Source organism: Mesoplodon bidens, assembly GCF_964165515.1.
Source record: "Mesoplodon bidens genome assembly, chromosome: 14".
Taxonomy (NCBI): Eukaryota; Metazoa; Chordata; class Mammalia; order Artiodactyla; family Ziphiidae; genus Mesoplodon; species Mesoplodon bidens.
Window position 1 is genome coordinate 15299497 of NC_138170.1, and position 288358 is coordinate 15587854.

Sequence of the window (288358 nt, forward strand, 5' to 3'; positions counted from 1 at the left end):
CCATCTGTTTATGTCATCTTTGATTCCTTTCAACAATGTTTTATAGTTTTCTGAGTACAGGTCTTTTGCCTTCTTAGGGAGATTTATTCCTAGGTATTTTATTCTTTTTGCAATGGCAAATGGGATTGTTTCCTTAATTTCTCCTTCTGATTTTTTGTTGTTAGTGTATAGGAATGCCAGAGATTTCTGTGCATTAATTTCGTATCATGCAACTTTTCCAAATTCATTGATTAGTTCTAGTAGTTTTCTAGTGGCAGCTTTAGTGTTTTCTATCTATAGTACTGTCATCTACAGACAGTGACACTTTTACATCTTCTTTTCCAATTTGTATTCCTTTTATTTCTTTTTCTTTTCTGATTGCCGTGGCTAGGCCTTCCAAAACTATGTTGAATGAGAGTGGCGAGAGTGGGCATTCTTGTCTTGTTCCTGATCTTAGTGGAAATGCTTTCAGTTTTTCACCCTTGAGAATGATGTTTGCTGTGGGTTTGTCATATATGGCCTTTATTATGTTGAGGTAGGTTCCCTTTATGCCCACTCTCTGGAGAGTTTTATCATAAATGGGTGTTGAATTTTGTCAAAAGCTTTTTCTGCATCTATTGAGATGATCTTATGGTTTTTATTCCTTAATTTGTTTATATGGTGTATCACATTGATTGATTTGCATATATTGAAGAATCTTTGCATTCCTGGGATAAATCCCACTTGATCATGGTGTATGATCCTTTTAATGTGCTGTTGTATTCTGTTTGCTAGTATTTTGTTCAGGACTTTTGCATCTATGTTCATCAGTGATATTGGTCTATAATTTTCTTTTTTTGTGAAAACGATGTCTGGTTTTGGTATCAGGGTGATCATGGCTCTGTAGAATGAATTTGGGAGTGTTTCTCCCTCCACAATTTTTTGGAAGGGTTTGAGAAGGATTGGTGTTAGTTCTTCTCTAAATGTTTGATAGAATTCACCTGTGAAGCCATCTGGTCCTGGACTTTTGTTTGTTGGAAGATTTTTAATTACAGTTTCAATTTCATTACTTGTGGTGGGTCTGTTTATATTTTCTAATTCTTCCTGGTTCAGTCTTGGAAAATTGTACCTTCTTTCTTTTTAGAATTCTTTTACTTTTGTTTTATTCTATATTTTGACAGTTTCAATGTGCATTTTATAAAACATTGGCTATATTTTACATGTTGTATAATATATCCTTGTAGCTTATTTTATACATAATAATTTGTACCTCTTAATCCCCTACCCCTATATAGCCTGTCCTCCCTTCCCTCTCCACACTGGTAACCACTAGTTTGTTCTCTGTATCTGTGAGTCTGCTTCTTTTTCTGTTATATTCACTAATTGGTTGTATTTTTTAGATTCCACATATAAGTGATCATACATTATTTATCTTTCTTTTTCTGACATATTTCACTTAGTGTAATACCCTCCATGGCTATCTCTGTTGCTGCAAATGGCAAAATTTCATTCTATTTATGGCTTAGTGGTATTCCATTATATATATAAATCTCACATCTTTAAAAAAGAACCTAGACACACCTTACACCTTTCACAAAAATTAAGTCAAAATAGATGATAGAGTTAAATGTAAGACACAAAGCTATAAAACTTCTAGAGGGAAACATAGAAAATCTAGATAACTTTGCATTTGATAAGGAGTTAAATTTTTTTATCATGGTAAAATGTAAATAACATAAGAATTATCATTTAAGCCATTTTAAAGTGTACAGTTCTGTGCCATTAAGCACATGCATATTGTTCTGTAACTATCACTACCACACATCTCCAGAACTTTTTCATCTTCCCACACTGAAACTCTGTACCCAAATAAACAGTAACTCTGCATTACTCCCTAACCCCAGCCTCTGGCATCATTATCGTACTTTGTCTCTATGAATTTGCCTGTTACAGATATTTCATATAATTGGAATAATATAATATCTTTCCTTCTGGTTTATTTCACTTAGCATTCTATCTTCAGGCTTTATCCATGTTGTAACATATGTCAGAAGGTCCTTCCTTTTCAAGGCTGAATAATATTCCTTTGCATGTACAAACCACATTTTGCTTATCCATTCATCTGTTGATGGGCACTTAGATTGCTTCTACCTTCTGGTTGTTGTGATTAATGCTACAGTGAACATGGGTGCAAAACTATCCGTTTGAGTCTCTGCTTTCAGTTCTTTTGGGTGTATACCCAGAGTGGAGTGGTTGGATCATATGCTGATTTTATGTTTAGTTTTGGAGGAACCACCAAATTGTTTTCCACAGCAGCCATACCACTTTACATCCCACTAGCAACGCAAAAGTTCCCAGTTTCTCCACATCCTTATTAACGCTTGCTATTTATCTTATCTTTTCTTTTCCTTTATTTTTGTCTATCACAGCCATCCTAATGGATGCAAAGTTGTGTCTCCTTGTGGTTTTGATTTGCATTTCCCTAATGACTAAGATATTAAGGATCTTCTTATGTGCTTATTGGTCGTTTGCATATCTTCAGAGAAATGTTTATTGAAATATCTTGCCTATTTTAAAATCAGTTGTGTGTGTGTGTGTGTTGTTTCTGTTCCTGAGTTGTGGTAGTTTTTTGTATAATCTAGATATTAATCCCTGATTTGGAAATATATTCTTCTCCTCCATAGATTGCCTTTCACTCTGTTATTAGTGTCCTTTGATGTACAAAGGGTTTTAATTTTTTTTTAAGATTTATTATTTATTTATTTTATTTATTTTTGGCTGCGTAGGGTCTTAGTTGCAGCATGCGGGCTCTTTGTTGTGGTGCACGGGCTTCTCTCTAGTGGTGGTGTGTGGGCACAGAGGCTCCAGGGCACGTGGGCTCTGTAGTTTGTGGCATGCAGGCTCTCTAGTTGAGGTGCGTGAGCTCAGTAGTAGCTGTGGCCCGTGGGCTTGGTTGCTCTGCGGCATATGGGATCTTAGTTCCCTGACCAGGGATTGAACCCGTGTCCCCTGCATTGTAAGGTGGATTCTTTACCACTGGACCACTAGGGAAGTCCCCAAAGGGTTTTAATTTTGATGAAGTCCATTTATCTTTTCTTTTATTGCCTTTACTTTTAGTATCATATTCCAAATATTATTACAGAATCCAGTGTCCTGAAGATTTTCCTCTTGGTTTTCTTCTAAGAGTTTTATAGTTTAATCTCTTATATTTAGGTTTTTGATCCATTTTTAATAATTTTTATATATGGTATAAGATAAGGGCCCACCTTTATTCTTTTTTTCTTTTACTTTTTAAAAAAATAGATCTTTATTGGAGTATAATTACTTCACAATACCGTGTTAGTTTCTATTGCACAACAAAGCGAATCAGCCATATGCATGCACATGTCCCCATATCCCCTCCCTCTTGCGCCTCCCTCCCGTCCTCCCCATCCCACCCCTCTAGGTCATCACAAAGCACCCAGCCCATCTCCCTGTGCTGTGCTGCTGCTTCCCACCAGCCAACTCTTGTACATTCGGTCGTGTATGTATGTGGAGGCTGCTCGCGCTTCGCCCCAGCTTCCCCCTCCCACCCCGTGTCCTCAAGTCCATTCTCTACGTCTGCCTCTGTATTCCTGTCCTGCCCCTAGGTTCTTCAGAACCTTTTTTTTTTTTAAGATTCCATATATATGCGTTAGCATACGGTATTTGTTTTTCTCTTTCTGACTGACTTCACTCTGTATGAGAGACTCTAGGTCCATCCACCTCACTACAAATAACTCAATTTCATTTCTTTTTATGGCTGAGTAATATTCCATTGTATATATTGCCAATCTTCTTTATCCATTCATCTGTCGATGGACATTTAGGTTGGTTCCATGTCCTGGCTATTGTAAATTAGTGCTGCAATGAACACTGGGGTACATGTCTCTTTTTGAATTATGGTTTTCTCAGGGTATATGCCCAGTAGTGGGATTGCTGGGGCATATGATAATTCTATTTTTAGTTTTTTAAGGAACCTCCATTCTGTTCTCCATAGTGGCTGTATCAATTTACATTCCCACCAGCAGTGCAAGAGGGTTCCCTTTTCACCACAGCCTTTCCAGCATTTATTGTTTCTAGATTTTTTGATAATGGCCATTCTGACTGGTGTGAGGTGATACCTCATTGTAGTTTTGATTTGCATTTCTCTAACGATTAGTGATGTTGAGCATCTCTCCATGTGCCTCTTGGCCATCTGTATGTCTTCCTTGGTAAAATGTCTATTTAGGTCTTCTGCCCATTTTTTAACTGGATTGTTCTTTTGATATTGAGCTCCATGAGCAGTTTGTATATTTTGGAGATTAATCCTTTGTCTGTTGTTTCATTTGCAAATATTTTCTCCCATTCAGAGGGTTGTCTTGTTTATGGTTTCCTTTGCTGTGCAAAAGCTTTTAAGTTTAATTATGTCCTGTTTGTTTATTTTTGTTTTTATTTCTGTTACTCTAGGAGGTGGCTCAAAAAAGATCTTGCTGTGATTTATGTCAAAGTGTGTTTTTCCTATGTTTTCCTCTAAGAGTTTTATGCTGTCTGGTCTTACATTTAAGTCTTTAATCCATTTAGAGTTTATTTTTGTGCATGGTGTTAGATAGTGTTCTAATTTCATTCTTTTACATGTAGCTGTCCAGTTTTCCCAACACCACTTATTGAAGAGGCTGTCTTTTCTCCATTGTATGTTCTTGCCTCATTTGTCATAAATTAGGGGCCCATATGTGCATGGGTTTATCTCTGGGCACTCTGTCCTCTACCATGGATCTGTATTTCTGTTTTTGTGCCAGTACCATACTGTCTTGATTACTGTAGCTTTGTGGTATAGTTTGAAGTCAGGGAGCCTGATTCCTCCAACTCCATTTTTCTTTCTCAGGATTGCTTTGGCTGTTTGGGGTCTTTTGTGTTTCCATACGCATTGTAAAATTTTTTTGTTCAAATTCTGTGAAGAATGCCATTGGTAGTTTTATAGGGATTGCACTGAATGTATAGATTGCTTTGGGTAGTATAGTCATTTTCACAATATTGATTCTTCCAATCCAAGAACATGGTATATTTCTCCATGTGTTTATGTCATCTTTGATATCTTTCATCAGTGTTTTATAGTTTTCTGAGTACAAGTTTTTCTCCTCCTTAAGCAGGTTTATTCCTAGGTATTTTATTCTTTTTGTTGCAGTGGTAAATGGGAGGGTTTCCTTAATTTCTCCTGATTTTTCATTGTTGGTGTATTGGCATGCCAGAGATTTCTGTGCATTAATTTCGTATCATGCAACTTTACCAAATTCATTGATTAGTTCTAGTAGCTTTCTAATGTCAGCTTTAGCATTTTCTATGTGTAGTATCATGTTATTGGCAAATATTGACAGTTTTACTTCTTCTTTTCCAATTTCTATTCCTTTTATTTCTTTTTCTTCTCTGATTGCCGTGGCTAGGACTTCCAAAACTATGTTGAATGAGAGTGGTGAGAGTGCATATCCTTGTCTTCTTCCTGATCTTAGTGGAAATGCTTTCAGTTTTTCACCATTGATTATGATGCTTGCTGTGGGTTTGTCATATATGGCCTTTATTATGTTGAGGTAGGTTCCCTCTATGCCCATTTTCTGGAGAGTTTTTTCATAAATGGGTGTTGAATTTTGTCAAAAGCTTTTTCTGCATCTATTGAGATGATCATAAGGTTTTTATTCTTTGTTAATATGGTGTATCACATTGATTGATTTGCGTATATTGAAGAATCCTTGTATCCCTGGGATAAATCCCACTCAATCATGGTGTACGATCCTTTTAATATGCTGTTGCATTCTGTTTGCTAGTATTTTGTCCAGGATTTTTGCATCTATGTTCATCAGGGATATCAGTCTGTAATTTTCTTTTTTTGTGATATCTTTCTCTGGTTTTGGTATCAAGGTGATCGTGGCTTTGTAGAATGAATTTGGGAGTGTTTCTCCCTCTGCAATTTTTTGGAAGAATTTGAGAAGGATCAGTGTTAGCTCTTCTCTAAATGTTTGATGGAATTTGCCTGTGAAGTCATCTGGTACTGGACTTTTGTTTGTTGGAAGATTTTTAGTTGGAGTTTCAATTTCATTACTTGTGATCTGTTTTATATTTTCTAATAATTCCTGGTTCAGTCTTGGAAAATTGTACCTTTCCAAGAATGTGTCCATTTCTTCATGGTTGTCCATTTTATTGGCATATAGTTGTTTGTAGTAGTCTTTTATAATCCTTTGTATTTCTGCAGTTGTGGTTTCTCCTGTTTCATTTCTAATTTTATTGATTTTTGTCCTCTCCCATTTTTCCTTGATGAGTCTGGGTAAGGGTTTATCAATTTTGTTTATCTTCTCAAAGAACCAGCTTTTAGTTTTATTGATCTTTGCTATTATTTTCTTCATTTCTATTTCATTTATTTCTGCTCTGATCTTTATGATTTCTTTCCTTCTACTGACTTTGGGTTTTCTTTGTTCTCCTTTGTCAAGTTGTTTTAAGTGTAGGGTTCAATTCTTTATTTGAGATTTTTCTTTTTTCTTGAGGTGAGATTGAATTGCTAAAAAATTCCCTGAACTGCTTTTGCTGAGTCCCATAGGTTCTAGGACATCGTGTTTTCGTTGTCATTTGTTTCTATGTATTTTTAAATTTCTTCTTTGATTTCTGCAGTGAACTGTTGGTTATTTAGTAGTGCACTGTTTAGCCTCCATATATTTGTGTTTTTTACAGTTTTTTTCCTGTAATTGATTTCTAATCTCATAGCGTTGTGGTCAGAAAAGATGCTTGATATGGCTTTAATTTTCTTTAATTTTTTGAGGCTTGATTTGTGACCCAAGATGTGATCTATCCTGGAGAATGTTCCATGTACACTTGAGAAGAAAGTGTATTCTTCCAGTTTTGGGTGGAATGTTCTATAAATATCAATTAGATCTATCTGGTCTATTGTGTCATTTAAAGCTTGTGTTTCCTTATTTATTTTCTGTTTGGATGACCTGTCCATTGGTGTATGTGGGGTGTTAAAATCCCCTACTATTAATGTGTTACTGTCGATTTCTCCTTTCATGGTTGTTAGCATTTGCCTTATGTATTGAGGTGCTCCTATGTTGGGTGCAAAAACATTTATAATTGTTATATCTTCATCTTGGATTGATCCCTTGATCATTATGTAGTGTCCCTCCTTATCTTTTGTAACAGCCTTTATTTTAAAGTCTATTTTATCTGATATGAGTATTGCTACTCCAGCTTTCTTTTGATTTCCATTTGCATGGAATATCTTTTTCTGTCCATTCACTTTCAGTCTGTATGTGTCCCTAGGTCTGAAGTGGGTCTCTTGTAGGCAGCATATATATGGGTCTTGTTTTTGTATCCATTCAGCCAGTCTGTGTCTTGGTTGGGGCATTTAGTCCGTTTACATTCAAGGTTATTATCAATATGTATGTTCCTATTACCATTTTCTTAATTGTTTTGGGTTTGTTTTTGTGGGTCTTTTTCTTCTCTTTGTTTCCTACTTAGAGAAGTTTCTTTATTATTTGTTGTGAAGCTGGTTTGGTGGTGCTGAATTCTCTTAGCTTTTGCTTGCCTGAAAAGCTTTTGACTTCCATCGAATCTGAATGAGATCCCTGCTGGGTAGAGTAATCTTGGTTGTAGTTTTTTCTCTTTCATCACTTTAAATATATCCTGCCACTCCCTTCTGGCTTGTAGAGTTTCTGCTGAAAAATCAGCTGATAACCTTATGGAGATTCCTTTGTATGTTATTTTCTGTTTTTCCCTTGCTGCCTTAATATTTTTTATTTGAATTTAATTTTTGTTAGCTTGATTAATATGTGTCTTGGTGTGTTTTTCCTAGGGTTTATCCTGTATGGGACTCTCTGTGCTTCCTGGACTTGGGTGACTATTTCCTTTCCCATGTTAGGGAAGTTTTCCACTATAATCTTTTCAAATATTTTCTCAGTCCCTTTTTTTTCTCTTCTTCTTCTGGGACCCCTATAATTCCAATGTTGGTGCATTTAATGTTGTCCCAGAGGTCTCTGAGACTGTCATCAATTCTTTTTTTTTTTTTTTTGCGGTACGCGGGCCTCTCACTGTTGTGGCCTCTCCCGTTGCGGAGCACAGGCTCTGGATGCGCAGGCTCAGCAGCCATGGCTCACAGGCCCAGCCGCTCCGCGGCATATGGGATCCTCCCGGACCGGGGCACGAACCTGTATCCCCTGCATCGGCAGGCGGACTCTCAACCACTGCGCCACCAGGGAGGCCCGCATCAATTCTTTTCATTCTTTTTTCTTTATTCTGTTCCTCGGCAGTTATTTCCACCATTTTGGCTTCCAGCTCACTTATTCATTCTTTTGCCTCAGTTATTCTGTTATTTATTCCTTCTAGTGTATTTTTCATTTCAGTTATTGTGTTGTTTATCTCTGTTTGTTTGTTCTTTAGTTCTTCTATATCTTTGTTAAGCATTTCTTATATTTTCTCAATTCGTGACTCCATTCTATTTCTGAGCTTCTGGATCATCTTTACTATCATTACTCTGAATTCTTTTTCAGGTAGATTGCTTATTTCCTCTTCATTTATTTGGTCTTGAAGGTGTTTACCTTGCTCCTTCATCTGTGACATACTGTTTTGCCATCTCTCTCTCTCTCTCTTTTTTTTTATGAGTGGGATTGTGTTCCTGTCTTACTGGTTGTTTGGCCTGAGGCTTCCAACACAGCAGTTTGTAGGCTATTGAGTAGAACTGGGTCTTGGTACTGAGATGAGGAACTCCGTGTGACCTCACTCCGATGAATATTCCCTGGGGTCTGAAGTTCTCTGTTAGTCCAGTGGTTTGGACTTGGAGCTCCCACTGCAGGAGCTTTGGCCTGACCCTGGGCTCATGAACCAACATCCCACAAACTGCGTGGGGTGGCAAAAATAAAATACAAAAAACAATAACAAAGTAAAAAATAAAATTAGACTAGAAAAATAACAGATAATGTTAGAAAGAATATAAAAATAAAAATATAGATGAATCAATAACTGGAAACTACATCAGTACCACAATAGTAAAAAAAAAAAAAAAAAGAGGAGGAGGGAAAAGAAAAAGAAAAAGGGAGAAAAGACCTTGGCTATGGAGGGTGGAGCCTAAGCAGGGCAAGGTTTGGGTAGTGGGTGGGGCCAATACTCAGGACCCACAGGGTTGGAAAAGGCACTGGGTGCTGTGGGAGCTTGGGGCTTAGGCTCAAGGAACAGAAGGGCCCCAGGCGTGCCCCCCACCCCTGTTCTCAGAAGGCTGTTCAGATGGGATCTCTGGCCTCCTCAGGAAGGAGGCAGATCCAGGCCTGATCAGGCCCCTGGTACAAGAGTGGATCAGAGCAGGAGGAATGAGTAGTGCCCCGGTGGTCTGCATTTTTTCATTCTCCCGGCTTTAGCTCTAGGACTCTGGGCCCTTGAGTTTTGTGGTCATCCCTGGGCAGAGGCTGGAGATATTATCAGATTTTTTCTATGCATGTATTCTGTCTGGGCTTGTGTGTGTGCTTTTTAAAAATTTCTTCTATATACACAGCTGATTTCAAATGTCTTAATTTTCCAAAGAACCTCACTCCAACTTATTCTCAGAGCCTTAGATGCTCTATTTATTTTTCTATTATTATTGAGAAATATTATTACTTGTAATGTCTTTCTCCCAAGCAACTGCATGTATGCAGTTCCTCTGCAGTTTTCACATATCATGGCAGCCACTACTGTCTTCTGTGGCCTCTGCCAGTCTGAAATCCAAATTATGCCACCATTCCCTTTTTGAGCTCCAAGTCAGGTGAGATAGAAGCCAGTCTCTGTGTCAGTCTACAGATCAAAATGTTGCAAACAAGTTATTCTCTGCTCCTTCTGTCCTGAGGAATGGAACTGGGAACCAGGCCACTTCATTCCGATCACACTGTGCTATTCTGGGTGGGATAAGGGTGAGTAAAAATGCTGTGAAATTTCCTACCATTCTGAATGTGGTTTTTTTCTTGATGGGGCATTTGCTTGGTTGCTGTAGATCTTTGACTGGTTTCCAGAGCTCATGTAAAGTTATTTTAGTCCGTCTATAGAGTTTTGTTTAATGTTCCCCCTCAGGAAAAGTGGCCTGGAGCTTCACAGCCCACCATCACTCCTGGTGAAGAGTTTTTAGATACAACACAAAAAGCAGTCCATGGAGGAAAAAATTGATAAGTTAGACCTTCTTAAACTTAAAAGCTTCTTCTCTGAGAAAGACACTGTTAAGAGAATTGAGAGACAAGCTACAGCTCAGGAGAAAATACTTATAAAACACATATCTGATAAAGGACAGGTTTCCAAATTATACAAAGAGTTCTTAACAATAAGAAAACAAACAACCCAGTTTAAAAGTGGGCAAAATATCTGCTCCGACACCTCACCGAAGAATATGTCAAATAATCACAAGAAAAGATGTTCAGTATCATTTGTCATTAGGGAATTGCAAATTAAAATAACATTGAGATACTGCTAACAACTATTAGAATAGATAAAAGTCATAAAACTGACAATATCAATTGCTGGCAAGGGTGCAAAGTAGAAGGAACTCTTGTTCACTGCTATGGGAAAGCAAAATGGTACAGGCAATTTGGAAGACAATTTGGCAGTTTCTCGCCATGCATCCAAGCAAATTGTGCTCCTAGGTATTTACCCAAGTGACTTGAAAATCTATGTCCACAAAAATCTTTACATAAAGGTTTATAGCTTTATTCATAATCAACCCAAACTGGAAGCAATCAAGGTGTCCTTCAATAGGTGAAACTATAAACAAACTTTGGTCTATCTATACAATGGAATATTACTCAGAAATAAAAAGAAATGAGCTATCAGGCCATGAAAAGACATAGTTTAATCCTAAATGCATGTTCCTAACCAAAAGAAACCAGTGTGAAAAGGCTACATACTGTATTATTTGCATCATAAGACATCCTGGAAAAGGGAAAACTATAGTTAAAAGATCAGTGGTTTGCAGGTGTTTGGGGGGAAGGTGGGAGGGTTGAATAAATGAAGCACAGAGGGTTTTTTTAGGGTGGTGAAAATATTCTGTATGATACTGTAATTGTGGATATGTGACACTATGTATTTGTCAGAACCTATAGAACTTTCCAGCACAAAGAATGAACCTTACTGAAATAGATAGCTAGTGGGAAGCAGCTGCATAGCACAGGGAGATCAGCTTGGTGCTTTGTGACCACCTAGAGGGGTGGATAGGGAGGGTGGGAGGGAGACACAAGAGGGATACGTATAGCTGATTCACTTTGTTATACAGCAGCAACTAACACAACAGTGTAAAGCAATTATACTTCAATAAAGATGTTAAAAAATATACTAGAAAAAAAAAGAATGAAACTTACTGTACAAAAATTTAAAAAAAATCATTTAGGAAGATCCCAGGATGGAATGAAAAATAGGACAAAACAATCTAGCTTTATTACAGATGTATGAAACAACCTCATTGAAGGGGAAAAGTTGCTGACCTAAATAACTTTGGAAATGAGTATAGTCTGTAAGACCAAAAGCAAAAGAAACTGCGTATCAGCACTCTACTCTAGTTGATAAAGTTGTTTCCCATATGAGTTCAGGTTAACAATTCTGATACTGTATACTGGAATTGAATAATTTAGTAAATGGATAGCAGATGGTGGGGTCCAGTTTTCTCATACACGAAGGGAGGAAGCTAGGATGTTCCATATCATAATTAATTAGAGACATTAGTATGACTCACGTTTAGCTTAACATAGATAGATAAATATAGAAATAATTATAGATATGTATATATACATGAGTTAGTATGCACATGTATAGTTCCTTGCCTTGTCAGCTGAGAGGGCCTAGAAGCAATGATCCTCTGGTAGCAACAAGCATAGCTCGCACTCAGATCTTGGTTTCCAATACCATTCTCCAATAAAAGGAACTGGGGTCCTTGGAGAAATCACTGATGAGGGCAGAAAATATATAAGATCAGACTGGAGACTATTGTAGTGCCAGAAAATAAGGAAGTGCTCAGACGACCCCTGCCAAAAAAAAAACCCACGCTGATGGTAGTGGGCAACAGGGCACAGAACCAATGGAAAGAGTTCCCAGTGGCCAAAGCTGAAACATTTTTGCACAATAAAATGAAGTAATACTGGATTATAACCCAAAGCATAAAATAAAGTTCCATGAGTATATAGTGATACAAATAAATAATTGACTAAATAAATAAATAAATGAATAAATAAATAAATGGAAGAGACAGAACTCCCAGGCAGAAGAATTCCAAATAATTTATGTAGATATTCCATCATCAAAACTCCCACTTCTTAAGTCTGAGCTGTAGATAGTGACTTCATTCCAAAGACTGCAGCATGAAAACGAGGAATAAAAGAGTACAGATGGTTCCTGACATACAACGGTTTGACTTACGAGTTTTCTACTTTATGATGGTGCAAAAATGATACATATTCAGTAGAATCTGTACTTTGAATTTTGATTTTTTCCTGGCTAGCAATATTTGGTACAATATTCCTTCATGATGCTGCGCAGTGGCAGCGAGCCTCAGCTCCCAGTCAGCTGTGTGATCACAAGGGTAAACAACAGACACACTTAGAATCATTCTGTATCCAGACAACTACCCTGGTTTTCATTTTCAGCACAGTATTCAATAAATTACAGATCTCATTCAACACTTTATTGTAAAATAGGCTTTGTGTTAGGTGATTTTGCCCAACTGTACGCTAATGTAAGTTTTCTGAGTGTGTTTAATATAGGTTAGGCTAAGCTATGGTGTTCGGTAGGTGAGGTGTATCAAATGTATTTTCGACATGATATTTTCAACTCACGATCTGTTTATCAGGATGTTACCCCATCATAAGTCGAGGAAGATCTGTAACTTTTATAGTGGAGAAACCTGACAGACACTGCCTCAACCAGGATGAAGGTCAAGATCAACAGTGATAAGTGATCTTAATAGTATATACTCTTCATATAATGTAATGAAAATGGCAGTATACCTCTGTAGTGTTCCTCCCAGGAACACAGTCTAATCATGAGAAAAACATCAGAAGAATCCAAATTGAGGGACATTCTATAAAATGCCTGACCAGTATTCACAAAATTGTCTAGGTCATAAAAAACAAGGAAAGTCAGGGAATGTGTCACAGCCAAGAGAAACCTAAGGACACATGATGACTACATGTAATATGGAATCCTGGATGGCATCCTGGAACACATAAAGGACACTGGGTAAAATCTAAGGAAATAAGAACGAAATATGGACTTTAGTTAATAATAATAATGTCTCAATATTGGTTCCTTAATTATAACAATAATTATAATTACCATACTAATGTAAGATATAAATGATGTAAGATATAAATACTGGGGTGTATGGCAACTCTCAGTACTATCTTTGCAGTATCTGGAACAGGCACCATTTACTTATAATTTTTTTGGCCTCACCTCATTTGTTTTTCCCCAGCCTCCTCTGAGATAGGATGGTCCTGTATTCATGTTGGGAAACCAAGGCGAAGAGAGCAGTAGTGAGTGTGCCAAATGTTCACTGCAGAGCTGGGATTGAAATCCAGTCCAGACCAACTCCACAGTCCCTGTACCCACTGTATATTCCACTTCTCAATGCCCTTCAGCCAAAGACCACCAGGAGCATACTTGTAGTTGTACAATTTGAGCATATGCTTTGTTGATGAGGGAGAATACACACCATCGTGAACCTTGTTGTGTTCTAGCAATAGTGCGTGAAAAAGAACCTATTACAGGATTTGACCTCTGATTAGGTCATTGGAGGGTATGTCTATGATTTGGAGGTTTGTTGCAGATTCAGTGCTGTTAGAATGTTGTCAAATTAGGAATGAAAGTGGGGACCTTATTACCAACTTTACAGAAATAAAAAGGAATATAAGAGAATATTATGAATATCTGTATGTCAACAAATTAGATAACCTAGATGAAATGGATAAATTCATAGAAACACATAAACTACCAAATTGACTCAAGAAGAAATAAACATTCTGAATAGACTTCTAACAAGTAAAGAGATTGAGTCAGTAATAAGACTTCCAACAAAGAAAAGCCCTGGTCCAACTAGCTTCACTGATGATTCTACTAAATATTCAAAGAAAAACTAACACATTCTTTTTTAAAATATTAATTTATTTTTATTGGAGTATAGTTGCTTTACAATGTTGTGTTAGTTTCTACTGTACAGCAAAGTGAATCAGCTATACATATACATATATCCCTTCTTTTTTGGATTTCCTTTCCATTTAGGTCACCACAGAGCATTAAGTAGAGTTCCCTGTGCTATACAGTAGGTTCTCATTAGTAATCTATTTTATACATAGTATCAGTAGTGTATATATGTCAATCCCCATCTCCCAATTCATCCCACCCCCCACTTTTGTTCTCTATGTCTGTGTCTCTATTTCAGCTTTGCAAATAAGATCATCTATACCGTTTTTTTAGATTCCACATATATGCGTTAGTATATGATATGTTTTTCTCTTTCTGACTTACTTCACTCTGTATGACAGTCTCTAGGTCCATCCGCATCTCTACAAATGACCCAATTTTGTTCCTTTTAATGGCCGAGTAATATTCCATTGTATATATGTACCACATCTTCTTTATCCATTCCTCTGTTGATGGACATTTAGGTTGCTTCAATGTCCTGGCTATTGTAAGTAGTGCTACAGTGAACATTGGGGTGCATGTGTCTGTTTTTTTTTTAATTTAAAAAAAGTTTTAATTTTTTAATTAAAAAAAGTATTGTTGGCTGCTTTGGGTCTTCGTTGCTGCACGCGGGCTTTCTCTAGTTGCGGCGAGTGGGGGCTACTCTTCATTGTGATGCGTGGGCTTCTCATTGTGGTGGCTTCTCTTGTTGCAGAGCACGGGCTCTAGGTGCGTGGGCTTCAGTAGTTGTGGCACGTGGGCTCCATAGTTGTGGCTCACAGGCTCTAGAGCGCAAGCTCAGTAGTTGTGGCGCATGGGCTTAGTTGCTCCACAGCATGTGGGATTTTCCTGGACCTGGGCTCGAACCCGTGTCCCCTGCATTGGCAGGTGGATTCTTAACCACTGTGCCACCAGGGAATTCCCGTGCATGTGTCTTTTTGAATGAAGGTTTTCTCAGGGTATATGCCCAGCAGTGGGATTGCTGGGTCATATGGTAGTTCTATTTTTAGTTTTTAAAGGAACCTCCATACTCTTCTCCATAGTGGCTGTATCAATTTACATTCCCACCAACAGTGCAAGAGGTTTCCCTTTTCTCCACACCCTCTGCAGCATTTATTGTTTGTAGATTTTTTTGATGATGGCCATTCTGACTGGTGTGAGGTGATACCTCATTGTAGTTTTGATTTACATTTCTCTAATAGTGATGTTGAGCATCTTTTCGTGCCTCTTAGCCATCTGTATGTCTTCTTTGGAGAAATGTCTCTTTAGGTCTTCTGGCCATTTTATGATTGGGGTGTTTGTTTTTTTGACATTGAGCTGCATGAACTGTTTGTTTGTATATTTTGGAGATTAATCCTGTCAGTTGCTTCGTTTGCAAATATTTTCTCCCATTCTGAGGGTTGTCTTTTTGTCTTGTTTATGGTTTCCTTTGCTGTGCAAAAGCTTTTAGGTTTAATTAGCTCCCATTTGTTAAAAACTAACACATTCTTTTAAAACTCTTTCAAAAAAGAGGAAAGAATACTTAACTCATTCTTTGAGACCACTATTACCCTGAAACCAAAGCCAAAGACATCACAAGAAAAGAAAACTGTAGACCAATATCCCTTACTAATATAGGTGCAAAAATCCTCAAAAAAAGCCACAAAAAACATAGCAAACCAATCCAGCAGTACATTAAAAGGATTATACATCATGACCAAGTGAGATATATTCCAGGGGTGCAAGGTTGATTCAACATACAAAATCTATCAGTGTAATACACCACATCAACAGAATAAAGAAAGAAATCCACATGATCATTTTAATAGATGAAAAGCATTTGACAAAAATCCAGCACCTTTCATGATACAAACATTCAACAAACTATGAGTAGAAAGGAACTTCCTCTGACAAAGAGCATCTATGAAAAATCCACAGTTCACATAATACTTAATGGTTTAAGACTGAAACCTGGGACTTCCCTGGTGGTCCAGTGGGTAAGACTCCGCGCTCCCAATACAGGGGGCCCAGGTTTGATCCCGCCCCCTGCGTGCCACAATGAAGATCCCATGTGCCACAACTAAGACCCGGCGTAGCCTAAATAAATAAATAAATACTGAAAACTTTCCTGCTAATATCAGTATCAAGACAATGATGTATACTCTTGCCACTTTTATTCTACATTGGACAGGACTTACTAGCCAGATAAATTAGGCAAGAAAAAGAAATGAAAGTTTCCGAATTGGAAACACACACACACACACACACAAATACACACACCTTTGAGAGAGAATAAACCAGTTCAGCAAACTTGCAGGATACAGATTAACACACAAAACTTTGTTGTATTTCTACACAATGACAATGAACAAGCCAAAAAGGAAATGAAGAAAATATTGGGTTGGTCAAGAGGTTTGTTTGTTTTTTTCCATAAGATGCCTCTAGTAGCACTTAGTTGTCTTCAACTTCATTTGAAACAATTTTTTTTAAAATGTTGAGCCTTCTTTTAATTAATTTATTTTTATTTTTGGCTGTGTTGGATCTTCATTTCTGTGCAAGGGCTTTCTCTAGTTGTGGCAAGCGGGGGCCACTCTTCATCGCGGTGCGCAGGCCTCTCACTGTTGTGGCCTCTCTTGTTGCGGAGCACAGGCTCCAGACGTGCAGGCTCAGTAGTTGTGGCTCACGGGCCCAGTTGCTCCGCGGCATGTGGGATCTTCCCGGACCAGGGCTCGAACCTGTGTCCCCTGCATTGGCAGGCAGACTCTCAACCACTGCGCCACCAGGGAAGCCCTCGAAACAATTTTGTTAGATTGTATGTGACAGCTGTCATAGCAATGTGCATTTAAAACAAGACTTATCAAAATTGGTGAATTTTTGTGTAGCTATTTTAATATTGAAGATGGAAGAAAAACAACATTTTCAGCGTATTATGCGTTATTATTTCAAGAAAGGTAAAAATGCAACTGAAACACAAAAAAAGATTTGTGCAGTGTATGGAGAAGGTGCTGTGACTGATTGAATGTGTCAAAAGTGGTTTGTGAAGTTTTGTGCTGGAGATTTCTCACTGGATGATGCTTCACAGTCGGGTAGACCAGTTGAAGTTGATAGCGATGACATCGAGACATTAATTGAAAACAATCAATATTATAACACGCAGGAGATAGCAGACATATTCAAAATATCCAAATCAAGCAGTGAAAATCATTTGCAACAGCTTGGTTATGTTAATCGCTTTGATGTTTGGGTTCCACAGAAGTTAAGTGAAAAAAACCTTCTTGACCGTATTTCTACATGTGATTCTCTACTTAAACGTAATGAAAATATTCTGTTTTTGAAACAAATTGTGACGGGTGATGAAAAGTAGATACTATACAATAATGTGGAATGGAAGAGATCGTGGGGCAAGTGAAATGAACCACCACCAACCACACCAAAGGCTGGTCTTCATCCAAAGAAAGTGATGTTGTGTATATGGTGAGGTTGGAAGGGACTCCTCTATTATGAGCTCCTTCTGGAAAACCACCACTCCCATTAGACCAACTGAAAGCAGCACTCGATGAAAAGTGTCCAGAATTAATCAACAGAAAATGCATAATCTTCCATCAGGATAACGAAAGACCACACGTTTCTTTGATGACCAGGCAAAAACTGTTGCAGCTCGTCTGGGAAGTTCTGATTCTTCCGCCATATTCACCAGACATTGCACCTTTGTATTTCCATTTATTTCGGTCTTTACAGAATTCTCTTAATGGAAAAAATTTCAGTTCCCTGGAAGACTGTAAAAGGCACCTGGAACAGTTCTTTGCTCAAAAAGATAAAAAGTTTTGGGAAGATGGAATTATGAAGTTGCCTGAAAAATGGCAGAAGGTAGTAGAACAAAAGGGTGAATACGTTGTTCATTAAAGTTCTTGGTGAAAATGAAAAATGTGTCTTTTATTTTTATGTAAAAACCGAAGGCACTTTTTGGCCCACCCAAAATTATCCTGTGCACATAACCCGAATGTGTCTGCAATTACTGTACCCAGTATAACTGTGTTAATTATGACTTACAACAGTAATCAACTTGTCCTTTTTTCTTTAGACATGAGACTTCTAGACAGAAGTATAAAAACTCAAATATCTTATGAGTACTCATATTACTTTAAAGTTTTGACATGGCAAAAATATATTATCATCCAAAGTCATTTGCATATTTTGTTACTCAGCTGATATTTTAAGAAATAAGGGTAAATTAAAATTCTTTATCAGTTTTTTCTTTTCAAAAACTGTAACAAATATTTAAAGATTAATTTAGGTCTAAGGTTTTAAAGTTAACAATCTGCACATTAAAATTTTTTTAACATATTTTCTTCATGAATTGAGGTAATGTAATATAAATACTATTTATAAAGGTATAAAAATTTATATTTTTATATATGTTGTATTTGAATAAAATAATGGATATCTTTTAAAGCTATATATATAGCTTTTAGATTCAGCCTTGGCCTAGTACAAAGCAAACTATTGTGCTAACCAGTTTTTCACTGTAAATTGTTAGGCTGAATCCCGTCAAAGCTTCAGGTTTGGTTGGTATGTTGCCTCTCAAATACCTGCCCTAAGAGTTATCTGGAAAACCCAGGTAACAGCAGAAACCTGTTTGTATTTTTTTCCCTTTTCCAGGTGTATGGTGTTTCTTAAGCCTGCAGATGAGGGTCCCGTGGGGTGAAAGTAGGAAGGTGTTTGGGAGTTTCAGGTGATTCTTCCAAAGGAGCAAGTTTAGGATCTCTGAGATACTCTGACTGAGGTAAAGTCTGCCAACAAAATCTTTTATTTTGTAAATGAGGGTTTATATGAAACTCAGCTGTTCAGTGGCTTTGTCACCTTATGAACTGCTTTGGTGTAGAAAGAAAATCCCAAGCCTTAAACATGTCTCGATTTTGCAACTGCACACAGGAGCCCCTGCTAGTGAGACTGTACAAGGCCCAGGTCTGCCATGAGGCCGACGCGCCGGAGCTCTGAGTGGACAGGAAGCTGGTGTCCCAAGTCTCAGGCAGAGCATAGGCTGGGAAAGCAATGGGGCTGGTTCTGCTGAGCTTTGCTGCAAAGCAGAGAAAAGGTCAGACTTAAAATCTCTCTGTACAATGCTCTAACTAAACCACTCTGAGCTGGACGGGTGGATTTCTTCATCGTGTAATTGACCTCAAACGGAACATTTATGTCTGGCGTCTCTGGTTACCCAGCAAAGACTGGCTTTAGAGATTGGAAAAAGGAGGATGAGTAAAGGCAGCTGGAGCAGGCAACACTTTCTGAGAGATTAAACCAAACTGCCCATGGAACTTGCCTGGTATCTGTATGGTCTCTACAAGCACCACTTGGAGGAGCTGTGGGAGTTTTGAAATTGGAAAAGGGTCAACATGCTTCTTTTCAGATGTGTGAACTTTTTTCTATCAAGGGCCTTTTTTTTAATATAAATTTATTTATTTTTGGCTGCATTGGGTCTTTGTTGCTGGGCACGGGCTTTCTGTAGTTGCGGCGAGCGGGGGCTACTCTTTGTTGCGGTGCGCGGGCTTCTCATTGCGGTGGCTTCTCTTGTGGAGCACGGGCTCTAGGCGCGCGGGCTTCAGTAGCTGTGGCACGTGGGCTCAGTAGCTGTGGCTCATGGGCTCTAGAGTGCAGGCTCAGTAGTTGTGGCGCACGGGCTTAGTTGCTCCGCGGCATGTGGGATCTTCCTGGACCAGGGTTCGGACCCGTGTCCCCTGCATTGGCAGGTGGATTCTTAACCACTGCGCCACCAGGGAAGTCCCTATCAAGGACCTTTAGGGAATACTATCGAAATAATCAGAATTTAATTAGACCACAGTGCTTCTAGCCACGGTAAGTCCAACTCCACAGGATAAGGCAATGACAGAATGGCTTACTTTGGTGTGAGAGAATCTAAATACATGCACCTTGTGTGTAAAAAAAAAAAAAAAAAAAAAAGACACAACAATTCAAGGCTTTTGAAAAAAGCATCATTTATTTCAAAGTACAACACAAAGTTGTATTTTTAAGAAATACACATTCAATCTTGTATCTCAAGACTTGGCTATGTGCATTTCAGTTTATCTTTAAAATAAATTCAGGTGTACAAATGTTACAGACCTCAAGTACAAACAGCACAGAAAACGCGTATGGTCTCAACCGAATGTTTTCACATTCATTCACTGTTCTTAAAGTTGACTTACATTTCTGTAATCTGCTTTTAAACCGAGACAGCCTTATTTTAAAAAAATACTCTATTTTTCAGCACAAAGTCCTCATACATTTTTAAAATTAGATCTTGGCGCATAATATTGTGAAATTATTAAAAACCAAACTTGGTAATTTAATAAAATTGTCACATGCCAGGACTTCTGAATCAACTCAAGTTATTTCCTTAGCTGTAATGTCAAATTTGTGTTCATACAGATAAATAAAGAATGGAAGAAGACAAGTGGTGGAAACTTGATAACAGTTAAGGTTTTCAGATGTACAGGTCTTATTAGAGTTTGTGGCTGAGTCCAGACTTTTCTCTAAAAGCACAACAGCAAATCTCGTATTATTATAATTGCAAGAAAGATCTGAAAGAAGCGAGTGGTACAAGCCTGCCCTGCTGGAGTCTGTTTTGCAAAGATGAGGGTCGCGAGTGGGAAGCTCCAGCGTTAAGAAAGAGCCTTAAAAAGATGTCTCAAAAATGGGCATATCATGATCTAGACGAGGGGCCCTCACTTTTTTCTTTTTCTTTTTGCCTAATTTCAATTCTCATGAGGGAAGTGCGAATTAGACCAGGGGTCGGAGCTCCTCCTTCCGATGGTGGGGCTCCATATCCGCCACGGGTTGTAGGTCTGGCCCAGGTCATCGGCAGGGCTGGCGGCGGAGGGTGTGTGAGGAGCGGAGGGGCTTTCGGGGCCCATGAGGCCGATGCTTGGCAGCGCGTTGGCAGGGCTGGTGAAGGGGAGGGTGCTATGCAGGCTGCTGGACCAGATCGAGCTGCTGAATGGAGTGGAGGACCACAGGCTGCTGGTGTTGCCGAGGATCGGCTGACGAAACAAAACACACAACAGGGAGCGTCAGGCTCGAGGGAGGCAGGCAGGTGGTAAAGCGGCGACGGTTACGCTAAGAATGGACTAGACCGCATGGTTCTTTCATTTTAGTTATTTTAAAACAAATGTTTTATACATGAAGCCACCTCAGAGTCTGGGCGGACGGTTCTGATGTTTTAAAGATAGGGTGGCAAGCCCCAGCCGGGGGGCCGAGTCCAGCCGCCCGCTTCTGCGGCTGAAGTCGGCGCGGGGGGGACGCGGCCTCACCGGTGTGCTTAGGGCCGCCCTGCCACCTGTGCACCCAGGGCGGAGCTGGACAGGCTGCACCAGAAATAGCGGCCTGCAAAGTCTCAACAGGTACCGACCCCGTCTTTTTTTTCTCCTTAACATCTTTATTGGAGTATAATTGCTTTACAATGGTGTGTTAGTTTCTGCTTTATAACAAAGTGAATCAGTTATACATATATATACATACGTCCCCATATCCCCTCCTCTTGTGTCTCCCTCCCTCCCACTCTCCCTATCCCACCCCTCTAGGTGGTCACAAAGCACGGAGCTGATCTCCCTGGGCTATGCGGCTGCTTCCCACTAGCTATCTATTGTACATTTGGTAGTGTATATATGTCCATGACACTCTCTCACTTCGTCCCAGCTTCCCCCTACCCCTCCCCGTGACTGTAAAACTGAGAACAGAATGATTACAAGTGAAGACAAACTTTGGAATGTATGAAGCTAAAATATCTACCATTAAACCGTGCACATCTAATTAATTTAGTTTTCCTGAGGATGAAGAAGTAATCACAGTGGGGTCATATTTGTCCGTCACGATTTTGTAAAAGCCGAAACCAGTAATCATTTTCCTTGGTAAGAACACTATTTTGGAGCATGATCTTTGCAGAACAGTTTAGCTGAGAAGCAAACAGATGCACTCTAGAAAAGCTCAAGCCGAGACATGGGTGCTTCTCGGGATCAGGCATATGCCGAGCGAGCTCTGGCACCGTCTGACTCTGGAGGTGGTGGGACCTGAGACGGGCGACCAGCCACCCCGCGGTCTCACTCAGTCGGGAGAGGCTGAAGTGAGAGGATTCAGACGTCAACCCCCGGCTGTCAGCTGTTCCTCCTGTAACTAACTTCCTGACCGTCACAGCTCTGAAGAGTGAAGGTCACTTTGGCAGAAATGAAGACACAGCAGCAGAGATGGTGAAAGCGCTAACCCACGCCTTCCGAGCTGCTGTTTGTCATTTATACCTGTCAGCACCACCCAAGGGACAGTGACAGCAGTGATGATGTGTGAGCGGGCGGGGCGCAAGCCCAGTACTCACTGTGGCCGTGTGGGTCGGGGAACCGGAACTGGCTGGCCAAGAAGGGCTGGGCTCGGTTGCTGGAGAGTCCCAGAGGTATGAGGGGCCACTGCTCAGCTCGTTCCAGCTCCTCTGTGAGGCCTGATTGCACGATCGCGATAACCCGAGCTTGCTGAAAACTTCTGGAGGTGAGGAAGCAAAGGCAAGTCCGTGCTGGATCTGGCCGTGCTCCCTCCGGCAGGTGGGGCGTCCGCTCAGGGGTCTGCATCCCACCGCCGCTCACCTGGAGCCATCCCACCCCCTCCATCAGCTCCCACCACATTCGGGGAAAACAGGATGCGGGGGGCTCTTCTCCAGACCCCAGCACGTGGTCTGAAGACCTCACCCACACCTATCACTGGACGGTCAAGTGCAAACATCACGATCACAGCTAATGTGAAATTCACACGGTTGCCCCTAATTCTGGACAGCAGAAACATAAAGAGCCCCAGCATGGCCAGGAGTCACATCTCAGACGCAGAAGCCTTTCTTGCAGCTCTTAAGTCAGTTCTGTGCAACACGAGCCAGCTGGGACCCGCAGAGCATCGAGCAGACCACCGCACCTACGGGCTGGGGTGCCGAGCGGACAGGGGACCCTTCTGAGGGCCTCTCACTGGGCCTCCTCGCACCTGGGCGGCTGTGCCAGACCCCATCCAGGAGAGCACGGACAGACCCACTTCCCTGGAGTCGGCCCATCTGCTGCCGCCTGACCGCACTGATACAGGGAAACGCATCCTTTAAATGTGTCCACTAAGTGACCGCCGTGTGTTCCTCCACACGTGAAAGTGGACCCTATCCTCCCTCTGTCCTTGTCCACAGGCTCATTAGTCACGGGTCTAGTGTTAAACACTCACCACCAGTTAGGTTAAAAGAGTTTCCAAAGGCCGAGAACGAATTGAGGGGTGTGAAGTCAGGGCTGCTGGGGTTGCTGACAGGACTCCACAAACCCGAGCTGAACGTTGTAAGAGGAAAATGCAACACACAAAAATGTGATGGTTAGTGGAGCAGGTCCATCACGCACGGCTTCACACACAGGAGGCGCGGCTTCAGCTGGGGGCTCACGTATTACAGGCAGAAGTGGGGACTGGAAACGCCTTCCATAACACAAAGGAGGGGGGCACGGAGGAGTTCAGAGCCCAGGCTACCCTGTCGCGAGCTGACGGCCTGGCTCAGAGCAAGTGTCATGCAGAGAAAAGAGGCGTTTCTTCCTCGTTTCCCTTTTGGTAACGGAAGATTTATTAAAAAATGATTTCAAATCTAGGATTAATTTCCTTTTAGTGTCAAGCAGGTAAAACTGGGACTCTACTGACAGTTATAATCTTATTGTCATCGTTATTTATCTGGGAAAATGAACCGAGGCAGCCGCTGCATGCCACCAGGCCACTGTGATTGCTCTGGGTCAAAGAAGTGGCCTGTCCAATAATTTACAATAAACTGCCTAGAATTTGTTCCGTGTCCATCCTCTCGAGTGCGTTTTTGTTCTTCTAGTTCTAATGATCGGATCACATCCTTTTCACAACAACCATGATAACGGATTTCAGAAGAGACTCAGAAGGTGGAACACACGTCTGTCTCCCTCTCCGCTGGGGTGGAACATGTCGCGGCCCCTCCTCCCGTCAGGGAGCCAGGTGGGAGCACCACTCAGGGCTCTGCCCCACCCAACAGAGAGGCTCCTGACCGCCTCCGACAAACACCTGCTTGTCGCCTAGGGGCAAACGCCTCGAAGCACACATACGATAGAAGATGCTAAACTGGCCTGGGAAACCCTCCTGCCTTCCCCTGTTAACAAGGGCCAAACGCACCTGTCTGAGCCATCGCTGTCCACAGGAGTGTGTGACACGCCAAGGCTGCTGGAAAAGTCTGTTTTGCTTGAAGAAACCTTAGCAAAGCCGTTCCCACCTGAAACAACGGGCTCCGAATCAGTCAAAGCAGCCAGGCCGCAGGGACCTCCACCAGGCCCGAGGCCCAGCGGTGCCTGGTCTCCCAGTGCCAAGCCGCTCACCTGGGCTCTTGTCGTACCCGGCCGTGACTGCAGCAAAAGTGGGGTTGCCGTTCTTGCCCGGGAGCGAGGCTGCTTTTGTCAGTTTGTGTTTGCTTCCATTTGACTGCTTTGTTTTACAGTCGCTTGAGGGAAGAAGCAAGGAGAAAACAGCTCAGTCCTCGTGGGCAATGCCCCGCCCCCAAGGGGGCCCCCCGGGGCACGTGTCCCAGGGCCTGCAAGGGAGCCGGGGACAGCCCTGGGCAGCCCACAGGGCCTGGCCAGCCCTCAGGAAATGCTCTGCGGCCTGAGGCTGTATAGCCTGGGGGGATGGGTTGGGAGGGGGAAGGAATGTGGGAGAAAGGTAAAATTCCAGGTGTGGGAGAGAGGCAGGGGCCCGGAAAGGAGGCAGCCCCGTCCTGGAGGGAATGCCGGGCAGCGGGACGGAGTGGAGCGCGTGGGCAGCCTCTGTGCGAGGGCCCGGGCGGCCAGTGCCCACCAGGCCCGGGGCCTCCCGCCTCTTCCCACACGGGCAGGGTGGCCGTGGGCCGGGCCGGGCGCTGCTACGTGTGTGGGAACAGGCGGCCCCTGCTCGAGTGTCATCACCATTGGGGTCACTGTCACTGTCTGGCAGGAGCCCTCCCCCAGGTCCCGCCCTTACGCTGCTACGCTCACCCGCCACAGGTCAGAGGGAATGACCCGCAGACCCATTTCCTTGCCCACAGCGCAGCTGCTGTGGGTCTTCAGCCCTCGCTGAGTATGCTCCTGGCTCCTGGCTCCTGGCCTAGAGCATGACCCTGGTGCCCCTCGGGCACGGGTGACCAGTGGGAAGGCGGCGCCGTGGGGAGGGCGCTGAGCCCGCCGAGGGAAGAGGCGAGAAGGGATGGCCGTCTGCGGCCACTGAGGATTCCCAACTACGGGGAGCAGCACCGGGTTAGCGCGGCACAGGCGGGGGCCGCGGGCCTACCTGCTGGGGCTGCCGTTGACGATGCTGCTGTAGCTGCCCCTGGACGTGAACGGGCAGGGCGCGGCGGGTGGTGACGGGGAGCTGGGCGGCGGCGAGGTCTGGCGTTGTTTTAGGAAGACGTCTGCGTTGAGGGTTTGCAGAGAGAGTTTATAAAGGCTATCGGTAGCTGGAAGTTAAAAACAAAGGGTCTCAATGTGATACTTGGATTTTTACCCTTCAGTTTCGGTTACTTCTGGTGTTCTAGCTGGTGCTATGCAGGACTCAACTGCTTCTAACAAGAAAAACCTACAGCTGTCATACGTGTTCTGTTTAAAGAAAAAAAGGGAAGTCGTGTCTCTCTCTGCATTCTGGGCCTTTCCGGGAATCACCGATGTGACCCACCTCCTGGCTGCGTTCTGCAGGCCCTGCCAGAGGGCACGGTCCTCTCCCTCCCACACCTCAGGCTGGGAGGAGGCTTCTCCAAGCCCCTCAGGGATGGGCAGGTGGAGTCTCTGCTGGGACCTGAAAGCCTCTGCGCTTCCACACAGGTCTGAACTGCGCAGGTGCGGGGCCCAGGAGAACACCCCCAGCTCCTCCAGGATGACCCCCGCACTCCGTGGGCCCGCCTGGTGCGGTGCCACTCCCGGTCCCTGTTTTACAAGGATAGGAACTCCTACTATATTCTTACTGCCCTTTAAGGCACAGCTGTTTTAAAAATTTAAAACAGAAAAACTTTCAGTGTCACAAAATAATACTGATTCTGCACTCACCGAATGGAAACATACAACTTGTATCCGAAAAAGGTACCACTTCGCACATCTATGGTGCGCACCTGGGTGCTGCTCCAGCTACTGTGATGCGAAGTGTGAGGAAGGGGCCCGGCCTCTACGAGCTCGGCCTCTGGGGCCCCCAGACTGCACGGCTGCCCACTCGCCCGTCACCCTGGCCAACACCCGGCCGGTCGTCCCCCTTGTTTCTCCTCCCTGCCCAGCAGGCTTTGCTCAGCTTGGGGCCTATTCCCCTGGCCCCCTCCTGGCGGGCCTCTCGAGCCTTTACAGTGAGGACGGTCTGCACTGCTCTCCCTCTGTGGGAGGGCCCGTCCCCCTCACTTCCAGAACCCAAGCCGGCTCTGCATGGTGGTTCCCCTGCCCAGACCATTCCCTCCAGCACCGGGTGCTTCTCCCAACAGCCCGGGGGCTGGGGCCTGAGTGAGGCTACGCGCGTTCCGCGCTGTGTCAAGGCCCCGGCCCGTCCAGCACCGCCAAACAAAGCACCCTTCTCTTCGAAGGCTGAGTTGTCTCATCTCCGGCGCCACTGTGCACCCGCCCCGGTGACTCTCCCTGCCCCTCCCCCGTGGTCCTGGCACCTATCCACCGACCCATGTCCACCTGCCCCGCTTACGTGGAGAACCCCTTCTTCACCTGCTCCGGGGTGTGCTGACCTGATGCCCACACCCTCTTCCCTGCAGGATACCCCTCGGGCTTGTGTTGGTGCTGATGCCGGCACGGCTTGCGTTTACTTCACTGGGCCCCAGACAACCCCATGAAACCGGCTCCCTGGGCACGTGGTATTTACTCCCTACACTGGAATGCAGCTTCCTCTGTGCAGGAACCACCCCAATCCCAGGGTATAAGCTGAGGACCAATGTCCAGCTGAAACCTCAGAGGGGACCCAAGGACTCCAAAGCATCAGCCTGGACACCGGGACAACCCAGAGACTTGTTCAACACTACTTGAATGACCAGGGATTTTGGAATATATCTCTCATCTCAGGCAAAAAAACCAGTACTATAAGGCACCAGAAAGTTTCACAGCAATTACAGGGCTGCAGGTTCTAACCCATCTGGAGCATCTCTTTCCAGTATGTATTTACAAAGGTGCGTGTTTTTTTTTATTTTTATTTTTTGCGTTATGCGGGCCTCTCACTGTTGTGGCCTCTCCCCTTGCGGAGCGCAGGCTCCGGACGCACAGGCTCAGCGGCCATGGCTCACGGGCCTAGCCGCTCTGCGGCATGTGGGATCCTCCCGGACCGGGGCACGAACCCGTGTCCCCTGCATCGGCAGGCGGACTCTCAACCACTGCGCCACCAGGGAAGCCCCAAGGTGCGTGTTTAACGCACACCTCACCTGAGTTTCCGAGTTCCTCGCCCTCATTCAACTCACCACCCCCTCGGCTCTAAGCATCCTTCGCCTCAAACCTGGTGCGCGACCCTCATCTCCCTTTGGCACAAATGGGCCAAACGGAGGCCGTGCTGACACCTCGGTGTGGGTAGACAAATCAGCCCTAAGGGACTGACCCCCAAGCCCTGCCACCAGGCCCTCACTGTGCTGGTCTCTGTCATCTTCTGTTCCAGGTCTGAAGGTTCTAGAGGGCGAGGACCTCCACCCTCTTCTAGGAGACGGTGCTACTTTCACAGTTTCCTGCAGGCCTGACCGGAGGAACGAGGTCAAGGGGCTAGTGAGAGAACCAACATGGGTTCATGGAAAAGATGTGGGTAAACTGGGAATAAACTGCATTTTTACAAAAAGCAGTTACACTGTAAATGTACGAGAAACTAGTCAGGTGAGGGGCTGCTGAGGTGACGCTTTCAGGAGGCGGTACTTGGGATGATTCACTGCTCTGCGCAGACCTTTCCATGCCCTACACTCGGCACTGGGATGCTGGCTGACCAGCCCTCTGAATCGTCTGCTGATTTCTCTGGTATAAATACTCCCACCACGGCCGATTAAGCTACAACAGTTTAACGACTAGCAGACTATATAACAGCAGCTTTTGCTGGCTGCTACGAGCCGGCTCCGGCAGACTAGACGCTGGGTCTCCTTCTAAAGCAATACGTGCCCCGGCCATCCCCGCTGCGGTTCTCCGGCCCAGAGCTGGGTGGGCTGTGGGTGTGGAGAGCCCGTGGTCTCCAGGTCACCATACTTACAGCTGCCGGGCTTGTGAACGGGCACGGAATCCCACTCTGGCGGTGGAGAGTCTTTTTCACCTTCTGAGCTACTGGTGTTGCCTAGTTCTTGACTATTTGGGAGGAATTTTGCTAGGGCAGGTGGCCTGTGATCCATTAACTTATTTGCACCTGTACAGAATTCAGAAAAGAAGGCTGTTATGGAGGATAATTCCTTTCTTTCGGGCCAATTTCAAAGAACCCATTCTCTTCTAGTGAGAACCCAACCGTAGCCGTCCTATGACTGGTAACTGCTGACCGATTACTGCCAACTCACAACTACTAACACAACGGATCATGAGGGCATCTGTATGATGAAAAATGAAAATACCTTTTGTTTTCTGGGAATTTCGTGGTTTGGATCCATTTGTCAATGTAGTTGGAAGAGGAATCTTGGTTGGGAGATTTCGACGCTGTTTACTTTCCAAAGGGGTGGTATATGGCAGCTCTAAAGAACTGAAAGACAATCAAAGGTGGAACATTAAAACGCAGCCCTTTGTTTCAGAGCAGAGAGGAGAAGCCACTGATCCTGCTACAATTTCAACACCTTCTTTTACTCATTTGGCCTCCTGAGGCATTATCAACCCACAGTCCTGAGGGCTGGCCGCGTTCCAAGCACCTCCAGTACCGTTCAGGAGACTCGCACTTGCAGGTTTATCCTCTGCTATTCTGAGTGTGGACAAGGAACTGAGGTCCATTGTTTAATAGTATGTAATGCGTGGGAACACCTGCGTCAGATAAGGTGTATGACGCTGTTGGCACAGACTAGCCATTTAGGAGGTACTAAGTGCAGTCATCCTGCTGGTGAGTGAGTCTCACCCAGCAGCCAGACTGCCTGTGGGACTCGGGAATATGGAGATTCTGAAGGGTCTCAGGCTTAGAAATGCCAAAGGTTCTGCTACTCAAAACCTTGAATGCATTTTTCTCACAGACACTGTGTACTGACCAGGGCTAAGTTCCTGGGTGACCTACAAAACCCCAAGAGCCCATGGCAGAATAGCAGGACTGCTTTATTTGCCTAAGGTGTAGGTTGAGTGGGGGAGATGAATATTCTTTATTCTTGAACTCAGGGTTCATCTTAGGCAAAAACTTAAATATTATTTTTATTAATCTATTTAGAGTATATTTCTTCTAAAATATTTAGAGGTAAGCTTAACATAATAAACATATATAAAGAGGACAATGAATTGGCTCTGACCTTCCTGTCAGCAAGGCAGCTGGGCTATTTTGAGTTTCCACAGCCTGATGAAGAAAACATTAAAATGTGCCGAGATAAGCAATCTCTAGGAGAAATGAACTTGGGGAGATGGCCCTCATAAAGTAGCCTGGTGAACAATGGAAATGCATGGACCCTAAAAACCTTTTTTACAAAGCTGCTTCTGTGCTGCCCACCAAGATCAAGTCGCAGGCTTGGGAGGCCTCTGACAGGAGGTGGGCTGACACAGTCCAGGAAAAGGATGTCTTCCCGGGGAACAGTGGGACACAGCTGACAGAACCCAGTGGCCCGATGAGAATTCTTCCAAAAATCATCACGCGTCTCCACCGGGCTCCTGGTGATGGCTGCAAAGCTGTCAGTTTAAGGCTGAGCCAATAGCTTGCTTTTCATCGAAAATCTTACAAAGTTCACCGGTCGACACAGATGTTCTTAAAACGGGTACGTGTCTGGCATTTTCCACTGTAGCGCACGTCCTGCCCCAGCCCTCAGGCGTGTGACTCCCACGTGCCGCGCTGCCCCCAGCCCCAGCCTTCAGGTTCCTCCTGCTGCCCCTCCAAGTTCGCACTCCCTGCGGGGGGGCAGCCAATTTCTGCTGGGCTTGGGGCCAGGCACAGACCACGCTGGTCCACACCAGAGTGCAAAGGTCAGAACGGGTCAGGCTTTCTAGATCCGACGGCACCACCAGCACCGCCCCCCCCGCCCCCCACAAAGGTGGTAAGTACGTGAAGCATGACTTCATAAACAGATAAAATTTTTTTAAAAAATATAGCTTTTTTTTAAACATCTTTACTGGAGTATAATTGTTTTACAGTGGTGTGTTAGTTTCTGCTTTATAACAAGGTGAATCAGTTATACATGTACATATGCTCCCATATCTCTTCCCTCTTGCGTCTCCCTCCCTCCCACCCTCCCTATCCCACCCCTCTAGGTGGTCACAAAGCACCGGAGCTGATCTCCCTGTGCTATGTAGCTGCTTCCCACTAGCTATCTGTTTTACGTTTGGTGGTGTATATATGTCCGTGCCACTCCCTCATTTGTCACAGCTTACACTTCCTCCTCCCCATATCCTAAAGTCCATTCTCTAGTAGGTCTGTTAAACAGATAAATTTTAACAGAGGCTCTTTACAAACATTTTATAAGGTGGGAGGTCAAAGGTCACTTTCATTCTTTTGTTTCTTTATATTTCATAATTTTTCTATAATAAAGTGTTAGTATATTTGGAATTAGAGTAAGAGCTAGCCAAAAATTCAAAGGGTTTGGTTAACCCACATAAGTAGAATTTTAGGTGGGATAACAAACTGACATGAAAAAATCCACCGTGTACGGGCGAGACTATTAATGCTGCAGTTTTAGAAATCGTCTGCCCTTGCTACTTCTGACTGACAGGGTTATTTAAAAACACCACCTTTTAAAAAACAAAGGCTCCCCTGACAGAGACACCCAGACCTCTGGTAGTGGTGGTGGTGGAACTGGGTGGGTGTGAACTCTTTGTAAGCAAGTCGTTTATAAGTGTGGGGCTGGGAACTGTCTATACAAAGCTTCACTCTGCACTACTGTGGAGTTAGTTGGTTTTTTTTTCTTTTTTTGCGGTACCCGGGCCTCTCGCTGTTGTGGCCTCTCCCGTTGCGGAGCACAGGCTCCGGACGCACAGGCTCAGCGGCCATGGCTCACGGGTCCAGCCGCTCCGCGGCATGTGGGATCCTCCCGGACCAGGGCACGAACCCGTGTCCCCTGCATCGGCAGGCGGACTCTCAACCACTGCACCACCAGGGAAGCCCCAAGAAGCCTTTTTTAAGGCTTCTGAATAAAATGGATAATGGCCAACTTAATTTAGGTGATTCCCTGGAAGAGAGAAGAACAGAAAGCTAGCTGGGATGCTGACGCACGCTCCTAAGTTTCCTGCTGCTTGTGTCATACTCGGTCCCTGCCCCCGTCTGGGGGAAGAGGGGAGGCAGAGAGCTGAGGGCAAGGTGAGGGCTTTCCCAGTGCTGAGGGCCTGGAGGTCAGCGTGTGCACTGTGGCACCCACGGCCCTGAGCCGAGTGCAGTGTTCAAGCAGACTCTGACAGAGGGTACGGTGATTCTGTAACACATTTTGCTTTTAGTTTAGATGATTACATTTAAGTTATGTAAACATACGTTGATAAACAGAAAACAAAAGAATCAATGGATAGCTGGTATCCTAAACCAGGGGGCCCTGTGCCTTTCCTGGTCTCCTGAAGTCCTTTTAGTGTCCGACATGTCTCATCCCCTGGCATCTCTGACCTAAAATACAGTCTTCGGGAGGTCTACAGACCCACTTCTACAGCGTATAAGCTGGAAAAAAGGGGGAGACCAGATCTCTGCCCTGGAACCCTCTGCCCCACACTCACTCCTAGTGGTTTTTTTGAAGCCAACTCTTGGGAGTTAGGGAGGATGGGGCTACACAGGCAAAGACCACGTGGGAGCCATTCCTCTGGCTTACTACCACTTATGTATAGGAAAATGAATTCTTCAGCATTTAAGGATTTGGGTCTTCTGGCCTGGAGGTGATATAATATAATGTTCCAACAATACTGATAACATTTAAAGACTAATTTTTGATAAAGCGAATGTGAGCTAAACCCACAGATTTTACTATTAGAACATCAGCTTTTTGGCTAACTGATATATAAATGCTTTTTCCCCACCAGGTAAATCTTCCAAAAGAAAGTCATCATATATGCCTTATTAATATCTTTTTTAAAAGTGTGCACCTATTTCCTTCAGATATGTGGAATCACATGTAACGCGCTGAGAGCACTTCTTAGGTGACAGGAACGTCAGGTGTCACTGGGGCGGGACCAGCACAGGACAGCGCAGTGCATTTACTGTCACAACCGAGTGGAGACAGCAAATGGCTCTATTCAGAGGCCACCTTTCTGGTTATTAAAAAAAGGTCTTGGGCTTCCCTAGTGGCGCAGTGGTTGAGAGTCCACCTGCCGATGCAGGGGACACGGGTTTGTGCCCCCGGTCCAGGAGGATCCCACATGTCGCGGAGCGGCTAGGCCCGTTGAGCCATGGCTGCTGAGCCTGTGCATCCGGAGCCTGTGCTCCGCAACTGGAGAGGCCACGACAGTGAGAGGCCCGCGTACCGCAAAAAGAAAAAAAAAAAATTCTTGAACTCTGAATTTGACTGATGTACTAAAAGATTCTGACTCAAAACTTTTATCCCTGAATTTAGAAAAACACAAAACAAGATCAGTGAGTTTAAAGAGATTAGATACAGGAGATGAGAAGACCAGGGTTGATATAGATTTCTCCAGTTACAAAAGACAATTTAGAGCACGTTGCTTAAACTGTCTTCTGGTAATGATTTCTCTGTTAACTATACATCAAAAGGACACGAGTTAACCACTCTAACTGCCTCCTAACGGGGGCTGGAGAGCGGGCAGCTCTGGCTTTGGGTTTACCAGCAAACTCAACATCCCTGCAAAGTCAGGGGCATCAAGCGGAGTGGTTTACAAACTTTCAAAGTCAAATCTGCTAATGGCCAACTTATTTCATAAAAAAATCAGAATATGACAGAAATCAATAGAAGAGGGATGAGAGGATTAACATGTACATACGATCGGTCTTAAAAATACTGACCTAGGGCTTCCCTGGTGGCGCAGTGGTTGAGAGTCCGCCTGCCGATGCAGGGGACACGGGTTCGTGACCCGGTCCGGGAGGATCCCACATGCCGCGGAGCGGCTGGGCCCGTGAGCCATGGCTGCTGGGCCTGTGCGTCCGGAGCCTGTGCTCCGCAACGGGAGAGGCCACAACAGTGAGAGGCCCACATACCGCAAAAAAAAAAAAAAAAAAAAAAAAATACTGACCTCAGGCATCAAGGAGAATAAACAGGGCAGGTTTGGTGACAGCCGCCTATGAAATGGTTTCATTAAGATAATTCTTAGAAGTTGGGTTTTAAAATTTATGATTATAAGAATGATAGCATGACTGTCCAGTCTCACAAAATCTCAGCATATGTAGAAACTAGGGTTTTTCATAATTTGGATTTTTGGCCTCAGTTACTTTAAAACATCTGATCAGTCAACTAAGCCTGAAAAAGGTCTAGAAGAATACCCCCTCGCCACTAGACGAGGGTTAATTCCTGTCCTGGGGTGCCAGAACATTAGCAGCAAAGTACCTCAGGCTGATGCCTCTCAGGGGAGACTCAAGTATATCAGCCATTTACTCCACTTGACATTGCTTCTAACTGGGTCAGATCGTTCTCAACGAATCGTGGGGTGAGGTCACTTAAACTGACATTTTGCACACAAGGGTAACTTTTAGGTATAAATACTCTGTTATTAATCACTGCCATATCCTGTGTTATTTCATAAGTTCAGGGACAAGGTTAAATTTTACTGCAGTAATCACTAATTTCTTATTAGCTTCTGGTTCTACAAAACAGACGGCCCCTGTCGACTTAAGCTGTATAATCTAGGGACAGAGTCTAGCTTATTGATGTTTTTGCAGAGCTCAAGTTTTATTCCTAGAATCAGAGTAAGAACAGACCCGCAAAGCTAAGGGCAATTCTAATGATAAATGTCTTCCTTTATCAATTTATACCTAATTCCCTCAACTTCCTGGGTCGATGCCCACTTACCACACAAGAAGGCAAATACTGGCTTCCACGCAGATGGCCATTTTATATGGTGAGCTAGAAAGGGCATTATTAACCACGCTCAAACTAGGATTAGTTTACTAGACAGACCCAAAGTTTAGTAAAAGTACGAAGTAAACTTGGTAACGAATAACCCAATAGTTCAACTCATTCCCTGACCTGGGGAAACATTCTGCAGGTCGCCCTCCCTGTGAGGCCCACAGGACCTGCCCCACGGGAACTGGACGGGAACTACTTCATGGTAGAACTGTCTGGTAGTCACATCTGCCCTGAGCACTGTTTTTTTTTAAGGTTAAGAATAAGTTCTCCCAAGTTTTACAGCACAGAATTCTAGATCCCAATGGCAGCTCTGGGTTAGTGAGCAGACTCAGGGCTCTAGCTGAGAGAAGTTATGCTCGTACCTGCGGCTAAAGCACCAAGGCCATCTCTGTGCAGAAGTGAAACGGCTCTCTGCCTGGGAACAGATCACCAACGTACATTTTCCTCCTCCATTTTCACAAGTAGCTTTAACCCTGCCTTTTATACTTCTGACATCAGAAGCATGTGGCTGTCCCTCACCAGCGACAGCGAACGCTGGGCATTAGAAAAAACCCCAGAGGAATGTCATGAGGTATGCAGCTTTTGTTGCAAAAAACCCCCTAAAAACCAACCAAGCAAACGAAAACATTACCTGGTTCTCACCAGTAACTTCTTTTACATACCTCATTTCTCTGAACTCATTTTTCTTACCTGGGTTTCACATCTGTTGGGATTTCTTTCTTAACATTGAAGAGTTTTTTGCTTTTCTGTTTCCCTTGAGACATTTCATTTTCATGTTTTTCAGGCATGGCTTGTTTTCCCTTTTGCTTTTCTGTATCCTGTAAAAAAAAAATGGACACAACTGCTGAGAAGGATTAACAAAAATGCCTGCTATATTATAGTCCTGTCTGAAGGCAGAGACACAAAACCAAACATGTAGTAGATACACACATCACATGTATAAAAATGATAAGCTCCTTTCTTCAAATCTCTCTTTATTGTGGGTCTGTCAATTTTTCAGTCTTTGATTTACTATAAATTATCTTTTGGTGAGTATGAGTATTAACTCATGTCACTTTAACTTATACTCATATCCTGACTGGGGTGGGTGCTGACAGTGGTAGCAACAGACTGGTAGCTTCTTGTTTTTAGGCACTGGGGAGCAAAACCTTGCCTTTTGTACAAGAAAAGTTAAGTCAGGACTACAATACAGTTACACACGACTGGCGATGTGGCCTGAGAAGGCCACAGCCCAGCTGCACCTCAGAGCACTGCTGCCCCTGGGTCCTCGACCAGGTACCGTGCGTTTCAGAGTAAGGTGATGCTGCTGCAACACGCAGGCGTGAGCCCGGGGGGCTTGTCTCTAAACAGGGCAGCTATCGGTTTAGGCACTGGTGACCCCGCCCGGGAGCCGCCTGTGGAGCGGGCGTGCACTGCTCATGCGCAGAAGGACCACACACAGCACAGATGGGAAATGGAGAAAACAGAAACGTGGTTCTGTGTTCAGGGTGCATAGGGCCAATCGGGGGAAGACATACCGGGCCGAAGGGCAGAGCTGTGGGTATGGGGGGAGCTCCCAATACTGGGCAGATGAGCGTCCACCCGACAGCATCCGGCTGCACGGTTCTGGCAGCCTGGATTTTAACAGGTCACACAGACCGATCTATTTAACTGCAGAGAAAGGGTAAAACAGCCTCCTGCCCATACACCTTTTGAGCCTATTCTGAGTCATGTGGTATTTCCGGAACACCCGACTCGTCAAGAACTCTGTAGACTGTGAGCCCCTACAGGACAAGAACCTGGTTCTTTTGTCCATGGCTGCTTCTCAAGCACCCAGCACTCAGGTACTCAACATGTATTTGCTGAATGCATGGGTGGAATAGGGTTGGAAAAGACACACATCCAAGAGAAAATGACCTCCCAAGATTGAAATCCAGTTGGGAAGAAAATGCACAAAACTGGCAAACAGATCAGTCACAAAGAGACAAGAGCACACGAACTCTACACAAGAGTGCTGAGGGGGAGGCGCACAGACTGCTCAGCCGGAGAAGGGTAACAGGCACGGGGGCCGCAAGTCCTGAGCTGCGTCTGTAAGGAAGCAAATGACAGGGCAGGAGATGGGACAACCAGGAGAAAACCAACAGCAGAGAAGGGAGAATGATGCCAGTGGGTGCACAGAGGGGGTCCGCTGGAGAGGGGCCACTGAGGAGTGGTTAGGAAAATGCCGGAAAGGCAGAAAGGAAGTGGGGCAAAGCTGTGGAGCAAGTCTGTGCTGAGAACGCTTTCCAAACGCTTATTCATATCAGAGACGGCTGGGACCCCACTCGAGGATCAGTAGCTGGCATTCTGCTCCTCTGTAGTCATCTGTCACAGAGGAGATACGGGACACAACGCCAGCCCCATCCCTGACATTTGGCCCAGAGCACCCGCCAAACGCCAGGGATGCACAGGGGAGGGCGGCTGGCCAGAAAGTGTCACGTGTACATTTTATTTTAAAAATTAATATATGTGGACACTGCTGGGTATCTTTAAGAAATTATTTCTTAAGCCACTAGATTACGACTGAAAAAGAATTCTGCTCTACAATATTAAAGGCTCAATTTGGATCATTTTAAATTTGAAATACAGTTACTTAGAAACAGAAATGCCAGAACAGAAGTACAGCCTCACTTTTCTGCATGCCACTTATAACTCACACTCCCTGACACAGTCACAACAGTAACGTTACCCTCCATTTATCTCATGGCCACGGTGTCTGGACGTTTTGCAGTGTTACCCCTGATGCTCGAGGCCCCCCACCCCCGGGAGCGGAGGATGAGGAGTGAGGCGGCCTCCCGGCGTGCCGAGGTGCGCTGGGTGGGTGCCCGGCGCCGGAGGCCGCAGTCCCTGTTCTACCTGCTACCGGGGCCCACTGTAGCAGCGGTGATCCAACAGGACACGGCCAATATAATCCATCAGAGCGACAGAATTCCTCCTCATCTTCTTTTGATACTTAAAATCTGAGACAATTTGCATGAGCCAGGGTCGTTACTATTCCAGATGGTCCCTAACTTTCAAGCTGTGTTTCCAGTTTCTAACTATTTCACCTTATTAGCAGGCTTCCTAATTTGCTCCCCGGGGGAAGTGAAGACATTCACGCCCAGCGCTGTGGAGCTTCCGCAGGGGAGTGACTGCCTGGGCGTGTCTGTGCACTCTTGAGCACTAGCCCTCAGGACGTGTGCGCGTGTTGAACACAGCACGTTCACTGTGTGTGAACCCTGCTCTACGGGCCATCCTACCTCCTTGAGGAGCGGGTCTGTGTCTGGGTTGGAGGTCTCTGTGGTGGTGGAGGAGCTGTCGTCGTCGGCCAAGGAGTCCTTCAGCTCGTCTTCCTGGGCCTTTCCCTTTCCCTTCTTCTCCTTTTCCTCTTGCTTTTTAGGTGGTTTTACCTTGCGCTGAAGAGGCTTTCCTTTCCCTGGGGATGACAACCAATGTAAAATGACACTTGATTTTTAAACAGCTTGGAAAACAAAGCCATTAAAACTTTTTTTGAAGAGACTGAACTCTGATTAATAACTGTTTCTTTCTCTACTTCAGTTCTTCTCTAAAGCTTTTGAAATCATGTTTGACTTTTTGATTAGAATATTTTAAAAAATCAGCTTCCTCGAGGCGTGAGTTATATACAATAAGATACACCCATTTTAAGTGTACAGTTCCATGAGCTTTGGCAAACCCACTAGTTGTGACAAATCTGTACGTCTCTCAGAAGACAGCTGACCCTTGAACTGCAGGGGGTTAATCGGTGTATAACTTAGAGTGGGCCCCTCTGTACCCGCAGGTTCAACCAACCAGGGACGTGTAGTACTGCAGTCTCTACTGCTGAAAAAAAAAATCCATGTATAAGTGGACCCGTGCAGGTCAAACCCTTGTTGTTCAAGGGTTACCTGTACTTTTATGTCCCGGAGGGTGATGTAGCTTTGAAAAGTCACAGACGTGAAAACTATAGATCCTTTCAAATCTTTCTGGAGATGGGAGCCTGAAGGTGACACGGGATGAGCTGCATGTATGTCACCTGCAGGGTGCTGAGAACCCCGGTAGCTGGGTCCAAATCCCGGTTCTTCCCTAACTAGCGGCGTGACCTTGGCCTCTCATCTGCAGACTGGGGGAGACGACCTCACAGTGTTGTGATGAGGAATTACATGAAGCCCTTAGGACAGTGCCAGGCATATAAGTACCAGCTAATGTTATATATGAACAGAGGGTAAAACAGAACTACGAAAAGCCTATTATTTTATTTTAATTTTTTCAACCTTAGCATTGTATGTATTTTATTATTATTTTTTTTTTGGCCACGTGGCATGTGGGATCTTAGCTCCCCTACCACGGATCGAACCCACGTCCCCTGCATTGGAAGCACAGAGTCTTAACCACTAGACTGCCAGGGAAGTCCTATTATTTTAAAAGATGTGGATGTTCCCAAGACAGATGAGAAAACAACCCTCGACACATCTGAGTGCCTGCCGTTTCCCAGGCAGTGCTGCGTGTCCTGGGAACACAGCGGTGAACACCAATAACATAACGCCAAGAGCCCTCTCGTCTGCGGCAGAAGGGAAGGCGCCTGTCCTGCTCTGGCCCTGAGAGCCCTCAGATTTCTCAGAGTCTGTGTCCAGCAGTTCATGCTGAAAGCACTTCAAATTTTCCCGCATGGCCGACATTAACCCCCGTGCAATGCATTTCTCACCGGAAATTATACCTTTTTTATCATGCTCAGGTTCATTATCTGTATAAATAATCTGTATTCACAATAACCTGAAACCTCCTTAATAAATAGAAAAGGTCTGGAAGTGATTTTTTAAAAAAAACTGGACTCAAAATTTGAAGCCATAGATGTACAAATAAAGGAGAAAAGGAAACAGCAAACCAGTAGTTAGTTAAAAAATCTTATTTCATGAAAGAGTAGTTTACACTTTTACCTCCAAATCCCCATCTTTTACTGACTTCTTAATACGCTGCCCGTGGACGTCTGTCCCCAGCACCTTATAGAATGTGATTTTGGCAACAGCCCAACTGTCAGTGCGGGTGACCTCTAGAACCTCTCATTCTACAAGACCTCTCGGTTCCACTGGACTCTTTGGATTATCCCCCTCCCTGTCCCTGCTGGAGCCCAACATCATCACCCTCTTCCGGTACTATGATTCTTCTGACACCTGGCTTCATCTTTGCTGGTGTTCCCTGGAAATCTGCCCTTGGAACTTCTTCCCTTTCCTTTCATATTCTCCTTTGGGGCTGAGCTTTAATTAATTTGACATAAGCAATTCAAATCTAAAACGTCCCAAACTGAGTTAAACATTCTAGAAACATCTCTTGGGTTCTCAGTCTAAAATAATGGTTCTTGCACTTTAGAACAACCTAGGAAGCTTTTAACGAACACTGCTCAGGGCTCCACCCCGCAAGATTCTGATTAAGTGGTTCTCGGTGGGACCTGGACGTGGGTATATTTTGAACAAGCTACTCTGGTGGCTCCACTATGCAGCCAGGCTGAGGATCACTGCTCTACAGTACCAGCATCAGTCCAATCACCCAGGCTAGTGGCTACCTCACTGTCATGTAGGATTTCTGCTGCTGCTTCTATTCCCAAGTTCAAAAGTTGGTGGGAGAGGAGAGGGTGCTCCTTCCCTAGAGAAAGGACTAATGATCTGAGTGGATCAGATGGACAGGCCCACACGTACCCGTAAGCAGTCCCTGCTCCCTGCGAGGCTGCACGCTCGGGGGTGGCGTCTGTCTCCCTCTCGCCACTGGCAAGCTTGTTCCCACGGGTCTCTACTCTTCCTCAGGGCCCCCAGTTCTTAAAGTGTTTTCCCAGACCAGCAGAATCAGCATCACCTGGGAACGTGTTGGAAATGCAAATTCTCAGGCCCCTCTCTAGGTGTACTGAACCAAACCCGGGGAGTGGTCCCGGCAATCGGTGTCAACAAGCCCTCTTGGGGACTGGAATGCAGGGCTGATCTGAGAATCCTTGGCTTGGGCTATAAATTCCACACAGATTTATGAGACCTGAGCTGGGCACTGCAGGCACAGGATCGGCTGCCTTGTTTCCGGTTTCTCGTGACCTCCCGTGGGAGTCTCAGGAGGAAAGGTACCCGAAGTACAGAGCAGAATTTGGGCAATTCCGAGCCACCTGGATGAGATGGTCCACACAGCCCAATTCCACCGTCACGTAGCCACTCAAGTGGATTCCACCTCTAAAACCTCTAATTCCTTTCTTACCTCACTGCCCCTTCCTCAGCTCAGGGCTTGCCTGTGCCTGGCCTACTGTAACGGACTCACCTTCCTGTTGTCTCTCCGTATACCTTCCACCCTGCCGACAGCATTACTTTCCTTTTGAAACACTTCTTAAATACAAAAACTTGATTCTCTCTGTTTTCTACAGGATGACGTTCAAACTCCTTTACAGTCTGGACCCATTTATCTCTCCAGGTCTGCTCTAGCCTTGTCCCGAGCCCTTCCTTAGCCCTTGGCCCATCGTGGAACATTCAGTTTCCAGAGGCCAAGCTACCAGTTCACACCCCCGTGCTGCTGCTGGGCACAGAAGCAGGAGTAGGAACCTGGGAAGTGGGAATAGGAATTCTGAGGGAGACCGCCCTCTCGAAGACAAATTAACTCAATACACAGTGGAGGAGACTGGAGGTCTCCTAGCCTTATGGGAACCATGACTTAACTGATACGTGATCAGTAATAGAAAATTAACCCATCCAAGTAAAGACGGTACAAGCTGAAGGGAGAAGCAGCTTAGTAAACTCAGAGTATGTTTCCAGCAGTGACCAAAGGAGAAGTATACCCGACAGGAACGAAAGGTTCCTCAGGCTTCACACCGCTGCCTGGATAAACTGTCCCCGAGGCCACTCACCCTACGTCTACCCGCCCCAGCATCGGCGAGCAGACTCCTGGCTGAGGCTGCTAGCTGACCTACTGCGGTCAGCGCTCACCCCTAGGCTCCATTCCTTGTACAGTCTTAGCACCTGAAGGGCAGAGACTAGGCCGCACGGAGCTCTCCATCCCCAGTGCCTTACATGGCTCAGCACGCAGCAAGCGCTCAGCCAGTGCCTGCTGAGCCGCAGACATGAGTTTCGTGCCTTTCTGAACAGTGAAATACACCAGCAGTGTGACCTGCTCTGAGACTTGCTGCCCCAAGTCCAGAAGCTTCTCCATCTCAATCCTTCAGGACACCTTACCCAGGTTTCAATCCAGAATCACGCTTCACTCCATTTACCTAACATTCTTGAAGTGACAAAATTATCAGACTGGAGAAATGATTAAACCTCCAGGGTTTAGGCTGGGGGGAGGGGGGGAGTGGGAGGGAAGCGGGTGTGGCTAGAAAAGGGCCCGTAAGGGATCCCTGTGTCTTGACGGCATCAACATCAGTATCCTGGTTGTGACGCTGTACTGCAGTTTTGCAACATGTTATTGGGGGAACTTGGGTAAAAGGTACAAGGGATCTCTCCGCATTATTATTTGCAACTGCATGTGAATCTATAATTACCTCAAAAGTAAAAAAAAAAAAAAAAAAAGTGTATGTCTCACTGAAATTTAAAAACAAAAAGTCCCCAAGAGGTCACATGTGACCAAGTCATGGCATGTTCATGGCGTGGGTACTAATCCTTGCTAAGTACATTAATCCTTCAGAACACATCAAGTGTTGTTTACTTCTAAGAAGCTAAACACATTTTTTTCTTTTGCAAATAACAGGTCCATTTGGCCTGAAAGCCACCCTTCCAAACTCTATTCCAACTTTTTTCTCAACATGCCAAGGACTGGATCTCTCATTCTAACCTCTTGTCCGTCCGTGAAAAATGGGAGATTTACAAATGTCTACCTCACAACTGACCACTGGTCCACCCTATTCCACTCACTGAAACAAACAAAAGGAACATAGTTCACGGAAGTGGACAATGATCTTCTGACCAATTCTTATAACACAGACACTCTAGGCATAATTACCTGAAATGACAGGCTGCATTAATTACAAATCCCCTATTCTTAGACACTTAGTTTCCAATTTTCACTATTATAAAACATGAGGTATGTAAGATCATCTCCTGATGTTAAATTTCCAGATATGAGCTTACTGGTTTTCAAAGGACGCACGTGCATTATTTTATTTTTATAGCTTTTGACATACTTTAGAAAACTGGCTGCTTTCTGCAATCCATGAATACACAAACTTCTTTTTAACAAAGCTACCACTGAAAAATTTTTTTTCTGTATATAATCTATGGCTCCTAGGCTACTGATACTTCTAGAGATACATAATTTGAATGCCCAAATTAGAGAAAGTGAGGAAAGTCATTTGACAGGTTAAATTCTAATCATCAACAATGAACTAGAAATCAGAAGATAAGCCTGCTAAGGATATGACAATGACCATGAGAGGCTGGCCAGTGCTCTTATGTGACAAGCTCTCTTGCCCTGGTCTTCATGTCCTGACTCCAGGGGGCAAGAAGAGGCCTGGTGTCCCTGTGCATCCTTCCCCCCAAGAAGGGTTGGCCATGGCTGGCTGAAAAAGTAAACCTGGGGTGCCTTCCGAAGCCCTAACCATCTATCTCAAGCTGCCATCCCCAAACACACAAGTTCTGTTACGAAGTTTCAGACCTGGAAGGGAAGCAGGAGGTCCTGCTTGGACTCTCTGCATAAGCTTCTTCTCCACCTAAGCTCCATCATGGGCAGGAAGGTGGTGGAGAGGTTATGGATGCCTAACTGGCGACTGTGAGAAGTGGTACTTTATTGCTCCTGTGTGTGTGCTTCTGGGGTAGGAGGCCTGAGAGTAAACAAGAGGTGCAAGTTAGAAAGTGGGCCCCAAAACCCACCTCACACTGCTGACAGGTGACAAGCACTCATCCAGACTCAGTGGGCGAGTATGAAACCCTGCCACCCAACTCGGACAGGGGCTACTTTCTGCAGCTACTGCATCTTGGTGAGATGACAGGGTCAGCTCTCCTCAAAATGAGGTATCCGGTTGGTGGATGCTCTTAAAAATGGTCAGAATGAAATAGTTTCTTCATTACTTTAAGGCCTAATTAAGTATATATTTCCTAACAGTTGAGAGGATTCAAAACTCTTTATTGACAAAAACCATTTGTCCCCACCTGCAGGACCCCTGGGAGCTAACCTCAGTGGGTACAAGAACACAAGGCAGGCTGCTAAGTGTTTGCGACCGAGCACCACACCACCTGCTGCTGACGGGTCCGGCATCTTCACCTAACAGTGATGCTCTGACCCTTATGAGATAATCCAACCACAAGTGACTGTACATACACCCACAGGCCCCACAGATGCTGTGTGTGTGGGTGAGGCTGAGCGTACATCTAGGAGGCATGATGCGGTGGGGAGTTAAGATTCAACGTTACATGGCCAATATAAAGCATCTGTGTGAAGAACATTCCCATTCTCTCTGCAACAAAGACACAACGCCCAGTCTATCACCCAGTGTCCTCAGGTTCCTCAGCAGGACTTCAATGCCAGCAAAGTCTGGTTTTTCAGATGAACTCTCCTGCCTCCTTTTCCTGCAGGAGAACTATATAATGATGCTTCCCTTTGGACTCAGCCGCCAGGAAATTTGCAGCTCAATTTAACCCTGAATGGTAACAATGAACTTTATTCTAGGTTTTTGTTGAGATAGCACCATAATTAAAAACAAACAGATAAAACATCGAAAACTACTTTCTATCTTTGATTCACTGTTTTACATGTGCTTTAATCCTTTAAACCACCACTAATCATTTTAAAAGTAGGCAAACTATGAATTATCAATTAAAAAAAATATGCCCTACTCATTTACTTTTTTGTCTTCACTAAGAAGCGAATAAAGGAATTTGTAATCACTAGTTTGGGGCAAGCTGCTTTGGTTGTCTCTCTCCAACTTTAAATCGTTTCACTTAATGCCCACCCAAAAGAATTACTTCAAGACAATTTCAATTACTAGCAAATGGTTTCTCTGAACGTGTGCAGTGCCCGGCAGCTGTGGACCTAAGCCAGGCAATGACAGTTACAGCTGACTGAAGGTTCGGAAGAGTCTCTAGAGGATCATCCATTCTGACAGGAATCTGTCTTTCTCCTCATCTTCTGCCTGTTTAAAAGGTCTAAGTGAGGCCAATAAACAGTACAGACCAACATATGATTTATTTGGGTCAGTACTGGTCATGTAAGTTTACTTCTCCCTACTTGTTCTGAAGTGATACATCAATATGAGTATGATAACCTAAAACATACCAAAAGGTCCCTATGAAGGAACTCTTCAGGAGTTCTTTAAGCTAAAGTAAATATTGTTTTCAAAAATCAGTAGCAATTACCGTCTTATTTTGTCATATTAAGTTCTGTGCTTAGATAGTGAAGATACTGGTTTAGCCCACTAGAAGGTAGAAAAGAATTTCTATTAAGTGAAAAAAATTTACATCTATCCCAGGAAAGGAATTACCTATGAATTTGCGGGCAGACCCATATTCTCTTTTGTTCTAGTTTTCCTTGTATCCTTAGAAGGCTGTACATACCTTTTGAAGCACTAAGCAGAACTAATAAGATACACGGGACTGAGACAAAAAGGCTGCACAACCAAAAACTTATGCAGCATACAGAGTTCAAATGTTTAGGGTTTTCATAAAAGTATTATGTTTGATTAGATTTTGGATTTCTTTATTCTAGAAATAAAATATCATGGATATTCTAGGGCAAACTTAATACAACTCAGTGCTGGGAAAGGATAGCTTCTGTCTTCCCATTTAGGCATTTCTCTCCACTACGTTTAAGGGCAACTCCCAGCTGCCCAAAAACCCACTAGATGGACATTACATGAAATTCCTAAAAATCTTATATGTTCTGGTATAATGTTGTAAGTCATATTTCTAGTTATTACTTTAAAATGTATATCTCAGAAATAACTAAATTTCCTTGTCAATTGCATTATTATGAACTTTCATCAAATCTTTAACTGTGGTCATTTTTAAGTCTTTTGTCATTTACAGACAGTTCTGGGTGTACTCTGATGCTTTTGCAAAAATGTTCCTATAAAAGAGTTTCATCTTCAAGGAATTCATGGAAAAGACTCTGACAAGTACAGGTTTCTGGTAACTGACTATACTGCTGAGCTGAATGAATAAACATTTTCAGAACTCTAATGGAAAACTGATGAATTCATAAAAGTGCTAACAAAAGATCAAGATGAAAAAAAATTAATTACATGGGACTGAGTGAACTGATGAGGAAGATTATAATTTCTGCGACTTTCTGTTTGAATAAAACAAAAACAAAAAACCTACTAGATGAGCCCAGCCCCAAACCACCCCCCAAAAACATTCATTGGTTACACTCCCCTAGTGAGTGGGATTGTAATGGCTCAACACGTTATCCCAGTCTCCTGCGGATACTGTTAAATAGAGAATCTGACTCGGCAGTCTGGGTTGGGGCCCAAGATTGGACATTTCTAAAAGCTCTCAAGTTACGTCACTATTGCTGAACCCTGGACTTCCACTCTGGGCAGCAAGGCCTCACAACACTTACCCAATACCCTCTCTTCCAGGGCGGGGTGGGGAGGGCTCCTCTATGTAGGGGCAGCCACCATACATACTCCCTGTCCCGGTGGCAAGCTGACCCCAGAGGGCCGGCCTGCTTCCCCAGAGCCGATGCTAGCCCTTCTCTGTGCTCACTCTTGTCCAGCGTCTCTGCCTTTGTTGGGCGAATCAGGTTCCCTTCACTCCAAGTGCTAACTACCTTGGCCTGTGGGGCTGTACACAGTAATAGGGGAGAGAGCAGAAAGCTCATCAGCCAAGCCCCGGGCTCCACCAGTACTTAGCAGCTGCCCTGCTTTGCAGTGAGGAGTGTTTACAGTGGATTTTAGTTTCAGCTCTAAATCCAGTCTGTCTGTTCCCTTGGCGGGCGGCCCAGAGGCAGGAGGGGTGACCCATCAGATCTGCACCCCTAGGACCCTCTACACACACTCTGCCCAGCCTCGACAGTGGAGCCTGCACACCCCCCAGCATTCACTGAGGAGCCTGGCAGTGACTCATGGACACCTTGGACTCTCAAGCTCCCATCATCCAGGCCCAGGCCTGGCCTGGTGTAGGTCGGGATGACAATCTCTTATCAGTCACTCTGAAATCCCAAAAGCTTTCAAAGCTTTTTCTCCCCAACTCATTTAGAAGCAAAACCTCTTTTGGTGGCACAACTGAACGGAACTGACACGAGGCTGCTTTTACGGTCTCATTAATCTCATGGCACATCATCGTATACCTTTCTGAAAACCTGAATTCCAACACAGGTGGCTCTCGAGTGTTGTATAAAGGACGGTGGACCTCTAGGTCTGCGGCCTCGCTGGTGCTGACGGGCTTTACTTCCGTTACACCCCCATACCTCACTTCCAGGCTGCACCTGAGGGCCTGTTACTGCCCGGAACTGCTTTTACTCCCAAACCCTAAACCCTCACGCCTCCTTTTCACACCTTGGTCTCCTCTCATCCCCTTGCTTCCATCATCCCTGTAACTTGACTTGTCCATTCTCCCTGTCGGTGGGGCTCCTTCTGTGTTAACGTCCTGCTAATTCCGCACAGCGTGGCACGCCCACTGTTCTCCTGCCAATGCCCCACGACGTTCTCAGCCCCGGTCTCTCTGCTGTCCCTGCCCTGCAGGGCGCCAACCCCCCCGTGTTCACTCTTCACCCGTGGGCTGCACAGCCAATGGAGAAGAGCGGCACAAGCGTGAGGGAGGCCACAGTGACCCTCAGCTGGGTCCCCGATGTTGCCCGAGGGACTGCTCTGCAAATCCAATTCCCATGTCCTGTGGACTCCCAGCCTACAGAAATCTCAGCTGTTTGAGGTCTGATTATTCCAGACTTCCTCTACCTTCTGTTTCCACCCTACAGCTTCTCCTTCGGCCTCAGAAGCTACCAATCCCTCTGCGTCCACACGCCTGTGGAACACGTGCCCTTGCATACCCTGTGGAGCTGGGTCCCACCCACCCACCCACCTCCCTGGGCCGCACCAATTACCTACTCAAACGCGGCTCCTCCTTGTGGAGGACGTGGTGTCGTGCAGCTGCGAGCGGAGGGGTCGGGTCGGGCCTGGGCTTGGCTCCTGTGTCTGGCTGACGTGACCCTGCTTAGACTGGGCTTCCCCCCTGCAAACAGGGTCAGCACAACGCCCATCACCAGGTGCCCGAGGCACTTGCGGTCGCGTCTGGAACGTCAGGAAGCGCTGACAACGCTGCTGCTCTCAGCTCTACCCCCCTTTCTGTCCTTGGCCCACAGATATTTTCAAGCAACATGTCCTCCTATTTTTTTTCTTCATTAAAAATACTACTGCAAGATATACGCATCTTTTTTTTTTTTTTTTTTTGGTTAAAAATCAAAGAACATGGAAACTACAGATTAAAGCGTAACCTCCACCCCTCACTCACTGGCCCCTCACACGCACACCAAGAAGCGGCCACTGGTAACGGTCTGGTGTGCCATGTGTGCTCTCCAAGCCACAGTTACCTGGCTTCTAGGCTCACTTCACAGAGACTATTCTTGCCCAGGTCCTCCAGGCTCTGTGGAGCTCGGTTCTACCTCTGCTCTGGCCTTGCTGGGACATGCCAACCGCACCTGCTACCTGCTTCCTGCCACACTGTCTGCTGGCCTTGTCCTCGGGATTCTGTCCTCAGCTCTCTGCTTATCCCATTCCTCACCCTCAAGACCGAGTTCCAAGCAGACATTCCCGCTGGGATGTGCCACAGCCAACTGCAACCCAGCAGCCTAGTGATGGCAGCGCCATTTCCTGCTCTAAAAATCACAGCAGTGCCTACCCCCACCATGTAAGTAGAAGCTATTCTCTCCACTTTAAAGGTAACAAACGGAGGCTCAGAGAAGTAATTTTCTCCATATCACACAGTTAGTAAGTGGCAGAGCCAGGATTTGATCTGGGTCTGCCTGAAGGTAGAGCCTGGCCTTGTGAGCCCACACCACTCGGCTTCTCCCCACCTGAGATAAAGCTGCCCCTCAGACTGCTAACGGCAGAAACGAGGGTGGTGGCAGATCCCACTGTTTCTGCAGTGAATGCAGACACTGAAAATGGCTGCACCAGGCTCAGTGCGTTCTCAGGTTTTAACCCTCAATCCAGCAATGGCCCCTGTCCAGTCCCCAGGACTCGCGTGTCACAGGAGGAGAAGCCACAGAAGTGCAGAATCTAATGACTGTCCAGCTGTAGGGGCCCTGCTCAGGCAACCATGAACAGAGGGCATTTCTGGGTCCCATCTCCCGGGAGGAAAAGTGACTGCTGGGATGACCAGAGAAGTGACTGGATGGCCTGCAAGCCATCTACCCAGAGAGGGCAAGAGCAGGGAGACCCCGTTCATATGAAGAAAGGTCTTTCTGAACAGTCTTCAAAAGCCAGGCGTCACTGAAGCTCATTACAAGGAAGATTTCTTTGAGCTACTGGGGAGGGCAGGGGAGAGAACAGGGTGCTTCTGAAAAGAGAGGGTTCATATTTAATGTAAACACGAGACTATTTTAGCAGGGGCACTGGGGTAAGCTTTAGAGAGATGATAAAGGTTCCACCTGGCTAAGAGCCTATGGTTTTATCATCTATCACTATTTTGCAACCCCAAGATCAACGCCCAACTTTTTTTTTTTTTTTTTTGCGGTACGCGGGCCTCTCACTGCTGTGGCCTCTCCCGTCGCGGAGCACAGGCTCCGGACGTGCAGGCCCAGCGGCCATGGCTCACGGGCCCAGCCGCTCCGCGGCATGTGGGATCCTCCCGGACCGGGGCACGAACCCGCGTCCCCTGCATCGGCAGGCGGACTCTCAACCACTGCGCCACCACGGAAGCCCGATGCAGGGGACGCGGGTTCGTGCCCCGGTCGGGGAAGATCCCGCGTGCCGCGGGGCGGCTGGGCCCGTGAGCCGTGGCCGCTGGGCCTGCGCGTCCGGAGCCTGTGCTCCGTGACGGGAGAGGCCACAGCAGTGAGAGGCCCGCGTACCGCAAAAAAAAAAAAAAAAAAAAAAAGACTGAGTTTCTACATGTATGTTATACTTCAATAAAACCACTTATTGAAGAAGAAGAAAAAAAAATAACTAAGATCTGGCTCTTTCCTTCTTCCCACACAGCAGCAGTGGGAAGGCTACCAAGTGGGGTGGCCGCTCATGTGAAGCTGGTAATCACTGCCTCCTTGTGGGCTCAAGAATCACTAATAACGTGGTACCCACGCTCCATCATTACACAGCTTTTAGTAGGTCGACTCTCGGACCACTGTGAACAATAAAAAACATTTTTAAATTTTAAACTTTATGTTCTAGATGAATGGCCCTGAAAAGAAAAACGGGCCTATGGTGGTGTTAGAGGACTATCTTAGACACAAGCAACAAGGTGCTCACTTTGACTGCCAGAGCCTCTCTTTGTGGTAAGAAAGGATAATATATGTTTATTTTATTCATGCTCTCGATAGGAGAAAAACACATTATGTAGCTTCATCTAATTTATAAAAGGAACTTTAAGCATTCATTTAATATTACTATAAAAATTACCCTAAAATATGTAAGCTCTATTAATAATGAGATAACAACAAAAAAAGATTTCTGTGGAAGAAGTTAAATATTATTCAAGACTTTCTACTGTTTTACAAATCCAAATGCAAGTAATTCTAAGAAGACCATGTAGAACTAGTCTTCGTATCACTGGAACTAAGAAATTCTCTAAAAGAAAACTCCCGGATTCTGGGGCATCAGGTTTCTTCTGGCCTCTCAGGGCTGCTAGGTTCCCTATTCCCTGTGCAAACCAAAGGCAAAAACTCCTTGGTACCTCAGTGAGGGAGGGACTTAAATAGGCTTAAAGTAATGTATTAGCATGGCTGCCACAGGAGAGAGAGGAAGATGCAAAAAAGTGCAGGCTGTAAAGGGAATAAACTGAAATATAGCCAGAGGCCATTCACTGTTTTTCACATTTTGATTCTGGAAGTTACAAATCAGCCCGCCTATGTATGTGTGGTGCGTAGACTTCGAAGAAGGGAGCCCCACGTTATGCTCTCGTGGACTTCTCTCTCCTGGAGTGTGGCTGGACCACACTCCTAATGAGAACACTGCAGAAGTGATGGGGGGTCACTTCCAAGAGTAGGTCACAGAAGACCACGACTTCTGTCCTGCCAGCCTGCTCTCTCTCTTGCCTTCCTACCTGCTTGCTCTGGTAAAGCCAACAACGGCGTTGAGCTGCTCTATGCAGAGGTGGCTGGCCACGGTCAGGAAGGAACCCAGACCCTCAGTCCACCAGGTCGTGAAGAACTGAATCCTGCCGTCAACCACCTGAGTGAACTTGGAAGCAGATCCACCTTCAGCTGAACCTTACAAAGGCTTCAGCCCTGACCAACACCCTGACTGCCGTCTTGTGAGATCCAGAGAAGCTGGCTAAGCTGCACCCAGATGCCTGACCCCCAGAAACTGTGAGATAGTAAATGGTGGGGTTTTAAGCCACTAGATTTTGGGGTAACTGTTACTGAGAAACGGATAACTAATACAGCATGAAGAGCTCTAAAGCAGGGGTCAGCAAACTTTTTCTGGAAAGGGCTAGCCAGTAAATATTTTCTGGTTTGTGGACCTTACAGCCTCTGTTGCAGCTGCTCAGCTCTGCTACTGCTGCAGCACAAAAGCAGCCATGGACCGTGTGTGAACGAATGAGCACGGCTGGGTCCTGATAAAACTTTATTTACAGAAACAGGTGATGACTTGGCCCACGGGTTGTAGTTTGCCAACCCCCGCTCTAAAGCACAGGTCGTGCAGAAGTCCTATTTTTGAGTTAAAAGGCAGATGATCTTCGTTCTCTTAAAATTATTTTAACAATTAAAAAAAAAAAAAGCTCAACCTGCCACAGTAACACAGTAATCACACACAGTTGAAAAGGAAAACAGTAGATGTCCAATAAATTCCTGAATTTGGCAAGTAATCTAAGAAATACAAATATCTTTCACGACAAATGGATACCTCTATTTGCATCTTGATATGGAAAAGCTCAAGTCCAAGAGCAGAGATGAACCTGAGCCAGAAGAACACCTACTAAATTAGCTGCTCATCACAACTACGATCACAGTAGCCCCTTAAACACGTGCTGGCTCTCCCCTCACGTGTCACGCTTTCCTGGCCGTGAGAACCCATGATTACCTTTGCTTTTCGACAGTGGTGAAGGCGGCTGCTCTGCAAACACTTCCAGGGGTGGGGAGTCGTGGTGGTCGAAGTCTTTGTCCATGGCTTCGATGAGACTGGTGATGTCCGAGTCCTCTGAGCTGTGCCGTGTGCTGCTGGGGTGCTCTGGGTGGGAAGGGTGCACGAGGGGTGCGGGAGACAGTCTCTCGGGCTGTGGCTCCTGGTGTTGAGGCACTGGCGGTGGTGGTGGCGAGTGCTGCTCCAGCGGGCTGTGGGCGTGGTGCTGGCTGCCGTGCTGGCTCTGTTTTGCCCCCTTGGACTTCCTGCCCGCTGTGTGACCCTGGGCCACGGCATGTGAATCTAAGGCCAGGGCACTGGCTTTGCTCGCCGACTGGGCGTTAGTCCTGCTAGAGGTACTTGCGCTGCTTTTGGCTCTGACGTTTTCCACGTCAGCTGAGTTTCTGTTGCCGTGGCTGCTGTGTGGGTGGACTGGTGGGCCACACTGCTTATGACTCCCTGCGCTGGGTCGGGACGCCGAACCACCTGGTCCACAGAACCCCCTACTGTGACTGGGGTCACAGCTGAGTGTGTTCAAGCTGAAAAAAGGACCAACTGCAGATCAGTAATAGCAACCTACAAGATCTAAGATTAAAAACATCACTTCACCAGTAGAGCCACCATAAATATGAACTACCCGAAGGAAAAAACAGCAAGGAATAGGATACTTTCCACAACTGGACTGGGTCTGTTCCAACTGACAGTTTAGGAATTGAGGTATTGATACAACTGAGAATATTTTAACCCTTATCAATATAATAAACACATGGCATTTGCTATGAGTTCTTAGTAACAGAGTACTATACGCAGGGTATTGAAGATTGTTCCCCCTGAGCAAAGATGAAAAGAAGAAACTTATTTTTTCTTTTAGTTACATCGGCCAAATCTATATATTTGGAGAATTTATTTCCAGCAGGTGAACGTACTTTCCTTCAGATGAAATACCAACGATTCTCCTGAGATCAAATGGTCTTCCCACATCAAAGGGCGGGTTCGAGGCCTCAAAGGATAGTCGCCTTCGAAATGGCTCCCAAATTCCTTGAGCTTCTAAATAGGCTGTTCCAATTACCAAAAGAAACAGTGCACTGCAGGGGTACAGAAGTTGGAGAATCGGGGTTCATTTGTGAGTGCAAGAGTAACAAAACGTGGCAGTAAAGGCAAGTTTCTTGGTAAAGTACAATATGATATAAAAAACAAAATGCCTGGGACGTGACAAAAAAGCATCATGGATGAAAGTTTGCACACTGACTTTTCTAGAATGCCAACGTACACGGAGGCTCGTACGGAGGAAATAATTATTTGTATCAGAACTGACACTGGAGGGTAGCTTTTCTTTTACCAAGAAGAAGGAGCTCTTATCTTTTCTGTTAGTTCTAACTCTCTAGGCCAACTCTTTTCCCTTAAAGGATGTGCAGGGTAACTATGTAAGTTAATTCAGAGGTGAGTATATCTCATTCTTAAAAAAAACATAAAGAAATATGCTGAAAAAAAGATGAGGATGGTGAGGGTTTAAAAAATATTTCTCATCAGTTTTATGTTGCTTAGGTATGACTCAGGAGGAATAAACTATTATGTTGAGTACATTACAAATGCCCAAATCGAGGAACTACCTGGTAAATTATGCATGTTTTTTTCCTTTAAGAAATTAACCTGTACTTAATTTGTATAACAAATTTCAAAGGTAGAAAAGACTCTGGTTTATCGTATATGCCACCCAAGAAGGGTTCAGTTCTGACTGCTCCCACTGGTGTATGTAGGCTTGACGAGAGAGGTCTGCCTGCTTTGTTCGTTGGTGAATCCCCGGCACTCAGAACAGTGACTGGCACGTAGTGGGCCCATGATAAACAGTGTCAAGTGATGCCTAAATACTAATCTCGAAAGAAGACACAAGTACCTCATTATTCCTGAGATGATGATGTACAGAGCCAGCTCCCAGTTGGGTCTGGGCAGGGCTTCTGCACAGGTTGCTAACATATGGTAAGGAAGGGATGCATTCAATACAAATACGAATTCAGAGCCACTGGTTGTTATAAACTTCAGTTCACGAATGACTCTAGAAGCTGTGAAGTCAGGAGTAAACCTAAAATGGAATGATGGCAGTGAGACTAAAGTTTTTAAAAATACACGGCGAACAGTTTAAACATAATGCCTTTGAGACACAGAATTTTAGAGTCTGATACTTTTATTCAACTTTCTCATTTTAGGATGGACAAAGTATTGCCCTATGGGGTGAATAACCAAAACAACTATATTCTGTAGATAACTGGAGAAGTTACATAAAAAGAGAACAATCATCAGCTTCCCTTGATTATTAACTAGGAAAGTAGTCTCTGAGCTTCCTTCCCTTCCCTCCTCCTTCCTCCTTTAGTTAATCCACACTCTTCTCCTACGATGCATTCCCACTGCCTTTGTGTGTGTGTGTGTGTAGAGAACCACCCTAGCCCTACTGATGTGCATCTCCTGCAGCACCGCTTTCTGCCCTAATTATATTATTTTTATTTTGTTAACTGTACGTTCTGCAAGCACACGATCTGCACGTTGAGGAAAGGTGTCTTATCCCTCACTGTACCTTCAGGTGCCAAGTGTTATGGCTTACATGGAGTAACGCAGTTACTTATAAAGTAAGTGTCCACTGAAGGTCATGAAATTATCACTCCACTAAGGGGACAGAAGTTACATTTTATTATATAAACTTTGTAACATAACAAGTTATCAATTGTTAAAATATGCTGCAACTATTGCCGATGTAGGCATTAAAACTGTCTTCTGACCAAAATATCACACATTTGTATACACTGCACAACACAGAAAAACTGCATGTGTGTAACACAGGTGTCTGCTCTGCTGCTGAGACAGAATTCATAGTCAGTTTCCTACACAATCTTGAAAATAATTTTGAAACTGGTTTCTAAGACTATCCGATCCACTTTGGAGTTCCACAACTTTGAAAACAAAGATATGAAGAAATAACCAAAGATTAAGTGAAGAAAAAAATCAAATGAATATATTTGTGGATAAAGACCTTTTTCTGTGAGTATGAAAACAATTTCAGTATAAAGTTTGAACAACTCCAGTATAAAAAGTTAATGAGAAGTTAGTGATTCGTTATCTTACGAGAAAATACTTACAAAATGATTATGTCTTTAGAGGCATTGGCACTTAGTGCAAATTCTTGACAATTGACAACTTTAAAGCCATATCCCTCGCATGAGTACCCACTGACTTCAATGGTTTCTATGTGAATTTGAAGTTGTCCTGTATTCTCTACTTTAAATGTTCTTTTCAATGTGAAATTTGGTTCTCTTAGTTTCAAACCTAAAGGAAAAAAATGAGGAGTGAGTATAAATCTTGCTGTCCTGTGCTCCAGGTCCAAGTAAGGATAATACCTTCTTCATGAATGTATCCCAGAGATTATGAACAAGCCCCTCAGGGCAAAGAGATCAGCCATTACCCAGATTTCATCAGGAAGTACTCTACTTTGTTAAGTCATTTTAGATGGCAGAAGTTTAATTTTGCAGTAAGTCCCCTACATACGAACGAGTTTAGTTCCAAGAGTGCGTTCGTGAGTCCAATTTGTTCGTAAGTCCAGCAAAGTTAGCCTAGGTACCTAACCAACACAACTGGCTATATAGTACCATACTGTAATAGGTTTATAATACGTTTCACACAAATAATACATAAAAAACAAACAAACACAAGAAATAAAACATTTTTAATCTTACAGTATGGTACCTTGAAAAGTACAGTAGTACAGTAAACAGCTGGCATACAGGGGCTGGCTGCAGTACTCGTTACATCACCGCTGCTTTTATGGTTGCTTCTGGACATCCTGGGCTTGAAATAAAGGTACTGTACTACTGTACTCTATACAGTACTGTAAAGTACACAAAAGTACAATCACTTGTAGAGGATGCACGCGCGTGACAATGTGCGCCAGACACGTTAACTAACTTATGGGATTGGACATGCAAACGCATGTTTGCATCTTTGAAAGTCTGCAACTCGAAGGTTCATATGTACGGGACTTATTGTGCTTTATTTTTCACATTCAGAGTAAACCATCTAAGGCATGCAATGAATACTGACACTTCAAATTTTTTAAGGTCCAAACCAAACAACTCTGAAAGCAAGTCAGGGTGTTTTCTTAAAATCTTAAGTATCCATCATTAATATACACATGTGTACATGTAGAAATACCGTTCTTGTTTTTGGAATTATTTACTGTTGACAACAAACGCTGAAATTTGTGCCCTTGGATATGACAGGAATACTCACTGTCTGTACAGTCTTTTAATAATGCTTCTGTGATTTTAAAGCGCAAGGAGCTCCCTGGACCTGGAAGCTTGCCTGCCACCCTCAAGTTCTCAGTTGTTCCTTGTCCTTGGACCATCACAGCATCCATCACAGTCAGGTTATTTCTACGTAAGAACAAGAACCACAGATTTTCCTCCCATTAAATTTGCACAATCTTTTGATCTATAATTTTTACTGTTACTTTATAAACCATGTAAAAATTAATACACTAAATTTAATGGTGAAACATTTACACTTGGAAAATTTTTAAATGTTTACATGAAGAGGAGCAAGAGTTTTTCACTCTGAAGAGTCACACGTGGTACAGGAAGACAGTATTCAGGTCTTTTAGCTAAAAATATAATCACAACGGTATGTTTCATGAGGCGTGGTATGTGTGTGTGTATTTTGGGAAAAATGAATACCCTATTTCATAAATAAATTAATGCAGATATTAATATTGAAACGAATCAAGAAAGGACTCTATGCAAGTACTAAAAGTCAATCCACACTTAAATCACAGAACATACCTGATTATGATTAGGGAAGAAACAGTTCTATTGTGAATTGGAGTAAACTTTACTTTGACAGATTTCTTTTCTCCAGGTTTTAAAATTAGGTTTAAAATTAAATGTCGGGAGAGGCCCTCTGTAAATCCTGTTGAACTCTGCAGTGGATGAGCCTTGAATCATTGGGTAAACAAACAGGAGTCATTAGTATATTCTCTGGAAAAATTTTTTTCCCTTTACCCCATCCACAGCCCAGTATTAGTTTCTCGAATTGATCAACTATATAAACAATTTTATCCCTGATGATTTAGAGGCTGGATGGCTGGCAAGCAGAGCTGGGCAACTAATGATGACACTTTATAGTCTGCATTAAGTCCCAGAAAAGGCTTTGTTCCCCAGGTCACCGAAGTCTTCATGTTTGTAGTAAGCACTTGTTTTTGTGTACAGATCTTTTTATTTTTAACTTTAAAAGTTTTGAAACATGACACAAAAACAGAAAAGGACACAAACCTAAGAGATGAGTAGCTCAGTGTTTTAGCACAAAGCAAACAGCTGTGTACTGAACACCCAGCACCCCGAAGTCCCACCAGTGCTGTCCCCACTTTCATTCACTCTTTTTCTGCCCCTCCCCTCAGACAGATACCAGCTGGAGCATCCTAAGGTTGCATCATTTTATTTGTAAAAATATTTCCAATTCATATCAATCTATCTTTGAATTTTATTTTGAAAGCTAAGCCCATAATTACTATTTCATAAACACTTGATGATTTAAAGTTCAAGTAATAGCTTAATTCAATAATCAAAATATTACTTCCCAACAGTTATAGATAAAATTAAAAAACATTTATTATTTTTAAAAAAATGATAGTTCACATATAAAGCTACACTGTTCTGATTTCAAGTATCATTAATCTTAAACTTTTGGGGGGGAAGGGTTGGTAATACTTGGGTATAAATGTCCATGGCTCTACATGGCTCTGCTAACTTGTGAAAGGAGAGTGCATTTTGTATGATTTTTCTACTATATCCAGATCTATCTACTTCAACAGCATGATTCTACAAACATAACTTCATAGTCAACAGACTTTGTGAAGCACACTACTTTTTAATTCTCACTTCTGAGGCAAATATTTTTTCCTACATCGAAAATTCTTCTCTGTCCATGTCTACTAGGACAACAATGTTTCGATTGCTCCAAAATGGTTGGTAAATAGGTTCCCTTTTAAGTGAACTATTCTGAGTAATTGATGAACACATTATACATTATACATATTTTCACCAAACAACTAATTTAAACTCTGATGACTTGGAAAATACTTTAGGATGTTGTAATGCCTCTGGGATATCGCTAAGGCCCTCAATAATTCTCAATAATTGTTGTAGTGGTGGTTCTTAAAAAGGGATTCATGGATCCCTGGGGATCTCAGAGGTCTTTTCAGGTGTCAAAACTATTTTCAGAACACCGACAGACGTTCTTTGCCTTTTTCACTGTGTTGACCTTTGCAGTGCTGGTCAGCAAAAGCAATGGTGGGTAAAACTGCTGACCCTTTAGCTAGAAGCAAGGCAATGGCATCAAACTTCCCTAGTAGCCACTGTCTTCCTCACTGCCATGCACTTGCAGTTAAAAAAAAAACAAAACCCAAAAATGTTACTGATTAAACAGTAATAAATATTAATCTTATTAAATCTCAACCCTTGAGCACATGCCTTTTTTTTTGTTTTTAGATCACTGTGTTTTCATTGTCATTTGTCTCTAGGTATTTTTTGATTTCCTCTTCGATTTCTTCAGTGATCTCTTGGTTATTCAGTAACATATTGTTTAGCCTCCATGTGTTTGTGTTTTTTACATTTTTTTCCTGTAATTTATTTCTAATCTCATAGCGTCGTGGTCAGAAAAGATGCTTGATATGATTTCAGTTTTCTTAAATTTACTAAGGCTTGATTTATGACAAGATGTGACCTATCCTGGAGAATGTTCTGTGCGCACTTGAGAAGAAAGTGTAATCTGCTGTTTTTGGATGGAATGTCCTATAAATATCCATTAAATCTCTCTGGTCTCTTGTGTCATTTAAAGCTGCTGTTTCCTTATTTATTTTCATTTTGGATCATCTGCCCATTGGTGTAAGTGAGGTGTTAAAGTCCCCCACTATTTTTGTGTTACTGTCGATTTCCTCTTTTATAGCTATTAGCAGTTGCCTTATGTATTGAGGTGCTCCTATGTTGGGTGCATATATATTTATAATTGTTATATCTTTTTCTTGGATTGCTTCCTTGATCATTATGTAGTGTCCTTCCTTGTCTCTTGTAACCTTCTTTATTTTAAAGTCTATTTTATCTGATATGAGTACTGCTACTCCAGCTTTCTTTTGATTTCCATTTGCATGGAATATCTTTTTCCATCCCCTCACTTTCAGTCTGTATGTGTCCCTAGGTCTGAAGTGGGTCTCCTGTAGATAGCATATATATGGGTCTTGTTTTGGTATTAATTCAGTGAGCATGTGTCTTTTGGTTAGAGCATTTAATCATCCATTCACATTTAAGGTGATTATCAATATGTATGTTCCTATGACCATTTTCTTAATTGTTTTGGGTTTGTTTTTGTAGGTCCTTTTCTTCTCTTGTGTTTCCCACTTAGAGAAGTTCCTTTAGCATTTGTTGTAGAGCTGGTTTGGTGGTGCTGAATTCTCTTAGCTTTTGCTTGTCTGTAAAGCTTTTGATTTCTCCGTCGAATCTGAATGAGATCCCTGCTGGGTAGAGCAATCTTGGTTGTAGGTTCCTCCCTTTCATCACTTTAAGTATATCATGCCACTCCCTTCTGGCTTGTAGAGGTTCTGCTGAGAAATCAGCTGTTAACCTTATGGGAGTTCCCTTGTATGTTATTTGTCATTTTTCCCTTGCTGCTTTTAATAATTATTCTTTGTCTTTAATTTTTGTCAATTTAATTACTTTGTGTCTCGGCATGTGTCTCCTTGGGTTTATCCTGCCTGGGACTCTCTGCACTTCCTGGACTTGGGTGGTTATTTCCTTTCCCATGTTAGGGATGTTTTCAACTATAATCTCTTCAAATATTTTCTCAGGTCCTTTCTCTCTTCTCCTTCTGGGACTCCTATAATGTGAATGTTGGTGCATTTAATGTTGTCCCAGAGGTCTCTCAGGCTGTCTTCATTTCTTTTCATTCTTTTTTCTTTATTCTGTTCTGCGGCAGTGAAATCCACCATTCTATCTTCGAGGTCACTTATCCATTCTTCTGCCTCAGTTATTCTGCTACTGATTCCTTCTAGTGTATTTTTCATTTCACTTATTATTGTTCATCTCTGTTTGTTTGTTCTTTAATTCTTCTAGGTGTTTGTTCTTTAATTCTTCTGGGTCTTTGTTAAACATTTCTTGCATCTTCTCAATCTTTGCCTCCATTCTTTTTCCAAGGTCCTGGATCATCTTCACTACCATTATTCTGAATTCTTTTTCTGGAAGGTTGCCTATCTCCACTTCATTTAGTTGTTTTTCTGGGGTTTTATCTTGTTCCTTCATCTGGTACATAGTCCTCTGCCTTTTCATTTTGCCTGTCTTTCTGTGAATGTGGTTTTCATTCCACAGGCTGCAGAACTGTAGTTCTTCTTGTTTCTGCTGTCTGCTCTCTGGAGGGTGAGGCTATTTACTGAGCACGTGCCTTTTCAATACCATGTGATAAAATGGAGTACACATGCAGCACCCCTTGCAGCATGCTGGACCATGCTGTCTGGAAGAGCTATCGTTTCAGATGCCAACTGAACTAGTTCCTGCCTCCACAACACCATTTATATTTGAAAAGACGATTGACAGTGAATATATGGTTATTCAGACTGGAGTAGTTAGTAGACATTTTTATGAAAATGAAGTGCATCTGTTCCTTTAAGGGAAACAACTGAAGCATTCGTTGTCAATGGTAAAATTTGGGTGTTTGAGCAAAATTTAGAGTTTTGGTCCTGTGAGCTTTAGAGCCAATAGTTTAAAGCTCACAGGACCAAAAACTCTAAATTTTGCTCAAACACCCAGATGATTTTACCTGGTGACAGACGAATGATTTCAGTGTTGTTTCCCTAAAGGAACAGATGCACTACCAATATTTTCAAATGACTTGATGCATGGTGTTTACTAAAAAGGCAATTAAGACTCTCCTTTTTGCAACTACATGAATGTGTCAGGTCGGGTCAGATATTTATCATATACTTCATCAAAAACAATGTATCATAAGAGACCGAATGCAGAAGCAGACAGGAGAATCTATCTGTTTAATAAGTCAGAGAGCCATTGAAGAGCTCTGTAAAAATGTAAAACAATCTACTCTTCTTGCAAAATGGTTCTTAAAAATATATATATATTTTTTTTCATTTTTATATTGTCTATGTCAAATAGAATGGGCTTATTATTTTATTATTATTTTAAATGAATTAAATTAATATTTTAATGATCTCTCAGTTTTAATTTCTAATATGGTAAATATTGATAGATGCAAACCACATAAACAAAGAACCTCTCTGGAGTCCTTAATAATTTTTAAAAATTGAGATAAAGTAGAAATCCTTAATTATTTTTCAGACTGTAAAGGAATCCTGAGACCAAATATTCTGAGATCCACAGTTTTATAGCACTGTAGAGAACTGTGATGGTATTTATCCTAAGCTCACCCTAAGACCTCCTCCAGCATTTCTTATTTAGAATAAATTCCTGAGGTCTAGAGTATTCTTATTCATCTTCCTATCTCTCACAGTACCTACATCTTGTAGGTACCACTAAAGATTTGGTAAGATAAAAAAAGGTAAATACTAGGTCATTTACTTCTTATGAGTATTTCCTCTCTTATAAAAGCAGAGTGAAAGGAATTTCTGGTTACTGAGCTTCCTAGATATTTGCAGTCTAGATAGCCTTGAACTTATTATGTTGGCACTTTATGGATGGAAAAAGCAAAGCAAAAAAGATTCCAAGGGCTTCCCTGGTGGCGCAGTGGTTGAGAATCTGCCTGCCAGTGCAGGGGACACGGGTTCGAGCCCTGGTCTGGGAAGATCCCACATGCCGTGGAGCAACTGGGCCCGTGAGCTACAATTACTGAGCCTGCGCGTCTGGAGCCTGTGCTCCACAAGAAGAGAGGCCGCGATAGTGAGAGGCCCGTGCACCGCGATGAAGAGTGGCCCCGCTTGCCACAACTAGAGAAAGCCCTCGCACAGAAACGAAGAACCAACACAGCCATAAATAAATAAATAAATAAATAAATAAAAATAATTAAAAAAAAAAGAACTGAATTTGTTAAAAAAAAAAAAAAAAGATTCCAAGAGAAGGGCATGGACTAGAATATGAGACTGTCTAAATTTCCGTCTAGTATTCTACCTATTACTCAGCAGAAAATAAAAATACAACATTGAAAATTACTTTCTCTTTTTTAAAAATTTACTTTCTTATATAAGATTTACTTAAAAATAGACATAGACTTCCGGGTAAGATGGCGGAAGAGTAAGACGCGGAGATCACCTTCCTCCCCACGGATACACCAGAAATACAGCTACACGTGGAACAACTCCTACAGAACACCTACTGAATGCTGGCAGAAGACCCCAGACCTCCCAAAAGGCAAGAAACTCCCCACATACCTGGGTAGGGCAAAGCGGAGGGATTCCCGCACAGAGGATCGGTGCCGAGCGGCACTCACCCGCCCGAGAGGTTTCTCTGCTCACCCGCCCGAGAGGTTTCTCTGCTCGCCCGCCAGGGCGGGCGGCGCTGGAAGCTGGGGCTCGGGCTTCGGTCAGAGCGCAGGGAAAGGACTGGGGCTGGCGGCGAGAACTCAGCCTGAAGGGGGCTAATGTGCCACAGCTAGCCGGCAGGGAGTCCGGGAAAACTCTGGAGCTGCCGAAGAGGCAGGAGACTTTTTCTTCCCTCTTGGTTTCCTGGTGCGCGAGGAGAGGGGATTAAGAGCGCAACTTAAAGGGGCTCCACAGACGGGCGCGAGTCACGACTGAGAGCGCGGAGCCCAGTGACGGGCGTGGGACGCTGGGGCTGCTGCTGCCGCCGCCAGGAAGCCTGTGTGCGAGCGCAGGTCACTGTCCACACCGCCCTTCCGGGAGCCTGTGCAGCCCGCCACTGCCGGGGTCCCGGGATCCAGGGGCGGCTTCCCTGGGAGAACGCACGGCGCGCCTCGGGCTGGTGCAACGTCACGCCGAACTCTGCCACTGCAGGCTCGCCCCGCACTCCGTGCCCCTCCCTCCCGCCCGGCCTGAGTGAGCCAGAGTCCCCGAAGAGGCTGCTCCTTTAACCCTGTCCTGTCTGAGCGAAGAGCAGACGCCCTCCGGCGACCTACACGCAGAGGCGGGGCCAAATCCAAAGCTGAGACCCAGGAGCTGTGAGAACAAAGAAGAGAAAGGGAAACCTCTCCCAGCAGCCTCAGAAGCAGCGGATTAAAGCTCCACAATCAACTTGATGTGCCCTGCATCTGTGGAATACATGAATAGACAACAAATCATCCCAAATTGAGGAGCCAGGAGTCAGTGCTGTGCCTCTGAGGTGGGAGAGCCAACTTCAGGACACTGGTCCACAAGAGACCTCCCAGCTCCACATAATATCAAACGGCAAAAATCTTCCAGAGATCTCCATCTCAGCACCAGCGCCCAGCTTCACTCAACGACCAGCAAGCTACAGTGCTGGACACCCTAAGCCAAACAACTAGCAAGACAGAAACACAACGCCACCCATTAGCAGAGAGGTGGCCTAAAATCATAAAAAGTCCGCAGACACCCCAAAACACACCACCAGACGTGGACCTGCCCACCAGAAAGACAAGATCCAGCCTCATTCACCAGAACACAGGCACTAGTACCTTCCACCAGGAAGCCTACACAACCCACTAAACCAACCTTAGCCACTGGGGACAGACACCAAAAACAACGGGAACTACGAACCTGCAGCCTGCAAAAAGGAGACCCCAAACACAGTAACATAAGCAAAATGAGAAGACAGAAAAACACACAGCAGGAGAAGGAACAAGATAAAAACCCACCAGACCTAACAAATGAAGACGTAATAGGCAGTCTACCTGAAAAAGAATTCAGAATAATGATGGTAAAGATGATCCAAGATTCTATTTCCCAGATCCAAAATCTTGGAAATAGAATAGACAAAATGCAAGAAACAGTTAACAAGGACCTAGAAGAACTAAAGATGAATCAAGCATCGATTAAAAACACAATACATGAAATAAAAAATACTCTAGATGGGATCAATAGCAGAATAACTGAGGCAGAAGAACGGATAAGTGAGGTGGAAGATAAAATAGTGGAAATAACTGCTGCAGAGCAAAATAAAGAAAAAAGACTGAAAAGAACAGAGGAGAGTCTCAGAGACCTCTGGGACAACATTAAACGCACCAACATTCGAATTATAGGGGTTCCAGAAGAAGAAGAGAAAAAGAAAGGGACTGAGAAAATATTTGAAGAGATTATAGTTGAAAACTTCCCTAATATGGGAAAGGAAATAGTTAATCAAGTCCAGGAAGCACAGAGAGTCCCATACAGAATAAATCCAAGGAGAAATACGCCAAGACACATATTAATCAAACTGTCAAAAATTAAACACAAAGAAATCATATTAAAAGCAGCAAGGCAAAAACAACAAATAACACACAAGGGAATCCCCATCAGGATAACAGCTGATCTCTCAGCAGAAACTCTAAAAGCCAGAAGGGAGTGGCAGGACATAATTAAAGTGATGAAGGAGAGAAACCTGCAACCAAGATTACTCTACCCAGCAAGGATCTCATTCAGATTTGATGGAGAAATTAAAACCTTTACAGACAAGCAAAAGCTGAGAGAGTTCAGCACCACCAAACCAGCTTTACAACAAATGCTAAAGGAACTTCTCTAGGCAAGAAACACAACAGAAGGAAAAGACCTACAATAACGAACCCAAAACAATTAAGAAAATGGGAATAGGAACATACATATCGATAATTACCTTAAATGTAAATGGACTAAATGCTCCCACCAAAAGACACAGATTGGCTGAATGGATACAAAAACAAGACCCATATATATGCTGTCTACAAGAGACCCACTTCAGACCTAGAGACACATACAGACTGAAAGTAAGGGGATGGAAAAAGATATTCCATGCAACTGGAAACCAAAAGAAAGCTGGAGTAGCGGTTCTCATATCAGACAAAATAGACTTTAAAATAAAGACTACTAGAAGAGACAAAGAAGGACACTACATAATGATCAAGGGATCGATCCAAGAAGAAGATATAACAATTGTAAATATTTATGCACCAAACATAGGAGCACCTCAATACATAAGGCAAATACTAACAGCCATAAAAGGAGAAATCGACAGTAACACAATCATAGTAGGGGACTTTAACACCCCACTTTCACCAATGGACAGATCTTCCAAAATGAAAATAAATAAGGAAACACAAGCTTTAAATGATACATTAAACAAGATGGACTTAATTGATATTTATAGGACATTCCATCCAAAAACAACAGAATACACATTTTTCTCAAGTGCTCATGGAACATTCTCCAGGATAGATCATATCTTGGGTCACAAATCAAGCCTTGGTAAATTTAAGAAAATTGAAATTGTATCAAGTGTCTTTTCTGACCACAATGCTATGAGACTGGATATCAATTACAGGAAAAGAGCTGTAAAGAATACAAACACATGGAGGCTAAACAAAACACTACTTAATAACGAAGTGATCACTGAAGAAATCAAAGAGGAAATTAAAAAATACCTAGAAACAAATGACAATGGAGACACGACGACCCAAAACCTATGGGATGCAGCAAAAGCAGTTCTAAGAGGGAAGTTTATAGCAATACAATCCCACCTTAAGAAACAGGAAACATCTCGAATAAACAACCTAACCTTGCACCTAAAGCAATTAGAGAAAGAAGAACAAAAACACCCCAAAGTTAGCAGAAGGAAAGAAATCATAAAAATCAGATCAGAAATAAATGAAAAAGAAATGAAGGAAACGATAGCAAAGATCAATAAAACTAAAAGCTGGTTCTTTGAGAAGATAAACAAAATTGATAAACCATTAGCCAGACTCATCAAGAAAAGAAGGGAGAAGACTCAAATCAATAGAATTAGAAATGAAAAAGGAGAAGTAACAACTGACACTGCAGAAATACAAAAGATCATGAGAGATTACTACAAGCAACTCTATGCCCATAAAATGGACAACCTGGAAGAGATGGACAAATTCTTAGAAATGCACAACCTGCCAAGACTGACTCAGGAAGAAATAGAAAATATGAATAGACCAATCACAAGCACTGAAATTGAAACTGTGATTAAAAATCTTCCACCAAACAAAAGCCCAGGACCAGATGGCTTCACAGGCGAATTCTATCAAACATTTAGAGAAGAGCTAACACCCATACTTCTCAAACTCTTCCAAACAATATCAGAGGAAGGAACACTCCCAAACTCATTCTACGAGGCCACCATCACCTTGATACCAAAACCAGGCAAGGATGTCACAAAGAAAGAAAACTACAGGCCAATATCACTGATGAACATAGATGCAAAAATCCTCAACAAAATACTAGCAAACAGAATCCAACAGCACATTAAAAGGATCATACACCATGATCAAGTGGGGTTTATTCCAGGAATGCAAGGATTCTTCAATATACGCAAATCAATCAATGTGATACACCATATTAACAAGTTGAAGGAGAAAAACCATATGATCATCTCAATAGATGCAGAGAAAGCTTTCGACAAAATTCAACACCCATTTATGATAAAAACCCTGCAGAAAGTAGGCATAGAGGGAACTTTCCTCAACATCATAAAGGCCATATATGACAAACCCACAGCCAACATTTTCCTCAATGGTGAAAAACTGAAACCATTTCCACTAAGATCAGGAACAAGACAAGGCTGCCCACTCTCACCACTCTTATTCAACATAGTTTTGGAAGTTTTAGCCACAGCAATCAGAGAAGAAAAGGAAATAAAAGGAATCCAAATTGGAAAAGAAGAAGTAAAGCTGTCACTGTTTGCAGATGACATGATACTATACATAGAGAATCCTAAAGATGCTACCGAAAAACTACTAGAGCTAATCAATGAATTTGGTAAAGTAGCAGGATACAAAATTAATGTACAGAAATCTCTGGCATTCCTGTACACTAATGATGAAAAATCTGAAAATGAAATCAAGAAAACACTCCCATTTACCATTGCAACAAAAAGAATAAAATATCTAGGAATAAACCTACCTAAGGAGACAAAAGACCTGTATGCAGAAAATTATAAGACACTGATGAAAGAAATTAAAGATGATACAAATAGATGGAGAGATATACCATGCTCCTGGATTGGAAGAATCAATATTGTGAAAATGACTCTACTACCCAAAGCAATCTACAGATTCAATGCAATCCCTATCAAACTACCACTGGCATTTTTCACAGAACTAGAACAAAAAATTTCAAAATTTGTTTGGAAAAACAAAAGACCCCGAATAGCCAAAGCAATCTTGAGAACGAAAAATGGAGCTGGAGGAATCAGGCTCCCTGACTTCAGACTATACTACAAAGCTACAGTAATCAAGACAGTGTGGTACTGGCATAAAAACAGAAAGATAGATCAGTGGATCAGGATAGAAAGCCCAGAGATAAACCCACGCACATATGGCCAACTTATCTTTGATAAAGGAGGCAGGAATGTACAGTGGAGAAAGGACAGCCTCTTCAATAAGTGGTGCTGGGAAAACTGGACAGCGACATGTAAAAGTTTGAGATTAGATCATTCCCTAACACCATACACAAAAATAAGCTCAAAATGGATTAAAGACTTAAATGTAAGGCCAGAAACTATCAAACTCTTAGAGGAAAACATAGGTAGAACACTCTATGACATAAATCACAGCAAGATCCTTTTGGACCCACCTCCTAGAGAAATGGAAATAAAAACAAAGATAAACAAATGGGACCTAATGAAACTTAAAAGCTTTTGCACAGCAAAGGAAACCATAAACAAGACCAAAAGACAACCCTCAGAATGGGAGAAAATATTTGCAAATGAAGCAACTGACAAAGGATTAATCTCCAAAATTTATAAACAGCTCATGCAGCTCAATAGCAAAAAAACAAACGACCCAATCCAAAAATGGGCAGAAGACTTAAATAGGCATTTCTCCAAAGAAGATATACAGACTGCCAACAAACACATGAAAGAATGCTCAACATCATTAATCATTAGAGAAATGCAAATCAAAACTACAATGAGATATCATCTCACACCAGTCAGAATGGCCATCATCAAGAAATCTAGAAACAATAAATGCTGGAGAGGGTGTGGAGAAAAAGGAACACTCTTGCACTGCTGGTGGGAATGTGAATTGGTACAGCCACTATGGAGAACAGTATGGAGGTTCCTTAAAAAACTAAAAATAGAACTACCATATGACCCAGCAATCCCACTACTAGGCATATACCCTGAGAAAACCATAATTCCAAAAGAGACATGTACCAAAATGTTCATTGCAGCTCTATTCACAATAGCCCGGAGCTGGAAACAACCTAAGTGTCCATCATCGGATGAATGGATAAAGAAGATGTGGCACATATATACAATGGAATATTACTCAGCCATAAAAAGAAACGAAACTGAGCTATTTGTAATGAGGTGGATGGACCTAGAGTCTGTCATACAGAGTGAAGTAAGTCAGAAAGAGAAAGACAAATACCGTATGCTAACACATATATACGGAATTTAAAAAAAAAAAAAAAAGTCATGAAGGACCTAGGGGCAAAACGGGAATAAAGACACAGACCTACTTGAGAATGGACTTGAGGATATGGGGAGGGGGAAGGGTAAGCTGTGACAAAGCGAAAGAGAGGCATGGACATATATACACTACCAAACGTAAGGTAGATAGATGGTGAGAAGCAGCCACAGAGCACAGGGAGATCAGCTCGGTGCTTTGTGACCGCCTGGAGGGGTGGGATGGGGAGGGTGGGAGGGAGGGAGATGCATGAGGGAAGGGATGTGGGAACAGATGTATATGTATGACTGATTCACTTTGTTATAAAGCAGAAACTAATTAAAAAATTAAAAAAAAAAAAAAAAAAAAAAAAAATAGACATAAAAACAATTCCATAAAGGTTTGGCTAATTTATGCCTTATACATTAAAACACAAAGCTATGGGAAAGGACACAAATCCTTCAAGAACTACAAAACACCTAGTTGGACAGGTTAACTAGTGATTCCTAACAGTAATGACCATGTGTCACGAAAGTATGGGCAAGGGTTCTGGACTCTGAGAGAACTAGATTTGAATTTGGCCCTGCCAGTTATCACAGGTAGGAACTTGGGCAAGTTACTTCCTCTCTCTGAGCTTTGTTTTTCCACCACCAACAGAAAAAGGGAAATACTTATTCTTAGGGTGGTTAGTAATAGCTCAGCCTAGCTACTGTAATGATTACATGAAATTATAAATGTGAGTGCACCTGGCATAATGCTGATACATAGTAGGTGCTCATGAAATACTGAAAACCTTCGTATTGCCTTTCTTTCCCACCTGGTGAGCCACAGATTGACTCATCCAGTCAACATTCATTGAGGGCTTCCTATGTCCCAAGCAACCCATCTAAGGGCTTCCATATTGGTCTGTTTAACCTGTTCAAAAACTTTGTAATATACAAATTATTAACTTCACTTACAAGTGAAGAAGTTGAAGTTTGGAAAGGTTTATTTACTTGGTCGAGGTGACCAAGTTAGTAGGTACAAAGCCATGGTTATTCTAGGAGCCAACCCCCCCTTATTCCAAATGGGAAGCAGCAAAGCCACAGCATGGCAGGAAGGCATCCCGTGGCTACTTGACAGACTGGGACCGTGCTCAGCAAAAGAGCTCAGCAAAAGGAGAGAAAGGAGGTGGTCGTTTACTGTTTTCACTCAAAGTAATTCAGATGATGGAGGATTAACTAGATTCCTACTCTCATTCACTCAACACCATTCGTATTATAAATGTGGGAAGGAAACCATATAAGTAGAAGACAAGCCCTCAAGGAGCTTACACCCAGAACTGGGAAACAAGGTACCTACCATATGTCAAAAAGAAAACAAAAAACACCGTTAACATGCTTGCAAACAAAGATTCAGGGAGAGCCAGAGAGCCGAATCAGTGCACGCTCCACAGCCATCAGGGCTGGTGTGAACAGGCTGTTTAAGGCTGGATGAGAGTGGCTGGGAAGGGCATCGAGGCCAAGAGACTTGGGCCAGTTTGCAGGTGGCTTTAGTTCCAAGTGCTAATTTCCTGACTGACACAGATCCTACACATTAAGTTCTTATATAATCATGAGTGGTTAGTGGCTGCTCAGCCTGGCCCGTATGATAGAGAATATTTGGTCCTAGAACAAACCAGTTTGTGTATACATTTATTAGTTTAAAAATACTTGTTGAGTTATAACTATGCTCATACTGCGCTAAGTATGAACACAGCTAGCTGTGGGTCTGGCCTTCATGGAGCTTACAATTTTATTAGAAAGTATCCAAAATAAAAATTTAAATGGCCAAGCTCAATATTTTGAGGCTAAATAAAAAAAAAAAACATTATCTATCAGTATATACCTTATCTACATAATCTCAGAGGTTCTGGCAACCATTATTATGAACCTTCATGAGCTTATTGTTTAATGCCCACAAACAGGACCTTCTATCCAGGGTGCCTCATGGCAATCTAAATCCCACCCATTCTTCTGGGGCTTTTTGCCTCTAAAGTAATTACTAGCCGTTCTGACTTCTTCAGTAACTGGCCCTTCAACCAATTTAAGGATGGTCAATATTTTTCTTTCACATTTGCATTGATCATATCATAGAATTACTTCTTTGGAATAGTATGAAGTTTGAATACTTACACTGTTTCTGAAGACTTGGAATTCTAGTGTTCTTAAATCTATCTTTGCCACCTTACTTAAGTTAAACCTGAAATAAAAAAACATACACATATTTCTTTGTAAACAGCATCATAATTAAAGGGGTTATAAATACTAAGGTTGTGCTTATCTTTGGGCAGATTTTGAGATCAATGTTATCAGATTAACAGCCTTCAAAAAATAGCTACAACTTACAGTTAATATTTTGTTCACTTTTTAAAACTAAAATATTTGAAAGCCTCCACCACTTGCTTCCTCTTTATAAGATTTTAGGAAGTAGTTCTATATTATTTTTTTCTTGTCTTAAACTGGGAGCTTTTCTAGATGCTTAATATAATATCCATCTCTCTCCCCAGAACCTTCTCTCAACTTCAATTACAGATGCAGAATTTCTCTAAGCCCAATCTATTACTGTATGAGCTGAAATAGTTTTAAATGTGTAAAATAATAATTCATTGCTAATATGAAAACATTCTGATAATCTACCAGCAATGCCTACCTTGATATTAACTTATCTACAAAGACGGAAGGGTTGGAATATAAGGCCAGAGGAATAAACTGAATGTAGACAGGAGCATCTGCAGGATTTTCTAACGTAATCTCTTCTTCCTTAAACAAAGTAAAGACACAGTAAGTGAAAGACTGCCACCGTTAAAAGAGCCAAAACATGCAGGCAACCTAAGTGTCCACTGACAGATGAATGGATAAGGAAGATGTGGCACGTATATACAATGGAATATTACTCAGCCATAAAAAGAAACAAAATTGAGTTATTTGTAGTGAGGTGGATGGACCTAGAGTCTGTCATACAGAGTGAAGTCAGTCAGAAAGAGAAAAACAAATACCGTATGCTAACACATATATATGGAATCTAAAAAAAAAAAAATGGTTCTGATGAACCTACAGGCAGGACAGGAATAAAGACGCAGATGTAGAGAATGGACTTGAGGACACGGGGGGGGGGGTGGAGGGTAAGCTGGGACGAAGTGAGAGAGTGGCATGGACATATATACACTACCAACTGTAAAATGGATGGCTAGTGGGAAGCAGCCACATAGCACAGGGAGATCAGCTCGGTGCTCTGTGACCACCTAGAGGGGTCGATAGGGAGGGTGGGAGGGAGACGCAAGAGGGAGGGGATATGGGGATATATGTATACGTATAGCTGATTCACTTTGTTATACAGCAGAAACTAACACAACATTGGAAAGTAATTATACTCCAATAAAGATGTTAAAAAAAAAAAAAAAGAGCAGATACTTCATAACCCTATTACAGATTTCCCAGAACTGATGTCACTCTGAATACTTACTGAAGAGCAGTTTGTATTAGTAAGGGGAAACCTCATGTGACGGGGTGAGCTGAGGACGGACGGCCAGGAGAGCTCGGCAGTGATTTTTGACAGTATGTTTTTTTGAAGGTCTGTGTTTACTTCAAATATAGCGCTCAATCTAGAAAAACAATTTGTAAGTCACTGTAACAAAATGAAATATTTGAGTTTTCTGAATACAGGAAATTCTATTAGGCTTGTGTACTTGAGAAATTTTATTTGCTCTAATATTTAACTATGCTTTTCATAGAGACATGTATGAAGATGTCTCTATTTTGGCACAAAGAGCTGCCAAAGTATCACTGGTCACCTGTACAGTATTGTTTTCGTACTGAATACAAAAGGGAAAAGGCAGGGATATTCAGATAACATGATGTTATGGGGATCCTAAAGGATCTTGCATGTTTAGTGGAAAGATCCAGACACCAACAGCAGGCAAATATTTTCAGTAGAACTAATAAGAAGGCAGTGCACTGCTTGGCATATGGCTTTTTCCCCACTTGAGATAAAAAAACAAAACAAAATCCTGATACACAATGAAGACATCAGTTACCCCTTCAGGTAACACATATGAGGATTCTGTCCAGATATATATAGTTAAGAGCAATTTTCAGGGCCTCATTTGACTATTTCCCTACTTATGAGTATTTATAAGCCAGCTGTTAAGAACTCAGAGCACATTCCCTAAGGAAACAGTATTATAAATGGGGCTAAAGTGCCTGGGCACAAACACTGAAGCCTGTTTTATCCTATAAGACTACTGAATTATGACACCCTAATATTGGTGAGAATACCGGTTTTGTATGACGAGTAACGAATTCTCTGTAACATGCACGCTGAGAAAGTAAGACAAAGGCAGGGGCAGGGAAAATGCCACATTCGCTGTGCAACTGGGACACAGTGGCAAAGGGCAGGCAGGGAGCCTGGGTCTTTAGGAGTGAAACACTAGGCTCACAGAGAGGAGAGCAGGGGTTTCAGGGGGCGGGGCGTGAAGAGGTTCCTTGGCAGATGAACCTAGGGCAGCACTGCAAGTTATTTATTCATAATTAGATGTTAAACTGTGGAGGCGACTTGTACCTTACGGTGTCCGCTACGGAACTGTAGAGGACCAAGGAGTGTCTGAATTAGTGTTCTCTTAGTGAGTTCATTAGAAGCAGTCTCTACTAATCTAATTTAAACCATTTTAAAGTTAAAATTTAACTCTCTTTTGCCTTATGAGAACTTTTCACAGCAGATAGTTCAAATAGAAACCTGCAGATTTAATCATTCATGGCTTGAAAATCTTACAGTACTATAAATTGGAAGATCTTGATGATACTGACAAATACATTTCAAATCAGCCAGTGGAGAAGAACAGTTTTCATCAGTTTGCTAGTCAAATTCTCTTCTGAAGTACACAGAAAGATCAAATTTCTATACTGCCACATAAGTGTCTTTGCTTTTGAATCTAGATGTGGTACTGATTTGTCGCTGGGACATTTTCTACCTGCCACAGACATAAGGTGGCGCCCAAGTGAACGGGCCATGCACCCTTAACAGCTCAGCTCTGGAAAGGGAGGAAGCAGTTCTTTTCAGGAGGAGCAGAGACACTCCTCCTCCTGTGAGGTTAAACCTACAAAGTGTTTTCCTAGCCTTTAACAGAGGTCAGTGGTAGGTAGAAACTTTCTTTCTTATGCAAATGGATGTGTCTAAGGTAAACAGTGAAGTTATCCTACACAAGGACAACTTCATCGAGTTTCTTTGACTTTAAGGAAGCATCTAGAACGTTGGAAAAAAGACAAAAATGGTAGTGTGCATACTTCGGAGAAACATACAATTACAATGGCAATTCAAGATGCCTCATTATAATTTCCTGAAGATCAGGCATATTTTCTTACCTACAGAGAAATAAAATAACCTAATATAAGAATAACTTTAGAAAGTCATGTTTCATACTGGTAAAGATAGCTCAAATACTTAAATGAAGCAAAACCACTTACTTATGGCCTGAATTTTCCTTTAGTCCCATCCATCCTTTGAACAGGCTTTGATGCAAATCCCAGTCAGCATCCCAAGCGTCTTCCTGCATGGCTATACCAGGCTGTACTTTGGGTTCAGCTAAACCAAGGAGACAAATGGTATGACATACTCAGCCCTTCAAATGATTTCTATAGCATCAAGAGATAGGGATGGGCCTTAAAAGTGGCCATCTTTTTTTTTTATTAAAGAGTATTCTGGGGAGGGAGTGAAGCACATGAGAGAGATCGGCAAGATAACTTACATTTGGACAGAAAAGGCAAGCCAACGTAGCAATGATCCCCACACTGCAGTCCAGGATCAAAATAAACGTTTGCAATCTAGAAAGAGGCACAGGAGAACCATGAATCCCAAATCCACAGAAGGTCACAATAACAAAGTACTAATGGATGGGAATTTTTGCAAGTACAACATTTTCAAACCTTTGATTTTTTCCCTGGCTCCAAATCCTCCTTATTGCCCCGTAATCGTCTGTAGTAAAATCGTGCATCTTCTGACAAAGAGCGTATTTGCTGGATCCTTACCTTCTGTGAGAAGGAATTCATAATATTTAAACTCTGATGAACTAGTTTCCCCTGAAGGAAGAAAACAAACAAACTCATCTGTAAATGGTAGATTTTCTACAGAACACACACTTTAGAGCTGACAGACATATTTCTAGGAAACCAAAGTTCAAAGGACATTTAGAATTTTCAAAAGTTGATAAACTTTACATTTGTAACCAGAGCCCCTCCTCCCAATATATGTATTTTGTTGTTTTTATGGCCTATTACAGATAAATTGGCAGGACAAATCCCTGCAATCTCGTAAAAATGAATTAAAGTAAAAATGTTCACATACTAACAAAGGTACAGAGCTAGCTTTGAATAAAGGAAGCAGTCACTGTCAGTTTGTTAAGAAAGGTTTGATTATACGAAGGCCCGGGGTGCCTTAAAAGTATCCAAATTCAGGATGAAATAACTGAACTCCAAAATCCAAAGCTATTTTCTTTATAAAAGAAAAATACTATTTGTGCCAAAGAGAAATTAGACATTTTTTAAAAACACAGGTTATCAAGCATCATATTAAAACAGCATACAGATTAAATCATTAAATTACGAATGATTGCTCTTATCAGCTACATGCTTCTCCCTATGACAGGGTACCAGATTTTAAATAAAAAATTACATGATTCGAATAATCATCAGTAAGAATCATATTATAATATTTTACTTTCTTTTGTTTGAATACAGAACCAGAATCCTATAACCTGATTCCTAGCCATTTGAAGAACTCTCTAAAATGACCAGACCTGCTGGTCTAATATTTGGTATTGAAAGACAAAGAAGTCAGGACTTCCCTGGTGGTCCAGCAGTTAGGACTCCCGCTCCCGGTGCAGGGAGCCTGGGTTTGATCTCTGATCAGGGAACTAAATCCCACATTCCACAACTAAAAGATCCCACGTGCTGCAACTAAGACCTGGCACAGCTGAATAAATAAACGTTAAAAAAAAAAAAAAAAGACAAAGAAGTTAAGAAAATGAACAGTAAAAGGAGTTGAATGATGGTGCAGTTAAGACTAACACTCAACATTTACAGTCTAACCAGAGTAGAAAGATGTTAAAGGGTGGGGACGCTGCTGTGAGGATAAGCACATGAGAGAAGAAAGCAGAAGCCTATGCTGAGTCCTGGCTTGGCCTCCAACCAGCTGTGTCTTCCCGGCAGTTACCTGGTCTTCATGCACCTGTAATAACTACTATTCTTGTGTCCACGTCTTGTCTCTCAGGGGTATGGTGGGGATCAAAAGAGGTAACAGATACAGAAGTTCATTTTATAATGGTATTCACATACGAAGTATTAAACTGTGAGTTATTTGAAATGTTCATTCTGAAGTACCAAGTTTTCATCACTTGGCTCTAGTAGTCTCCATCTGATAAGAGATTTTACAGAATTTCATGACTGTTATGGGCTGAATGTCTGTGTGCTCCCCCACACTCACATGTTGAAATCCTAACCCCCCAGTGTGATGGTATCAGGAGGCAGGGCCTTCGGGAGGTGATCAGGTCATGAGGGTAGAGCCGTCATGAACGGGATTAGCGCCCTTAAAAGAGACACAAGAGCTTGCCCTCCCTGTCTGCTCTTTTGGCTGTGCGAGGATACAGTGAGAAGATGCCCATCGGCAAACCGAGGAAGTAGGCCCTCACCAGACACCAGATCTGCTGGTGCCTTGATGTTGGACTTCCCAGCCTCCAGAACCATGAGAAATAAATGTCTGTTGTTTAAGCCACCCAATCTATGGTCATTTGTTACAGCAGCCCAATTAAGACCAATTATCAAGTTAATTTGTAATTCCAAGCAAATATCTGATCCTGTAAGCCATCTGAAGATACCTGAAAGCTTAATCTGAAGTACTGCAAAACCAACACCTTGTTTTTATAGATGCCTTCTCATTTACTCTGTCCATGAGCCTTTCACATTGTCATCTACTGAATTATTCCCTTTCAGGATTTATGCAGGGATCAAGGAGATCATGGATTGAAAAGGAAATTGAAGGTTCTTTTGGATAAATAATGAAGTCAAGAGTTCTGTATAGTCGTACGAAGTGGAATGATAAGAAGACAAAGATTTAATTAAGACCCAAACTTAGGGGTGCTGAACCTATCAATTCAAATTTATATTTGAAGCTAATTTATATTTAAGGAGCTAAATTTTGAATTTAGGTTTCATCGTATATAGCATTAAGAATCTGCAATGTACTGTTTCTCTTAACCTGTCAGGTCTCCTACCACAGCTGAGAGACACTTCCATCTGCTCCAAGGCGTCCTGAATCAACTACACTATCTTCCTGCAGAAGATGGCCTCCTGGTTTCCCCGTTTCTTTCCTCCCTGTTCCCCAGGCTCAAACTCTGTGTCATATTCTGGAGTCCTCCATCTACCTACCTACCCATACCTGTTTCCATTAGTATGACCTCCTCAAGAAATTCAAGTACAGTTCAAACGGTTCATCTGAAATGTCTCTTGCCTGTGTTCTCTTTTTCATTATTTTGCTCCTTCATCCACCCATTATCTACTAGATATCTGCTACTTGGGGTATAAGATCCCTCATCTCTTTCCCACCGGATCTCAGAGTCTTGTTGGGGAGACCAACCCAGGACGCAACTTTGGCAGCACAATGTGAGGCTTGCTGCAAGAGAAGTAATCTCAAATTGTTTCGGAAGCACACATGAAATAACAAGTACTGTCTAGTGAAGAAATCTTCAGAGAGGAGATGACAATGGAATTGGATCTTGAAAGACATGCAGGAGTTCTTGAAGGTAGGAGAGGAGGAAGGGCAGCCAAGGCAGGTGAGCAGCAAAGGTGTGGAGGTATGGAAGCGATCTACTGCCTCTGCCAACGCCCTAAGCTCAAACCGCCCTTGGACGCTTTCCTTGTGGACCCTGGCCAGAGTCTCTGGGTTGGCTTCCAGGGCACACTAGTGCTACTCCCAGACGTGTCCTACATTTACTTCTGCCAGAGAGCCAGTCTTGAAAGCTTAACCCTGACAATGTCCGGCCTCTGCTCAAACACTTCAGATTTTCATGGACTTAAGTGCATTTGCATTGTTTTCATGCTATCACTCCAAGGTACCATTCCATCTTCTCTCCTGAAACTTCCCTGCATTCCTGTAAAACTGGACGACTCACCACTGCCTAAAGCCATCTCAGACTTTGCTGCCTGTGTCTCTATTCAGGTTGTTCCCTGGGCCCTGAATGCCATTCTTGCTACCCCTCGTCTCTCCCTGCCAGGAGAAATTCCAAGCCAATTCACACGGCACCTTCATCAATTAGATACGTATTTTCTCCATAGCATGTTATTTTTCACCTCTTAGGGCAATTTCTACATCCTGCTCTACGTCTATGAATCACGGGCCCATTTCTCAGTCTAGATTGAAAACTTTTTGAGAGAAGGGACTATTTCTTATTCTTCGTAACGTCTCCTAAAGAAGTTGGTTCAATGTCTTACCTTAAAATCAGTGATTAACAAAGAGTAACTGACTTTACTGTTGAACTCTAGGAACATAAAGGCAAAGAGAAAAAAAATTAGCAAGAAGAAGGCTACAAATGAACTGTCTTACTGGAAAAGAAGGTGGAAGAACCATATGCTTCGGGAAGCAAGTCAGAGAACCCACTGCGATCACAGCTTTCACGGGAATTGTTAGGATCTGTGGAGGGAAGAAGCAAACCACAGAGAAATGAGTGTTTCAGTCTGCGATTGACACTGACAGCTGTTGCAGGGGGACAGTTATTTTGGGGGATTAAAAGAACCAATCTTGGGATGTATATTAGCATTAACCAACTGATAAGCAAAATTAAAATCACCCATGGATACTGTTTAATCTATCCATGTGCTTCATAAAATGCACTGAAATACAATAAATTTCCATGTACTTCTCAATGATTCGATGAAAACATGGTAAACAAGACCAAACAATAGGGAAGGCATGAAGAACAGATTTTTCATAATATAGGTTATTTTGTGGATTATTAATTTAAAAAGTAAAGTTCAATTATTCTCCTAAAACAATGAATGAAAAATCCAGCATTTTCTAAAGTTACATAGCTCTCTACTTTTTGTACTCAGCAATAAATTAACATCAAGCTAATTTGAAAAAATGAGTTGAACGTTCCAGATTTTGAATCTCAACTCGTATACTCTTAGTTGCAATTCACAAAGATACTGATGCTTTGCTAAGATATGAAGTGGACTTAATCCTATCAAAAGTGATAAACGTGGATTCCTTATTTTTGGAGGTAGTTTGACATACTCCCAACATATCATTTATTATTAAATGACCAATTCTGTTTATTCTGAATTAGTTTTCTTTCATGAAAACTAATTGTATGTTGTCATGAAAACTATGTTGTATGTACTGAACAGATAGGAGAACAAGGGTAGCAACTTGCTGACTTTAGCAGTGCTTGACGTCCCAAAGAGCTCTGAAATAATAAATCAAAATATTTAGGTGTGGCAGAAATATGCCTCTTCAAAGTCTCACTGAATGCAACATGTCAAACCCCACAAAAAGCCTTTAAAAAGTTCACTGATTTTCACTTGGTTCCTTGACTTAGAATGACATGTAAATATGATTGTGAGAACTCAAATTAAGATGGGATGTCCTGACTGTATCTTCCTTTTTGGAAATGTTACACAGGAGGATATTTATGACCTCAGAAAAGAGAGAGACCTGTCTCAGGAATTTCAGTCAGGGTCTGTGCAATGCTACAACTATTTGTAAGCAGGCTTCTAACAGCAATTCTAAATGTGCCAAATGCATTTTTCTGAAGTTGTTTTTAGTCCAAAGATTTCGGTTTTATCAGAAAACTATGAGCTAATGAACACCAATATTCTGTAAACTATTCTCAAAAGCTCAGTTTTTAAGGCATGAAAGTGGTAAACTGTAACTTTCTGAGTAAACTTAGTTCTCTGTTTCTATAAAAACAAAAAAAGACTGAATTATTCAGAAAGACCCCATTGACATGAATCCCTGTAAATTAAGTCCTTACCTCATAGTCTGTTGTGATCTGTATGGCCCCATCATGAATCCCTTCCAGTTTTTTTGCAGTAAGTTTGACTCTGAACACTGCAAAATATCCTGAAGCTAATATTACCTGTATGTAGGAGAAATGAAATCATTCATCAGCCTTGCTGGCTGAAGTTTTCTATTAAAATGGAAAAGAAAGCTACAGTGATAAACTGACTTCAAAATCCTAACCTGTACCAGTGTAACACTGAATTACCATATCATCACATACAAATATCTCAAAATAATGCCCATCCCTGGATGTTTATCTACTATACTTATTCCATGGGCCACTGAGAAAACTGGTTCCCTGAGGAACAGCTGACTTCTCAGCTGCAAAGCTGGGGAGGGGTGTGGCCCTCACACCCCAACCGTGTACGTGCAGGGTCAAAGCGGGTGAGGGCTGCAGCAGAGGGACACAGCCTTCCACTCACCCTTTGGCCGCATTAGGGCACAAGTATTAATACATGCAAAGTTGGTTATGCTTCAAGTTCTGAATTTAACTCTGTCATGTTTTAATAACCATGTCTTCAGATCCACTGAGATTGGATCATATGGCAACATCAAAAATCATGGAAAGAAGGAAAAGTTAAGCAATAAAAATGTGAAAGAAAGGAGAATGTGGATCTTGTTTTCTCAGGCTATTTGCTGATGTTTCTGGCACTTAACCTTTTCAATCATGATACTTCCAAAAAACATGAAAGTCAATTTGTGAAGTTGTACTTTAGTGTGTAGTAGTTATATTTTACCTAGAGTTCACATTTACCTCAAAATAACAAATGTTGATATGCCAAACATACTCACTTTCCCCCTTTTATAAGCATTTCTGTGCTGGTTTTGTGCAATTCTAACGTTTTCATCATGACTCTAACCAGCCAAATAAGAGCATGTGTCTCAAGAGTGCAGAGAGCTGTTGGCAATGTGTGTTTCATAAGGAACAGGATCCTTATTTAGTTCATAGGTTTGGCTTTTTGGAAAACAGGTGGAAAGCAGTTGAAAGTTTAGGCATTACAAACTTAAAAAAACACATATTGTGGAGTTGCTATTTTGAAGCTGGCAACTCACGACAACTTCCTCTTTTAAGTAAGCGTTCATCACAGTGATCTCATCTTTCTGCCCCTTGTTTTTGTTTATACAGTTTTATATAAAACCTAATTCTAAAACCCTAAAGTTTCAAGCAGGCTTCATGTTACTGAGTGGACCTCTCATATTTAAGTAGTAAGTGTTAACACATGTTATTCAGTACGAGGAAATGATCCAGAGTCCTAAAATTATTAATTTATAACGTCTTATAAAAAACAGTATAATTCAACCATCTCAGATTAGATATACATACAATTTTACTGTAACTTCATTACTGAAATGAACACCTTAATGGCTGGTCTCATTATTATCCTTTTCCAGCACTCTATTCGTATTAAAAATAAAACCTCAGCTGGGGTGACAAATATTACTTCTCATGGGCATATCCTTTTTTGTTTTAAAAGGAGGCTTTATTTATGAATCAAATTTAAAACATCATAAGTTATTAAAATGCAAACACCCATACATCGACCACAATATCTGATTATGTAGCTTGAATGCCACACAACTGCAATTAGAATACACATTCTTTAGTACTATTTCCCACTTTTTCAGAAATCCTTTTCCAAATTTCTACATACAATCGTATTTACAGCTTTTTATTTGCTTTAATATTCAATCATACAATCATGACTTTATGCATTTGGCTGTTTCCAGTTATCTGGAATTATTAATAATGCTATCACAAACATCTGCATTCTCACAGCTTTTGGCTCTTTAAATTACTTCCATGGGAAAAATTCCCAGGGGTGGTATATATTGCCAGATTGTCCTCCAAAAAACCTATTTTGGGGGATGTTTAAATGTTTAAGTCAATTTTTATGACCTATGGCATTCCATGGAAGCATATTTGTCAATAACCTCTGTGCGTAAGGACATTTGCTTTTCCTTTTGTAAAACTGCCACAAGAAGTTCTATGCTAACCTACAGATGACATATGTTCTGCTCCTTCGAAGTCATACAAGGTGATTCTACTAATTCTGTTCTGAGTAGGTATAAACTCCAAGTTCTCTTTTCAGTAGTGGTCAGGGCTTAGACTGCTATATTCATTTACTCTTGTTTCATGCTCTTTTATGACCAACTGTACATAAGATAGAGTAAAAGTATATACGGAGATCCACACAGAGGTCCACCAAACGATGTTTGCCTCACTGATACTCTCTTCTAATCAGTGCAGAGAATTGACCAGAAATATTACTGTATAATTGAAAACACCTTCTATCAATGTGCAGGGCTCTCTCTTCTGCCTAGTGAATTCAGTGAACACAGGATTAGTTTACTACCCATGGGAATTTCTCCTGTAAGGACACTTGTGTTACAACTTAACTCCTTTGAGTCTCAAGGGCTCTCTCACCATGAAAGGAAGCGGTTTCAGTAGACTACCTACAAGGTCCTTTCAACATCAAATAGCCAGTGCTATTGCAACTCTCATAAAAATATTACGATGACTAGTCTTCTATTTGAGGTTTACATCTAAGTTTAAGGAAACAATAAAAAAGCTAACTTACCGATGACTGGTCTGATAAAGAGGATTTTTCTAACTCTGGAAGGCTTGAGATTATTGTAGTTCTATTGCCTCTTTCAGTAGCTACGAGTTCTATTGATAAACCATCTCCAATGATATGCCAACTTTTTATAGCCAACTTAAAAAAGAGAAAGATATGAAAGTGATTATTGCGGCACTAGCATAAAATCCTTAAATGTGACGTAGAATAAAAACAAATTTTTTTTTACCTCAATTGGGTTGCTGTTTATAATTGCAAATAAAATATTACTTGCTTCTGTAGCACTCAGTATACCAAAATCTATGAAACGTTCTTCTATTTTGGGGGGTAATACAAAGTACTGGAAAGATATAAAAGAACTAGATTAAATGTAAAGTCACACTTATGTAAGAGAATGTTATCAAGAAAAAGTAACTGTACTCAGATATACTAAGGTTCCTATATTTTACGTAAATATACACATATATAATATATAATTAAGAACTTTGGACAATGGAAATATTTTGATTACTCAGAAATGAAAACACTCGTGGCCTCTCCTGAATTGCTGGTTCTCCTCTGAAGGCACATAAAAGCAGCAGGAAACTCAAGTGCTAGGTTAGGTTAAGTGGAGCCCTGGGGAATTAGGCAAAGAGTCCTCAGTCTCAGCAAACATCACATATTCATGAAAGCAGCTACAAACCAGTAATCATTTAAGCAAAAGAAATGCAGAAGGAGTGGTATAATAGTGACGGTCCCTTCAGCTCTAAAATTCTTATTGATGCTAGCTAGCTTTTTGGAGAACTACATTTCTCTGTTTTCGCTTTCTTTTTTTCTTTTATATCTTTCCTATCAGTTTTCTTTCTTAACTAAACTTCTTTCATCGATAATTTTAGGCACGGCTTTGTTTGGATTTTTTTACCTGGCTTATTTTCTGTACTAGAAAGACCTTTATTTCCTTTCCCGCCGTATTTAAGTGACGATTCCAGCTGTGTCTTTCCCACCTACTCCCTCTTTCTTATCTGGTTCTCTTCTTCATTCTTGCACTTCCTGGTTTTGGTCATCCCTTCCCTACAGAGTTTTCTTTTCACCCGCCCTATAGTATTTCTTCCCTGCTTATGATCTTTCTTCCACTTAGCTCGTTTTTAGCTTCCCCATGACTATGACAGTTTAAAAGCAAAACCAAGAGAAAGTGGAATGTGGAAAAGATCTAAATAGAGGCGTAACTAGAGGAGTCAACTGCGTCGTGAGGAGACATGGCCGCTGGGAGGGTGAAAATCTTGTAAGTACTGACGAGGGAGGAATTAGGACAACTCGTAAAGCAAAAAAAGAAATAGCAAAATTTAAGTGTGTGCAACATGACTGCCTGATAGTAGCTGAAAACACAAAAGACGTGTAGGGAGTTTAAATTTTAAAGGTAGATAGGATACTTACATCTAAAAAACCTGTGTATACCCGCACAGGTAAATGAAACTTAGAAGCATTGGTAATAAGTAAAATATTGTTATCTATGTGCATGGATGATGTGGATGGCATAAAAAACAGAGTAAAAATGTATCCTGATCCATTTGGAAGAATTAAGACTGGTTTGCTGAAGTTGTGAACCTAGGAAATGATGGGAGAGAAAAAACAATGTGTCAGCATCATTTGCTTGGCAGATCAGTAAAATTAAAAGTATAAGGGTTCCCAGACATACTTTAAACATTGTTTTGGCTTCTTCTGGTAGCAACACATCATGAATGAGGATCGCAAAACTGAAAGTGTTAGTGAGGTAAACTGGCCTTTCCACAGGATCAGCAGGACTGTCTCGGACGTGAAATAGTGTTGCAGAGTGATCAAACCCCAAATAACTATTTGAAAAAAACAAAAACCAAATAAATTATTTTTATTTCCACGTGTTAATTTAAAATCCAAGTTCTTTTGCTGTGAGTAATAATTTACGTTCAGCATTAGGACTGTTATTAAAGAATAAAGGCTACAAACATTTTAGTGTTTGACGACATGGAGTCCCTGCCATGCTGGACATTAAACTATTATTGGTTAAAGTATAATTAGAAAATGAACTACATATATTATTGCCCATTTATAAAAAGCTGTAATTCTAGAACAGTGTTTTAACGAGTCTATAAAGGAATATAAATGATTTTGTTTCAAGTGACAATAGACTTTAATAACAAGCCAGAGCCGCTTGCATGTTACAAAAAGAATTACAGAAAGGAAATGGTTCAAATGATTTAAAAATCACAGATTCATTTTTCTATTGTATTATGGAATCATTAAGACTTCATTTAAGCCCAAATCATATCATCCCATTTACCTCTTTCTTCTAAAAAAGTAAAAAAAAAATAAACAAAATACAGGAGATTTTTCTCCTTTATAGTTGAAGTTGTTCTTCTCAACACGAATTCCATGGAGTTTACATGAATGTGGCTACTACTTTTGCTAAGATCAATGAATTTACTGATTAATAAGAAGTTAATTTACTGATTAATACAAAGTTATAAGGTTTATTTTAAAGAAAAACTCACCCATCTAAAACCTCTGCTTGATATGGTATTTCAAGTTTAGAATAACTCTTTTCCTTTGCTTTAACAGTTATTTTCCCAGAAAACTGAGATGGTTTTTTTGCCTTTGATGCTGAAAGGAAGCATGAAACATAATCTGTCACCTTTTGCTACCGAAGAGTTTATACAGAGGAGGATGAGAGTGACTTTGCATGTGGACTGGCAAAATCTTAAGCAGCTGAGCTTTCAAACTGGCACAAAGAATACTTTTACAACATTTTAATTGAAATATCACGTTTTTCATACAAAAATGGGAAGATATTTTAATTTTCCTGTAAGGGCATAAACAGGTAAGGAATTAGCAAGTGAACACAATTCAGGAGGAAAAGCACTATACCTGAGCTACTTCTCTACAGCCGTAAGCTTTGGCTTTACCTACAGCAGGGTTCCTCAACCTTGGCACTACGAACATTTTAGGCCAGGTAAACTCGCTGTTGGGTGGCAGAGCGGCTGTCCCTGTGCTCTGCGGGATGTCGGGCGGTGCACAGGACGGCCTCTTGCTAGACACCAGCTGTGACAACCAACAGTGTCTGTAGACATTGCCAAACATCCCCTGGGAGGCAAAACTGCCCAGGCTCCCAAACTGAGAACCTGCTAGTTTACAGCTGGATTAAGAAATCACATGCCTTGTGTGGCCAGAGTCTTGCTATAAATACCAATAAAGTAGCCTGGTGCAAAACAGTGTCAGGAGTTATGAGCTCTGACTTGTTATATTAGCCAACCCTAACCTACAGTGTAAGAGGAGGCATATACCCTCCCTGCCATCATATTGTCCTCACAGATGAAGTAAAACCTTTAAGTTTTGTAGCACGTCTGAATTATTCCATCTGGAATTACAGAAAAGAGTCAGTTGGATCCAATTTGTGTACCCATTATGATGCTCTTTCCAAAGCAAATAAAGAAGCTGTGTATCTTTATCCCCTTTAAGTACTTCAGGAACACTTCCACTTATGAGAAGAATTTATATGTAAGTTCTGCAAATGTTTGTTATCCAACTTTAGCACAAAACAGGAACAACAAAAAAATTGGCATGACACCTAGTATGCGGCTCTGTACAGATGGTGCAGATTCAGATTTTTGAAACTCCCATTAAACCTCGTTTCCTTCTGCTTACTGTAGAGCCATTTCTGGATACTTTAAATTTTTTTTTTTTTTTTTTTTTTGCTATTTATTCTGACATAAGGCTGATAACAAGGGCCATAATTTAGGCATTTCATAGTATCTTATCAAGTTATAGTTTAGCAATGAAGTGGTCAAAACCTCAAGAAAATTCAGTTAAAAATCATAAAGAATCATGACTTGATGAGACATGCTTGCTTGGTAAGTGAGCACTGTGGAGTTAATATTCATGGCACATTCTGAAATTTTTAATTTTAAATTAGTTAATTAATTAATGTTTTTGGCCACGCCTCTCTCTCGGCTTGCAGGATCTTAGTTCCCCTAACAGGGACTGAACCCAGGCCAGTGGACCGCCAGGGAATTCCCCTGAAAATTTTAAAAGTTAAGTAAAACAAGCATTTCTTGATTGATTTTCACAGCAATCTTAAGGGTAATACCATTTGTATTGGAATCCGGGGTGGTGATGGGAGAGGTGGGAGGCGAAAGGTGGAGGGATTTTCCCACGATAATAAAAACCACTTTTAAGAAATGTAGCACCTGCTTTAAAAGATGCTTTCCCTTGTCTTTGTGTTAAATTTTACATCATTCTTTAAGAAACACTTATTTTGGAGTCTGTGATCTCAGAACCACCATTCCTGACTTTCATTTATCTCAGTGGAAACAGTCACTGTATTCTCAATACAGGAGCTGGAAAAGAAGAATGGGGGGAAGTACACAGCACAGCTGCCCCAGTGTATACCCCCCACTCCTTGGATTTATCAGAAGGGTAGGTCCTACATGTGGTTCTTGGGGTCAGAAATTATTACTGGTTTCTCTGTTTCTCCGTAAGGGAAGACAATGTACCTACTGATACTGACACTGATACTGGTGGTCATGGCTGGTATCTTAGCAACACAGAAGACAATTTATCACACATTTGGAAATATCTGTGCTATCAAGCCTTCTACAATACTGATTATTTCCTGACAGCTGGACTATGGAAGTATGTCATGTATTTAATCTTAACTTCTTTGGGAGTTTTCTCTGAGCTCACAGGATGAACACTGTGCTGGCAGCCAACGGTGCAGTTGCTCCAGATTCTCCCCAGACTCTCCATGTGCATGGAGTGAGCACAGATGCTCTCACAAACACTGTGCCACACTCAGTAGGTCACTCAGTGACCAAATATTCTCTTCTGATGAGGAGCTTAGTTGTAAAATGTGGACTATGAGCAAAGATGGCTTTATCATGAGGCCAAAGCTTAAGCTTCAGGGCTCCTCACTTGCCCGTGCCCTTATGAGAAAAGTCCCACTTGGAGTTTCAGCTTTCATTAAATTTAAATTACATATACAGTTAGACAGCCATTACATCACTACTCAAAAAATTTTATGACAGCAAATTCAGTAAATGTTCTAGTAAAGTGGGCAAAACTGAATAAAAACATGCTATTAAAATACGTTAAAGTCTGGGTTAATACTTCAAATGTCAAAATACACAATATACATGTTTGAAATAATTGTTATCTAATTTGACAATTCTATCATGAAGGCAGTTAGTTTAGGTAGGACAGTCTGCCTTGTTAACAAAAGCCAATATATGGAAATGTTACAGAAAATACTTTATTTCTGCTCTTAAATTCAAATATGCTTCTGAAATTCAAATATTCACTTAATTAAAAAAATTAATGACTTCATAATTAAGGCAAAGCATAATAGGTATATATGTGAAAGAGCCCAGATAACAAAAATTTAACTCCAATCCTAATGTATTTGCTAATATTAATTGAGGTTTATGAAGTTATAATATTTTCTTTCATGAAACAATCAAATAAGAGTTGGTGATGATTTACAAGAAAAACCAACCTAACCAGTACTATAAAATCTGACTGTAAAATGGTATGGGTTTCTATATTAAGATGTCAACATAGATGCCTTCTAGTTTATCAAAATAAGAGCACTCTATCAGAGAGAAAAAGTTGAATACTTACCATCAAAGCTGATACTTGCAACCTTGGTATATTTACTTTCTGAAGCTTTTAATGTAATTGGTTTAAAGTGTACCGTTATAGCATCATTTTGTGGTGTAGGTCGAATACTCTGCAAAGAGAAAAATTTACACAGCATTATTTTAGTCTAGTCGTTCAGTTTATAGTGAAAAGTAAAGCAGAATCAAAACTTGAAAAGTTTAACTTTATGTGGTCCCTTTAAATAGAGTAGGCTAAGCTGTTAAGACCTCAAATTAACTTCATTAGACTATTTTTATGAAATAAAACGATGACCAGAAGGAAAATGATAAAGCGACTGTAAAAAGTACAATGGGTATGAATACATAAAATAGAAGAAAAGGTATTTATTTTCTAAATGAATGCCTGATTTATATATAAGAGAAGGGGACATGAGGACTTATGATAGGGGCTGCACTCCCAGCTGTGGGGTGAACCGTGAGGAGGCGGATGGCAGGGATGCGCAACCTGGAAGAGGTCAGAATGCTTTCAACTTAACAAAGTAAGAGCTTTCTGTTCAAACAACTAAACCTAAAACAACAACAACAACAAAACAGTAAAAGCTTGCACTTTTTGAGCAAGCTTAAAAAAAAATACTATTTAAGTGCAGTTACTTTTTTAATATGATAATCCGCACTGACACAAAGCATTTTTCATGGGAAGGGCCCTTAAAGATACCAACTTCCTTCCCTGTTTTACAGATGAAGGACACCTTGCAATATTGAGTGATGTTTCAACAGCTTGGCATCCAGAGACAGAACTGGAAACCAGCTGTCCTGACTTGGTCCAGGGCCCTTCACCTGGCATCCTACTGCCCAAACATATACTAATGAAAATCACGGTATCGAACACAAGTCTTGATCAAGAATCTTCTTTTAGAATGCAATTTGAATATTACTTTGATTTCAGAACACTTCTGGGATTTCTGCTGAATTTTCTGGGACTTTATAAACTTGTCAAAGCGAGATGTTTCCAGTAGAAAGGAACACTCATCAGGCAATCCAGCTAACATGGGCACAGTCAGATCCCCATGAGCCACCAGGTTCTTCCCCCAGCTCCCCACCCACCTTTTCTGCTCATTTATAAAGGTGGAATCTGCCTATAGAGAATAAGGACAGTCCTTTGAAGGCACAAGAAGCACCTCAGAAGAGTGTGAGGAAAAGCAGTCTCTTGCACTGTGTTTCAATCATAGGAAACAAAGTTGGTTACATACAGAGTGATGACAGACACTGCTTTTTAGTCCCAGTCAGCAGGGTGCCTCCCTTCCCACTGCTGTTAGTCCTCAGCTGTTCCGGTGTCTTTACTAGGCCTGGGATGATAGCCCTGCAGTCTCCTGTGCTAGAAATCTTAATTGCCTTAGCTCTTGGCCTCAGGCTTTCCCAGCATTTTAACTCTTTCTCTTTCTTCTTCTTTGAGAACTCCTCATTTGGTTTTTTTGTTTTGTTTTTTTTGCGGTACGCGGGCCTCCCACTGCTGTGGCCTCTCCCATTGCGGAGCACAGGTTCCGGACGCGCAGGCTCAGCAGCCATGGCTCACGGGCACAGCCGCCCTGTGGCACGTGGGATCCTCCCGGACTGGGGCACGAACCCGCGTCCCCTGCATCGGCAGGCGGACTCTCAACCACTGCGCCACAAGGGAAGCCACTCATTTGCTTCTGAATCTCTAATGGAGCTGGGAGTTGACTGGCTCGTATCAATATATTTACTATCAATAAGCTTGCTGTTATTAGCAATCATTTAAAGTATGAATCTCTTCATTCCTTGAAGGGTATGTATGTATGTATATATGTATATGTGTGTGTGTGTGTGTGTGTGTGTGTGTGTGTGTGTATTTTTAACAGTAAAACAAAGGGGTTTGACTGTAAGATGAACTACAAACTGGATAAAAGGTTCATTTGGTTTCCTCACACTACACTAAAAACTTTTTCCGAAGGAAAGGAAAGCAGTATAGAAGTACATGTGAGACCCAGAGTGATGAGTTTACAACAGAAGGATACTAACTATTTAATCAGCAGTGTGAGTCTGAGTAAGCTGCCCATTTACTCTGGGCCTTATTTCTCCCACCCGTAAAATTCTAGGGGTTGGATCAGATTTTTTTCTAAGTTTCCACCTATCTGAAAAATTTTGTGAATTCTATTAATTTTGCTGTCTTTTTGGTGGGGGGCTGCACCACACAGCACGTGGGATATTAGTTCCTTAACCAGGAACCCAGATTGAACCCGGGCCCCCTGCAGTGGAAGTGCAGCGTCTTAACCGCTGGACCACCAGGGAAGTCCCTAATTATGCTGTTTTTTTTTTTTAATTAGACACATTTATCCTGAGGTCAGGATTTGTTAGAGAGATGACCGTATAAAGCCTTACAGTTTACAGAGGACACATACGGTTCCTAATTCCTTCACTTGCTCTATTGATTATGATACAGCAGCAAGGGAACCTTGACCATTTTCAAACACACTTAAAGAATGTAAGTGGTGGTTCATCAGTAACAAGCACAACCCCATGCCAGAAACAGCTAAGCAATGGTATCTATTACCATAGATAGTCACAGTAAGTAGTAAGAACTAAGAATAAATATTTGATGAAAAAACTGTTTTTCTCACATGAAACACACTTTAAGATTTTTCTTACCAGAGGAAAACTTTACATTCAGTATTATTACCTTAAAACATGTCACACTAACAGTAAAATAATATACAACTGACTCATGTTTTATACAAATGGTCTAAATTAAATTGTTCACCTGTTACCATTAAAAGAAAAAAAATCCCCCAATCAGTTAAAAACTGTTTTCCAAGGAAACAAAAACAAAGAGAGACCAACAAGCAAAACACTTATTTGGCTCATTCTGATGGTTTTAAATGAAAAATAATAAATAATCATTAACTTGTAATAAGCATATTTATACTAACAATATATTTTAGTACCAGTCACTAACTGTTGCTTACTTAAAGATAATCAAGAAGTGGAAAAAATATGGCAAGATTCCCAGGAAAGGCAGTTTGCACAGGCTCGAAGTACACTGGGTTGGCCAAAAAGTTTGTTCCGGAAAAGCCTGAACGAACTTTTTGGCCAACCCAATAGTTCCAGCCTTTCTCATGACATTCATACCCAACTAATGCTCCGTAACTCTCAAGTGAAACTCAAGGCTCAGGACATTCTGAAACTACTCAACTACTTTGAGCAAGCAAGAAAAATAACCTTTCAGTATATAGCAATTGTATTTTTAACAGTAAGTGCACAAATGAGCTAAGGTTCAGGTCAAGTTGACATTGGTAAAATTAATTAAGTACAGCTGTGATTCTTATTCATGAATTAGCAAGGAAACTTCATACAAAGGTGACTTAAGACATCTCAGGCAAACTTATTCCATCATTTATATAGTATTAATGCTTTGTAAATATTGAGGAAAACCATATTCTCAAAGTCGCATTGTAGACAATGTCACGAAGGCTTGGACCTGGGCATCTTGTCCACTGACAGGTGAGGAACTTATATTTGGAGCTGCTTCCTTTAGTGGTCTTATATCTTGAAAGATGAAGAGACTCTGAATTCCCTGAAGGGGAATTTTAAAAAACCCTCTGGGTTTTAGCATTGTTGAGCTCATCCTAAAATTCTATATATTTGTGAAATGGAGGGAGGGAGGGACCCTTAAAAAAATGCACCGGGCTCTAGGTCTGGCATATTATGGAGAAAAATACAGGAAAAACCTTGGGAAGCTCTCTTACAACTCAGTTTCTCCATGGTAGATGGGCTCATCCCCTGGCTGATAAGGCGAGGAGTCCAAGCTACCATCATTTCTCAAGCGGACCATGCAACAGATTTTATTTATTTATTTATTATTATTATTTTTTTTGGCGGTACGCGGGCCTCTCACTGCTGTGGCCTCTCCTGTTGCGGAGCACAGGCTCCAGACGCACAGGCTCAGCGGCCATGGCTCACGGGCCCAGCCGCTCCGCGGCATGTGGGATCTTCCCGGACCGGGGCACGAACCCCTGTCCCCTGAATTGGCAGGCGGACTCTCAACCACTGCGCCACCAGGGAAGTCCCCCATGCAACAGATTTTTAACCTTCTGCAGTTCATTCTCCACAAGCAGCTACACTGACTTCTTACAACGCATAAATCAAATGACATCACTCTCTTGCTTACAATTCTGTAATTTCCCATTGTACTTATAATAAAATCTAAACCCTTCCCAGGGCCCCAGGAAGCCCTGCTTGACTCTCCAGCCTTCATCTTTTCCATTCAAACCACCCCCCCAACCCTGCTTCCCTTGACATCAAAGCTATTCCTTTGCACTTGCTGATCCCTTTGATGGGAGCACTTGGCCACCAGCTTTTCTTATGGGCGCCCGCCTACCTCTCACTCTTGAGTTATGACTGCAAACGTCAGCTCTTCAGAGACAACTCTATCTAAACCAACTCCCGACTTACATGCCATTCTGTTTATTTCTCAATTTACAATTATGCTGCATATGACGTACATGCCATTCTGTTTATTTCTCAATTTACAATTATGCTGCACACCTGTTTGTCTGTCTCCCAGCTAAAAAATGAGCTCAGTAAGGACAAAGACCCTGGTTGTCTGATTCCCTTCTGTATTCTCAGTACTTAGCACAGAAGCTAGCATATAGTTGATGCTTATTAAATATTTACTGAATGAGTGAATGAAGGAATGAATGAGGAAATGAGATAAAACTACCAAAACACTGGCAGAGTATAGGCTTCGGATGTTAGAAGAAAATACATACATAGGTAGATACAAATGTAGATCTAAACACATATACATAAATCAATAGGCTAATAGGAATATTGAATATAAAATGATATATTCATAAAGACTTGATTAATAAGTATCATTATATTCCTAATATATTTTCATGTAACTTGTACATTTTACAGTTGAATTAAGTCACTTAAAAATAAAAAGGTCTGGGCCTCCCTGGTGGCGCAGTGGTTGAGAGTCCGCCTGCCGATGCAGGGGATACGGGTTCGTGCCCCGGTCTGGGAGGATCCCATATGCCGCGGAGCGGCTGGGCCCGTGAGCCATGGCCGCTGGGCCTGCGTATCCGGAGCCTGTGCTCCGCAACGGGAGAGGCCACAACAGTGAGAGGCCCGCATACCGCAAAAAGAAAAAAAAAAATAAAATAAAAAAATAAAAAGGTCTGACTCATTTTCCCTATTTGGAAAACAAGGACCTGTGTATGTTACAAGAGAGCTGTATGAAACAAGGTAATCTGTGTAAAGAACCTAGATATGTGTAACCCACAGTAAGAACAAAAATGTTCACTTACAATGTATCCTAAAACTCCTTAATAAAAGAGAAAAGGAGGAACATGGGCCTATTTATATTTAATTACCTATCATAAATGAATTACATTTTTTCATTCAAATTCTTAGAATTGCTAATTTCATTTTTCTAGAAAATGTTTATTGAAAAAGACATTTGTTTGATTGTTTGATTGACATTTATTGTATGTAAAAAGTTAGACCAGAATGCTTGGGCTAAGTAAATGCACTTTCCCATCAAATCTCTAAGCCCTCACATTTGGAGAAGTGACTTCAAGGCCTGAAGTCTGCCCAGAAAGCATGAAGCGTTCCTCCTCTGTACAAGGCATCCCACAGACTGAAGAAACCAGTAAGAGACAAACAGCGTGCAGACCACATAAAAAGTAAAAATTATCTGACATCTCAAACTGAGGCAATGGCAAGTGATCCACCAATAGGCAGGGTCTGCCCTACAGGCGAATGTGCGGCTGAATCCCAGGACGTACGGCCAGACGGTGTGCTTCAGGAGTTTTCCTTCGTGGAGGTTAGTGCCCTGAGCATGCGGGCAGGAAAGGGCTGGGAAGGGAGTTGTGTGCACATCATCATGTACGCGTTAACTGTGCTTCATGCTGCCAACTGGGCTCAAGAACAAATCCAGGACCAAGAAGTTCAAAGAACATAAGTAGGTTGTAGCCAAAGCAAGCTGGACAAATCTAGCAGAAGGAATCACACTCCATTACAGAGGAAAGTCTGATATAGTAAACTAGAAAATTTAAACAAAATGAATCACAATTCTGAGTACAAAGTGAGATTTTAAAATGTTGTAACAGAGCAGCGATTCTTAGGCCTTTGCATTTCACTGGTAAAATCTAAAATGTGTGTGTGTGTGTGTAAGTCTAACAGAGGTTTTCTAACTTTTTATTTTGCAAATGTGAGGATGTTGGTGGCTGGGAAGGAGAAATTCCTACTATCTACTACCTTTATTCATAAAACAAAGGGTATTTTGGTATCAAACCAAAGAAAAAAAAATAAAAGGAAATTAACAAAACCAAAAGTTGGTCCTTTGAAAGGGTCAACAAAATTGACAAACCTTTAGCTAGACCGACCAAAAATTTTTTTTTTTTTTTTTTTTTTTTTTGCGGTACACGCGCCTCTCACTGTTGTGGCCTCTCCCGTTGCGGAGCACAGGCTCCGGCCACACAGGCTCAGCGGCCATGGCTCATGGGCCCAGCCGCTCCGCGACATGTGGGATATTCCCGGACCACGGCACGAACCCGCGTCCCCTGCATCGGCAGGTGGACTCTCAACCACTGCGCCACCAGGGAAGCCTCCCCAAAATATTTTTTAATATAGAGAAGACTCTAATTGCTAAAATCAACAATTAAAGATGGGCCATTACTACTTACCTCACAGGGAAAAAAAAAAGCATTATAAGGGAATACTGTGAACAATGGTATGCCAACAAATTAGATGAAATGAAACAATTCCTAGGAAGACAGAAGTTACTGAAAGTGGTTCACGAAGAAAAAGAAAATCTGAACAGGCCTGTAGCAAGTAAAGAGATTGAATTAATAATTTTAAAATTTCCCACAAAGAAAAATCCAGGCCCAGATGACTTTATTGGTGAATTCTACCAAACATTTAAAGAAGAATTAACAGGAATCCTTCAAAAACTCTCCCCAAAAACAGAAGAGGAAAGAACACTTCCCCACTTATTCTATTAAAAAAACAAAAACAACCCTCCCCCAACTATCTACTACCTTTAATAATAAAACAACAAACATTTTAATGTCAAAGAAACAATGACATTATCTCAGAATAGTCCTTATCCAGAAAGGGTGTTTACAACTTTATGTTAATTATGTTAACATATACACACTCATATTTTTATAAATATTTATATTGCTCTTATTTTGCTCATTTTTCTACAGAATGTGAAAATGTCAATACAGATTAAAGAGGCAAAAACAATCACTAACCCCTCAATATAGCAGTAACAGTCAGCATTGTGGTTTTTTTTTTTTTTTTAAGAAAAATATAGTATCAGAGTGGCTAGGTCAAAGGAGCTGTTCCTTGTCTTCTGTGGAAGGGTCCCAGGCCCTTCAAGACTTCACCGAGGAGCAGGGGCATGAACCCTAGCAGACTGAGGCACCTTCAGAGCAGGTCCCTCTCAGTCGGCCTAACACTGGAGTGCTAGGAACCTCAGGTTGGGGTAGTTTCAGCTCCACTGCAGATTGGGGGAAGTTCTTTACCATAGGGGTCCCCAACCCCCGGGCCGCAAACCAGACGCAGTCTGCGGCCTGTTAGGAACTGGGTCGCACAGCAGGAGATGAGCGGTGCGCAAGCGAAGCTTCATCTGCTGCTCCCCGTCACTCGCATTACGCCCGAACCATCCCCCACCATCCCCCCACACCCACCCTGGTCCGTGGAAAAACTGTCTTCCACAAAACCGGTCCCTGGGGCCAAAAAGTTTGGGGACTGCTGCTTTACCAGACTCCATTCCCCTAACCCACCCCCAATTCTCCTACCTAGCAGGAAGAAATACTAGGTCATATGGCAGGACACTGCTTAGACATGACTCTACTAGTGAGCAAGGTCTACCCAGATTTTGCTTTAGCTCACAGCCTCACCTCCTGGTGAGGTTCCCAAGTTACAAAGAGAATCAGGGAAGAGGAAAGCAGTGTATTTTTATTATAACCTGTGCTGAGGTCAGAACACCTAAATTCAGAGAACTCTGATAAAATGAAATAGATGAGATGGGATTTGAGACTTCACAGACTGTTGCCCATCCCTGCCCAAACCCAGAGTTTACCACCAGCTGGTGGAATAGAGACCAAAGAGAAGAGAGTATACAAACCCCAAGTGATGGGAGAGATGGTCATCCCAGGTAACTACATTTTAATGCACAGTGACCTTGCTCACCATCTCATGACACTCCACTTCCACTACAAGGCATCAAAGTCACCTGTTCTGCGAGTATGTGTGAGAGGGAGAGAGGACTCTAGTTTACAGTGTGCTGTCAAGGGTAACTATGGCAGCTACGGGTTAGAAGGGGTACCAGAGACAAATGTTAACAGCACTCAACCACTACCTACCATATTTCTTTGCTTCCTTATTTCTCTTTCCAATTCATCTGAATCTTTTCTTCTCTCTTTTTACTTAATCGTACCTTAAGTCTAACAACCCGTTTTTCTTTGCATATGGCACGCAGATCCTAGGATTTATCAGACTCTACATGCCTAAACAGGAACCTCATGAACTTTGGTTCACACTTAGCTTGGAGAAGATTGTCCACATGCCCTTCTCATCCTGAAAATCTGGTGATTAGAGAGGCAGAACAGGTTTCTTGTATCACGTTTTGAACCAAAGTGTCACCAGGTCACCACAAAACAGATTCCTTTAGAGCAAGAGTTTAATCATTTTAAACTTTGTCATAAGTTTAAAAACAAAGAATATATAAATTAGGGGAAAAAAAAGTAAAAACTTACTGTTATTGGTACATCTTTTGTTCCTGAATTTAATAAATGAAGATTTAAAACTTTTGGTAGATCTGTTAAAATTGAGGAAAAGAAAATATTTCTTAAAATGGTATGCTTTATAGCAAGTTAGAATCTTTCTCTTCTTAGATATCAGACGGAATGTATTTTAGAATGTGAGCTAGAATAACAATCACATTTATAAAAAGACTGTGACAATCACATTCCTAGACAAGAATTGCCTTACTCTTAAGGACAGTGGGTACTATAGGAACTGCCCCCTCCTAAACAATCAGACCAAAAAACAAAACAAAACAAAAATTTTCAATGAAATTGATGTTATCATCACTATCTTTTAGTTTTCCAGCAAAGCATAATGAAGCAATTCAGTAAAGTACAATATAAAATTATTATATTAAAACCAAATCTAATTTTCAAAAATGGGTCTTCAATCCTAAACAACCCAATTTTTAATTACATATGGCCCACAGGAATCCCATATTACAGGTACTCTTACTTTTCTCTTAATAAATCCTCTTTTGGTTATTTTCAATTTTAGAATTTGAATTCCTTCTCTGACCATTGGGGACCAATTTCTAACATTACGTTATTATAATGCAATTGAATAATCCATATCTAAACAAAAATCCAGAAGTCAATCTTTCTACTTCCTTTATTTTACTATTAAAAGAAAAGATTCAGCATAACTAAATAGGTGAGAAACTGGATTAAGAAACTAAGAAACTACTTGATGCCTCAATCTTCCATTTAGAAGCCTTAAGTTACCCATGACATTGCTTTCCCATCTTGTAAGCAGTGGTATCCCTCAGAGGAATGGGGTATAAATCACTAAGGGCTCTGAGTTCCCAAAAGCAGATTTCTACAAGATCATGTAACCCATTGAGAAGTAACTTTCAAAGCTGAATTAATTACAAAGGAGTTAAAGTAGAGCCATTCAGCAATGAATACAGGGATTTTTTAAAAGACCTATAAAGACACTCTTTTTTTACCTTGTGTTCGCAGTGTACCAAAATCTAACATTTCAGTTGAGGAATAAATTCCAGGAGCTTGGAAAAAAGAAAAGTAAACAATTATATTTCACTTCGCCAGAGTAGGATGTACTGAAACCAAAACAAACTTGCACCTCCTTTAGTCATCCACTCACCTGTGGTAACTTCCACCTCAACGGGAAGAATGATAAACTCCGTGCTGTCTGAAGCATTAGTCTTTATTCTTATGAAAGCTGTGTGATTATCTGCTTCTCTAGATGAAAAACTGGCTCTCATCACTCCCTTGGTTTCATAAGGAGGAATTTCCTGACAAGTTAACAGACCATAATGTAGCAAAACCACTACAGCTTACTGAATAAGATGACATCACCTAAAAGATGCATTATTATTTTATATACTTACGAAGAAAAAAACATATTGCCGATTAAACAAATATATTCATTCCACTGATTATAACACACAGTCCAATTGTGGAGGACGTTAAATGATAAAAACACACATATCTTAAAACTAATGAAGTGTGGTGTGTAAAACTGAGCAAAATGAAAGAAATAAAACTATATGAAAACAAACTGTCAGCGGCAAAATCATCATTAAGAGGTAGAGTTAATCTATAAAAATCAATTATTATTTGATGTATTGCTGGTGCTTGGGTATATAATTCAGTCCTGAAATTCTCTAAACAACAGAGACAACACCATCAGAGGGAAATTGCTTTTCCAGAAGTTTACAGGATTCTCTTTTTTTTTTAAACAGATCTTTATTGGAATATAACTGCTTCACAATATGTTAGTTTCTGTTGTACAACAAAGTGAATCAGCCATATGCGTACATATACCCCCACATCCCCTCCCTCTTGAGCCTCCCTCCTATCCTCCCTATCCTACCTCTCTAGGTCATTGCAAAAAGGATTCTTTTTTTAAATAATTTATCTATTATTTTTTTAAACAAAATTCTTTTAATTGATGGACTTCCTGATACATCTCTGTAATACTTTTTTCCCTACACTTTTTAGCGGCATACTCATTAACTGTCTCTTCATATGCAATAGTTTCAGAATATACTTTTTTTTAGCTAAATAATGTTTTATTTATTTATTTATTTAAACATCTTTATTGGAGTATAAGTGCTTTACAATGGTGTCTTAGTTTCTGCTGTATAACAAAGTGAATCAGCTATACATGTACATATATCCCCATATCTCCTCCCTCGTGCGTCTCCCTCCCACCCTCCCTATCCCACCCCTCTAGGTGGTCACAAAGCACTGAGCTGATCTCCCTGTGCTATGCGGCTGCTTCCCACTAGCTACCTATTTTACATTTGGTAGTGTATATATGTCCATGCCACTCTCTCACTTCGTCCCAGCTTACCTGTCCCTCTCCCCGTATCCTCAAGTCCATTCTCTACGTCTGCGTCTTTATTCCTGTCCTGCCCCTAGGTTCTTCAGAACCAGTTTTTTTTTTTTTTTAGATTCCATATATTTGTTTTTATCTTTCTGACATACTTCACTCTGTATGACAGACTCTAGGTCCACCCACCTCATTACAAATAACTCAATTTCATTTCTTTTTATGGCTGAGTAATATTCCATTGTATATATGTGCCACATTTTCTTTATCCATTCATCTGTCGATGGACACTTAGGCTGCTTCCATGTCCTGGCTATTGTAAACTGAGCTGCAGTGAACATTGTGGTACATGACTCTTTTTGAATTCTGGTTTTCTCAGGGTATATGCCCAGGAGTGGGATTGCTAGGTCTGTATGATAGTTCTATTTTTAGTTTTTTGAGGAACCTCCATACTGTTCTCCATAGTGGCTGTATCAATTTACATTCCCACCAACAGTGCAAGAGGGTTCCCTTTTCTCCACACCCTCTCCAGCATTTATTGTTTGTAGATTTTTTGATGATGGCCATTCTGACTGGTGTGAGGTGATACCTCATTGTAGTTTTGATTTGCATTTCTCTAATGATAAGTGATGTTGAGCATCCTTTCATGTGTTTGTTGGCCATCTGTATATCTTCTTTGGAGAAATGTCTATTTAGGTCTTCTGCCCATTTAGGATTCTCTTTAAATGCTAACCAAGAGAGCGTAGACTCTGCTCTCCTTTCATTTAAAACCTAACAAAACAAAGCTTCCCAAGCAAATCCACAGTTCACCAACTGCGTTCAGTAAGGCTCTGAGCATGTAAGATAACATAACTTTTTAGGCTCACAAAAAGAGAACACTTACATATACACTAGAAGGAAGACTCATTGGGAAAAAAAAATTTGTTTTTGAGGTATAATTCTTTTCCTGGTTTTTGAATTATCTGGCTCCCTTGGGACCACCAGAGTTTTTCTGCACACACCTTTTGGCCTATTTTAAGAAATCCTCATGGTTTAGAATTTACTGGTCTTCACTTGCCTCTACTCTCTTAACTTTTTAGTCTCAAAGTAGGAAAGAGGTGACAGGAACCCTCCTGGGGCCACTAGAGATAGACCATCCACTTCCCCATCTTTAGGAGCTGGGGTTTTCTCATGTACACTGAAATGGGCTGGAGGTGAGGTCAAGGCCAATTGACTTTTTCTCACTCTAGATTTGTAGGAGTAAGTCACTATATCTTTTCTCGTAGCTGCTAGGAGTATTAAAACAATCTGCCATGTCTGCTACCCTTCATTACAGTTCTTAACTAACTAGAAATCTGAATTTTTTAATGTTTATTTATTAGAATCCGGTTATATTTCATAGTAAATTCTTAGTTCTTCTATCTAGAATTGTAATACAAATTTAATTGCTTATAGTTAATTCTATGAAGCACTGTTTTATACACTATTTCTCCCCAAGGCTTTTCAAACAATATCGTAATTTCAAGGTAAATCATTTTTGTGAAAGGATATAAAAAGACCATCCATTACATATTTCTACCTGCTAGAGTGTTTCTACATCTTAGAAGTTAACCTAGTCACTGACAAATTGGTTTCTAAATGTTCAAGTCCATATCCTAAAAACGTCCCCTCCATGTCCCTTCCCTGGCTGAGACTGGTCAGATGACAGAATCTAGAGGCTGTGTGTGTTTAACAGAGCAATTAACAAAGAAACTTTGATGTTCGGAACCTATTCATAATGGTCAGGTCTGTGTGTCTTCAATTACGAATGAGCAGCGATTTTAGTGACCTCGGTACAAGAACTGCATTTTCTATGACTTTCCCTTCTTTGATTAAAGCTGGGTAGGCAACCTTAAAAAAAATAAGGCAGGAACCTTTGTAAATAAGGTAGTTACTATGTATTCATTAATCTGTCAGTATCTGCTAGTATTCTCCAAGAAAAAGTGGTTCTCTAACCATGGACACAGAGTACTGTCAAATATTAAATAGCATTAAACGTGGCTATAGACCGCCTAAAAATTTAAAGTTTCTAAGTCACCAGGAGGGCCTGACTATGTTCCCTCTGCAAATGGCATCTCCTCCATCAATAGTAAGTATGCATGTTCAATGCTTTACCTTAAAAAATGTAGCAGGTCCTTCTCACGGTTTTTTTTTTCCTTCTTCTTCAATATTAGTGTAAAGCATATTATAAATGATTAGATTCAGAGACAACTTTACTAATATTATTATGAGGAAGAACAGTTAAAACCTCTTTCTTTCCACACAGTGGGTTAGAGCTGACACCAATTTTTGTTCACTGCTCTTTCCAAAAATTACTATTCTATTTCTCTGTGTCTCTCCGATTTTCAAGTATATTTGATATAAATTTGTCTTTTAAAATTAATTTTTACTGGAGTATAGTTGCTTTACAATGTTGTGTTAGTTTGATATAAATTTAATATTAAGGCAATAATTACAGAGAAGTCACCCGTATTTCTTCGGGTGATGAGGAGTTAAGTATTTTCTGGTGTATTTAAGAGAATAACTGGCCTCATGTGAGCTCACAAGGGAGAAGAACACGTCAGCACTCACCCACAGTTTCCTGGTGCCTCCCTGCTGACCTGTCGGAAGTTCGAGGTGAAGATCTCCTCCACTAGAGTACATTTCTACAACCTGTGACAAAGGAGCACATGATGGTTAAGTCAAAATCATGTTTTCAATGCAAGTGCTTTGCTGTTATACAGAAGCGTTTGACACCCTAATTGTTCATCAGAAGCAAATTACAGACGTTTCCAGACGTAAATGTAGGGCGAGCGTGCTGCCACACCACCAGGGGCCGTGCTCATACGGGTAAGCAAGGGTGGTGTATTTCATTAAAACAAGGTAACTTTGAAGTGTTGAACTCGGAAATAGTGTGGCTGTTTCAGAGACCGGAGTTTAGGAAATCCAACCGTAGGACATTTATTTCTATTTTTTCCTAAGGAAACAGTTTATGGAAAGTATCATATTTTAGAAATACAAATTTTACAGTTCTTACAGTAACACAAATGCTTCTTTACTCACCCATTTATAACAAGATCTAGCAGCAGATCTAATAACTACTGTAACTGTGACACAGTGAAGAGCACAACATTCTTCAGCATATGCAACAATATCAGCGCAGTATGAAAATATCTGAAGTCTTCTGTAGCAAAATCACAGCTACTATTAATATATCTCTGTGGCTTGTACCTACACCCATGATTTTTTCTTTTAAATATTTATTTATTTATTTGGCCATGCCGGGTCTTAGTTGCAGCAGGTGGGATCTTTGTTGCGGCATGTGGGATCTAGTTCCCTGACCAGGGATCGAACCCGGGCCCTCTGCATTGGGAGTGCGGAGTCTTAACCACTGGACCACCAGAGAAGTCCCAACTCATGATTTTTTAAAACTGTTTACTGAGGTATAATTCATGTACAATAAACTATACATTTTTTAAAAAATTATTTATTTATTTGTCTATCTATCTTTGGCTGTATTGGGTCTTTGTTGCTGCGCATGGGCTTTCTCTAGTTGCAGCGAGCAGGGGCTACTCTTCCTTGTGGTGCATGGGCTTCTCGTTGCGGTGGCTTCTCTTGTTGCAGAGCACGGGCTCTAGGTGCGCAGGCTTCAGTAGTTGCGGCACGTGGGCTCCGCAGTTGTGGCTTGCGGGCTCCAGAGCACAAGCTCAGTAGTTGTGGCGCACGGGCTTAGTTGCTCCGCAGCATGTGGGATCTTCCCAGACCAGGGCTCGAACCTGTGTCCCCTGCATTAGCAGGCAGGTTCTTAACCACTGCGCCACCAGGGAAGCCCTAAGCTATACATTTTTAAAGTGTACAACTTGATGAATTCTGACATGTATACAGGCATGAAGCTACCACTACAATTATAATATTAAATAAACCCTTTACCTCCCAGAGTTTCCTCATGACCTTTGCAATCCACCTGTCGCCCTCTGCCCTCTCCCATCCCCAGGCAACCACTGAGCTGCTCTTGGCCACTCTAGATTAGTTTGTAGTGTCTAGAGTTTTATATAAGTGGAATCATACAGTATGTACTCTTGTGTCTGGCTACTTTTATTCAGTGTAATTATCTTGAGATCCACCATGTTGTTTTATGTACTAACAGTTCATTTCTTTTTGATTTTATGGATATGCCACAATTTTTGACCCATTTACTTGTTGATGGACATTTGGGGTGTTTCCAGTTTTTGGTCACTACAGATGTTTGGTCACAATGCTGTTATGAACACCACGTTGTATAAGTCTTTGGGTTTTCACGTGCTTTCCTTTCTCTTGGGTAAATACCAAGGAATAGAAGGGTCATGTGGCAGGAGACTTTTCTTTAAAGGCAGGTAACCCTATCTCTTAAAAATAAAGAATATATTTAATTAAATGCAAATCTGGGGTGAAGTATGAGAATGGGTAGAAAACCTTTACTTGTTTTATCACAAAAGTCCTCTAGGAGTACACACAAAAAGGATAAAGCAGGAAAAACAGCAATACTTTAGCATATGCTTAAAGGTTTTTGTTTTTGTTTTTTTGTGTGTGTTGTCATTACAGTGATGCATTTAGCAAAGACTAATGAGCTAGGATTTTCTCTGAGTACTATCACTTGTCTTCCAATTTAGTAGTGTTCCCCACAGTAAGTACTGTGTTAACAGTAACAGCACCTTAACTGAGGGGGTGACTGCAGAACTTTTTCTAAAGACCAGAAAACATCATGTATTATTTCATTTAATCTTCCAAGGTATTAAGGAGACAAGCCTAACAATGTTTGGAAACGTAAGATTAAAAGGTACTGATAACAAGAAAGGGAATAAGGAAATGAGGACAGATAGAGGCTGAGCTATAAGATCAAAGGACAGATTACATTAAAACTAGGACAACACACTCCTGATTTTTAGTCCAGTGCTCGTTATCCTAATTTAATAAAGTTTAGAGAAAAAAAGGAAGCCATCAATATGTACAAAATATAATTTATGTAAAAAGATTCCCATGAAGAATGTTAACTTTTGTGTGCCCACATATCTGCACACAAGCACACAGAAAAAGGCCTGATGGGACACACGGAGATCACATGAAGGGTATCGCCGAGGAAGGGTTCAGGGCTGGAGCTGTGCTAACATAACAGTCACCAGCTACATGTGGTTATTTAAATTGAAATTAATCGAAATAAAATAAAACTGAATGTTCAGTTCTTCAGCCACCCCAGCCACAAGTTCAAGTGCTCAACAGCCACCTGTGGCTGGTGGCTACTGTACTGGACAGAGCAGACACTGAACTTTTCCATCAGCACAGAGAGTTCTGCTGGACAGCAGTGGACCGGAAGGTAGCAAGTTCAAAGGGATTTTTGCCTCACACACGTTTGAATTGTTAACATTCTTTTTTCAATGAGAACATACTTGTGTGTTTGTGTTGTATAATGAACAAATGAGATGTAATTTCTTGCTTTACAATACTATCTTAAATTTAAGGACAAGACTCATGACACATATTATAGGACTCCCAGGTTAAGAGTGCCTTCCACACAACCTTCCAGTTATAAAGGCAATTAAGTCACAGGAATGTGACAGACATGATAGTGACTATAGTTAAACTATGCTGTATACCTGAAACTGATATAATGTTATATGTCAGTTATACCTCAATTAAAAAAGCGCCCATCAGGTAGGGACTTGGATTTTCCTTTTAAAAAAAAAAAAAAGCACTCCAGATAAACAATCTACTGCTTCTAAGAGGTTAATTTTGGCTTCCCATTTGCTCTCCTGTGCGCTGATGAAAAGTTCATTGTGGTAAATCTTGAATTGAGATGTTATATAACTGAAAAAGACTAGATGAACAAAAGAAAAAAATCGCTATTGAATTCAGAGATAATTTTTCTAGATTATAGCTTGATGACTCCAAAGGCTGAGGAGCAAAGGCACAGACTGTAAGGCTACTAAACTGTAGATTAGCCAACATCTGCTGAGTCTGTAACCTCCATCCTTCCAAGCAGGAAGCGAGACCCTCAGTCCGTGGTGTGGCAACCACAGAGAGGGTGCATCCCTGGGTGCTTTGTGACACTGCTGCTACAGAAGAGTGTGGCAACTCATGCGGCAGGCTCTGAGAGAATGAGAGGACAGTTTTTATGTCTTGGACTGAAAACAGTCAAGAAAAAAAAAGTAGCAAGAATTTATGACGTTTCTGTATAGATCTGTAATAAAAGTTAGCCAGACCGGGGAAAATTCACCATTATCCAAAGTAGCAAGAGGATATAAACGACAGACTGATGATGGAGAGGAAATACTTTTCACTTGTAAAAGCAGGAGACAAGAGCGTTTTCCTCTTTTATGATCAAGATATCCAGCTACAAGTAATCAAAATTTGGGTGGAGTATTTTTATTCATAGCTATCCTCACCCAGTGTCAGCCAAGTTTGGGGGTGAAACCTTTCTTGCTACTTTAGAATATAATTCCTAAGCATTTCATAATCCCAGCTCTGAATATCTTGTCTTGTTCTTTCTTGTTTTCACCTTCACTGTTTATGAGCCCTTCTACCAGGGGGTTCTAGGATGGCAAAAACCATTTCGGTTGCCAAAGTGCTGCGGCTTACCACAATGCATGGTATTTTCCCTCCACCTGCCATTTTCAAGCCACCACTAAGTTCTGCAGTATGGGGGTCCTAAAGAACTCTACAGGCCCTGGGTGTGGACATTAAGGACTGTTCTGGAAAGCATCCACATCTCCTTCCAACGCAGACAACAAAACTAGAAGCTACAGTGGCAGCAAATATCACACGGCTGGAAGTCACTGGGGGCATGGGGTGGGGATTTTAATTTTAGGAAATATTTGAAGGAGCGACACCAGTCACGCCCACTGTCTTAGAGACAAGGGACGAGTGAGGAGGGATTTCAAATGTGAAAATAATTACTACTGAGACACCGGGTAAGGGCTTCCCTGGTGGCGCAGTGGTTGAAAGTCCGCCTGCCAATTCAGGGGACACGGGTTCGTGCCCCGGTCCGGGAGGATCCCACGTGCCGCGGAGCGGCTGGGCCCGTGGGCCATGGCCGCTGAGCCTGCGCGTCTGGAGCCTGTGCTCCGCAACGGGAGAGGCCACAACAGTGAGATGCCCGCGTACCGCAAAAAGAAAACAAAAAACAAAAAACAAAAAAACACCGGGTAAGATATGGAGCTGGATTTTTTAAAATAAAAAAATAAGTTGGCTTTTCATCAATGGTTCTATATTACCCTTTCCTTGGATTTTAATTTCCAGGCTGCCATCACCAAAAACTTATTATTATTAGAAATAAATACGAATAGTGGTTTTAAAAATTTATACTGGGCCAGAAGGAGCTGAAGGCAAGAAAAGCAGTGGCCTTGTATAGATGAAAACTCTTCTTAAATTATATGTACAGGTGCTTAAAACTAACACCAGAGAAACCATAGTCATTTTAAAAATGGTTCCAAAAATTCGATAACTGGACTGATATAACCCCAAATTCAGACTACAAGCTGCAATGAAAGAATATCTCTTTAGTACTATTATTCAGTACCACGTTACTTTAAATAGTCCTGAAAACTATAACAAACTGAGATTTCATGCTAAGCATTAATTTCCACTAAAGTTAAACACATTCAAAATCACCACCATAAACTCACCTGTAAAGGCTCACTGTGAGGATTGTGTATGTTTATTATAGGTGAGAAACTGCTATTCACAGGGACTCTGGCCCCAAGGAACGGCCTCAATCGGTATGGATTTGGAACTCCAATACCAAATACCTGATTCCAAGGAGGAAAAAAAATGCAATTTTAGTTGCTTTTAGAGTTATATAACATTTTTATAGTTATAACTGATTGATCTAGGGAAAACTGGTGAGGTTAACTTATGGAAAAAATCTTAACTCCCTTTAAAAGGAACACACATGTAGTTTCTATACTTGTTTGGCTACCTATTTGATATACATAAAATTCTTGATATACATCAAGAATATATATATTCTTTCATATATATATATATATATATATATATATATATATATATATAAATGCACATATATATACATTTGGAATGATTTCTACATTAGAAATGAAAATGATAGTAGTCCTTCACGAGGTCATGAGATAGACAAAAGGAGGAAACAGGGAATTAAAAGATTTCCCTGTTCCAACCATCAGAAGATGGATGTAGGGCCCAGACAATCTCTTAAATACCAAGCACAGTCCCAGGTCATTCCTCCATAGGAATGTGGGCTGACCAAACAGGGTGAGCCAGTCATTCAAATGACACATATTCATTAAGTGCCTATGACGTGCTAGGTACAACCACAGGCACTGCTGAACAATTCGCCAGTGAACGAGACAGATAATGTGCCTGCTCTTATGAAACGCACATCCTAGTAGTAGGGACAGCCTAGATAACAATAAAAAGGTTTAGAAAAATGGGTAATGTGATACAGAGTAACTGGTTGGAGTGAGGGTGGGAATATTCTTTAAGAGAGGGTGGATGGGGAAATGACGTGAACTGACGTCACCTGATAGATGAGAACAAGCCAACAGTGAAAGTGTATTCCGCACGGGGAAGTACACAGGCAAAGGGCAGGAGGCAGGAAAGGGTGTGGCTCGTTTGAAGACAAAGAATAAGATGAGAACCATGGTCAAATGGGATGAGGTGGGAGAGCTACACGGGAGTCAGATCCTTAGAGCCTTGTTGGCCTTGGTCAGAAGCTTTCACTTTGCTCTGAGAGCAATGGGAAAACATAAGGATCTACGTGAGGAGCTGACTGGATCTGATTTATGCTCAGAGAAGATCACTCTGGCTACAGAGTGAACAATGCACTGTAGGAGGGGCTGTGGAGGAGAGGAAGGGCAGTCAGGAGGCTCCTGTGTCGTCGTCCAGGGAGAGGTGGGATGGCCTGGGAGGGAGCAGTGGGGGTGAAGAGGAGAGAGGGAGACAGACTCGAGGTACATTTAAGAGAAAGACGTGGTGAAAGACTAGATGCGAAGAGGTGAAGACACCTGGCACTGAGGCTCACCGTGAGAACCACCTGATCCTGACCCTCAGGTCACCCGTGGGTCACAAACACCTAGGTCAGTTGGGGGCACCACTGTAGGGCACAGGTCTTCCTATTCTCATGGTGGTCTTTTCATTTACTCAACAAGTGTATGCCAAGTGTTCTGTACAGCATGTCAAAGTTATTCATCTGTACTGGCTTCAAAAGTATATACTGCCTACCAAACGACCAGTAAAGACTTGTTCACCATAAATAAGCATAAGGTATGATTCTTGACTAAAATGGAATGTTTACTCTGACACTAATTTCCAAAATACATGAAGTGTCCTGGGTAGTGGAGAAGAACTGTTCAAAAACAAAGGCATAAAAACTCTAAAGTAAGACACTAGCCAAGTAAGGATTTAAACAATTGAGTTCCATGGGCAATACAGATCAGTGCTTAAGAGGATGGTCTTTGTAGTTATAAAGACATGGGTTTGAATCCCTGCTCAGTAACTTACTAGTAGCATAATTATTTAACCTTTCTCAACTTCACCTTACTCATCTAAAAAAGTGAGAACAACAGTATCTGTAATGCAGGCAGAAGTGCATGTGAAGTGTGTAGCACAGTGTCAAATAAGTAATTATTCTTAGTAATCTTGATATATAAAAATCTTGATTCACAAAACATTCACTTTCTTTAATAACCCAAACAATGATTGCACATAGAAAAGTTTCTCAAAATTTTTAAACAATATAATTACCAAAGAAAAGCAGGCACATAAGTTTTGATCCTGAAACTATTGTCACTTCGTAAGCGTGCAAAAAGTAAAAAAAAAAAAAAAAAAAAAAAAAAAAATCTAAAGTCACTGTGAAAATATTTTTACCTGTTCTTTTGCCAACCAATCTTATAGTAACACTTTAGCTGTAGCTTTAAGAGCATTTGTTCACAGTCTGATGTGAACAGGGATATTCACAAACACAGCTGTAAGTATAAAAATGCTCAGTATTATGTAACAACCTAAATGGGAGAAGAATTTGAAAGAGAATAGATACACGTATATGTATAACTGAGCCACTCTGCTGTACACCTGAAACTATTACAACACTGTTAATCAACTATAATATAAAATTAAAAGCTTAAAAAAATTCTCTGAATCTAAACTCTTACACTTTCCCTTATCCCCTGAATTTTTGAAAAGAGTTCCCAAAAGGTTGTCATATGACAGGTTGAAGATGATAACTGTATTTTATAAATAAATTTTTCATTCTGATTCTTACCTGGTAAGTGAATACCCCATGATTAGATGTATTAATAAATAAAGTATTTTCTACATTTCCTACTACTCTTGCAAGAAAAACTACATCAAATGATGTATTTCCTCCTGGAAGAATTTTCTGAAAAAGAAAAGCAATAAATAAAGTTAAATTAGTAACCAAAAAATCAGATCATGGTGACCACAATTAGATAGCTAAAGTTCTTGGGACTTCCCTGTGGTCCAGTGGTTAAGAATCCTCCTGCCAATGCAGGGGATGCGGGTTCAATCCCTGGTCGGGGAACTAAGATCCCACATGCTGCAGGGCAACTAAGCCCGCATACCGCAACTACTGGGCCTGTGTGCTCTAGAGCCTGTGTGCCACAACTAGAGAGAAGCCCACGTGCTGCAACAAAGAGCCTGAGTGCCTCAACGAAAGATCCTGCATGCTGCAACTAAGCCCCAACGCAGCCAACAACAACAACAAAAAGATAGCTAAAGTCTTCTAAAACATCTTAGATCGTTTGCATAAACTAGCCTTTTCCTCCTAAAGGTTTGTTTTAAATTAGCCAAACTATTTTGCAATGGGGAAAAAAAGATGTCTTCATATTGGACGTCACACATCTTTGTCAATCATGATGCTAAAACCCTGTACAACAGATGGTTCCCTTGAATTCTGTTCATTCAACAATAACTAGGCTGGTATGAAGTACCTAATTACAGGCTCTTCCAACATCAGACGATCAAGGAGGAGCTGAGCTGAAGCTGAGCTTCTTATACAGATGTTCTACTCTACTACGGAGTAGCCACTTGTACTATTCGAATAAACAAATAAGCCCAGCCTCAACCCCTTGACCTCTGTTGTCCATTCACACACGGCACAAAATGTGCCAGCAACTTACATTAAAAAAGAAGGGAGTGGTGATAATACATGCAGGAACTCCTTCCTGTTACCTTGTGCAGAGACTGAGAATGTCACTGGTGGTTAGCAAATTAAAGGTTTATTACAACAAAACAAATGGGCTGCTTCACGAAGTTTGAGAGACTGCAAATGCAGTTCTGCCTGCAATGAAGCCTTAAAATGCATTTTAATATGTAAAGTCATTAACTTCTCTCATTCTGCCTCTGTGGCTAGAACTCTAAAATGCTCCCCAAATTATAGCTTAAAATATATGGCACTCAGATGTCTGTCTTTACCTTTGGATGTAGAAAGCTGGGAATTTCTCCTGCATTATCAAAAACAAAAAGGATAATCTGCAAAATCGTAACTTTTCTTGAACACATCACAGTTTGTGTATCAACTAGCCCTAAATTTAAGGAAAGACAAGCACCTTTGAGAAGAGATGGAATGTGAGTACTGGCTCACCCATGACAGAGAATGGGAAGAAGATGAGGCTAACGTACAAGACAGTAAAATGAATTCAGCTAAAATGCCGAGTGTGGGCTACAGAACTCTGGTGCCTAGAATCCCTAGAAGCTATAGATGCTAGATGGAGGTCACACTTGAGCCAAAAAATCAGTAATAGGATACTGGTAAACAACACACTTCTAAATAACCCACTGGTCAAATAAGCAGTCACAAAGGAAATGATAAATTATTCTGAATCAATTGGAAATGAAAACACAACATATCAAAATTTAAAGCAATACTCTTTTTTTTAATTGATCTTTATTGGAGTATAATTGCTTCACAATACTGTGTTAGTTTCTGCTGTACAACAAAGGAATCAGCCATATGCATACATATATACCCATATCTCCTCCGTCTTGAGCCTCCCTCCCACCCTCCCTATCCCACCTCTCTAGGTCATCGCAAAGCATGGAGCTGATCTCCCTAGGCTATGCTGCTGTAAATCAATACTTGGAAGGAAAATTACAGTATTACACACTTATCTTGAAAAGAAATGTCTCAAATCAATAATCTACGTTTCCACCTTGAGAAACTAGAAAAAGAGTAAATTAAACCCAAAATAAGGAAAAGGAAGAATATTAGACAAGAGCTTAAAATAATGAAATAGAAAATGGAAAAATAGTGAAAAATCAGTAAAACCAAAACGGTCCATAAAACTGATAAAACCCTACACAAAATGACCAAAAGTAAAAAGGACGAAGATGAAAATATAAGAAACTGGAATGTGGACATCATAATACAACCTTTACACATACAAAGGATGATAAAGGAATATTACAAACAACTCTATGCCCATAAACTTAATAGCTAAAAGAAATAGACACATTCTTTGAAAAACAATCTGCTAAAGCCCATTTGAAACAAAATTGCCAGAACAGTCTTACAACCATTAAAAAAAATTTAATTTGTAGTCAAAAAACCTTCCCACAAGGAAAAGCCCAAGCCCAGAAGGTTTCACTGGTAGAATGGTAGAGTTCTATACCAACCATTAAATAACACCTATCTACATAAACTTTCAGCATACAGAAGAGAACACTTCCCACTTCATTTCATGACTCTAATATTACCTTTATACCAAGACCAGACAAAGATTTGACAAGAAAAGAAAACTACAAGCCAACATCCCTCATGAATGTAGACATGCAATCATTTACAAAGTATTGGCAAACTGAATCCAGCCAACATATAAAAAAGATAACACATCATGATCAAGTGGTTTTTATCATGACAATGAAATTCTAGCTCAACATTCAAAAATCAAACCAATGTAATCGATATTATCAACATACTAAAGAAGAAAAATCCTTTCAGTAGGTGCATAAAATAATTTGACAAAATTCAGCATCCATTCATGATTAAAAATCTCAGTAAACTAGGTCAATAGAAGAGAACTTCCTCAACCATATAAAGAGCATCTACAAAAGACCTAGAGATACCAGATTTAATGGTCAATGACTGAATGCTACCCTCCCCCACCCCCAATGTGGAACAAGGCAAGGATGTCTTCTCTCATGACAGCTATTCAACATTGTATTGGAAGTACTTGCCAGTACAATGAGACAAGAAAAATAAATAGAAAGCATATACATTAGAAAGGAAGAAAGGTCTGTTTTTATTCACAGACAACATGGCTGCCTATATAAAAATTCCCAAAAATAAACTTTAAAAATGCTCATAAGATCTAATAAGAGTTTAATGAAGTTGCAGGAATCAAGGTCAATATATAATAATCAATTGTATTTCCCTATCTTAGCAATAAACACTGGAATTCTAATTTTTAAAAAAGTATCATTTACAATAACACGCACACACAAAAATATAAATCTAACAATGTGCAAGTTCTGTGAGCGGAAATTGACAAAGCATTGCTTAAAGTAATAAAAGAAGACTTAAAAAAATGGAGAGATGTACTGTGTTCATGGATCAGAAGATAATATTGTTCAGATGTTAATTCTCCCCCAATTGATTTATGTATCCACCGTAACTGCAATAAAAATTTCAGCCTAAGGAGAAACTAAATACAATGTGAAATAAGATCCTAGAACAGAAAAAGTACATTGATAGAAAACTGTTAAAATTCATATAAGTTTTTAGTTAACAGTACTTTACCAATGTTAATTTCCTGGTTTTGATAATTATACTATGATTATACAATATAAGAAGTTAGCATTAGTAGAAACTGGGTGAGGAATACAAGATTATCTGTACTTAGTTATCTATATGTTTAAGATTAATTCAAAAAATGTTAAAAAAAATCTTAGCAAGGGGTTTTTAAAAAGAAAGTGACAAGCTGATTCTAAAATTCAGATGGCAAGAAAAGGGAATAAGAAAAGCAAAACCATTTTAAAAAAGGAAAACTAATGGGAAGTCCAAAAAAACAGACCCACATATTCAATGTCAACTGACTTTGACAAAATGCAGCAGTATTTCAATGAGAAAGGATAGTCTTTTTAACCAACAGTACAGTAACGACTGCATATACATATGCAAAACAAAACAAAATAACTCTTGATCTATATCTCACACCATAAACAAACATTAACTCAAAAAGGATCACAGACCTAAATGCAAAATCTGAAACTATTAAACTTCTGGAATAAAAATTGGAGAAAATCTTTGTGACTGCAGCTTAGGCAAACAGTTCTTAGCTACAAGTCCAAAAGCATAACCCATAAAAGAAAAATTTGATAAGCTGGACTTCGTGGAAATTAAAAACTTCTGTTCTTTGAAAGATTTTATGAAGAGGATGAAAAGACGTGCTACAGACTAGAAGAAAAGATCTGCAAATCACATATATGATAAGGAAGCTTGTTGTACTCCTTGGAATTATTTAGTGAAGTTTTAAAAGAAATAAGTTGATTTGCAGCATTACATTTAGTAGTTATGTGCTTCTTTGAGAATGCCAGATGTGGCTGTCTTCAGTCTATTACATGGACAAACATACATTAGTACAAAGATTTCTTTGAAAACAGATTTCAGTATTTGTTGAAAGCTGTTAAAAGCATTATATCCTGGGAGAAAAAAGAGCCTGGATACGAGTACAGGTTCTCTTTGATAGTTCCCAATATCCAATCAACTTTTTATAACTTAAAGACTGGAATACTTTAAGAAGATGCCGAGATACACAGAACAAATCTTTTCTTTTCTCTCTCTTTTTTTTTTAAATAACAGGTAAAATCTACTTACAAATGACAATTAACAATGTAACAAAAGCAGTGATGAAACAGAACAATAAACTCAGGCTCAGGAATGTAATCTTCCCATAAGAATTCATCAGATTTGCTACAATTCATCCTTTTGTTCCCTCTGGTACAACAAACTTCCTAAATAAAATAAATTTAGTTTGATTAAAAAAGAAAAGAAAACAGTAGGAAAAAGTAATGAAGACCACACAAGGTGTGCTAACTTTAGTTTTAAATTATCTGCAGCGAAGTCTCACATATTTGTACCATAGATCAGAGTCCCTGGCCTTCTGCTCCCTTGGTGATCTCACCCGGGTCCATGGATTCACATCTCTACTTCTATTTCGAGTCTAGTCCTTTCCCTCATACACCAGACTTCCATTGCCTGCTTGGCACCCCCAGCTGGACGTCTAGGAGACATGCCGAATCTAACACGTCCAAAACTGAACTACTGACCACACTCCCGAAACCTACTCCACCCTCAGCTTTTTCCATCTCAGCTGACGGCAACTCTGTCTTCCTAGTTGCTCAGGACAAAAACTCTGGAGTCCATCTTGACTATTCTCTTTCTCTCAATCCCACTTCAGAAAATCCTATTCCTATCTTGAAAATATATCCCAAATGCAGCTTTCTTCACTTCTTCACTCTGCTCAGAGTAATCCTGCCCTGAAGTCCTGCAACAGCCAAGGTAACTAGGGTCCCCGATTCTCCCCTTACCCTTCTTCAGTCTATTTCTGATCAACAGTGATCCCTAGAAAACATAAGCTATCATGCATTCATTCCTCTGCTCGAAATCTGTGCTGGCCTCCCATTTCAATCAGGCTAAGAGCCCAAATCCTTATCACAGCTTCTAAGACCCTTCACAGTCTGTCCCTTGCCACCCCCCCTTTACTTCTCCTCTCACCCTTGCTCACTCTGGTCTAGCTACACTGTCCTCTTTGCACACCAGTCATGTTTCCACACTGGAGACCTCACTGCCTGAACCCTCTGTCTGGAATGTTCTTCTTCCACATATTCCATTTCCCTCCCTACATCTTCTCCCTTACCTCCGTCAAGTCTGTTCAAGTGTCACCCTCTGAAGGAAGCCTACTCTGACCATCTTATTTAAAACTGGAGGAGTGATGTCAGCATCACGGTGGTGTAAGACATTCCTCCTTTTTGCCCTCCTTTTAAAACAACGGGTTAGATATCCATCGACAAACAGAAGTGCCTCTGTGGGACTTGTGGAATCCAGCACCATACGCCTGAGGGTCTGGGAGCTGTCTTGCCCGCCTGTGCATCTGGAAACAGGCGGACAGACTTCTGTACAGGCCGTGGGACAAATGAACCTGCCCCAAACCCTCTCACTGCAGCTGGGAAAAAACCTGGAGAGTGCTGACCTGGGCAGATACTGAAGGACAAGAGATAATTTGCAGAAGTCTACCTTTCCCAAGGAGATATTCCAGCATGCCATTGGAGGGGGAAAAAAAAAGTCTGGTTGCAGTGGAGATAGTAAGAGGAATTTTCCCAGGGCCAACTCCCCCACCCATGCTAAGGCAACACTGCACAGGATGGTGACCTCTCCCGGGCGGGGGTGAGGGGGTGGGGGGTAGGAGAGCACCCTGAGCGAGTGAGTGCCCAGCTCCTCCAGCTGTGCAGGACGTGGCTGGGAATCCTGTTTCTCTCCACTAGCACCCAGAGTACTGAGGTGGGACTTCCATAATTGGGGGAGGTAGGAGATCAGGAAAGAGGCAGATAAAAACATCAAAGGGCATTAAAGGTAGGCAGTTCCTGCTGACTGTGCTCAGGACTTCAGCAGGAAGTTCATCCAGGAGTCTCTGGAGTATCTCACTGGAGGATCTCCCCACTAGGTCTGCAGGCCCCCCCAATGCCCCAAGAGCTAACTCTGCAGACGGCTCCTTGTGTGCACTCCCAAGGGAGCAACAGCAAGTCCAGTACATGGACTGCAATCAGAAAAACATACCAGGATGTGTGGGCAAGGGAGAAAGCACAAACTTGAGCTATAGCACCACCACCTTCTGGAAAACCCTAGACACATAACAGCACCAATGAACAGTACACCCCATTTGAAGGCAACTAGTAAAGATTTAAGGAGGTGACTGCTACTTCAAATGTAAAAGCAACACAAAATTGTAAGAAATGTGAAAAATCAAAGAAACATGTCATCACCAAAAGAACAGTAATTCAACAACTGAGCTCAAAGTTACAGAATTTTGTGGTCTAGGTGATAAAAGATTCAAAATAGCTGTTTTGAAGAAATTCAACAAGCTACAAGAAAACTCAGAAAGATAATCCAACAAAATCTCAAAAACATACATGATCAGGCTTCCGTGGTGGCACAGTGGTTAAGAATCCACCTGCCAATGCAGGGGACATGGGTTCAAGCCCTGGTCTAGGAAGATCCCACATGCCGTGGAGCAACTAAGCCTGTGCACCACAACTACTGAGCCTGTGCTCTAGAGCCCGTGAGCCACAACTAATAAGCCCACGTGCCACAACTACTGAAGCCTGCACACCTAGAGCCCATGCTCCGCAATGAGAGAAGCCACCACAATGAGAAGCCCGCGCACGGCAACGAAGAGTAGCCCCTGCTCGCCGCAACTAGAGAAAGCCCACACGTAGCAACGAAGACCCAATGCAGCCAAAAACAAATAAATAAAATAAGTAAATTTAAAAAAATACATGATCAAAATGAGATATTTACCAAAGAGAAAGAAATCACAAAAAAGAACCAAACAGAAATTCTAGAGCTAAAGATTTCAATGAATGAAATGAAAAATGCAATGGAGAACATCTGCAGTAGGTTAGATAAAATGGAAAACAGAGTAAGTGAGCTAGAGGGCAGGAATTTTGAAATAACACAGCACAGAACAAAGGAAAAAAGAATGAAAAAGAGTGAAGAAAGCCTATGTGATCTATGGAGTTCCATCAAAAAATATTAGAATAATCAGAGCTCCAGAAGAGAAGGGAAAGGGGGCAGAAAATTTATTTAAAGAAATAATAGCTGAGCACTTCCCAAACCTGGGGAGAGACTTGGACATCCAAGTTCACGAAGCTAACAGATTACCCTATTATCTAAAGCAGAAAGCCTTTCACCAAGATGTATTATAATGAATGTGTCAAAAATCAAAGATAAAGAGAGAATCCTAAAAGCAGTCAGAGAAAAAAAGATTGTAACCTACAAAGAAAACACATTAGGCAATCAGCAATTTCTCAGCAGAGACCCTACTAGCAAGAAGACAGTGGAATGACAAATCAAAGTGTTGAAAAAAACCTGCCAGCCAAAAATACTCTATTCAGCAAAGTTATACTTAAGATATGAAGGAGAAATACTTTCCCAGACAAACAAAAACTGAGGGATTTCATCACCCCTACACCTGCCTTGCAAGAAATGCTGAAAAGATTTTTCTTCAAGCTGAAATCAAAAGATGCTAATCAGCAACATGAAAACATACAAAAGTATACAACACTCTAGTAAAGGTAAATGTACAATCAGACACAGAAAACTTAGTTCTGTAATAGGATGGTGTGTTAAGCACTTACCTACAGTATAAAGTTTAAGGAGAAGATTATTAAAAATAATTACAGTGAGTATAATTTGTTAAGGAATACACAATATAAAAAGAGGTAAATAATTACACCAAAACATATTAAAGGGAGGGAGTAAAAGGGTAAAACTTTTGCATGACATCAAAATTAAGTTGCTATCAATGTAAAATGGACCATCTTATCTAAAGCTATTTTATGTAAGCCTCATGGTACCAAAAAGCAAAAACCTAGAGTAGATTCCCAGAAGGTAAAGAAAGGGGAAACAGAATATAACACCGTGGAAAATCACCAATTTACAAAGGCAGGCGTTAACAGAGGGGAAAGGAAACAATGGAAATATAAAACAAACAGAAAGCCATTAATGAGATGGCATTGGGAAGTCCTTACATGTCAATAATTACTGTAATGTAAATGGACTGAATTCACCAATCAAAGGCACAGAGAGGCTGGATGGATAAAAAAACAAGACCCAACTATATGTTGCCTCCAAGACTCACTTCAGATTTAATGAAACACATAGGCTCAAAGTGAGGGGATAGAAAAAGAAATTCAGGACTTCCCTGCTGGCACAGTGGTTAAGAATCCGCCTGCCAATGCAGGGGACACGGGTTTGAGCCCTGGTCCAGGAAGATCCCACATGCTGTGGAGCAACTAAGCCCGTGTGCCACAACTACTGAGCCTGCGCTCTAGAGCTCGCAAGCCACAACTACTGAGCCCACATGCCACAACTATTGAAGCCCATGTGCCTAGAGCCCATGCTCTGCAACAAGAGAAGTCACCACTGCAATGAGGAGCCCGTGCACGGCAACAAAGAGCAGCCCCCGCTCGCCAAAACTAGAGAAAGCCTGCACACGGCAATGAAGATCCAACACAACCAAAAAAATAAATAAATAAAGAAGAAAAAAAAGAAATTCAATGCAAGTGGAAAGCAAAGGAAAATGGGGTTAGCTATACTTATATTAGACAAAATAGACTTTAAGTAAAAAATGGTAACAAGAGACAAAAAGGTCATTACATTATAATAAACGGGTCAATTCATCAAGAAGATGTAATAATTATAAATATATATGCACTAACATTGGAGAACCTAAATATATTAACAAATATCAACAGGTTTGAAGGGAGAAATAGACAAGAATACAATAATAGTAGGGGACTTTGATATCCCACTTTCAGCAATGGATAGATCATCCAGACAGAACATCAACAAGGAAACACTGGACTTGAACCATACATTAGACCAAATGGACCTAACAGACATTTATAGGTCATTCCATCCTATAGCAGCAAATACACATTCTTCTCAAGTGCACAAATTCTTAGAGAAGAATAAGTTTGATGTCATATCAAGTATTTTTTTCAGACCACACTGGTATTAAACTAGAAATCAACAAGAAGAAAGCTGGAAAATCTATAATTATGTGGAAATTAAACAACATTCTCTTGAACAACCAATGGGTCAAAGAAGAAATCAAAAGAGAAATAAAAAAATAACACTGAACAAATGAAAAGGGAAACAAAACATACCAAAATCTATGGAATGATGCAAAAGCATTCTGTAAAGGATAAACTTAGTTTATAGTAATAAATGCATATTTTAAGAAAACAGAAGGATTTCAAATAAACATTCTAACTTCACACCTCAAGGAACTAGAAAAAGAACAAATTAAGCCCAAAGTTTGCAGGACAGAAATAACGAAAATCAAAATGGAAATAAAATGTAAGAGGCCAGAAAAACAATAGAAAAAAAAATCAACAAAACTAAGAGCCAGTTTTTCAAAAAGATAAACAAAATTGACAGATCAAGAACCACACTAACCAAGAAAAAAGAAGACTCCAAGAAAATCAGAAATGAAAGAGGAGACATACTACAGAAATACATAGGATCATAAAATACCAGTATGAGCAATTCTATGCCAACAACCTGGATAACCTAGAAGAAATGGATTAATTCCTAGAAACACACAACCTACCAAGACTGAATCAGGAAGAAATAGAAAATCTCGATAGATCAATAATGTGTTAGGAGATTGACTCAGTAATCAAAAACCTCCCAAAATAGAAAACTCCAGGACCAGATGGCTTCACTTGTGAGTTCTATCAAATACTTAAGGAAGAATTAATGTCAATCTTTCTCAAACTCTTCCAAAAAGTAGGAGAAGGGAACACTTCCAAACTCATTTTATGAGGTCAGCATTACCTTGATACCAAAGCCAGACAAGGACACTACAAGAAAACTATAAACAATATCCCCGATGAATACAGATGCAAAAGTTCTCAAAAACTATTAGCAAAGTGAATTCAGCAACACAATAAAAAAGCATTTGACAAAATACAGCATCTTTTCATGATAAAAACCCTCAACTGATTGGGTATAGATGGAGCACACCTCAACATAATAAAGACCATATACAAACACACAAAGCTAACATCACACTCAATGATAAAAATCTGAAAGCTTTCCTTTAAAATCAGAAACAAGACAAGGGTGCCCACTCTCACCACTCTTATTCAACATAGTACTGGAAGGTCTAAGTTAAAGCAATTAAGGCAAGACAAAGAAATAAAAGGCATCACAAGTGGAAAGGAAAAGCTGTCATTATTTGCAGGTGATATGATCTTATATATAGAAAATCCTGAAGAGTTAACCAAAAAACTGTTGGAACTAATCAAAAAATTCTGTAAACTTATAGGATATAAAATCAACACACAGAAACCAGTTGTGTTGCTACACACTAACAATGAAACATCTGAAAAAAAAATTCTACTCACAATAGCATCAAAAACAATAAAATACTTAGTAATAAATTTATCCAAGGAGGCGAAAGATCCTGTATAATGAAAACTGTTAAGACTCTGATAAAAGAAGTTGAAGAAGACAAATGGAAAGATATCCTTTATTCATGGCTCAGAAGAATTATATTTTTAAAATATCCATACTAAGCAAACCCATCTACAGGTTCAATGCAATCTTATCAAAATCCCAGTGGCATTTTTAACACAGATAAAACAAACCTAAAATTTGTATAGAAACACAAAACAATCATAAGAACAACAAAACGGGAGGCAGCAAACTTCCTGCTTTCAAAACATACTATAAAGCTACAGAAATTAAAACGGTATGGTTCTGGCATAAAAATAAAACATGTAGACCAGTGGAACAAATAGACAGCCTAGAAATAAACCTCTGCATATATGGTTATCTAATATTTGACATGGGAGCCAAGAACACTCAATAAGCTATATCATTGCTACTGCTATATCACATTTGTTCAATTCCCATTAACATGTATGGATATCAGAAATAGAACAAAATATGTCCAGGTCTCTACATATAATTAAAAAATAATCATTAATATTTATTAATGACTTTCAACCTATGAGAAGAGATTGTTTACTATATTAAGCATACTAAAATAAATGGGTAAAAACATTTTCATTTTAGCCACTGATTGAAACAAAGTTTATCCTAATTAATCTTCAGTTTACCTGAAAAGGTAGGTAATCAAACAAACGGCTCTACAGAATCAAGGAAAAAATACTTTTTGTTTGCTCACCAATGTCTATAAGGCACCCATTTCCACAATTCTATGGTAATTAAAATTTGACTATTATAGAGTATTAAAAAAATCTGTATTTTTTGTCACAAGCCATACATTACATATTTTATGGCCAATATGCAGTATAGCCATGAAGATGAATAGGCCTAAACTGCAGTCTTAATATTATGTAATTTTAATTATAATTAATTAGACAATTATAGTTAGTCAACAGATAATTATAAACCACAATTATTAGGAGTTATATATAGAAAAACAAATTGTCACACAACCACATTCCTTTTATTACCCTTGTTCTTGATTTCCAGGTGATCTTAAAATCAAAACCTTAGTAAGGGGTATTATTTGTATGTGTGTATGTGTTAAAATACAGTTATGTAACACTTAGCCTTTTAAATAATAACTATTCTATTTTGTATTTCCTACTGGTTAGTTAATGTAGAGATGATATTGGTAAATAATCAACAACTTAAGTGACTTACAGGAAATGTTTTACTCTCAAAGAAATATGATCTGACCAGGAATTCTAAAGATGACAAGGCAATTAGAGTTAGGATAAACATACAGAAAGGTTTTGCTCTCTTGGACATGAGAAACTCTTTTCATTTTTCCCCAAAGGCTCTTATGATAGGCATAAAATTAAGTGGAGGGGAAATAAGGTTATTTCTTCTCCCAAGAGTTAATTCCATCTCTCCTCTCCACTTCTTGAGCTTCTGGAGTCAGTATCTTACTGTAGGGAATAAAAATGAAAAGCAAGAAGAAGAATAAGAAAAAAAAAAAAAACTTAAGGTAGCATAGATTTTGGCTATCTCTTTTAAAGCTAAATCTAGAGTACCTAAATGTAGATTTTGATAGGTATAGATTATTTTACTGTTTAATTCTATCTCCTGATACTGGAAAACACAGACTGGCTTTTAACTTTTCTTCGACTATATACACATTGAGATTATCTTTTTTTTTTTCTTAACACCTTTATTGGAGTATAATTGCTTTACAATGGTGTGTCAGTTTCTGCTTTATAACAAAGTGCATCAGCTATACATGTACGTATATCCCCATATCTCCTCCCTCTTGCGTCTCCCCCCCACCCTCCCTATCCCACCTCTCTAAGTGGTCACAAAGCACCGAGCTGATCTCCCTGTGCTATGCGGCCGCTTCCCACTAGCTATCTATTTTACATTTGGTAGTGTATATATGTCCATGCCACTCTCTCACTTCATCCCAGCTTACCCCTTCCCCTCCCCATGTCCTCAAGTCCATTCTCTACGTCTGCGTCTTTATTCCTCTCCTGCCCATAGGTTCTTCAGAACCATTTTTTTTTAGATTCCATATACATGTGTTAGCATACGGTATTTGTTTTTATCTTTCTGACATACTTCACTCTGTATGACAGACTCTAGGTCCACCCACCTCACTACAAATAACTCAATTTCTTTTCTTTTTATGGCTGAGTAATATTCCATTGTATATATGTGCCACATCTTCTTTATCCATTCATCTGTCAGTGGACACTTAGGTTGCTTCCACGTCCTAGTATTGTAAATAGTGCTGCAGTGAACATTGTGGTACATGATTCTTTTTGAATTATGGTTTTCTCAGGGTATATGCCCAGTAGTGGGATTGCTGGGTCGTATGGTAGTTCTATTTTTAGTTTTTTGAGGAAGCTCCATACTGTTCTCCATAGTGGCTGTATCAATTTACATTCCCACCAACAGTGAAAGAGGGTTCCCTTTTCTCCACACCCTCTTCAGCATTTACTCTTTGTAGATCTTTTGATGATGGCCATTCTGACTGGTGTGAGGTGATACCTCATTGTAGTTTTGATTTGCATTTCTCTAATAATTAGTGATCTTGAGCATCCTTTCATGTGTTTATTGGCAAACTATATATCTTCTTTGGAGAAATGTCTATTTAGGTCTTCTGCCCATTTTTGGATTGGGCTGTTTGTTTTTTGATATTGAGCTGCATGAGCTGCTTGTATATTCTGGAGATTAATCCTTTGTCAGTTGCTTCGTTTGCAAATATTTTCTCCCATTCTGAGGGTTGTCATTTGGTCTTGTTTATGGTTTCCTTTGCTGTGCAAAAGCTTTTAAGCTTCATTAGGTCCCATGTGTTTATTTTTGTCTTTATTTCCATTTCTCTAGGAGTGGGTCAAAAAGGATCTTGCTGTGATTATGTCATGGAGTGTTCTGCCTATGTTTTCCTCTAAGAGTTTGATGGTGTCTGGCCTTCCATTTAGGTCTTTAATCCATTTTGAGTTTATTTTTGTGTATGGTGTTAGGGAGTGTTCTAATTTTTCATGTAGCTGTCCAGTTGTCCCAGCACCACTTACTGAAGAGGCTGTCTTTTCTCCACTGTATACTGTTGCCTCCTTTATCAAAGATAAGGTGACCATATGCACGTGGGTTTATCTCTGGGCTTTCTATCCTGTTCCATTGATCTATCTTTCTGTTTTTGTACCTGTACCATACTGTCTTGATTACTGTAGCTCTGTAGTATAGCCTGAAGTCAGGGAGCCTGATTCCTCCAGCTCCGTTTTTCTTTCTCAAGATTGCTTTGGCTATTCAGGGTCTTTTGTGTTTCTATACAAATTGTGAAATTTTTTGTTCTAGTTCTGTGAAAAATGCCATTGGTAGTTTGATAGGGATTGCATTGAATCTGTAGATTGCTTTGGGTAGTACAGTCATTTTCAGAATGTTGATTCTTCCAATCCAGGAACATGGTATTCCTCTCCATCTATCTGAATCATCTTTAATTTCTTTCATCAGTGTCTTACACTTTTCTGCATACAGGTCTTTTGTCTCCTTAGGTAGGTTTATTCCTAGGTATTTTATTCTTTTTGTTGCAATGGTAAATGGGAGTGTTTCCTTCATTTCTCTTTCAGATTTTTCATCATTCGTGTACAGGAATGCAAGAGATTTCTGTGCATTAATTTTGTATCCTGCTACTTTACCAAATTCATTGATTAGCTCTAGGAGTTTTCTGGTAGCATCTTTAGAATTCTCTATGTATAGTATCATGTTATCTGCAAACAGTGACAGTTTTACTTCTTTTCCAATTTGGATTCCGTTTATTTCTTTTTCTCCTCTGATTGCTGCGGCTAAAACTTCCAAGACTACGTTGAATAACAGTGGTGATAGTGGGCAACCTTGTCTTGTTCCTGATCTTAGTGGAAATGGTTTCAGTTTTTCACCGTTGAGAATGATGTTGGCTGTGGGTTTGTCATATATGGCCTTTATTATGTTGAGGAAAGTTCCCTCTATGCCTACTTTCTGGAAGGTTTTTTTCATAAATGGGTGTTGAATTTTGTTGGAAGCTTTTTCTGCATCTATTGAGATGATCATATGGTTTTTCTCTTTCAATTTGTTAATATGGTGTATCACACTGATTGATTTGCATACATGGAAGAATCCTTGCATTCCTGGGGTAAACTCCACTTGAGCATGGTGTATAATCCTTTTAACGTGTTGTTGGATTCTGTTTACCTGTATTCTGTTGTGGATATTTTCATCTATGTTCATCAGTGATACTGGCCTGTAATTTTCTTTTTTCTGTGACATCTCTGTCTGGTTTAGGTATCAGGGTGATGGTGGCCTCACAGAATGAGTCTGGGAGTGTTCCTCCCTCTGCTATATTTTGGAAGAGCTTGAGAAGAATAGGTGTTAGCTCTTCTCTAAATGTTTGATAGAATTCGCCTGTGAAGCCATCTGGTCCTGGGCTTTTGTTTGTTGGAAGATTTTTAGTCACTGTTTCAGTTTCAGTGCTTGTGATTGGTCTGTCTGTATTTTCTATTTCTTCCTGGTTCAGTCTCAGAAGGTTGGGCTTTTCTAAGAATTTGTCCATTTCTTCCAGGTTGTCCATTTTATTGGCATATAGTTGCTTGTAGTAATCTCTCACTATCCTTTGTATTTCTGCAGTGTCAGTTGTTACTTCTTTTTCATTTCTAATTCTATTGAGTCTTTTCATTTCTAATTCTATTGTCTTTTCCCTTTTTTTCTTGATGAGCCTGGTTAATGGTTTATCAATTTTGTTTATCTTCTCAAAGAACCATCTTTTACTTTTGTTTGTTTGTTTGTTTTGCGGTATGTGGGCCTCTCATTGTTCTGGCCTCTCCCGTTGTGGAGCACAGGCTCCGGACGCGCAGGCTCAGCGGCCATGGCTCACGGGCCCAGCTGCTCCGCGGCATATGGGATCTTTCCGGACTGGGGCTCTAACCTGTGTCCCCTGCATCGGCAGGCGGACTCTCAACCACTGTGCCACCACGGAAGCCCCATCTTTTAGTTTTACTGATCTTTGCTATTGTTTCCTTCATTTCTTTTGAATTTATTTCTGACCTGATCTTTATGATTTCTTTCCTTCTGTTAACTTTGTGGTTTTTTGTTCTTCCGTCTCTAATTGCTTTAGGTGTAAGGTTAGGTTGTTTACTTGAGATGTTTCTTGTTTCTTGAGGTAGGATTGTATTGCTCTAAACTTCCCTCTTAGAACTGTTTTTACTGCATCCCATAGGTTTTGGGCCTTCGTGTTTTCATTGTCATTTGTTACTAGGTATGTTTTGATTTCCTCTTTGATTTCTTCAGTGGTCTCTTGGTTATTTAGTAATGTATTGTTTAGCCTCCATGTGTTTGTATTTTTTACAGATTTTTTTCCTGTAATTGATGTCTAGTCTCATAGCGTTGTGGTCGGAAAAGATACCTGATACGATTTCAATTTTCTTAAATTTACTGAGGCTTGATTTGTGACCTAAGATATGATCTATACTGGAGAATGTTCCGTGAGCACTTGAGAAGAAAGTGTATTCTGTTTTTGGATGGAACGTCCTATAAATATCAATTAAGTCCATCTTGTTTAATGTATCATTTAAAGCTTGTGTTTCCTTATTTTCATTTTGGATGATCTGTCCATTGGTGAAAGTGGGGTGTTAAAGTCCCCTACTATGATTGTGTTACTGTCGATTTCCCCTTTTATGGCTATTAACATTTGCCTTAGGTATTGAGGTGCTCCATGTTGGGCGCATAAATATTTACAATTGTTGTATCTTCTTCTTGGATTGATCCCTTGATCGAGATTATCGTTTGAAGAATTTTTCAGAAAGACTTCTCTTTGCATAAGATTCATTTGTAGAAATAAGTCCCTGGGAAAGCCTAGGTCAGAAATGTCAAATTGGTGTCCTTTGGTCCACACTATCTGTCTTTCTAAAGTCAAATTCATTTTTAATTTGAAAAATCAGTAGATATTATCTTATAAAAATTCCTATTTCTGACTCTTCTTGGAAAATCAGAAGAACTGTGCATGAGCTTACATGCCCATGTGGCCACCAGTGGCTGGAGCCGAGTGGGGGCTGTTGCCTTTGGATGGGACATGTGCTCTTCCAGGTCACCCCCCATTCCACTTTGTCTGCATCATCTACCTGGCTAGCCCCTGTAAGAATCTATTTGTGGGCTTCCCTGGTGGTGAAGTGGTTGAGAGTCTGCCTGACGATGCAGGGGACATGGGTTCGTGCCCCAGTCCAGGAAGATCCCACATGCCACGGAGCCACTGGGCCCGTGAGCCATGGCCGCTGAGCCTGTGCATCCGGACCCTGTGCTCCACAATGGGAGAGGCCACAGCGGTGAGAGGCCTGCGTACCGCAAAAAAAAAAAAGAAGGATCTATTTGTAACTCTGCTATTTATTTGGTCTTCTTTGTATTGTGATAGGAACATGATAAAAGTAAAAACCCTGGTCTCTAACAAGGGTGAAGCTTGATGTTTAGAAACAACAAAACATTGCTTGAATTAGCAAAGTAAGTTAACAAGGTAAAAATAAAATCTGTAGTGTAGTTGTGAACTACTTTTAAACTGTTTCCATTGCACTTCACTATTTTGCCTTTTAACCCAACATGTCTCTACACTTTGGCAATGCCTGAAAGCTGGATGACTCCACTTACACCTAAGTGTGTCTCCATACACGGATTGTAACGTATATGACCCACGCTGTAGCTTAATATGATACAAATCCGTGGGGAGGCCAACAGCACACCTAGACCCTCACCTTGGTTCTTGTCCCTAACTGCATGGCCACAGGCAAAGCCCTCTGGGGTTCAGCTCTTCATTCATATAATGAGGGTACTGGACTAGGTCTCTCTTAGACTGGGATTTGACTGTTTGAGACCATCAGCACATTTATAAAAATTGTGGAAATATCTTTTAGGTAAAACAAGTAATAACTCAAGGGAAACTTGTTTTAGAAAATATTTTAGAAAACGGATGCTTTCCAAGAGTCCAACAAGAAAATTAAAACTTTATCATCAAAATATGCTGACTTATCCATTCCTTGTTTACAAAATAGTTTAAAATTTTAAAAAAGCCAAACTTATATGCCATTATTTACCCTAGAAGTTGCTACTTAATGACAACGTACGATGAAGCCAGGATTTTAGAAAGGAGAAATGTAAAACTCGAAATAACTGATATAAATTTATATGCTAAAAATTAGTTATTTAGTCATGTCTCTTCAAAGGTGTCAGTGAAAACCCTCGGAAGATGAAATCAGGCTCCATTCATTTACTTCCCTCTGACATTTGCTATTTGGCTAATTATTTTGGAAGCCTATATATTAAAGCTTAATGCATTCTCTCAAATCCAAAATTTATTAAGATCTTTTTTTTTGCCAGATAAAAGTTTTTTTATAGTAACAAGTTTGCATACTATCTACAAAAATGATTATAAGTAAAATTTTATAGGACACCTGTGTAGGAAGAACCCTAAACAGGCTCTCAAATTTCCTGCCCTAATTTCTGTGACTGTGAATATGAAGGATACCACACCTGTGATCTGCACTACTTGATAAAAGGGATTTTGCAGATGTAATGAGATTATTAGTCAGCTGACTCTGAGTTAATCAGAAAGGAGACTACCCAGGGGATGCTGACCCAATGACATGATTAAAGCAGAGTTTTCTCCACTGGTGGTAGGAGAGGAGGTCAGATTTCTAAAGCGTGAGGGAGATGTGATGCACCAGTGCCGGCTTCAAGATGGTGACAAGGAGTGTGGGTACCTCAGGGAACTGAGAGAGGTCTCTGGCTGACAGCCAGCAATGAAACGGGGACCTCAGTTCTACAACCACAAGGAACTGAATTCTGCTGACAACTTGAATGAGTCTGGGAGTGGATTTCCCCTGAGTCTCCAGTCAAGGACTCAGCCCAGCTGACATCTTAGTTACAGCCTTAAGATACTCAGAGCAAAGGACCCACTGGACTTGTGACTTACAGAACCATGTGCTAATAAGTGGGTGTTTGTGGTGATTTATTACACAGCAATAGAAAACTAACACAATGCTGAGGAATTACCTATTATTAGGAAGGACAAGAAAACCAACTGAATGTATGAATGTTACATTTTTCAGAGTGCTTAAGTTTCAAAGTTGATTTGTTAGGCTGTTTCATGTTGAGAAAAACAATGTGTGGTGAAAAGTAGAAGTGATAATTCTCAGGGAATGGGGCAAACTAAAGTCCAGAATAAATGTGAAACATTCAAACTAGATTTTAATTACAGCAAAGTAAAATTATACACTAAAACCCCTAGACATTTCAACTTCAAACTCAAGAGAAATCAAATACGGCAGAGATGCTTACCCTATTTTGAAAAAATGATGCATGAAAATGTGATGTTGTAGCAGATATTGATACTAAAGTAATAGTTTCTTCAGAACTAGGATTATGTAAGTAAACTTTTTCCATTTTTGGCATTCCAACTGGTCTGTAAAAACAAAAAGAAAACTGTTACAAATACTTCAAAGACAATTTCTAGTTTTAGAGTTAACCTCTAGTTGTTAAAAAATTAAACATCAAAATTATTTAGACAAATACATACCCAAATGTATGAAATTATATATTAAATTAGTTTATATCTAAAATTACACATAAAATGCATGCATTAGCTATTCAGCAAATAAAATTATTGAGTGCCAACTGTATGTCACACACTGAGCCAGGTACTGGGATGTAAGGAGGCAAGTGTCCACCCGGATGAAGCTTGCAATCTAGTGAGGAAGCAGGCAGGGAACAAAATGGTCAGATCCCTTAATTACTTTCTGTAATACCACCTATCGCCTGCTTCTCTACTAATTCTGAATCTTATCCTCCTCTCCCCAAATTCCACTGATAGATGCTCTTCAATTTAGAAGAAGTTTAGTGGCAACATTATGTGAGCAGATCTGCCTTATGAGTTAGGGGTTGTTGTTATACTCATTTTATAGATGAGGACACCAAGGCACAGAAAGCTTAATTAACTTGCCTAAAGTCATACTTGGAACCTCACTCTGAATCCAGGCCATCTGGCTCTAGTCCCTGCTCTAACCCTCTCAAAGGAACAGTATAAAGCACAAACTCGAGGTCTGATATCCACAGATTCATTTTAATGTTCCCCATGGCATCCACATTACAGTTTGTCTGAAAAGTGAAACCTCCTCAGTATGTAGTCCATTAAGTACTTACGTTGCTAATCATATTTGCACAGGCTTCCTAGCTTGACAGCTTAAGAGAATTCTGCAAATAAATTACTTTTTTTCAGAGTTCTCTCTAGTTATTTAATTGGCGCCTGTCTTTTTTTTTTTTTTTGCGGTACGCGGGCCTCTCACTGTTGTGGCCTCTCCCGTTGTGGAGCACAGGCTCCGGACGCGCAGGCTCAGCAGCCATGGCTCACGGGCCCAGCCGCTCCACAGCATGTGGGACCCTCCCGGACCGGGGCACGAACCTGTGTCCCCTGCATTGGCAGGCGAACTCTCAACCACTGCGCCACCAGGGAAGCCCTAAATCTGCAATTTAAAACTTCCCCACAAACAAAACTCCAGTCCATAAGGACTTGACTGGCAAAGTCTACCAAATATTTAAAGGGACTATTCTACCAAACACTTTGCGGAAAAGAGAGATGCTGATACAAAATGGGGAAAGATGAGAAAGGACTCTGTGAGGCTGGATTTGAATTGGGAAAATATGAATTGGACTTACCAGTATGGGCCATGATTTATGCATGTATACATATCAATATATACATACATAATGCATATGTATATATACATGTATATATTCCTCCAGAGAGCGGTCCACATGGGCACAGAAGCAATGACATATAGGGGCAATGAGCACATTCAGTGCCCAGATCTGGGTTTCTAAATGTCATTTCCCACTGAAGAAACCAGGACTTCTTTAGTTTTGGCTAATTCCAGGTCTTGGACAAAGCAAACATAAGGAAGTCTAGAACGTTTGTTGTATCAGAAAGCAAAGAATTGTTCAAAGATAATAGGACATATCAAAAAAAGAAAAAGGAATCAGCTTAAACAGGCTCCCACTGGCAAAATCTGTAAAATTTGGAGCAAAAAGAACAGTGAAAGTAAAGGGTTATAACACACTGATTAAAAAACAAAACCCATGAGTCTATAGCAGAGATCAACAACTTTTTTCTCTAATGGGCCACACAGTAAATATTTTAGGCTTTACAGACCATGCAATCTCTGTCACAACTACCCAGTCTGCCACTGTTGTGCAAAAAGCAGGCATAGACAAACGTAAATGAATGGGTATGGTTATGTTCCAGTAAAACTTTATATATAAAAACAGGTGTCAAGAGCCATAATTTGCTAACCCTTGGTCTATAGTGATGATCAAAGAAAAGAGGGGAATACTTCTTTACAGAAGAATCTTGATTCCTAAATGAAAAAAACAATGATAGAATTTGAAGGGGAAAAAAGGAATCACCATTTTGCAACTATCGATGTAATGACTGATTCAGGTAAGAGTCTATGGGTAGTGATGAGGTAAACTATTAGATGAAAGATTGATGGAGAACAGGATAGCAACCCTACAGATTATTTATTAATTACAAAGAGGAAAAGCCATGTTTACAATTTACAGGATCTGGCAGATAGTACACCAATGAGTGCTCAAACTCAGCATCAACAATAATTAGAAATATGGACATTACATTACCCTGATATAATGTAATACAACATTATCTATGTAATGTTCTTGACAAAAATGTTTAGCCTGAAATCTAATCATTAGGATATAATCAGGCAAATCCAGTTTGTAGGCTATTCTATAAGTCAACTGACCTGGACTACAAAAATTTCAATCTTATGAATAAAAAAAAGAAAAAAGGTAGGAAACAGTTCTAGATTAAAGACACCTACCAACCAAATGTAATGTGTCATCCTTAATTTAAACCTGGTTAGAGGATGGAAGACTATATTGCTTTTGGCAATTAGGGAAATTTGAATGTAAACTATATATTAGATAATGTTACTGTATCAATATTAGATTCTTTGGGTGTGATAATGGAATTGTGGCTACATAGGACCAGTCCCTTAGGATTCACACACTGAAGAACTCAGGGGTAAAATATGATGTGTACATTTACTTTCGGGAAAAAAAGTGGAGTTTGTGTGTGTGTAGAAAGAAAAAGAGACAGAAAAGGTTAACTCTTGGTGAATCTGGATAAAGGTTATGTAGGTGTTCACCATATTGTTCTTCCAACTTCTCTGTACTTTAAAATTTTTCAGAAGTTGGGGAAAATATTAAGACTTTCTGTTCAACAAAATACCAGATGGGAAAATTTAACAGACACATGACAAGCTGGGAAAAGATATCTGCAGTGTCTAAATATCTTTTAGACTTTAAGGTTATTTTTAGACTATAAGAGGAATTTCTAATTACTAAGAACCCCAAAAGAGAAATGGTCAAAGGATATGAACCGGCAATTTATAGGAAGAGGAAACACAAAAGGCCAATAAGCATATAGAGATGGATATTCGAACTTACTAGTGATCAGAGAAATGCAAAATTAACAAGGCATCATGTTATCCCTATTTAACTAGCAAAATTAGAAAGTTGGCTAATGTTAAGTGCGAATACAGGGGACACGGCAATACAGGAATGCTTGTGGACTGCTCGGAGGAGTACAGAGAGGAAGAGCCATTCACAAGAGCAATCAGGCCATACCTAGATACGTGAAGTGTACTCACACTCTGTAACCTATGCATTCCACTTTGCGCTTATAATTCCAAAGAAATTCTCATGACGGTCCGTAAGTGACCCTGTAAGAGGATTTCACTGCAGGGCTGTCTGTAGTGGTAAGACAGGAAAGGCAATATGTGTAGCCATCAAAGGGGGAGTTAACGGTAGAGTAAGTACTCACTATTTTACTCCTGTGGTTAGAAATAAGAGAGCAGAGAAATAATCTAACAAAAACAGACCTTTAAAAAGGTAAGAAATAGAATGAGCTATGCAGCCACTATGGAAAACAGTATGGAAGTTCCTCAAAAAATTAAAAACAGAACTACCTTATGATCCAGCAACCCCCTCTTCTTCCCACATCTGAAGGAAATGAAAACAGGGTATCGAAGAGATACATGGCGCTCTCAGGTTTACCGCAGCACTGTTCACAATGGTCAAGATATGGAAACAACTTAAGTGTCCATCGATGGATGAATGCATAAGGAAGCTGTGGTGTATATATACACGATGGAACATTATTCAGCCATGAGAAAAAAGGAAACCCTGCCATTTGTAACAACACGGATGGACTTCAGGGCATTATGCTATGTGAAGTAAGTCAGAGAAAGACAAATCTGTATGATATCACTTATATGTGGAATCTAAAAAAGCCGAACTCATAGAAACAAAGACTAGAATGGTATTTACCAGGGACTAGGGGGTGGGGGTAAAGGAGAGATGTCAGTCCAAGAGCACACATTTCCAGTTAGAAGATGAATAAGTTCTGGTGATCTAATGTACCGCATCGTGATTATAGTTAATAATACTGTACTATACGCTTGAAAGTTGCTAAGATCTTAAATGTTCTCACCACAAAAAAGAAATGGTAATTATGTGATGTGATGCAGGTGTTAGCTAATGCCATGGTGGTAATCATTCTGCAGTGTAAGTCAAATCAACGTGCTATATACCTTAAACTTACAATGTTATTTATCAGTTATATCTCAAAGTTGGGAAAAAAACTGAATGAGCTATATCACAATATTAGTTATACGTTAAAATATAATTACATACATTAAAATTATGTAAGAATAATTTATAACTGGGTGGCAGATACAAAACTATACATATGTCTTATTCATTTCTGTCTGTATATTATATTTCATAAAAAAGAAAAAAGGTGAAAATAATGTGGTAAAGTAATGAAATTACTCTGGAAAGTAACATTGCCCGATAATTGTTAAGCATCATCATATAAAAGTGAAATAAAGCATTCAGAGTCTTTTATTTTTCCTTTTGCTTTAGAGTGACCACATCAGTCCAGATGGCTTTGCTATGTGGGTTGTTTATTTGAGGTCAATGAATCAAAAGGTATTTGCCGAGGACCTACATTTGAGCCACCACTGTAACAATGCTACCTTATCTTTACAGGTGCTTCTTATATAGCCATCAATGCTGAATCCTGTTTAGTCAGACAGTAAGCCCCATATGTTGTGATATGATCCCTCAATAATTCAATTTGAAAAGTACTTTAACAAATTTTATCTAAACAGAATATTAGAGAACTTAGGGTGGAAGTGTTATAATTAAACATTATGATAAATAAACTCAAAGCTCATTTTATCGTCCAAGCAGAAGTTTTAGTCTGTTTCCTTAGAGGTTTGCCTAACTTCCTTATTAGGACTTCTTTTGGGGGTAAAACCCTCAAAGTCTAAAGTTGGGCAGAATTACATGCACTCAACCTGACTTTTAACACAGTCACATTATTTCACTGGATTCTCATATTCTGTATCACCTAAATCAACATCAAATGTAACTCAGCACCACTTATTCATTTCTTCTGCAGCTTCATCTACAGTTGACTCTTGAGTTGTTTTAAACATTCTGTCTTTTCTAGAATGGGATAACAATACCTTCTTTCCATACCACCCAAAAAAGTCACGTTCCTATGCATAAGGTCCACAAACTATATAAGTAAGAACTCTTCACTGTCTTTTGTAAACATTTAACACATTTTTAAGGTTTTGAAAATGGGTTGTGCTGCTTTTTATTTTACACACCATCTGAGAATTTCTTTATAATGCTGACATGAAGTTTTGTTGTTGCTGAGGTTCAATGTCTTCTGGTGCCTATAAAGCTTAAACCACGACATATTCCCCTTCTGAGAGCCCATCACTGCAGATACCACCAGCTCTTGCCAGAAGCGGGAAGGCTGTAGAGAAGATGAACTCCCTTAAAGCCTCTCAGCAGAGAGCAGGTGATTCTGCGGCATTAGCGGTCACGAAGAGGCTGCACCCACAGACCGCCCTTGAGAGGCAGGACCCCACAGACGAGTTTCCTGCTTTGCAGGGAAGCAAAAACCTGGTCCAGAACTGCTCCGTGGCTTACAGCCCCGCCATCACGAGGCTCAAAATCTTTCTGTGGCTTACAGTGCAGCCATGAGGAAAAAACCCAAAGGTGAACCAAGGCTTGGGCCCTGAGGAGGGGACAGGGGGCATCCAGAGGCAGGTCTGCGACAACGCGTTTAGGGTCAGGAGGCAAGAAGCTGAGTGCCCTCGGGAGCCCCCAGTGCGTGGACTTCCTCCTGCTCAGATAGAGACTTTCTCAGGAGCTAGACCTCTTGACCACCAGGCTCATTGATCTCAGGTAGGGTCACGGGACCTTAAATAATTAGGGAAGTAGGTACAGATCCAGCTGGGACTTCAAACTATGGCCATGATGCTGCAGGAAGAAGCTTTACAAAGACAATATGGAAGATAAAACTCTTCTTCCTCAAGCTTTATACACATATAAGTAGAGTAACAGTACACAGAAATAAAAATGTCCTCCTTCCACCCTATAAGTTCACCGATTATGTGCTTTTCTCAACAAACATGCTCTTTTACAATTCAAATGTCCCAGAGGCTAGCTGGCAACCAGTGTTTCTCCTCCCTATGAATTTGTTCTTAATGTTTTTCCTCCACTGACCTCAGTGCAATCGATCTCAGTTTAGATAAAGAAGACAGGGTATAAGACAGACAGGTACTCTGGGGGATCCTTGAAGAAGACAGGACTGAAGATGGCCTGCTACAGGAGAGGGCTCTGGGGTAAGGAAACAAGCCTGGAGGTTCTAGGAGCCTGGAAGCAGGGGTGGATCAGAAAGCTTGGTTTGCAGTACTGCTGAGGCTGGCCTCACCCTTTCTTTTAGGGATCAAAGAGGAAAGACCCTAAGCCACACCCTCCGGAAATGAACCCTTGGAGAAGGGTCATCTACTTACGTTGCTGAGAGAAGTCTGGAGTAACAAGAACTGAGGGAAGGCGTCAGCAGGCTATTCCAGTCACTCATGCACACACAGAGCAGGCTTCCTGCAGTTCCAGGTGGTCCAGACCATGGAAGCAGAGGGAGGTCTCCTTGGATGGACCAGCTTACAGACCTCATACAAACAGCTTCCCCTGCCTCTCCCTCTCCTCAGTTCCCTTGACAAAGTGGAAGACTGAGGAGAAAAGTCACACTGAACCATGGAAAACTATGCTCATGTACTAATACAAATTTACTTGTAAATAAATAAGCAGTGCATCAGTGTTCTATGCTGCCTAACAAAGTACCACAAACCGAGAGGGTTAAAGCAATGCCCATTTATCATCTCTCAGTTCTGTACGGTAGAAGTCCAGGCACAGCATGACTGGGGTATCTGCTCAGGGTCTCACAATCATGGCTCAAAGTCCCCTTCTAAGCTCATGCAGGTTGCTGGCAACGTTTAGGTTGCTCTCAGCCTCTTGCCATATGGCCCCTGCCCTTTCCAAAACCAACACAAAGAAACTCCCTTGCATCAAATACCCCTCATGCTTCAAATCTCCGACATTTCTGTCTCTGTTTGCCACAGCCAGATGTAGAGGGTTCCTGTGATTAGGTCAGGTGCCCAGATTACCTCCCAAATCAACTGATTTGGGACCTTAATTACATTTTCAAAATTCTCTGAAAATTCTACAGCAACATCTAGATTAGCATTTGATTGAATACAATTGGGAGAAGGTGAATGTGCACCTTAGGGGCCAGGAATCTGGGGGCCATCTTAGAATCCTGCCTGTCATAAGCATCATGTGTGACTGCTTGGCTAGACAGGTAAGATTTAAAAATAAGACAAAGATTTTCAAATGCCTGCTAGTGCTGGTCCAGTTTGTTTCCATTATCAGCTGCGCCAAAGACAGAAGGAGGGCCAAGGGGGTTAGTGTGAATTATTTATGGACAAACCAAGCTGAGATATACAGCTGTTCTCTGTGCTGTCAAGAGCAGAGCTTCTGACTAACTGTCCATATTTTACAAGAGTCTGAGGCTCAAAAGAATTAGGAAGAAGCACTCATGAATTAGAGACTAGCTTGGAAAGTAAGCTGCGATTTTGTGGTCAATGGCAATTTTTCTAGCCACAGAAAGATGACAATGCAGTGCCACGAAACAGCTGAAGAAATGGCTGAGTAGCTGCCCTCAGGCAAACTTTGTGAATGGCAGTGACACAGCAGTCTATTAAACACAACTTCTGGCAGGAATTTGGGCCAAATCAATATGCACTACTTTGACCACTCGATTACCACAAAATCTGACCATCGTCTCAAACACATTTTAGACTGAGGGCTGAGCTGGAGTGTTGGTTGAACAGTTAGAAATTGGAAAGCTAAAAAGCACCAAACATCCCTTTAGAAAAGAGGGCCTACTTGATTTTCTTGGAATACCAAAAAGTGATTAGGGAGAAATGCCTCTCATCAACTGAACTTGACAATAAACACCTCCATTTTTAGCAAGTTTATTCAATTTCCACTTTTTAAAAAGACATTAAGTCTCTGTTTTAAACTTCTAGATTTGAAATCAAGATTTTCTGCACTTAATAATTATATAAACCAAAGAACTCAGTAAAACAAGTTCCCACCCAAAGAATCTTTTAAATCTGCAATAAATGTTTGAAAAAAGGAGTTGTTATGGAAACAGAAAAATATTTAACAGCACTGGCATAAATAACTGCGGGGGGTGAGTAAAGCAGGGGGTGGGGGGAAGGTGGTGGTCAGGCCCAACATTGCTCCAGGCTGACTGCTACAGAGAGAGGGTGGGGGGAAGGGGGGTAAAGAAAAGAAGGGCAGAGGGAGAGGGAGGGAAAGGGAAGGGGCAAAAAAGTAGAATCAAAGAATAAATTTAAACAAAATGGATGTAAACAGAGAAAGCCTATTTTTCAAGAAAGTTAATTTGATCAAACATCAAAGACATTCTAGAGGGCGGTAGGGACGGCCAGGGTAGTGAGAGGAGTCAGGCCACGGCGGTTTAGAAAGCAGCCAGGGAACTAGAGCTGCATCCTTGCTAAAGGACAGGAAACTGTCTTGGAGACCCTGGTTGGCAACTGAATGCAACCTGGAGTGATAAATTTCATCCGACTCAAAAGTTCTTCCAGTTACTGCAAAGGGTGTTTTAAAATTAAGAATCGCTTCTGGTTTGGCAAAAATGACCACAAGCAGTAGAAGTAGTTCACAGAAAACGTAAGGCAAAACTTCAGTGCATAAGTCAAGGTACAGTGAGCAATGATTTCTGATTACTTACAATTTCTGGAAAAAAATATTATGAAGTGTGTTCTGTTAAGGCTACTTCTCAAGTCCTAAGATTACTGCTAGACATATGAAGCTAATGAAACATTTACAGCATGGGCATTAATTAAATCAGTACATTGCTGGATCAAGAAGAAAAGGTATAGCAAATGTTTAATGAAATGCTGCAAAAACGCTTGAAAATGCAAAACGAATTTTACTGTAGCAGAAGAAATCAGCAGGTAATCTTGCTGAACTTAAAGACAACGTACGGCATGTGGTAAGTGTGAAAGCCAGATACGTAAAGATAAATAGTGCGTATTTATCACGTAAAGATAAATAGTGCGTATTTATCTTGATAGTCGGGTCTAGTAGGGAAGCAGACGTCAAAAGAAACAATTAGAGCAATAACCAGCACTGACAGAAGTTAGTAGAGGATGTCAGGTGTGATGAAGAACCCAATTCCAGTTTTGATGTCTCACTGCTGACAGTTTTCAAGCCCCACAATGTCCCTTCACCTCGTGCCCCACATCTGGGCAAGCCCACAGGGAAGCCTGCACACTCTCTCTCCAGTCTACTAAGAAGTTCAGACCATGCAAGCAAGCCTGCCCAACCTCACCCCCTAAGCATAAGAGCCAAGCCAGTTTCCTTTCTCTGCTCTCTCAAGCCATTTTTCAGACCTTGGGAGCCCTCCCTGCTCTCCCCAGAAAGCTTCATTATGTGAGGATAACAAATCTTTTCAGCCCTTCGTGGCGTGTGAATCAGTCTTGACACCTAAATCAAATTTTGGGTGTGGATCCATCCAGCTCTGTGGAGTGAACACCACACCATGGAAGCAGGGAGGAAGGCAGTTTCTACCTCTGCTAGGCAGGCTGGGGAAGGCGTGCTTTACAGAGGACTGAAGGTCATCGGGGGTTCAACGGGCCAGGGAGGTTGTAACGGGCTTCAGCTGGAGTTCCTGCCCACTGCACGACTTTCCTTTCTCTGGGTGAAACCCTGATAATTACAGAGACACCCCCTGGAAGACACGTCCACTACCAAACACCGTCCTTATCTGAGTGGTGAGGGAGCCACCTCACCTAAGCGAGGCTAATGACTGTACTACTCTGAGATTTTTCCAACTAAAGTAAAAGAAGCTATTATTCCCCGAGGGAGGGAGGCTAGAGAATGCGGGTCTGAAGAACAGTCAGTAGATTTGCTCTCATCATCGTAGGGAAAAGACATGGGCAGTGGGAGAGAAGAAGCCAACAGCAAGTGGGGCAGAGATAAGAGATGGGGGGGGGCGGGGAAGAAAGGCCTAGTGGTGCTGGATAACGCGCATCCTGTTGCTCCCAGGTCCCACTGCAACTCTGAACTTTCTGCAAGTATATTACAGTCCTTGGAATTCCTTCTAGTATATCCTTATTTTTGCTCAACTCCTTTCAGTTAGATTTCTATCACTTAGAACCAAACAACGACAGCACTGACCAAAACAGAGGGATTACGGCACTCTGTAATTACTGTTAATCTTCTTACAATACCAATAATGGCACTGTACTTATGCAGAATGTAGGCATGAAATGTCATTATGTGTGCTACAAATGATTTTAAAAAATCAACAAAAATATGAATATGGCAAAATTTTTAATTACTGAATTTAGTTTAAGAATATATTCACTATCTGTTCTATTTTTCTGTATGACTGCATGAAACCTTCCATGAAAAATTCTTTTTGGAGAGAAGCCTCTTAAAGTATGTATAACATGCCTGGAGCTTTCAAAGAGAGTTTGGCCATCACCTGAGCTAAGAGACTCCCAACAACAGCTGGATGTGAGATTGCCGTGCTTCCTTGGGATCCTCCCCAAGTGCCTGCCCATGGACATCAATATTCAGGTCCTGCCCTAGAGGCTCCAGCCTGCTCGCAATTTTCCCTTCCTGAGTGCCTGCCCCTGTACACTTTGGGTTTGCTTAACCAGCTCCCACAATTATATAAGCCAATTCCTTATAAAAAACTCCACACATAAACATATACGGACACACACACACACACACACACAACACAAATCTGACTGGATCTGTTCCTCTGATTGAACCCTAATACATGTGTTCACATCTCCTCCCAACTCTTACTTCTATAGATCCACTTCTACCTTTATGAGATAAAAACAAACTCTGTTCAGTGCTCTCAGGCTGGACACAGAAAAGTTTAAATTAAGGGTAAATTTTTCTTCCTTTTGCTTCTGCTCTTTTGCAGCAGCATATAAATTTGCTGCTTTGGGGAACAGTCCAGTCTAACTCCGCTATCCCTTTTCTGTGCTGTAACCAAGAGCTCACACTCTGCTTCAAACAATTTTCTTCATCGTATAACCCAAGCCTCGTCTGTCCTGGAGTGCATCTGTGTGTTCGCACATCTTCAGCACATCATCCTCTCCAGTCATAGATTAATTCATTGATTTCTGTGCTCCTTGTACATGACACCTAGTTACTCTCTAGCCTAAATATTAACTAAAAATGTTTTACATTCTGCATATCCTTTCACCTCTTAATTCCATTTTTTTGGACTCTCCTGAGGAACTAGTCATGGTTGTGCTTAAAGCATTAGTTTCAGCACTGATTATAAGAACAAAGAGTTTAAAACAATAAATGAATTTTAAAAATATATCCATACAATTTGCTGTTCTTTGATACCACAAAATAATGTAACAGAAAATTCTATGGAATAAAAAAATGCACAGTGTATATGTTTAGAAAGCAGGTTAGGGACTTCCCTGGTGGTGCATGGTTAAGAATCCACCTGCCAGGAATAAAGACGCAAATGTAGAGAATGGACTTGAGGACATGGGGAGGGGGAAGGGTATGCTGGGACGAAGTGAGAGAGTGGCATGGACATATATACACTACCAAACGTAAAACAGACAGCTAGTGGGAAGCAGCCACATAGCACAGGGAGATCAGCTCAGTGTTTTGTGACCACCTAGAGGGGTGGGATAGGGAGGGTGGGAGGGAGACGCAAGAGGGAGGGGATATGGGGATATATGTATACGTATAGCTGATTCACTTTGTTATACAGCAGAAACTAACACAACATTGGAAAGCAATTATACTCCAAGAAAGATGTTTAAAAAAAAAAAAAAAGAATCTACCTGCCAATGCAGGGGACATGGGTTCAATCCCTGGTCTGGGAAGATCCCACATGTCTTGGAGCAACTAAGTCCATGCGCCGCAACTACTTAGCCTGTCCTCTAGAGCCTGTGAGCCACAACTAGTGAGCTTGCGCTCTAGAGCCCGCGAGCCACAACTACTGAGCCCACGTGCCACAACTACTGAGCCCACGTGCCACAACTACTGAAGCCTGCGTGCCTAGAGCCTGTGCTCCGCAACAAGAGAAGCCACCGCAATGAGAAGCCCACACACCACAACGAAGAGTAGCCCCCACTCACCACAACTAGAGAAAGCCCGTGGGCAGCAACGAAGACCCAATGCAGCCAATAATAAATTAATTAATTAATAAATTTATTTTTAAAAAAAGAAAGCAGGTTATAAAATAGTTTATGGTCAGAAAATACTGTTATATTTTTGTAACTCAATAAATAAATACAGATACACAGAAAAAGGACTTGAAGGATAGAAGTTCAATGTTTATGTTTCCGGGTGGTTGGATTACTGGTAAATTTTTACATCTTTCTCTTGATAAGCATTTTCTAAGTTTACCACAGTGAGTATGTACTGCTAGCATATTGGGCAAAACCCCAGTAAATTTTGTAGTGGTGATTTAATAATCTGTGGCCTAGAACAGGAATTCTTTACTAGCCCTTAAGGATCCAGATATGGACTTTGATGGGGATGGCTATAAAACCCTTGAACCTATGTGCAAAATGTTATTTGTATGTGCAAACTGTGTGTGTGTGCATTTGTGGAAAGGAAGGAAGAGGTTCTGACAGCTTTCATCTGTTCTTAAAGAAAACCATGATCCAAAAAAGGTTAAAACTACCAGTCCAGAATTTTGCTTGCCCTCATCTCAATTTCTCCTATTTGGGGGTGGGGCATTCATTATGTAAAGCATTGAGGGGCAGATAATTTGGAACAGGAATTACCAATTTCGATTCAGATATTTTGCACACCTGAAAATTTCTTTATCTCAGGAGATGCATGAAATTTTCAAAACTCCCTTAAAGAAAAAATGAGGTGAAAAACGTTGGATATAACTTTTGAAACAATCTCTCTAAAATGCTTACTGCTAAGCTTTTCAAAGTAAGAATACTCACTATGTTAGACTTAAAGTTTTGCTACTGTACCCTGATATCCTCTGTCCCCAGGCTCATGGTGTCATCATAAACATGGCCCATGCCATAGTCCTAGATTGGAGTTCATCAGAGAGATAGAACTCATCATTATTTTAAAAATAATGAACCTTCTTGCTAAAGATCAAAATGCATGCCATGTTTCATTAAATATCTTGGCATTTGACAGAAGGAGACTATGAGTGATATATTACTGTGACTGGATTAAGAACTCTATGTTTCTGCCATCTCAACATCGTATCTAAACCTTTTTATAGGACAGAAACAATAGTGATGTATTTCCTACCTGAACATTATGGTCTTTAAATCTAACACCCACAAGTCAATTTTACTATTTATATAACGACTACTTGCAAATACTGATTCCATCTACAGGTCCAAAAGGAAGCACACAAACTTCTCTCTGCAGCCCCACCCCAAAAATCCATGATCTCTGTAAACACCTGAAAAGATGGAGTTGTTATCAGATAGCTCTTCTTATGCTGACTACTCTACCATGGTTTTGTATAAGTATAACTGATATATTTGATTATTCTAGGTTTGAGATTGTAAAGAAATTATTACAGAATTAATTAAAGAATGTTAAAGAATGCAAGGCTGCCTACTGTGGTACACGTAAAAACTAAATGAAAACTTGACATTAACACCTTAGTGTAGAAGAACAGTTTCAGGTACCTGGTTTCAAATAAAAAGATTAATACACTTCCAAATTTAAAAATACCCTGAAATATTTAAACAGAAATTATTTAAATTTAATGTCTTCACTAGTAGAAAACGGTTAACTACAACTTTGACAACGTTAAAAAAATTAGTTTTCATTTATTGAATCAGAATAGACCTGCATACAGCTCCCCCTACCAATTCCCTTTTAAATTCTTTTCTTCTAATAAATGCTGGAGAGGGTGTGGAGAAAAGGAAACCCTCCTACACTGTTGGTGGGAATGTAAATTGGTACAGCCACTATGGAGGTTCCCTAAAAAACTAAAAATAGAGCTAACATATGATCCAGCAATCCCACTCCTGGGCATATATCCAGAGAAAACCATAATTCGAAAAGATACATGTACCCCAATGTTCACTGCAGCACTATTTACAATAGCCAGGACATGGAAGCAACCTAAATATCCATCGACAGAGGTATGGATAAAGACAATGTGGTACATATATATGATAGAATATTACTCAGCCATAAAAAAGAATGAAATAATGCCATTTGAGCAACATGGATGGATCCAGAGATTGTCATACGGAGTGAAGTCAGACAAAGACAAATATCATATGATATTGCTTATATGTGGGATCTAAAAAAATGGTACAAATGAACTTATTCATAAAACAGAAACAGAGTCACAGATGTAGGAAACAAACTTATGGTCACCAGGGCGGTAAAGGAGTGGGAGGGATACATTGGAAGATTGGGATTGACATATATACACCACTATATATAAAATAGATAACTAATAAGGACCTACTGTATAGCACAGGGAACTCTACTCAATATTTTGTAAAGACCTATATGGGAAAAGAGTCTAAAAAAGAGTGGGGGCTTCCCTTGTGGCACAGTGGTTGGGAGTCTGCCTGCCGATGCAGGGGATGCGGGTTCGTGCCCTGGTCCGGGAGGATCCCATGTGCCGCGGAGCGGCTGGGCCCGTGAGCCATGGCCGCTGGACCCGTGCGTCCGGAGCCTGTGCTCCACAGCGGGAGAGGCCACAGCAGTGAGAGGCCCGCGTACCGCAAAAAAAAAATAAAAAAATAAAAAATAAATAAAATAAATAAATAAATAAAAAAGAGTGGATATATGTATATGCATAACTGATTCACTTTGCTATACACCTGAAACTAACACAACATTGTAAATTAACTTTACTCCAATAAAAATTATTTTAAAAAAAGAACAAAAAAAATTAAAAAAAAAATCTTTTCTTCTGCTAACTTACCAGAGTGGCATTACTCTAGAAGTTACATCATTTAAGATGTTCTCTTTACCTACCTGCTAAATTGGGTTGGAACCAAATATGGGTGAAGACTTGTCTTCCCCTCAGTGTACCTGAGATGTGCAAAACCTGAGACCCAGAGGCAGAAGGTAAGCAGAACTATGGTTTGAGGAAGTACTCTGTGGTTGGACCTTGTCTTCCTGTAGGATCTGCTTTTATTTGGCCTCCTGGGTTGGTGATAATATTATTTATTTGATGATGTATAAAAGTTTGTACTTTAAAAGCATATACATCAAACAAATTGATATATTCTTCTACATCCACAAGGAAAAATGTTAAATAATAAAAATGGAAATGAAGTGCTGATCAGAAAGGTAACCCTAAGTTTAATGCTGCTTCTGAAGATAAGATCCTCTGAACCAGAGACTCCAAAATGTAGATATTTTTCAAACTTCAAAATTTAATATTATATGTTAGATTCATAATAGATACTTACTTCCCATTTTCAAACTGTATTCAACATTATTTACTTTCCTGATGACTAAAACATGTAACTTTCTCATACAAGATAACACAGGCAAAAGGCAAGACAAATGCATGCATAAAATACATATAATATTGCTATGGTCTGAAATTTTTAAACTTACTGTTCATGGAAATCCAGCATTGGTGGCTCAAATCGTATAGGTCTGCAATTACCCCGGTACAGAGATATACTGTAAGTAAAAAGAAAACAGCCTAAGAAGCAATTCTTCAACATATGTGTTTCCCCAAACCAAAGTCAGACACTTGAGTTTTGTCATGATAAAGTTTAAGAAAAGTGGAGTCTTATATTAGAAATATGTTACTTTTTTATTAGAGGAAATCAATAAATGTTTGTTTTAAAAATGGGGGAAAAAAGGAGTGTTTTTCCTATTCAAAGGTATGCAAAAACAGAAACTGCTCAAATAGACTGCTGAAATTTATTTAGTTGATATAATTGATAACAATATACCTTAATATGTTCATTTGGATTTTTTTTTTTTTTTTTTTTTGCCACACCACGTGGCTTAAGGGATCTCATTTCCTCAACCAGGGATTTAACCTGGGGCACCGCAGTGAAAGCACCAAGTCCTAACCACTGGACTGCCAGGGAACTGTCTCATTTTGATTTTTAATACATGTACAATGAACAATAAATAATTACTTGTACTTGGAAGGAAATTTATAGAGACAAAAACTCATGATCCCATTGTAACTAGAGTGTCAAAGAACTAAACAAAAGTCAGTTTGGGGATAAAAATTTCCAAGAACTGAAATATCTTTTTAATCTGAGAGTTTGGAACATACTGATCTATGATGTCTTGGCCTAAATATTTGAGTATCATTTCTAACTATTCCCCCTTGATACTAGAACTTCTCACTAAAACAGATTCCTGAATAAGCAAACCTCCTAGACATCACCATGACCTAACATTGATGCAAAGTATAAATAACATTGGAGAGGAGGTCCACATACCTAAAGTCATCTGTTTACATACTGAGAGAGGGAGAAAGTCATTCAGACACTAAAGTTTCTAAACAGTAGATTATCTTTCTGTTGTATTTTAAGAAATGATGTAAGAGCAAAACCCATTTTGTGAGACTACTTTATTTCCATCATCTCTGCAATTCAAAAGAGCACAAGCTTCACATGATATAGTAACTTCATTCAGGAAATACAATAGAAATAGACAAGGACATACAGAAAATGTGGAAGATCTAGATTTAACTCAATTCAATAAAGATTAAATAGTCTGAGCAGTGGGATAATTGAGCTTAAAAAAATAAGGTTTAAAAGTGTTTTTAGGCCTCCCTGGTGGCGCAGTGGTTGAGAGTCCGCCTGCCGATGCAGGGGATACGGGTTCGTGCCCCGGTCTGGGAGGATCCCATATGCCGCGGAGCGGCTGGGCCCGTGAGCCATGGCCGCTGGGCCTGCGCATCCGGAGCCTGCGCATCCGGAGCCTGTGCTCCGCAACGGGAGAGGCCACAAGAGTGAGAGGCCCGCATACCGCAAAAAGAAAAAAAAAAAAAAAAAAAAAAAAGTGTTTTTAGCCTTACCAATTAAGAGTATTACTCTGTGCTGCTTGACAATCCTTCTACATATGTTGAACATTAAAGATGACAAACACGAGAAGGAAAAGACCAAATGTAAGATTATACTTTACTAAAGCACAAAACTAAAGACACTGGGACAACGAAGGCACAATTCCTCACAACACAGCTGCCACATGTAGCCAGAGGTACAGAATCTACTCCCTCTTGATTTCTGCCCTTCTTAGACATACTGTAACGAGGATACTCTTCAGCTCCTTTAAAACAATAGATACTGATCAGTTCATCAGTTTTAACAGTGTGAAACTCAAACTTACATAAAATCTCCATCCAAACAAGAAAAAAAAAAGTGTAATGCATAAAGTAAATGTGTCTAAGTCAGTAATTCACATATATATAAACAATGATTGTGTTAGATGCTAGAGATACAAAGGAGATTAAGATACAGTTTTTTTTCTCTCACAGAACTGAGAGTCTAATCCCCCAATTTCAAGTGGAAATGTTTAAAGTGGCCAGGCAAGGGAAAAAAGTGCAGTGCACACCCCATTCACTCAACACAAATATACTGAATGTCAGGGGCTGTCTAGTGGCTGGGGCCACGAGAACAAAGAGCCTGTTCTCATGGCACTAACATGCCAATGGGGAAAACAAAAGTAGAACACATCACGTGATGATGTCCAACATATAAAGACAAATCAAACACAGCAGGAACATAGAAGGTCTCTCTGAGGAGGGACACTGGGGCTGAGGCCTGACTGGTAGCGACCTGGAGGAAGAAAGCAGGAATGTCCTTGGCATGATGAGGAACCAGGAGGCTGGAGTGGCCAGAGTGCAGGAAGGAGGGGGAGGAGACCAGAGCTGAGACCAGAGCGGTACAGAGGCCAGGTCTCCTCGCAGAAGTCTGGATTTTATCCTAAGTGTAACAATAAGCCTCTACAGTGTTTTGAGCAAGGAAGTAACATGATCTAACACATTTGAAAGGTCAAATCTGGCTGCTGTATGAAGAAGAGACTGCATGAGCCCAAGAGTGAAGCAGGAAAGCCCTGCAGTTGTCCAGAGAGGAGGAGACAGCCACTGTGGCCCAGGACGACTGCAAGGGAGGGTGGTGAGAAGTGGCTCTTTTCTGAATATTTCTGGAAGCTAGAGACATCAGGCTGATGGATTGATTTTGGAGTGTAAGAGAAAGAAGAGAGGCATCAAGATGACTTAACTCTAAGATTTTGGCCTGAGAAACTAGATACGTAGTCATGACATGGAAGAGTGGGTTGGAAGTGGGGAAGGGTAGTTGGGTAGGGATTCAAGAGTATTGTTTTAGACATTTAAACTTGAGATGTCTTATCTAGATGGAGATGTCAAGTAGGCAGATAGATATACATGGTTATTGCTTTATATTAAAAAGTTACTGATTTGGGGGTACTGATCTTAAACCCAGGCATTTTGGTGAGTTAATTCTAGCAGTCTGTCTATAGATTCTCTTAGATTTCCCCCGCCATTATATGTGTTGCTAAAATGATCACTATCTTGGATTGTCTCTGTAGACAGATCACCTGCAAGTAACAATTCTGTTTCTTCCTTTTAAATCCTTGTTTTCCTTTTTCATGCCTTATGTGGGCTAAGACCTCCCATAAAATGTTCCAAAGAAGTGGTGTCCAGCAATTGTTATCGTGACATTTACAGGATGCTCACAGAATATGAGATAGAGGGGACAATACATAACAGATAATTCCCTCATAAATAAACGCATATTTTCAAAACAACAGCAGATCTATATCTAAGGACCAATTTAATATTTGAGTGGGTACAACACAAATTGTCATAGGTATAATCTTATTTTAACACAACCAAAAATTCAATAACATAGCTATCACATACCTACAACTGATTTAAATGGCTGCTACTGTTTATTTAGAATGGCCATGACACTGTTTAGTGCTTTATTAACAGAAAGCAAATGTCTACAAATCCATAACGTTGAAAAATAAACTGGGGAAGAAGCAATATGAAAAATGGTGCCCTTTGTCAATTTCAAAGAGACAGAATCTTAGACATTATAAAATAACATGATTTTATGTTTTCAGCAGTGATTGTTATTTTTTCTGAAACTTTCAATACAATATTTTATTTTCACTAAAACATTAACTGTTTATTTGGGGAGAAGGAGATGAATAAGGACTATTCTGACTTCAAGCGAGGGAGCAGCTGGAGAGATACATGAAATCTGTGTTGCTTGGTGAACTGTTAGGTCGAAATGAAGCACACAAGACCTTCCCAAATGAAGCATACAAGACATTCTTGGAGCTTTGGGAATTTGTTTAAACTGTGAAATTTAAAATATTTTCCTAGGGGCAATTACTACCTAAACAAAAGGTTCTCTTTGGCCCAATATTTCATAACGAATGATTTCTGGTCTACCTACATCTTAATCATCTAGGATGCTTATAGAAATGCAGATTCCAGGGCCCCGCATCTCTCGATTCTGATTCCTTACATCTAGTATGGAGCCCAGAAACTGGCACTTTTATGTACACTCTCACATTTGAGAACGACTCTTTTGTAGCTTGATCCACAATAAGCATTGCAAGCAGAAATAAGAGGGGAATAAAAGCACTTTAACAAGTAAAACTTTTTAAAAAGTCACCAACAGTTTAAAATGGTCCCCAATATGACTTTTATTAGAGACAGCTATATAGTGACTTAAGAGAAAAGATACAGATTACTCCAATATCAATATTTTTCAATAAATACATTTTAGCTTAAATTTTCATTTCCCTAAGGACTAATGATGTTGAACATCTTTTCATTTGTTTACTGTCCAATCAAATATCTTCTTTTGCAAAGTGTCTGTTCAAAGTATTTTAACTGGGATGTCTGTCTTAATTTTGAGTTGTAAGAGTTCTTTATATATTCCAGATACCTGTCCTCTGTCAAATGTATGTACTGTGAATATTTTCTCCCTGTCCCTCCTTTTCCTATTATCAATGATGTCTTTTGGGGAGTGACATCATCAAGATGGTGACACAGGTCGTTCTTGACTTCAGTCCCCCTCACAAGAAGACCAACCAACAAACTACCCATAGATGAGATACCATTGTGAATCCCAAAACACAGGGGTGAGGCTCAAGAACATCCTTGGACCACAGAGAGCAGGAAAAAAGAAGAAGAAGGAAAAAAAAGAACTGTATTAGAAAGGTAAGAGAAATGGTTATACTCTGGTCATATCACCTCTCTACCAGACTGGTACAGCGCTGCACTGAGAGGGCCCCCTAGCACCTACAGTTTCTCAGATGGGAAAGAGAGAGCCCACGGTGGGCATCTAGCTCCCCAGTGTTGTGGGGAGGTAAGTGGACATCTAGAGTTATGAGGCCCAAAGAACCCCACACAGGTTGAACTTGAAAAGGCCTACAATGAGACACATTATGATTAAACTGTCAAAGTCAAAGACAAAGAGAGAATTCTGAAAGCAGCAAAAGTGACACATCACATACAAGGAATACCCCACTCCCCACCCCATAAGACTACATTAGTCCCCCCTCATCCATGGTTTCACTTTCTGTAGTTTCAGTTACATGCCGTCAACCATGGTCTGAAAATATTAAATGAAAAATTCCTGAAATAAAAAATACATAAGTTTTAAACTGCACACCCTTCTGAGTAGCATGATGAAACTTCATGCTGTCCTGCTCTGCCCTGCCCGAGACATGAATCATCCCTTTGTCCATTGTACCCTTGCTGTATATGTGACCCACTGTCAGTATAGGAAAAAACAGAGTATATATAGTGTTTGGTACTATCAGTAATAGTGTAGTGTTTGGAATGTATAACCCGCAGATAAGAAGGAGGTACCGTACAGGTGGATTGCTCAACAGAAATTCTGTAGGCAAAGAGAGAGTTGGATGACATTCAAACTACTGAAAGAAAATAACTGTCAAATAACAATACTATACCCAGCAAAGCTGTCATTCAGAAATCAAGGAGAGAGAAAGACTTCACTGAACAAACAAAAGTTGAGGGGGTTCATCATAGCCACTTCCGACTTACAAGAAATACTAAAGGGTGTTCTTCAAGCAGAAATAAAAGGATGCTAATTGACATCAAAAAAACATATGAATATATGTGTAAAACTCACTGGTAACGGTAAATATACAGTCAAACTCAGATTCTCTAATATTGTGATGATAATACATAATTCACTTACCACTCTAGTTTAAAAGTTAAAAAACAGGGCCTCCCTGGTGGCGCAGTGGTTGAGAGTCCGCCTGCCGATGCAGGGGATACGGGTTCGTGCCCCGGTCTGGGAGGATCCCATATGCCGCGGAGCGGCTGGGCCCGTGAGCCATGGCCGCTGGGCCTGCGCGTCCGGAGCCTGTGCTCCGCAACGGGAGAGGCCACAGCAGTGAGAGGCCCGCATACCGCAAAAAGAAAAAAAAAAAAAAAAAGTTAAAAAACAAACATATTAAAAATAAATTACAAAAATTTGCTATTGAATGGACGATTAAAAAAATGTGTAAATTTTAACACAATGAATTAAAATGTGAGGGGAAGGACTTCCCTGGTGGTTCAGTGGTTAAGACTCTGTGCTCCCAATGCAGGAAGCATGGGTTTGATCCCTGGTTGGGGAACTAAGATCCCACATGCTCCACGGCACAGCTAAAAAATAAAATAAAATTTAAAAAATAAATAAAATGTGAGGGTGAGAAGTAAAAGCTTGGATCAAGAATTGCTTTACTTGTTAGAGTGAAAGTCATTAATGGACCAATTGACAAAATTAAAATAAGGTCTGTAGATTAAGTAGTATATGTAGGTATTAATTTCCTGATTTTACTGTGGCTTGTAAAATAATGTCTATATTTATAGAAGTTTTTAGGGGTAAAATAAAAGAGCATCATGTCTACAAGTGATTCTCAAAAAATTCAAAAAAATAATTACATATACGTATATACCTATATACAGAAAGATAGGGAAGAGAGAGAGAAGAAGGGAAGATGAGGTGGAGAGGGAGATTATGAATGATCAAGCAGATGTGGTAAAATGTTAAATGGGGAATCAATCTAGGTCAAGATATACATGGGATATATATGGGAATTCTTTGTACTCTTTTTGCATCTATCCTCTAAAGTTATTTCAAAACAAATGATAAAAAAATTAGATATAAATTGAAAAATATAGTACATTTCTTGTAGACAACATATGCTTAGATCTTTCCTTAATATAGTCTGACAACTGGTGTTGAAACCATTCACGGTTATTATAATATTTGATATGGTTGGGTTCAAGTCTACCATCAAAATTACTAGTCTTCAAGATTTATGCAAAGTAGTACTGATTTTTGCATATATGTCACTTCACGTGTGGCTAAAAGCTCAGAGCTAGAAAATAAATCTAAGTATAAACCCAAATGGAATCTTAAAAAGCAACTTAAGAACATTCCCTTTAACTTTTTCACAAAATTTAAAACAGATATTAGACAAACTGCAATTGTGAGCAGACTTTATCTGCCATTAAGGTATTAGCAAGTTCTGGCTCTAACTATAATCTTCTAGATGCTTATGGTTAACTGTAGGCAACCAAAATGGTTGTACTTAATAAAAAGCAAACTATACAGTCAATTAAAGAACCTCAACCACCTTAATTTGAAAAGTACTCCGTAGCCCAGTATTTTTGGCTTATATCCTAGAGATACCAGGAAACTTAAAGATCAGAAGACTCTGGTTCTTCTTGTGGACACTGTGTATACACATACACACACAGATATACACATGTATCCTTCTTACCTAACTGTATACACCAACATTTCCAGCTCTTATAACAACATAATATAATAACAACAACACTGCTCCCAATATCAAACCTTTGCACTAGCTGTTCCTCTGTCTGAAATGCTCTGCCCTAAGACTTTCACCAGGTAAGCTGAAACATCATTTCAGAGAGGCCTTCGTTATGGTCAAATCTAAAGAAGCAACGGAGTCTTGTCGATCCCAGACCTTTCTCTAGCTGGTATTTTGTTCATTTATTTGGTGGCTTATTGTCTGTTTTCCCCATTAGCACACAGGTTTTACCAGGGCAGGAGTCTTGACTATCTGGCCCAGCCAGCACTGTGGTAGTTTTAAAATGTATTCACAAATTCTCTGATCTGCATCTCTTCAAGAGGTGGGGGGGCTTAATTCTGCTCTCCTTGGGGGTAACTTGCCACGAATAAAATATGGTAAAAGTGACTGTGTGACTCAATTACAAAAGACACTGTGGCTTCCTCCTTGTGCTCCCTCTTGGATCTCCTGCTCTAGGGTCTCCAGCTGCTGTGACACGGGAACATTCAAGCAGCCCTATGGAGAGTTCCACATGGCAAAGCACTAAGGTCTCCTGCCAACAGCCAGTAAGGAACTGAGGCCTTCTGCTAATGGTATGTGAGTGAGCCATCTTGGAGAGGACCCACCGGGCCCAGGCCTTTAGATGACTGCAGCTTCGGTTGATGTCTTGGCTGAAATCTCACGAGAGACCCTGAGCCACAAATACTTAGCAGAGTTATTCCCAAATTTCTCACTCACAGAAACAGAAAAATAATAAATGTCTGCTGTTTTAAGCTTCTAGGTTTGGAGGTAATTTATTACACAGCAATAGATAACAAACACAATGACTGAATCACTAGTTCTTAGAACAATGCCTGGTGTATGTAAAGATTCCAGTAAATATTTGCTGAATGACTGAACAAATAAATTAACAAACACCCACAACTTATGTAACATTTTAATGTTTGCAAACTACTGTTACCCAAATAAATCTCTCATTTGGTCCTTACAGCAACCTTATATAATGCATAACCTTATATCACATATAAGATACATCAGGCCGAGAAATGATCTTCCCCAGTATGCAAATGAAAGTCATGCTCAGAGCAGTTAAATAGTTTTTCTCCAGGCTACACATCTGGTGAACACAGAACTCAGGTCTCTTTAATTCCTAATCTCCCACCATAGGGCTCTACAACCCTAGGAAAAGACATTCATAAAAGGTGGCTTCACATCCCAAAATATTAAATCATTACTGGTACTCATTATAACATTTTGGTGTTCAACTAAAATAAACACTGATGGAACACTATGTGCACATCATCCACCATTATATTATGTAGCTGGCATCTTTTTAAACAAAATATTATCATGTAATTGATAACTGTATTAAAACAAATTAGAAAGGGTGAACCAGAAGGTAGGAGAGAAATATAAAAAAGAGTATCTTGGAAAATTCTTTCATAGTTTTACTTCCCATGATCCTGAGGTCGTGAAAGCAGCAGCTCTTCTCTTTGCAGAATGTCCTGGAAGCCCTTGGGGCTGAAGCAGATAGTAACCATTGTGGTGGAGACGGAGCAAATGGTAGCCAGAGACTAGCTTCACCACCATTAGCTACAGAATCATTTTGTAACTAAGCTTTTCATGATATAGATTTCCCTGGAGCAGGTTAAGTTTCACTTACAGAATGAGAGTTTTCACTCAGGAAATCATGTATAGGCAATACAAGAAAGGATGGGGCTGAATCTCTTGGCTTACTAGAAAAGTCACAGGGCAGCAAATGGACTATACAACTGGGGAGTACAAGAAGTCAGAAATTGGTGCAGAAATGACTACAGGAGTTCAAAAGCCACAAAGTGTCCATCTCAGCAATCTCTAATGCTCAGCAGAAACGGGGGTACCCCCAAGGAGAAGCTGGTAGAGGCAGCCAGTAGTGGAGACCAGGAGCTGCAGTCAGAGGCTAACTTCACCTCAGCTGTGCCTTAGGCCTTGTGGACTGTTTTGATGATGAAAGTGAGACACCATGTGAGGCACACCCGTGTGTCTCAGGTACCTGATCCCCTACAACTAAGCCCTGAGGCTTCTATCACTGGATTATAATATACTCTTCAAGTGAGCTGCCTTCTTTCAGAAAGCAGGCTGCCTTTGTCATTTCATCAACACATATGCTGTATAACCTCATCAGAAGCTGTGTCTCTACTGTCCTTCAAGACATCTCAAGGCAGGGAGTGTATCCACAGCCCCAGCACAGAGCAGACTGTGCAGTAAGCTCCATCACGACTACTGTCCTTCATGTGCCTCCACTGGCTCCCCTATGCCTCTTTCAAAGCATTTCCCCTCTAATTCTTAACTAACTCTATATTGCTCTTCTGGCTAAAGAGAGAAAACACAGCGAACACTGAAGGATTCCATATTTGATATAAGAATATCAAAGGGAATGCAACGCGGGGCTGGTGACCAGAAGATAATGATTCTACCTGAAACCCTGCCAGTCTAACCTTGTTAGCACATCCCTTGGTTCTAAGAATCTCCGAGTCCTCACGTGTCCAACAAGGGGGGCCAACAAGACAGCCAGTTAGGGTCTCCTGTAATTAGAATCATCTCTCCTTATACGGTAACCTCCTCTGCCAGGGGCCTGCAGGTAGACCCTTGATGACAACTGAGGGCAGCACTGCTCAGCCCATAAAAAGCACGGAGGGAGGACCACGGGAGAGGTCACTGGGAGCTATAAAGCCGAAACTCTTCCAAAGCAAGGGGAGTTTCAGCTACAAGTAAACCCCTTTGCATGTGATGCAGAAGGAATGCTACACAATGCATGACATGCAAATTCAGATTTAAACTTGGTCTTCCATACACAATACTTGAAATGCATGATATAATGCGATTTACTATTTGTTTTCCCTCCTCACCAAAAAAAGTATGGGGAAAACGGAGAACAGGAATCCCCCAGAAAGACCTAAAAGTATGTCAGTATCTTACTAAATACATAAAATTTTATATATTAAATATATATATATATATATACCTATTACTGCCTTACCTTTTCTGTTGGTATGAACTGAGTCCAAGTGTTGTCTCAGTCTGTGAAGGAAGAAAACAATGGTGAAAACACAGAAACCAAATCTTTATACTACAGACATACAGAATATCCAACATATTTGATTACAGTTTCAACTTTGACCTTATACTTACTTTCAGGTTAAACCTGTTCCCTAAATCATATGAAATGATTTGTCACACCATATAATTCAAATGAGAGAATAATTTGGATTAAATTTTAAACACACATGGAACTAATGCAAAGTAATAGGATTGATTTTTAGAAGCTTGCCAAACCAATACATCCTATGAGAAGAGTCCTCTTTCCAATTACTTTGTGAGGCTACACGTGTCTCTCACTGTTCACTCCTTCCCAACTGTGTGCAGGTGCTGGTCTACTATGGTTCCTGCCACCATGGAGCTTGAGGCATGGGGCGGGATAGGGGTAGGGGAAGTCAGTTATTTAAAAACTAAATAAATGTGTTTATACATTGAATAAAGGACTTTGGAAAAATTGGAAAGATGTTATGAAAGAGAATAAATAGGTGACATGCTTAAATATGTCATGAGGGAAGCCCTGTCTGAAGAGATAACATTTATACTGAAACCTAAAGGATAAAGAAGAGCTGTGTTTGGAGGTGGGATTTTGTGGTGGTGGAGAAAACAGCACGTGCAAAGGTCCTAGTACAGGAAAGAGCCTGGATGCTCAAGAAACAGACGGCAGGTCTATTTGGCTGGAGTTTAGAGAGAAGGGGGAGAGAAGCAGAAATGGGGTTGGAGGTGAGGCAGTGCCCTGTTATGTTGTGCCCTGGTAAGAAGCCATGCTAAGAAGTCTGGACTGTGTTGTACTCTAAATGCAGTACAAGGGGACTGAAATTGTAGGAGAGAAACAGAGACACAGACATGGTCTAGACGATTTAAGTGTTAAAGACATTATTTTGGCTGTAGTGTAGGATATGGATTAGAAGATCCAGCAATCACACTTCTAGGTTTATACCCCAAAGAACTGAATGCAGAGAGCAGGGACTCAACAGTTATTTAGATATCCATGTTCACAGCAGCATTATTCACAATTGCAAAGCATGGAAGCTACGCAAGTGCCTACTGATGAATAAATGAAGAAACAAAATGCGGTGTATACATACAAAAGAATATTATTCAGCCTTGAAAAGGAAGGAAATTCTGACATATGCTACAACATGGATGAACCATGAAAACTAAGTCTACACTTAGACTAAATGAAACAAGCCAGTCACAAAAGGACAAAAACTATATGATTCCATTTACATGAGGTACTTAGAGTAGACAAATTCATAGAGACAGACAGTAGAATGCTGGTTGCCAGGGTCTGCAGTAGGGGGAATGGGGAATTGTTGTTTAATGGGCACACAGTTTCGGTTTGCGATGAAAATAAAAGGTCTGGAGCTAGATGGTGGTGATGCAGAAACAAATGCGAATGTACTTAATGCCACTGAAATGTACACTTAAAAATGGTTAAAATTGTAATTTTATGTTATGCATATTTTACTACAATAGAAACAAAAGGTATAGCAATCAAGACAGTGTGGCACCAGTATAAAGACAGACAAAACAGATCAACAGAACTGGAGAAAACTCAGAAACGAACTCACACATTTATAGTCAACTTGATTTTCTACAAAGGCATCAATGTAATTCAGTAGAGAAACATGTATCTTTTCAACAAGTGGTGCTGGAACAACTGGACAAAGCTTGGGGGAAAATGAACCCTTACCCTTGTATCACACCATGCACTCAAATTAATTTTAGATAAATCATAGTTGTAAGCATAAAAACTAAAATTATAAAGCTTCGACAAAAAAATAGATTATATTTGCAACATTCAAACAGACAAAGATTTCATGAACAGGACAAAAAAAACCACTAGTCATAAAAGAAAAAACTGATGGATTGGACTTCAACAAATTTTTAAAAATACACTCACCAAAAGACATTGCTATGAAAATGAGAAGGCAAACCACATACTGAGAGAAAATATTTGCAAATCACCTATTTGATGAAGGACTTGTATCTTGAACATATGAAGAACTTATGAATCTGAATAATAAGAAAACCACCCAGTTTTTAAAAATGAGCAATTCTACAAATGTCAGTTAAGCACATGAGAAGATGCTCAGAACCAGTTATCAAGGGCAAGTAAATTTAAACTTCAACGATACACTACAACCTACAATAATGTCCAAAATGGAAAAGACTGACGATACTAAGGGTTGGCAAGGATATGCAGTAACTGGAACTTTCATACACTGCTGGTGGGAATGTAAAACAGAATCCCCATTTTAGAAGAAGCTTGGCAATTTCTTACAAGTTAAACTTAAAACACCCACCATATGACCACTCTGAGATATTTGCCCAAGGGAAACAAAAGCATAAGTCCATACAAAGACTTATACATGAATGTTTATGGAAGCCTTATTTGTAATAGGTCAGTGCTGGAACAACCCAAATTTCCATCAACAGATGAAGTGACACATGAATTGTGGTATGGGATAGAACAGTAGAATACTACTCAGCAATAAAAAGAGAGTAAACTCAAAGACTAGGAACCTTTCTTTTTCTCTATTAAGTATTTCTTTATTATTTTAGAAAAAATATTTTTAAAAGAACAGAAAATAATATTAGAATGGGGAAAAAGGAGTAAACTACTGATACATGCAACAACATTGATAACTCTTAAAATATCATGCTGAGTCAAATTCCCAAAAAGTACATTCTATATGATTCCATTTATATAACATAATTTAAAGTATAAACTGATGGTGTCAGAAAGCAAATCAGTGGTTGCCTAGAGATGGAGAGTGAGGGTAGAGGGATTACCAAGGGTCACAAGTAAACTTTTGGGGGCCATGGATACATATATTTATTGTCTTGATTGCAGTAATGCTTTCACAGGTGTATAATATGTCGAACTTTTCAAATCGTACACTTTAAACATGGACAGTTTACTGTGTGTCACTTTTACTTCAATAAAAAGTACAACCTAAGAATTCTAGGACATGCTAAACTGTGGTCCCCATCTGGAGCTGACAGAAAGGAGACTCAGGAAGTGTAGCACCCATGTATACTTTCTGGAGGGGAAAAAAATATCTTCATGAAGACAATCTGGCCAAGATGATTACTCATGAAGAATTGCAAATGAGGAAGCTGTCTTGTGAAAGATAAGCAGATACAGTAAAGAAACTGTGGAAATAAGGTTAGAAAAGCAGAAAGTAAATGTTGTTTTTGAAGTATAAGCCACAAAATAGAAAAGTCATTTAACTATAATAAGAATAAAAATCTCAGCACAACCCTAAATATTGAGAGAAAAGGAAAGATCACAATAGACACTATTTTGTTTCTGAAGTAATTTGAGAAATGAAGGTTTAAACGTATCTTAAATACGTATCTGAAACTTAAGCCCCGAAATTGAGAGAAAACAAAAAGGAAAGCATAAAAATTAGGTAGAATAGATTAAACACATATATAGCATGATTAAATGAGATAAACTCATCTATTAAGAAAGACAAAAGGATCATGTTGAAAAAACAAAGCCCAACTATAGACTGTAAATACCTAACACAAAATGATTCAAAAATGTTGAAAGCCGAAGAATGAGCAAAAAATAAACAAGGTAAATGCCTCCTCCCACCCCACCCCCCAGAAAAGAAGAGAAAAATCAAGCAAAAAAAGGGTAACATTAGTAACAATGAAAAGATCTGCTATTTAAGTATTTTATAACTGAACAGCAAAAAGAAAGAAAAAGAAAGAAACTGGGGAAAAGAATACTGTGATTGAAATATAAGCAAAGAAAAGGAGGCAAATCACTTAAAGAAAAATAAATGGCTAGTAATCATATGAAAAAAGATGGTCAGCTCACCAAACTATGAAGCAATCCCTAGAAGAGGCTGAGATTTCCTATTTCACCATCTGATTAGTGGAAACCTTTGAACTTTATGCTCAGAGATAAGGGTCTGTCAGGAGTACTCAGGGCCCTAGAAAATGCCTGTGCCATGTATTTCTGTATTTCTATCAAATATAAGACATACCTACAATATTTCAAAGTAAACTTCACTGAATCACAGATACTTAAAGTTGGTAACGCTTGACATATTGCAAATGATCTTTTCACTGTGCATCTACAAAGATAAGCACAATTCCCACCCACAAGTCAGACTCCATTCTTCTGTTGCATTTAAGGGCTCCAGTCTCAGCCTAGCTCACTGCTAGGCTCCACATTCCAGACCAGTCTGAGCACAGCCTCTCTCAGAGAGCACCCCAAAGGGATATAAAGGAGGAAAACGAACTATTCTTCCACTCAAATGGAAAAGACCGCAAAAATAAGTATGTGATATATTCTCAAACAGTATTAAATTCTCTTATCACAAAAATAATATATAAGTTTATCCCTATAACCTAGTGGTTCCAATTGGGGGCAATTTTGTCCTCCGGGGCATTTGCCAATGTCTAGAGACATTTTTGATGGTTGCAACTGAAAGGGCTACTGGCATCTAGAGGGTAGAGGCCAGGGATGCTGCTAAACACCCTACAACACGTAAAACAGTCTTCTTTCCTCATCTCCCAGCAAGGAATTACCTGGTCGAAAATATAAATATTGCCAAGACTGAAAACCCTACTGTAACCTGAATTTTATAAAGACATATCAATAATTTAATTTTCATTTGTAATAACATCTCCTTACATTATAATTCAAAGTGCATAACTGCCACAACTGTCTCTATCTCTACTGGTCCTTGCAGCTCTTAATACACTGGAAACACTCAAATTATATTTACCAGTCCAGGATCAAACAGTATATGTCAGAATTCAAATCTTGTGCTCTTATCTGTAATTATTACACACTTATTATGACATATCCTTTTTTTTTTTTTTGGCTTTGTGGCTTGCGGGATATTAGTTTCCCAACCAGGGATTGAACCCATGCCCTCAGGAGTGAAAGTGTGGAGCCCTAACCACTGAACTGCCAGGGACTTCCCGACATACTCTTGATAAGACTGTATATGCCTAAAACTGACTTCTTTTAGCTTACACAAGCTGAAGTTGGCCATTCATTTCCTTTTATGTATATTTTACATTATTTTCTTAGTGGTTACCCTTATAAATTATAAATTATAATTTATATCTTAAATCTACAACAAACTTGTTTGAATTCCTACCAGCTCAGCTTCAATAGTATACTTAATTCTGTCATTTTTCTATTTGTTTTCTACATGCCTTATACTGTTTTATTCCCTCATTTCCTATAGTCCTGTCATCTTTTGGTTTAGTTGATTTTTTGGTAGTGAAATGTTTAAATTCATTTTGTGTATTTCCTATATTATTTTCTTTGTGGTTACCATGGGGATTAATCTAACATCCTAAAGTTATAACACTCTAATTTGAACTTTTATCAGATTTAACTCAATCACACTCAATGTGTACTTCTTTACAGCTCCATCCCTACTTCTTTTGGTTGATAATGTCACAGAATTTCTTCTTTTTGTATCCAAAAACAAACTAATAATTCTTTTAAGTACATTAGTCTTTAAATTATATAGAAAACAAAATGTGGAGTTACAAACCAAAGTGACAATAATCCTTGCTTTTAGACTTTTTTTTTAATGTTATTAGTCTCAAATCTTGTAGAAAACAAAAAGTGGAGTTTCAAACCATTGTTACAATAATACCAAGTTTTAAACTGCCCATGTATTTACTTTTACTGTGATCTTTATTTCTTCATATGGCTTTACGTTATTGTCTAGTGTTCTCTCATTTTTACCTGCAGGACTCCCTTCAGCATTTCTTGCAAGGCAGGTCTAATGGTAAAGAGCTTCCTCAGCTTTTGTTTATCTGGGAATGTCTTAATTTCTCCCTCACTTTTGAAGAACAGTTCTGTCAGTTATAGGATTCTTGGTTGATAGTTTTTTCCTTCTAATACTTTGAATATATGGGTCCACTGCCTTCTGGTCTCCAAAGTTTGTGATGAGAAATCTCTTAATAACTTATCAAGGATCCTTTTTATGTGATGAGTCCCGTTGCTCTTGTTGCTTTCAAGATTTTCTTTGCCTTTTTAAGGTCTGATTTAACATGTCCCAGTATGAGTCTCTGAGTTCATCTTACTTGGAGTTCACTGAGCTTCTTGGATGCTTATATTCATGTCTTTCATTAATTTGTGATATTTTCAGGCATTATTTCTTCAAGTATTCTGTCTCTTTCTCTTTTTACCTTTCAGGACTCCCACAATGCATATGTTGGTTCACCTGATGGTCTTAGGCTCTACTGACTTTTCTTTAATCTTTCTGTTCCTCAGCATCGAGAATTTTTCACTTCAGTTATTGTATTTCCAGCTCAATTTTCTTTTTAAGTTCTTTTTTCCCCAGCTTCACTGAGGTATAGTTGGAAAATAAAAATTGTTTATATTTAAGGTATACAATGTGATGTTTTGATATACATATACATTGTGAAATGATCACCTCATATACTTTTTTCTTGGTGAGAGCAATTAACTACTATCTTAGCAAATTTCAAGTATACAATACAGTATTATAACTACAGTCATGTTGTACACTAAATCTCTAAAAGTTATTCATCTTGCAAAACTGAAATATTGTAGAAAAACTGAAATGAAAAATTCATTAGAACGATTCAAAGGCAGATTTGAGCAGGCAAAAGAAAGAATTAGCAAACTTGAAGATAAGACAGTGGAAATTCTCGATTCTGAGGAACAAAAGGATGAAAGATTAAAGAAGAGTCAGCATTCCTCTTATCAGCAAAATCTGACTGCTCTCAGTTTGTGCCCTTCTAGGGGTACTTCTGCTTCTTGGATGGATTCTGAATTTCTCTTCAAAGTATTCTGGTACCAATATTTACTTCTATGTCAGTGTTTCTGTACAAGAATGAGAGCTAGGGCTGCCTACTCTGCCGTCTTGATGATGTCACCCATCAAGGTTTTCTACCTTTTTATTGATATTTCCATTTTATTCGTACATTGTTTTCTTGATTTTCTTCACACCTTCCTTTAGTCCTTTGAGCACCCTTAAGGTGACTGTTTTAAAGTAGATCTACTTCAAATTTGTATAGTAGAACTGCCACCAGCTCTTTTTCAGATAGTTTCTGTTGATTAATTTTTTCATTTGAATGAGCCATACTTTGTTTCTTTTTGTACACTGGGATTTTTTGTCTAAAACTGGATATTTGAATTTAATAATGTAGTAACTCTGGGTGTCAGATTCTCCTCCTTTTCCAGAGTTTGCTATCTGTTTGCTTCTGTTTATTGTTTTTGGTTTTATGATGTAGGCTATGTCTGTGCCAAAGATAAGCCTGAGGTGTAAACTTAAGGTCTTCTCAGGTGTTTTATGAACCTGGGTTTCTCCCTGAACATTCAAAGTGATTTTCTAATTTCCCCCATATATGCAGTGGCTTTTGAAGGTTGTCAGCCCTTTAAATCTTCTGGTTCACTTCAGGGTGAGGAACTTTTAACCATGGGGGAGTTGCAACAATAATGGCCGCCTGCCTCTCTGTCTAAACCTCTGCGATCAAAAGCAGCAATCAGGGCATGGATCCCCAATATTTGGAGGACAGAATCCTTTTCTGCCCACAGGCTTCTGCAAGCTGTGTGCAAGCTGTTTGATGAACATGCAGAGCTGCTTACCACAGGGCAGGGGGTGAGGGTGGGTAACTGCTTCTAGGCTAAGAGCTGAAATGGACCATATTTTACTTTAATTTACCTCAAGCCTTCCGCTTGAAGCTATAAGCCTTCAAAAGACTCCAGAGTCCCAATATAGTTATACTATTTTTGTTATTGGTGTGAGGTCAAAGTTTTATTTCTCCCATATAGATATTCACTTGTCCTAGCATCCTTTATTGACTGTTCCCCAATATTTTCTTTCCCCAATATTCTTCAGCGACACTTTATTCATAAATCAAGTATCCATATATGTGTGAGTCTGGCTAGACTCTGTTGCCTTTTCTGATCTATAGAAGTGGTAAAATTCATACGGCTCAACATAAACATAGAAATGCAGTTGTTTTTTATGTATCAACTGTTATCCTGCTGAATTGCTTATTGAATCTAGTAACTTATCTGTAGATGCTTTGGATGACCTCCATAAACTATCATAATCTGAGGTGCATAACATTTTTTTCTTCCTTTCCAATCCTTTTAGTTTTTAATTCTTTTTCTTGTCTTTATTTATTTTTAAAATTTATTTATTTATTTATTTATGGCTGCGTTGGGTCTTCGTTGCTGTGTGCGGGCTCCCTCCAGCTGCGGTGAGCAGGGGCCACTCTTTGTTGCGATGCACGGGCTTCTCATCGTGGTGGCTTCTCTTGTTGCAGAGCACAGGCTCTAGGTGCGTGAGTTTCAGTAGTTGTTCTTGTCTTACTTTATTGGCTACAACTAGCATGATGTTGAATATAAGTGGTATTTAGTGGGCATCTTTGTTTGATTCATTCTTCATCTCAGAGATAAAACTTACAGCATTTCACTGTTAAGTATGTTGTTTACCATAGTTTTTTCCACACTCCTCCTCCTTAATAGATATCCTTTATTATATGTGTCAGCTGGAGTTCTCAGCAAGATCCTGAGGCAGAATCCTCAGTGTCTGCTCACCTTAAGAACTGACTCAGCTTCCTACGTTCTATACACCAGATCTTAGTAGCCTTGCCAAGCAGGAATTACAATGGTCAAAATACTAACTAAAGAAAACACGGGCTAAGAGGATTGCTACGATTTCTAATCATATCCTAACATTACTAGTGATAACGCATGGAATGCACTGGAAAGAAATGCACATGCATCATACTGTGGAAAGAGCTCTGGAACCAGGAAGCTGAGTACTTACTGGATGCTGGATTCTCACTCTAGCAACTGAATATTCTATGAGCCTCGTTTTCCTTTTCTTTAAAAAGAAAATAGGAAATCAAGTCCAAACTTTCTAGCAAATTTTTAATGTTCTTACAATTTTTACTGACTTACCGTCAATTAATTTTTAGGACTTAAAAAAAATCACCATGAGCCAAGCCACATGAATGTAACATAAATTCCACAATCTGGGAACGAATGCTCTCAAGCAAAATTTTAATTTTAAATAATGTAAAACAAGGTTGTTGCTTTGACTCTCTTCCTGCTTTAGCTTTAATTTAATTTGGAGAAACCCAATAAATATTCTGCCACAGAAATGCTACATTAACATACTTCTCTTCTAATCACAAGAAACCAGGGGCTGTTTAAGAAATAGCTGAACTTATTGGCAAATTATCGCCAGAAAGAATGGCATTATGTCAAAATTAAAACAGTTGTTCCGAGGAAACGTTCTTCAACATTAAAATGAATGATTTTTATAAATTTCTGTTCAGAGGGGTCTTCTGTTCTGTTACTTGCAGATATATAATCCACTATATACAGCATCTGGACATTAGGCATTCTGCAGGAGGCTTAGTGAGCTTTCACTGTGGCTGAGGTAACCAGTGGTAATACCTGCCCTTAACACTCCAGTCTAAAATCACCTTAGCTATAAAACTCTGAGGCCTCCCCCAAGCTCTGGTCCAAGCATTTCAGCAGGTCCAGAGAGGATGAGCAAATGGCATCCCAGCTGACGAGCTCTCCCACACCCAAGTCCTTTTAGACGTGAATTAACAGCCTCCCCCAGCAAAAGCACGTCAATCAAAATGGATCATCAACTTGCAACCTAGATGTCCAGTTCCTGACGGACATAATAAATCCTTTTTCAGTCAGTAAAGGGTAACTACACTCAGAGAATTTTTTAGAAATTCAGTCCTGAGTTGCCTGCTCTCTAGATCCTGCAGATCACCAAAAGGGAGATGTTTAAAACAGTGATTTCTACAGGTTCTCCAAGTTCTCATCTTGCAACAGATTAAAGAACTAGAATAAGAGACTAAGATCATTTTCTAGCAAGGTGGCTTTACAAAACTGGAGATCATTATATATCTTCAGTTGTTATTCACTTTTAAAATATAAAAAGCCATACAAAGACTTTCTGCAAGGACCATGCAGCCACTGCCTGCTGCGTTTCTCAACATCTCTTATGTAAAAGCAGAATAATAAATTTATTAAAAAATTTAGAAACAGGGAAAAAGTTTTCATCCGAAACATTTATTTGCTTCATTGTCAGAGAAAAAGAACCTTACAACCCATCACTTTTTTCCTTGCTTACTTTGTTTGGCTTAGTGTCTGAAATCTAAATTTATGCTAAAACGCAAATCTTATTCCAAGTCCCTAGCAGAATTATTTCTCTATTGCCTTGATCTAACTTTAATTTTCACTTTCTTGCCTTTATTATAAGCTATAGAACTATTTAAGTCATGTATTTAGTTATAAGTAAGTAAACAAATACATCATAGGCAGCATCATGTAACAAAGAGACTAACAATCACACCTGGAGTGAGAAGACCAGAATTCTAATACCCATGCCATTACTGCAAAGTCATGGGATCGTGGGCAACTTTCTTAATCTAAACCTTGGTTTCCCCTGAATATAACATGAATAAAAAAATTATCAGCCATGCTATCAAATAACATGGTATTTAAAAACACATGTTATTATTACAAAGGTGGTGAGTACTGTAAGACAGGCATAGAATATGAAAAAAGTTTGGAAGGAGAAAATCAGCCACAAAAATCAGGGTTGGTTAAGATGGCTTTTACTGTCTCTTTCAGCTCTGAAATTCTAGAACTGCTTTTTAGCTGAGAAGACTAAAATAGGCTTCACGGTGATATGTCAGCTACGTCTGAAAGGCAGAATAGGATTTTTATCAGATTACACTTTCTAATTTTATGTATAATATATATATATAAAGACATGGCTTAGAATGGCTAGTGGAAGGATGATATAGATGTAAATCTGCAGAACTTATATCCTCTGGAGAAGTTCTCTTCCAGATAAATATTTTGAGGTCCAACATCCGAATTCAGCGTTTCACTCACTGGCTCCATACTAATAGAGCTTACCACCAATTCCACTGCTCCTGATCTGACTCTCCCCACCTAACCTCTCAACATCCCCCAGAAATATTTTATTTAAAAGGTAATCCATACAGCTAAGGAGGTATTTATTATTACCAATGACTCTACTGCCCTGTCTGCATATGAAGCTCATAAAATATATTTCATATGAACCAGTTACGGTTTAAAAGAAAAATAATAACCAGATGTTATTCAAGGCTTGACACTGAGATAATTCTTCAAGCTTAAAATAAAATTACCTGTAGAAGCCCTCCATCATCAAAACGCAGTACTTCTATTATGCTCTCCGACTGAATAAATGCTGTGAAGGAAACAAAACATATTATCACTTAATGGGAACATAAATTTCATTTAAATAAAATCTTTTAAAGTTAATTACTACAACTTAATATTTTGAAAATATACTGCTTGATGGTGATGGCTGAAGAGAAAAATCTGACTCGTTCTTCAGGATTTTAGTAACTATGAAACCAAAACAATACAACCCAATTGAAAGTATTTTTAACAACCTACAGGCTATGTAAGCCACTCACAAAATATTTACTCCTGCTATACTGCCAGAAAGCACAAAACAGTAAAATTCAACTAGATGCAGCTGATTATTTTCACTGATAGATTAACTGAAAATAACATAAACACATAGGAAACATCACTAGAGGATTTTATTTCCCCCCAAAATGGTAAGCTGAAGTTCTATATCATTTGCTCATTTGTAGTGATGACAGGACCTGGGATCAATGGTCAAAACTCACTTGGTGGGGGAGTGGGCAAGGAGAATGGCAAAAGGAGATTATTCCATTCCAAGAAACTGAGTACAATGCAAAGACAGGGTATTTAAAAAGCTAACGTACGTTTACCATACAATCCAGCAATTGTGCTCCTAAATATTTACCCAACTGATTTGGAAATTTATGCCCACACAAAAATCTGCAAGCATTTCCTTATAGCAGCTTTTTTTTTCATAATCATCAAAAACTGGACACAATCAAGATGTCCTTCAATAGCTGAATAAAGAGACAAAAGTAGATTAACCATACAGTGGAATATTAGTGATAAAAAGTAAAAGAAAGGGCTACATGCTCTATGATTTCAAGTATATGCCATTCTGGAAAAGGCAATACTACAGAGATGGTAAAAAGATCAGTGGTTGCTAGGGGTTTGGAGAAAGAAAGGAAGGGTGGAATAAGTAAAGCATGGGGAATTTTTCAAAGCAGTGAAACTCTTCTGTATGATACTGTAATGGTAGATGCAATTAACTCTATGCATTTGTCAAAAGCAGAACTTCACAGCACAAAGCGTGAATCTATTGTATACAATTAAAAAAAAATCGTTTAGGAGATCAGGAATCCCAAGATAGACTACAGAATATGACAAAACAATTTAACTACATAGCAAAGGTATGAAACCATCTCCCTGAAGTAGGGTGGAGGGGGGAAAGGTGCTGACCTAAGTAATTTGGAAATGAGTGGAATCTGTAAGACTAAAGGCAACAGAAACTGTACATAAGCACTATCTCTAGTTAATAAAGTTATTTTCCACAGGGGTTTGGGTTAACCATCCTGACGCTGCTATACATGTACACTGGAATTGAACAACTAAATATATGGATGGTGGATGGTGAGAGATTTCTCACTGTCAGAATAAGAGTTTACACAAAAACAAGGGAAGGAGGCTAGAACAATCTATGTGGTAATGGATTAGAGTTGGCAACATCAGTACAAACTCATGTTGAGCTTAATAGAGATACAGATGGTTGCATATAAAAATATTTACAGATGTGCATGTACACAGGTTAGTATACACACATGGATTACAAGCCAGTAGCAAAAAGCACATCTAGCACCTAGATCTTGGGTTCTACTACCATTCCCCAATAAAAGGAACAGGGGCTTCTTGGAGAAATGGCTGAATCTAGGACTGGGGCAGGAAATACACAAGATGAAATGGGAGCAACTTGTGCCAGAAAGTGCTTAAAAAAAAAAAAAAGGCTTACATTGATGGGAATATGTCAAACAGATGTAAGAGTTAACAGTAAGTGTTCCCAAATGGCCAAAGCTGGAACAACTTGGGCAATAACATAAGTCAAGCAGTACTGGATTAAAACCCGAAGTATCAAATAAATATCTGAGTCCATACTGGTATAAATAAATGAATGAATAAATAAACATGGGGGAGAAGAGACAAAACTTTCAGGCAGAAGAATTCTAAACAATTTATATAGAAACTCTTCCACTTAGAAGGTGGAACATAGCTCCCCATTCCTTAAGCATGGGATGCATATAGTGACTCCTAAAGAAAACAGTATGGAAAAGAGGAAAAAAAGAGTAACTTTACAATGGAGAAACCTGACCAACGTTACCTCAGTCAGATGATCAAGGTCAATATCCACAGGGAAAGGTCATGTGGACAGTACCCTTGATAGGTCATAACAAAAATGGCACTTTATCTCTGTGGTCTTCCTCCCCAAATCACATAACTCCAGACTCATCATGAGAAAAACATCAGACAAATCCCAACTGAGGGACATTCTACAAGACACCTGACCAGTACACTCCTGAAAACTGTCAAGGTCATCAAGAACCAGAAAAGTTTGAGAAACTGTCACAGACCAGAGAAGTCTAAGGAGACATGACTACTAAATGTAATATGCTATTTTGGATGGGATTCTAAAAAAGAAAAAGGAAATCAGGTAAAAACTAAGGAAACCTGAATAAAATATAAACTGTACTTAATAATAATATACTAATACTGGTTCATTAATTGCAAAAAAAGTACCATATTAATGTGAGATGTTAATAATTGGGCAAACTGGGAGAGGGGTATAATATGGGAACTCTGTACTATATTTAGAATTTTTATATAAATCTGAAACTGTTCTAAAATGAAAAGCTTATTTTTTAAAATGCATGAAACCATGGTGCTTCACTTGGCTTAACATGACCCTCACTGGCTCCTTTTTGTTGGTCTTTGGGTAGTCCACGAAGAAGCCTACTGTCTAATCCCATGTACCTGGCTTTTTCAGTATGACCAAAGCTGAAAGTCACGCAGCAGATGAGATGCCAGCTAATGAGATCACTTCACCTACTAGCATGGTGTCTTTCCTGCCTGCTGAGCATCGATTTCCTCTTATTCTCTTAATCACACCCTGATTTTATTTTGGGAAAGCCCTGTCCTCCATTTCTTGTGTTTCTCTTCAACCACAGCTCCAACTTGCTCTAACCTGCTCATTCCCCACCAGTTCTTCGTATATACAGAACATTCAGTAACACTGAGTGCGTGAATGAAATCCCACCTTTCTGCTCAGGTGTAAGTACTGGTATTTGCACACATTGATACAAACGAACTCTTTCTGGTTACCTCTAGTCTTAGCTTGTAGCTGCCTTTCAAAAGTGAGATCAGAGCTAATGGCTCCAACGGAATTACTGACATAGAGTACATGTGGAGTACACAAAAATGTCTCCAAATAAAGTGATAAACCATTAAGAAAAAAGAACTGTGAATGTAAAAGGCTCTGCCCAGCTCACCCATCCCATTTCTCATCCCCTCCCCCACCCTTTTAACATAAAGTGAAATTTTAGATGATCCAGAAAACCGTTTTGTTATACTCCTGTTGAATACAGATTTACTGATGTAAGAACACAATGAACAAGAATTAACTGAACAGTCAGATGCTCACAATGTACAAAAAGTCTAGCTCCCAGTTAGACGCTTTCCATCTAGTTAGCAGAGAAAACAGACCAAAAAAAGTAACAGAAATGTGCTATATCTGGTGCCTGCAAATCGAGTTATGATATAATGACCATCACGTAAGTTCCCACCATCAAGCTAGATCAGACCTTTAACTGATGAGAACTTTACTAAAGAAAGAAAAGCAGTAATATAATTTGGGTGTATTGTATTTTTAATTAGGAGCTTTAAAAAAAAACCCAAAAACATGAATTACCTTAGTTGAAAAAAATTAAGAGCGGCAGCTATTTTATAAAGTCCTGAAAGGGAAATATTGTGCTATACGTCAACAGCTTTCCTTAAAATATGTAGAAATGAATAGGATTCAACTCTGGCATAAAACAAATTAGAGTATTTTGCTTTAAATGATCAGTCATAGTAACTTCAAATTATATGCCTAGAAAAACAGAATATGTACTTAATCATTTAATGTGTCAACAGTTATTAAGCTATACATTACAAAAAGTAACAAAAGCAGGTCAAGTTCACACATCTCCATATCTCTAGATTTGAAACCACAACTGACAGCTACTTCCTCTCCCAAGAATTTTTGTCCCTTATTTTACACTCTAAAGGAATCCCAAACTGTCTCAATGTTCCCCAGTTAAAGCAGCAATCTGATGTATCAGAAATAAGAATACCATCTAATAATTATCAATCACTGTGTTATTAAACTTCAAACTAATCCTATGACATAGACTTTATGGATTCCATTTGAAGATAAGCAGGCACAGCGAGGTTAGGCTCGAAGTCACTCAGCAAGAAAGTGGCTAGAGAGGGGCCATAAATTTCAGCAATGGGACCCCAGAACCTACGCTTCTAAACACATCACTATTTACTTTCAAAGTAAAGTGACACTAATGCTCACAACCAACAGTACCTTTAAGCAACCTAATTTTAAAAGTCAGCCATGTATTTCCAATAACAAGGGAGGAAAGGAGGACATATAAACACAAGAGGTTTCAGTTCTGGCTTTTATGATTCTATGGGCATTTACTCTGTGCAGCTGGGCTGGGTAAGACCTACTTTAAGCGCCTCATATTCACCCACATCACCATGATGTCTGAGAGTAACAAAGACATTTATTTTCAGCGGAAAAATCTCAGTGTGTCAGTTATTTATCACTTACTTTCAAAACAGAAGATCAGAAATTGAGTTTACTTCCCTATCTCATTTAAATGACATTTAAATGTCATTTAAAAGAATGACATTTATAAGAATGACATTTATAAGACAAAAATATCTTCACTTTAAGGGCAAATCTTTCTCTACTATAATTAGGGTTTTTTTTTCTTTTAGGTAGAGATTCTTTTTTCTGAACACTGCAAATGATGACTAGATACAATGCTTGTTTTCAGACATCTTTTATAATAATTCATGAAAACAATGAATGTTGTAAATAGTTAGTAGGAATACATGTCATTTGGGCGTGTGTATGGGGGCGCAGGGGTGTGTACTGGGCATCAGGATCCTAGGCTGTCACCATCAAGTCTTTACTTTCTGGCCTTCACAGTCTCCTCACATGAGGGGAGGAGGCTGGACTAGTGAAATCCATGATTTTTTTAAAAATCAAGAGAAGAAAGGGGCACACAGGCAGGACTTGAAAGGACTCCCAAATCCTGCGTCAAAGAGCCACCCTGCCTGGAACCTCTTCTCGTGGTTGGTGTCTCCCCCTTCAAGTCTCAGCCTCAACAGTACTCTCAGAGGGGACCCCCAGTGACTGCTCCAAGCCACTCCCTGTCCCCTCTATCCATGCCCTATTTTAACTCTTATCACAACCTGTAAACAGTTTCTGGTTTGCTTGTCATCTAGCACAGAGTCTGGAAAATGGAAGAAAAGAAATATTGGTTAAAATAATGGCATTACTATCTCAGAATTAATTATTGTCAATGATATTAATGTCTCTTTTATAGTTACACTTGTTCAGGATTTTATTTCAACAAAAGGCTCAGTAACAAATATTTTTAAACATTCTGGACTAGGTTTGTATGGGTCCCTTCTATCCATAAAGATACTTTATGACTGGAACCTTGTTTCTTTCCTCATTAATTTTCTTATCTGAAAGAAGTAATACACACCTACTTTGTTATCTTCTTCCCACATTAAAAGTGCAAAGGAATTCATAAGTCAAATTCCAATTTTATCAAGACCACTCAGTATTACCAACTTCCTAAAGAAAGGCTGTGTCCATGTTGTTTACTAAAACTCAAAATATAGTTTTACGTGACTCAGATGTGCTGGACATACATCACACATCTAAAATGGTGAGTCACAAATGTTTTTCAAAATTAATGTTATAACTTATGATAAAATACCATAATTTTTATTTTATCCTAAAGTGCTTAATTTATATAAAAACATCAGCAAACTTGTTACAAAATGAATGGCTGAGAACCACCAATTACTCTAAACAAGCAACAGAAAATCACTAATACACTGAAGCTCACCCTACTGTGCTCCCTCATCCCTAGCACAAGCCAAGGTCAGTGGGAGCACCGGAGGCACCACACAAAACAAGCAGACCAAGGACTTCCCTGAAGGTCCAGTGGTTAAGTATGTGCACTTCCACTGCACGGGGTGTGGATTCAATCCCTGGTCGGGGAACTAAGATCCCGCATGCCACGCAATGTGGCCAAAACAAACAAACAAAACAAGCAGACCAAAATACCACCACCAGGGCTCTGAAAATTAAGCTGTTTATTGGAACCATAGCCCACAACAGGATCTGTATGATAAACTGTCTCTCAACAGATGAATGGAGCAATAAAATGTGGTGTATAAATAAATACAGCAGAATATTATTCAGCCATAAAAAGGAATGAAGTTCTGACACATGCTACAACACGCATGGACCTTGTAAACATGTTGAGTGAAATAAGTCAGACAACAAAGGACTAATATTGTGATTCCACTTACATGAAATGTCTAGAATAGGTAAATTCAGTGAGTCAGAAAGTAGGTTAGAGGTTACAAGGCACTAGAGCGAGGGGGAGTGGGACTTACTGCTTAATGATTACTGAGACTCTGGGGTGATGAAAAAGTTTTGGAAATAGATGATGATGGGGGCACATCACTGTGAATGTAATTAATGCTACTCACAGGCCTAGCCGCTCCGCGGCATGTGGGATCTTCCCGGACCGGGGCATGAACCCATGGTCCCCTGCATCGGCAGGCAGACTCTCAACCACTGTGCCACCAGGGAAGCCCAGTGGTAAATTTTATGTTACATACATATGCTACTAAATTTTTTTCAAAAAAAAAAATCACACAGACTATTTAAAAAACTACAGAATATATCTCATTAACTTAGACCCAAAAAAAATGTGCAAAAAAATTTTTAATAGGGCTTCCCTGCCGATGCAGGGGACACGGGTTCACGCCCCAGTCCGGGAAGATCCCACATGCCGCAGAGCGGCTGGGCCCGTGAGCTATGGCTGCTGAGCCTGCGCGTCCGGAGCCTGTGCTCAGCAACAGGAGAGGCCACAACAGTGTGAGACCCGCGTACCGCAAAAAAAAAAAAAAAAAAAAAAGTTTAATATATTGAATCCAGCAATGTATAAAAAATTACACACCATGACCAAGTGGGATTTATTCAAGTTGTGCAAGACTGGTTCAAAATTTAAATATCAATCAATATAATTCACCACTATCAACAGGCTGAAGAAGAGAAATTACTTGGTCATATAAATGGAATCAGAAAAAGTATTTAACAAAAGCCAACACCCAGTCATGGTAAAAACTCTCACAAAATAGGAGAAAAGAAGAGGAAACTAAACCCAAAACAAGTAGAAAAACAGAAATAATGTTAGAGTGGACACCAATAAAATTGAGAATAACAAAAAACAGAGAAATCAGTGAAACAAAAACTTGGTTCTTTGAAAAGATTAACAAAAATGACAAATCTTTAGTTAGGCTGACCAAGAAAAAACCCATAAATGAAACAGGGAACATTACTATTGACTTAGAAATAAAAAGGACCTACCAAGCTTATAGAAATAAAGGGATTATAAGAGAATAACTAGGAACAACTGTACACCAACAAAAGAATAAATCTGAATGGACCTATAACAAGAGACTGAAATAGTAATCAAAAATCTTCCTACCAAGAAAAGCCTAGGGACAGATGGTTTCACTGGTGAATTCTACGAAACGTTTAAAGAGGAATTAACACCAATGCTTCACAAACTTTTCCAAAATAAAACAGAGGAGAAAACACTCCCCAACTTATTCTATGAGGCTTATTCTATGATACCAGGATCAGATAAAGTTATCACAAGAAAGGAACCTACAGCTCAATATCCCTTATGCATATGGATATTAAATCCTCAACAAAATAAAAAATACACATCCAGCAACATATAAAGAGGCTTAAACACCATGACCAAGTGTAAGACTAATATACTTTTTACACTACAAAGCTTCAGTGAAACAAATGAAAGATCTAAAGAAATGGAAAGACATAGGTTGGAATACTTAACAATGTAAAATAAAGATTGTAATACTCCCCAAATTGATCTTAGATTCAATGCAATCATTATCAAAATCCCACCTTGTTTTTTTTCCAAATTGATCTTAAAACACTTAAGAAAATGCGAGAAACCCGTAATAGCCGAAACAATCTTGACAAAGAAGAACACAGTAGGGGACTCACACTTCCTGATTTCAAAATTTATTACAAAGCTACACTAATCAAGACAGCATGGTACTAGGAATAAAGATAAATGTGTAGGTCAATAGGACAGAATTGAGAATCCAGAAAGAAACCCTCACATTTATGATCAATTCTTTTATGGAAGAAAGAAGAAAGGATAGTCTTTTCAACAAGTAGTGTTGGGCAACTGGCTATCTGCATCCAAAAGAATGAAGCTGGACCCTAATCCACACTGTATGTAAAAATTAACTCAAAAATGGAGAAAAGACTTTGGTGTAAAAGCTAAAGCGATAAAACTCTTAGACGATAACATGGGTAAATCTTTATAACCTTGGATTAGGCAATGTTTCTAAGCTAGGAAAGCTAAGCGAGCAAAGAAAAACACATAAATTGGACTTCCTCAGAATTAAAATTCCTGTGCTTCAAAGGGCACTATCAAGAAAGTGAAAAGATGACCCAGAGAATAGAAGATTCTTGCAAATTATTTATCTGTTAAGGGTTAGGTACATAGAATATATAGAACTCATCTCCCCAAAAGACAAATATTCCAATTTAAAAAATGGACAAGGGATCTGAATAAACATTTCTCTAAAAGAAGAGAATACAAATAACCAATAAACACATGAAATGATGCTCAAAATCAGTCCTCAGGGAAATACAAATTGAAACCAAAACAAGATACCACTTCACACATACTAGGATGGCAATAATCAAAATGACAAATAATAATGAGTATTGGTGAGGATGTGGAGAAACTGGAAAGCCATAAGTTGCTGGTGGGAGTAGAAAATGGAGTAGCCATGGGGCTTCCCTGGTGGCGCAGTGGTTGGGAGTCCGCCTGCCGATGCAGGGGACACGGGTTCGTGCCCCGGTCCGGGAGGATCCCACGTGCCGCGGAGCGGCTGGGCCCGTGAGCCATGGCCGCTGAGCCTGCGCGTCCGGAGCCTGTGCTCCGCAACGGGAGAGGCCACAACAGTGAGAGACCCGCGTACCGCAAAAAAAAAAAAAAAAAAAATGGAGTAGCCACTTTGGAAAACAGTTTGGCAGTTATTCAAAAAGGTAAATATAGAGTTACCAAAGACATAGCAATTCTACTCATATATATAAACAAGAGAACTGAAAACCTGAGTACAAAAACTTCTACATAAATATCATAGCAGCTCTATTCATAACAGCCAAAAAGTAGAAACAACCCAAGTGTCCACTGACTGATGAATGATAAACAAAATGTGATGAATCCATATGATGGAATATTTCTCAGCCACAAAAAAAAGAATGAATTACTGAGACATGCTACAACACGGATGAACCTTGAAAAATAATGCTAAGTGAACTAAGCCAGATACTAAAGACTCATATTTTATGATTCTATTTATATGAAATGTTCAGATTGGAAAATCCACAGAAATAAAAGTAGATTAACAGTTGCTAGGGGCTGGGAGGAAATGGGATGTGACTCTAATATGTATGAGGTTTCTTTTGGGGGTGCTGAAAATATTTTGTAATTAGATTGTGAACATACTAAAATGTGAACACACTAAAAGAACCACTCAACTGCACACTTTAAAACGGTGAATTTGTGATATGGGAATTATATCTCAGTATTTTAAAATTCAACAAAAACAAAAAGATATTGCATGATTTTGTGTTCTATTCCCTAAATTTTTTCTTAAAAGGTTGCCTGTATGGCATGTTAAATACTGTGGAGCCATGGGACAAAAGGTGATACCTACTCCAGAAGAGCTTTAAGCTTCACAGTTCTTTCATGTATAGAAATTCACTCTTTAGTGTGCACATGTGTGTGGGAGGAGAGAATACAGAGCAGTTGCTAAAGCAAATGGGGTAAATTGTCAACAAGAGGTGAAGCTGGGTGAAGGTATGTGTTTTTTATTTTGTTTTGATTCTTAGAAATTTCCTGAAAGTTTGAAAATATTCCAAATAAAAAGTTGACAAAAAATAAAATCATTTACACAAGACTTACAAAAATTTGAATGTTTAAACACACTCAGTCTTTAAAAAGACCACATACTGAGCTATAGTAAATCTCCTTACCTAATTATGCCAAGTTGGAAATACTGGTTGTAGAGGTGTTTAGTATCCCACCTGCTGTCACAGATTAACTGTGACAAAAATGATAAACTGCTGAAGTGTCTATGACTACAGTGGTATTATAGCCATCTTAAAACTGTCAGTTAAAATGATATGCCAATTCAATTATTGTGCAGGGATTTTACCTTGTATGTCCAATATGCAATCATGTATTATGAGATGTATGGTGTACATATGTAATATCTGCACTGCATATATGTATACAATAGGTAACATCATATTCTAAATATTAGGTAAGAATCATCCATATCTTATTAATGTAGTTTTTATCCCACATGCTCAAAGAAGTGACCAATATAAGCAATTAGAAAATGAACAGCAAATTAAACCTAAAATAAAGGAAATGTAAACTGACAAAATAGCAGAAAATAGGGAAAAATCAAAGAAATCAAAAGCTTTTTGTTTGAGAAGATGAATAAAGTTGATAAATTTCTAGCCAGACCTGTCAGTAAAGTGAAGTCACATATTAGAAACGTAAGAAATGAGAGACTGGACACGACTACACTTCCTATAGACATAAGTCCAGTAAAGGAATATCATTAAAAATTCTGTCAGTATAGTCAACAATTCAGATTATGATATGGATAAATTCCTTCAAAGACTCAAAATGCCAAATATCAGTCCAAAAAAAAAGTTAACTTGAATAGCCCTATATATATATTAAAGAAGTTATTTCATAGCTAAAAGTCTTACAAAGAAAACTGTAGGCCCACCCCCCATAGATCGATGAATTTTCCCAAACATTTAAGGAAGAAAAAAAAAACCAATTCAACACAAACTCTCTCAGAACATAGAAGAGGAAAAACTTCCCAACTCATTTTATGAAGCCAGCATTACTCTGATACCAATAACAAAGACATTAAAAGAAAAGAGAAACTACAGACCAACATTCTTCATTATTATAGATGCAGAAATTCTCATTAAAATTTCAGCTAATATAACCCATTAATGTATGAAAAGGATAAATACATCATCATCATATAGGGTTTATCCAAGAAATGCATTATTTGTTTAATATTCAAAAAAAAGCAACCCAACATATAAAACTAAAAACACAAACAAAAAAATCTCCACCAAACATTAAAAACAACAACAAAATCATCATCATCATCATCATCATCTGAAAAGATGCAGGAAAAGCATTTGACAAAACTCATCATCCCTCCATGACAAAAAGATCTTGGGAAAGTAAGCACAAAAGGAACTTCCTTAAGCTTCCAAAAGCCATTTACAAAAGACACAGCTTAACATCATACTAAATGGTGAAGGACAAAATACTTTCCCTCTAAGATCGGAACAAAGTAAGGGATATTCCCTCTTACTACTATTCAACATCATATCTGAAGTCCCGATGCAAGAAGGCAAGAAACAGAGGTAAAAGCATACAGATTGGAAAAGAGAAAATAAAATTGTCTTTACACACAGATACCATCAACTTCAATGTAGAAAATCCTAAGAAATCTACAAAAATTGTAGCAGAATAAGCAAGATTAGCAAAGTGGCAGCATGCAAGGGCAATATAAAACATCAAATGTATTTCTAATATTGGCAAGGAACAAATGGAAACAAAAATTAAAAACCATTTACAATAGCATCAAAACATATGATATCCTAAGGGATATATCTGACAAAACACGGCTGGGAGAAATTAAAGAACACCTAAATAAATAGGAAGATATACCGTGTTTGTGAATCAAAAGACTCAATATTGTTAAGAGAGCAATTCTCCTCAAACTGATCTAGACATTCAGTGCAATTCTAATCAAAATCTCAGTAGGCTCTTTTGCAGGAATTTACAAGATGATTCTAAAACGTATATGAAAAGCAAAGGACCCAAAATAGTAAAAATAATTTTAAAAAACATAAACATTGGAAAAACCTAACGTTGCCTGAATTTAAGACTTAAAATAAAGCCACAGTAATCAGGTCAGCATAATATTGACACAAAAACAATATATAATGGAAAAGAATAGATACTCCAGATATAGACTCCCACATATATGGCCAATAGATTATGACGAAGGTACCAAGGCAATTCAATCAGGGGAAAAACGATCTTTTCAATATGTAATGCTGGTACAACTGGTCAGTCATGTGGGAAAGGAGAGAGAGAAAAAAAAGAAAGAACGTAGATGCCTCAGCACTTACAAAAATCAACTTGAAATTACTGACATAACTTAATGTAAGAGCTAAAACTCCTAGACATCAACATAGGAGAAAGATAGTGACCCTGGGTTTGGCAAAGATTTCTTACATAGGATACAAAAAAGAAAAAAAAGAAAAAAGAAAAAATGAACTATTAAAAAAAAAGGTAAATTGAGTTTGATTAAAATTTTTGAAAACTTTTACTCTTTAAAAGATACTGGTACAGAAGTAAAAACACAGGGAAGTCCCTCCCCCCAAAAAAAGAAAGTGATAAAGAGGGCTTGGAATTTCGTAAAGGAAACAAGAATAAAGAAAATGATAAAAAAAAAACAGGGGTAAACATAATAGACTATTCTTCCTCATGAGTTTCTTAAATCATACTTGATGGCTGAAACAAAATTATAATGACATCAGTTGAGCACAATGTATGGAGAAGAAATACTTCAGGAAATTATATTTTTAAAAGTGGTAAGGGCCATGGAATCTCAATGAAATCAAGGTTTTAACACTGTAGTCAAAGCTATAAAACACTGATATCAGGAGGCTATGTTGTTATATATATACTGCGATGTATAAAGCAACCACTTAAGAAATACACAAAGCAATATAAACTAAACAATATGAATCCTAAAAAACGTTGAAGTAACTCACAGAAAGATAAGAAAAATGAGATACAGAAACAAGAAAAAGAAGAAACAAACAGAAAACAAATAATATAATGGAGAATTAAGCTCTAACATATCAATAATCACTTTCAATGTAAATGGTTTAAACACATCAATTAAAAGGCAGAAACTGCAGAATGATTAAAATGATTATCCAACCATATACTTAAAACACAACATAAATAGATTTTATATTTTTAAAGGGTTAGAAAAAGATTTATCATGCTAACTTTTTTTTTTAAGGTAGAGCTATGTATTAGATATAGTAGACTTCAGAGCAGGAACAGAGTATCATTTTATCATTAGATAAAAGAATCAACTTACCAAGAAGTAATACTGTTCCCAAATGTGTATGTACCAAACAACATAGTTGCAAAATAATGAAACAAAAACTGGTAAAGCTAAAAGGAAAAGTAAACAAATCCTGTATTTGGGGACTTCAACATCCCACTGTCAGCAACTGGTAAAACTAAAAGAGACATAAGATATAAAAGAATACACATCTAAGTAAAATGTTGGGTTACCCAAGAAGTTCATTTGGGTTTTTCCATAAGATGTTATAGAAAAACACGAATGAACTTTTCGGTCGACCCAATATTTGAAAACCTGAACACCACCAACCAATAGGATCTAACTGACATTTATAGAACACTCCACCTACATCAACAAAATACATATTCCTTTTAAGCTACCTTGGACAATTCCTCAAGATAGACTACATCCTGGGTCATAAAAGAAACCTCAACAACTTAAAAAACACGGAAATCAGACTACATTCTCTAATCACAATGGAATCAGATTAGAAATCAGTAACAGAAACACAAAATAAAAACATCCAAACATTTCTTTATTAAACAATACACTTCTAAACAAATCATGGGCCAAGAAAGAAAGGAATTTTAAAAACACATAGAGGGCTTCCCTGGTGGTGCAGTGGTTGAGAGTCCGCCTGCCGATGCAGGGGACACAGGTTCGTGCCCCAGTCCGGGAAGATCCCACATGCCGCAGAGCAGCTGGGCCCGTGAGCCATGGCCACTGAGCCTGCGCGTCCGGAGCCTGTGCTCCACAACAGGAGAGGCCACAACAGTGAGAGGCCCGCGTACAGCAAAAAAAAAAAAAAACACACATAGAAATGAATAAAAATAAAAATGTAATACGTCAAAAACCGTTCTAAGAGGAAATTTTTATGGCACTAAAATGCTCACATTAGAAAAGAGGAAAAGGTCTCAAATTAATAATCTGTGTTCCCACTTCAAGAAACTAGGAAAAGCAGAACAAATAAACTCAAAATAAATAAAAGGAAGGAAATACTAAAAATAAAAGCATAAGTCAATGAAATTGAAAATAGGTAAGTAACAGAAAAATGAATTAAACAAAAGTCAAGCAAAAATCAACAAAACTGACAAGCCTCTAGGCAAGACTGAAACAAAGAGAAGACACAAGTCATCAACACCAGGAATGAAGCAGGGGACGGCACTGTAATTGCTGCAGCCGCTAAAAGATTAGTAAGAGGATACTATGAACTTTATGCTCATAAATTCAACAACTTAGAAGAAAATGGACCAACTTCTCAAAACCCACATGCTACCAAAACTCAACCAAGATGAACTAGAAGGCCCACATACACCTACAGCCACTAAAGACACTGAATTTGGCAACAGATTCCCCAGAAAAAGAAATCCTCAGGCACAGATGGCTTTACTGGAGAATTTTATCAAACACTGAAAGAAGAGTGAGCAGCAGTTTTACATAATTTATTCCAAAAAAAATAGAAGTGGGAATACTCCCCAACTCATTTTATAAGGCTAGTATTACCCTGATATGAAAGCCAGACAAAAATACAGACAATTTTTTTTTTTTAACCACAGGCCAGTATCCCTCATTAATTTAGACAGAAAAACTCTCAAATACTAGCAATCTGAGTCTAGACATACGTAAAAATAACAATATATCATGACTGAATGGGATTTATTTCACATATGCAAGACATTTGAAAATCAATCAATGGAATCCACCATACCAAGAGATAAATAAGAAAATCACACGATGAAAACAATTGATGCAGGAAAAGCATGTGACAAAATCCAACACCCATTCATGATACAAATTCTCAGCAAACTAGGAACAGAATGGGACTTCCTCCACTTGATAAAGAGCATCCGCAAAAATCTATGACTAACTTCAATACTTAATGGTGAAAGAATGAATGGTTTCCCCCTAAGACTGGGGAAAAGGTGAGGATATTGCTTTCACGAATCTTTTTCAGCACAGTAGTAGAAATCATAGCTACTGAAATAAGAAGAATCAGTAAAACGCATACAGATCAGGAAGGAAGAATAAAACTGTCCCTATTTGCAGATGACACGATGTTTTATGTACAAAACCCAAAGGAATCTACAAAAAAAAAAAGAAAAAGAAAACCCACCAAATTCCTAGAATAAGTGAGTTCAGCATGGTAGCAGGATATAAGATCAACACACAAAAATCAATTACATTTGAAGAAGCTCTTCCCTTCTCTAGGGCAATTTATAGCTTGGCAATACCTAGAGATACCAAACTGGGGGGAAGGGACCACGAGCCAGGTGAGGGCAAGAGCAGAACCTGGCTCCGCCACAGGAGCAAGTCCATTCTCTGGCTCCACAGGTGAAAGGCTTTCAAAATGCAAAGAAGTACTTCCCTTTCTCACTCACTGACCTTGTTTAATGGGCTCTGAAATGAAAAATCCTAGCAGTTTGTGTAAACTTCATCAATATCTGCAAATGAGAACACTCCTAATTGGGCTCTTTATTTTACTAAGATGACTATCATGGCATCTCAGGTAAGAAAATAAATAGCTATCTCAATTCCCCAAACCCACTTTGAACTACAGTTTCATTAACATTGGTTTGCAAAGGTAACTGCAGCAAGAATTCCATTAACAGTAACACATTTTTTCAAGTTTTAATTAAATCTCTCCTATTTATGTAATGTTTAAAATTAATCCTCATTCTAAGTATAGGGGAAAAGACGATAACCTTAATATAAACTAGTCCTTTTAATGACAAATACTTGTGTATTCTCCAAAATTGTAAGTTTATATAAATACATAACTTCCATTTTCTAAAATCTTCCTTAAATCTTATTTTAGAATAGTTTCCTAGTTGGAGAAAGGAGATAATAGGTGTTAATTTAAAATCAATTTTAAGTATTTGATGAAGAAGAAAAAAAGGAAGGAGAGGAGAAGAAAAAGAAGAATCGATTACCTCGCAAATATTGTTTTCCAATAAATATCTTTGTCGTAAGACGATTATTATAATACCCACCTAATAGAGATCTTTATTCCAAAAATACTCCTAGCACACTCTCTAGATTCCAGTGACTTAAAACCGCATGTTTTTAATAGTTGCATCCAATAGCTGCATGTAGAAACAAGTACACTTATTTTAGAAGAAATTAGTAAGTAGAAGAGGAATTCAGATTAGCTATCTCTGTTGCACACTCTGATCCTATCAAAATTTTAGCCAGTTTCTCTTCCTGTCTATGATAGCACATCCTATCCAGCAATCATTCTCTCTCAGTGGGCAGAATCCCAGACAATATGGTGTTAGATGTTTGTAACCCAAAGTTCCCTGAGGGAGACTGCTGGCTAACATAAGACTAGGGTTTTACATGCATGTTGTGATTAACTTTAGAATTAACAGCATTTCTATTTGCGAATATTAAGATGACTCTACTTACATACCAGGTGCAGATATACTCTAGTTTTTGCAGGACTAAGATCTTTATTCTCTCTCCTATTCTTATGTTCTCCCCAAACTCTGGGAGTGGGGCTGAAGACCACTGCCTGGTCCTACTAGGTTGACATATCATTCATTCCCTTCTGTTGCAGAACGTGGATATTATCTCTTTGCCCTGAATGATCAGGTCAACTGTCCTTTCCCTCTCTCTATCCCATTTCTCAGATACTTTTTAATCTAGAATCTTTATGTCTCATGCTACTGAGATTTAACTCATCCCCTGGTGGTATGGTATTCTTTAAAAAGTATTTGCTATATGCAGAACTGCTTTCATCTATTTTGTTTAGTGTTTTCCTTCCTTATTCTTTGCTTTAAAAAAGCCCCACTTCTGTTAAATTTTTCTTCACATTTTTGCTCTGAGATCTCACTGTCATCATTTTCTTTCTTCCTTTTTCAATGGATTCATCTATTTACTGCTTTTATGTTCTTTTTGCCATCTATTTTAGGCTACAGGATCAGAGCAGAAACTCAATTGGATTGGGGCACTGAGGAGAAAAGTGTATTTTATGGCAAGAGTGGGAATTAGAGATTTTAGAAACTAGAAATTTATTAAGTTCACACTTGGCCAAGGTTTTCCGTAGACCACAGAAAGAATTCGTGAAAGAGATACCAAGAAAATCCTCCATGTTGGTGGAAAGCTGGATTTTTAAACTGGACACCCACAGTGTTAAAAACAACCTAGAGTTGAGAGAAGGAAAAAAGAAAATGAATACGGATGGAGTCAAGTCTCTGGGGCAGAGTAAGAGCCCCATAATTAATTTAACTACAATACTTACAATTTCCAAAGAAAAGGAAATAAAGAGCTAGCAGTATTGAATGTGGCTTTGCAAAAGCCTTCTCTTAAACTTATGGCTAAGAAAATATTGGAAATGAAAAGGAGGACAGTGACTCAAAAAGTAATACTGTGTCAGGCTGTTGAAGGTGGCAAAGAAAATATTATTTAGGTGAATCTATCTCAAGGGTAAAATAAAAAGTAGTTTGAGCTAATGTTAGCCATAGGTCTTAGAAAACAAATTATATATTTTTTCAAAGACAGTACTCTATCACACAAGGACTATACCATGGTAAAACAAATTTGCTAATAAAGCAAGAGAAACATTAAATTTTATATTAATTCCCTTTAAGATCAGAGGGAGGATTTCTATGTAACTGAACGTATAGAGAATTATAATTCAACTGTTTCAAGTTATGTGAAAAAAGTGTATCCAGAGAGATTAATTCACTTACCAAAAGCCACAGACATAGTTAAGGTGGGGTGAGGTGGGTGAGGGGAAATATTCTGTGTTTTCAACAAGCTAAAGTGTTTTAGTAACATTTTATGGGAGAGAACCATGGCAGACATTCAAGACCTCTGCTTCAAAATTTGATTCTGGAATGGCCCTTAATATTCTGATAGAGGGCAGGAAAGACACAGATAGGTCTGATTCATTCTATGCCACTCCTGGGAAGGGTTTTTGCAGAATGGATTATATGGGTTTGCTTCAAAAATACATATGCATCCTGGTCCACTTGTCCCTAATTCACCTAATACTAAATTAAGCGTCAGAAATTGGTAGGCTCTTGAAAAAAAGAAGTTCATTTATTAGGTACTGAACCAAAAGGAAAGATAAGAAGGACACAAGGTTCTCTAGCTCTAGCTCCAGCCTCAATGGTGTCATGAACCTGGGTGTGCTTCCCTTTTGGGTATTTAAGACTTCTGTCAGAGGTGACAGTGGCCTGAGTGGCTGATCTCTTGGTCTGTGAGCATGTTTCCACTCCAGGTAGTTGCAGCCTACTGTGGATGCAATGATAACGACATCTCCTGGACCACAGTTGTCCTTTATGTGTCCCTATGTTTTCTATCTTAAGCAAGGAAAGAGGAACAAGTTTGGATATCAGTAAGTCAATGGGACATAAATAATAAACATTTTTGAGAAAACTGGGACACAGAAATATTAAGTAACTTCTCCGACATCAAACAGCTTCACTTTTCACATCTCAACCCCTCAAGACTTGACAACCTTAAGAGAAATTTAAGATATATTCAAAATAACTGTGACTATTTCAAGGACTCCAATCTACTCCTACTCTAGTAGGCTCCAGAAATTAACTTGAAGGATTTATAAGAATAGCTTAAATAACATTTATTAATGTAATTGTCTCATCATCACCAAGGGAAATGCATGAAATGAGAACAGGGCTATTTTGCCAGCCACTCCCCTTAATGAGGTTACTGAGTTTTAGCTGTAGGTTTTTAGAACTCTTAGAAATTCTCATTATGAAATAATATGAATGGTTTAAAGATAATAAAGCCACCAGTATACCCACCATCCAGCCTCAGAAATTAAATATTAAAACTTAACTTTTGCCATCACTCATTTGCTCTCCCCCAACTGTGTTCCTTCCTACCCACACCACCAGGGTAACCACTAGCCTCTATTTTGTGTTTACCATTACCTTGCTACGCTTTATAGTTTTAACACATATATATGTATCTCTAAAAAATATCATTTTAAGTTTTTCCTGTTTTTGAAGCTTTTATAAATAGCATCATGCCATAATATTTATTTCTCCAACTCACGGTCTTTATTTTAAGGGTATGTTTTGAGATTTATCCATGCAGCTGAAGTTTATTCACTATAATATACATTATATTCAAGTATATGAATTTATCACTGTTTTTACCCACTCTTCTGCCCATAGACATATGCATTGTTTTTGATTATGTGCTGTTACATACAGTACTACCATAATCATTCTCATACATGTCTTTCGTTCTGTGTGTGCATGAGTTTCTCTTGGGGATACACCGAGGTAAAAAATGGATCCGAGTTTTGTAGGTCTGAAGTTTTTACAATATAGGGACCTTATTTTAAAGAACAGTCCCAAATTAGGAATGGAAGTGTATATTTACTTGGAATGAGAAAATAATTCACAAATTTTAATGATAAAATTTTAATAATTGTTTTTAATTTGGTGGGTATCAATGAGGTATCTTTGTTTTTAATGCGGATCTTTCTGATTATGAAGAAATCTGTGAATAATATATGTTTATTGGCTGTTCATGTTTCCTTTCCTGTGAAATGCTTTGTCACAAATCTTCTGTTCATATTTATTTTTGGTCTTGTGATTCACTGAAGTTAGCTATACCTTCTGCAGATACTTTCTCTCAGCTTGTGGTTTGTGTTTTCATTCTTTTCTGTTTTCTTTTCATGAAGAGAAATGCTTAATCTTAGTGCAGTCCGATCCTGTCATTCTTTTATTTTATATTCCCTATATTTATAAAATTAATAAAATTTAACCTTTATTTTATTTTATTTTATTTTTTTATTTATTTATTTATTTTTTGCGGTATGCGGGCCTCTCACTGTTGTGGCCTGTCCCGTTGCGGAGCACAGGCTCTGGACGCGCAGGCTCAGCGGCCATGGCTCACGGGCCCAGCCGCTCCGCGGCATGTGGGAACTTCCCAGACTGGACCGGGGCATGAACCCGCGTCCCCTGCATCGGCAGGCGGACTCTCAACCACTGCGCCACCAGGGAAGCCCTAACCTTTAATTTTTGACTCCTTAATCTACCTAAAATTAATTTTTGTGTATGCTTTGAGACAGAACTTACTTCCATTTTTTTCCTACACTGATGACCAGGCATCCCAGCACAGTGACTGAGAGAGCCTGTTCCTTCCCTCACAACCTGCAGTGCTACGTCCGTCTATATCACTTTCTCACATATCCACGTGTCTGTTTCTGAAAATCTCCATTCTGGTCTACAGCCAAACCATCCGGGATGCACCTGAATGGAGATTTCTTATCTGAAATCTCCATTCTGTTCCTCTGGCCTGTTTCTATCCCTGCATCCACAGTATGCTGTCTTAATTATATTAACTTTGTAATAGATCTTGATATCTGAAAGAGCGTTCCCCACTCCTCCTCCTCCACTGCTTCTTCCTTCTTATACTCCCCCAAATTCTTGACTCTTCATCTTTAGCGTGCTCAGATATAATTTAGAATCCCCTTGTAAATTTCCAGCAAAAAAGTCTGTCAGTATTATTGATGACATTTATTGCATTTTTTACTTATATGGGGGAAAACGGGCATCATTACGACTTTGATTCTGTCAAAAGCACTGCACATTTTTTCCCCAGATTTAAGTACCAGTTTTTTTTTTTTTTTTTTTTTTTTTTGGTACGCGGGCCTCTCAGTGTTGTGGCCTCTCCCGTTGCGGAGCACAGGCTCTGGACGCACAGGCTCAGTGGCCATGGCTCACGGGCCCAGCCGCTCCTCGGCATGTGGGACCTTCCCGGACCGGGGCACGAACCTGCGTCCCCTGCATCGGCAGGCGGACTCTCAACCACTGCGCCACCAGGGAAGCCCTAAGTTCCAGTTTTTAATTTAACTTGCTGAGGTAAATTCTACCATTTAAAAACTTACATTTCCGCATAAAAACGAAATTTAATTTTGTAGTAATCCTGCTAAACTACCAAATTAATAATGATAATTCGCATATTATTTAGGTCTTCTCTGGAGACAAACATAGTCAAAGAATAATGACTTTTAGTTTTCCCGACAGCTATCATTTCCATTTTTTTCCACTTAAATACCTTCATTATTTTCACTTTAAGAAAAATGCTTTTAAATGTATTACCAGTAAGTAAACTGTTCACTGTAGAGTTTTTGACAAAGTCCTTTATTAGGGGCAAGGAAGTTCTTGTCTATTTCTGGTTTACTTTTTAAATCATGGATGGATGCTGAATTTTGTCTAGATTTTTGTTTGTTTGTTTGCATCTACTGAGAGGGCAATTTTCTCTTAATTTGTTAATGTGGTGACATATTAATATGTATTTTAATACTGAATTTAGCCTTGCACTTTTGATATAAATTAACTCTAATATAAGATACTTTTTAAAAATAAATTGCTGGATTTGATTTGATATTCTATTAATATTTTGCATCCCTATTATTGACTAAGATTGGACTATAATTTTCCTTTTGAGCTATACTTGCTGGCTTTGACATCAAGGTTACTGTAGTTATCAAATAAAGTGTATTCAGTCTGTGTTCTTTTTTTGTTTAACACAACTTTTCACATCATTCCCTTATGAAGAGCTTGTTTTATGTCCTGTATATGAAATCTCTGCTTACTCCAAAGTTATTAAGACAGTTTCCTATGTTTTCATCTAAAAGCTTTTCTTGTTACTTTTAACATTTAAATAGGTAATCCATCTGGAATTGATTTTTATGCATGGTGTTAGGTTGGGGGTCAAGATTCATTTTTTTTTTCCATGTGGATAGTTAGGTGATTTAATGCACTATTTTTACTATTATTTTAGTGATTACTTTATAGAATAGCCATCCTTTACTTACTACAATCTAATACACATTATTACATTTACCACTTTCTAAATAATACTTAAAGTTAGGAACTCTTATTAAAGCCATTTAATCCCATGCCACCATTAGCATAATTCTGGCACTTCCTTTTAATTATTCAAATGTTTTAAATCTACATTATTGCCATTAGTTTTGTATAATATTCATTTATTTTTACCCACAAACTTTTGTTGTTCTTCTTCATTGTTTCTTGCATTTCTGTTTTTATCTGGCTTCGTTTTCCTTTAGCCTGAAAAACATCTTATAACATTTGTTGTGTACGAGTTGGCTATTCACAAATTATCTGAGCTTTAGTTTGTTTGAAAATGTCTTTAATTTCATCTTAATTTTTTAAGGATATTTTCACCGAACACAGAACTGTAGGCTGATAATATGTGTTTTTCCCCAGGACTTGAGAAACTTCATTCCATTATCTTCTAATTTGCATTGGTTTTCATGACAAATGAGTGACAGTTCTTTTCTTTGTTAGCCTAAATAAAATGTGCTTATTTTCCCTGACTGCTTTTAGGATTTCTATTTATCATTTGTTTTCACCAATTTCAATATGATTTGTTGCGATGCAATTTTCCTTGTGTTTATCTTGCTTAGGGTCATTAAACTACTTTAATCTGTGGATTTATAATTTTGATCAAATTAGGAAATATTCTGACCATTAATTTTTAAAATATTTCTTCTCATTCTAACCACCTTTTCTTTTTTCTAGGGTTCCACTTTTACATATGCTACACTGCATAACATTGTTCCACAGGCATCCAAAACTCAGAGTTTCCCCTGCTTTTACTGTTTGCTTCTGTATTGATAGTTTTATTGCTATGTCCTTACATACACTGTTCTTCTTTCTCAGTATCTCATCTGTTATTTAGCCTAGCAATTTTTATTTCAAAGACTGTGCTTTCAGCTTCACAATGTTCAGTTGTCTTATATCTTCTGTTTCTCCCTCTAAGTCTATATTTACCTTTAAACAGTTGAATTTATAACAGCGTTTTTGAAATCTTTATTAATTTTATCAACTATTATTTCTGGGTGTTTTTTTTTTCCTATTGATTGCTCTTTACCTGACTATGTGTCAAAATTTCCTGCTTCTATCTAGTTTTTTTTTTTTAATTGGATACAGGACACTGTTGAATATCACATTGTCAAATGTCTGAATATTGCTGTCTTCCTTTAAAGTGTGTTGAACTTGATTTTGGAATACAGATTAATTTCCCTCAATCAATTTATTCATTTTGAAGGTTATCTTTATCTATAACCCAAGGTCTGACTGCCTATTTTAAAATTTTACTGGAACCTCCAAAACAAACAAAAAACATTTCTACATACTAACAATGATCACATGGAAACTAAAATTAAAAACACCATTTACAATCAATCCAAAAGAACACAATACATAGGTAAATACTTAAGAAGATATGTATATGATCTGTATGCTAAAAATTACAAAATGCTAATTAAAAAATAAAACCTAAATAAATGAACTTATATACTGTATTTGTGGGTCAGAGTACTCAACACAGTAAAAATGTCAATTCTCCCAAAATTAATATACAGATTTAATGCAATTTCTATCAATATCTCAGCAAGAGATATTTTATAGACATAGATAAGCTTATTATATAATTTACATAGAAGGCACACTCCCTAAAATAGTTAAAAGAATCCTGAGAAATAATAAAGTGTAAGAAGTTACTCTACCCAATATTAAGGCTTCCTATATAGCTAGAACCCTCAAAGCAATGTGATACTGGCAGAGGGATATATATACACAGATATAAAAGGGACAGAACGGAACCAAACCCAAACAAATATGCCCAACTGATTGTGACAAAGGTGCAGAAAGCAATTCATGGGAAGAAGGAGACACGGGTGCAGAAAGCAATTCAAGGGAAGAAGGAGAGCCTTTTCAACAAAGAGCAACTGGACACTCATAAGCAAAAAAACGCCAAATATTCTAGTACCTTAGAACCACTTCATTCTTGCTTGTGCTGAGTAGAAATGTGAAACAGTTACAAAGTCCCATCAGATAATCTGGTGATTATATAGATGACACTTTTTAAATTCCATTCTTTGTTTTAACTCATGTGGTACTGATCTCCTATACCTTGATCAAACAATTTACGGGTGCAATTTAAAATTGCAAGTTTCGTTCAAGGAACTCTTATAAGTAACAGTTAAGTTGTACTCCATAAGTGGTAAACAAAAAAAACGCTTAAAAGCTGGAAAATTTTCTCGGGTATAGAAGTAATTGGGGGTGAAAACAGGTAAGTGATGTCAAATTGAGAATTTTAATTAGAAGTAAAGAGTTAGAGAATATTTCTCTCCTTTCTTCAGTAAGTCGTAAAAACTAGATTTCTTTTTTACTATTAAACATGACTTTTGTAAATGTATGGTTCAATAATTTTATTCACTGTTAGTCTTTAATAGCTTATTTGCCACCTCTGATTTAAATTTTAAGTTTAAAAAATTGGCCAACAGCATTAATTTTAAAATGAAACTGGATATGTAAATAAATGTGAAACTTTTTACAAGGAGTAAAAATTAAAAGACACCAATTTGGCAGGTTCCAAAAAAAACCTATTGTACCCAAGTATTAAATGTTTTACTTAAATATAAATTTTAGCATTACTATGAATTTTTATTTCTTATTTTTATTTATTCATATATGTTTTACTTTTCATTACATGAATATAAAAATGTCATTATACATATGTTTCCTCTCTAGAAACCAAGCACAAATCTTAATTTACTTCTACTCTGCCCTGGTTTGCTTCAAAGCTCTAGGGATACCATTTTTGGTGTTAACTACTGGCTATAAACAGAAGACTAACTCAGAGGATGGGGAGGGGCAAGGTTACTTTATGATCTCATTGTGGGGTGAGTCAATTACAGACCTAAACTTAAAAAAAAGAAACAAGTTAACCTTCAAAATTAGGGGAAAAATCTGTTGAAGTTGTTAAAACTTGTATTCCAGAAGAACATACATTTTCTGTTTTGAAAATGTACTGGAAGGTTCCCTCCCTGTTCGCAAGGCCACCAAGTATGTTGACAAACAAATGAGGAAGAAAATTTCAAAACTGGGTCTCCAAAATACAATTAGCTAATGCCACAGTAGGTACTCTGACAATTTATTTTAAAAAAGAGAGATAACTTTTTTTTTTTTTTTTTTTTGGCGGTACGTGGGCCTCTCACTGTTGTGGCCTCTCCCATTGCGGAGCACAGGCTCTGGACGCACAGGCTCAGTGGCCATGGCTCACGGGCCCAGCCGCTCCGCGGCATGTGGGATCCTCCCGGACCGGGGAACCAACCCGTGTCCCCTGCACCGGCAGGTGGACTCCCAACCACTGCGCCACCAGGGAAGCCCAAGAGAGAGAACTTTTAAAAGGAAGCTACTACACACAGGCACCGTGCTAGGGATAGGGCTAGATACTGCCCTGTCCTCAAGGAGCTCATAGACTAAGAGGGGATACAAGTAAACCAAGAACTAGGGGCACCAAATTCAGCCACAAGGGTTTGCAGATGTCTCCAAATAGTGGTTTCATGTGAAGAACAAGTGAGAGTCAGACAGGTGAGCGAGGAGGTTAAGGTAGGGCCTTCCTACCGGAGAGCACTACAGGGCAGAGGCACTGGAGGTGTAAGAAATTATGGTACTCTCAGAAGATAACAGTTATTTTCATAGGCCTGGAATTTAGGGAGCATCGGAAGGAATCAGAGAAGAGCCTGGAAAGGGAAGCCGAGGCTGAGCCATACCCCCATGCGAAGCCCTAGAAGTTGTGTGCTGTTCTTCCCATTTGTCTAGTAATTGCCTAAGGTCACACAGCAAGTAAATGGCAAGGTCAAGATGAGAGCTCAGGTCTTCCTGTGTGCAGAGTTCAAGTCCAGGCTGCCTTTCAACAATCTTCCATACTTAGAGGGAGTCTCTCAATAAGACTGGCTTCTTCCACAGTGAAATAGTACAATAACTAATCTTTAAACTAATGACTGAAACAGCAATTCTTAACGTGGCATCCTTGGATCTCTGCACCAAGTCATCTCAATACTCAGTAAAATGGCGATTCTGGGCCTGCTTCTAAAGAAGCACATTCTCTGGGATTTTGCATTTTATAGTAATACACAGATGCTTTGCAGGATGGTGACTGAAATGTCTGTTCAAATGAGCCAGGTGATGACCAGCTTTGAGCAGAGTATGAAGAAAGGAAAAGGCTCAGTTCCAACTTCAGACACAAAGGACTTGAGATAACAATGGAATAGGCACATGAAAATGCTGTTGCAAGCAGTCCGAAAACAGTATTTGAACTTGCGGAAAGAGGTCACAACCAGAGACACCCACAATGATATGAAAACTGAGGCTGTAAGATGTAAAAAGCCACCAAGGAAGAAATGAACTGAAGCCTACAGTTTAATACACGGCAGAACGTCCCTCAGGCAGCAGAGGCACTACTGACAGTAACGGTGTCTGAGAAGAGCAACAGGAGAGCACAGCATGTATCGTGGAAGCCCCGAGAGAGGAGGGTTCAACAGTGTCAAAGGCTGTCACGCAGAGAGCATGGGGGAAAGAGGAGGCAGACTTTAAGCCACCAGATTGGGCCAGTTGGAAGCCACTGCTAAGTCCTGAGACAGGTTTCTCAGTGGCAGGGCAGAAGCCAGGCCATAAAGTGGCTGCCTCAGACGGTCAAGAGAAGAGTGGAAGGGCTAGCCTTGAAGAAACATGTAGGTAGAGACACAAAGGGAGGTGAGGAGAAGGGAGAGGTAAGAGGAGGAGCTGATGCTGGAGGGTCTGTCTTCAATGAGCTAAGACTCAAGGTCAACGTGCAGGTGGGCTGCAGAGCCAACTGCTCTAGGCTCCTGGTGAAGGCTGAGGCCTTCATTCTCAAACAGGAAAACATGTTTTGCCATATTTTTTTTTTACTGTAGAAAACTTTAACCTCCAGAAAAACTGAAAGAATAATATTTTGTCAGATTTGTTTTAGCACATTCTCCCCCCTCCTCTCCATCTCTGTATACATTGACTTTTTTTCCCCCAAAACCATTTAAAAGTAGGCTACAGATATCACAACATTTCCCAGTAAATACTTCAGCATGTATCCTCTAAGAATAAGGACATTCTTCAACGTAAGCACAATTCTATTATCACACACAAGTAGTTTGATATTGATACATAATATTTTAAAATATGTAGTCCGCATATATGTTTCCTCAACTGTCCACCCAAAAGTGTCCTATTTTTTTGCAGTCCAGAATCCAGTCAAGGTTCATGAATTACAATTGGCTGTAATGTTTCTTTAGTCTCCTTTAAATTAGAAGTCTCCTCAAATTTGTTTGTCTTTCATGACATATTTCTGAAGAATAAAGAATAGTCCTATAGAATGTCCCACAATCTTGATTTGTTTTACTGTTTCCTTATAATTAGATTCATATAAAACATTTTTGGCAAGAATAATGCATAGATGACATCGTATATCCCATCATCAAGCAGATATGCCAGTCTGTCTGACATTACTGGTGATTCTAAATTGGATCACTTAGTTAACGTAGAATCCACCAGCTCTTCCCGTAATAAAGATGTCTTTCTCCCTTGGTAATTAATAAGTAATCCATAGGGAGAACACTGAGATAGTGTGCATGTACCCAACAACCTTTCACCAGTGATCTTAGCATCCACTGATGATTCCTGCCTGAATCAATTATCACACTTGTGGTTGTAAAATGATGCTTTGCTAATTCAACCATTCCTTATAACTTTCCTACACGGCACCCTTTGGTAATGCCATTTTCAATTCCTTCCACCCTTTTCATTTCTGAATATCACTATGGGTTCATGGATTTTCCCCCCAATAATTGATTACTGTTATTATTCCTTTTGTGATGCTCCAAATGTTCCAAATTTGGCCAATTAGTGTCCCTTCAAGTCAGCTCTTGTGTCCTTCTGATATGTTCCCATTAGTTCTTGAGTAGTTCTTTGCTCTATGTCACAGTAAAATGTTTCAGCAGGATCGCCTTGTAGTTTTCCTGTCTGAGCTCTGGATGGTTTCCCAAAACAGCATGAAAGATTTAAGACCAATTCTATACAAATATTTCAACATATAGAAGAAAATACCTCCCAATTAATTTTATGAGGCCAACATTATCCTGGCACCAGAAACAGACAAAAAATACTGTAAGAAAACTAAAATCCATATCCCTTAACAATGTTTTACTAAATTGAGTCCAGCAATATATAAAAAAAGGAATAACATATAATGACCAAATGAGGTTAATACCAAGAATGCAAAGTTGGTTTAACATTTTTAAAAAATGTATTACACTGTACTAACATAATAAGAAAAAAAAAGAAAAGGAAAAACTATATAACCATCTCAACAGATAAGGAAAAAGCATTTGGCAAAGTTCACCAATTCATGATGAAAACTGAGTGAACTAAGAATAGAAAGGAACATCTTCAACCTGACTATGAACATCTGTGAAAAACCTACAACTAATATCATACTTAATGGTGAAAGACTAAATGCTTTCCCCCTAAAATAGAGAACAAGGCAAGGATGTCCATTCTTGCCACTTTTCTTCTCTCTATAAACACACACACACACACACCCCGAATATTAAAGAACTTGCAAAAGTTAATAAGACAAACAACTCAAAAAGATTTGACTAGAAACATTATAAAAGAGATATATAAATAGCCTAGAACCACAGGAAAAGGTGTCCCATATCATTAGCCATTAGGCAAAAGAAAATTAAAACCATAATGAAATACGACCACACATCCACTAAAATGACTGAGGACACCAAGTAGGCAAGGATGTACAGCAAGAACAACTGGAGCTCACGTTTGGCTGGTGATGGTGTGGCAGTTTCTTATAAAGGTAAACATAATCGTACCGTATACTCATCAATCCCACTCCTAGGTTTTTACTTACAAGAAATGATATTATTTGTTCATAAAAAAGACTTTTACTTGAATGTTCACAAAAGCTTTAATTACAATAAACCAAAACTTGAAATGTCCAACAGGTGAATAAATTATACTATATCCATGTAATGGATCACTACTCAGCAATAAAGAGAAACAAACTGCCATAGAGGCCACATGAATGAATCTTAAAAGCATTATGCAAACGGAAACAAGTCAAGCACAAAAGACTGCACACAGTATGAGTCCATTTATTTTAAAGTCTAGAAAAGGCAAAACTATAGTGACAGAAAGCAGATCAGTGGTTGCCTGGAGCCAGGACATGAAGATGGCACTGACTGCAAAGAGTCACAAGGGAACTTTCTGAGATGATGAAAATGTCCTATATTATGACTGTGTATGTCTGTGAAACTAATTAAGTGTACACTTTTATAACTGTGAATTTTATTGTATTCAAATTATACTTCAATGCAGCTCGTTAAACATAAAAAAAGGAAAGCTGGCACAAGTTCAATAAAGTTCACTCACCTTACAGGGCTGTTTTAGGTACATATTACTACAGCTATATATGCTCTCAATAAATACTCCTAGGGCATGCAGCTTCACCTAGTATCTGTCTTTTCTTAATCTCCTCTGTGTTAAGGGGAGAGAAAAGGAGTTGTGAGGCTTCTCAATGGCTTTTTTTTTTTTTAAGGTCCTAGGAAGTGAGGCTTCTCAATGGCTTTTTTTTTTTAAGGTCCTAGGAAGTAGTCAGTTTTCAAAAGTTTTAAGATTGCTAGAACAATATGATTTCCACTTCGAAAACTGTTTGTACTACATCATGTATTACAAAGCTTTTCTTCTAAGCAAATGTACCGTGGTAAATTTCTATTAAAAGTGCAAGATATTAAAGCAAAGGAAACTACAAACAAGATGAAAAGACAACCCTCAGAATGGGAGAAAATATTTGCAAACGTATCAATGGACAAAGGATTAATCTCCAAAATATATAAACAGCTCATGCAGCTCAATATTAAAAAAACAAACAACCCAATCAAAATATGGGCAGAAGACCTAAATAGACATTTCTCCAAAGAAGATACAGATGGCCAAGAAGCACATGAAAAGCTGCTCAACTACAAAAACCTGCTCTCTAATTATTAGAGAAATGCAAATGAAAACTACAATGAGGTATCACCTCACACCAGTCAGAATGGGCACCATCAGAAAATCTATAAACAACAAATGCTGGAGAGGGTGTAGAGAAAAGGGAACCCTCTTGCACTGTTGGTGGGAACAAAAATTGATACAGCCACTATGGAGGACAGTATGGAGGTTCCTTAAAAAACTAAAAATAGAATTACCATATGACCCAGCAATCCCACTACTGGGCGTATACCCAGAGAAAACCATAATTCAGAAAGACTCATGCCCCCCAATGTTTCAGTGCAGCACTATTTACAATAGTCAGGTCATGGAAGCAACCTAAATGCCAATCAACAGACAAGTGGATAAAGAAGATGTAGTACATAGATATAATGGAATATTACTCAGCCATAAAAAGGAAAGAAACTGGGTCATTTGTAGAGACGTGGATGGATCTAGAGACTGTCATACAGAGTGAAGTAAGTCAGAAAGAGAAAAACAAATATCGTATATTAACTCATATATGTGGAACCTAGAAAAATGGTACAGATGAACCTGTTTGCAGGGCAGAAATAGAGACAGAGATGTAGAGAACAAACGTATGGACACCAAGGGGGGAAAGAGGTGGGGGGGGATGGTGGGATGAATTGGGAGATTGCGATTGACATATATACACTAATATGTATAAAAGGGATAACTAATAAGAACCTGCTGTATAAAAAAATAAAATTTAATTTAATAAGAAAGAATCTTACATCCAGGAATAAAAAAATTAAGGTGAAAAAAAGACCCCAAAAAAGTGCAAGATATTTGGATACGGAATTAATATTTGAAAGAATAAGTTATCTTTTCATATATAAACACTTTCGTCAATCCAGTTTTCTGACCCACAGACTTACACAGAAGTGACACAGGGTAGTAATGTTCTACAATACTCCAACTACTTCCGAGAAAACTGACAAACCAAGCGCTCACATTCCTGACCGTTCTGCCAATAAGATGGTAGCAATCCCTACACACCCATTACCACATATAGCTGCAGTCAAAGGTCTCCTTTTCTTTCTCAATCAGAACTCCTCTGTCCTCAGACAAAAGAAAATAAAGGAGACCACCATCTACAAGTTCAAAAGTACTGCTGTTAAATTTAGGAATTTGGGAGAATTGTTATGGCACTCTGTTTTTACACTGGGTTTTTTCACGACTGATCTTTGACTCTCTATTTCCTTGCAATTTTGCTTATGTCACTTCCTATTACTGAAATTGGTATGCAAGTCACATACCTCCCCCTTTAGAATAAATTCAGTTCCACTGCATATAAAGCCCAGGGGAATACAGTTAAGGAAGAAGTCAATATTTACCAACATTTCCTTAAAACAGTCAAATAAATGTTGCCGAGCAAAGCAAAAGTCACACGTAACTAAGAATGGAGCTTGTTAAATACACACTTAAGAAATAATGTCCTTGACTAAATCAATCCTTTTGCAATCAGATTGTTTTTCCTTATACACCTTCACTTCCAGACAGAAAAACACTGCAAGATAAAAATAACCAGAGTAGGGGCTTCCCTGGTGGCTCAGTGGTTGAGAATCTGCCTGCTATTGCAGGGGACACGGGTTCGAGCCCTGGTCTGGGAGGATCCCACATGCCGCGGAGCAACTAGGCCCGTGAGCCACAACTACTGAGCCTGCGCGTCTGGAGCCTGTGCTCCACAACAAGAGAGGCTGCGATAGTGAGAGGCCCGCGCACCGCGATGAAGAGTGGCCCCCGCTCACCGCAACTAGAGAAAGCCCTTGCACAGAAACAAAGACCCAACACAGCAAAAATAATAAATTAATAAACTCCTACCCCCAACATCTTAAAAAATAATAATAATAACCAGAGTAAAATATCTAACAACATCTACTGAATGCCTTGTACATACTGAGCACTGAGCTAGACAATCTGCATGCATTATTCTTATTTAATCCCAGCAAATCCTGGTAAGGAAGATATTAAACTCTAAAATAGGGAGGTATTATCAAATGGTAAAATTAAATGTATACTATTAACTACTATCAGGAAAGTTTGGGAAAACACTGACTCATGGTCTTGAAACCCCAGTTTCCTCATCTATAAAATATGCATTTACAGTTCCTATTTAAACAGGCACTACTGTGTACAGTATCTGGTACATAATAGCCACCACTTACTAAGCACCAACTATCAGGGCCATTTGTAGGGCCATTCAGCTAAGCACCTAGTGGAAACCAGTTAGAATGAATCTGAATGGTGTGACAAGCCCTATGACTGGGCACCAACTCATCTTATCTCACAAACAGCACAGACTGTTTAAATAGTCTCTAGTGTAATGAAAATTACTGCTTCTGGAAATCTGAAGAAACTCTCCAATGAATTTAGATTGTAACTTGGCTACCTTTGAAAGCTCGCTTCTATCCTTCTTTAGTCTGCTCATGGAGAAATGATTTAAATATAATTCTGAAATTCACATAAAGGTAGAAAAGGTGGCATTAGCCAAGTTTCCTGGTGTGCCTCTTTTAACTAGATCTAAAAATCTAATTGGGCAGAGAAAGAATAGTAATGTAAGGAAAATTCTGTAAAGGGCGAGAGAGCAGAACCTAAAGAAAAAAAATTTTTTAAGTGAAACTAGAAACTAAATAAAAACTTTACAAGCAAGATTATCAACTTTAACTTTTAATTTAACCTGTCATCATTAAGTTGACAGGGGTATATTTTTCTTCCCTTGTCATAAAAGAAAATTCTATCATGGATATCTAGTAGGTCAAACTATCTGATTACTAGAGCTGACGCATATACTGAACATGTAAACCTCAGAGGAAGCTGACTGGTTCTCTGCTCAATGCAACATTAATTCAGCAGATGTTAAACCCGCATAGTGTCTGGCATCCAACTCAGATGAAGTCCTTCTGGGGTGGTTAATAAGGTCTGGAAGGGACAATTTTACTTAAACTACTTGATATTTTCCTTTGAAAGAGAAAACACTTTTCTAATTTTCTCATTTCTTCCACTTTTAAAATCTAATTCTTCGAGTGTCCTGATCTTAAAAGTACTTTGGCAAAGAGTACACTACAAATGAAAAGTATAAGCTACCTGAGGATAGGAATCACCTCTTATGCATCTCCGAGGCCTCAATGACCAAGCCAGCGCCTGACACCCTTCTTGGCCCTCAATAAATGTTTGTTGAGCTGAATACATGGAATATCTTCAGACCAAGGAGTCAGCCTGGTCCAACTGAACATAATTGCAATCTGGCTCTCTTGGGATTACACGAGTCATACAGATTGGTCCATAATATGAATGTGTGACATCAACAAGAGTCAGCACTCATCCAGCACTTACTGCTTGCCAAGATGACCCAATGCGTCCTCGCACCAACCCTAGAAGGGAGGTACTCCAACCATCTCCATTAAAGCGGACGAGGAAGCCGAAGCATGAGGGCTGGAAGACCCTCTCAAGGTCACAGTCACGGCGGTACTCCCAAGTCAACTGTATGTCTAGTCTCTACACGAGACAGGCAGCCAGGCTCCTCAGGCAAGATGACAAGACTCATCACGTACCAGGAAGACAGGAGCTTGCTGTGACCAGACTTCTCCCAGGAGTGTTCACAGGTTTGAATTCAGCCACACCTGCCCACCACTTAAAACAAAACAACTAAGGGGCACACTTGTTAGACAGGCGGCAAGACGAGCTGAATGGAACTACAGAGCAGTGTTCTGACTCGCTGTAAGCCTGGATTACATCCACCAGACCAAACAGCCTTTACTGGTAATGTTCTGTCCACTATATACGTCTAAACAACACAGGCTTTTTTATACAGTCCACCCAAGCCCCTCCGCTTGCACACACAACCTTGATACACTATAACTATTTGTTTATGCCTGTCTCTCTAACAAGAAATTATTGGAAGTGAATGATCATGTCTTACTCCTAAACATATTCGCAGAGCCCAGCGGCAGGCTCGCTGATCACTGGTTGCGTGAAAGATGCACACTGACAGGGAATGGGAAGTACAGCTGAAATGGGACAGTGTGGAAATGTGTTCGCACGCGTGACAACAGGAAGGAAGGCTTGACAAGGTTCCACCTATTTACTTTTCCTTGGTACAAACGAACTGGCAGAAAGGAAAAGGGAATAAAAATTCAAAGTATAAAGACCACACGGAAATAAGGAATTTTCATAGGTAATGAACAAATTACCTATCATTAAAGATTGTATACTCGGGCTTCCCTGGTGGTGCAGTGGTTGAGAGTCCGCCTGCTGATGCAGGGGACACGGGTTCGTGCCCCGGTCCGGGAAGATCCCACATGCCGCGGAGCGGCTGGGCCCGTGAGCCATGGCCGCTGAGCCTGCACGTCCGGAGCCTGTGCTCCGCAACGGGAGAGGCCACAATAGTGAGAGGCCCGCATAGCGCAAAAAAAAAAAAAAAAAGATTGTATACTCACTAATCCAAAGCTTACAGTGGGGCATTTCTCAACAGGGTTGATACTGGAGGAGGGAAGGTGATGGTAGACAGATTTATCAAGCACCCTCAAACCAAAAGTTTAATCTCCTCAACCTCTCCATAAAGTGCCTTTATTCCCATTTAATCTAAGAGAAAACAGGGTAAGGAACCTGACCAAAGTCATAGGGCTAGTAAGTACTAGAGCTTCACTGCTTTTCTGTTTATCAAACCATGCTGTCTTCCCACATGACACATCCTGTTGGGATGTCTTATATCATTTTTTAGGGTTTTTCTTTTTTTAAGTTGGGAGGAAGGGAGGAGGAAAAAATATAAAACTCCCTCTTTGAGACACATCGTAACAAAGCTACAGTGTCAAGCCTAAGACCCCAATATGAGTTACTTATTCTAAGCACAAGGTCAGTTCAAAATGTGTTTATTTATGGACCCCAAAAGCTTTATTCAAAGCCCAGCATCTTGCTTATAAGGAAGAAACGGTCCCGGTAAGAGACGTGTAAACTGGATCACAGTGAACGTCTTTTCTCACAGTTCCCAGCTGAGGTCCTCTGTGCCCCCACCTCACGTGTACACCTGGAGAGCCCTGCCCGAAGTAACTGGCCTATCTTGATAAGCACTTGTGACCTGTAACGTGAGTATCTGTCTGCAGTCCTGCTCACCTCACCACGCTGGAGGCTCCTGCAGGGCCAGAACTGCATTTTTATCTTTCTAGACCCAGCCTAGGACACGGCACCCACTGCGTCAAAATTAATGAATTAATTTGCCAGTGTTCAGCCTAGTCTGGTGGCCAAATAAGAACTGAGATATGACTTCTAGGTAAGGGCAATGTTTTAAAAAAAAAAAAATGAAGAAAAGAAACCAATGCGGTGTTTTAACGTTTTAAGTATTAACATTTTAAGAAATCAACATGAAGTTCTGAGGTGAACACAGAGATGGTCATGAACCAGCCTTCAGTGTGTGATTCAATTTCCAACTGAGTCAAGATGTACTGAGCACATGCTGTGTTCGTGCACAATGCAGATAACAGTGGGCACTCCTATCTCCCTGCAACCAGGCCTCTGAGAACGAGTTCCACCCCAGAAAGGAGACGTTCAGACCAAAACATAAATCAGAAAGTCTGCCAAGCAGTGCTGGTGTGTGCTTGTAGGGGAAGCCTGCACAAAGCAAGAGTGACTCCCAACGGCTTCCACTCGCCTTTGTGTGCTGAAGACAGAGAGCTGTCATCAGGGAGAGGGGACCCTTCCCCAGCTCACCTCCCAAGCCAGTTTCAAAGGCACAGCCTTCCCACCAGAACAAAAAGTAAATGACAACACTTATGTTGGTGAATTAGCCGACCTAACTCAATCAAGTGTAATCTGTTGATGTGTTATGACCACTGAGTATGTATAAATTAAGACTTTTATTTGCAATTGTACAAAGGCTCTGAAGAAAAATCACCCTGTACATCTTAAGACCAGCCCCCTGGAGGTGGCGTGGTGGGGAGGTTAGACAGACAATGTTGCTTTATTACTAGTTTCTTCCAGGCCCCAGGCCGAGCTCACCTTGTTTAGGTCTTTCTGCCACCCATCCAACTCTTTAAACAGACCTCCCTCCACTAGCCTGTTACTTCTTTCTTCCCCTAACTCTGTCTGCAGACACCCAAATGCCTAGCTTACATTTTTGAAAACATCTCCTTTTCAAAATCTAATGAATGACACTTTCAGGCCTTCTCTGATATTTCTGAATGTATCTTTCTGTATAGATATTCCAAAGTCTTGGAGTACCCAGTCTGCAATGATTCAGAAACATATCTACATACCCATCTGGTGAAAATTACTCATATATCACTGTATACAACCTGCTCAAATTTTGTAACAAAAGGAAAAAAAGAAACATGTAGCAAGAATCTACAGGAATAGACCCATAAAACTGAAAGCCAAACCCTTCCTCCCGCAAGTAGCTGGTGGCCTTCGTGTGCCTTCACTTCCAAAGCAGTCTGTCGTGCAACAGTGGACTGCCTGGTGTTACCGTAAGGGATGGAGAACTGTCCACTTCTCTTAATTTTACTCAGCGCCTTTCATAACTTGTCCAATGCTAAGTTGTGCAGGAACGCAGGAGGGTCCAGGTTAGTCCACCGTTGCAAACCAAGACCCTGGCAACATTCCATTCCTTTCTCCTTGTTGACTGAGAACTACTTTAATAGCGCTGCTGTAGCCAGTTAAAAAATACTTCCAGGGGCTTCCCTGGTGGCGCAGTGATTGAAAGTCCGCCTACCGATGCAGGGGACACGGGTTCATGCCCCGGTCTGGGAGGATCCCACATGCCGCGGAGCGGCTGGGCCCGTGAGCCATGGCCGCTGAGCCTGCGCGTCTAGAGCCTGTGCTCCACAACGGGAGAGGCCACAGCAGCGAGAGGCCCGCGTACCGCAAAAAAAAAAAAAAAAAGTACTTCCAGGAATGGACAGCTGTGAACAAGAAGTAGGAAACACGAAATATCTTCCAGGAATATTCACTTAGGAAAAATTGTTTTCAGCATGGAATGGAATGCAAAATTTGCATATATCATTCAAATAAAACTCGACACCTTAAAGAAATGGCTACCTCTCTGGGGTGTGTCCTTGGGCTTCCCTTGTCCTTGCGCTTTCCTTGCTCAGTAAGGGGCAAGAGGGATTAAGAACTGATCCAAGAGACAAAAGCTCCAGGCACAGTTTCTTTACCTGGGGGGGAGTGGTGGGAAGATGAAAATAAGAGACGCAGGCTGGAGGAAACAGCCTAGAAAAAGAAGAAAAAATTTAAGAAGGTAGGAAGTCTTCTCTGTAAAGATATCAAAAACTAACATTTGAGTACCTACGTAAAGTGCCTAACACCTCTATTAAGCGTGTGTGCTCCAATTTTATAGATGAGAAAAGTCCACAATTAAATAATTTGTCCCCAGGACACAAACAGCTAGTAAATGATAAACTAATATGTGAAGAAAAGTCATCCATCTGCAAAGCCTTCACCTTGTCTAGTTACCAGGCACGAGACCCGAGGCAGAACCCAGCCAGGTGGAAGAACAGATGTTCAGCCAGTTGAGGCTGTTATACGTGATAAAAAGCAACAACACAAGAAGTTAACTGTGGTAAGAGTGTGTGGGGGTAGGAGGTGGGGACAGAGATACTATTATATGATTTTAAGAGAAAAAAATATTGAAATATAAGGTAGGTTGACACCTGCCTAAAATTATATTTGTGGCAATACTTCACACACTTCAGAAGTTTTTACAGATTGCCAGATACGACGAGCTGAAAAGTTCTCAATTCACAAGTTGAGCAAGTAAACCACAAAAATTAATATATGAATTGTACGTGAAATTAAAATAAACTACCTCTAAATATTATGTATGGTAGACAAGCTATACACAACACATTTTTTTAAATGTAGGTTTACAGAGTTTCACTGTTTCTAATAATTTTTTTTTAATGTGTGTAAGTTAAGAAAATCCTTAGTAGATCATTTTTCTTCACCATAAAAAGAAAGAAAAACGTGCACAGCAGATGAGAAGGATGCTGAAAGCCATCTATCTCTGGCAGGCAGAATGATGTTCCCCCACCCACTAGATGTCAATGTCCTAATCTCAGGAACCTGTGAATATGTTAGGTCATAAAGCAAAAGGGAATTAAGGTTGCAGATGGAATTAAGATTGCAATCAGCTGACTTTAAGACAATAAGGTTATTCTGGATTATCTGGTGGGCCCAATATCCGTAAAGTGTAAGAGGGAAGCAGAAAAGGGAGGACCAGAGAGAGGGCAGCATAAGAAGGACTCGGCTGAAGCCAAGGCATGTGGCAGCCTCTCGAGAAGCTTGAAAAGTCAAGCTAACAGTTTCTCCCCTTGAGCCTCCATAAAGGACACGGCCCTACCAACACCCTAATTTTAGCCTGTGGTATCCATTTCAGACTTCTGATCTCCAGAACTGTAGGATAATTAATTAGTGTTCTTTTAAGCCACCAAGCTTGTGGTTATTTCTTACAGCAGCAATAGGATGCTAATACGCTATCTGATCTGAAATCACCAAAACTTTTGCTGTAGCAACAGGTTTGGGAATAACACCTAAAAATAACAATGTTGGCTATACTGGAGAATAATAACTGATATAGATGTCTAGACTTCTACCTCTGGGCATGAAGGAGTAGCAAGGACCATACCCTCCCACCTGAAACAACCAAAGACTCAGACAAAATACATGAAATGATCGTTTTCAGACCCTAAATATCAGTCAATGAAGAAAACAATCTCTAAGAGATGGGAAACAAACAAGGCAAGCCCTATAACTGGCTCACTGCCTTGAGTTACTAGGCCACAGGGAGGGGAAACTGGGATGGAGTCTGGTGGACTCTCTGAGTTGATGAGACAGCTGAGAGTCCAAGGAAACCAAGGCAGTGAGAGTTCATAGGACGGAATATCATAAAGGAGAGAGCCGCACAGAGAACTACAGAGGGTCACCGTACTCAGCAAAGTACTGATCAGTCCCTAAAGTGGGAAAGAACTACCCAAAAGGATTAGAGGGAACAGTGCTGGGCACTCACAGAACCAGTTACAGTGCCTGTTCCCACCAGGCTTTTGGATAGAGGACTCAGGAAGGTCTTGCCTCAGCTGTGGAAAATAACTGATCCGAGCCTGAGCCCTGCTCCTGACCCACCTAACAAATCTTAAAAGCAAGACCCAAAAAAGATCAAACTGTTTCCAATTAACTGCATCTGAGAACAAAGCTCAAGAGTATTTTTCGGAAGCCAAAACAACAGCACCCAACAAAGTAAAATCTGAAATGTCTGGCATCCAATTAAAGACCATCAAGCACACAAAGAGGTAAGAAAACATGAACTACTATGAGAATAATCAATTGAAACCTACCTAGAACTGGCACAGATGTTAGAATCAGCTAACAAAACAATTTAAAAAGTATTATAAATGTGTTCCATATGTTAAGTTAATAAGTAGAGAAATAAAAGATATAAAAAAGACTGAAATCACACTTTTAGAGATGAAAACTATTGATACAATGTATGAGATGAAAAATACACTGGATGGGATTAATGGCAGATTAGACATTGCAAAAGAAAAGACTGATGAACTTGAAGGCATAGCAATAACAACCAAAACGAAACACAACGAAAAATGCAAAAACTAAGTAGTACAGTGAGCTGTGGGAACAACTTCAAGCTGCCTAATACATGAATACCCGGAGTACCCAAATTGGGTTTGAGGAGAGGAGGATAGGAAAAATAGTCAAAGAAATAATAGCTGAAAGTTTCCCAAACTTAATGAAAACTATAAATCCATAGATCAAGAAATTCAACAAACATGAAACATGAAAAAAAACTACACCAAGAGACATCAAATCAAATTGCTCAAAACAAGTGACAAAAATGAAATCTTAAATTTATCAAAAGAGATATATTACATACAGAGGAACAAAGATAAAGATGACATCAAATTTCTCGTGGGAAACAATGAAAGGAAGAAGAAAGTGAAGGTAGACACTTCACATATGAAATAAACATATCAACCTATAATTCTATACACAGCAAAAATACCTTTTGAAAATAAAAGCAAAATAAAGACATTTTCAGACATATAAAAGATGAAAGAAATCATTATTAGCAGATACACACTTCAAGAAATGTTAAAGGAAATCTTTCAAGAAGAAAATGATACCAGGCAGGAATATACAAAAGAATGAAAATCACTAGAAATGGTAACTATAAGTAATTATATAAACTAAATGTAAATATATATAAACATATACAAATAAATAAATGTATATACATGTATATTCACACACATATGTATGCAAATCTCTTGGAAATTTTTAAAAAATCATTGACAGTTTAAACAAAAGGAGAGTTTAAACAAAAATCATAACAATGTATTGTTAGAACTCAATAACAAAAAGATCCCTGGTAAATCCCCAAAGGCCTCAAAATCAAAGATCTCAGTTTCCACCTTAAAAAACTAGAAGTAATGAAGTAAAAAGAAGAAAGGAGATAATAAAAATCTTAGTAGAAATAGAGAGACAGAGAGAGATTAATAGGGAGAAAAAAAACCCTGAAATCTGTTTGCCAGAAGAATATTAAAATTAATAAACCTTTAGCCAGATCAAGAAAAATTACAAAAGACACAAGTTATAAATATCAGGAATGAGAGAAGTGTCACTAGTACAGATTCTACAAATATTCAAGAAATAGAACACTATGTACAACTTTTTCAATAAATCTAATGACTTAAATGAAGTAGACAAATTCTTTGAAAGATTTTAATTACCAAAACTCACTCAGAAAAAGACAGATAACCTAAACAGCCCTGTATCTTAAAAGCTGAGATTATAACTAAAAAAAAAAAAAACCCACAAAAAAATTCCCGGCCCAGATGGTTTCAATTGTAATTCTTCGATTGGTAACCACATATTTTGGGGAAAACAACACCAATTCCATGCTGACTCTTTCAAAAAACTAAAAAGGAAAAAATACCTCTTAACTATTTCTATGAGGCCAGTATTTCTCTATTACCAAAAGCAAAGACATTACAAGAAAACAGAATACTATCTCTCATGACTACAGTTATAAAAATTCTATTATAAAGAAAACAGTGACAGATTTGGCCAATACATTTTTAAATAATAATAAGTAGAAAAGTAAAACATAAAAATGCAAATGGAAACTTGGAAAAATATGAAATCCTTAATTAAGTGTTCATTTAAGTCAAAAAGGAAAAATATGAAATCCTTAATTAAGTGTTCATTTAAGTCAAAAAGAAAAATTTAAACACCAACAGAAAGATTGACAAAGATGTGATCAAACAACACAAAAGAAATACAAATAGCCAGCAAATGTGTAAAAGAGTTCAGTCTTACCAGCAATTTTTTTTTTAATGTGCCAAGCACTGTGCTAAGGGCTTGACACCCACAACCTTGGTAAATCTCTGCAATAACTCCATGAGAGAGGTGCTATTATTACCCCTACTCTATGGATAGTGAACCTGAGACAGACAGTGGTTAATGCTACTTACCTACACTCACATCTCCAGAAAGCAGGAGATGGCCAGAGCCCAGACCCACACTCTGAATCACTATTTCTACTTCTCAACTTCCTACCTCCTATGGACTTCTCTCTCATTAACTTAGATAGCTCATGGGGTGAGTTTGGTATGTTCCTCCTACCCCATCTCCTTGCCATGCACAGTGGAATGGTGGTTCCCAGAATTCCTTCCTCGTTGATGCACACTTTGACTTAGGTCCATAAATAGAACACTGCCTTGCGTCACCCAGAATTTCTCAAGGTTATGTGATCTTAGCATCCCAGCTGGAGCTCTAACCCTCCTCTCTCTGAACTTGGGATACATCTTACACCTAAGTGCATCCCTCAACCTGGTATGAAACCATGCCTAAGAAACACTAGCGATTTTTAAAAATCAATTAAACAAAGGGATGTCTTTTATTGCCAAGTGGGCAAGGACTTAAAAGAAGGATAACAGCCAATGTGGGAAAGCGGGCACCCTCACACCGTATTGTTGAAACGTATGAATTGGTAGTTTTCTTCAAAGGCAATTTTGGCAGTATCTCTTTTTTTTTTTTTTTTTGCGGTACGCGGGCCTCTCACTGCCGTGGCCTCTCCCGTTGTGGAGCACAGGCTCCGGATGCGCAGGCTCAGCGGCCATGGCTCACGGGCCCAGCCGCTCCGCGGCATGTGGGATCCTCCCGGACCGGGGCACGAACCCGTGTCCCCTGCATCGGCAGGCGGACTCTCAACCACTGCGCCACCAGGGAGGCCCGGCAGTATCTATTTTTTAAGTGGGGGGTAGAGGGGAGAAAAATGGGGGAGAAGAAAGAGAGATGATGACTGATGTTGGTTCTTTCTACCTGATAGATTACAGAGAGTTTTCTCAACTTACTCATCCATATTTTATGTTTCATTTGTACAACCAACGTGAATTTTTTGTGTGAAGTTAAGAAGTTTTCTCAAACTGACCTCTAAGTTGTATGCACAAGAAAAATTATTATATACTACACGGTCTCATTTTATTGGAAATTAAAATCCTTTATTATACTCTCTCAAACAAGCAACCCCCAGCAGTACTGACAGCCACAGAGGAACTGTAGCCAAGAACAAAGAGATTTAGGAGAAGAAGGAAGAAGGACTGTGGCCCCACACAACATTAATGTGAGGATTAAAAGAGGTAAGGCATGCAAAGCCATCAGCACTGTGCCTGACACAAGGAAAGAACTTGATAAACATTAGCAATCATCATCAAGTCATTCTAGGCATTACCAATTATAGGCAATAAGTGCTTACATAATATATTCCTGAAATGGTACACTATCAAAGTTGTATAAATATTATCATTTCATAAATACTTTTTCTTCATTCTGGTTCATCTTTATGACCATCTTTATGGTTTACTGCTTCTCCTACCAAGACAGAATTCAATGTGTTGAACTCCTTAAAATGTTAGGTCCAGGAAGAATATGACCTAGTCCCTAACCTTCAGAAGCTCAAGATCCTATACAAGTATAAATAAACCCAGACGCAGCTGGGAAGAAACTGACAATATTCAGAAATTATTTTCCATTTACAAGAATCTCTAGGATTCCAATAAAATTAGATCTAATTGCCAGCCTGCTCCCTTCTTACTTTCCTCTCTTGTCAACACTCTTCTCAGTAACCTATTTTCGAGTCCAGCCATAACCCAAGAGAAGCCCCCAGTACAGTGAGGCAAACTTCTAAATATGAAATAACTCCCTTACTTGTGAAACATAACTACTGCTGAACTAGCCCCGAAAAGAGACATTACCTCTTGACAGTGGTAACCACTACTCCATTATCCATTTGCAAATCAAGAAGCAATACCTCTTGACAGTGCTAACCACTACTCCATTATCCATTTGCAAATCAAGAAGCAATACCTCTTGACAGTGCTAACCACTACTCCATTATCCATTTGCAAATCAAGAAGCAATACCTCTTGACAGTGCTAACCACTACTCCATTATCCATTTGCAAATCAAGAAGCAATACCTCTTGACAGTGCTAACCACTGCTCCATTATCCATTTGCAAATCAAGAAGCAATACTTCACATGAGCCCATGTCACAAATTCATGGAAGCACTTTTTTAAGAGTCATCCAGTTCGAAAAGCACACCCCCCTCTCTTAGACACCAAGTAAAACTTTAGAATGACAAATTTGAACCTTATTTCAAAGCTCTTTATAAGTACAGTTAAGTCCTAGAAAGCATCTTTGTACCAGAAAGAATTTCCCAGGAAACTCTTCTGCTTCCAATTTACTCATTCCCCTCCAACTGAAATCTAAGGAGGGCCTGTGCCATATACCATGGATGCAAACGCTAATTAATTTGTACCAGTACAGTTGGCGTAGGCTGTATCTCAACGTTACTGCTGAGATAGGTTTTCATCAGCACATGTTTTGATGCAAATGTAGCACCATAACGACAGGGGACAGACAACCCCCCTTAAGAACCAAAGGTAGACTGTCACATCGGTTTATAATCAAAACTGATCAAGAAAATAGTCACAAATTGTTAGAACTTAAGAGGCTTAAGGTACATTTCACTTTATAGGCAAGGAATCTAAGGAACGACCCCAAGCTTGCAGCATGTTTTGTTTCAAAAGCAGACCATGCTTCTTTTATCAAAAACTAGTCCACAACCCTTAGTCATACAATGCAGGTGTGATTTACAATAGCATCAAAAAAGAATAAAACGGGCTTCCCTGGTGGCGCGGTGGTTGAGAGTCCGCCTGCCGATGCAGGGGACACGGGTTCGTGCCCCGGTCCGGGAGGATCCCACGTGCCGCGGAGCGGCTGGGCCCGTGAGCCACGGCCGCTGAGCCTGCGCGTCCGGAGCCTGTGCTCCTCAACGGGAGAGGCCACAACAGTGACAGGCCCGCGTACCGCCAAAAAAAAAAAAAAAAAAGAATAAAACACCTAGGAATAAATCTAATAACCAAGGAGGTGAAAGACTTGTACACTGAAAGCTACAAAACACTGCTGAAATAAAATGAATAGGACACACATAAGTGGAAACATCCCATGTTCATGGAACGCAAGATGTAATATTATTAAGATATCAATATTACCCAAAACAATCTACAGGTTCAGTGCAAAACCTATCAAAACCACAATAGCATTTTTTGCATATATAGAAAAATCCATCCTAAAATCCATATGGACCCTGAGAAAACCATAATTCAAAAAGAGTCATGTACCACTATGTTCACTGCAGCTCTATTTACAATAGCCAGGACATGGAACCAACCTAAGTGTCCAACAACAGATGAATGGATAAAGAAGATGTGGCACATATACACAATGGAATATGACTCACCCATAAAAAGAAACGAAATTGAGTTATTTGTAGTGAGGTGGATAGACCTAGAGTCTGTCATACAGAGTAAAGTAAGTCAGAAAGAGAAAAACAAATACTGTATGCTAACACATATATATATAAAATAGGGGCAGGACAGGAATAAAGATGCAGATGTAGAGAATGGACTTGAGGACACAGGGAGGGGGAGGGGTAAGCTGGGACAAAGTGACAGAGTGGCATGGACATATATACACTACCAAACGTAAAACAGATAGCTAGTGGGAAGCAGCCGCATAGCACAGGGAGATCAGCTCAGTGCTCTGTGACAACCTAGACGGGTGGGATAGGGAGGGTGGGAGGGAGATGCAAAAGGGAGGAGATATGGCGATATAGGTATATGTATAGCTGATTCACTGTGTTATAAAGCAGAAACTAACCATTGTAAAGCAATTACACTCCAATAGAGAGGTTAAGAAAAAATCCATATGGAATATCAAGGGAACCCAACAGCCAATCTTTAAAGAAAAGAACAAAAGTTGAGGTCTCACACTTCCTGATTTCAAAACAAATAACAAAGCTAGAGTAATCAAAACAGTGTGGTACTAGTATAAAGAGAGATTAATAGACCAATGGAATAGAATAGAGAGCCCAGCAATAAACTCCCATGTACATGGTCACATGATCTTTATACAAGGGTTCCAAGACAACTGAATGGGGAAAGGACGGGTTCTTCAACATATGGTGCTGGGAAAACTGGACATCCACATGCAAAAGAATGAATTTGGACCCTTATCTTACATCATATACAAAAAGTAACTCATAATGAATATCAAAGTGTAAGACCCCAAACACTTAAACTCCTAGAAAAAAATACTACAGGGAAAGGCTTCATGACGTTGGATTTGGCAGTGTTTTCCTGGATATGACGTTAAGAGCACAGGCAACAAAAGCACAAATAGACAACATCAGACTTAAAAACTTCTGTGCATCAAAGAATACAATCCTAAAAGGCAATCTACAAAATGGGAGAAAACATTTGCAAATCATCTATCTGATAAGGGGTTAATATCCAGAATATATAAAGAACTACTACAACTCAACAACAAAAATAACCCAATTAAAAAATGGGCAGGGGCTTCCCTGGTGGCGCAGTGGTTGAGAGTCCGCCTGCCGATGCAGGGGACACGGGTTCGTGCCCCTATCCCGGAAGATCCCACATGCCGCGGAGCGGCTGGGCCCGCGAGCCATGGCCGCGGAGCCTGTGTGTCTGGAGCCTGTGCTCCGCAACGGGAGAGGCCACAGCAGTGAGAGGCCCGCGTACAGCAAAAAAAAAAAAAAAAAAAAAAAAAATGGGCAAAGGACTTGAATAAATATTTCTCAAAAAAAGCTATACAAATGGCCAATAAGCATATGAAAAGATGCTCGGGACTTCCCTGATGGCGCAGTGGTTGGGAGTCTGCCTGCCAATGCAGGGGACATGGGTTCAAGCCCTGGTCCAGGAGGATCCCACATGCTGTGGAGCAACTAAACCCATGCGCTGCAACTACTGAGCCTGTGCTCTAGGGCCCGTGAGCCACAACTACTGAGCCCGCGTGCCACAACTACTGAAGCCCACGTGCCTAGAGCCCGTGCTCTGCAACAAGAGAAGCCACTGCAATGAGAAGCCCATGCACTGCAAGGAAGAGTAGCCCCTGCTCGTCGCAACTAGAGAAAGCCCTCGCGCAGCAATGAAGACCCAACACAGCCAAAAATAATTAAATAAAATAAGTCTTAAAAAAAAAAAGACAAGATGCTCAATATCACTAATTATTACTGAAATGCAAATCAAAACCACAAGGAGATATCGCCTCACATCTATTAGGATGGCCACTATTTTAAAAAAAAAGAAAGAAGTGTTGGCGAGGGTGTGAAGAAACTAAATCTTTGTGCACTGTTGGTGGAACTGTAAAATGGTGCAGCTGCAATGGAAAACAGTATGGCAGTTGCTCAACAAATTAAAAATAGAACTACTATATGATCTAGCAATCCCACTTCTGGGTATATACCTAAAAGAATTAAAAGCAAGATCTCAAAGAGACATTTGCCCACCCATGTTCACAGAAGTATTATTCTCAATAGCCAAGAAGTGGAAGCAACCCAAATGTCCATTGGACAATGGATAAACAAATGGACAAACAAAACGGAAAAATGATATATATATGTGTATATATATATAATTATATAAATGTATATATCATTTTATAAATATATATTATATATATTTTGTAAATATATATCGTATATATAATCATATATATATGACATATATATACACAACAGATTATTCAGCCTTAAAAAGGAAAGACGCTCCATCACATGCTACGACATGATGAACCTTGAGGACGATATGCTAAGTGAACTAAGCCAGTCACAAAAAGTTAAATCCTGCATGATTCCACTGATATAATGTATCTAAAGGAATCAAATTCACACAAAACAGAAAGTAGAATAGTGGCTTCCAGAGGCTGGGTGGAAGAGAAAAATGGGGAGTTGCTGTTTAATGGGTAGAGAGTATCAGTTTTGCAAGATGAAGAAGTTCTGGAGACCCATTGCCCAACAATGTGAATATACTTGACATTACTGAACTATACACTTAAAAATGGTGAAGATGCAGGGACTTCCTGGCTGTCCAGTGGTTAAGACTCCACGCTCCCAATGGAGGGGGCACGGGTTCGATCACTGGTTGGGGAACTAGGATCCTACATGCCATGCAGCCAAAAAAAAGGTTAAGATGGTAAATTTTGTGTGTTTTGTTTTTTACCACAATTATATATAGAAATAAATAAATAAATAAAATGGGTCTGATGCTCTATCATGACAGACCATGTCAAGGATCTTCTTAGACCTTAGACATTTTTCAGACCTTTGCCCTAAGTGCTATATTCAACAAAATGAATCAAGAGTTATAGTTTTCTAAAAATCTTTCTAAAGCAATCACAAAGGAATGAAAGAAAAACTGATCTACTATGGATGATAATGACCGCCTAATCCAAAAACACCTTCATAAGAATGAACAGCTCCCTCCGGAAGCGTGGACACGGCCACTGGGGCTTGGTGGCCGCGGGTGAGCGGGGCCTGGTGGGTCCGGGCTGCGGCCGGGGCTTCGGGGCGCTGCTCGTTCTCCTGCCCTCAAGTTGAGGATCTCAAGCCTGGGACAATGGTGTGCATTCCTTGCATTGTCATTCCAGTTCTGCTCTGGGTCTACAAAAAGTTCCTGGAACCATATATATACCCTCTGATGTCCCCCTTTGTTAGTTGTATGTGGCCTAGGAAAGCTATACGAGAATCCAATGATAAAAACAAAGGCAAAATAGACTGTAAGGGTGCAGACGTAAATGGATTACCGACAAGAGGACCAACAGAAATCTCCGCCGAAAAGAAAGACTAAAGCGATGGTCCCAAAGGATCTCATTGTTTGAAAAGTGGATCTGATAGTGTGAAGCACCTTCTTTGTACTTGTCTCTGACCTTTTCCCCTGAAACCAGAATTTGAGTTAGTTTAGATATTTACCTGACACTAATCAGGAAATACCTGGTATTTGTATTTAAAATGTAGCTAGTTACATTTAATGACCTCATTCCTGAGTTCCTTTTTCATTAAAGTAGCTTTCATTTCTTTTATTGCAGTTTTAAAAATAAGAATAAAGAAAAGGTTTGTGCCAGTAGACACTGTTACTAAATCAGTCCCTAAAAATCCTTGGGCCTCTAGCTTTTATTCAGTCTCTTCAAATTTGAGGAGTATGATTTTACTGTGAAAGAGTGCAGTGAGACTGTGCAGTGAAATGAAAGGTAGTTTTTGGAGATGATAAGGACTTGAAACATAAAGATGTAGTTACTGTCTCACTCAATGGAGCAGCTTATCTGTGAGAGTAGTCATTACTGTTTATTGCTCTGAGGAAGATAGACTAGACAGGGAAATGGGGTAACCTCTCTGAAAAGTGGAACATCTTTTACATAGATGGCTAATGTATATTATACAATTTAAATTTTTGTCGCATTCCTTCTGTTCCTACGAAAGTATTAAATATTCAGTTTAGCTTGTTGTTCTTTTTTCTTTTAAAATATAACTACTTACAAGTAAGATTTTTTAAACCACATCAGAAATCAGGATTGTAACAGTGTGATGGCATCTGGATAGTTATGGGGCAGCGATATTTTTTTTCTTCTTTTTTTTTAAAGTTTAGATTGTATCAGTTATTTTGTTCCATAATAAGACACCAAACTTCGTGATTTTCAGCAACAGTGATGTGACTGGACAGTTATTTGCTGGTCTGGGCCTCTCCACATGATCTTTCATCCCCAGACCTCTTCATTTTAGTGTAAGGATCTATAAATATTCAAAGACGATGAGACATATCTTTATAGAATATTTATTTTCACTGAAGCAAGGAGAAGTTAGAAAGGACTCCCCGCCTTGGGTCCCCAGTGAAGTTCTGGGTCCTAACTGAGGCTCTGTTAAGCTGTGTCTGGTCAAGTCATTGATCCACCTTGAACTTCCTTTGATATAAATGTGTTTCAGCTTTTCTGCCCCAGCCTACCTGAGGGATAAGATAAATTCTCATTAGCAGCTAAATCCAGTTGATTAGTTTGTTTTTTAAGGTATTAAAACTATATTATGAAAATAGCAGATGTTCATAGTAGAACAATGCAAGGGCAGCTTAAATGAAAAGTTAATGTTCTTTCTCTACTCTCATTCCTTTGTTCTAGCTCCACAGATGTAACCACTATTAGCTTTTTGTATAGCCTTCTAGCAACTTTCTTAAAATATATCATTTTTTAAAAATCAAAAAAAAAAAAAAAAAAAAAAAGAATGAACAAAGCACCAGAAATGAACTTCTGGAGCTCCTAGACTTCCCACAGAAGTCTGAAAGAGATTTCACCACTGTCAAAAGCTGATGCCACTACAAACCTTTGGATTATCTCCATTTCCTCTGAAGACAGGGCCAGTTTCTGAGACTGTTCCACATGTCTACACTAACTTGTCGCACCAATCTAGAACTAAGAAGTACATGAATTCACAGAATGCAGTGTAATTTTAACCTAAGCAATATACCAGGTACCTAAATCATCAAGAGCTAAGAGTCGAGTCAATGGCTTCTAATACCAAATACCTGTTCCATAGATCATCCATTCATGAGTTTCCTTGGTTTCCTTTTAAGAATGTACACGATCCAGATGGCCTGTGACCATTTTAATGGTTAAGAAGTTAATAGAAAGTGATATAGATGTTTACGGTTGTTTAAAAAAAAAAAATTCACCTCACTTGAATACTTAACACATTGGTTTTGCATGAACTGGCAGGACTGTTCTTTATCCAGCTGGTATACAACAGAATCTACTAACTTAAGTACTCATTCAGGATTAAGCAGCTTGACTCTAGGGAGAGATGGCTTGCAAGGGAATCCTAGCTCAACTACCTACCAGCTCTGTTACCTTGGGACTATTACTTAATTTCTCTGTGCTTGCTTCATGATCCATAAATTGGGGTTTTATGAGGATGTGAAATATTAAAATCTAAAAGTAACAAAAGTGATGGTTTAGATAAGTATATGTTACTCATTTTAGTTACAAGAGAAAGCAACATGTAGGGAAGAAAAAAGTAGTGTTGCCCTATGTCTTACTGTAGCAGAATTGCTAACACTTGCATCCAAGTTCAGAGTTTTACCTGTACTCTGGACTCTCAATCCAGGTTTCAGATATGAGAAGGGGAGGATAAGGTCATTCTAGGCAACCTCTGTTTAAAACTGAATGCCTGTTATGGATTAATACATACTGCAGATGTTGATAGAGGTTCTGCCCCACAGAAATTCCAGTCTGGGTGAAGAATGACACCCGTAAAACAGTTTAAGGGGCTAAACAAGGCAGTATATGATTAAGTGTCAAAATGAATGACAGCTGAGTAACAAAGACAATGCAAATTCAGAGAGGCGACTGCAGGACTTCAGAGACGTGGAGAGAGTTGGGAAGTGGGGGCCTAGGGCAGTGCCCCGGGCAGGAGGCCGGGGGCGGTGGGAGAGCTGCCCAAGAAAGTTAACAGGCACTGATGCCACTCGGTAAAAGGTCAAAATCGAGACCAACGTGGCAGAGAGAATAATCATGGCATTAATAAAAACTGGGAAACCAGAGGTAGCGCCAGAGAATTCTGCTCTGGACATGTGCAGCGTGTGCTGGTGGCCAGATGTGCATGAGAAGGAAGACAGCCAACGCGCAGCTGCAGAGCAGTGACTGACAACAGGGCAGGATGATAACCGAGAAGTACGAAGTCACAGAAACGAAGGAAGCAAAGTTCCAAGAAGCAGCTATCAACAGTGCCTGATGCTGCTTACAGCAGATAAGGAAAAATTCAGCCAGAGAAAAAAGGCCTCTCAGTCTGACAAGGCCAATCAGAAAGCTCAAGCTACATGCAGATGAAGGAGAATTTCTAAAAGCTCAAGCACCAACCATGATTTCACTTTCCCCCAAGAGTAGTTTTGCTTATTACTACTCTGGATGATAACAAATTAGATGATTTCACACCTACTCCCAAAAGCTGATTTTTTTGGCAGGTGTCTATGGGGATGGCTGCAAGGATTACAAAGAGAAGCACAACTGTCCTTAGCAAGAGAAAGAGAGAACACACTTTTTCCAACTAGAGGATTCCAATGATCCAGGCGGTAGCAAACAGCTTTTCCTAAAAGCAAGCAACGAAAGTTCTTTAGTGAAGCACTATGAATGAATATTCTACTTACTAGGCCCTAAATTAAAAAGTAATCACTCTACCCCCATGCAAGGATTAAAACATTTCACTCTTAAGAAAATCACTCTTAAAAAACATTTCTACATTATGAAGTAATAATTTGATTAGAAGAAAGTAAATACTGCTCCTGATCAATTCTACCATCCTAAGACAAAAAACCTAATCAAATTAGGTTTTTATCTCTTTTCTCCTGGTCTTTATTCCTAAGCACTTTGTTCATATGCTTTGGAGAGAGAACACTTTTGTACCCTCCTTTTGCACTTCTGTCACAAATACAGCTTTAATTTGTGAACGAAACTGAAGTATCTGGTAGACAAATTTAAAAGTCCTAAGAAAGACTGTCAAACTTCGCCCTGCCATAAATCGCCAATTAATGATAAAACATGTGACACAAATATAAACCGTCACAGGCTAAAACAATCACATTCCTGAAAATTTATCCAACTTTATATTTACTAGATGCATAAAATGTAGCTCTTCATTTATAATAAATTAAAAGACAACCATGCCCTCCAAAAACAGATTTCACAACGAAACTATATTATACATGATCTATGATGCTTTTTTTAAAAAGCTCTTATTTGCTTGTAATAATGAATGGGCTGATTTACAAATAAAAATACCACTAAAAGTTATACGTTTAAGATGTACACACATATCTTCACTATATATATTTTAATATATTTTCACTACACACACACACCCCTATTTTCATTCTTCTTAATATCTAGATCTTAGCTTCAAGAAAAATCTTGACACCAATCCAGAATAAGCAAGTTAGTTGTAGTAATTACAGTAACTTCTACCTCTGGCAACTCTTTCCGAGGTCCTTACAAACTGTAGAGCAGAGTCAAAACATCTTCAAAGGTCCCTTTTCTCTGGACTAGTGAAACACACCCCCATAGATCAGGGAAGACAAATGTTAAGATACAGGAGTGTTAAGACATACAGGATGTTAAGACAAAGAATGGCTCACGCTTCTGACTTAAAATTAACAACATCTAGTCCAAACATGAAAAACTGCAGTAGGTAACCTAGCTATTTCTGCTGCTTTCCTTCCGAAGACAATGAGTTTTATTTTGTTTTGAAGATTTTCTAGTGAGATTCTGCTGCAATAGAAATATACTAAAACACAAAATGCCCAGAGAAACATCATTAAAATTGCAGGTAAGACTTAACTTTGAAAAATTATGCTGGTTTATACCGCCAAAATAAACACAAAAAGTCCTCAGGATGTAAATGGACAAAGTGAACTCAGCTACCTTCAGAAATCTGCCCAGATTTTCTGGGGAAAAAAAACCCAACAGCATCCTTTGCGGGGTGAATGGTGCCAAATTTGCGGTATCACATTCATGTAAGAAAATCAATCTCACTACTACTCAAACAAAAACTACCAGAATCTGATCAGCAAGGAGGCTGAAAGCACTGGCCACTTTTGGAGCTACCTTCATGGAATATTTGATTAGAGCCAGATCCATTTAAGATGGACAGAGTCCTGTGTTCTATATTAGTATAATTACCATCAATACCTTGAATAGCTAATTTCTCCATCCAAATTGTTCATCCAGACAAAACATGGGCTACAAAAGGTGTCTGATTCTGCCAGGACCTCTGGCTGATTCGACCACATCTTTTCATCCTTGTACACCTTGGCACGTATTCTCCTCCCCTAACCCTTACATTTATGGGTATTAGAAGAGGTGTACTAAAACTTATAAACCACACAAAAGGGAAATTAGCAAATATAACCTAGGCTGACATTTCTCAAACATGGGATTTGTTTACTTAACTATACACTGAGAATTAGCACATAAAATGGTTGTTGGAAAAATAAGCAGCAGGATGACAATACAAACTTAATGTTTTACTAGACTCAATCATTTTATTTCCCTGTGCTAATGACCCATGAATATAATCACTCACTCAAACAAATGTTAAATGCCTACTGTGTGCCTGGCACTGTGCAAGGTAAGCAAAGGCAGAGAAAAAGCAGGACACAATACCTGCCAAGGACTACTTTACACTCAAGGAGACATTACCTTATTGTACTATTTCAGACTTATTGGACACCAACTACATGCCAGGCTGTGCTGGGCACCATGGCCACACAAGAACCACCTGCAGATCTGTAACCAAAGATGGACTATGACAACCCCAGGCCTGACTAGTCCTAAAGCAGCAATATTTTATTCAGGAAATAATCTTGCCTCTGTCAATTAATCCTTTCTACAGATGGCAATTCTCTGAATAACTTCCACCTATGTTAACCCAGACTAAGGTTGCTTAGAGTTAAGTGAGAGAATGTACTGTTTTGAGCAAAAAAATAAACAGTAAACTGAAACACATTGCACTTTAACATTAATTTGGTGTGCTCTGCTGTTGCCCTCAGTAACAATAAAAAGCAAGTGACTTCAGTCGTAAAGTAGAACATCAACCCTAAAGTCATTGTGGCAAGAAATTATTTTCTTTGCAGTGGCAGTTTAGTGTGAAACAGAAGCTAAACTAACAAGTTTTGCTTAGCTTTTTAAAAACCATTCACTTTTAGTGATTTCTTCATGAAGGCTCTGTGGTCACTCATTTCCCCAGGCTCAAAAACACGTAGTAATGACAAAATTACAGATCTGGTCTTCTAGGTTACAAAATGATTTTTTAACCCTGTAAAAGTACCGGTATTACAGTCATATAATACTAACGAGAGTTTTAAAAATAGGGGTCAGCCCTTAACTGTAAATTATAGATAAAGGTTTGCAAACTAGAAACTTGACATTGGTTTTTAAAGTCTTTCACATTAAAGACAATGACACCCAATTAAGTATCTTAAAACATGTAAAAAATATAAACAGACTTTCAATAGCTTAATAGAGAGCTAGGCAGAATTGTACGAGAGAATTGTTAGCTAAACAATCATCAATATTGCAAAGCGATACTGAAAAAGGAAGCTGAAAAAACAAGATTCCTCCCCCCAAAATGTTTGAACAAATGCAAAATAATATTCGGTAAGCTGTCTTGAAGCCTTTCCACCAGTCTCGCTATTTTTACATTTTAAAGTGAGCTCTGTTCGCACGCCGCTATTAAAACCGCAACCAAAAAAAAAGTGTCCTCAAATTTGCCTATTAACAGCAATCAAGTCTAAAAATATGCCCCTCCTACCTAGTGAGCCAAGTGGCAATAATACATGAGAACTCAGGAAGTTTTGAAACGGCAGTGACAGGAGACAAGAGGGAAGACGAGGGGAAGGAATCACGGAGAACAAGAGCAACTCCGTGCGGCCAACGCCGCGAGTTGGCATCCGAATCGCAAGTTCCCGGCTCGGGACGGGACTCGACCTAGCAACTTCGCGCCGGACCGAGCCCCGCGCTCGGCCTCCCTCCGAGCCCAGAGCCGCGGCCGTTCCTCCCCGGCCGCAGCCCGGCAGTGGCCTCAGCGAGGGCGCGGTGACAGCCGCGGGGCCGGGCCCGGGAGATGCCGGCCGGCTGACACCCACCTTCCTTCTCGGCCCGCGCCGCGGCCACGACGAGGGTCATCACCAGGTGCAGCGCTCCCAGGAAGCTGGCGGCCGCGCTCCGCGGGCCCCCGCCGCGGCTGGCCGCGGGCTCCAGACCGGCCCCGGGGGACGTGGAGGCGGCGGCGGCTCCTGCTGCTCCTCCTCCGGCCCGCTTCCCCATCCCTGCCGGCCGCGGGCCGCCGCGCTCGAGATCCCGCGCGGTCCTTCTCGGCTAGGCGGCGGCGGCGCGGGAGCCGTGGTCCGGGCTCTGGCCGCGGCGCCGGGGGCGAGAGCGGTTCCGGGCCCAGGGCTCGGACTCCGGGCGTGGGTCTGGGTCCGTGCGTGCGTGTGAGCGAGAGTGTCAGTCACGGCCTCGGCCTCTGCATCGCTTACGGAGAGTCGAAGCGGAGAGGCCGCGGGTCAAGCACAGCGGTCGGCCATACTGGAAACGGGCACGGGCCGCGGGCTCTGGGCGCTGGCCTGCGAGGGGCGGGGCGCGGCCCTGGGCACCGCCCCCGCCGTGTCGTCACCTGGGCGGCCCGCCCGTCGGTTGCACGCCCCGGGGTCCGTGGGTCGGAACTCCTCGTCCCGCCCTCGGAGGCCCGCGGCTTCAGTGGCCAGGCGGGACGAGGGCAGCACACCCCCAACCTGTCACCGCTGGCCCGCCGAGAGGAGGAGGAGGGAGGCAGGCCAGGGCCCAGCCGCCAGGACTTATGATGGCGGCTCAGGCTTCGCGGAGGCAGTGACGGCGATCACGTGCGGACGGGGAGGCCTGGCTGCGCAGCCGCTTTGGTACGAGGGCGGGGCCGGGGAGGGGCTGCGGGGCGCTGGGGCAGGCTGGGACGCTGCTGTGAGCAGGGTACAAACCTCTGCATCCCTGGTACTGCAATGCGAGAGCCTTACAGAGGACTGAGTGCGCATCCAGACCTCGAGGCCCAGCGCGGAAAATCCATTCCAGTGACTCCTCCTAGCCGCACCTCCGCCACTCAGCCGCTTCGAGAATACCCATGGCCTGATTGAGTTCCTGGTGGCGCTGCCTTGGGGACGCGGACCTGCTCTATTCATCTTTGTATCCTTCAAGACACAGCACCCAGGAACGCTTAATGGACTCCTGCCTTGGATTGTGCCCACTTTGCTGCGGGAAAGCCCTTTGGGGTGTGTGTGTGTGTGTGTGTGTAAAGCAGCAGTGTCCCTGGAGGCAGAGGGCAGACCGTTCTTCAGAACAGCGTCCAGTGTTCATGCTGGCTTTCTCCGTCTTGGAGTAATTCTTAAGACATTTTATTCACATATTTCCTTCAAGGCTCAACACAAATGCGGTCTCTTTTAGTCTCTTTCAGGAAGCCACCTCATGCCTCTTAGATGCCCTTTTCATCTTAGGTCAAGGTTCTTCATGGGCGTGGCTGTTCGCTACAAACTCCCTCTTTAATCAATTAGTAACTTCCCCTAATTCCTAATTTAGTAACTATCTTAGTAACTTCCCCTAACTACAGAGCCGTTTGCTTATGCTTAGCAGGATTTGTTGAGTGAATCCTCGTATGAAGGCCAAGTCCACCCCTAATACGTCTTGGAACAAACTACATGGGAAAATAAAATTTCAGGAAGACTTACAAAAGAAACTCAAAGTGCTACCCTATGCAGTAGTCTTCTTTGTCAAGCAAGCACTTTATATTTTAATAGCCTTACCTGATTTTTGAAAAGCACTTTTACTTTTCTGAATATTAGAGTCAGAATTTAATCGAATTTTGTTCTCGATAGAATTAAATAGGCATAATTAGTATTATCTCTAAGTTGGCTTTTTCATGTTTGTATCTGGAAGGCTTTTAACTCACCGAAGAAATCAAGTGCCTTAGCTGGGTCAAAACTTACCTTCAAGGTGCAGCACAAGGACTCAGCAGCCCTTCACCGACTACCAGGTTCAGGGCAGACAAGTCTCTTCAACCATGAAACGCTCAGGTTCTCTTACACAGGAATCGACCACATCCTCTGATTAGCCTGAGGCTCAAGAGCCCCATGGGAACTAAGCATATGGCTATAATTGGAGCCTAGACATATACAGACCTGTTTGATCAGAGGCTGATTCCCCATGAAGCTAATGAAGCTTAAGCTTTAGGGCCCCTCTCCTGCACAAGTTTCTTTCAAGGCCCTGCATCTAATTGTGTGCTTATAAGCTTGTATTCTTGTTCTTTAAGGCCCCCATCCCCCATAGCTGTGTAAGCATAAAGGGCCCACCATACCTGAACCCCCCCTGTGCCTGATGGATGTTGGGAGTCACAGGGGTGATGATGGCAGTTTGTTCCCGGGAAAGGGCAACGAGACTGCTGGGAGAATAATAATAAAAGAAGAACTTACTGGACAGCTTGGTAAACTGTGTTGGAGAGCACCTGGAGTTGAACAGCCATCACCCCATCATCCCCTCTCCCCCAACAGCCATGTACCTTGGGAAGGAGAGAACTACGTTAAAACTGAAGGAACTGGGAGTTCCCTGGCAGTCCAGTGGTTAAGACTCCGAGCTTCCACTGCCGGGGCCCGGGTTCGATCCCTGGTCGGGGAACTAAGATTTCGCAAGCTGCACGGTGTGGCCAAAAAAAAAAGCGAAGGAATTATCACCAAGGACCCTTCTGAAGTTCCAATTAGCAGCAGACACCCCTCTAATCCCCTATGGGGAATTAGAGATACCTGGGCATTTGGCAGGCTATTTCACTGGCAGAATCAGCGAAAAGCAGCTAAACCTGTGGTTCTCACAGTGTCCTCCCCAGACCAGCAGCATCAGCATCACCTGGGAACTTAGCAGACATGCACATTAGCAGACCACATCCTGGACATGTGGAATCAGAACCTCTGGGTTGAGGTCCTGAGACTGTCTTTTAACAAGCCACTGGGTGATTCTGATACATGCTCAAGTTTAAAGACTATTGCACTAAGTTGGAACATGCCAGGAACTACAAACAGTTGGGACTCCTCACCTTCTAGTCAACTTTGTTCTCTACCCAGATTAGTGAACTATCGGAAGCAGAGTTAAAAGGGACTCAGGTGAACTCAGGCTTAAATCCCAGCCCTGCCTTTATTAGCTACATGATGCTAGGCAAACTACTCAACTATTCTGGCCTCAGTTTCCTTATCTGTAAAATGATACCTAATAAATTGGGGGAAATTAGAACACCATATGAGGCACAGTGAAAGTTCCAATGATCATTGATTTATACTCCCACTTCATTCCACAAAATATTTGAGGAGGTTTACAAGAATACTTTCATTGTAATAAAAATATATATGAATTAAAATTTGGGACCTGGGGCTTCCGTGGTGGCGCAGTGGTTGAGAGTCCGCCTGCCGATGCAGGGGACATGGGTTCGTGCCCCGGTCCGGGAAGATCCCACATGCCGTGGAGCGGCTGGGCCCGTGAGCCATGGCTGCTGGGCCTGCACGTCCGGAGCCTGTGCTCCGCAACAGGAGAGGCCACAGCAGTGAGAGGCCCGCGTACCGCAAAAAAAAAAAAAAAAAAAATTGGACCTGGAGGGGAAAATACTGTTGGAGTCCCCAGGGCTCCGTCTCCCTGGCTCACGGGTTGACTGCACATGGGCTCCTGGCATTGGACACCATCTATACTCATTTTCAAGTCCCAACTTTATGTCACCAGCCAGACCTCACTGTCCCTGTTACTGCATCTATTTGACATCTTAAACTCACATGAACTCCTAATCTGTTCCCCAAACCGTTTCCACCCACAGCTTTTCCTGTCTCCAGGGCAACTCCAACCATCAGTTGCTGCGTCTCATCACCTCCATGGTATACTCTGGGATGAGCCCAATCATCTTCTGCCTGGATTTCTGCAAGAACTTCCTAACAGGTTTCTCTGTGCCCAACTGTAAAAGGAAAATTTTCCACTTACAGCCGTTGCCTAGGGGATATCAAAATGGGATGCTATGTTATACCGCAACTGGTTCAAACCAACTGAAACTGATAAAGGACTGTGAACTTTGAGTGACCCCTAGGCCAGACCCTTATTAGACCTAACTGAAGACTTGTTTCTGCCCATTGAACAAAGTTCCCTGTTTGATCCAGCACTGTTCCTTCCTGTGAGGGTGCTGGTTTTCAATCTTAGATTAGCATCACCCCCGTGAACCCCGTTTCCTCTTTCTAGCACTTAAAAAACCCTGACTTTTCCCAATTCATGAATTAGTGAACTTTTTCACTGATGTGTTTCCTTGCCTGACAAGTACATAAACTCAGCTTTGATATTATTTTTTTAAGTTCTGGTGGTATTTGCTTTCTTTTTTGACATAAATTTGCATGTTTATAGTCTATTGTCCACACATCGGCAGAATGACAATTTAAAGCCTAAGATACCTCCGGCCCTCCTGCAGTGGCTCCCATCTCAGGGTAAAAACCAAAGCTCTTCTGCTGGCCCACGTGGCTCTACACAGTCTGGCCCCCCATGAACTTTGACTTCCATTTCTACTGCACTCCCCTGGGGTCAGTTAATTTCAGCTGAACTCACCTCCATTGTGTTCCTCAAACATACCAGGGATGCTTCTTCTCCAGGGCCTGTGTCCCAGCTCTTCCCTCTGTCTGAAGTGCTTTCTCCTTCCCCAGTTCCCTGCTTGGCTCACTTTCTCACCTCCTTTCAGTCTTAGCTCTGTCATCACCTTCTTAGTGAAGCATACTCTGATCACCATTGTTAATACTGCAGTTTAATACTGTATCCAACCCCAAGTCCCAATCCTCCTCACCCTGTGCTCATTTTTTCTTTTTCCATACAATTTATCACTTTCTATAATACTATTTCATTTACTTATTCATTATGTGTTGTCTTGATCTGTCTTTCACCTCCATCTGTTTTGTTCACTGGTGTATCCCAAGCTTCTGGAATATATTAGGCTCTCAGTAAGACTTCTGGAATGACTGATGTATGGATGGATGAATGAATAATACCAAAAGGTAAAGATCGGTAGGACATAGTCCTTTCCCTCAAGGGAACTTAAAGTCTTAGTGGATAAGATAGATAGGTACAAAATGTAATAGGAGGGAGAGAACCAAAGGAGAGATGAGGAGGAGAATTAAATGAAGACAACTCTGGGTTCCACCAATATCTTTATTTATCCAGCCTTTGCAACTTCTTCTACTGTTTTTTCTTTGTTTTCAGTTCTCTTTCATCTAGTTCAGAGTATGAATAAAGCCCACAGCAATAAGGGAATAAGAAGAAATGTAGCGTACTGACAACCTTCTTTAATATACAGAGTAATCTGCTCATTTTGTCTGCTGTGTGCCTTATTCCTTCGTAGGTTTTCCATGGCATTATTCTTAAAAAGAAAAAAACCCAATTCATGAAGCCCCAGGTTTAAGTCTGTTCAATTATTAGGTAAATTGCTGTAGCCTAGGGTAAGGCAAATAAACCCCAGACAGGTTCATGCTGCAGGATGAGGATAGTAGCTTGGAAGATGGTGGGTTGAGCCCACTATTTCTGTGGATTTCATCCTATTGGAAGCTTTTTACTCAGATATTCCAAGAAAACTAGATGCCTTTGCAATTTCCAAATTTACTTGAACCAAGGCCTCATCGATGACTGTAACTGCTACCATATTTACAGCTCTAGTAATAAGCATTTTGCATTAAATGCTAGAATTAACTATGGTTTTGTTCAACATTTTCCTTCCGAGCTGACTGACACATTTTACAAGCCTATATTCGTCTTTCTAGCATTCTCAAAAAACCTTTCCATGGCAAACAGCCTAGTCTGAATTAAACCAAAATTTCAGCCTGCCATTTCAAAGTCCCAACAGACTCCAGTACCTAACTGTTTCTCTCCTAGAATTACTATTAATCCTATAACTTTTTGAGCTGTTTCATGTGGTTTGGTGGTCTTTCCATTCAAAGGAGGAAAATAATATTCTTGAGGACAGAGGGTACCTCCGGTATTTTCCCCACTCCTCTCACCTCCTGTACCATTGTCCTCTCTCATACTCAATAAGAACTTTGATATGGAATTTTAGGCTGCCCTGACTTTCTGAACTTTCCTAAACACCATTATTAAAGAAACCTATTTCAGTAATCATTCACCTGTACTTAAGATATTATGGTCGGATGTTAATTAGCAGCCTTGGAAAGCCGCTGGGAGGCGGGGGGAATGACATTGAACAATGTATTGACAGACTTTGGTGTTCCTACCTCTCCCTATTATTTAACCTAACAGTAAAGATTTCAGGAATATTCAGTTAAGATGAGGACCAATATATTTAAGATGCTCAGATGGAGACCAGAAATGATGAAAAACAAAATTAAAACATTAATGTATGACAGTAAAATAATAACATTAGCTGAGATGAAGATGCAGGAGAGACACAATTCTCTCTGCCAAGTCTAGTGTGAGTTCCCTAAATGGAGAACCAAGAATTGGCCATTATGTGTGGAGCTGGTAATGGCGGTCTGAGAGCAGATATCGTAGCTGTAACACACACACACACACACACACACACACACACACATGCACACACGCCTAAGCAGTGTTTTCCATAAAGTGAATTCTACCTTCTCTAAACATCATTACTTTAATTTCCAATATTTTAACCACAAGTTAAACTTGGTCTTGTAAGTCTGGTATTGTAAAACCATACAACGTGGCTGGCAAAATGTCTTTATGACCATGAATTAACAAGTCTGAATTATTCTGAAAAGAAAAGTGTCAGCAAAGAAATAGTCTGTGTCAGAGAAAGACAAATATATGATATCACTTATATGTGGAATCTAAAAAAAATGATACAAAAGAACTTATATACAAAACAGAAATAGACTTACAGACAGAAAACAAACTTATGGTTACCAAAGGAGAAGGGGGGAGGGATAAATTAGGAGTTTGGAATTAACATATACACACTACCATATATAAAATAGATAACCAACAAGGACCTACTGAATAGCACAGGGAACTATACTCAATATTTTGTAATAACCTATAAGGGAAAAGAACCTGAAAAAGTAGATATATATGTGTGTATAACTGAATCACTTTGCTGTACACCTGAAACTAACACAACATTGTAAATCAACTATACTTCAATAAAAAAGAAAAGAATTTACAAAAAAAAGGAAGGAAGAAAGAAAGAAAGAAAGAAAGAAAGAAAGAAAGAAAGAAAGAAAGAGAAAGAAAGGAAAAGAAAGAAAGAAAGAGAAAGAAAGAAGGAAAGAAAAAGAAAAAAGGAAAGAAAGTCTGTGCAAACTCTCCGGGGGAATATTTGTGTTTCAGAGTTAGTCTACATTACGGTTAGCATCTGAATTCTATCATAAAGATTTGACGCTTTGAATCCCTTTGATAGTACACAGGCCAGGGAATATTAATAGCAGAGTCCTTGATCTTCATAAAGTATGTGCTCTGTCAGATGATGGAAAATATGATTGCAAATAAAAGAACGATTCCTTTTGTTGGAGAAAATATTATTCTCTTTTTGACGATGTGGTTTTACTAGTTGTGAATAGCCTTACACCAAAAAATCCACAGGAGTTTAGAACAAGAAATGGACCTTAAACCTTTAGTTGAGGATGGCTTTGGAAGTACCCCCTCCACGTGCAGCTATTGTTGGGCAATTATGCAGCCTCTCTAAATATGTTTCCAGTTTTGTGTTTTTAAAAATGGTACAAAAAATTAACTACTGAAAGCTAGTTGTAAGGATTAAATAAATTAAGTTCCACGGAACTATCTAGCCCGGGTAAGATGCCCAGTAGTGTCACTTTTGTAATAATGATTATCATTACAGAACAGGAAACTGAGGCCCAGAAATGAAGGGAGCTGTCCAAGGTAACGGAAGGGCAGAGACATGACGCTCCAGGCCAGGGTTTCATCTTTTGTTTCAGCTTCAGGTCCATTTAATATTTTATACATCTAAGGTGGTCTATTTGTCAGGGTGCTCTTTTCATTATTGTATTCCTCTTATAATAATGTCAAAGCCTGAAGAATTAAGATTCCACTGCTCTACCTAAACGACAGCACAGATCAATTCAGTAAAAATCATAAGAGGTGAATCCAATGATCCCTCAAGAGGGTTCTCACTAAAAGGTTATTAGCCATAGCTTGACCTTCCCTGAAATCACCTGCTCAAGCCTACACACTTGGCATGAGTCAAGGAAGGCCAGGTTATGCCTCAATAACATATGACCTCAAACTCTCAGTGACTTCAAACAACAAATTTGTTTCTCTCATCCGCTACCTGTTCCTCCAGGACCCCAGGTGATGGAGTAACCTGAGTCACTCACCATAGCACCGTGAAAAGAATGCTTCAGAGGGGCTCGTAATGGAAATTAAATGATCTGATGAGAACTGACATTTCATCATTTCCACTCACAACTTTCGGTAAGAACAAGTCATGTGGCCACACCTCACTTTAAGGGACTGACGAACTGTAATCTCTCCTGTGGCTGCAAGGAGAGAGGGTGGGACAATTTAATAGCCCTAATGACAACTTCAGGCTTTAACCTTTTTCTCTTTCCTTCTTGGAAAATAAGAAGCAGCAGCCTGAAAAAAGATGATGGAAACTGGTTTCAGTTTCTCATGGTTTATCACATTGTAAAGAACAACTTAAACTTTTTATCATTTATGCATTTTTTTGTTTTGTTTCCTGGTTTAATATATTTTATTGTGAATATTATCACCAATGAATGCTTTTAAAAGCAGTTGGGAGGATTCCAATGTTAATTTTTAGAGTTTGTACATTAAAAAGGCAATAACAGGGACTATTGGAATACTGGTTGGATTTTTTTTTTTTTTGCGGTACGTGGGCCTCTCACTGTTGTGGCCTCTCCCGTTGCGGAGCACAGGCTCCGGATGCACAGGCTCAGCGGCCATGGCTCACGGGCCCAGCTGCTCCGCGGCATATGGGATCCTCCCGGACCGGGGCACGAACCCGTATCCCCTGCATCGGCAGGCGGACTCTCAACCACTGCGCCACCAGGGAGGCCCTGGTTGGATTTTTTATGAAGAATTTTTAATTATCTTAGATATGATAATGGTTATTGATTTTTTAAAATGAGAATTTATCTTTTAGCCATACATCCTGAAATATTTATGAATGAAATTATATGACGGAATTTGCTTCAAAATAATCTACAGGGTAAATGGCTGCAGTGGGTAGGGTTATAGAGGAAAGATTAGTCATGAATTGATCAGTTGCAGCTGGGTGATTGGTGCAGGGGTTCATTATGCCAGTCTCTCTACTTTTAGGTATGCTTGGAATTTTCTGTTTTTAAAAAAAATCAATAATAGGCTTTCAGCCCCAGATCTAGCTTCTCTACATATGGCTATGAAGGCATCCTAGACCATCACTTGTGTCAGTGGGGCCTGACCAGAGAGAGCAAGTCATCAAGCCCTGGGTCATATTTCATTCAAAGAATTCTTGCACTTGCCAAATATTTGAAACAACCAAACTTAACCCAGGGTGGCAGCAGATAATGCCCATGCCTTGAAACATCTGGTGGGACCACAGAACCACTTCCTGTTGCCTGCTGAGGAGGCCGAAGTGCTCAGAGCCTCCTGAGGCCACAGTTGCTGGCACAGTCCAACACCTAAGACTTGAGTCCAACCCTGAGCCAAACTCCTCTTCTTAGGTTACTCTGTGACCCTGGCAGGACACCAAAGTTCCTTTGGTCATTAACAGGGTGCACAGAGACCTGTGATCTCTTTGAGGTGTACAGAAAGGTGTAGGCCCTGAGCCTGGGCCACACAAAGACCCAGGGTAGGACACAAGGGCTACTATGAATGTTCCTCTGCCCCCTAAGAGCCCTGGTCTTCAGGTCAGATCTTCTCCCCTGAGCCAGGACACTCTCAGCTTCAGCCACTGCCAATGTATTCTGACAGAAGCACTACGTGTGAGCATCACCAGGGTGATACCTGGCATATAACCCATCCTCCCTCTATGAGCACTGCTCCCTTGCCCACAGGGGTGGACCTCTGGTCATGGGTTTTATCCTCCATGATCTTGTTTCCCTGCCACAGTTGATTGGCTATGAACTCCTATCCCAGGCTGGTCCAATCAGATTCTCTTGAAATTTATGACAAAGAAATATGGACATGGAGGATGAATTCTGAGTTATGTAAATGACAGAGCTTACATAGGACCATCGACAAACTCCTGCTGCAGAGTCCCCATAGCTGCCTTGAGCCTCACTCTCCTGAGGACTGGTTGCTTAGCATTTCCAGAGGCCATGAGACAATCCAGTACCACCAAATATGTATATATTTACACATGTATCTATATGTATGTACATGTATTTTTTTACGTATGTCTCCATAGGTATACATATTGAGATCTCTTTCTGTTTTGAGTGCCTTGAAGAGTCTGTGGGATGCCTCCAGGATGATCTCCAATGATCTCCACATTCTGTTATTCACAGCTTTCTGTACCCCCCACCCCTGAGTATGGGCAGAGTCTAACATCACTTCTAATAAACAGAATATGGCAAACGTGATATGACTTTACTTAAAGATTAGGTTACAAAAGTCTCTCTCTGTCCCCTCAGGGGGACGAAAGCTGCCATGTTTTGAATAGCTCTGTGGATAGGCCCCCTAGTCAAGGCTCTAGCCCAGAGCCAGCAAAGACCTGAGGCAGCCAACAGCCACATGAGTGAGCTTGGAAGATAACTGGGAGCCTTGAGATGACTGTGAATACAGGCCAGGCTGACCCTTCGATGACAGACTTGTGAGAAACCTGAGCCAGAAGCATCCAGATGAGCCATACCCATATTCCTGATAACAAACGCATGTTGTTTTGAGCAGCTAAGTTGGGGCTAATTTGTTACACAGCAATAGATACCTGATACAAGGGGTTGTGAATATTAAAAAGAAAAAGAAAATCTTAAAAACTGATGAAAATGAAAGGAGAACTAGACTAATCCAAAGTTACCAAGCTGATTTTCATATTCCTCTATCAGTATTTAATAGAAAAAGTAAATAGAAATCATAAGAACAGAGATTTACACAACACTTTCCACCAACTTGACCTAATCAATGTTTCTGGAACACTCCACCTAAGAAGAACAGAACACACAACCTTTCCAAGTGCTTATGAGTTTATCAAGATACACCATCTCCTGGGCCATAAAACAGTCCTCGATAAGTTCATCAGGACTGAAATCATACAGAGTATGTTCTTTCACCACCATAGAATTAAAATAAAAATCAATAATAGAAAGATATCAGGAATATGAAAACCCCAACATGTTTGGAAATTAAACACTTTAATTAATGCATGCATCAAACTGGAAATCTTAGAATATATTTCTAACTAAAGGATAATGAAAACCCAACATATCAAAATCTGTGGGATGAAGTTTATGTATCACTTAGAAGGAGGATAACTTTAAATGCTTACACTAGAAAAGAAGAAAAGTTTCAAATCAATGATGTAGGCTTCTGCCTTAAGAAGCTATAAAAACGGAAAATCAAGCTCATAAAAATAGAAAGAAGTAAATAATAAAGATAGGAATGAAAATTAATGAAATAGAAAGCAGGCAAACAATAGAGAAAAATCAATTAATCTCAAAATTGGTTGTTTGAAAAGATCATTCTTTAGATTCCACATATCAGTGATATACGATATTTGTCCTTCTCTGTCTGACTTACTTCACTTAGTATGACAATCTGTAGGTCCATCCAGTATAGCACAGGGAACTCTACTCAATACTCTGTAATGACCTATATGGGAAAAGAATCTAAAAAAGAGTGGCTATATGTATAACTGATTCACTTTGCTATACAACAGAAAGTAACACAACATTGTAAATCAACTATACTCCAATAAAAATTTTTTAAAAAGAAGAAAAGATCATTCTCCTGGCTGCCTACTTTCCTCGCTTTCATCTTGGATTCTCATCTTGACTCTCAGACGTGATTTTCAGCTCTGACTGCATGAAGAGGACTCCAGCTTCTATTCCCTGCATCCACTCTAGTCAGTTTATTAAGAGGTATTAGAAAGATCACAGTGTCCTTAGTAGAGCTAAAGGGACATATTGGGCTGAACTTTTACGGACATTGTCCACAATCTGTTCACAGAACCAACCTGGTCAGGAAGGTCCATCCCCAGAACCTGCCTCTGCCTCTGCCCAGCACACAGGCAATGTGGGTGCCCTAGGTCCTGCCCCTTTCCTCTTGGAGTTGGCTTCCAAGCGGTGTCTCACAAGTCAAATATCTGTACTCCAGTGGAAAGGGAGGCTGGAAAAGTTAAGATCTGGCTTCTACAGTTGAAGGTAAATTCACAATCTGGGTAATCATCAAAATATGGAGAGGATGTTTACAGGATTTTGGATAGACTCCCGCTTGCCAGTTCTTCTCCTCTGAGTATGTTCTCTTGTATAACTAGCTCCACCATTCCTCCGTCATCCCCACAAAGCAGGGGAATGCTGCTTTCCTGACATTTCCTCCCACACATGGCATGCTTGGCCAGGGTATCCTTCCTGCATTAATTCAATATATGTTCATTGAGTCCCTACTACATGCCAGGCACTGTGACAGCAAATCAGTAGTCTTTGACCTTGCAGACCCTACCAGGGTTCATTAGGACACTTCCATTGAAGGTAAAATAAATTGACTCAGGCCAGATTAGCCAGAAAGGCAGACACTATTATAAGAAAAATGGAGTGTCTCATAGACCTCTGAGTTGGAGCTACGGCTGGGTTTCAGAAAGGGAGTTGGAAGAGGAATGTCTCAGAGGACATTTTCCCTCTATGTGCCTCTCCTGTGCTTCACTCCTACCCTTGAAGATGTGTGTTCTGTTATGCCCCATGGCATAAAACACGTTGGGCTGCAGTGTCTGTTCAAAACACAGAACAGACAACACCAGAATTTCAGACTGTCAATTCTCAGGAAGGAGAAGCAGGACCCATTAGATGTGTTTGGGTGGGTGCAGGGGTGGATGGGAAAGGTGGGGGAGTATTTCAGGATAGTCAAGGTTACCAGGGGCTCTTCCACTCCTGGTAAGAGGGGCAGTAAGAGGATCACTGTGAGCTGAGTTGATACCTTAAATATTATACTAATTTTCTAGGTTGCACAAGTAGGAATCTGGTAGTGTTTGGACTTACTGCTGGAGGCTACAAAATAAGTGACGTTCACCCGGATTTGGGTTCTGCGTAACTTAACAGAAAAATCTAGAATCAAATATGAACGCTAAAAAGCAGCAAGTTAACTTAGCTGCACGTCACATCTTTGCAAAATTTGTCCTTTCCTGTGCTCTGAGACACCACTGCACCTGTCAAAGCTATTGTCATTGTCACCTGGCACCTGACTCCTGGGAGATGGGTCATGCAGCAGCCAAAGGCCCAAGGGCATGAGAGAATGCTCGAGGAAAATGTTTCTCATTGATTAAAAAAAATAATGATAATGATATACCTTAGGCTGGGAAATCCATAATTTTTTAAAGTTACAATTAAAATATTCTTTATATTTTTTCTCGACTAGTCCATTCCTACCATAGAAAGAGGGAAGGGTCAGGCAGAGGAGATGAAGGAGAAATAGGCTTTCCAGAGCCTCACTGGCTGGGTTCTTGCACGGGTGGGATGGTCCCTGGGTCACCGCACTTTGCGGCAGAGAGAGGATTCTTGGCCCCGCTCAGCTCTTGCCCCGAGTTCTGAGGTCAGGTTCGCCCTTTTCTTACTCTCCAGTTCTCCAAGGCTCTGAGCTCTGATGTGTCCTGGGAAATTTCCTCTCCAGCTTCTCAGGCCTGGGTTTGTGGTTCCCAGACACAGTCTTGCAGACCACCCCCCGCCCCACCGCCCGTGGTCCCTGCAGAGCCGGCCCACCACTATCCAGACAGCAGCCAGGTCATCATCCTGGGATAAACCAATCTGTTCTTCAAATGCACGTTTTCAAAAATCCATTTTTCCACAATTAAGCATAACATTTTGTGTAGATTATTAAAAACAAATAAATGTGAAAAAATTAAATGTGATGCAGTATCCTCCAGTGCCTATTTTGTAAATTTCAGATAAATCAAAACAACAAAGGTAAACAAAAGGGAATTATTCCTATGGGTTTGGAGCGAAGCTTTTAGGACGTAGAGCAAAGATACTTCTTTCTTCCTAAAGCTTCCGAGTGCACAGCGCGTGCAAGCAGTATGCGGGGGAGTTCAAGCTGTGTTGCTGGACACTGGGAATCATCTTAAAGCTGTTTTGCCTCTTGATTACTTTTCTATCTATAGAAGTTTGTATTTTAATGGGAAATTGTGGAAGGAATACAATATTTTAGAGTCTGGTTTTTTTTTTTCCCTCCTACATTGAATTGGGATGTTTTATGTGGATTATGTCATGAGAAAGTAAGGACTTAATTAAAATAATAAATGTAAACCTATTTTAAATTAGATTGATTCTTCTTGTCCATTAAGGATATAAACAGAGGGCTTCCCTGGTGGCGCAGTGGTTGAGCGTCCACCTGCCGATGCAGGGGACACGGGTTCGTGCCCTGGTCCGGGAAGATCCCACATGCCGCGGAGCGGCTGGGCCCATGAGCCATGGCCGCTGAGCCTGCGCATCCGGAGCCTGTGCTCCGCAATGGGAGAGGCCACAACAGTGAGAGGCCCGCGTACAGCAAAAAAAAATAAAAAATAAAAAAAGATTATATTGTTTAATTAAAGAATCCCTTGACACATAAAACATTTGCAACCACTGGCCCTACATCATCGTTAAGGCTTAGGCTCAGGGCTCAGAATGCCTGAATTGTTTGTTTGTTTGTTTCTAACTTAGTTTTTGATATAATCGTATTCACATGTGGTTGCAAGAAATAAAACCAGGAGAAATTCTGTGTACCCTTCACCCCGTTTCTCCCAATGGTAACATCTTGCAGGAATATATACTGTCAAAGGTAAGAAATTAACATTGGAACAATCCATAGAGCCTATTCAGATTTCACCAATTTTAATGCATTCATTTATTTATTTGTGTGTGTGTTTAGCTCCATCCAGCTTTATCACATGTAGATTCATGTAACCACCATCTCAATCAAGATACAGGGCTGTTCCATCACCACGAGGATCTCTAGTTACTCTTAGCTAGTCACCTCCCTCACTTGCAATTGAGAGCCTATACTATCCATTTCCCTATGGAAGCTTGGAAAATGTGGGACCATGAACTTCTCAACCTTCTCTTAACATTTCCAAATCAATACTGCATAAGGGAAAACACTATTCGGAAATGCCAATTGGATAGTTTTAGGTTTTTAGGTTTTGTCACAATCTTATTCTTTTGCTGAGTAATTTTACATATGTTTTAGGGAACATTGTTCCCTAAATGGAAGCCCATTTCTGCTGCTACAGTTTTTATTTTTGGTCAGTTTCTCTTTCATCAGTGAAGCCACGCATCTGGGTGGCGTTTACCGGTCTTTTAGAAGTCATTTGATTTAGCCTTAGATTGTGACAGGGCTCTGGGTATACTGTCAAGAGAACAGTTCCCCTACTGTGCCAGTTGGCTGGTTATCATGTGTATAAAGCATTTTTATAAGTTCCCAGAACTCTCTGCTTAAATGTCAGCTCAACAGAGAGGCCTCCCTGACCACCTCTAAAATAGCATCTGTCTCCTGTCTCTCTTCATTCCTTTACCCTACTATATTTATCTTCAGAGCACTTGTCACCACCTGACACATTATATATTTATTTGTTTACTCTCTGTCTCTCACCTTCAGGATGCAATCTTCAGGAGAGAAGGAGCTTGTCTATTCCCTGCTATATTTCTGTTACCTAAAGTGGTCTCTAACACATGGCATTTTTAGAATGACTGAATGAAATGAAGGAGAGAATAAATGAATTCTCCTGCTATTAGTGAAGGGAGGAAGGGGGGCGGGCAATTTATACCCAGAGAAATGGGAGGAGAGATGGTGACTTGAAAAGGAAGGACTCGGGCTGTGTTAGTTATCTACACTCCAGCCACAGAGCAGAGGAGAAAGGTTCCCAACATGAAGGCAGAGATAACAGTAACGAAGGTAATGACAATAGCAAGTCTGTGGCAGGGGTGGATTGCAGTTCACAAACCTGAGTGTGCAAGAAAAACAACTTTACTTTCTATAACTCAGGCCAGTTCTGATTTTGAGGCTTGATTTTCGCATGATGGAGGCACTTAGCAGCAGTAGAATTACTGTCCTGCTGCACCTTTGCCAGTAGTGGGAGGTCTATATTCCCTGCGGTGGGGTGGAGGGTTGACTTCATCCACAGATGGCTGCTCCTGCCTGTCTGCATGGACTGGAGGGACTGGGGCCCATCACTGTTCTGCATCACTGTTCTGAGCCTGTCCCACCAGGATTTCTCATTCATCTGCTTTCTGACTCACCCACTGGGTTCTGTTACAAGAAGGTGATTTCCCTACAACTATGTTCTGCTTTTTAACCATGCCTGTAATTTCTGTTTTCAATTCCATGGCAAGTTTCAGTTCTTTATTCTCATCCCCCGTATGAGAACTTTCCTCTGATTCTCAGGCCTAAAGGTTTGGTAGTAAAATGAGGTAGTTTTGCTTGGAGACTCTTACACTGCCTTTGTTCCTATGAATGTTATAGACATTTCCTAATTAAGATATCTCATTTATTGCAGTAGGATTCTCCCTAAATCAAGTACTTAATTTCATTTAAATCATGGGAATGTATTATAGCCATATAGACTAATGAGACATTAGTACTTGGTTTTCTTTTATTATAAGTGAATTATTCATCTGAATAAAGTATCTCTTGAGAAAAAAAGAAAATCCCAATTTATATGCAATTGTAGCCAAAATTTTGTGAGGGAAATTTTAGTGCTATTATTAGACAGGTTTTACTTTAAGCAAATGGGGGGTATTAATATAAAATGTTAGAAATTAAAAGAATCTAAGCCAGTAACCAGCAGTGTATGTCAGAATCATCTGTAGAGCATTCCTAAAATACATAGGCCTGGTCCTACCCTCAAATACCCTGATTTGGAGGGTGGATTATGTGGTCTGAACATGTATGTATCCTTGACTGCAAGCTGAGTCTAATCCAGCCCCTCATTCATTTTACTGATGAAGAAACTGAAGCTTCAGAAAAACAAAGTGGTTTATCCAACCTCACTCATGCGAAAGAGGCAGTTCATCAAGTATATTCCAACAGGCTATGACTCTATGGCCAGAGATAAAGCTTTTCTGGGTGATGATATTTAAAACTCATTACAAAACTCAACTTTCATTATCACCTTGTAATTCTGTAAGTAAAAGTGAAGAAATTCTTAGTTTCTGTTGGAACCGACCCTCCAATATTCAGGCTAGCATTTCTCAAAGGTCATACTTAACGTTTTGCCAGAGTTGTCTAGAAAGAAAACTTCTTGCAGTCCCACCCAAGGTGGGGCTGAGTTGGCAACAGGGGTAAGAGATGAGCAGTGGACACAACCATGGTTAGAAGAGGGTTGAGAGTAGGGGACCAGCAACTCTGTCATAGACATTTGAACCGAAAAGGACACGACTCAGAAAGGCACTTGCCACATCCTGATGGCCCACTGGCTGAGTTCCTTGAGGACATGGATAGAGAAAGAGGCCTGCCAACACCAGGCTCATCTATGCCATTGATGTCACTCTTTGAATGGTTTAAAACAGGAAACTTCCTTTGACCCTGCTGCCCCTTTCCAAGCAGTTACTTTGTAACATCCCCTTTACTGTCAATTTTCTCAAAAGAATAGTGCAAATTCAACATCTTAATTTCCTCAACACCTATTAGTCATCCCATTGGGTCTCATCCCACTATCTCTTTCTGCAAAATAACACTGTTCATTCATTCATCTGATTAATATTTATAAAGTGCTGAATTCATGCCAGACAGTGACCTAGGCTCAAGGTGAGTATAAAAGACAGTCCTTAGAATGGATAAAGAAGATGTGGTATATGTTTACAATGGAATACTACTCAGCCATAAAAAAGAATGAAATAATGCCATTTGCAGCAACATGGATGGACCTAGAGGTTATCATACTAAGTGAAGAAAGTCAGAAAGAGAAAGACAAATACCATGTGATGTCACTTATATGTGGAATCTAAAATAATGACACAAATGAACTTATCAACAAGACAGAAACAGACTCACATACATAGGGAACAGACTTGTGGTTGCCAAGGGGGACGGGGGTGGAGAGGGATGGATTGGGAGTTTGGGGTTAGCAGATGCAAACCATTATATATAGAAGGGATAAACCACAAGGTCCTACTGTATAGCACAGGGAGCTATATTGAATATCCTGTGATAAACTATAATGGAAAAGAATATGAAAAAGAATGCATATGTATAACTGAACCACCTTGCTGTACAGTAGAAATTAACACAACACTGTAGTTCAGCTATACTTCAATAAAAAATAAATTTAAAAAAAAGACAGTCCTTATCTCATAGAGTTTACTTTCTGACGGGAAGCACAACTAATCACACAGCTACTTACTCGGTGCAAGCAAGGAAAAGTAGAGAGCATCAGGAGAGATTATAATAGGGACCTAATTTAGATTGGAGGGGGAGGTGATGAGCAAGGAAGGCCTCTTTAAGCAAGTGGAAGTTAATCTGACACCTCAAGCAGTAGTGGGAAGTGGCTTACAAAGAGTGAGGAAAAGGTGTTCCAGGCAGAGGAAGAAGAGTCAAGGACCCAAGGCAGGAAAGAGCATTGGCAGCGATTCATAGAAGGAAAAGAAGGTGGGCCAGTGTGGCTAGAGCTGATGAGCTACTAGGTAAGCAGTGCGAAGTGGGTCTAGGGAGACAGGCAGGGGTGAAGTCATGGAGACCTTCATAGACCAGGCTGAGATCTTTGATCTTGATTCCAAATGTAAAGGGAAGTCATTGAAGGAGTTTAAGCAGAGAGGAGATATGACCAAATTTATATTTTAAGAGTATTGCTTTCTCTTGGCCGGAGACTGGATTAGAATGAAACAGGAAGACCATTAGAAGTCCATCGTAGTGCTCTCAGTGAAAGATAATGGAGACTTGGAGTAAGATGAAGGCCTTGAGGATGGAGGGAAGTAGAAAGACTCAGGACGTATTTTGCAGGTTGACAGACCCTGATCCATTGGACATCTGGGAGATGTCAAGTATGACATCTAGGTTTCTGGCTTATGCAATTGTGTGGATTGGTGGTACCATTTATTGAGATTTAAAAAGTTGGAAGAATAAAAGATTTGGAGAAAAGGCAAGAGTTTTTGTTTTAGATGCTGTGAAACATCACAGGGCAGATGTCAAGAAGGAAGTTGGATCCGTGGGTGTCAAGTTCAGAAGAGAGGTCTGGGCTGAACATAAATTTGGCAGTCTTTGGCATATGCTTGGTACTGAAAGCCATAGAATGTGGAAGATCATCTAGCGCAAGAGAGAAAATGACAAGACAGACCTCTAAGAGCCTTCACAATATAGAGATCAGACAAAGAAGGAATATCCAGAACTGAAGACAAATAGAGCAGAAGAGGCAGAGGAAAATGAGGGGCCGTGATGTCATGGTAGCTAACGAAAGAGACAACTGCAGAGGGAGCGTGTGGGCCACGCCGTGTAGGGCCACTGAGGGCACAGGTAAGCTGAGGACTGCAAAGGGTCTGCTGGACGAGGAGCTCATTGCTGATCTTCACCAAGAACAGTTTTGATGAAGTTCTGAGGCAGAAGTCAGACTGAAGTGACAGGTAAGTCACAATGAGCATTAAAGAAAGAAAAGAAATAGAAAAGGATGGAAAAGACCAGAAAATTAAGCATAAGAAATGTTTTCTGAAACTTGTTTCAGGTATGTGAGAATGTCCAGCTGTGGATCGTAGTCAAAGGAATCTGAGAAACAATGGGAGATTGATTTGGAGACCGTTTTCATTGTTACAACTGTGGGTGGGGTTCCCACTGGCTTCTATTAGGTAGAGGCCACAGTTGCTGCTAAACATCCTGCAATACAAAATACATCCCCATGTGGGATCTTCCAGGACCGGGGCTCAAATCCATGTTCCCTGCATTGGCAGGTGGATTCTTAACCACTGCGCCACCAGGGAAGTCCCAGTGTGCTTTTTCAATCTGAGCATTCATCGTCCTCCAGAGTAAATTCTCTGCCATTACCTCTTCAATGTGTTGCCTCTCCTTCATTCTCTCTGTTCTCTCCTCTGGATCTCCTATTAGATTCATATTGGATTTTGTCATTCTATTCTTCACATTATATTGATTTCACTTTCACAATCTCTGTTCTTCTCTCTGTGCTTCAGTGTGACTTCCTCAGACTCATCTTCCAAACCACTAGCTCTCTCTCTAGTTGTCCAGACTGGTTAACTTGTCTATTGAGTTCTTAACTTTTCTGACTATATATTTCATGTCTAAAATTTCTACTTGCGTCCTTATTTTCCCTAATGTTCTCTTCCTGCCTTGTGGGTTCCATTCGTTCCTTTTGAACATTTAAAATCTCTCAGACTGTTTTATGATCATTAGTTGTTGGAGTGTTTGCTGAGTCACTTCCTTACGATCTCAAGTAGACGTGTGTAGTAACATAACATGTCTGCAATAACATAATGCCAATATTGCGGGATAATATTCACTGTCTTCCTACACTTAACATTCACTACACTTCCTACACTCAGTTGAGAGTATTGTTTTACTGATGTCTAGAACTCCATTTTGTATGAGATAGTTCATGTTGTTTTAAAGCTCTGATTTGGGGAGAATACCGTGGGCTGTTTTTTCTATAATTAAGGTTGGAATGGGGGAACAGAGGCAAAAGAACCTTTCTAAATCACTCAGTTAACAGTGATTTGATAAAGGTGATTTGATAAAGAACCTCTTGCTAAGTTGTTATAGCCATGTCACTACCAAGGCTAGATTTCAAGGGTTAGAAAAAACTCTAACAATCTTTATCAAAGGACACCATATTAAGCTGTATGTTTTCTTAACTGAATATCTTCAACTCTTCCAGCTGTTCATCCTCTGATGCCATTTCTAGATTACCAAACATCCTTGCTTCCCTCCTTTGCATACACTTGGAAATGCCTCTAGAATCTATCAGTGTATAAGGATAAAACACAATATGTCACACCAGCTGAGAGGACACAAAATTCTTGCCCTTGTCCTAGACCCTATCCTCTATTCATGTAGTCTAACACTATCAAACCTTTTTAGATAACACATGACCCTACTGACTTATAATGTTTAGTTATCTAAACCTTCAGAGTCTCACACACAAACCTGCTGCCTGGACTCTGTAGGCAGCTGAGAGGGTGTAACCTCTGCTGTACAATCATTGAGACCCCAAAAGGCATCTACAGAGATGGTCTGATGCCCTATTGCACTCCAAGTATCCTGCAATGGCCGTTTCCTGGATCTTGCATCTAGGAGGTCATTACAGAAGGAAATAGAATGAGCTGAGGTCCCTGCTCAGAAGGACCATACTCTTTCTTGAGGTAAGAGCACTTGCATATATGAAATAATGGAAGTACGCAGTCAAATGTCAAATCATATGGACCAGACAAATACTGCAGAAGGGAAGGGAAAAATTAAGAGTTGGTAAAGCTTCATGGGCAGATTCAGATCTAATCTGGCCTTGAGGGGTAAGTGGGGCCTATGCATAAAGCATTCTAGGTGAATGTAGTGATAAATGTATGTGGGAACATGCTGACAACTCATGCTACCCTTTTGGTATAAGTGGGAAGATAGGCTTTGGTAAGGGGCCATAGTGGATCCTGACCACCCCCTGGATGTTGCTAAGGTCTTTCGCTGGTCAGCCAATAGTTCTGAGCTTTAAGATCTGTCTCTTCATACAAATGGCCAAGAGGCATATGAAAAGATGCTCAACATCGCTAAGTGTTAGAGAAATAAATGAAAATCAAAACTACAATGAGATATCAGCTCACACCAGTCAAAATGACCATCATCAAAAAGTCTACAAGCAATAAATGCTGGAAAGGGTAACTCTCTCACACTATTGGTGGGAATGTAAATTGGTACAGCCACTAGGGAGAACAGTATGGAGGTTCCTTAAGAAACTAAAAATAGAGCTACCATATGATCCAGCAATTCCACTCCTGGGCATATATCCAGAGAAAAACATAGTTCAAAATAATACATGCATTGCAGTGCTGTTTACAATAGCCAAGAGCCAAGACATGGAAGCAACCTAAATGTCCATCGACTGATGAATGGTTAAAGAAGATGTGGTACATATATACAATGGAATATTATTCAGCCATTAAAAAGAATGAACTAATGCCATTTGCAGCAACACAGATGGACCTGGAGATTATCATACTACGTGAAGTAAGTCAGACAGAGAAAGACAAATGTCATATGATATTGCTTATATGCGGAATATAAAAAATGACACAAATGAAGTTACTTACAAAACAAAAACACTCACAGACTTAGAGAATGAACTTATGGTTACCAGTGGAAAGGGTGGGGGGGAGGGATAGACTGGGAGTTTGGGATTGACATGTGCACACTGCTATATTTAAAATATATAACCAACAAGGAACTACTGTAAAAAAAATTAAAATTAAAAAAAAAAAAGCTGGGCTTCCCTGGTGGCGCAGTGGTTGAGAGTCCGCCTGCCGATGCAGGGGACACGGGTTCGTGCCCCGGTCTGGGAGGATCCCACATGCCGCGGAGCGGCTGGGCCCGTGAGCCATGGCCGCTGGGCCTGCGCGTCCGGAGCCTGCGCTCCGCAACGGGAGAGGCCACAGCACTGAGAGGCCCGCATACCGCAAAAAAAAAAAAAAAAAAAAAAAAAAAAGCTGTCTTTTTAATTCTCATTCACTTCATATCTACTTGATGGATAAATAGATGCCTCATTGTAATGAGGATTGCCTTTTTTCCTAGCCAGGAAAAATTATTTGACCAAATTAGTCAGTCTCAGGAAAATGACCAACCAATTTATTTAAAAATCTATTCCTAAAATTTCACTACCTACTATATATATTATAAAAGTGGACAAAAGATTAAAATCAGGACTCACAAACATAACATTTCCAAGGGTGTTCAGGATTTGTAAGGTAAACTTCAGTGAGACCATAGCTGTGTACATACAGAGGCTTGTAGAAAATGTTAAGGCTTGGAGTAAGAAAGTGATCAAATTTGGGGGATCAGGTGGTACAGCATTGACTGAAGATATTAATGAATTAATTCATCCATTTGCCCAACAAATGTTAATTCCATTCATCCACTCATGGTCAAGGTTATGTAATAGATGTAAATTATATCTTTCTTTTTTACTTAACAGGAAACATTTCCCACATCATTACAGATCTTCACAAAAAGTAATTTCAGAGTTCTGGTTCCACCCAAGATGGAATAGTTACATTCCTCCCAGGATTTCCCTCTTACAACTAAAAAATCCCTGCACACAACACAACAAACAAGCATAAAAAGACTCTGAAAGATAGAAGGCAGACTTCCTAAGAACAACAGGACTTGAGAAAGCAATAGGTTTTTTTTCTGCCACCCATATATTCTGAATGGAGCATTGGTGAAGCCTGAAAAATGGAAGCACCAACAAGAACAATGAAAGGAAAAAAAAAGGCTTCAAGAAAAGCCTATTCCTCCTGAACAAAGGACCAAGAAAAGAGATGCATAAGAGAACAGAAAACCTTTTTGATGACACCTGCCCTACTCCAGCCAAACAACAGTGGATAAATATCCCCACCCAAGTTTTCTGCCAGGCCCAAAAGGGAGTTAGTCTTCCACTTCCCTGACAGCCTCAAGGAAACAGGAGTGAAGTTCTGATTTATCCAGCTGGTGGTGTTGGCAGGGCCAAACAGGGAGCTAACCTTCTATCTGAACCCAGCAGAAGCAGGCAGTCCTCTGGTTTTCCTGCTTTGGAGCTGTCAGTGGGGCCCAGTAGGGAGCTGCACATCTACTTCCACCTGGAATCAGTGAAATGGAAGGAGGCAGTTTGTGGGGGACTAGATGGTCCATCACATCCCCCACCCTGGTGTCAGCTCAGCAGGGAGCTGAGCTACACCCCACTTGGAGACAATGAGGTAGTGTGAGTCAGTGCTAACAGAGTTATTGAACTTCCACCCCACTCCTTTGTACTCACAGGAGGTATGAGTCACTGCTCAGCCTTTGTCAGGATGCTGTCAACAGGGTCCAGCAGGGAGCTGAAAACCCACCCACACCTTGACCTGTATGCTATACCTGTATGCTAAAACGGGTGACTGTCTGCCGAAAAAGTTAAATAGGATTCAGTGTCTCACAATATAATAATAAAAATGTCCAGAATACAACTGAAAATTACTCATCATACCAACAACCAAGAAAATCACAATTTGAGTTAGAGAGACAATCAACAGATGTCAACACTGAGATGACTCATATGTTGGAATTCCCTGACAAGAACTTTAAGGCAGCCATTATTTTAAAAATGCTTCAACAAGCAATTAAATACATGTTTGAAACACAGGAAAAAAATAAAAAATCTAAGAAAAGGAGTAGAAGGTTTTAAAAAAGAACCAAAGGGAAATTAAATTATAGAACTAAAGATACAATAACCCAATTAAAAAAAAAAAGCTTCACTGCATGGACTCAATGCCAGAAAAAAATATTTCAGAGAAATGAATCAATGAGATTGAGGATATAACAATAGAAATTACTCAATCTGAACAGCACAGAGAAAATACACTAAAAAGAAAAAGAACAGAGTCTCAGGGACCTGTGGGACTATAATGAAAAAAATCTAATATTCATATTATTGGAGTCCTGGAAGGAGAAGAGAAAGAAAGTGGAGATGAAAAAATATTTGAAGCTATAATGACTGAAAATTTCCCAGTTTAGGCAAAGAACATAAAACAACACATTCCAAAATCTGAGTGAACCCCAAACAGGATAAACCCAAAGAAATTCACACCAAGACACATCATAGTCAAACCTAAGAACAAATAAAAAATCTGAAGCATCCAGAAAGAAACACTTTACCTACATAAGAAAAACAATTTGAATGACAGCAGATTTCTTCTGAGGAGCCAAGGAGGCCAGAAGGAAGTGGCACAATGTTTTTCAAGTGCTAAGAAAAAAAACTGTCAATCATAAATTCTACATCTGGCAAAACTATCCTTCAAGATTGAAGGGGAAATAAAGACATTCTCAGACAAAGAGTAATGAAGAGAACTTTTTGTTAGCAGATCTAGCCTTAAAGAAAGGCCAAAAGAAGTTTTTCAAGGAAAGAGTAACAGAAGAAGGCGTGGAACTGTAGAAAGGAAATAACAATGAAAAAAAAAAACACCCCAAAACCCCAAACGAAAAACAAACAAAAAAACCCATAAACACACAAAGTGGGGAGGGGACTAAATATAGACTATTTTATTTCTCATGAGTTTTAAAAATAATATTCAGTGGTTGAAGCAAAAATCATAATATTATCTGATGCAGTGCTCCATGTATATAGAGGAAATAGCAAAATATTATATTTTTAAGTGGATAGATAGAAGAAAGTTTTCTATACTTCTCTTAAAGTGGAAAAACAAAGAAGACAGACCAATGGCCCACAGGTATATGAAAAGATGACCAACATGACTAATCATTAGGGAAATGGAATCAAAACCACAATGAGAGTCACCTCATACCTGTCAGGATGGCTATTATTAAAAAATAATAGTGTTTTCACTATTAAAAAAAATGCTGATGAGGATGTGGAGAAATTGGAACCCTGGTATACTGTTGGTAGGAATGTAAAACGATGCAGCTGCTATAGAAAACAGTATGGAGGTTCCTAAAAAAATTAAAAATAGAACTACCATATGATACAGAAATTCCATTTCTATGAATTTATTTTTTCATAAAATTGAAATCAAGATCGTGAAGAGATATTAGCACCCTCATGTTCATTGCAGCACTATTCACAAGAGTCAAGATAGGAAAACAGCCTAAATTTTCACTGATGTTGAATGGCAAAAGAAAATGTGGTATATACATACACAGGAATATTATTCAGCTTTAAAAAAGAAGGTGTTGGGTTACACCCTGCAAGCCTGTGAGCCTTGCAGTTGCCCAGTCTGAGACCTAAGAGCCCAGTTATAGTGACAGAGACATCAATGGTTTATTGGATAGGGAAGCTTACCAGTCTGAAGCAAAATGTCCTGAGGCGATACTCCACCAAGTACAGCAGTTGGCAGCTAGGACATGGCAGCAATCTTCACTACTGATGGGTGGGATGGGGAGCAAAGAAGAAACCTACCATTTATGGGGGAATTGCTATCAGGTTGGCTCATCAGTTACCAGGGAACCAGCAGCTGGGGCAGTGGGCAAGTACATAGGCAGTTACTGATTAAGCCCTATAATTAAGAGAACTGGATAGTCATGTGAGTGAAGCAGGGACTGGTTGAGCAAGTGATGCACAGAGAGTAAGAGAACATCTTTTTAAAAAAATTTTTCCACACAATTTTTAAAGGTTACTTTCCATTTACAGTTATTACAAAATATTGGTTATATTCCCCATGCTGTACAATATATCCCTGAACCTATCTTATGCTCAATAGTTTGTTTCTCCCACTTCCTCACCCCTATATTCCCCTGGGCCCCCCGACCACTGGTAACCACTAGTGTGTTCTAGATATCTGTGAGTTTGCTTCTTTTTTGTTATATTCACTAGTTTGTTGTACTTTTTAGGTTGCACATATAAAGGACATCATACAGTATTTGTCTTTCTCTCTCTGACTTATTTCCCTTAGCATAATGCCCTCCAAGTCCACCCATGTTTTTGCAAAAGGCAAAATTTCGGAGAACAGTCACCTTGAATGGCCTGACCATACAAAAGGAAATCTTGCAATATATGACAACATGAATGAACCTTGAGGACTTTATGATAAGTGAAATAAACCAATCACAGATGGACAAATACTGCATGATTCCACTTATATGAGGTATCTAAAATAGTCTAACTCACAGAGGCAAAAAATAGAATAGTAGGAATAGTAGTTTCCAGGGACTGGGGGAGAGGGAGGTGAGGAGTTGCTAATCAATGGTATCAGTTCTAAAGGTCTGCTATACAACATGCATATAGATAACAATATAGTATTGTACATTAAAAATCTATTAAGAGGATAGTTCCCATGTTAAGTATTCTTACTATAACTAAAAAGTTAATTAAAAATAAAACAATGCCATCTGCAGCAATGTGGATGGACTTAGAGATTATTATACTAAGAGAAGTAAGTCAGAAAGAGAAAGACAAGGGCTTCCCTGGTGGCGCAGTGTTTGAGAGTCCACCTGCCGATGCAGGAGACATGGGTTCGTGCCCCGGTCCGGGAAGATCCCACATGCCACGGAGCGGCTGGGCCCATGAGCCATGGCCGCTGAGCCTGCGCGTCCGGAGCCTGTGCTCTGCAACAGGAGAGGCCACAACAGTGAGAGGCCCGCGTACCACAAAAAAAAAAAAAAAAAGAAAGAGAAAAAGACAAATACCATATGATATCACTTATATGTGGAACCTAAAATATGAAACAAATGAACTTATTTACGAAACAAAAACAGACTCACAGACATAGAGAAGAGACTCATGGTTGCCAAGGAGGAGGGGGATGGGGGACGGATGGTTTGGGACTTTGGGATTAGTAGATGCAAACTATTATATACAGAATAAACAACAAGGTCCTACTGTATAGCACAGGGAAATATATTCAATAGCCTGTGATAAACCATAATAGAAAAGAATACAAAAAAGTATGTATATATATATGTATAACTGAGTCACTTTGCTGTACAGCAAAAATTAACACATTATAAATCAACTATACTTCAATAAAACAATAAAATGAAATAAAACCAAAAAGCAATTAAACATCTTTAACAATAGACTGTGTTAAGTTATGTATATATATAGTAGACGAATATTAAAAATAAATTCATGAATATACTTGGGATATCAACACTCCACTCTCAGCAATTGATAGAGCTATTAGACAGAAAATCAGCAAAGATATAGAAGATCTGAACACCACCACCCACCAACAAGATCTAATTAACATTTATGGAGCACTCTACCCAACAACAGCAAAATATGCATACTTTTTAAAGTGCCAAGGAAACATTCACAGAGATAGATATCCAGGGCCATAAAACAAATCTCAACACATTTTTCTTTTATATTTGAATTTTATTTTATTTTTTTATACAGCAGGTCCTTATTAGTTATCTATTTTATGCGTATTAGTGTATACATGTCAATGCCAATCTCCCAATTCATTCCACCACCACCACCACCACCACCGCTTTCCCCCCTTGGTGTCCATATGTTTGTTCTCTACATCTGTGTCTCTATTTCTGCCTTGCAAACTGGTTCATCTGTACCACTTTCCTAGATTCCACATATATGCATTAATATATGATATTTGTTTTTCTCTTTCTGACTTACTTCACTCTGTATCACAGTCTCTAGGTCCATCCACGTCTCTACAAATGACCCAGTTTCGTTCCTTTCTATGGCTGAGTAATATTCCATTGTATATGTGTACCACATATTCTTTATCCATTCATCTGTTGATGGGCATTTAGGTTGCTTCCATGACCTGGCTATTGTAAATAGTACTGCAATGAACATTGGAGTGCCTGTGTCTTTTTAAATTATGGTTTTCTGTGGGTATATGCCCAGTAGTGGGATTGCTCGGTCATATGGTAATTCTAATTTTACTTTTTTAAGGAACCTCCATCCTGTCCTCCATAGTGGCTGTATCAGTTTACATTCCCACCAACAGTGCAAGAGGGTTCCCTTTTCTCCACACGCTCTCTAGCATTTGTTGTTTGTAGATTTTCTGATGATGCCCATTCTAACTGGTGTGAGGTGATACCTCATTGTAGTTTTGGTTTGCATTTCTCTAATAATTAGTGATGTTGAGCAGCTTTTCATGTGCTTCTTGGTCATCTGTATGTCTTCTTTGGAGAAATGTCTATTCAGATCTTCTGCCCAGTTTTTGATTGGGTTATTTGTTTTTTTAATATTGAGCTGCATGAGTTGTTTATATATTTTGGAGATTAATCTTTTGTCCATTGATTTGTTTGCAAATATTTTCTCCCATTCTGAGGGTTGTCTCTTTGTCTTGTTTATAGTTTCATTTGCTGTGCAAAAGCTTTTAAGTTTCATTAGGTCCCATTTGTTTATTTTTGTTTTTATTTCCATTACCCTAGGAGGTGGGTCAAAAAAGATCTTGCTGTGATTTATGTCAAAGAGTGTTCTTCCTATACTTTCCTCTAAGAGTTTTATAGTGTCTGGTCTTACATTTAGGTCTTTAATCCATTTTGAGTTTATTTTTCTATATGGTGTTAGGGAGTGTTCTGATTTCATTCTTTTACATGTAGCTGTCCAGTTTTCCCAGCACCACTTATTGAAGAGACTGTCTTTTCTCCATTGTATACCCTTGCCTCCTTTATCAAAGATAAGGTGACCATAGGTGCATGGGTTTATCTCTGGGCTTTATATCCTGTTCCATTGATCTATATTTCTGTTTTTGTGCCAGTACCATATTGTCTATATTGTCTTGATTACTGTAGCTTTGTAGTATAGTCTGAAGTCAGGGAGTCTGACTCTTCCAGCTCCATTTTTTTCCCTCAAGATTGCTTTGGTTATTCGGGGTCTTTTGTGTCTCCATAAGATTTTTAAGATTTTTTTTTTCTAGTTCTGTAAAAAATGCCATTGGTAATTTGATAGGGATTGCACTGAATCTGTAGATTGCTTTGGGTAGTATAGTCATTTTCACAATGTTGATTCTTCCAATCCAGGAACATGGTACATCTCTCCATCTGTTTGTGTCATCTTTGATTTCTTTCATCAGTGTCTTATAGTTTCATGAGTACAGGTCTTTTACCTCCTTAGGTAGGTTTATTCCTAGGTATTTTATTCATTTTATTGCAATGGTGAATGGGAGTGTTTCCTTAATTTCTCCTTCTGATATTGTGTTGTTTGTCTTTAGGAATGCAAAAGATTTGTGTGCATTAATTTCGTAACCTGCAACTTCACCAAATTCATTGATTAGCTTTAGTAGTTTGCTGGTGGCATCTTCAGGATTATCTATGTATAGTATCATGTAATCTGCAAAGAGTGACAGTTTTACTTCTTCTTTTCCAATTTGTATTCCTTTTATTTCTTTTTCTTCTCTGGTTGCCATGTCTAGGATTCCAAAACTATGTTGAATAATAGTGGTGATAGTGGACATTCTTGTCTTGTTCCTGATCTTAGAGGAAATGCTTTCAATTTTTCACCATTGAGAATGATGTTTGCTGTGGGTTTGTCATATATTGCCTTTATTATGTTGAGGTAGGTTCCCTCTATGCCCACTTTCTGGAAAGTTTTTATCATAAATGGGTTTTGAATTTTGTCAAAAGTTTTTCTGCATCTATTGAGATGATCATATGGTTTTTATTCTTCAGTTTGTTAATATGGTGTATCACATTGATTGATTTGTGCATACTGAAGAATCCTTGCATCCCTGGGATAAATCCCACTTGATCATGGTGTATGATCCTTTTAATGTGTTGTTGGATTCTGTTTGCTAGTGTTTTGTTGAGGATTTTTGCATCTATATTCATCAATGATATTGGCCTGTAATTTTCTTTTTTTTGTAGTATCTTTGTCTGGTTTTGGTATCAGGGTGATGGTGGCCTCATAGAATGAGTCTGGGAGTGTTCCTTCCTCTGCAATTTTTTGGAAGAGTTTGAGAAGGATGGGTGTTAGCTCTTCTCTAAATGTTTGATAGAATTCACCTGTGAAGCCATCTGGTCCTGGACTTTTGTTTGTTGGAAGATTTTTAATCACAGTTACAATCTCAGTGCTTGTGATTGGTCTGTTCATATTTTCTTTCTTCCTGGTTCAGTCTTGGAAGGTTATACCTTTCTAAGAATTTGTCCATTTCTTGTAGATTGTCCATTTTATTGGCATAGAGTTGCCTGTAGTAGTCTTTTATGATGCTTTGTATTTCTGCAGTGTCCATTGTACCTTCTCCTTTTTCATTTCTATTTTTATTGATCTGAGTCCTCTCCCTCTTTTTCTTGATGAGTCTGGGCAAAGGTTTATCAATTTTGTTTATCTTCTCAAAGAAGCAGTGTTTAGTTTTACTGATCTTTGCTATTGTTTTCTTTGTTTCTATTTCATTTATTTCTGTTCTGATCTTTATGATTTCTTTCCTCATACTAATTTTGGGTTTTGTTTGTTCTTCTTTCTCTAGTTTCTTTAGTTGTAAGGTTAGATTGTTTATTTGAGATTTTTCTTGTCTCTTGAGGTAGGATTGTATTGCTATAAACATCCCACTTAGAACTGTTTTTGCTGCATCCCATAGGTTTTGGATCATTGTGTTTTCATTGTCATTTGTCTCTAGGTATTTTTTGATTTCCTCTTTGATTTCTTCAGTGATCTCTTGATTATTTAGTAACAAATTGTTTAGCCTCCATGTGTTTGTGTTTTTCACTTGTTTTCCCCATAATTGATTTCTAATCTCATAGTGTTGTGGTCACAAAAGATGTTTGATATGTCTTCAATTTTCTTAAAGTTTCCAAGGCTTGATTTGTGACCCAAGATGTGATCTATCTGGAGAATGTTCCATGTGCACTTGAGAAGAAAGTATTATCTGCTGTTTTTGGGTGGAATGTCCTATAAATATCAGTTACATCTGGTGTATTATGTCATTTAAAGCTTGTGTTTCCTTACTAATTTTCTGTCTGGATGATCTGTCCGTCAGTGTAAGTGAGGTGTTAAAGTCCCCCACTATTATTGTGTTACTGTCAATTTCCTCTTTTATGGCTGTTAGCATTAGCGTTATGTATTGAGGTGCTCCTATGTTGGGTGCATATATATTTGTAACTGTTATATCTTCTTCTTGGATTGATCCCTTGATCATTATGTAGTATCCTTCCTTGTCTCTTGTAAAAGTCTTTATTTTAAAGTCTATTGTATCTGATATGTGTATTGCTACTCCAGCTTTCTTTTGATTTCCATTTGCATGGAATATCTTTTTCCATCCCCAAACCTGAACACATTTAAAAGATTTTAAATTATACAAAGTAAGTTCTTTGAAGATAATGGAATCAAGGTAGGAATCAATAAAAGAAAGTCAATAGGAAAATCTATAAACACTTGGATATAAAACAACAGAATTCTAAATTATCTATGGGTTAAAGAGGAAGTCTCAATGGAAAAAAGTCCATGTAACTAAATGAAAATAAAATACAACTTATCAATATTTGCAGGATGCTTCTAAAGCAGTGCTGAGAAAAAAAAATAATAAAAGACCAGAAATCAATGAAATTAAGTAATGTCAGCAAAAATAGCAAAGTAAGGATAGGCAAAACTCCATAAAAGCAAAAGTGGCAAACTTTTTAGAATCAATGTTTTTCAGAGCTTTGGAAATTAACCAAAGACTTTTAGCAATCCAGAAGTAGTGTTTATTTATTTATTTTTTTTAAAGGCTGAAATAGAGTAAGAACAATGGTTTTTCTGGCATTTTAACTTGCCCTATTTCCATTTCCCCTCCTCCCCGCCCAGCTCTGTGGCAGGCTTGAAAACCAAGTGCCCAGAATCATGGTGATAATGGTTTAAAATTAGCTATTTTAAATATGTTCATAGAACTAAAGGAAACCTGTTAAAGAACTAACGGAAAGTGTGACAATGATGTCTCACCAAATACAAAGTATTAATAGATAGAAATTATGAAAAAATATAGAAATGTATAGTAATTGAAAATGAAAATTCACTAGAAGTGCTAGACAAATTTGAGCAGGCAGAAGGAAGAATCAGTGAACTTGAAAATGGGCCAATTTAAATTATCTATTCTGAAGGGTAGAAAGAAAAAAGAGTGCACAAAAATGAACAGAGACTCCCCGAATTTTCTGGAGTCCCAGAAGAAGAGGAGAAAGAGAAAGGGGCAGAAATAATATATTAAGAAACCATAGCTCAAAACTTTCCAAATTTGATGAAAAATAATCTACGCATCCAAGAAACTCAACGCACTTCAAGCAGGATAAACTTAAAAACATCCACACCTAGAAATATCAAACTAGAAATATCAAATATCAAACCAAACTATTGATAGCTAAAGACAAAAAGTGAATCTTGAAAACAGGAAGAAAGAAGCAATTCATCATAAACATGAAATTCTCAGTAAGATCAATTGATTTCTCATCAGAAACCACAGGGCCAGAAGGCAGTAGGATGAAATAGTCAAAGGTTCTGAAAGAAAAAGACTGTTGACCAAGAATTCTGTGTCCAGCAAACTGTCTTTCTAAAGATAGTTTTGAAAAAAGAAGGTGAAATTAAGACATAACTAGATAAACAAAAACTGAGAAAATTAATCACTAGCAAACCTGCCTACAGAAAGTCCTTCAGACAGAAATAAAGGACACTAAACAGTTACCTGGATCCACGTGAAGAAACAAAGAGCTCCAGTAAAGTTTAGTAAACTGTAGTGAGAATGAGCTAAGGAGAAGCCTGAAAGATGCTAATCTATCTTTAACACTCTTTTGCTATCACAGTCTCTGTCTTTTTAACCTTCTAGAAAAGACTTTCTCCCAGGTAAAGGAAGGGCTGGGGGGAGCAGCTGGGGAGAGGAAGAAACCCAGTGTTGCCTCACTTGCTGGTATCCCAAAGTTGACTATAAACTCCTTGAGGGCAGGACCTGGGCCCGAAATACCTTTCAGACTTAACACCCTGGAGCACTAAGTATGTGCCTGGCATGTTTCCAAGTTAACTGTGAAGCCTCAGCAACCTCAGAGATAGCGTTATTATCATCCCTACTTTACAGATAAGGAAAATAAGGCCCAGAAAAGTATTCAAAAAATCAAAGCCAACTTACATTGGAATGCTGTTATCAAAACAAATTTAGAAATAAAAAAATTGCACAATGAATGTTGAAGCTTTGTTATACACTAAGACAAACTGACTAGTTGGCCTTACTCCCACTTTAAACATTTTTTTATTATTCCTTTGTATCATTTTCAGTGAATTTAGTCACCTAAGGGCAAGTCTAAACTTTCTGTCAGGTGTGACAAGTGATGCTGTAATCCTGACGTGGAATGAAAGGTGCACATTAATTATAATTGGCTGTTTGTATTTTAAAATAAAATGTTACAGAGTATGTAGAAAAATGGTTAATCAAAGACATTAGGAACTAAAAAACAACAAGACAAAACCCAAAACAGAAATAAGTAGCAAATCAATCAGGAAATGGGACGTCTTTCTAAGATTGCGTATGGACTGAAGTGTGTGTGTGTGTGTGTGTGCACACGCGTGCGCGCGCGCACTCGTGGTCTGCTCCCGTTCCATGTGGTGCAGTAATAATTAAATAAATGGTGAGCGTTCCTAGAGTTCCTTGTTGCTGAAGCACTCACCTCTCACCCAGGGCCTCTCCCATACACAGTCCCCCTGAGAACCCTACCTGGAACCTCACACATTCCCAAGCTAGTTCTGACTCTAACTGCCTTTCAAGCAGCATGTTCAGAGTGAAGGTCTGTGTTAGTTTCTCAAGGCTGCCATAACAGCACACCATAAAACCAGGTAGCTTAGAACAACAGAAATTTATTGTCTCATAGTTCTTGAGGCTAGAGGTACAAAAGCAAGGTGTTGGCAGGGCTATGCTCCCTCTGTAACCTGTAGGGGAAGGACCCTTCCTAAACCTTTTGCCAGCTTCTGGTGGTTTGCTGACAATCTTTGGCACTCATTAAAATTATGAGTGCATGACTCCAATCCTCTGTCTTCACGTGACCCTCTTTCCTCTGTGTGTGTTTGTCCGAGTCCAAATTTCTCCTTTTCGTAAGGACATCAGTCATATTGGAATAGGGCCCACCCTCATGATCTCATTTTAACTTGATTACATCTGCATAGACCCTATTTTCCAGTGAGGTCACTTTCTGAGCTGCTGGGGGTTAGGACTTGAATTATGTTTTGGGGGAACACAATCCAATCCATAGCAGGGTGTTAGGTCACAGATCTGAGTTATATGTTCTTGCTTCTTGCACTTATGGAACTGGGAGGGCTCCGTGGTGCCGCCTTCTTCAAAATCACCTCCATCTTCGGACAATTGTTTGGTCAGGCGCTTCCTGGGGAAGCCTGCCCAGGACCCAGCTACTGTGATATCAAGTGCCTTAGATCCCAGATGTCAGCACGGGCAGGGACTCCTCCATGTGAGTAAAGCAGCTGACAGCTCATCAAGGATGGAGACAACCCAGAAGCCCTCTGGGTTCATCTTACTAGTTGCCCTTACTTTCCCTTCACTCTAAGGGCTTTCTATTTTTATCCTGCTGTGCTCTATGTTTGTTCCTACAATCCTCCTTAATTCTTTTGGGGATGAAATAAAGTATAAAAATAAATATATGGCAATTCCCTGCCATGGTTTGGTGGCTTAATTAAATAGCAGCCCAAGGGCACGCTGTGATTTCCAGGGCCTCAGTGTCGCCATGAAAACCCCAGGGCACCACCGCTTCCACTTGGCCCTTCCCCAGCCTCTCACACTAACTCCAGCTTGTCCTCACCCTCAGCCCAGCCGCCACCCTTCTGAGACGCCATCTCTGAGCAGCAGACGGGACCACGAGGCTCTCCATGTGTTCTCACAGAATCCTGGGCTCCCTGTCTTGCTGCACTCACCTCTTGACTTTCCGGTCACATGTTTATTTCTGTCTCTCTCAAGGACAGGGACCATATCTCCTTCATCATTTATTCCCACCAGCATCAAATTCAGAATCTTGCTTTCAGGCAGTCGCCATAGCCATAGCTGGAAGACCATAGCAGTTATGATCCCTAGTGGCCTGCCTCTGGAGCTGCCATCACAGGTCACCAGATGTACCTATTTCGATCTAAAATTAAAACTGAATTTAAATTAACTGAAATTAAAAATTCAGTTCTTCCATTCCATTAGCCACATTTCAAGTGTTTCATGGGCCACCTATGACTAACCTGGGACAGCACAGCTCTAGAATATTTCCATCATCACTGAAAGTTCTACTGGACAATGCTGGCCTAAGAGGATTGTGTAACCAGTGCCAGGATACTCTTGGTGTTTGTCCATTGCACTCCTAGCCCATCAGAGCTATGCCAACTCATTTTAGCCCTGGGAACAAAAGAGAAAATGTAAGCAGTATAGCCCTCCATTAGTATCAGGAGCTAATGCCTCTCAATAAAGAGAGGAACATAGGTGACATGACACATCCCCTCATCAATCCCTAAACAAACCTAGGCATTTCTGCCTCTGTGCTTTTGCACTTGCTACTTCTCTGCCTGGAATGCCCGCCGTAACAAGAACTCCTGACGTCTTCAGGTATAAGCACACATGCCTTCACAGGCATAAATCCTTCCTCTCCCACCCCTCCCCCTCAGTTTGTGTGTGCGTGTGTGTGTATGTAAAACCTTTCTTCTCACAGTCTATCCCATGTATTATTATGCAGTGGCATCAGAATCTATGAGCAGAGTATGTTCTGTAATTGGCACAGAAGGCAAGATCAAGTACAACAAAAATTGCCCTTGAAATTCTCTTAAATCTGCCATAGAGCACGCACGCTGGGTTCCATTTCTGTAACCCCATCCAGAAGCCCTCAGGGACACCCAAGTGTAAGCACTACTGGGTTAGACGAGGAAGGAAGCAGCAGAAGGGAGGTGCATAAGCAGAAATGTAGACGTCCAAAGCACCTGCCCTCTGAGAGCACCGCAACATCCCCGGCGGGGAAGAGGGGCATTCAGGATGGTCGCCGAGAGACTGCAGCATTTCCTCCAGTGGTTCTCAAAGTATGCCCCCTGGGGCCAGCAGTATCAGCATCACCTGGGAACTTGTTAGAAATGCAAATTCTCAGGCTCCACGGACCAACTTGATCAGAAACTCTGACGTCAACCTGAGTTCTAACAAACTCCCCAGGTGATTCCGTTGCGTGGTTAATTTGAGAACCACTGGTTTACTCCCTCTGGCTTTTACGTTTAGCCTCTATAGCTTAGTATAGATTTGTGTATTTGTTTGCTGTGAGATGATGATGCTATTGTGAGGATGAAATAAGATAACTGTGAGACAAAGAGAACAGACTTGTGGTTGCCAAGGGAGAGGAGGGGTGGGGAAGGATGGATTGGGAGTTTGGGATTAGCAGATGCAGACTCATATAGAATGGATAAACCACAAGGTCCTACTGCATAGCACAGGGAATTATATTCAATACCTTGTAATAAATCATAATGGAAAAGAATATGAAAAAATATATATATATATACATGTATAACTCAATCACTGTGCTGTACGGCAGAAACTAACATGACATTGTAAATGAACTATACTTCAGTAAAATAAAATTTTTTAAAAAGATGATAACTGTGAAAGCATCCAGCTCAGGGCCTAGCATGTAGCAGGCCCTCAACACATTTTTGTTGGATTGTAATCTGCCCAATCTGTTGCATTCTTTGAATAGAACTATTTGAGGAGCTGGAGAAGAGTTTGGCCACCTGCGTGTGTCTCTCCCAGATGGTGTTTCCACTGAATGGTGTCATTCCCGCTCCTTTGGACGTTGGTCTCATCTCAGAGGAATTAGGGGAGAGAGTTAGGTTTGAAAGTCTTCTCAGAACTTAAGGGCATTAAAGTTGTACCACACACTCTCCAGGGCTTTCTCACTCCTCCTCACAATGGAAGGTTCTGTGTGAAGAAAGGTGAGGTCATTACTGTGGAGGAGGAGGGGCAGGAGTACCGATAGGGTTAGGGTCAGGGTCAGGGTCAGGGTCAGGGTCAGGGTTAGGGTTAGGGTTAGGGTTAGGGTTAGATAGAACACCTGACTTGTTGTTAGCACCATTTGTTCTAAGGGCTTTCCCTGTACCCAGCAGTCCTCACAATAACCTATGAGGATGGCACAGACATTGTTCCCACCTCATACAGGAAGAAACGGGAGCACAGAGAGGTTCTATAACTCAGGCACTCTTAGCCAGCTGGTATGATGTAGAGTCGTGATTTGAACTCAGTCTGGCTCCAGATTCTGAGCTCTAACTACCATCCTCTGCTACCTCTCATACAGGGTCAGGTGAACCTTTTTTTTTTTTTTCTCTTGGCCACACCATGAAGCATGCGGGATCTTAGTTCCCTGACCAGGGATGGAACTAGTGCCCCCTGCATTGGGAGTGCGGAGTCTTAACAACTGGACCACCAGGGAAGTCCCAGGGGCAGGTGAACTTTAAAGAGATGTTAGATGGGACAATAAGGAGAATATTAATGTCCAGCCGTGAGGAAAAGGTGAACTAAATTCTGTGGGATTCATGAAATGGTATGCACATGGCCATTAAGTATGCAGCTATGGGGTTTACTTGATCACATAGAAAGATGCTTTATATCTAAAAAAGTGTGTACACACCTTAATTTTACACACACATTCAAGAAAAGTAGGTATGTATAGAAAAAAGACCAGAAGATCACTATAATGGTTTCCTAGATTTGCTAAAACAAGTTACCTCCAACTTGGTGGTTTATAACATCGGAAACGTATTCTTTCACAGTTTTGGAGGCTAGAAGCCTGAAAGCGACGTATCAGCAGGGCCATGCTCTCTCTGAAGGCTCTAGGGAGGATCCTTCCTTGTCTCCCCCAGTTTCTGGTGGTCGTTAGCAATCCTTGGTGATCCTTGGTTTGTAGATGCATCAAACCAATCTCTATCTCCACCTTGATGTGGCCTTCTCTGATGTGTGTATGTCTGTTTTTTCCTCATATAAGGACACCAGTCATTGGCTTAGGGCCCACTCTGATCCAGTATGACTTCATCTTAATTTAAGTAATTACATCTGCAAAGACTATTTCCAAATAAGGTCACACTCTAAGGTTCCAGATGAATGTGAATTTTGGAGGGACACTATTCAACCTAGTATAGTCAGCCCTCTGGCATCTAAAAAATTCAAGTCTGTTCCATATGCAAAACACACTCAGCCCATCCTAAGATTCCCAAAGTCTTGACCTGTTCCCCTATCAACTTTAAGTCTCAAATCTCATCAAAAAGTCCCAAATCTCATCTTCTAAAACCTCTAAATCTATGAGTAAGACCCGGGGTATGGTCCATCCTGGGGCAAAATTCCTCTATCTGTAGACCTGTGAAGATGAGAAAACAAGTTATCTTCTAACTAAATACAGTGAGGGAACAAGCATAGGATAGGCAAAGAGCATGCCCACTGCACCACTGCCCCAAACTCCACAGCTGCTGCCATCTGACACTTGCTATGCAAAATGCCAGGGACAAGACAGGAACACCTCCACCAGCTGTCCCAGAAGAACTAAATGCTTCCACTGCTGCTTTCCAGTTGATGCCAATCCCTGTGCGTGGTTGATCATCTCCCGCTGCTCACTTGTGTTCCAATTCTCCTGTCGATATGTCTGATGAAAGGAACTTAGGTCCCACGCTTTCTAGCTGTTTTTGTACTAGAGGTTGACTGAGGTTGTGCTGAGTGAGTCAATTGGAAACACTGACTACATGATATTATTTGAGGCACAGAAGTTCATGACAGTTTGTGAATTGCACAATTTTGCTATAATGAAGTGCTTTTCCTTAGCTTGTAAATGCTTTTTGTCCTGAATTTTCAACTTAATTTTCAATTGAGACCCTTGGTCTCAATTCTGTCCTATTTTATGTTACGCTTTTGTTTTGATTGCTCCTTTTGAAATCTTTCACCATGTTGTCTGACTTCGTGTGTTTGTGTGTGTGTATGTGTTTTCTGGTAATTAGAACATTTATATTTTGTTCTAGTGATAAACATTTTTATTGAAGTGTCAGGTTGTGATCAAGATTATGCTGGCCTCAACTTTTTGTCTTTTCTCTGGACAAGTCTGTGTAATATTGATCCTATTGTTATTTGCAGAAATTTCCCATTGAAGTCATTAGAGCTTGGAATTTTCTTTGTGAAAGGAGTTTTTTTTTTTTTTTTTTTTTTTTTTTTGCGGTACGCGGGCCTCTCACTGCCGTGGCCCCTCCCATTGCGGAGCACAGGCTCCGGACGCGCAGGCCCAGCGGCCATGGCTCACGGGCCCAGTCGCTCCGCGGCATGTGGGATCCTCCCAGACCGGGGCACGAACCCGTGTCCCCTGCATCTGCAGGCGGACTCTCAACCACTGCGCCACCAGGGAAGCCCAGGAGTTTTAATTATATGTTCAATTTTATTTAACAAATAAAGGGCTATTTATATTTTCCATTCTTTTTTTTAAAAACGTCTTTATTGGAGTATAATTGCTTTACAATGGTGTATTAGTTTCTGGTGTATAACAAAGTGAATCAGCTATACATATACATACATCCCCATATCTCCTCCCTCTTGAGTCTCCCTCCCACCCTCCCTATCCCACCCCTCTAGGTGGACACAATGCACCGAGCTGATGTCCTTGTGCTATGAGGCTTCTTCCCACTAGCTATCTGTTTTACATTTGGTAGTGTATATATGTCTATGCCACTCTCTCACTTCGTCCCAGCTTACCCTTCCCCCTCCCGTATCCTCAAGTCCCTTCTCTATGTTTCTGCATCTTTATTCCTGTCCTGCCCCTAGGTTCTTCAGAACCTTTTTTTTTTTTTTTTTTTAGATTCCATATATAGGTGTTAGCATACGGTATTTTTTCTCTTTCTGACTTACTTCACTCTGAATGAGTCTCTAGGTCCATCCACCTCACTACAAATAACTCAGTTTCATTTCTTTTTTATGGCTGAGTAATATTCCATTGTATATATGTGCCACATCTTCTTTATCCATTCATCTGTTGATGGACACTTAGGTTGCTTCCATGTCCTGGCTATTGTAAATAGAGATGCAATGAACATTGTGGTACATGACTCTTTTTGAATTATGGTTTTCTCAGGGTATATGCCCAGTAGTGGGATTGCTGGGTCGTATGGTAGCTCTATTTTTAGTTTTTTGAGGAACTTCCATAATGTTCTCCATAGTAGCTGTATCAATTTACATTCCCACCAACAGTGAAAGAGCGTTCCCCTTTCTGCACACCCTCTCCAGCATTTATTGTTTGTAGATTTTTGGATGATGGCCATTCTGACTGGTGTGAGGTGATACCTCATTGTAGTTTTGATTTGCATTTCTCTAATGATTAGTGATGTTGAGCATCCTTTCATGTGTTTGTTTGTTGTGCTAAGCAATTGGTATATCTTCTTTGGAGAAATGTCTATTTAGGTTTTCTGCCCATTTTTGGATTGGGTTGTTTGTATTTCTGATATTGAGCTGCATGAGCTGCTTGTATATTTTGGAGATTAATCCTTTGTCAGTTGCTTCATTTGCAAATATTTTCTCCCATCCTGAGGGTTGTCTTTTCATCTTGTTTATGGTTTCCTTTGCTGTGCAAAAGCTTTGAAGTTTCATTAGGTCCCATTTGTTTATTTTTGTTTTTATTTCCATTACTCTAGGAGGTAGGTCAAAAAAGATCTTGCTGTGATTTATGTCAAAGAATGTTCTTCCTATACTTTCCTCTAAGAGTTTTATAGTGTCTGGTCTTACACTTAGGTCTTTAATCCATTTTGAGTTTATTTTTGTGTATGGTGTTAGGGAGTGTTCTGATTTCATTCTTTTACATGTAGCTGTCCAGTTTTCCCAGCACCACTTATTGAAGAGACTGTCTTTCCTCTATTGTATATTCTTGCCTCCTTTATCAAAGATATGGTGACCATAGGTGCATGGGTTTATCTCTGGGCTTTCTATCCTGTTCCATTGATCTATGTTTCTGTTTTTGTGCCAGTACCATACTGTCTTGATTACTGTAGCTTTGTAGTATAGTCTGAAGTCAGAGAGCCTGATTCCTCCAGCTCCATTTTTCTTTCTCAAGATTGCTTTGGCTACTCGGGGGCTTTTGTGTTTCCATGCAAATTGTGAAATGTTTTGTTCTAGTTCTGTGAAAAATGCCATTGGTAGTTTGATAGGGATTGCATTGAATCTGTACATTGCTTTGGGTAATATAGTCATTTTCACAATGTTGATGCTTCCAATCTGAGAACATGGTATATCTCTCCATCTGTTTGTATCACCTTTGATTTCTTTCATCAGTGTCTTATAGTTTTCTGCATACAGGTCTTTTGTCTCCTTAGGTAGGTTCATTTCTAGTTTTTTTTTTTTTTTTTTCTTGCAGTGGTAAATGGGAGCGTTTCCTTAATTCCTCCTTCAGATTTTTCATCATTAGTGTATAGGAATGCAAGAAATTTCTGTGCATTAATTTTGTATCCTGTTATTTTACCAGATTCATTGATTAGTTCTAGTAGTTTTCTGGTAGCATATTTAGGATACTCTATGTATAGTATCATGTCATCTTCAAACAGTGACAGCTTTACTTCTTCTTTTCTGATTTGGATTCCTTTTATTTCTTTTTGTCTCTGATTGCTGTGGCTAAAACTTCCAAAACTATGTTGAATAATAGTGGTGAGAGTGGGCAACCTTGTCTTGTTCCTGATCTTAGTGGAAATGGTTTCAGTTTTTCACCATTGAGAACTATGTTGGCTGTGGGTTTGTCATATATGGCCTTTATTATGTTGAGGTAAGTTCCCTCTATGCCTACTTTCTGGAGGGTTTTTATCATAAATGGGGTTGAATTTTTTCGAAAGCTTTTGCTTGAGGTGATCATATGGTTTTTCTCCTTCAATTTGTTAATATGGTTTATCACGTTGGTTGATTTGCATATATTGAAGAAGTCTTTCATTCCTGGGATAAACTCCACTTGATCATGGTGTATGAACCTTTTAATGTGTTTGCTAGTATTTTGTTGAGGACTTTTGTATCTATGTTCATCAATGATATTGGCCTGTAGTTTTCTTTTTTTGTGACACCTTTGTCTGGCTTTGGTATCAGGGTGATGAATTTGGGAGTGTTCGTAGAATGAATTTGGGAGTGTTCCTCTCTCTGCTGTATTTTGGAAGAGTTTGAGAAGGATAGGTGTTAGCTCTTCTATAAATGTTTGATAGAATTCACCTGTGAAGCCATCTGGTTCTTGGCTTTTGTTTGTTGGAAGATTGTTAATCACAGTCTCAATTTCAGTGCTTGTGATTCGTCTGTTTATATTTGCTATTTCTTCCTGATTCAGTATTGGAAGGTTGTGCATTTCTACAAATTTGTCCATTTCTTCCAGGTTGTCCATTTTATTGGCATATAGTTACTTGTAGTAATCTCTCATGATCCTTTGTATTTCTGCAGTGTCAGTTGTTACTTCTCTTTTTTCATTTCGAATTCTATTGATTTGAGTCTTCTCCCTTTTTTTCTTGATGAGTCTGGCTAATGGTTTATCAATTTTGTCTATCCTCTCAAAGAACCAGCTTTTAGTTTTATTTATCTTCATTATTGTTTCCTTCATTTTTTTTCATTTATTTCTGATCTGATCTTTATGATTTCTTTCCTTATGCTAACTTTGGGGTTTCTTGGTTCTTCTTTCTGTAATTGTTTTAGGTGTAAGGTTAGGTTGTTTATTTGAGATGTTTCTGGTTTCTTGAGGTAGGATTGTATTGCTATAAACTTCGCTCTTAGAACTGCTTTTGTTGCTTCCCATAGGTTTTGTGTACTCGTGTTTTCATTGTTGTTTCTAGGTATTTTTTTAATTTACTCTTTGATTTCTTCAGTGATCTCTTGGTTACTTAGTAGTGTATTGTTTAGCCTCCATGTGTTTGTATTTTTTACAGATTGTTTCCTGTAATTGATCTCTAGTCTCATAGTGCTGTGGTCAGAAAAGATACTTGATATGATTTCAATTTTCTTAAATTTACCAAGGCATGATTTGTGACCCAAGATATGATCTATCCTGGAGAATGTTCCATAAGCACTTGAGAAGAAAGTGTATTCTTTTGTTTTTGGATGGAATGTCCTATAAATAGCAATTAAGTCCATCATGTTTAATGTGTCATTCAAAGCTTGTGTTTCCTTATTTATTTTCATTTTGGATAATCTATCCATTGGTGAAATTGGGGTGTTCATGTTCCCTACTATAATTGTGTTACTGTCGATTTCCCCTTTTATGGCTATTAGCATTTGCCTTATGTATTGAGGTGCTCCTATGTTGGGTGCAAAAATATTTACAATTGCTATACCTTCTTCTTGAATTGATCCCTTGATCATTATGTAGTGTCCTTCTTTGTCACTTGTAATAGTCTTTATTTTAAAGTCTATTTTGTCTGATATGAGGATTTCTATTCAGCTTTCTTTTTTTTTTTTTTTTTTTTTTTTTTTTTTTTTTTTTTTTTCTTTTTGTGGTATGCGGGCCTCTCACTGTTGTGGCCTCTCCCGTTGCGGAGCACAGGCTCCGGACGCGCAGGCCCAGCGGCCACGGCTCACAGGCCCAGCCGCTCCGCGGCATATGGGATCCTCCCAGACCGGGGCACGAACCCGTATCCCCTGCATCGGCAGGCGGACTCTCAACCACTGCGCCACCAGGGAGGCCCTATTCAGCTTTCTTTTGATTTCCATTTGCATGGAATATCTTTTTTCATCCCCTTTCAGTCTGTATGTGTCCCTAGGTCCGAAGTGGGTCTCTTGTAGACAGCATATGTATGGGTCTTGCTTTTGTATCCATTCAGCCAGTCTATGTCTTTTGGGTGGAGCATTTAATCCATTTACATTTAAGGTAGTTATTGATTGTATGTTCCTATTACCATTTTCTTAACTGTTTTGGGTTTGTTATTGTAAGGCTTTTCCTTCTCTTGTGTTTCCAGCCTAGAGAAGTTCCTTTAGCATTTGTTGTAAAGCTGGTTTGGTGGTGCTGAATTCTCTTAGCTTTTGCTTGTCTGTAAAGGTTTTAATTTTTCCATTGAATCTGAATGAGGTCCTTGCTGAGCAGAGTAATCCTGGTTGTAGGTTTTTCCCTTTCATCACTTTAAATAAGTCCTGCCACTCCCTTCTGGCTTGCAGTTTCTGCTGAAAGATCAGCTGTTAACCTTATGGGGATTCCCTTGTATGTTATTTGTTGTTTTTCCCTTGCTGCTTTTAATATTTTTTCTTTTATTTAATTTTTTATAGCTTAGTTAATGTGTGTCTTGGCATGTTTCTCCTTGGATTTATCCTGTAAGGGACTCTCTGCGCTTTGTGGATTTGATTGTCTAGTTCCTTACCCATATAAGGTAAGTTTTCAACTATAATCTCTTCAAATATTTTCTCAGTCCCTTTTTTTTTTCCTCTTCTTCTTCTGGGACCCCTATAAGTCGAATGCTTGTGCGTTTAATGTTGTCCCAGAGGTCTCTGAGATTGTCCTCAATTGTTTTCATTATTTTTTCTTTATTCTGCTCTGCAGTAGTTATTTCCACTATTTTATCTTCTAGGTCACTTATCCCTTTTTCTGCCTCATTTATTCTGCTATTGATTCCTTCTAAAGAATTTTTAATATCATTTATTGTGTCCTTCATCATTGTTTGTTTGCTCTTTAGTTCTTCCAGGTCCGTGTTAAACGTTTGTTTTATTTTCTCCATTCTATTTCCAAGATTTTGGATCATCTTTACCATCATTAAGCTGAATTCTTTTTCAGGTAGACTGCCTATTTCCTCTTCATTTGTTTGGTCTGGTTGGTTTTTACCTTGCTCCTTCACCTGCTGTGTACTTCTCTGTCTTCCCATTTTGCTTAACTTATTGTGTTTGGGATCTCTGTTTCGCAGACTGTAGGTTCATAGTTCCCATTGTTTTTGGTGTCTGCTCCCAGTGGGTAAGGTTGGTCAAGTGGGTTGTGTAGGGTTCTTCGTGGAGGGGACTGGTGCCTGTGTTCTGGTGGATGAGGCTGGATCTTGTCTTTTTGGTGGGCAGGACCGCATCCAGTGGTGTGTTTTGGGGTGTCTGTGAACTTATTATGATTTTAGGCAGCCTCTCTGCTAATGGGTGGGTTTGTGTTCCTGTCTTGCTAGTTGTTTGACATAGGGTGTCCAGCACTGTAGCTTACTGGTCGTTGAGTGTAGCTGGGTCTTAGCATTGAGATGGAGATCTCTGGGAGAGCTTTCATCATTTGATATTACGTCGGGCTGGGAGGTGTCTGGTGGACCAATGTCCTGAACTCGGCTCTCCTATGTCAGAGGCTCAGGCCTCACACCCAGGCAGAGCACCAAGACCCTGTCAGCCACAAAGCTCAGAAGCAAAGGGAGAAAAAAAGAGAAAGAAAGAAAATAAATAAATAAATAAAATAAAGTTTTTAAAATACAAAAAAATTATTAAAAATGGGGGCTTCCCTGGTGGTGCAGTGGTTGAGAGTCCACCTGCCGATGCAGGGGACACGGGTTCGTGTCCCAGTCCGGGAAGATCCCACGTGCCGTGGAGTGGCTGGGCCCATGAGCCATGGCTGCTGAGCCTGCGCGTCTGAAGCCTGTGCTCCACAATAGGAGAAGCCACAACAGTGAGAGGCCCACGTACCACAAAAATAAAATAAAATAAAATAAAATAAAATAAAATAATAAAAAAGTATTAAAGAAAAAAGAGAGAAAGAAAGAAGAGAGCAACCAAACCAAAAAACAAATCCACCAAAGATAACAAGCATTAAAACCTATACTAAAAAACAGAACAAAAAATGGACAGTCAGAACCCTAAGGCAAATGGCAACATAAAACCAGAAACAAATTTGATGCAGAAAGGAAACCCCAAGTCTACAGTTGCTCCCAAAGTCCACCACCTCAATTTTGGGATGATTCATGTCTATTCATGTATTCCACAAATGCAGGGTGCATCAAGTTGATTATGGAGATTTAATCCACTGCTCCTGAGGCTGCTGGGAGAAATTTTCCTTTCTCTTCTTTGTTGGCACAGCTCCTAGGGTTCAGCTTTGGATTTGGCCCTGCCTTTGCATGTAGGTCACTTGAGGGCATCAGTTCCCCGCCCAGACAAGACGGGGTTAAAGGAGCGGCTGATTAGGGGACTCTGGCTCACTCAGGCAGGTGGGGAGGGAGGGGTACGGATGCAGGACGAGCCTGCAGTGGCAGAGGCCAGAGTGATGTTGCAACAGCCTGAGGCGTGCCGTGTGTTCTCCCGGGGAAGTTGTCTCTGGATCATGGGACCCTGGCAGTGGTGGGCTGCCCAGACTCCCGGGTGGGGAGGTGTGGATAGTGACCTGTGCTTGCACATAGGCTTCTTGGTGGCTGCAGCAGCAGCCTTAGTGTCTCACACCCGTCTCTGGGGTCTGCGCTGATAGCCGTGGCTTGTGCCTGTCCCTGGAGCTCATTTAGGAGGTGCTCTGAATCCCCTCTCAATGGTCTCTTGCCTCTTTGGCAGTTCCAGACATTTTCCCGGACTCCCACCCAGCTTGCTGTGGTTCACTAGCCCTCTTCAGGCTGTGTTCCCGCAGCCAACCCCAGTCCTCTCCCTGGGGTCTGACCTCCGAAGCCCGAGCCTCAGCTCCCAACCTCCAGCTGCCCCGGCGGGTGAGCAGACAAGCCTCTCAGGCTGGTGAGTGCTGGTCAGCACCGATCCTCTGTGGGAATCTCTCCGCTTTGCCCTCTGCACCCCTGTTGCTGCGCTCTCCTCCATGGCTCTCAAGCTTTCCCCCCATCACGCCCTGTCTCCACCAGTGAAGACCCTTCCTAGTGTGTGGAAACTTTTCCTCCTTCACAGCTCCCTCCCACTGGTGAAGGTCCCGTCCATATTCTTTTGTCTCTGTTTTTCCTTTTTTTCCTTTGCCCTACCCAGGTACGTGGGGAGTTTCTTGCCTTTTGGGAAGTCTGAAGTCTTCTGCTACTGTTCAGTAGGTGTTCTGTAGGAGCTGTTCCACATGTAGATGTAGTTTTGATGTATTTGTGGGGAAGAAGGTGATCTCCACGTCTTATTCCTCCACTGTCTTGAAGGCGCCCCCTATATTTTCCATTCTTTCTGAGACAATCTTGGAAAGTCTCTTTTTCAAGGAATTGTCCCTTTTCATCTAAATGTCTAAGTTTATTGGCATAAAGTTATTTTTAATATCTTTTCATTATCTCCTTAATGTCTACAGGATCTTTATTTTGGTGTTTTTATGCTTTCTTTCTATTTTTTTTCTTATCTTTGGCCTTCAGCCTTCTTTTTTTTGGTTTTTCTTTTTCAAGGTAAGAAGTGGATTTATTTAGAGAGATACTCATTCCATAGACAGAATCTGGAGCCTTTAGCCTTTTGATGGGCTTAGGTGTGGTTTTCTTTGTACTTATCCTACTTGGATTCTTGTATCTATGACTTGATACCTTTCATCACTTTTGGAAAATTAATAACCAGTTCTCTGCAGCCACATCCTCTCTCTTCTCTCTTCCTGGGACCTGAATTCCATGTACATGAGACTTCTTTTTTTTTTTAACCATGTCCTGTATGTGTCTTACACTTATTTCTCCTATTCTTTGTTTTTCCTTTCAGAATTTCAACTCTTATTTTTCAATTTCCTAACTCCCTCTTCTGTGTGTAATCTGCTATTGTTCTCATGGGGAAGGGTGATCTGATACAAACTACTCCATCATACTGGCAATATCTCCGAATCACTTAAAATTATTTGGTTATTTTCATTTCACTAGCTCGCTTTTCTCAATTCTCTCTTCCTTTTACCTTATTGTATTTTCCAGCTAAGCCCTCTTCTCTTGTGTGTCGTATCTGTTTGAGTCTTTGTTTCTGTAGTGGTTTTGCTTTTTATTCCTCTGGTTGCCTATGCTTTGCTGACTCATATTCCGTCTTCCTCTGTGCCTTACCTTGTCTTTCCTGGGCTCTTCAATCTTGCTTTTTGCTCTTCCTTTTTTTCTTTTTTCTTTTTTTGGCTGCATTGGGTCTTCGTTGCTATGCATGGGCTGTCTCTAGTTGTGTTGAGCGGGGGCTACTCTTCATTGTGGTGCATGGGCTTCTCATTGTGGTGGTTTCTGTTGTGGAGCATGGGCTCTAGGCATGCAGGCTTCAGTAGTTGTGGCACGTGGGCTCAGTAGTTGTGGCTCACGGGCTCTAGAGCACAGGCTCAGTAGCTGTGGTGCATGGGCTTAGCTGTTCCATGGGATGTGGATCTTCCTGGACCAGGGCTCAAACCCGTGTCCCCTGCATTGGCAGGTGGATTCTTAACCACTGTGCCACCAGGGAAGCCCATGTGCTCTTCTTTTTTCATGAGGAAATACTTCACTCATTTCTTTCTAAAATTCCTGGAACTATGTTTAGTAAACTTTTCACCTGTTCTGTGGCAACAGCCGTTTTGGTAATTGTTTTTCACCAGCCACTTCCCCACTGTTACTTTCATCTTTATCTTCATGTGCTATCTTTGTTTAGATTCTGTGGCTTAAAAAAAAATTAATACTCTTTCATAAAGAGATGGAGTCTGCCTGGAGGTTTAAATGGCTGAAGGGCTGGTGCCATTTCCCAGGCTAAACTGTGGTGGTGTGTGAGAGTTCTTATATCCTTTATCTCTCCTCAGTCAGATTAGATTGCTCACACCCTTCTGCGTCACCGTCAGAATGCAAACGTGGCCCGCCTGTGTCCTTCCTCATCCAGTTCCACCTTTCTTATTTGTCAAGACTTTAGATTTAACCGCTCTACAGAATTTCCAGCCACAAACCTGTACTGTTCCCATTATTCCAAAAAGAGGTCATTGGTTTTGTCCCTTAGGGTGTGTCACTTACTTTGAGGAACCAGGCTTTCCTGGGTTTGAGTGACATTTCCAACAGTGGCTATCCTCTCTCATTAGCTTCCCACACGCCTACTTGACCTTCACTGCACTTCATCTATTTTGGTTCAGGGTTACAGATGTCTCTTTATTTCTTTCAAGCTAGAGTTTTGTTCCTGTTTCTTATTCTCCTTCTTGCTTTTGGGTGATTTCTCAGAGAAGAGGGAAATTGCCCTCTATATGTCACATTTTAAAACCAGAAGTCTCACCCTCAGGGAGTCTTTTGCATGCTACATTATTTTTAGTTTCAGTTCTGCATCACATATGATCTTTCAGAGTTGTATTAAACGGTGCTTAGGGAACTGAGTTCAAGTTTAAATTCAGTCTTGCCTGGTGTTACCAATGCAAATAACTCAATCAAAGAGACAATCAAATTATCAGAAACAGTCACACATGGCTAAACTTGCATAGGTGCAGGCAGTGACAATCCTATCAGAGTATAATCCTCTGCCTGGAAGCTAGTAAAAAATTTGGAAAAAATGGTGTATAACATTTAAACTGGGCCTGAAGAATGGTTAGAATCCAACTGGCTGGTAAGGAAGGTGAGTTCCTTCTGTGGAGTAGCATCAATTTTTGCAAAGGCTGAAATTTTAGGGTGGGTTTAGGAATCAAACAGCACATAGTCCAAATGGGAAGGAAAATAGAGTTCTAGAGCACATGGCACTTCTTTTTCTATTGAATAGGAAACCAATTCTTTAACTCAGAATGAAGCCTACCCCCAGCTGTCCAACAAACCTTGTCTTCTCACTGTCCATAGAACAATGGTTACATTCCACAGACTGTCATTCAAAGCCCTTTACCCCATGAAGACAAAACTAAACTGAAGGAATTGGGTTAAATGACCAGTCAAATCTCTTTCATTCTGTGGACAAAGAATGTCCCCTGCCATATCAGTAAACAAAGGATGCTACATCCATCAAGCCATCAGCCACTGCAGCCCCCCACCACTGTGCACCCTGAGGATGGAGAAAAGCCAGGACACTAGCCCTAGATAGCTAAGATGCATATAAAAGGAACGATTTCAATGAGCCAGACTCTTGCATCTACCCATACATAGAAAAGTGCTACATTCATTAACTTGAGATGTCTGGTTTTCTTTTTGTTTTTAATTAATTAATTTAATTTATTTTTGGCTGCATTGGGTCTTCATTGCTGCACATGGGCTTTCTCTAGTTGTGGCGAGCGGGGCTACTCTTCATTGCAGTGCACGTGTTTCTCATTGTGGTGGCTCCTCTTGTTGCGGAGCATGGGCTCTAGGCACGTGGGCTTCAGTAGTTGTGGCATGTGGGCTCAGTAGTTGTGGCTCATGGGCTCTAGAGCACAGGCTCAGTAGTTGTGGTGCTCAGGCTTAGTTGCTCTGCGGCGTGTGGGACCTTCCCGGACCAGGGCTCGAAGACAGTTTTCCTGCATTGGCAGGTGGATTCTTAACCACTGTGCCACCAGGGAAGAGCCTGGTTTTCTTTAATTAACAGTAATCTTTGGATGTTCTGACTACCTAGTTTTTGCTGCCAAACTCCTATATATCTTGGCTCCTCCCTTACCTCTTTAGAGCTGTCCCTCAGAGCTATCTGAGAGGCTGTCTTCCAGGCTTAAGTTCTCAGTTTTGTCCCCCTCATAAAACATAATTCGCAACTTTTAGATTATGCATTTTCTTTTCAGTCGACATTGCTATGATTTGATAGCAACCTGCCTCCTCTTCCCCCTCCATATATGACTGTGTGTGCTGCTCAGCAAGCATGCCTCACACTTTCCCATATCAGTCCATTGCTCATGCTAATTTCTCCACTTGGAATTCGTTTCTTCCTATCAACTCTGCTAATAAAAAAATCCTGCTTATCCTTCAAAGCCCCACAGGCCTTTCCTGATTCCCCCACCAGACATGAACTTGCTTTCTACCTCTTGGACTGAATTTTCCACAATCTTTACAGACCAGGTACCACTTCCCAGGGAGGCAAGGACTCCTGTGACACCTCAAGTCATCCCTCTGTCCTTGGGAAAGTGTCTCCAAAACCAGCCTTCAAACTCTTGCTCTCATGTTTCCCTCTTTTATGACCTAGCCTGGGAAGTGAAACACCATCATTTCTGCCATATCGTCTTGGTCCCATGGACTAATCCTGATTCAATATTGTAACCATGCAAGGGCATGAATACCAGGAAGCTGGGCTCAGTGGAGGCCACCCTGGAGGCTACCACACCTACTTACCTGGGGTTTGTCTTTCTGCAAGTCACTAATCTGTCTAGACCTCGTTCCCTCATTTATAAACAATAACACCTCCCAGGAATTTGTGGAGATTAAATGCTTATAAAGTGGTTTGAGCTGATTCCCCCTCCCCGACCCTGGACAAACATTACCCAGGACTCTTCTAGGGAAGCCAGTTGCAGCCTCTCTCCCTGAAACACTCCAACCCTCTGCTCTCCTCTCCTCCCCTCTTCATCCTCCTCCCACCATACCAGGGGGGATATTTTCGAACCATTCCTCAAACCTCACTCCTCCCAAACATGATGTCTATGCTTCAGTCCTCCACATTCCCCTAAGGACCCAAGCTTTACAATCTAAAAGTCGGGAAGAACCTTGATAGTATTTTTTCCCCTATTCTATCATACCTTTGACCATATCAGGGCTGATCATTTACTTGGAAGAAATTACCAGGAAAGTGAAAAAAGATAAATTATATTAAAAAAAAATATATATATATGTGCGTGTATATATATATTTATATATATATATATTTTTTTTATATATATATATATATATAATTTAAGAAATCTTATTTTACTAGGGGGTTAAACAGAGGATAAAATACAATTTCAGAGGAGTGGCTCCTAACCCTGACTGGCTTCCTGAAGAAGGTGTGTTACCAAGTCCAAGCTCATACTGCTCACCTCACCACAGGCCAATAAACTGAGAAATGAGTTGTTGGGGCAAGGAATAGTGACTTTATTTGGAAAGCCAACAGACAGAGAAGATGGTGGACTTGTGTCCCAAAGAACCATCTTACCTGAGTTAGAATTCAGGCTTCTTTTATACTAAAAGGGGAGAGGGTGGGGTTGGTTATTGCAAACTTCTTGGCATCAGACTCCTTCCTTCTTGCAGCTGTCCACACAGGTCAGGTCAGGATGTTCCTATAAACCTACAACAAGAAATATGTTACTCTCTATTCTTCAACTTTTTATCTCTGTAAGGATGGAAAAATGTTACACCTTTAAAGTTTATAGCCTTGAGAATGGGCTCTCTTGTATATATCAGGCCATAGGCAACATTCTTAACTTGTAGCAAAAGCAATAGAATACAAAGATTAAAGTAAAAGAAACAGATCCAATTGGAGTCAGATTTATTTCTTCCCTATTACAGTGAAAGTCAGGTGCAAATGAGAGTTACTCATTGTATTAGTTTCTTAGGGCTTCCCTAACAAAGTACCACAAACTGGGATGCTTAAAAAAACAGAAATTTATTGTCTCATGGTTCTAGAAGCTAGAAGTCCAAAATCAAGGTGTGGGCAGGGCCATGCACCCCTGAAGCCTATAGGAGAGTCACCCTTCCTTGCCTCTTCCTAGCTTCTCGTGGGTTGCTGGCAATCTTTGATGTGCCCTGGCTTGCAGCTGCATAGCTCCAATCTCTGCCTTCATCATAACATGGCATTCTCTCTGTGTGTCTGTGTCTTCACATGCTGTCTTCTTACAAGAATACCAGTCACATTGGTTTAGAAGCCAACTCCAACATGACCTCATCTTAACTGCTAACATCTACAATGATCTCCGTTCCTGATAAAGTCACACCCTGAAGTATTGGGGGTTAAGACTTCAACAAATTTTCTTTGGGTAGGACACAATTTAATCCACAATACCCGGGGAAGAACAGGAGCAGGTCCTGGATTGGGTAAAGGCTCTTTGGGTAGAAAGTGCCTATGTAAACTCATGTAGGTGGAGAACAATTCTGCCCTTGCTGCCAGCAGGGATTGGGCCTGGAGATGATATGGGATGAGCCAGTGAGGTGGTGGTTCCAAGTGGTCATGGGAAAAGGAATAAGGAGGCTGTGGAATCTGGGTGACCCAAAGTGAATCAAAGACAATAGTTAGATTGTCCAAGGAGGATGATCCCTAATGGAAGCTGGGAACAGCCGGGAACAAAGAAAGCAAATAAATCAGCGAGTTTAGATTCCCAGGTGCTCCTCTAAGTTGAAACACTGGAAAAAAATGATACAATTAGTTAGAATGGCAGGGAGAGGGAAGCCCAAGCAGAGGCTTCAGATGCCAGTATATGGGCTAGTTATGGAAACAGATTTCCGGGAGCACATTCTTGGAAACTTCTGGAGATGGAGTGTGTTGTTAGGGTACAGCGCAGAGAAACACCTAACCTCTTTGGAAAGTATCAATGGAATGATTTTTTTCCCTGGTGGGAGGCAGAGATGGGGGTCTGTGTGCTCTGCCTGGACCCACTTCTGCTCATTCTCATGGTCTCATCTCCTTCCCCAAGTGGCTTAAACCATTTGAGGTCAACCCTTTGGCTTCAATAACAGCTCGTGGCCTCACTTTCGACACAGCAGACTCCTTCTACGTCAGCCAACACCCACATTTTGTTCCATTCGGTTTGGTTATTTTTAAACGTCACTCTGCATCTTCAAAGTGACCGCTTGCTATCTTGTGAGCAAAACTTGCCCACGATGAAAGGCAGATTTCACACGGACTGCTTCATTCAGCAATTTAGGCGAGTTTGGAGAGACATTGTCTGTTCCTGTGAGTACTATACATTTTTTCAAATTCGTTCAACCTTTAACAATGACTTGAGTGTCTACTACATGCCATAACATGAAACATTCTGCCTTTCCTGAGGAATTACTCACCTAGCTTGAAAGCTTTAAATGTGTGACATCTTTAGGGAGGTGTTTTAGTTTAAAGTACTTTTGTCTTAGTGTGTTTCTTTCCCTCCAACCTGACCCTTTTTCCTCTTTCACTTTTTAAACAATTGAACAGAGATAATATAAAAATTCATTCTAAATTAGAAGTGCTATTTCCTCTTCCGAACTCAGTACTAAGAAAAATATCAGCTAGGAGCCTTAGGCTAAGGAAGGAAAGTTGTTTCTTAGTCAGAAAACTTGATCTTATCAAAGAGACATCAAAGAGATACTGTCTCGCTTTAAAGAAACCACCAACACAAGTTTATTTTGTTTGGTTTTTAAAGAGGGGCAAAGGGTGATTCTCAAAAACATTATGTTGAGCAAAAGAAGCCAGGCACGAAAGAGTACATATATATGAAATTCTAGAAGACTCGAAGCTAATCTACAGTGACAAAAAACAGATCAGTGTTGGCCTGGGGCTGGGGCTGAATTGACTGCAGTGAGTCAGTCAGAGGGAAATTTTGGGGAGAACAGAAATGTGCTATATCATGATTGTGACAGTGATTACACAGATATATACACTTGTCAAAACTCATCAAGCTATACATTTATTTATATGCAAACTATACCTCCATAAAATTGATTTAAAAACAAGAACATAAATGCAATCTGGAGCTGGGATCTGAATGGACAGGAATTCTCAAGGGAATGAGAAAGTAGATGTTTCTCTTTTTTTCTTTAAAGAGCTTTATCGAGGTATAATTTATGTATCATAAAAGTCACCTATTTAAGTGTACAATTCAATGCCTTTTAGCAAAGGTATAGGGTTGTGCAACCATTACCACAATTCAATTTTAGAAGATTTCCATCACCCCAGTAAAATTCCTCATACCCATTTGCATCAGTCCCATTGGAGCATTTGTTTTATTGTGACTTGAGGAAGTGGGTTAAGCAAGTATCTTAAGTTGTCTGAGCTCATTTGCTAGGGACCCGGAGGACTATAGCCATAGCGAGCTTGGCTGTGGGTGCAGCCTCCGGTCACTTCGGGGTCCCCACATAGGCAGGCTCTTCATTTGTGCTTTAATTTTTTCTGCGAACACAGTCACAAGCATATTCTCTATGCCCCTCCATGGACTGCAAATGGACAGGCATAAGGAAGCCTATGGCTGTCCTTTGGGTGCATCCTGCTGCTCTCTGTGCCCCGAGGTCTGCTGGTCACAGGGCAGCAGAACCCCCTTATCCCAGCTGCCCCTGCCTGGCTCACCTGCTTCCCTTCTGTGCCCAGGCTACAGGGCTCAAGTGCATCGCCTCTGTTCCTGCCAGCTGTCCTGGAGCAGGCCCAGGAGGACCTTGTCCTACCGGTCAGCTGGTGCTGGAAGCAGCAACAACAGCAGGGCTGAATATCCCTGGAGCAACACAAGTAAGTGGAGAGACCACAGGAAAGATCATGGTAGACTTGGAGCAAAAAAAAAAAAAAAAGCCCCACTTTGGACAGCAATAGTGTTTAATCTGAAAAGGCTTGCACATCCTCAGGCATAGGGGGGTAACGCTGCAGCCATGATCTGTGGAAGTCAAGGGTCAAAAGCCAGCAGAAGGTAACAACTTGGGCATCTCCTCCACGTTTCCATAGAAGGCCAGGGTTAAGAGATGCGGGCTTCCCTGGTGGCACAGTGGTTGGGAGTCCGCCTGCCGATGCAGGGGATACGGGTTCGTGCCCCGGTCCAGGAGGATCCCACGTGCCACGGAGCGGCTGGGCCCGTGAGCCATGGCCGCTGAGCCTGTGCGTCCGGAGCCTGTGCTCCACAACGGGAGAGGCCACAACAGTGAGAGGCCCGCGTACCGTAAAAAAAAAAAAAGAGATGCGCTCAGGACTACTTGTTATGTTCCTCCCAGTGAGTCTACTGAAGGAGTTTAGCAGTGAACAAAATTAACATAATTTATTCGTATATAGAATATCACAAATCTAAGAGTATGTGTTACAGTTCCTTCACAGGAAAGGCTGAGCTGAGGCTCTGTGTAAGAGAGTCCATAGCTGGTTTGCATAGTTCTGAGCTGCACAGCGGGTCAGAGACTGGAGGGTGTCGAGAGTAGGGTGGACAGACTGTTTGTCCCTGGGACACTATTTTAGCATTACAGATATGTCTTAAGTGTGGTGGAGCTTGTGCTAAGGGTGCCAGCAAGTTGCCCAGGGGCTCCTTGCCTGAGCAAGTGGCCTATATACACAATTATGTTGGGACATTGCTGTCAAGACTGGCTACATCATGTGTGGGGCCCGGTGCAAGATGAACATGTGGACCCCTTTGTTTACTAGGAGGAAAGGGCTTTTTCTTTTCTTCTATGGTCTCTATATTCTCTCGACCTGATAAGGTGTTTTTTAATTCTTTTTATTTTTTTTTGGAGGGGGTGGGTACACGGGTCTCTCCCTGTTGTGTCCTCTCCCGTGGCGGAGCACAGGCTCCAGACGCGCAGGCTCAGCGGCCATGGCTCACGGGCCCAGCCGCTCCGCGGCATGTGGGATCTTCCCGGACCGGGGCACGAACCCGTGTCCCCTGCATCGGCAGGCGGACTCTCAACCACTGCGCCACCAGGGAAGCCCTAATTCTCTTTTTAATGTACTTCATGCATGGGAATTTTCGTGGGGCAAGTGCAGACCCTCCCAGATGCCCAGCACCCCAACCTACAATTCACTGCACAGACAAGTGTAATTGACCTCGACCTTCTCTGAGTCCAAGCCCAGCCCCCAGCAGGGATAGAGGGCAGTAGTGGCTGCTGGGCAGGGATGGGGGATGAGCAACTGAGCTCTGGGTAGCTGGCAGGCAGCAGGAGGTGAGACTACATGTGAGCAGAGCCTCCAAGCCCCTGGCATGTATTCCATTGTTCCATTGGACTTCAGTCACAAAACACAGATTCAAAGATCAAATCATGAAGAGTTTCAAGATGGCAACCACAGAACACTAAGCTCCAAGCACGGGGCCCCCTTCTGAGCATGTGGCACTGTGTGGTCACACACTGGTCACAGGTCTATGCAGCCGACCTAGATTGCCATTTACCCTTTATCACTTCTGTCCAGTCTCCCACTGGCAGGATTTATCTCCATGCGCCAGGAACCCCTGCATAAGGTTTTGGAAAGGAGCTGAGTTGATGTTGGCATTCCTCCTTGCTCCCTGGAAGACTCAATCTTCATGAATTGAATTCTCCTCATCTACACCGTGTAAATAGCTTCCTTTCAGAGATGCTGTGAGGGTGAAATGAAATAAGAAGAAAACATATATGTTTACATTTATGGTTGTATTATTTTTGAGGCTCTGGTGTCAAGCAAAATGCCTAAAATTGGGAGAAAAATTCCTTGTGCCCATGATCCCTGAGGGCAGTGCCAGCCACGTGCAATATTTTGATTCAAGGCTGTTTATCTTCCAGGTCTCCTTTTTATTTATCTGTGTAAACTTCCCTCCAACTCGTAGCACACTCCTTCCCCTGCTGCCTGCCATCTTGTTCAGTGCCACTCCCTGGCAGTGGCCTATGGTTCACGCTCTCCTGATTCTCATCAAAATGTACCTGCTTAGCATCCTACATGCTTAAGGCTCTGCAAGGTTCTTCAGAGAGATTATGTGGTAATGTATCGATAATTCGAATTAATTTTCCATTGCTTTAGTAGCCTGAGACATTAACGATATTTGCAATAAAGCAAATAACTTTAATATCTTAACCCAAGAAGTAAGTCAGCTAGGAATTTCAGAACCCTTAGAGCCATTGGGGGAGATATTTATGAATAGCTGAGAACACTGAACAATAGAGTTGTGAATAAAGCTGGCTTGCCTTTGGGATAGAAGAATCTTCACTCCACAGAACAGCCGTAACACAATTTTCTGGGCTAGAAGTGCAATTTCCAGGCACAGAGGCTGAATTTGGCCCTCTGACAGTCCTTGTTTGGTTGCGATTGCTTGGTTTTGTAAAATTTGAATGCAAATGCAATTAAGTGGGGTCAGCCTCTCTGGTTCACCGGAGCCCCACCCCCCCTATTGTCTGAATGGCTCCTCCTTGGCTGGTTCATTAGGCCACATGCTCATTGTAGAGAGGAGAGGTTGGTTTGGTTAAATGAAAAGCCAAGGCCAGAGGGCCTGGCCCCAGCAAGGCTCTGCCCTGCCCCTCAGATCCTTTGTCAGTTTTTTGCAGGATGGTCCAGGTGTGCCTTCAATCCCAACGGCCAAGACCTGGAGTTTACCTTGCCTGGTGTACTAGTTTCTAAGGGCTGTAATAAATTGGATGGCTTAAGACAACAGAAGTTTATTCTCTCACAGTTAAGGAGTTTGAAAGTCCAAAATCAAAGTGTTAGCAGGGTTCGTTCCTTTTGGAGGCTCTGCAGGAGAAACTGCTCCACGCATGTCCTAGCTTCTGGTGGGCTGCTGGTAACCCTTGGTGTTCACTCCTACTTCTGCTTCTGTCTTCACATGACATTCTCCCCTGTGTGTGTGCGTGTGTGCGTGTGTGTGTGTGTGTATCTGTTTTCACTTCTTGTAAGGATACCAGTCATTGGATTAAGGCCCACCCTAATCCAGTATGATCTCATTTTAACTGATTATATCTGCAAAGATCCTATCTTCAAATAAAACTGTGAGGTTCTGGTAGACGTGCATTTTGGGGAGATACTGTGCAACCCAGCACCCCTGAGCTAAAGAAGAACCCAGAATGTCTAGGAATTTACATCCCTCCAATGGAAGTAGGTATAAATATCCCACCACCTGACTATATAATTTGTAGGTCCCAGTGCAAGACGAAAATGTAGGGCCCCTTGTTAAAAAATTATTAAGAATTTCAGAATGATGGCAGCAGAGCATTAAACTAAGTATGGCACCCTTCCGAGGGTGGAGCCCTGCATGACCATGGACTCCCGTGAAGCTGCCCCTGCACTTGCCTCTGATTAGGAAAACACAGAGGGGACTCATGCACCGTCTCCACTGCTCACTGAGCTCAAGCCAATGTTACTCTGTGGATAATGCACCCTTGTTGGCTTCCTTCATTTCCCAGTCCCACTTCCTCACTCCCCTACTGGTTATTGACTTCCTAATACATCCCTTTCACCTAAATCCCTGCCTCAGGTTTACTTCTGGGAACTGACTGTCAGACAGGCAGGGACGGCTCTGCTCTAATTGGATGACCATTGAAAAGGCCTTCGCAAGGCAACGAGGGCTTAAAGAAAGCGAGAATCTCTATTCCTTTTATCCATATAAGAAAAACTTCCAAAATAAATCTAAAAGATACACCAGTGGACTTCCGGGAAGATAGAGTAGGTGCAATTTATCTATTCCTCCCACTAAGTATATCTGAAAGCCATTGACATTGTATACAAAATAAACATAAGGAGACTCTGAAGGGTAGAGAGGAGAAGGCAGACTAGCTTGGGCTTCAGGATCCAAGAAATGACATGGTGGTGAGTTCCCCAGATTTATTTATTTTTTTCTTTTGACCTTTTACATTCCAGGCTTAGAGTAGAAGATGATGGAAGCCTGGAAATGCCAATGGTGCAGACAAGAAAAAAAGCCTCAACAGAGCCTGCTCTTTTAGCCATAGGATCAGGAAAGGGACCGCCTACAAGACAGGAAACTGTTAGACAATAACTGCTCTCCTCCAGCTAAATACTACAGAAAAGCCTGTGGCCCCACTCCCACCTATTCCAGCAAAGGCTGAGTGGGAAGCCTAGACCTCCACCCTCACCAGGTGTAAAGAAATGCCCCAGTCACCCAAGTAGTGTTTCAGAAGCCTAGTGAAGAATCAGGATATTTGTTACTGCCCAGCAATAACTAGGCCACTCCCAGATGGTGTCAGTGGGGAGCAGTAAATGACAAACTCCTACTTCTCCCAGCCAGGGACATACAGCCTAGTGAGGGGTCAGAATTTTCACCCCCATGCAGTAGTAATGAAGAGCCCCATCACCTTTGAGTATCAAAGTAGGCCAAATGGTGAACCTGGACTCTACCCTCCCCTGCAGAAAGAAGGTGGCAACCTCACTTCTGCTGGAGTAGTGTCAAAAGAAGCCAACTAAAACAGAAGGTTTGAATAAGATCCAGAGTCTCATAACAATACTAAAAATGTCCAGGAGTCAATAAAAAAATCACTCATCATTGTATCAAGAACCAGAAAGATCTCAAACTGAGTAAAAAAAGACAATAGATGCTAACACCAAGATGACAGAGATGTTAGGGTTATCTGATAAAGATTTTAAAGCAGCTGTGATAAAATACCTCAGTGAGCAGTTATGAAAATGCCTGAAGCAAATGAAAAAGTAGAAATTCTCAGCAAAGAAACAGAAGATATAAAGAAAAGCCAAATGGAAGTTTTACAAGTGAAAAGTACAATAACCAAACATGTAATAGATAGGCTCAACATCAAAATGGATGAAATGGAGGAAAGAATATGTGGAATATGTGGACGTGAAGATAGAACAACAGAAATTACTCAGTCTGAGCAACAAAGATGAAATAGGCTGAAAATGTTCAACACAGCCTCTGGAGTCTGTGGGATTATAACCTAAAATTTAATGCTATTTCACTGGATTCCCAGAATGAGAGGAGAAAGAGAGCAAGGCTAAAATATTCCTGGAAGAAATAATCGCTGAAAACTCTCAAATTTGTTGAGAGATGTAAAACTATAGATTAAGGAAGCTGAGCAAACCCTAAATGGCATTAACATAAAGAAATCCATCCAGGACACAGTACTGTCAAAGTCTGAAAATCAAAGAGAAAGAAGAAAAACCTTGAAAGCATCCAGAGAGAAACATCTTATCTATGGGGGGAAACCAATCTGAATGACAATATGGTGGCCAGAAGGAAGTGGCACAATATTTTTCAAGTACTGAAAGAAAAGAATTGTTAACCCAGAATCCTATATCCAGTGAAAATTTTCTTTAAAAATGAAGAGGAAATCAAGACACTTTCAGATGAAGAAAAACTGAAGAAATTTGTTGCCAGTAGAGCTAATCTAAAAAATGAATAAGGTAAGTTCTCTTAACAGAAAGGTATAATGAAAAAAGAACCTTGGAAAAGCAGGAAGAAAGAGCACAGAAAAAATATAATATATTCTCCCTCTCTTCTCGATTTTCCTAAATTATGTTTGATGGCAGAAACAAAAATTGGAGCACTATCTGATGTGGTTTAAATGTACATAGAGGAAATATTGGAGAACATTGTATTGTTAGTGGGAGAGAGCAAAGGGCCATAAAGGGAAATAAATTTCTATGCTTCGCTCAACTGGTAAAGTGAGAATAGGACACTGTGACAATTTATGTATGTATAATATAACACCTAAATCGGCTACTAAAAAAAAAAAGCTATACCAAGAGATACACTCAAAAGCATTATAGATAAGTCAAAACAGAATTTTGAGAAATATACAACTAAATCAAAGGAAGTCAAGGAAGAAAAAGAAAACAGAGGAATGAAAAACAGAAAAAACAGAAAACAAAAAATAAATGGCAGACTTAAGTCCTAAGACTTGTTCTAATACTATGCTAATCAAAGGAAACCTGGATGAATTAGTTTGCTAGAGCTGCTGTAACAAAATACTGTAGGTAGGTGGCCTGAGCAAAAGGAATTTACTGTCTTCCAGTTCTGGAAGCCTGAAGTCTAAGATTAAAGTGTCAGCAGGACCATGCTTCCTCTGAAGGTGCTAGGAAAGGATCTGTTCCAGGACTCTCTCCTAGCTTCTGACAGGTCCTTGGCTTGTGGCCGCATAATTCTAATCTTCACATGATGTTCTCCCTGTGTACATATCTGTCTCCAAATTTCCTTTTTCTATGAAGACATCAGTTCTATTGGGTTAGACTCTCACCCTTCTCTGGTATGACCTCATCTTAAATAATTACATCTGCAGTGACACTATCTCCACATAAGGTCACATTCTGAGGTACTGGGGGTTAGGACTTCAACATTATTTCGAGGACACAATTCAATTCATAACACTGGAGAAGCCATATTAATTTCAGATAAATATTTCAAAGCAAGTTAAATTATCACAGATAATGATAAAAGGATCAATTCTTCAAAAAGATATATAAGTCTTTAACATGACTATATGAGACCAAAACTGATAGAACTGCAAAGTGGAATAGACAAATCCACTATTATACTTGGGGATTCAATATGTCTCTGTCAGTAATTGACAGATCCAACAGTCAGAAAATAATTAAGGATAGAGTTAAACTGAACACCCATCAATCAATTGGATCGAACTGACATTTATAAAATACCTCATCCAACAACAACAGAATACACATTCATCTTAAGCTTATTTGGAACTTTCACTAGAATGAAGATAGACCACATTCTAGGCCATGAAACATGCCTTGAAAAATATAAAAGAATAGAAATCATACAAAGTATTGTTTCAGACAACCATGGAATTACATGAGAAATCAATAACAGAGAGATGCCTGGAAAAATCCCCAAATATTTGAAGATTAAACAATACACTCCTAAATAACACACATGTGTTAAAGAAGTCTCAAGAGAAATTTAAAAGTATCTTGAACTAAATGAAAATGAAATACGACTCATCAAAATTTGTGAGATGTAGCAAAAGCAGTGTTTAGAGGGAAATTTATAGCATTGAGTGCACATATTAGAAAGGAAGAAAGGTCTAAAATCAATAATCCAAGGGACTTGGGAGGAAAAAAAAATTACTAGAAACAGAAAGGGTCATTATATAATAAAAGGTCACTCCACTAAGAAGACACAGTAATCCTAAATATGTATGTACCAAATAACAGAGCTGCAAAAGATGTGAAGGATAACTGATACAACTGAAAGGAGAAATAGACAAGTACATAATTACAGTTGGAAAATTCAATACCTTTTTGTCAACAACTGATAGAACAAATAGACAGAAAATCAGCAAAAGTTTGGAAGTACTCAACACCATCAACCAAGAAGATCTAATTGATATTTATAGAAAACTGCACACAACAACAGCAGAATACACATTCTTTTCAAGTGCCCTCAATACATATACCAAGATAGATCACATTGTTGGCTATAAAACACACCTCCACAGCTTAAAGGAATTGAAATGATAGAGTGTGTTCTTCAACAACAGTGGAATCAAGCTAGAAATTGACAATAGAAAGATAACAGGAAAATTTCCAAACTCTTGAACAGTAAACAACACAATTCTAAATAATCTACAGATAAAAGAGGAACTCTCAAGGAAAATTAAAAAATACATTAGATTGAAAGAAAATACAACTCAAAATTGTGGGACCCAACTAAAACAGTACTGAGAGGGAAATTTATAGCCCTAAATGGAAACATTAGAAAAGACGAAATGCCTCCAACCAACAATCTAAGCTCCCACCTCAAGAACCTAGAAAAGTAAGAGAAGATAAACCTGAAGCAAATAGAAGGAAGGAAGTAATAAAGATCAGAGCAGAAATCAATGAAAATAAAATAGAAAAAAAAATAGAGAAAATCAAGGAAATAGAGCTATTTCTTTGAAAAGATCGATAAAATGTAAAACCTCTGGCAAGACTGACAAGAGGAAAAAAAGAGCTAAGACACAAACTACCATTATCAGAAAGGAAACAGTGGATATTATTACAGACCCTCTACCTATTAAAATAATAATAAGAGAATACTACAAACAACTCTACCCACAAAAATTTGATAAAATGTGACAAGTCCTCAAAATACATGAACTACCACAACTCATATTTATGAAATAACTCAACTGAATAGCCCTATAAATATTATGAAATTGAATTAATAATTTAAAATTTTCCCTCCAAAGAAAATACTAGTCCCCCCAAATTCTATCAAAAGGTTAGAGATTTTACACCAGTTCTACACAATTTAGGCTAGGAAGTGGAAGAGGAGGGAACATATTCCAATTTGTTTTATGAAGCTTGTATTACCCTGACACTAAAACCAGACAAAGACATTCAAAAAGAGAAGTTTATAGCAATATCCTTCATGAATATATATGCAAAAATCCTTAACACAAGATTAACAAATAGAATTCGTCAATATATAAAAAGAAGTATACAATACAACCAAGTGAGGTTTATTCTAGGGATGCAAGACTGTTTAATTATCCAAAAATCAATGAAAGCAGTCCACTAAAATACCAGGAGAAAGAATAAAAATCACATGCTCATACCAATGAAAGATGAAAAAAAATGTTTAAAATCCAATTCATGATTAAAACTCTCAGAAAACTGAATATAGGGAAACTTCCTCAACTGGGTAAAGAACACCTACAAAACCTTATAGCTTAGATTATGCTTAATGGTGAAAGGCTGAATGCTTTCCCCCTGAGATCAGTAATAAGGCAAGGATGTCCACTCTCACCACTGTTATTCAGCATAGTGCTGGAAGGCTAGCCAGTATCATTAGGCAAGAAAAGGAAATAAAAGGCATGCAGATCAGAAAGAAAGAGCTAAAATTGTCCCTATTTGCAGAGGACACTCTTGTCTACAAAGGAAACCCCAAGGAACCTACCAAAGCCAAAAAACCAAAAAATTGTAACTAATAAGTGAGTTTAGAAAAATTGCAGGATGCAGATCAACATGCAAGGACATATATACACTACCAGATGTAAAATAGATAGCTAGTGGGAAGCAGCCGCATAGCACAGGGAGATCAGCTCCGTATTTTGTGACCACCTAGAGGGGTGGAATAGGGAGGGTGGGAGGGAGACGCAAGAGGGAGGAGATATGGGGACATATGTATATGTGTAGCTGATTCACTTTGTTATAAAGTGGTAACTAACACACCAATGTAAAGCAATTATACTCCAATAAAGATGTTAAAAAAATGTAAAACTTTTGCTATTCAAAAAAACCCCATTAAATGTATATCAAATCAAAAGAAAATCAATTGTATATTTGGATACTAGCAATAAACACATGGAAACTAAAAATTTAAATGCATTATCATTTACAATCATTAAAAAGAGAGAAATAGGTGTAAATCTAACACAACCTGTTCAGGACTTGTATACTGAAAACCACAAAACGCTCCTGGTTTATTCTTCTTTTTCAAGTAGTTTTAATACCCAGTTCCTTTTCCTTTCCTTATTTATTTTAGAATAAACACTTATACCTTGCTGGTAGGGATGTAAAATGGTACAGCAGAAAGACAGTGAGGCAGTTTTTTAAAAGACTAAACCTACAACCGCCAAGCAACCCAGCAGTTGTTCTCATAGGTATTTTTCCTGGGGGAATGAAAATTTACAGTCACACACAAAAATATACAGGCATGTTTACAACACCATAATTTATAATAGAATACTTCATTTGGAACTTCATTCCAAAAACTGGAAACAACCCAGATGTCTTTCAACAGAGGAATAGTTAAGTAAACTGTGGTACATCCATATCGGGAATTCTACTCAGCAATAAAAAGGAACAAACTACGGGTACATGCAACAACTTGGATAAATCCCCAGGGAGTTATGCTGTGTGAAGAAAGCCAATCCCAAAAGATTACATGCTGCATGGTTCTATTTATGTAATATTCTTGAAATGACAAAATTATAGAAATAGAGAACAGAGTAGTGGTTGGCCAGGGTTTAAAGAGTGAGTGGGTGTGGGAGGGAAGTAGATGTGGCTATAAAAGTGCAATGCGAAGGATAATGGAGATGCTCTGTATGTCGATAGTATCCATGTCAATATCCTGGTTTTTAAGCTGTAATATAGTTTTGCAAGATGTTACCTTTGAGGGAAAGGGCATAATGGGTACATGGGATCTCATTGTTTTATTTCTTACAACTGCATGTGAATCTACGATTATCTCAAAATTTAAAAAGTTTAATTAAAAAAAGAAAGGACGTACAAGGGGTTTTCAATAATGTTCCATTTCAGGCTTTAACTACCCTTGATTTTTCTTTTTTCTTTTTTCCCCCCACCTTTGCAGCAATTACTACAATTGTTCTGTGCCTTCCTAGACAAGGATTTCCACAGGAAAGAGGTAAGAAGTAGACCTTAAAGAAAGAACTCTATCTTTGATAAACAAACAAACAAAAATCTCACCCCAATATTTGTAAAAATGCAGGCTTCCTGGGTATTCAACTCCTCCATAAAATCTGAGAGTGTCAGGACCTTGTCAGTGTCCGTTTCTGCTGGTGTTGGCAGCCGCTTTGCCGCTGAATGGCCTGGCCCTCTGAGTTTTCCTCCACCAGTTCAGGGAGAGGAATATTCTGTGCTTCTTTGTGAGAGTGGCCAAACTCCCACAGAGGCTGACAGTTTCCTTCCGGATCCACCATACTCTGCCAGGCCACCAGTGGACTCCTAACTTCCTGGGTGGTGGTTGGCATCTGTGTCATAACCAATTTTGATGCCAAGTTCACCTTCCTGTGCCTGATCATGAGAGTGCTACCTTCACCTTGTTCTTGCGCTGAGGTGTGAGTCTTGGGGCTATACTGTGAAGGTCAACCATGCCTCGAGGGTGCTGATGGCTTTCTTGTGTATTGTAGGCTGTTTCTGGAGATTGCAGACCTTGAACTCTGTTACGAAGGCTGTCCACTCTCCCACAAGCACACTTCAGAATGGTCACCATGAGCTTCTCTTTGTGTCTGAGTCTCATGAGTTTTTTCTATGGCAGCAGCCTGCTTAAAATCAAATAGACTGCATATCTGGAGGCCAAGAAGTAAATTTCAGGCCATGCTTTTTTTTTTTTTTTTTTCACTGTAGTAATACTCCTTTTGTTCTTTGGAACTTACTGATCTATTTTCTTTCTTAAAGACCTTTTGGGAAGCAGGGAATGGGAATTGGATTTCTGTAAGAGAGAGCATGGGTTTTTCTTTCCTGGGCATCACCTTGTGTTTGATGACGTTTGGAAACATATTGGATCATGTGTTCTACGTCCTGATTTCCAGAAACACGTTAGACGAACTGAGGGCCTAATGTATGTGTTATGTCCTTCTAAGAGGTATCATGCAGGCACTAGAGGAAGATTCTGCCAGGGCCACTGTAAAGTCATAATACAACATTTCTCAAACTGAGGTCCCAGGGAATGGTGAATTTATAAGAAATTTAAAATGCTCGTGTTTTTATTTCAATGATAACCTCATAATACCCAACAAAAATACTAATGTAAACACGTTTGGGATCATCTGGATGACTCCTTATGAAGATATCACCATTGGTTGCAGCGTCATTTGGAGCCATATTGTTTTACTTTAATAACTGCAGGCTCAGGAGAAAAGAGCAAAGGAGAACATAATACATAAACAGTGCATTCTTCCAAAGTAAAGGCCAAATGATGCCACGGCTCTAAAGAAAGTTTCACAAGAGTTCAAAGGGAAAGAATGGGAGAACGGAGTCATCAAACAGAACACAGTGGTAGAGGCAGTGCTCTGGAAAATTATTTTCCAATTGTTAGCAGCAGTTTATGTCCAGCAAAGCAGTATTAGCCATTGAATTGACTTAATACTGTCAATTATTAATGAATAAAAGTAATTGAGGGCTTCCCTGGTGGCGCAGTGGTCGAGAGTCTAACTGCTAATGCAGGGGACACGGGTTCGAGCCCTGGCCTGGGGAGATCCCACGTGCCGCAGAGCAACTAGGCGCGTGAGCCACAACTACTGAGCCTGCGCGTCTGGAGCCTGTGCTCCGCAACAAGGGAGGCCACAACAGTGAGAGGCCCGCGCACCACGATGAAGAGTGGCCCCCGCTT

General features: G+C 40.3%; 2 protein-coding genes across 3 annotated transcripts; one reads left to right on the plus strand and one right to left on the minus strand.

The window, feature by feature from the left end:
* Window positions 1-20070: 20070 nt before the first annotated feature.
* On the minus strand, window positions 20071-220879 carry TMEM131 (transmembrane protein 131). 2 transcript variants are annotated; one of them, XM_081254464.1, is made up of 41 exons: window positions 220426-220879; window positions 165128-165189; window positions 153891-153931; window positions 143642-143710; window positions 127880-128003; window positions 108593-108709; window positions 105978-106100; window positions 100912-100992; window positions 97129-97279; window positions 96974-97030; window positions 95976-96037; window positions 87209-87317; window positions 84088-84196; window positions 83256-83409; window positions 82994-83164; window positions 81810-81920; window positions 81584-81718; window positions 78976-79080; window positions 77547-77633; window positions 73877-74029; window positions 73699-73774; window positions 73418-73535; window positions 71421-71559; window positions 70608-70717; window positions 70091-70157; window positions 56210-56361; window positions 55662-55804; window positions 54515-54701; window positions 53281-53466; window positions 52313-52471; window positions 51348-51925; window positions 37480-37655; window positions 34913-35040; window positions 28673-28797; window positions 28324-28473; window positions 25420-25585; window positions 24477-24598; window positions 24277-24373; window positions 23329-23426; window positions 22457-22614; window positions 20071-21131 (listed from the first exon to the last, which is right to left on the minus strand). In XM_081254464.1, exons 1-41 carry the CDS (start codon window positions 220604-220606, stop codon window positions 20847-20849), a joined length of 5622 nt encoding a protein of 1873 aa, XP_081110590.1. In that variant the 5' UTR covers window positions 220607-220879; the 3' UTR covers window positions 20071-20846. The 2 variants fall into 2 exon arrangements, with proteins under 2 accessions (XP_081110590.1, XP_081110589.1); XM_081254463.1 differs by having other exon boundaries at window positions 22457-22617; window positions 220426-220878.
* Window positions 213229-214241, plus strand: LOC308627741 (UPF0729 protein C18orf32 homolog). The gene has a single exon (XM_081254094.1). The coding sequence runs from the start codon at window positions 213364-213366 to the stop codon at window positions 213592-213594; it is 231 nt and encodes a 76-aa protein (XP_081110220.1). The 5' UTR covers window positions 213229-213363; the 3' UTR covers window positions 213595-214241.
* Window positions 220880-288358: the final 67479 nt, after the last annotated feature.

What these genes read in the sequence shown, in the direction of transcription:
- LOC308627741 (XM_081254094.1), top strand. Translation starts at nt 213,364, where the DNA reads ATGGTGTGCATTCCTTGCATTGTCATTCCAGTTCTGCTCTGGGTCTAC.
- TMEM131 (XM_081254463.1), bottom strand. Translation starts at nt 220,606, where the DNA reads ATGGGGAAGCGGGCCGGAGGAGGAGCAGCAGGAGCCGCCGCCGCCTCC. An exon ending in AGCCAGGGAAAAAATCAAAG is followed by an intron (nt 73,775 to 73,876) that starts GTTTGAAAATGT and finishes GCCTCTTTCTAG; the next exon opens with ATTGCAAACGTTTATTTTGA. An exon ending in GACAGCGATGGCTCAGACAG is followed by an intron (nt 23,427 to 24,276) that starts GTGCGTTTGGCC and finishes TACAACGTTCAG; the next exon opens with CTCGGGTTTGTGGAGTCCTG.